This window comes from Tympanuchus pallidicinctus, unplaced genomic scaffold (genome assembly GCF_026119805.1).
Source record: "Tympanuchus pallidicinctus isolate F22 unplaced genomic scaffold, pur_lepc_1.0 scaffold8, whole genome shotgun sequence".
Classification (NCBI taxonomy): domain Eukaryota; kingdom Metazoa; phylum Chordata; class Aves; order Galliformes; family Phasianidae; genus Tympanuchus; species Tympanuchus pallidicinctus.
The window spans coordinates 2,130,729-2,419,086 of record NW_026294802.1 but is presented as its reverse complement, the minus strand read 5'-3'; the positions used below and the strand labels follow the sequence as shown (position 1 = coordinate 2,419,086).

Below are 288,358 nucleotides of genomic sequence, written 5' to 3'. Positions count from 1 at the left end.
CTGCAGCAAGAGCAATCCTTTCCTCCCATCTCCTGTGTGACTTGGAAGGCTATCAGCAAGTCCAGCTGTGCTTAGCTCTATAAAAAGCAGTCAGGAGCAGCATATTTAAAGAAAAACCAGCGTGTGCTACTATTGTCAAGAGCTGATTAAATTTTTTTGTTTCCCTTAGAGCATTTCAGAAGACCAAAGTATTTTTTTCATGGAGAAAAAAAATGAAATGAGAAACCACAAATTTCGGGTAAAAATATTTTCTTTATGAAAACTGGAAATGATTTTGGGAAGTGGTTTTGTAAAGATTCCTCTTTTAAATGGAAAATAGTTTCAAGAAAACAGGAGAAAACTCAATTTTAAGATCAAGCTTCTTTGTCCAAAAGGAAAGCATTTTGTGAGGGGAAAGAAAGGGAAAAAATGATTTTGTAATCTTCTATAAAGATGCTTGGCCTTTTTTCAGATTTTCTTTGTTTCTGCATCTTTTTCTGCATCTTAATTGTCGTAGTTCAGCCTTCCCAAGATGCATTGTTATTTATCAAGGAATTGTGTTAAATACGTCATTCTTTCACAGGAAGGTGGCAAAGAGGAATGTTGCTGTTGCAAAACAGCATTCCTGGGTGCAAGTCACTCTGCTAAAGCACCCTGCAAGGCAGATAAATATACTATAGAATATTTTCATCCCACAAAGAATGTCTGCGATGAGTTGTCTTTTCCTTTCTTAAAAGTACACCACATATGTCATTGGGCCAAAACATTGCTCTCAAATCAACTGCTTTCTGTATCAAGAAACTCTGTGTCTCTGTCAAATTTCTGATTTCCAAAGGCAACTGAAGGTTGGATGATGATGGGCTATGGGATGGAATAAGCTGCTATTGCTATACATGGATATGTTCTGGGCAGAAGTGACTTTTTCTCCTTACCAAAAAGAGTTAAACATGAAGCAGGTGTGTCCACATGCAGAGCAGACAGGGGGCTTCAGGGCCAGTACTCTGATGCTGTCTTTGAAGGTAGGGGAGGCATGATCTGGCTGTGGATGTTCCTGTTCACTGCAGGGGAGTTGGACTTGGTGGCCTGCAGAGGTCCTTTCCAACTCTAAAGATTCTATGATTCTGAGACAAGTGATTTTGTTCCTGGATGAGATTTGCGGCTGCTCTCCTGCAGCCACATGGATGTATCTTTGGAGGATACAGGGCAACTACTTCATTAGGTTCAGCGGTCCATGTCTTCACCGTAGATCTAATGCTGTAGGAAAACAGAGATAAGCCCCAGCAATGGCTTTAACTGTCCATGCTGACCTGGGCCTGCCAGAAAGCCTACAGGAATGTTCATTCCAGCATCAGCAGTTCCTGTTCTGAAAGGCACCGTGGTCCTCCAGATCTGTCCAGCTCTCCCTGAACTGTTGTGACTCCATGCTGAACCCTTGGGGCTGGTAATAGCCAGCAGGACTTTATTTAACAACTGAAAATACCATTCCTGCAAGGGAGAACCACCCATACCTAATCAGAGGTGCCTATCTTGTCTTCAGGCAAAATCCACGTGTACCACCAATGACTAAAAAAGGGAGAAAGCTCTGCACAGCAGGGCTGTTCTGAAGAAGAAAAGTGCTTTCACCACTGAAAATTACAGTTTCTTAGGAAATAAAGGTGGTGGGAACATGAGCTATAAAGGTTACATGAAGTTCCCCAGAACAGACTCTGTGACAGGAAGTTGTAGCAAGGTGGCATTCAGCCTCTTCTTCCAAGTAACAGTGATAGGATGAGAGATAATAGCCTTAAGTTGCAGCAGGAGAGGTTCAGGTTGGATATTAGGAAACATTTCTTTTCCAAAAGAGTGGTCGTGCAGTGTAACAGGCTGCCTAGGGATGTCACTGTCCCTGGAAGTGTTCAAGAACTGTGTGGATGTGGCACTGAGAGATATGGTCAGTGGTCATGGTGGGGATATGTTGAGGCTGGACTTGGTGATCTTAGAGTTCTTTTCCAACCTTAATGATTCTATGAATTCTATGATTCTAACTGTTCTTGAAAATGGAAACAGAAACATATGAGTGGCAAGAGTCCTACCTCAAGCAAAGATCTTTATTATACAAGTATTACCCAGGAATTTCCCCTAATTATTGAACATCACTCAGCTACTTGAGTGTGACAGTGGTGTTGCTGGAATAAGCCTCAAAAATAGGAACAAACATTACCCGTGGTTTTCTGAGACTTGCAGATGAAGTTTCATTGTCCCAGTGCTGAGATTCATCTTATAATGCTTTGGCATGCCTTCACTGTCTGGATACTTGTGCTCCATCTAGTGAATAAATTTACTGCTCATCCTGGATCAGCTCTGGCTGTGGAGAGGGCCTGGGGAAAAGCAATGCAATTTATGGATTTGACCTATGCAAAAATGGGAATTACCCACGAAGAGTCTAAGTTTGATTTTACCGGAAGGGTAAGAATGACAGCGATTGTAGTTTCCAGCTGCTCATTGACATGTCTTTAAATTCTTAAAAGACTTGAGGGTTTTTTCCTTAATGAAGTTTCCCATGAAAATCTATTTGTGTTTATATCGAGTGGGCGGATTTACTTCTTATGTGAAGCAAATGAAGGGGAAGAGGTAAAATGAGAAAAGCTGGTTCAAGTACATTAACTGTATCTGTTACAACCCATCCTTACTGTTCTTGTTCAGCAGCCAAAACACATTCCTCTTTTATAAAAGAAGGAACACAGGGGCACCAGCTCACAGATCTTTAATGCAATAAAGTTGTCTGGAGATGTATGTGAGGGCCCCATGGTGCTGGGCACTAATGAGAGAAGAAACGCACTGTGCCAGCATGGAGACACTCCAGACCTGTTCTGGTGCCTGCTAAAGACCCCAAGAGGCTCAGAGAGGTCTGGGTTTGCTCCTTCCTTCTTCCTTCCTGCTGTCCTTATGCCTCTCAGACTGCCTTGCCTAACTTGCTGGACATATCTTAGAATCACAAAACTGTTTGAATTGGAAGGGACCTTTAAAGGCCATCTGATTCAAAGCCCTGCAGTGAACAGGGACACCCACGGGTAGATCAGGTTGCTCAGAGCCTCATCCAGCCTGACCTTGAGTGTCTCCAGGGATGAGGCATCTCCTCTCTGGGCAACCTGCTCCAGTGCCTACCACTCTTACTGTAAAAACCTTTGACCTTATATCCAGTCTGAATCTTCCCTCTCTTAGTCTGGAACCTCTTTCCCTTGTCATATCACAGCAGACCTTGCTGAAGAATCTGTCACATTCCTTCTTAAAATCCGTTTAGATACTGAAAGGCCACTACCAGGTCTCCCCAGAACCTTCTCTTCACCAGGCTGAACAGCATGGTATCTCATGCTACATTCCACCTTTTCTTTTTCTCTGTTTCCACGTTGAAACTGCGAGTGGGAAGTAGAAACAAGGGGCCATGAAAAGAAAGACCATGGTATTTTTTGCTGAGAATTTGTTCTTGGAGTCCTGTTTGATACTTATGAAAGAAAGCTGCTCTTTCCAGTTTTCCAACTCTGGGCCAGACCCAGGGGCTAGCAGATCCCATAGTTGTACCCCACAGCCTGATCTGCACTGCACACCTTCTTCTTGCTGCTGCTTTTGCTTTAAAACCAGGCTCCCGTGTCACGGTCCTGCTGGGTGTTGAAGCCTTCTGTCTGTCCCCATGGCCCAGGCTGATGGCTATGGTTAGTGAGGTGGCTGTTGAATGCCCAAAAGTGTTTTGGGGATCACCACTTCTCTCCTTAGTCCCTGGCCATGCACGATGAGGCTGGAAGGAGCACAACTGAGAGGCGTTTGTTCTGAATGTGCATGTGTTTTATGGAGTGGTGACAACATGATGTGCACATTTCAACCAGATGTGATGGCTGCGTAGCATAGTAGCAGCAGGGACGCTCGACTGCACAGTAAGTGTCATTTTCTTTGGGTAGAAGTATCCTGATTTTATTTGAAAACCCCTGTTATTACTTCTGAGTTTGCTTAAACTCATGTAAGAGATATATATGCACCATATATTAAAAAACAAAACAAAACAAAACAAAAACACACACACAAAAAACTATTTTGCAAGTATACAGCTTGAATACATAGGGCTTCCGTGGTTGATGGGATTTCTGCTTTCAAGTGAAAAAGTAATAATTAAAAAACAGACTTTTATGTTGAAAAAAGATTTATTAAGGAAAATTCCCTTCTCCTAAAAAGAAGCACGGAAAGATATCAGTCTTGTTTTGTGTATCTTATGGCCAAAGTTATATAGGACTTGCAGAGGCTAGCTGACTGCTCTTGCAGGGCATCTGCAGCTCTGCTTATTGGTCTAGCAATAAAAGCCATAATAACGGTATCTGTGGTGCTCTGTGCTGTTAAATATCCCTACAGCAATTATTTTTCTCAGTACCACTTCCCCATTTTTTTAAACAATAAGAATTTGTGTTATGAATACTGGGGTGCAGGGGCTCCAAGCAGTGGTACAGGAAGTCTGGTCCCATACTTACCTTTCCCTGCAGCCGTGTCCTGGGGTAAGGAGGATGAAGCTGTGCCACTGATGGCCTGGGAGACTCCCAGGTCACACTGAGCTGAAGGAAATCAGTAAGTTCAGAGCACAGTTCTATGTCTTCTTTATTGACTCTAAATGGGTGCTAAAACCCTGCTTTCCACAGCAGAGATGAAAATACGATCTTGACAATAAATGCTGTGTGATGTTCACTGCCTTTTTGTGCCTACCCTTAGTCAAGCTTCAGGTCAGACTGTTGGTTTCTACTGCTCACAGCTTTAGGCTGACGCTGCTTCTTGGATTCTTCCATTTTAGACAGCTTTTGTTGTTAGTTGCTGTTAGGTTACTTTACAGCTCTGTCCATGAGGCGGCTTAGTTCATTTATCAGCAATTTTGTCCCTATGGACATTACAATGGAAAAAAAGTAGGTAATTACGTACTATTTCTAAGGATCACAGGTTTTTCACTTACATCTGTGGTTTGGTGGCTTGCACAACCTTCACAGCACACAGTAAAAACATTATGTTCTTATTGTATGTGTCCCCTATGTATGTGAGCCTGATTGAGGGGTTCCACAACCTTAACTACGGACTTTCGTGAACTCCATGGTCTTTAATGCTGACATTAAGAGCTCCATGCTTGCACTCCTGATCTAGTGAGCAGAATAGCATTTGCAGGTAGAAAGGTAAAAGTCAGAAACCTGCCTAAAGGAAATCAGAAAATCTGCTCAGGATCTACATCTCTGAGGTAAGGAATCAATAGGGAAAAATAGAAGGAAATACACATGGGGAAAATTTCAAGAGGAATCAGAAATTGTGGAAATCTGCCTATGAGATTTCTTTTTTACTATGATGCAATGTTAAATGCATTCAAACTGCAAAAGACAGGCAACTTAAAACGAAGTACAGGGGCTGACTGCTGATTTTTTTGACCCCGTGGAAGAGCAATGAACATGCTTTGGTGAAAAGCATCAAGGAGAAGCCCTCAAAGGAGAAGCCTTAAAATTATCTGACTGCCTGAGCCTTCTGTTGAAGCACAGGAGCTGGTGTGGAGCTCATAAAGATCTGTGTCACTCCTGATCACTATTGGCCCTGGCTGGTGCTTGAATAGTTGTAAAAGGGTTCAGACAAAGGTTAGAGATGCTCGGATTGGGAAGCTGTGTAAGGAGAGGATTAGCTGGGTGTTAGGAAAAGTTCATCAGAGTTCTGGAACAGGCTCCCCAGGACAGTGGTCATGAACCCAAGCTGCTGGGGATTCTTGTACAGCGCTCTCAGACATAAGTGTTGAATTTTGTGTGGTGCTGGGTGAATGATTCTTGTGGCTCCCTTCCAGCCTGGGACATCGTAGAATCATAGAATGGCTTGGGTTGGAAGGGACTCCAAGAATGATCAAATTCCAACCACCAACTTCCAAATCTGGTACTTGACCAGGCTCCATCCTGGTCTTGAACACCTCCAGCAACAAGGCATCCACAGCCTCTCTGGGCAGCCTCTTCCAGCACCTCATCACTCACTGTGAAGAACTTCCCCCTGACATCCAATCTAAGCCTTCCCTCCTTGAGCTTAAAACCATTCCCCCTCGTCCTATCACTGTCTAATATACCATATTATACATATACACTATGATTCTAGGTTTCTAGCAAAAAGGAACAATAGAACAGGACTGAGAACTACTTATAAGAGATAGAAAACTGTCCTAGAATCTTTTGGTATTTAATGTTTCAATTTACCTAATAGATAACCAGGCACTTACTGCCGTGAACACAACCAAAAGTTTTATCTGTGCCTGGGAAAACGTGGGTGAATTAAACAAGCTCAAGTAGTTCCTTGACAAAAGCAGTGAGGAAGATGGATTATAAGAGAAGGCTGGTGAATTTACAGAGCTCCTGGGGAGAAGAAAGCAAGATGTTATGGCTGGGGTGACAGCTACCGAGCAGACTTTCGAAGTGGCTAATGTAGCAGAGAGCAAGTCATTTATCAAAGGCAAAAGAGACTGTCTGTGGAGTTTTTTAAACATACCACTGCTTCCTGAAGAAAAATTAACCTGTCATCAGATGAGTTTTTTGAATCTCTGGTCCTTTGAAGATTTTATATTGGAGGACATTTGCTTCCCTTGGCATAGTCAGATGATCCTGGGATCAAATCTATCCTGTAGATTAGTCAAGAACATTTTCACTGGTATTTTCCTTGGGAATGGAAGTGCTGAGAGGCTGTTCATATGGTGTCTTCTGCTTGGGCTAGGCTGAAAATATCAGACATTTAGGACAAATAAAAATAATTCAGGAAAAGATAATAGGTCAGATGCTCTGAAATGCAAGTCCTGCTATGGGGAACTGAATCAGGACGCATTCCTCTTGCCACAGTATTTGAGGGAGTCTTTGCAGACCACAAGCTCCATCTTTTACTGTCATGTGAAAGACCCAGCCTCTGGCTACAAGAAGCAATCCAGTCTTCTTATCCAGACTGCCTGGGAATCACTGCCAGTAGCTCTGCCAGGGCTTGGTTTCCCCTGGGAGACCTCTCAGCTGGGCTCCATCCTGCTCTCTCTGGCCATGGTTGAGATGACAAACTCACAGCCCAAACTGTCTATGACAAAAGAGTTATTGGCAGAACTGTGTTTCATTTAGTGTGCTTAAAAAAATAAATAAAAGAAGAAAAAAAACCCATGTATTTTGATTTTGTCTGTTAGTATCCTAAACATTCCTTTTATGAAGACTAGATATCTAAAGACATTTCCTTATAAGTTCAAAGAAACTTTATGGAGTCCACATGTGATCTGCGTTGTGAAAAAAGTACTTTTTCTTAAAATGCTATCAGGAGGAAAAATGCCCAGCAAGCTGACTCTGGAAGTGACTGATGCCAAGTGCCTCCTCCTCCAGCCTTCATGGCCACTGCTGCAGACAAAACTGTCCATGCTGTGGTTCATATTCATACTTACTCATATTTTGGATATTCTGATCTGAGGCTTATATTTCAATTTCTTTTCAGGAGCGACATGACTGGAACCCAAAATGTCTGGGAATTCGAAGACTATAACAGCACTTCTGAATATACAGGCTGAGGAAGCAGAATTCCTTCATATTAGCTAAACCAGCTCAGTAACACCCTTTCTTCAAGTTACTTGCCCATCTCTCTTTTTCCTGTCTGGATCTTGGCCCAGTGTTGCAAGTGGCCTCATCTCCAGCCCCGTTTCAATCTCCTGGTTCTCCTGATGGGACCTCTTGGATGGACCTGAACTCTGTTAATCTCTTGCCCTGTCTGGGGCTGTTGATGGATCCCATTACCAGCCCCTCGCCCTGCCCACAGTTTCAGCTCCCTTGGGAAGGCACAGCCTGCATGGATCTGGCTCCAGGCTCATCCCTGCTTTGGAAGCAGTCCCAAGCTTATTGCCCCCTGAGATCAATTTAGTGCCAGGATGATCATTTAGAACATTAAGAGCTAATATTATTGATACTTGGTTTTTATGCTTGAGAACATACAGTGGATGGTTTTATTTGTCCACGCTGTTTCCAAAATATTAAACTTGATTATACATTTTTATTCAAATGTTCTACTCTTTCAAAGAACTGAACAGTGCAATTAGGCTCAGGATATTTGAAAGCAGTAGAAAAGTACAAATACTATTGGCAGCCGTTTGTTGTTATTTTTGCAATTTATTTAATTAGTAACTAAATTTAAATATAATTTTCCAAGTCTGTTTTTTAATCCAAATCTTTAATGTTCTCCAGATCCACTCCAGGTTCACTAGACTGGGTAGGAATTAAGGCATTTTTTTGATCCAGGGTAAAATGCCATGCTGATTTAGGGCATTCCTTATTTACTTACTTTTGCTCTTTTATTTTTAGCTATATTTTGCATTGCATTTCTGCATATCTGTGTGTGTATTTTAAAATTATTTTAGACTTCTAATTTTTATGTGGCACTGATTCTTGGCACTGAAGTTAAAGACTGGAGTTGATCAAGCTATGAAATTACTGTATCAGCACAACCACTTGAAAGTCTCTGCCGTGTACTCAGCTCTGCAATTATCAAAGCTCAGTTCAAACTTTCTACAGGATCCTACAAAATACATTCGTCAGCTGGGCAGGAGGGAGAAAAAAAGAGCAGTGAGAATACCACTCATTCATTTACCTACCTAGCTCTGGTCCAGAGTTTCCATACTGAAACGCAAAGAGTTCCAAACTGTTCCCTGTAAAGGAAACTTAAAAGTGGAGGCATGATAACTAAACATGAAAAGCAAAAAAAGTTCTTTTCAGTATGTTCTAGACCAAAGGAGCTCCTTGCAAGAAATCTGTTTTTACTAAGTTGAAGTGCAGAAGGAATGATTGCTGCTGCTTTGTTCAGGCACAGGCTTCCCTCCATGCTGCCCAACAAGGGCAAGTTTCTGTCTGGGAGGGAAATATGGAGGGAAAGTCTGCGTGCTCTGGAAAGAGAGATTGCATTTTCCAGTTGGACTCTCTGTGCTTTGGGAAGACATTCCAATCATCCTTAAAGCTGCAATGTTCTTGTTTCAAGAAGTTGTTGTAGGTCCCAGGCAGAGGTATCTCTTGGCTGAGTGCCTTTGCTGATGTTGATGCACCCTTCACAGGGTGCCATGATCACTAGTGGGTTTTCACAGCACAATGAAGGCCTCCTTGCAGCTTTAGTGGTCCCCGTGAGACTCAACTATGGCACAAGATGGAGACTTGAGCTGTCTCTGTTCTGTGAGATTGCAACAGAGGGTAGTCTTTGTGCACCAGGAGCCACAGGCTGCTGGCTGGACTTTACTGCTGTGGTCAGGCCATTGCTGACTCACTGTCCTGGGTGACTGCACAGGCAGAAGAGCCATAATTCTTGTGGATTCCACCAGAAAATGATCAAAGGCTGGAGCACCTCTCCTGTGAAGAAAGGTTGAGGGAGCTGGGCTTATTTAGCTTGGAGAAGAAAAGGCTCTGGGGAGACCTCATTGTGGCCTTCCAGTACTTGAAGGGAGCATTTGAACAGGAGGGGGAATGGCTGTTTACAAATGCGGATAGTGATAGGACAAGGGGAATGGTTTTAAACTGAGACAGAGGAGGCTTAGATTAGATATTAGGAGGAAGTTTTTCACACAGAGGGTGGTGACACACTGGAACAGGTTGCCCAAGGAGGCTGTGGATGCCCCATCCCTGGAGGCATTCAAGGCCAGGCTGGATGTGGCTCTGGGCAGCCTGGTCTGGTGGTTGGTGACCCTGCACATAGCAGGGGGATTGAAACTAGGTGATCTTTGAGGTCTTTTTCAATCCAAGCCATTCTATTCTATGGGAAAACTGGTGTGCGTGGGGAAAACAACTGTGCTTCCCAATTCCTTTCCATTACAAACCATGACACTCTTATTGACCTGGAGCAGAGTAAGGAGGATGAGAAGCCCTGCTGACACAGCAGGTAGCTGGCAACACATGTTCACAGAATGGGACTTCTTTCTTGATATTAAATTAATGCACAATGAAGTATTATAGATATTCCTTCTACATCTTAACCACACTTAGAGGGCTTGCATTATTAATGCCAAATATAATAAAAATGTTTTCTAATCTTGATTGAGTTTCTGGTTCTCATTTGCTTCCTGGCATCTTATGTTTCACTGCCTCTTTCCTTCCCCCATGTTTGTATTATGGTTCTTCCTTCTGTGTCTTTGACTACAGACATATGGGCCCTGTCCCTTTCAAGGACTTTCTTTAGTTTTTCTTCTCTTTTGATGATTAAAAAATGTATCTTGAATTTTTGCTCTTCCTTTCCTTTTTGAACATATTAGTTTATTTATTTATTTATGGGGGGACACTGGAGGAGTGTGTGGGGAGGATCTTTGGTTCTTCCTCTTGCTTTAATTTTCTGTCCATCATCTGCTATCACTTCCTCTTTTCTGTACTGTGGGAATCTGCACTGTGCTAAATACAGCACAACATAGCTGATGCCAGGTTGTATTAATCTGTGTCCTTTGTTTTTGGCTCACTGCAAAGCAGGAGAATAACATGAGCCCAGAGATTACTGGATCCACAAAACTCTCGAATGCAGCAAATAAAATCATGCAAAATCTTGCAATGCTGTGTCTACCAAGAACATTGAAGCAAGAAATCAGAGGCTTAGAGGACATCTGTAAAGTCTAATGTCACAGATGGGTCCAGGTCTTTGTTGGGGGCAGTGGGAGGTGGTTTTTCTAGTGTGTGATCTAAGGGATTGTTCAAATATTTCACTGTGGCAATAAAATCTGTAGGAAGATCACAGTCTGAAAACATTTTTACTGAACTTCTAAAGGGAAATCTCCCTGACAATTTTTTGCTGTTGCTGCTGGCTACAGAGGTTTTACCCATGTAGTAACACTGTGTGTCAGCGTAGGACCATGCCCTTACCTCACGAGAGATCCCTCGGTGCTTTTCAGGCCATATATAGGGATGGTTCCCTTACCTCTCAGGCAGAAGGCCATGCCAGCTGCACTTCATTGCAAACCTGGCGAGGAACGGGAGCACTCATTTTTCCTCTTGAATGACAATGGAAACTCTTATGCTGGTAGAAATGTGGTTACCTCAGCCATAATTCATGGGGCTCCCTCTTGGAAAAGCAATGTGCTGGTGGATGTTTAATAGCCAGAAATATTCAGGGTGTCTGTTGAATGCTTTGGCTACAGGGAAGGCAATGTTCCCTTCCCTGTCCCTGAGAGGCCACTGGGGGATTGATTTAAAGTAGCAATAAGCACACTGCAAGGCAGGAAAAGGATCAAAAGACAGTGAGCATAGCAGCTGTTTGCCAAAATATTTTATTCATCGGATGAGCATTTCTGACCCTTGGCTGATGTGCTGATGGTCACTTTAAATGCTGCCTTGTGGGTCAGAAGGACTGAGACGCTGGAGGTAACTCTGGTGTTAAGTCTTACTCTCTAACCATCTGCCTTTCATCATCAGTACCTTCCTGATGATCTTCTGTCTCTGCTTTATCTCTGCTTTATCTGCTTCTGCTTTATCTCATCCAAAAGTGATTGTTTGCAATGTTAAAGTGAGGTGTGTGAGGACAAAATAAAAAATGCCAAATAAAAAAGATAGGTTAATGATAGAATAATAGAACTGTAGAATCACCAAGGTTGGAAAAGACCTCCCAGATCACCTGGTACAACCTACCACCAATATTTCTCCACTAATCCATATCTCTTAGTACCACATCTAAATGTTTCTTGAACACTGCCAGAGATGGTGACTGAACAACCTGCCTGGGCAACCTGTTCCAGCACCTGACCACTCTTTGGAAGAATAGATTTTTCCTAATATCCAACTTGAACCTTCCCTGGCACAATGTGAGGCCGTTCCCTCTTGTCCTATCACTGTTACCTGGGAGAAGAGGCTGACCCCCAATCCCCACCTCACTGGAACCTCTTTGCAGGCAGTTGTAGAGAGTGATAAGGGTCAAAAATGCATCCTGAAAAAGAGGCCTAAAGCTAGCCCTGGTGGGGGAGAGGAGCACTGGGTCTGAAGGGAGGATGAGGTGGTGAGTCAGGAGCCTGGTTTTGTTCGCTTCTCACCCTTTCTACATAGGCAAGGGGGCTGCTGTCCTGTTTCATTTTTGGCTGTGATGCTACCTCGTACCACAGCTTGCTCCCTGCCCAGCAGGCAAAACATCTTCTATGTTTCTAGTGGGGAAATCTACCACAAGAACTGCTGTCCTGATAGGTGGTTTCCTGGGGAAGTGAGGAACACTGATGTGGAATTCCAAAGACGAAAAGAGACAGTTCCCAACTCAGAGTGGAAACACTATCTCTCACTATTTCTCTGCAGACAAACACTATCCCTGCTAACCCACAAACATGAGGAGGGGACAGTAGCCCAGGGACTGGAGGACAGACTGTATTCAAAGACCAGATCTCTATAGGATCAGGAAGGTAGAGTTGATGGAGCGTGAAGGGCAGAGCATGCTTAGAATGTGGATGAAATGCAGACCCCAGGGAAGAAGTGGTAGGAGAAATCTATGGCAGGAGGAGGAACACCTCTGTATCCAGCAGCAGCTCATGGTAGTGTGCTCCCATGGTGAAGTGACATTTTGTCAAAATCTGGCATGTAGTTGGGCACAGGCCAGAAGAGGTGGAGGAATGAGGTCTTCCTGTGACCATGGTCACAGATCATGTCCCCAGGAAAATAGGCTTGGGTAAAGCCCCAGCAGCCCAAGGGCTGCAAAGCATCTCCTCCAGTAGAAGTTGACAGTGAACATCTGTATTCAGTGATCTTGGTGGAAATAAGGCCTTCCAGTCCTTTCTGTTCCTTTACTGAATCTAATACTGGGCGGTGGGCAAACTTCTGAACAGAGAAGTATGACTGATGACATGTACCTTAGCTGATGGGTCTTGAGGGCCCATCAGCCCTGCTCCATCATCAAACCCAGCTGGGGTTCTGCAGAGAGATGTTTCCTAGGAAGGGCTCAGAGTGTTTTGGTGGTGTTTTTGGATCAGGAGAGTGTTAAGCGGTGAATTGAGGACAGGACAAAGAGAAGCAGTGTGAAGAAAGGTTTCTGTTGTCTGTTTTGGTCAGGAAAATACTTTTGTGTTTGGAAGATAATCCAAGCCCCGAGGAGAAGGACCTGATCCAGGCTCTGTGGGTGGTGTCAGCCTTCCCTGGTTGCAGAGATGGGCCAACAGTTCACAACTGAGTGCATTTTTGTGTGTGCTTGCTTGGTCTACTCCAAAGTGCTTTTTCTTTTAAACTTTGACTTGTGCTTTACCCTGTGGGAATAGTGTTGTTTGCGCTGTTTTGATCAGCTCAAAATAGAAAGCCAAACACGACTGAGCTTGTGTGTAAAACACAGTGATGTGCGTTGGCTGAACTGTGCTGGCCTCGCGTTGCAGATCAGGCAGACAGAAGAAGTGGATTTGGTCCTATTTATTGTTACAACTCTAGCTGAAGACAAAAGGAACATATCGTGTTGTGTGCAGTCATGGATTTGGGGTTCTATGCACCTGCAGATGCAAGCTGAGTAAAAATTTTCCCTCATTGGTGAACAGTGATACAGCTAAGGGGAGCCTGTAGGAGAGAGAAGCACTCACTGAATACTCACAAAGCAGCAGAGGCCCTTTTGACTGCATTTATCTGCCAGCAGCCTAATTCCACAGAAACAATGTGTGTTAGCATCAGGCTGTCCATGTGAGTGTTTGGTTAGCCCTCCCCAGTGGTGGGTCTGCAGAATTTTGGGGGTACCAGGATGCTTTTGAGATCACACCACCTTCTTGAGCACAACACCTGCTGGCAGCCCGAGGACAGCAGTCTGCTTGATTGAAAGGGGTCTTTAAATTGGGAATGCCAGCCCATGGTGTTTTGCATTTTCTCCCATAATGACTCAATTTTTCTGCTTATATTATGATGAATAGCAGTTTGTGAATTTGCCAGCCTTGGTGTAATACATCCTTGAATGAATGTGACAGGGGTTCCTGGTTTGTTTTTGTGTGTGTGTAATTTTTAACTGCAGTTGGCAGTGGTAACTGGTTACTTCAAGTCAGTGAACTCAATCAACAGTGTGCAGTATTTCTCCTTTCTTAAAGTGGTCTTGAACAGATATGTGAAACTGCACTTTTAGAATGCCTGCTGGCCTGTGCTTCTCTGTGACAGCAACTTCTACTAGAGATTTGGTAGAGTGAATACTGTAGCTATATAACTTAAATGAAAAGATGGTGAACAATTTCCTTCATCCTCCGTAATCAGGAGATGATGGTGATCAGCAGCTATACTAGAAAGATAAGTTGGACTCTGACTCTTTTTGCTGCAGATTGTAGACTTGCCAAGCCCATTCCTTTCTGTAAATCATTTATTGTTTTTGTTGGCAATTTGTTGGAACCTAGTTAGTTCTAGACATCTAGACATCTAGATTGTTAGTTCTAGACATCTGGCTGCTGTGTAATACCAATCTTTGCACCTACAATAGCTAGACACATACAGGTTGGAGAAGTGGCTGCTGTGCATCATGAAGATTACAGCAAGGACTCATTTGGCTGTGCATGAACAGGCTGGTCCTTCATGTTGGTATCTGTCCTCCTTGATGCTGACAGGTTTGCACTGTGCAGGCATAGTCAAAAGTTGGACTTGACAGTTCTTATGGGCCCCTTCCAACTCAGGATATTCTGTGATTCTAGATTCCAATATTTGTGCAGCAAGGATTTCTGCACTATGTGCATTGCTGAGGGTTGCAGCTGATGGAGCAGGAGTTTCGAGGTACATCAGTGTGGGTAATGCTGGATTATGCTCAATCTTTGCATGTAGGTGAATGGTGGCCCAGAGCTTGTTTATCCTCCATGTACACCAAAAGAAAATTGTGCAAATATTGTCCTTCATAGGAATGTCAGATTCATTTCCTGATGAGATCTCACAGGACAGTATAAACACAGTTATTTGTACCTGACAAAGTTAAAAAACAGGATCTTTTTAACGTCTATACTGCTCAGGTTCAAAAACAAAAGCTAGTCTGCAGACTGTGATGTGTTATCATTTTAAAGCTGTGAGTTAGTATTTCCATCCATTGTGTTGAAAACCTGTTGTTCTGTGGGGACAAAAACCCACAACTTTCTATGCTCAGAATGAAGAACAATAGTCAAACAAAGACACAGCTTTTTTTTTTTTTTTTTTTTTTGCTCTTTTTTTTTTTTTTTAACTTCAGTTAGCCAGACCCACCATGTAAAACATATTTAAGAAGTACAGCTGAATAGAGAGCATAATGGGTATTCATGTTGTGCTCTATCACTTTAAAATGCCAAATACCCTTGGCAGCCTTATTTTAGGTCATGTCACTGGGGAGAAGCTGACATCCAATCAGGGAGGACCCAGTTTGTTGTCTGACGTGTTGCAGTATGGATAAAGCAAACAGTCATGAGTCCCCCTCTAGGACTCCAGCTTTATGGAGCTGGCAAGAAATGATTTCTTTGCAAGTACCAGCTAAAGAGCTCAGTGTTGTTGTGGGAATTTCTCTCTTGTTTTATATTCGCCAAATCCACTTTTGGCACCTCCAGCAACTACAGCATTGAAGGAATAAATGCAGCTCATTAGGGGCCTAATCCAAAACCCATGGATGTCACTAGGACTTTGTGCCAGCACTGCGACTTGGTTGGGTTTAGCAATAAGCCATCATCTTCTCTCCACGTGTATGTGTATCTGTGATTTAACTCTTGGGTAGTACCACTACGTGCACCTTCTCCAAGGAGCACGGCAGGGTTCGAAGCAGTGGGTTTTACCTCCCCCTCTCGTAAGGACCCATCCTTTGTTTTCCTCTGTACTTATTAGCCAAAAATACATAATCTAAAGTGAAAACACATTCCGTTCTCTTAGTTTTATTCTTTGCAGTGTTATGACACATCCCTTGGATATCGGCTTTGTTAACTGTCATCAAATTAGTGTCCTCTCAGCCCCAGAATGTATACTCATGGGTCCTGCTGTTCTTGCTAGATACAAAGATCAGTGCCGTACCTCCAGCCAAAACTGCAGCCCAGGGAACGCTCCCCTTCCCGACCTTCTGCCTCATGATTCACCTTCTCAGCATCTGAACAGTGGGACAGAAAGTTAGCATCCCTGCAGTTGGGAGAGCTTCCTCTCCTCCACAGCAGAAGTGACTGGCACCAAATTTACTCACTTTTACTAGCAGAACATGGGGCCAAAAATACTGGGTCCAAGCTTGAAATGACTTGTTTATCTCTCCCATCCAAATTTGCTTTAGATGCTTTATCAAGTTAGGTAAAGGTCTTCAATGCTATGAACTGGACTGAAGTTACGGTATGACAAGAGTCTGAACATGTTTTGCCACATCCTTCTCTTTGAATCTTAGAATCACTAAGGTTGGAAAAGACCACTAAGATCATCCAGTCCAACCACTAACCCATCCCCACCATGCCCACCAGTCGTGTTCTTCATTGCCACATCCACATCTTTCTTGGTCACCTCCAGGGACGGTGACTCCACCACCTCCCTGGGCAGCATATTCCAATACCTTACTATCCTGTCTGAGAAGAAATTTTTCCTAATATCCAATTTTACTCACTCCTGGATACACAAGGTCCCTTTAGGAGACCTGATGCCACCACAGGCTGAGCAAAGATGCTGCAAAAGGTGACAGTTCTGTCTCATGACCAGCAAGAGCTGCGTCTATGCCATGGTCAGTAAACACTTGTGTGAGCAACTGGGTGTCCAAGGCCTGCTCTCAGGGTTTACATCAGTGTGAGAGATACCAGGGTACAGCTCCTTGTGATCTGGGGATTTATGGAACAGTTATTTTAATCACATGATTAGCATTTAGATAAACAGTCAGTGAGTAACCAAGGCATGTCCCCCAAATGGAGTGAGTCAGACACACCATTTAAGGGAAATGAGAGGGGAATAGCCTCATTCCAGCTCCAGGCTTATCCCAGAAGTGTTCCAGTGCTTGGCCTGAGGCACTGGCAGGGAGTGGAGTCTCACAAACTTTTCATGTATTTCTTCAGCAAGATAATTATGCAATTTCACTGTTATACCACCATCTACCAAGCATTACCTTTACAATACTCTAATGCAGTTTCTCCAATAATTCCTGTGTATGCCTACGGTCAGTCAACATTCATGTTAGCTATGCATGGAAGCTCTGTCTTCTGCTTTGAGCAGAAGAATGTAATCAGCTGAATTGGGCTTTGAAAGAAATCCATACTTTTTTCACTTAGATATCTGCATTTTAGAAACAGATGTTCCATATCTTTTTTTTTTTTTTTTTTTTTTTTTGTGATCTCCAAGCAATCAGACTAATTTTGACATTGCAACAGAGTGAGTGAAGGGGAACTTTGCATGCCTGTCAGTCAACTCTTCTTTCATGCCTGATTCTAACTCTATTTACAAACCTATTGACATTTCTTCTCTTTTCTATGCTTCAAGGTACAACAGGTAAATTCAGGGTGAATTTAGGCACGGAGAGAATGGATTTTTGGTACTGTAATACCAGTGTTGTCTTTTAATGCGTGGAAATTGCTGCCTGGTCTCCTGTGAAGTCAGTTTATGTGAAGGTCAAAGTCTTGCAAATATTCAATTAGGAGACCAGTCAAGTATGCGGGATTAAGTTGTTTATATAACTGTTTGCAGAACCACAGTATGAGTTCACAGGCAGGCATGGGAGCCTTGATTTCCCAGCTGATCCATAAAAAGGGTCAAACATAGTATACTGATAACCCCAGTACACTGACAAACTGACTACTCTCAGTCCAGTTGTGACTGGAGCTTCCAGTTCCAATTCCCTGTTGTTTCTCAAGCTTAAGTTGGAGGCTGATAAGTCTGTGGTATGTGTTACTTAAAAAAAATCAGTCACTTCACCAGGTCCCACTGCACAGCTCTGTGTATATGTAGGCAGTTGGGTATGTGCAAGTAGATTCTGCTTCAAGTGATCCATGAGCTCTGCCAGGGAGCAGTGTGGTGTGGGTTGTGAGAGCTGGTAAGAGTGGAAGAGGCACCACAGAATAAGATCTGAAAATAGGAGTAGCATCATGCTCAGCATTTCCTGATATCACTTTTCTTTGTTTCTACCTCTGGCACCAAACTTCTGGTGAAAGCTGGGGATAGCGCCTGGCTTTCAAACCAGAGGAAGCCAGAGCCTTACATGAAAGTAGGTCAAAATATGTCTTCTTGTTGAGAGAAGCAGCAGCTTTCTCACCCCCAATGAATGTTGGTGAACTATTGCAGGACTGATGGAAGACAAAAGGAAGTGAGGGAGTAAAAAGTGAAAAGAGGAGCATTTCATATACTGAAACTTCTACAGTTTAATTTTGGAGTGGCATCGTTTTTAAGGTGAATTTTTTTAAGACTCTCAGGAAAATTATTAAAAAAAAATAAGAGAGAGAGAGAGAAGACTCCAGTGTGCTAAAAGCTTCCTGTTCTGCTGTTCTGGTCGGACTGGGTAGAGATGAAGGCATCAGTGAGCCAATACGACTGTACCCAGCCCCAGTGTGCCAAAAGGAGGAGTGGCTGCACTGAACTTGATTGTTTCTCTATGGGTAGCTGGCACGGAAGGGTAGGGAAGTCCCTCATGCTCTTGTATTTCTTGGAAAAGCTGCTTTGGACAGCTTACGGTTGTGCTGTTGAGAGTATGTGACTGTTGTCTTTTGAGATGAGAGATGCTCTGACAGTGCAATGTATTACTTCTGTTGCTGTGCTTCAATTTGTTTTTAAGCAGTGGGATCTATACTGGAGATATTAATAGACTGAATTGTCAAAGCAGGGATTCTTCACTGCTCCTGCTGGAAAATGCTTACTGTATTCCTGTTGCTACAGCATGTACAGCTATGTTACAGCTAGTACAGTCTGTTTTTCACTAAGTGTATCAGTGAACAATGTTTAAATAGAGTTAAAAAAAAAAAAAGTACTGGCAACAAAGAGATGACTTATCATTTGCAACTTTAAGAAGGAGCCTGCAGCTATACGAATCTGGAAATAATATAAACTTAACCCACAGGACTGTTGCATTGGTTTTAGAAGAGCTTACTTTAAAGCTGTTATGTGGGCTTGCTAAGAGACTGAGTAGTTGGCAAGGATGCTAACGATTTATGGAATGTGTCTTTGGAAAGGATTAAAGCAGAAAACATGTTGCTTCTTACCATCTCTGAGCTAGGAATACAGCTCTAAAGGGCAAGCGTTAAATTTTAAGAATTCAGTATGTAAAACGTTTAAAGAATATATTTTTTTCTTCCCTTGTCTTAGTGCTTAAGATCAAATTCAGTCCAGACCGGATAGACTAAAAATCATTCCCATCTGACGTCCAGGAAAAGGTCAAGAGTTAAAGGAGTACTGGCAGTGGTGCAGCAGTTCCCAGCTTGCGTAAGTACTATTTGTGATCTGCCCAAGACAAGAGTCAGCATTTTAGCTCCAAATGTCCCAAGTCTCATATAACTGTGTCTCTTCATTTTCTCCCTCTCAGATACTTTTTAAATCTGCATTGTACCAAGTAAAAGCATAGTTAAAACTGAAGCTTGAGAAGTAGGTTGAAAATCTAAAAAGCCCTATGAATTGGTTGGGAAAGCTTTCATTTCCTATGTTCATTTGCCCTGTAGTGACTCTCTGTCTAGATACTCATGCTCCAGCTCCTCACTGTGTCATCCTCTTCCTGTGGCACACTCTGTCCTAGGCTCTGTTTGAAATGTCAGCGACACATCTCTCTAATTGGCACCATCTTTCTCTGAGAGATTCCCTGTTACTAATGAAGATAACTCCATATTTTTCCCTGTGCATGTGTGGATGTGTTTTTGCATGTGTGTGTGTTTGTGAAAAGCACCAAGAGAGGACTTGCTACCAAACCTCACTTTCTATCCAGGAGAAAGGAGAGGCACGGTGCTGTTCTCAGCCTTAATGTTAGCCCTCAAGTGCTGTCTCCTCCAAGGAAGATGGTTCCTCTGAGGCACACACAAGGAGTGCAGCACAGCTGATCCCATGAAAGGCTTTGGACATCAGATGTTTTAATTTAATTTAATTTAATTTAATTTAATTTAATTTAATGCTGCAATTTGTGTTCAATGCAAATTGCATAGATTTTCCCCAAGAACGTGTGCTGCAATGGGCTGTGTCATACCTAAGTGCAGGTGTAGATCCAGAAAGATGCAAAGCAGAATCCTCCTTTTTGTAGTGGAGCATAATCAAGCCAGCTGCCACTAGCAGTATGGGGGCCATGGTTGTGGGGCATCTCACAGTACCAGTAGTCCTAAATGTTTGCAAAACTACAGCCACTTGCTCACTGTGAGGGTGGATACTATTGGAAATGGAAGATACAAGATAATAACATTTCCAGAATGGACAGTGTCCCTTTTCTTGCAAGCATAGATGCCATGCCCAGTGATTTCCTCCTTCTCCACACACTCTCTTGGCTAACATAAAACGAGACCTGGTTCGCAGTGACACTGTGGTGTGATGTGAAGGTATGTTGTCTGCCACCTGTCAGGTTTCATGCAAATCTCGATGACTTCAGGGGTGAAATCACAGGAAGGGGGAATCCAAGCCCCAAATGCAGAACGAGGAGCTTCAAGTGTGGAGGTGTATTTTTTCACACAGAAGGATCTTAGAGGATTCGAGTCATTTTGGAGGACTTCCACTAACCATGGCATGGGAATCCTTCCCCTAAGAGACTCATGTCTCTTTTAGTCTAGGATCTTTCATTAATTTCAGGGTCCAGTCCTGTGGAAGCAGTGTGAATGCATTGGATTAGATTGGACTAGAGTGGACTTGGTTTAGGAGTGAAAACGTTAAAGCCTTCCACTAAAAGATGCACCAAATATCTTTTTTTGGGTCTAATCTTGACATCCTTGATGATTAACTAGCAAAACTGTGATAGGATTTGTGTATGACCTTGTTCTCAGAATTTGGCTCCAAATTCTATTCTACTAAAAACTTAGTTTTTTTCACCATATTACTTCTGATGATAGAAAAGATAATAACAGTCATCATGAGAGCCATGAAAGTATTCACAGGCTGTAATTTCCCTGACTCCCTTCATCTGGGGCCTCCATCCACACCCCTTTGCCCAGAAGCCTCACTTAAGCTTAACCCCAGGTTAGCAGCCCTTTCTGAATTTTACTGTGGAAATACCATTCTCTAGCTCAGTGTTTGTCTCCACCTCCTGGGTTCTCCTTTAGATCCATACTCTAAGGCTCTACAGCCTGTCTCCTTGCACCTTTGCAATCCTGAGCTAGATTCTATCTCCCGCTGCTCTGAGGAGATTCCCTGGACAGATTTTGGACTTGGTTCTCTGCTTGCTGTGCCAGGAGTTGCAGATAGCTGCTGTGCATTGCTGAGGTAAGATGAGCATGTGTAGCTAACAGAATTAAAAAGATGAATCTGATAATGATAGCACTGGTAAAGCTTGATTTTTTGATTTCTCCCTTCCCTATAGTTTCATTGTTTTAGTGTTCTACAGTTCCTTCCAATTATCTTTCCCACACAGGACACTTTGAGTGGTCTCTGGGCATAGACCAGTTATGGGCTGTGAAATAAAACAAAATGATGTCTCTGGTTTCAAGCTGTGGGTATGCTGCTTAGCTGACCAGAAGGTTGAACGGTACAGCTGAACCTATAAACTCCATTGCAGCCTTGTTCTCAGTACAAGTGCCAGCTTACACCTGTGTCCTTAGATCCAGTTTGTGATATTTTATTTTTTTTAACCTGAAAGCATTGAGTATCTTTTGAGCAATGCTTTCAAATTGATTTGAGACTTTATGAATAACAAAATTCCCTAGGTGAAGGGAGTAATGGATAGGCAGAAGACTGCAGCCTTTTTCCGTACATGATGTGGCTGGAAGGGAGTCTGTGACTTTGAGCAACGTTTTGGGTTGTGTAGTGAGCAATGGTTTGGGTTGAGTTTGTATTATTTTTATTATTTTTTTTTTTACCTGGGAAATAAGAAGTGTGATCTGCTGAGTCTGGGCCAATACAGCTAACAAATAAAGAGGTAGAATGAAGATGCGGGCCGGGGGATGTGGTGAGAGAAGCAAAGGGAAAAGACTTGCCTTGGCTTAAAGCAGGATGAAATAATCATTTCACTTACACAAGTAAATTACTGAGGAGGAGTTTTATTTCTTTTTTCTCTCTTACCAGCAGATTCCACTGTTCCATTGCTGCAATCTCTCTTCTGCTGACATCTCCATGCAGTATGATGCTTTTCCCAGGCACCTCCATCAGAGCATCTGTGCATGTTAAATGTCTGTGTGTTATTTTTACTGCAGCATGTTAATGAACAAATAAAAATTGCTCTTGATAGAAATATAATTTTGGATCTACTGAGGAGAGTTTGTTCTAGGGCTAGCATGATAGGCATATTGTCTACTGGAGATGGTGTTGTCAACTGGCAGAAATGATTGTGGCCCTTGGAATGGCTGCATGGGTGCTGGGTGGTAGGAAGAAAAGGGTTGGGTTTAAGTTTTTGAATCTTTTCAAGGAGTTTTGTCTTGGCAGAGTTTTAACCAGCTCTGATGAGTTCAATGAGAGGAGTGTTTTTAAGTGCCTGAAAAAGTACTGGATGCATGACTGTGGCAAGGGAAGGCTCTTTGAAAGGGCGAACACCTGGCCTGCACCAAAGGGCAGATGGAAGTGAAGATGATGCAATGCATTCATGATACCTTGAGTGTTAATATGCAGGTGCACCTTTCTGCCTTCTGCATGAGGGATCCTGGCCATGGGCTACTGTGGAAGCTGACTGCATGTCCAGGATGGCTTGTGGAATATGCTCTTCGTGGCCTTGTTTAGAACTTTATGGAAAGGGCAATGCTGGCAGGCTGAACTGCTTCATGAGAAGCTATGGGTTCAAGAACCGAACTGTCCTTACTTTCTTTACTGCTCCTATGACCTCTGGATCCTCTAGAAAAGCTAATAAAAAGGGTCATTTTTGGGCATTTCATGGGAAACAGGATTGCTTCACATTTACATAAACATAAACAGAGGTCTGCCAGCAGCAGTAGCTAACTGTACCTCACTTAAAAACATAAGAGACAAAGTCTGAAATACAACTCAGAAGAAGCTAATTTGTTTAAGAAGAGGTTTTACAGATCTGTGTGCCTAGATACAAAATATGTACCTTAACATGATGCTGAGTCACCGCTGAGTTGCAAAGGAAGTTTTTGAACTTCAGTTTCATTGCTTAATTTTCAACGCTGTGTAAGGACAAATAATCTTTAATACGCCATTACTCTGCCTCTCTTACTGCTGTACAACTAATAATGTGAAATTAAATTGATTAGATGATGTCATTACCTCAGAAAACGATTATTACCTTGCCTTTTCTGATATGATATGTAATTATGGGTATTCTGATTTGTTTTGGCTAATGTTTAGATTAGAGATAGTCATGTTTAATTTAAAAAAAAAATTGTGACTTTTGCTGCAAAATCTGCTACAAATAGTTAAGTTGCTTACCTGTAAAGGATTTCACTTATTCACTTGAGAAAGTTGATATGTGCATGGTGGACGTAATAATCATTGCTGGATTTCTGGGTTCACGATTCAAATCTAGATCTGAATGTTCAGGCAGTCTTGATGTTCAGGCTAAAAGATAAGAAAGGGTAAGTGTGTCAGTAAGCTTGTCCAATACTGACAACACTCTACATTCCAATATTATGAGTCAGGCTCCTCCTGTATTTTGTACTTGGCTTAAGCTAATGAGACAGAATAATATTAAGCTGTCCGTTGTTTCCCTATTCAGTTGTGAACATCTAGGACTATGTTTAGATTCTATTTTTTTTTTTCCTCCTACAATAGTAAGGTCATTTTTTTCCCAAGGAAATCTATAATTCTCCAGTGAGCTTTTTGTCTCCAGGTGCTCCCAAAATATTGCCAGTTATTGAGGAAACTAGAAGCAAAAGGTTACTAGGCCTTCTGATCTCTATGTTAGGACATAGACCTGTTAAAATATTTATAGTTCCTGTGGGGTAGTTGTTGTAGTCTAGTAGCCTGTGGGAATTGGGAATGAGGGTCTCATTCAGACTCTTTTATTTCACACATTCATTTTTGCTTTTTGAATAAGTAGTGATTGAATAAGTAGTGATTGCTGTGAAATGGGGAGAGTGGATTAGGTCTGATGCTTCTGGATGGAACTGTCTTAATTTGTTTTGTGGCAACATAAAACACATCATTTCTCCATTTAGTGTAGTATGCATGTGATGGCCTGGTGACTACTGTCTTGGTGCTTGGTCCAGCCTGTCTTCATGCACTTTGTGCCACTGTGTCCTCTTTAGTTCTCTTATTTCCTCTGTCCTGTGACAATTGAAAGCACTGTGAATTCCCCACAGTTCAGTGTCCTGAAGTGCTGTCTATGCTACAATTTTTAACTCCAAGTACACAGAAGTAATTGATTTTCTCAAGAATTATCTGAAGTTAAGTAAGGTCGAGTCAGATAGAATTGGTTCAGGTAGAACTATTTACTAACTTCTCTGAACCCACACTTCCAAAACAAAGTGAATCTGTTTTTTCTTCTCTAACTGAAAGAGAATATGTCCTTGCAGCAGACTACTGGCTTTTTGGTTTATCAATAGTGCTTTCAGAGTCTTTTTTTTTTTTCATGTATTTTATTGCAGAGTACTTTGCTAATTCTTCAGTAGTCTTTTTTCCAAGCTAGACAAACCAGATACCCTATCTCAGATCTAGGTTTCTGCTTACCTGCTGTTGCCCATAGCCTCTGTTTGCTCTTAAGCTTTTTAGTATTCTTTTGGCTGCTGCTCTCACTCCAGTACAAAATATCCTTGGAAATTCAATATCTTGTTTTTCTATTATTTAAATTATGGCTCACCTTGTAGTTCAATGAATTTAGTTAAAGCATTTCCTTATGCACATGGTGTCCATGTAGACAGGGAATAAAAACTTTTAACTTAAAACTAGGTATATGTAATAATTACAACAGAAGATTGTTCCTTATTACATTCTTCAGGTAAGATTAATGTTTATATTGCCTGGATGAAGACATAATCGTAAAAGATGGCTTTAAAGATTTAGGTAGCAAATAACGAACAACCATACTATGAGAAAGTTATGACCTAGTTTGAAAGTTTAGGAGTAAGAAAACATAGAGATAACCATATATTTTGACTATTGTATAGAAACACTCAAGCAGTGCCAAAATGTGGGATGTAGGCAACCTCTTCCAGAGCCAATGATAATGGGTGCTATTCTTCAGGTGAAGATTATCACCTCTATACCTGTTGGCTAGGATGACTGCTTCAGTGAAGTGAGTCAGGCTGGTTTAAATGTGACAATAGCTCTCCTTTGACAATGAGAGGCTCCTCTGAACTGTAGTAGGTTAGGGAGTGGTGTTAGCAAAGGTGGAGGGAATTCTCCTGTGTGGATAGAGTTGAAACTTAAGAGTTGATTCATAGTTTTTGACTACCTGCCCCTAGTCACTTTATTTTATACAATAAGACATGAACACATAGTTATAAAGAACCTTGCAAAGAAGCAGGATGCAGCGTGAATGGCAGCCAGCTGTGAAACCAGACTGGCCTGAGTTGCTTCCCTAGCAGTGCCTAGCAATGCCTGAGCTGTTGCTATGTCTTCTCTGAGTTGTGTTTGCTCTCCATAGAGGTCTCAAACAGTGTCTTCAGGACGGGGCTACTAACCTAGTTAGGAAACAACAACTTTCAAGGGATGTTTTTTGATCTAACCTGTTTTGTTTGATTACAGGGTTTTCTGCATTTCTCCCTTTTGCTATAACATCTTCATCTTGTTTAGGTGTCTCTAGCAATCTAGTTTTCACTGCCAGCACTTCTCCAACTACTAACACAGCAGTTGCAATGCTTTGGCTTTGTTTTTCTGCTCAAAATCCAGCTGAAATGGATAGAATCCTTTCAATCTCAGTTCTTTGGATCCAGTTGTTTAGAAACTGAAAACTTCTGCCTTGGGTGGGAGGCTTGGGGACAGTAGCAGTTGGGTACTCTTGTGGTCCTGATGTCATGTTGTCTGTAGGACGAGGGCAGGCCAAGACTACGGCCTACCGTTGAGGATCCAGAGTTCCCTCAGCAGGGATGGGTTGTTTTATAGGAACGGGGAAATATATCTGCAAATAAAGCAAGCGAGGGTTGATTTTATAGATCTAGGGCTGAAGAGGCTTAAAATATTTTGGTGACGCTGAGAGTGGAAGTTCTAAGGCTATAATCCACAAATAGCTGGCTTTCAGTAGTGCTCTTTCTTATGGGGAAGCTCATCTTGTATTCAAAGGAATACATGTAGTATCAGTGTGGATGAAACTAGTGGTCTGTCTAGTGTGCTAGCATCTCTTCAAATGGCCAGCACTGTATACATCAAGAGAAAACTGCAACCAAAAGTTGTGGAATAACTGCTTAGGATTAAGCAATGACTATTGTAAGTCAAGTCTCCTTTTCCATCCTTGAATACAGCTTTGTGTTGCTGCTGCCTGCCTCTGAGTTGCAGAAACTACACTTCCAGGAATGTGTCACTATTTGAGATTTCTGAATCTTCCTCCAGACATAAACTACTCCCATGACTCTATAGTATATTCTACCCTTCTGTCAAGGCTGGGGTGTTTAACTTTCTTCTTTTGCTCCCCATTCTCTGTGCTCTCCTAGAGAAATTACTAATCAAAGGCAAAACAAGCCATCACATATTTAAAGTAAGACAAGTAAACAGCTATAACAAATTCAGTAGGAAAGTTGCAAGATATTCAATATACAGTCAAGTGTTCAAAAGACAGAAAACTTGAAAATTAATGTGAAGCATGCTAATTCAATTGTTTATGCTCTCTGAGCCATGTAGTGGATCTTCCTTGCATTTTTAGGGCATCACAAAGCTATTTTCTCAAGTGATTGTATTTCACTATGATTGTGATACTATATGGAGTTGACATGGCTATTTAGCATTTTAGCCAGATGATTAATCCCAAATGTAAATAATCTCTTACAGTAAAATGTACTTCTGTAGATTCTTCCTTCTTTCATAGCTCCAAAGTGAACATGGAGATTATTTGATGCTTCACTTTGAGAAGTAAAAAAATGGTTTACCTAAGTTTGAGAGTAGTTGAGGAACTTTCCTTGGGCAGGTGTTGTTAGATGAAAGCAAATACGTTCATATGTGAAACTCTCTGTAATTATGTGCAATCTTGATGTAGTAATGTTATATTAGTTATCCTTTCCTGAATGCAGAATGGTAAGAGGAACATTCAGATTGAGTGTATTACTGGGAGGAGCATCCTTGAACAATAAAAGAGAAATGTGTTGGACAGAAAATACTATTTAAAAACTTTAAAGGCAAAGTAGTCTCATCCAAAGGGGTTGCCTCCACTCAATCTCTTCTGATACAACTACAACCGTTGTTACTAACTACTCCACTGAATGGAGACTACAGAACTTTATGTGCGAGAGTTACAATGGCTTAATTTTTTTTCCTGAAGTAGCCCAACAAGGAAGCTTCTTTAAGCTGCCTACAATCAATGTTAGTCAATAGCTTTTTTTTCTAAAATGTCAATTTTTTGTACCTTACAATGATTTAAAAGTATATCTTAAATAGTAACTACTTCCTCAGCTAGCAAAATACTTTAATCTCTGCTTGAAGTATATTGCCAGTCAGACCATTATTTTTTTCTTCTGCCTTTCTGTGGTACCACTGTGAACAAGCTGCATGGGGTACAAACAGATCCCAGTTGCGTCTGGCAAGAATTTCGAGGGAAGCAAAAATTGGAAGAAATTGTTCTATGTAACAGTATTAAACTTGTGAAAATTGGGTTTCTGAATGCTTTGGACATCAAAAAAATAAATCACTGGATGCATAAAGAGGAGCCTCTTCACATGTTGTCTGAAGTGATGAAAGCACGTACAGCATGCTCTATTTATAACTTAGAAAGCATGTGCAGTACTACTGTCTTTGGCCACATTACTTTTATCATATTTGCAGAGCAGTTACTAAGCTGTTCTGTTTTGGAAGCACAAAAAAGACTATATGGACTGTGCAACCTGCCTCCCAAGCTCCTGTATTTCAACAAGACTGAAAGGATGTGTTGCATGTGTCCATCGCACAGGCCGTTATTCAGAATCCGTGCTGTGGAAGTCTTTTTTTTTTTTTTTTTTACTTCAGTATGTGCTGGATGGGGGCCTTTGGCAGTTTCTCAGACAGTATCAGTACTAGAAGTGTGCAGCAGAAATGCAAGTTATGGCTTGAACCAGTGATTGAGCACCTGGCTGGAAAGTAGCGCCAACCAAAGGGAGCTCAGGTGCATGCAAGGCACCTGAATGACCAGAAGGGGTGGAGCCAGGATCCCCCCTCTTCCCAGACTTCATTTAAGTGTCAGCAGTAGAGGCAAGGATATCTCTCTGGAGATCCCTCCATTCCTGAGATCTTCTGAAGGTAAGCAGGTTCCCCCCCCGCCCCGTTTGGCTGCTGCATTTGAACAAGTTCTTGCTGCAGCCTAGGACTTAGCTACTCTGCTGTCATTGCTGCACATTTCATTGTATTACAGCTTGACACAGTATTTTCTATTTAGTCGATGTGCTAAAATAACTGAAGTGAAAATGCGTCTAAAATACTCTTACTCTAGCTACATGAATGTGTTGGTGGGCCGTTCCCTTTCTACAAGCTGTAAGAGAAGACTTCCTGAATAGTTTGTTATTGACCAATCATCCTGAATGTTCTCTGATCTGGAAATCTATGAGCAGGTGAATCCCAGGGTACCATTTTAACCTGTATTTTAAGAGTATAGCTGTCTATGCACAGGTACAGTCATAGCTCTGGATGGCTGTAGGACTGTAGCCTACAAGTTTGGAATAGAGACCGCACAGTTCTTTGAATGTTTCCTTGCTGATGCTGTCAAGAGCACAACTGTTTTCCTGCTGAGTTGTTAGGATTAATTATCTTGGTTCTTACCCGCTTTGAGTGAGTAAGCTTTGGCCTCTTTCAGGTGGGGGATCAGAAGTGCTCCTATAGTATATGCAACACTTGTAACTTACTTACCTATAGAGTAGAACAGTTCTGCTGGAAGGAATCTTCAAAGATCATTGATTTGAACTTCCTGATACTTCAAGGTCAACCCAAAGTTAAAGCATGTAATTGAGTGCACTGTCCCAAGTGCCTCTTGAAAATTACAGGCACAGGGCATTGCCCACCTCTCTAGGAAGCCTGTTCCTAATGTACAGCCTGATTTTTCTCTGGTGCAACTTTGTGATGCTTCCATGTTGTATATGAACTGCTGAGTTGTGGCCTGAACCTCTGATTGATCACCTGAGGTGAGCAATGAGTCAGGCAGAGGAGCACAGGTGAAGACAATTCACTTGTGCTGCTCCTAGACCTATTTAAGAGCTGGCTACCAGTAGGGAAGGATCCCTTCTGGAGATCTGCTCTGCTGGTGTTTTGTGAGTGAGCCCAGGGTAGGGGTAAGCCTTCTATTTATTCTCTTTTGTTATCATAGTCTGCTTTGCCTCACTCTCTTGTTTATTTTGTGATTATAACATCCTAATATTCTTTGGTTATACACATGTCCTGCTATTGGTTCCCAGAACCTCCTTGATTCCCTTCCTCAGGGAGCAGTGAGGTCACCTCTCAGCTTCCTCCTGGCTGAGCAACTGGCATCCTCATCTCTCCTCATAGGATGTACCTTCTAGAACAATTACCGGATTTACTGCCTCCTCTGGATACTTGCAATGACTATGTAGCAATGACCATGATTCATGTAGCTTTGTTGCACCAGCAGTTCAAGGCTTATTGGCAGAGGGCATCTTCTGCCAACACTACCTTCTGTGCTTGGACTCCTGATGCAATATGCCCTAGATGCAATCTGTTGGACTTGGAGTAAAGTGTGTATGTGAAAACTATCACTATTGTAGAGTTGACTCACTTTAATGGAAAACAGATCATGAGAAGAACAATCTTCCACTTCCCTAATAAGGAAGGAAAGGCTTGGGCCTGATGTCTCTAAAGTAATGCACAACCCTGGTTGAAAATTAAAAATTACTCCTTTGAGTTGCTTATTAGGATACAAAATGCCAAAACTATCATTTATTTCTTCAACTAGACAAGATTAGAGAATTGCATAATCAGTGCTTTTTCTAAGTTGTAGGCATATGGTGAGAAACTAAAGTGTGCTTGGAATCTTTTCATTTGAAGTAATTAAAAAACAAACAGAACCCCAACAAGGCACCTGTGAATCATACTTGTTTCTGTACAGTCTGTGACCCTCAGTGACAAATATGTACAATGAGAGGTTGGTGCTATGGGTTCTTTGCCCAAAGATAGAGTAGTGCCAGTGATTCCTGCAACACTGTAGAGCAGAATTGCTGCTGTGTAAGTGGTCATTATAAGTAAAAACTCTGTTGCTTCTATCTGAGGTTCTTTACACGGGGAAACGCTTGGGATCCATCTGAGGCTATGTCATACTTCATGTTCAGGCAACTGCTCTGCTTTGAGGAATGATTCTATGAAAATATTAAAATATTTAAATGTTAACTTTTTTTTTTTTTTACTATTGGCTTTAAGTGTAGAAATAAATGCTTTTTGAAAAGTATATGCTTCCCAGGGTAAATTTATTTGTCATGTGTTATATATATATATATGTGTGTGTGTTATTTATTTATTTATTGGTGCTGGAGCAGTTAAGATTCTCCAACACGTCTTTTTCTTAGCATACTTTTTATGATTCCCAAATATAATCTACCTCATGTTTTTTTCCTTCCTGTTGTCCCTGCTTGGTTACAGCAGGCAGTGTGGGCACTGCATAAAGTCATCTGTCCTGGAAATGAGCCTCCATAAACTTTTCATAAGTATGGGATTATTATTATTATTTTTTTTTTAAACTCTATCTATTGCCTTTGAATAACAACTGATGCTTCAAATAGTTTGTTTCTAGCTTTGCCCTGATTTTTCCCGTCCCCCCCATCTTTTTTTTTTTTTACAAAAAGTGATTTCAGCGCTGAAGAGAAGTAATACATACGGTAGTCAAGGTCTGGATAAATCCAGTTTTTTAGATTTAATTATATAGAATTAACTCTGCATTTTTCTTCATTTCAAAACTTATTCTAGTTTGAGAACTGTAAGCCATTATGTCTTTGTAACAGCTTTTACATTTCCACTGAGATTTCTAGTCTTCAGTGTTTGTTTGCCACTTTTAGAATCAAGAATAATATATTACAAAGAGTTTGCATTTATTAAAGGCTTATTTTTAAAATTAAGTTTATTGAAAGAAACTTTTGTCAGTGCCTGTGCTATGCATTTTTAATCTTTTTCATACTGAGCCTTTTCATTTTTTTCTTCTGTTGTTTGAAGACACTATCCTAGCATTAGAGGTTACTGTATTATTATGAAGAGATTAATAGAAAAACTGAGGATTTCACCTTGTTATAGGTTTGCTGCACTGTACTAGTGAAGAAAGATGTTAAATTTGACAAAGAAATACTTTACTTTTATAGTACATTAGCCATCCAAGTGGCTGCTACATGATTGGTAGTGTGTTTTGCAGATTTAGTTGAGTCTTGTTTGGGCATGTTCTCCATCAGACATCAGTGAGCTCTGGGCAGAAGTAATGATGATGGTGACTGGGTAATGAAGGTTGTTTGCCTTCAAAAAAGTACGGCTGAAGTCTGCAAAATGTACATATTTTCTTGGATTTGCCTAGTAAGGCTGTGAGCAGTGGTGTCTCTTAAGACATCTTTGGGCACAAGATCTCTCCATCCCCAAGTGTAGGATGTTAGGAAAGGAAAATAAGAGACTGGCATGGCTAAATAAGAGGCTGGTCAAACTGGAGAGCAAGAAGAGAATGCACAGGGAGTGGAATTTCTACACAGATGAAGGTCTTGCAAAAAAGACCTATGGCAACAGCCTTTCTCATTATCAAAAGTTGAAGAAAATTCTAGATAAAAAGGCAAAAGACTACAAGCAAAAGAAAGAAGCATAAATAGAGGGATGGATGTAAGGAGAACAGTGGCTGTGTTCTTTTTTTAAAAGCAGTACAAGTAGTAGATGGAAATACTGTATTCTTTTTTGCTTTAGTGAGATACAGTAGATGTTACAGTGTTGTAGCAAAAAGCATAAGCAGTTAAGTTAATGAAAAAAAAAAAAGGGAGGAATATAGAGATGCTGATAGGCTGTGCATGGATGAGGTCAGGAAGGCCAAGGCCCAACTGGAACTGGACTTGGCAATGGGTGCTAAGAGAAACAAGAAAGGTTTCTACTCCACACTGGTGAGACCTCACCTGGAATACTTTGTCCAGATGTGAAGCCCTCAGTACAGGGGAGATGTGAACCTGTTGGAGCACATACAGAGGAGGGCCACAGAAATGATGGAGCACCTCCCCAGTGGGCTCAGACTGAGAAAGCTGAGGCTGTTCAGTATGGGGAATTCCCCTGGGAGACCTGTGAGAGCAACCTTTCAATTTCTGAACGGCTATCTGTAGTGATGGGACAAGGGAAAATGGTTTTAAATTAAGAGGTGAGATTCAGATTGAATATAAAGAATAACGGTGGTGGATTCCTTGTCCCTGGAGACACTCAAGATGAGGCTGGATGGGTCTCCCCTAGTTCATTGCAGGGGATTGGGCTGGATGACCTTCAAGGGTCCCTTCCAACTCAAAGAATGTTATGATCTTTGAAGGTGACCCTATGGAGTTCACTTGGTATTTTGTGACTGCTGTGTCCTTAGGTGACCAAACATTCCAAGTACCAGAGAATTTCAAGTATATGAATCAAAAGGTTGTTTTTTTTTTTTTTATAATCCTAGAATTGATCTACTGCAGCATGTATCCCCATGTATCCCCAGTAACTAACCAAGCTGGTGATACCTGTAAATTTTCTGTATGTAATCCATGTCTCTGAAGGGGATATGATGGTGGGGATTCCCAGGGAGGCTGGTGTGGCTCAACTCTGGTTGTCTTGCTCTGGTGCTTTAAGGAATCATTTCACCTTTCTAGAAGGGAACTTCACTTCTGAAAATGACTTTTTTAATATGCTTTTATTTTGAAAGCTTTTGAGAATTTGCAGAGAGAGGATATTGTCATTGCTATGTAAGTTTTCCCAGCTTGAGTAACAACTAAAACTGGTTCAGCTGACTCAAACTGCATGAAAAGCAGAAGAATAATTGCCAGTATTTTTCCAAATCCAGTACTTGAAAGTTGTCTTATCCAGAGGTGTCAAATGAATCTTAATTCAAGATTTGTCAGTATTCAGACACTGATCTTACAGGCGCATACCACATTCTTGAAGGTTGTAATGATTCTTCTTTTATATATACATATATATATATATATATATACACACAAAATTCTTCCTGGGGTGACTGAATTATTGGAGAAGCATTTCCTGTAGGTGCTATAGATACATCAAGTGCCTTTATGTCACGTGTAGCTCTGTCTGGTTTCCAGTCACCTAGATGATCTAACTCGCATCACTGAAATGAATGTGATTTATTTGTGGATGGAGGTAAGCATGAGATATGGTATTGGAAATCTGGCTCTTTCAGTAGTGATGAAAAATAAAAAGAAATAAATGCTGCCCTTTCTCATTAATACAATTATCATGTGCCTTTAAACATGTGCTGATACACTTGAGAGGCTTATATTATTCATTAAGCATATGTATTCATTAGTGCAGTCATCATAAAAATAAACAGGGGAGTGTCCAGTATGAGGAAAACTTCAGGGAACAAGAGCTCACATTATATAAAGCTATGATAAATGTCTCCTGTGGCATAATTCTAACTATTACCATCTGTAATTCCTTGTTGCTATAGCAACTTAAAGTAAACATTAAAAATAGTCTGAAACAAGGAAAAGCACAGTGGGGAGTGTCTGTCCTGAAAGAAAATAAGCCCTCAATGTGACCAAGCAATAGCAACAAAAAGGACTGAAGAGAACTTCAGGAATTTTAGATCAGAATTTTTAATCTGCAGAGATGGGTGGGAGAAGAATCTCAAAATAGTGTTTATAAGCAGTTTTAGTTGTGCTACCAAAACATTACCATGTGCTCAGTGCTGTGCTTGTTGCCTCTTTTTCAATGGTAAACTTGAAGTAACCATACTTGAACTGGTAAGAGATTTGTGTGTATAAATATGAAGAAGTTCTTACATTTTTTTTGACAGATGTGGTTTTAGTTATTTTTGTTTTTGTAGAGCTAGGGAGGAATATGCCTTTGTGGTGCAGTTCTTAAGTCATAAGCATTGCAGTGGTGTTCAAATGCTACTGTTCAAATAGTATTACAGGTGAGTGTTTAGGCCAAAGAGAAAGTTTAAAAGGAGGCTGCACTTTTATGTCAAGTCAGCACAGGAGCTGCTTCCAGTGTCTTGCTGAAAATTGCAAGAACTGAGAGCAGTGCAGCAGGAAAAGTCACTGGAAAGAATGAAAGAGGATGATGTGATGGAAGGGGGCACAAAGGATTGCTGAAGTTATTTAGTGTTGGAAAGTGGCTGAATGCTTGAAAACCTTGACAACTTTGCTCTTTTATGCTTAAGCTGACTAGGGAAGCCCTACCTCTGAGTGAAGAGAAGCTTTGTATGGAAAGAGAAGCTCTGCTGAGGGAAACTGGTAACAGTTCTGGTTGTGTCTTTGCTTTTGTTTAATTGGAAAGAAGATTTGTTTCACTCCTTTGGTGAGCATTTCTATTTCTGTATGCTTATTAGCATTCCCTTTTGTTCAGTTGGTGGTCACTTCAAGAGTGATTTATGATAGGAGATGAGAAAACAACTTGAGATATGATACTGGGCAGTAACAGGGAGACCTAGAGATAGTTGTTGCTGTATAACATTCTGCAAAGTTCTATACACAGTACATGTACCACGGTGAATTCGATGCACATGATCAGTGTAGAGCTTGCTAACCAACACAGACTGGTATACAAAACAGCTTGGAAATCCAGGTGCCACTAGCACAAATGAGGGCTCTGTGGCTGTACTTGCAGTACATGAGACCAGAGGAACAGAAGTCAGAAGTCTTGGCTGTACTGTCACTGATAGGCAGGTTTTTATCTCCAGCCTTGTTTTTGGTCTCTAAGACAGCATAATGAATATGAATTGTAAGAGGCAGTGAGATGTAGATGCTTGGATTTTTAGGAAGGCTCAGACCCATCAAAACTTTAACTTTTTGAGATGTCCTGTGAGTTCCAGTTATGGCTACTCTATTGTTGAATTTTACTAGGCATGTTTCCCTTCTCTTGAATTTTTCTGCTTTCTGAAGCCCAGTGTAATCTGAGAGTTCTCTACATTTGGCTAAATTTTCTGATTGCTGCTGGCCTTGGCCTGCTGTATATCTGGAAGTTGTGGACACTTCTATGGCACAAAACCAGGCTGCACAGCTTCTGTGTGATGAGTCAGCAGCTCTGGAAGTACTACACATTATTGGCTATGCTCAAGGTAGCTGTTGTAACATACACAAGCCTGAGACATCTTAAACATCAGGCTCACTGCCCAAACCACCCATATGAGTCACTTGGTAAGTGCAAGCCTTATCACTTGGCTGTGTATCTTTTCTGCTCAGCTAATCATGAGAAATGTGGCATCATGTACAGTGCTGTGATCTGGGAAGTCTCTTCCAGTCTTCTGTGATTTGGAGGACTGTACCACTTTCTCCTCACTGATAAGTTTTTTCCAGGCTTGCAGTCTTATCCCAGAGTAAAGGGGGAAAACGCTCCTAGGATTCCTTTTCTGAGGCTTTTGTCTTGTTCCTGGTTGACTCCCATGCCAGTGTCACACATAGAGATCCCCAAATGCCATCTGACCCCACTTCAGCCAATAAAATAAAATATTCATAGCTTCATATGAATATAAAATATTCATAGCTTCAGCCACTTCACCTGGGTTGCAAATACACCTTGTGCCAAAGGGCATATTCATAGAAGTTAGAAGAATATTGTTCAGCCTTGTGAGCCGCACTCCTGTAGTCTTTATCTTCCCCCATTCATCCTGTTTAGTTTGTGGGGAATCCATTCTCACACTGAAGTGCTTTCTGGCACGTTGCAGGATGGAAGGGTTTTCCAGGAGTTCTGGGGATAAGCCAACTGCTTGGAAGTTCTGATGGAAATGCTTTTTGGAAGGTGAATAGAAAATAATAAAACTCTCATGTATCTGTCTTAAATGGGCCGTTATTCAATAGTATATCTAGTTGGATGTGTCGGAGATGCATATATAAGCCTGCTTGCTTTGACTGTGCTCACTGCATGTTTTAGCACAGACTGTGTTCTTGGCTGTCTCCTACTAGTGAAGATAAAATTTACAGCCTGGATGGATGCTTCAAGAAGACAGAAGATCCCATAGCAGCCTAGAGATGGAAGAGTTCACTTGGGGAAGTTTATCTCTTTTTCCTGATGGTGATGACATAATTTTTACTTTAAGGAATAGGTCTTATGCTGATGTATTTTAAGCTTTTATGCCAATATCTTTATGTATTACAGTAGACAGTCCCTGTTGTAAAGGTTTCAAATATCAACTATGTTAAGATATCTGATCTCTCTGCTTCCCAAAAATTCCAGTGTTGTCAAATGAATGCAGGAAGCTGATGGAAAGTTAAGCAATGTGCAAAAGACTTGACATAACTTCATCAGGATTTACTAACATTGGTATGTAGCTAGCTGACTTTTTTTGGCTGAAATAGCATCATAACTGAGATCAGTAGTCAGCAACATGTTCTCTATGCATCTAGAGAATTCAAATTATTGTTTTATGGGGGAAGTGATGGCCATGCAGTTAGGTGTTTCCATCTGTGCGATCCTCTGTGAGTATAGGGGTAAACACATAGCACTGAACATGTTTATTGCAGATGTGGGAGGTGAGTCAAAGTAAATCTTATTGTGTTTATGATTCTGTTGTAAAATTTTAGTTCTTTGGAAACTTTGCAGAATTTTACAGAAGTTCCAAATATCTGCTTCCTGGAGCTATGCCTTGTCTTTATTGTAGTTTAGTACTTATGTACTCCAGAAGTTGCCCAACTCCCTGTTTGCATAGGAGTCTAACACGAGCTCTGAGATGGTGCAGTCCCCTTGACTGGAAGTCCTTGCAATGTCTTGTCACAGGTGAGGGTTTTGCAACAGACATGTTTTTGAGCAAACTTGAGCCCTGTTTTGCATGAATTGAAGTTTATTCTGGAACCAATTTAAATCTTGCAGTCCAAATGCTAGATTACATAGAATATATGGTTTTGTGTGTACTTGAAAAACTCAAACAAAACTTAGTTTTTCTTACTGAGTTTGGTTTTGCAGTTAGAAGCTCTATTATACTGTCTTTCCTCTGTGCTATTATTATTAAATTGAAACTGAAAGATGTAAATAACTACTTCCAAGTTCCAAAAGGCATTTCCTTCCTTATTACATTCCCCCTAACTTTCCATCTTGTACAGACTGCAATAGTTTCCATGCTTGCTGTTCAAGATCCCATGAATCTGGAGAGCTCATGGTGACTATCATTTTATTCTGCTGAGTACTTTAAAAGTTGTAATGAGACTGCGGTAAAGTTAATAGGGCCTCCTGGTTATTCTCACAGTACTTGTAAAATTACTTGGTGTCATGACTTCATATCCAGATGATAGCATAAAATTAGGAATACTCTTAATGCCTGTTCTTGGAGATGAATATGTTTTAATCCATTGGTGCTGTGAAAATATAATCATTTTATCAGAGAGATAACCCAGAACTTTTTCAAATGCTGATGAATACCATGCCAAGTCTTTTCTGTGTCCAGTGATAAAGTTCAAGGCATGATGCACTGGACGCATGGGAAAAGATTTTCCTGCTTGTAGATGATTGATGTACCAACCTTCATTCTTTTTCCAGTATTCTTGAGGTGGAAAAAGCCTCAAACATTTCAAGATCTTAAAAATAAATAAATAAAAAAAATAATAAAAAAAAATCACTTGACCTATTTTGGATCTTAATGTTTTATCAATTAAAGTTCATTAAAATTACACAAATCTCTTGCAAGATATGCAGGGCCTTGTGGAATAAACTTGTGCTCAGAAAATGCTGGCTGGCTTAAATATTAATTTATGATCTATGATAATCAGTGTTACATATATAATGCAACAGAAAAGCTACTTATTTTTTATTTAATAGGGAAGGCAGGAAGTGAAATGCTAGCATGGCTTTAATAAGAAGTGTTGTTGTTTTTACAGATATTTACTCTTTGCAGAACTAGGTGATATTATACTGTCTTACCAGACAGATGACTTCAGATAACTTTTTATGGTCTAAAATTATAGGTGAGATGTACTCCAATTGTCCATGAACCACAGAACTGAAGGATGTGACCATAATCAATGTTCTTGTACTAGCTTCCAGTATTTCCTTCCTCTTGGCATAGGTGACCAACATTTTGATTTGCCTGAGCCACACTGAGTGAAGACAATTTGCATTGGGTCGCATATATATAAGCTGCTCTGAAAGTAATCCTATTTTTTCCTTGGAAACTACAACAGATACAGTGAGCGCAGTAACTGTTTGATAAAGCAAATTCTTGACTACAAAAAACTTATTTATTTTTACAACATGGTCTCCACCATCAGTTATGCATTTTACCAGAAATGAAAATGAACAAGCATGCTGTACTCATCAAAACCTGCTCCAACAGATGGGACCCATGGCAGCCACTGCTGAGATGCACCATCCACTACCTTGCTGTGCTGGTCTATGCAAATATTCCATTAGCACTGATGAATATCAATGGACATAACTTTTTTGGCAGGCAGGAATTCAACTATGCATGTTCTCTTTATACACACATCTGTGTCAGGTGCCACTTTATCAGATTATCTCTCTGCTGGCATCTGTTGCATGGCAACTAGATGTTACAGGATAATGGTGGGATGTTTCAATCTCTGCTGCTGTACCATCAACATACTCCTCTGATATCGTGGGCCAACATAATAAAATGTGAGGCTGTAGCAATTAGATCAATACAATCAGAAAGGCACTACAACAAGGGTGTGATGACAGAAGGACTGCCTCAATAGAGAGGTGCTATAAAGGAAGGGAAGAAGATTACTTACCCATACAAGAAGATTCTAGGCTTGCAGGGGGAAGCTTCTCCAAGGAGAAATCTCCTGAAAGAGATCCTTCCCCAGTGTCAGTAAGCCCTTAAATGAGGTCTAAGAGGTGGAGCCTGGCTACACTCCTGGTTGCACAGCTGAATTGCTTTTACCTGTGTTCCCAGGGCTGACTGGGTCCTTTCCTGAGGTGGTTCAGGCTGTGACTCAATAGCTTCCATACAAATCCATTACTTTCAGAGCAGATATTCTTTTAACTCATGCATGAATGATATGCAGTCACTTGTAATTAGAGACAAATGTAATGTGGTCTCTGTAAAATGCTGGTCTAGTTTATCTCCATTGTAAGAGGCTACTGAAGTTGAAGGGATCCTCTTTGTAGTTCTTGGATTCATCCCAGGATGAGTATTTGGTACTACATTGTTAAAAGCCTCGGGTAAATAAAGGCTTGCCTGGTACTGGCTGGAGATGAACATCTTGCAGATAGTGGCAATGGTACATTTTTAGAGGTAATGTCTATATGCCTATTCATCACGCAAGATGTGTGCCTGTCGACAACTGATCTGTACATGTGCAACGTGAATTCCTTGGACTGATAGATTCTTTCTAGATCCCCAGTGAGAATACGGTTGTTGGTGCTGTCAGACCCAGAATTAACAGGACTGAACTTACAGTAACAGACCTCCTGGAGATGAGCATTTTGACTCATGCCATGGTCACCCAACACATGCCCAATGGTGACACAAAGGATCACTATGCCAAGTCAGGACAATGTGTCATCTGTCCAAAGGCCTCTAATATTTGATGATGGAACTCTTTTTTTTTTTTTTTTTTTTTTTTTTTTTCCTTTTTTTTTTTTTTTTTTTTTTCTCTCCTGTAAGCAAGAGGAATCAGAATCACAGAATCACAGAATTACCCGGGTTGGAAGGGACCTCAAGGATCATGTAGTTCCAACCCCCCTGCCTAGCAGGAATGGAAGTTTTTGTACCTTTGTGTTCTTTCATATTTTGCAGGATTGCTATACTGGCCTGGAAGAAACCAGTACACTGTCCATCTCTGGGCAGCATTAGCTTCTTTGGGAAAGTGGAATGTGCTCAGGCTCTAATAGCAGCTGCAGAGGTGCTTGGCATCTGTGGCGGTTTAGTGAGGACCAGGATTTGTTTTCTATGAAAAATGACTGTAATGTAAATGGGTTAGGCTTAACATTTCCACAAATTAATTGAAAAGTGAACAACCTCTAAAGAAAAATAAGTTTTTTAGATGTTAGGAAGTTGAAATTATAACTAAGTACTATTGCAACAGGTTGTAACAGCTCTCTGATAAAAAGTATTGATCATATTTCACAACAATCTTTGGCTGATGTTGGTGGTACCTAAGAATTACTGTGTAAAAATAAATCCCTTAAAAATTCCTTAACAAGGTAAAGAATAAATGGTATCTGTGAGTGTCTGACTTTTCTTCTCTATCTGAAATCCTAGATAGTGTTCTTAATCATAATCTTCTATTCTGGAGTAGGAAAATGTGTAGCTTTTGGCCCTGAAATGCAGACTGTAGGAAAAATATTTCACAAGCTCCAGATTTATGCTAATTGTTAATTTGGCATGATTATCAATACCACGAGAAAAGTGACAAGGTGATCTCTTCCACCTGTGTATCTGTTTAAGCTCTTAAGATATCTGAAGCTGCTTCCTCGGAACTCCCTTTACTATTTTGCAATAAACTGTCAGGGGAATGTGAGAAGCTGCAGAGAATTTTACTAATGATATGTTGTGCCCTAAGTTGTACTTTATGCTGAATTATACAGCAGTACTTCTATGTAGCATGTAGAGTAATTAAATCTGGAGCTTACAGCTAACATATGGTCTTATGAGATTTAATTCAGTTGATTGTAGTGTTGGTAGGAGAACTAACTCTATAATTTAGATAGAGATCTGATGTCCCCTCCAGTATTTGAGTATTTAAAAACATGATTTTAGAAGTCCATTTTTAATATTCACAGTAATTTATCATTTTAACAGACGTACTCCAAGCCCAGTACAATCATAGGTTAAAGGAAAGCGAGACATTAAAAGATCTGATAGGCTGTATCCAAGTTTTGCATGCGTCTTTCTCTACAGGCTTTCATGGAATGTGGCCCACTGTAGAAATAATTCTCCAATTCTCTTCACTGGAAACACTGACAAAAATTAATATGCTTCTAAAGTGAAACAGACTCGGAAACCAAACAAATCTCAGCCTCTTATAATTGTCCAAGCCAAAGGAAGTGCAGAAGCTAAACAAATACTAGAAGAATGTAAGAGATTTTTTTTTTTTTAAATATCTCTAAGCATTAATAACAGAGATGAGGTAATAGTGGTGAGCAGATTTCTTCATAAGTGCAAGACCAGATCCGTTAGTACTCCTTTAAATATGTTTGCTAGCTGGTCTGGTAACTTGTCTTACTTTGTGCCACATTCTAGAGTGGAAGGACAAAGAAATCAGGAGGTTGAGTATCTCTTGTTGGTAGCAGTGCTAAACAAAACAGAAGTGTAAAAATGCACTGTGAAATAGTTTTTTTTTTGTTTTTTTGGTTTTTTTGAAAGCTGAGCATATTCCCCTTTCATCAAGATTCAAATTCATTTGGAATTGTTTCCGCTGGAAGTATGCAGTGATGTGAATTTGTAGTAACTTGGCTTTTCTTGTAGCGTCACGCGAATAGCAATTGTCAGAATACAAAAACAAGACCCTGGAAGTTGTCCTGGAAAACATCATGAAAATGCTGCCTTTCTGTATTCATTAACTGCAGTGATTCAATTGAGGTCAAATCTGAGCTTGCAGGCTGACTTTTGTCACCTTCTTTTAGCTTAATTTTTTTTTTTTTTGGTAGAATGTTGCTGTGAGGAATATCCACTGTTTAAGCTGTGTGTTCAGTAGTTTTGCTGCTGAGATAGTGGTGCCAGTGCCAGTCAATATAGGTTTAAACATAATGGGCTTAATCTTTCAGGACAGTACTATTTTATATGGGAAAAAAATAAAAACAAACCAAACAAACAACAAAAAATCCGACCCCAGAACAGTTTTCCTATGGAAAAACTACTGTTCTTGGTAGTCTGTGATAAATACCTAAAGATTATCTTTCTGTCCCAGGAGCAAAACAGCTTTGAGAAACCTGCTTTTCAGAACGCGACAATGGGAGTTTACATAGATTATTTCTTTTTAGAACTTGATTTCTGGGCTTTGTGAGTGAATCCAATTTCTTCCTAGTGAGGGAGGCCAGAAAACAGTTGTTCTGAACTCTTCTCCAGCTGCGATTTGTAGTGAAAGGCACAGAGTCCAGAACTCTTTGAACAGGTGGAGGCCCCACAGGCACACAAGTCCCTAGTAAGTAATGAGCACTGAGAGCTCTCAGTGTGGAGTACTGTTGAAGCACTGAAAATAGTTTCTGGACAAACACCAAAAATCCTGAGGGTTTAAGTCAAGGAAAATCCCCCTTACCTTGCAAGTAGCTCGCAGGAATAAAATGTAAAATCAGATCTGTGTTAAATCATTCTACTTATTGCAGTACACTGCGGGTAGGAAGAGGAACATATTATCCATTCCTTTGCTGTATACATTCCAGAAAAATGTTTGTTGAATTTATTTATAGGCACTTGAATGGTGCTTGCCATTGCAGTATCATTTTATTGCTTTTAGGGCATTCGTGCCTTTAATGGAAAAGGACAGATGTTTTGCTTCAGTTTTGCAAGTGAGGGCACATCACTGAAATTCCAATCAGACAAAAATGTTTTTCTAAAACAATTTATTTTTCTCTCAAGAATGCCTGCTGTTCTGCAGCAGTTCTTGACAGCTTTCTCAAATGAAATGAAGTAAATGATGGTAAATTTCTCCTATACATAGGTTTTTGTTTTTTTTTTTTTTCTCATTTGAAGCACTGTTTCTCTAGGTTTTTATTGATTCTGTGAGAGGCACATGGTGGGGAGTTAAGCTGGCTGGAAAATGTTAATTGCTGATGGCAGTGAAAATAATATTCAAGAAAATTCTTTTGATTTGTAAAATTTAGGCAGAGATTCTTAATAAAAGGTTGCTAGAAATAATGAAAATTAAAACACAAATTAATTGTAACCCTCTATCCCTGAATTCCTAGGATTTACTACAAGTTTTTTGTTAGCTGGGCTACTGGGTAGTACATCATAAGAAGCCCGTGTCTGCTCAAAAGCAGCCTCAAGAGTGAAATTGCCTCTGAAGACATCTAGGACAATTGTTTCAGTACCTTCATATTTTGGAAGGGGAGGGTTTTTCAAATGAAATACTTAATTTACTTTTTTTTTGCGATTGTTCTGGTGTGAGAAGTTAGCAGTTTTCAATGGAAAACATGATTTTAATGGAAAAGTATTGCCGAAAGCCCATTCTTTCTAAATCAAGTTTTCTAACTGGTTGTTGTGGTTTAACCGGGTAGGCAGCTAAGCACCACACAGCCATTTGCTCCTTATTCCCTCCCAGTGGGATGGGGGAGAAAATGGGAGGGATGGAGGGAGGTAACAGAACTTGTAAGTTGAGATAAAATTAATTTACCAACACGGAAAGGGAAGAGAGAGATAACAGTAGTGATAATAATAAAATACATATTTACAAAATAAGTGATGCACAGTGCAATTGCTCATATGTTTATAATTGCTGCTAAGCAGTGTTGTACAGAGCCAAGGCTATTCCCAGCAAAGGGCCCAAGGAGCTGGGAGGAGACAGAATTTAGACAGCTGACTGTAACTGGCCAAAGAGATATTCCGTGCAATATGACATCATGCAGAAGGAGTTTTGAAAGGGGTAGGAGTTCATCTCTCTCCTGCTGCTTATGGGGCTAGCAGGGCATGGGTCAGAGGGTGGTGAGCAGTTGTTTTTGCATCACTTGTTGTACACAGTTATATGTATAGGAATAGTCATATCTATTATCCTTTTCTCTAACTTTGTAAATAGTTTTATTTCAACCCATAAATTCTACTTTTTATCCCCCCAAATTCTCTACCTCATTCCACTGGGAAGGATGGGGGTGAGTGAACGTGTGATGCTGAGCCACCTGCCAGGTTAAACCGCAACAGTATTTTTAATTATATTCTCTATTTGTTAATTATTTGGGCCAAAATTATATCTGGAATATGATTAAAAAGGAGAACAGGAAAATCGGGAAAAAAAAAAACCTTAAAACATTAACTGTCAAGTCTTTCATCTACATTTATTAGTATGTCATGTGTGGTCTCTGATAGTATAAATGGCAAACTGAAAGTTTTGACTTTGATAAAGCATGCACAATGAGTGTGTCTTCTGGTGTATTTTCTTATAAGGTTTTTGCCAGTCTTGAAAATGTTGCATCTTGCTAAAGAGCCTGAAGCTAGAATGAAAAGTGCTAAGTAAATAATGCAATGGAAATTCAGAGGGACTCTCAGGAAGAGAAGAAATTTGATCTTGGAGAACTTTCTGGTAATCCAGTCTGAGAAAGAGAGGAATGACTACTCAAAGACGTATTTTTTACAAATCCTAAGGTGAAATTCCAATTACCAAGAGGAAGAAAAAAAAAAAAAAAAAAAAGGAAGGTAACTGATGGTGGAAGGAATGCTTTTTGGTCAGTTAGGGATAAAGCTTTCATCAGTACAGCTGTGCTGTTGTGGGGCACTGGTCAGGGAAGCTTCAGGCCTTTCGAGAGCAGAGGATAGGAGAACTGATTGCCCTTCTGAAAAGCAGATGAAATGATGGAACTGCAGAGCGGCTGGAATGGATGGAAACTGGAATGGCTTTTACAGATAAAGTGATAGATTTTTCTTTTATGTGCTTCTTTTGATGCTATACCAGGGACAAATGCCTTCTGAAGGTAGAAAGGTTTCTGTGTCTAAATATGATGAGGAGTCTATGCATCACTTGGTTATCAGTGAGTAGATTGTTTCTATAACATCTCATAAGCCAACTCTTGTTTAGCAGTGCTGTAAGACAGAAGGCAAGTATATTAGAATTAAAGTACAAGCTCTTTGTAAAGTTGGTGACATTGGTTATAAAATTCAGACTTAGGAGCTGAATATTACTGGTGCTGATTCACTCCAATTGGTTAGGTGAAGCTAAGAGCCTTAAATCTGATATATTGACCATTGAGTTCTAACTTCAATGGGACTAGAAATTTCATACTGCTATACGAGAAGCTTTCTGCCATCCTAAGAATTGATTAGTTTCTGCTGTACTAAGTATCTTGGTATGTTGCTGTACAGTGCAGCAGAAGCAGTCTGTTGGATGCACTGTAAAACTGAACTTCATCGGTTCATAAATGTTGGAAAAGACCTCTAGGATCATCTAGTCCAATCATCAATTCACCACTACCACGACTACTAACTCAAGTTCCTAAACAGAATCCTAGAATACACGTATGTTGGTGCATTAAGTTACAGTACATGCTTTCCTGTAAAGGCATCTAAATCAATATCAAAATAAAATAACAGAAGTGTGAAGAGAGCTCCTGAAGTACAGAAATACCTCTCAAGAGCTTCTAATGTTCTCTTCTGGCATAGCAGCATAATATCTGAAAGGGAGGAAATGCCAGCTTACTGACTTATCTGATTTACGGTCTACCTAGCTTAAATTATGCTTACATCTTGTGCTCTGTATACAGTTGTTTGATGCTGTCCTACTAGACAAGTAGCTTTCTCTCAGTGTTATGTCTGCTCCAGCGGTAACTGATGCTACTCTTGTATATACTCCTTGAAACTACCTACAAGAACTAATGTGTAATGCAAAATCTGTTTAGACTAGGGGGTTATGTATGTTCTTACTTCAGCAGGTAACATCATCCTCCTTGCTGCACATTCAGTGTTTTACTTTTCAGATAGATTGAGCAGTAACTTTTGTTCCGTGTCCTCCAAATACATTCTCTGTTAATAGGTAGCAGTGTGTCCCGTTAAGTATGCTGTATTTATATTTTGGGGATTATTTCCTTTTGGACTGCTTGCAGAGACCTCAACCAAGAAAGTCAGCTGTAACAGACATGCCTAGCAGTTTTACCAGCTCATTTCACATTGGTTATCCAGTGACTTTTGGAGTACCCACTGCTTTGGACTGGTTGAAAACCATTTGCTTAAGATGGAAGTATTTCATATCCTATTACTAATCCCCTGAGCCAGCTGGCTTTCTACCCCCACAGTCATTATTTTTTAAGCAAAATCATTTAAGTGCAGAAACTCGGCTTTGTTCTTTCACTTAGGTCCCCAGCATTCTGTGCTATGTCAGAGAGTCCTTAGGAAATCTGGGGAAAAAATGCAAAACTGGGAGGCCGCAAAGATGTGAAGGTTGTTCTCTTTCTAAACTGCAGAAAAAACAAACCCAAACAATGTATCTAGTCAACATATCTAATGTTGCATGCTAATTAGAACTTTCTCTATGTTTCTGAAGTTCTGTAGTTTGTATCTGGACTTGCTGTGCTTTTTGTCTCCAAGTTTTCCTGTTTTGCCTTTCACTTTTGTTAGTGCAAAAAGAATTGTGCTCTGCAGCTGAGTGTGTGAAAAACAACATATTAACTTCCTTTGAATTTCATGGAGAGCTCTGACAAATGCTTGCCAAAGGATATGGATGTCTAATCTTCACAAAATGTGGGTTTCAGTAAGACTGACAGAGTGTTACTGATGAAAACAAACTTGCTGGAGAACAATTTAATGGTTGCAGTAAGTTGTCTAGTGCTTGAAAAGTTCTTGCTGTATTCAGCAGTGTTCAGTGTTGCCCTACTGATTGAGCCTCGAGTGTTACCACGTACTTGCCTTTAGTGATTTCACTTCAGAAGGTATGTATTTGTGCCAGTTGCAATCTTTTCAGAGATGAGTGGATTTCTGACAAATGGCACGTACGTGTGTACGTTGAGTCTAACTGCTACTTCAGTCTTCTCAGTGAAGATCATGAAGCTGGAACTTAGTTACTTGAGTATTTTGGGTTGCTACATCCTTGAGGGAGCTAAGAGGAACCACATAAGTGTAGAACAATATTATGGGAACTTGACATACTGTCTGGAAAGTATGTCTGGAAAGCTGTGGGTTTCCTTTTTCCTCGTATGCCTCTGTGTGAATCTGCTTTATTGCAATGCCAATAAATAATTTGAGCCACTTATATTAGACGCTTGTGATCCTATTCATTAGGCTACTTTTTCTTTCTGTTGTACTGGCAGAAGTTTGATTATTTTTTTTTTAATCTGAGAATTCTATCATGGTTAGGGTTAGTCTTCATTAGATGGAAGCTTTGTGCCTTACCAGTGCTCTTATAACATCTGAGTAGAGCTCCTCTAAATTTCGTGGTCTGTATTGGAAGAGATTCTTATTGCCATGACACATAAGTTAAGGGAATGGTAGCTTGTTCCCTGTTCTATTAAAGACTTTAGGAGTCATCTTTAAGCTTTTTCCATACTCGAAGTTCTTTATTTGCAAAATAGTTATAAGATCTTTAACTTCTTGAGTGAATAGAAAACCTTTCTGGAGAGCGATTTCAAAACTGTTCCAAAACCCATTTGCTTTTAAGAATCTCTTCTGGAAATCAGTATGTCAGTGTAAAATAAAAATTACAGCAAACTATCATTTTATTTATTTATTTATTTATTTTTATTATTATTTTTTTTTTTTTTAAAGGATCTTCTGGTGTTTTGTGACTATTTTTGCACTTTTGGAAATCTCTTAAATTGTGATGACAATATCATCCACAGCATCAGGGTTTTTTTTTTTTTTGTAGCTTTTGTGAAAGTACAAAAACAATGGTTCTCTACTACCTTCTTTTTTTAGTAGTGAATAAATGGTGGGTTTGTTTTAAGTGCTTCATCACATAACATAAGCACAAACTTTTATATAAAAAGGGGTATCTAACTATCCAATAAACTGTTTAATTTGTTATGACAGGTCTTGTATTTCTATCCAAACTGCTATTTTACTATTTCCACCCCCACCCCTCTTCATATACTGAGATCAATGCATGCAGTTCTCATCTGTCTATATACGTGTGTCAGGTTTGCTTCTACTGCTGTATTTGTCATAGTTGTCATTTCTGGAAATGCTGGGACAATCTGTTCTGGGTCTGGAATGTGAGGAAAGGGGACCTTTATTTGCTCTTTTGATTGAGAGACAATGCATCAAAGTGGTGTTGTGACAATAAAAATGTGTTAAAATTCCTGATGTCTCTAGCTGTGTCTAAATATAGCTTAAAAGCCCAGCAAGATTTGTGGGGAGCTAATTAAAGACAGTATGGTGGAAAGTGCTAAAAAGCTGCCAATTCTAATTAAGAGGAAGTTATCTCAGCAATGTTCTTTAGTACTCCCATTTACCCCATAACTGTTAATTAGTGTAATTAGGGACTTATTTGTATTCCTAAAGACTTCCTCTAGGGCCTAACCTCTCTAAGCTTTGTGGGTGGATGGTACTACTTCTCAGTTTCCCTCAGGGCCACAGGCATACTGACCATCAAACAAGTCCTTTGAGGTTTTGTCTCTGCTTGGGCAAGTTCTGAAAGATCATTACTCTGCTATCTTGTTTTAAAAGTGATTTTGTATTCTTAGATAATCTTTTGTTCCTTGTACCTTCTGGATGTGTTGAAGTGAATGTCCTTTTCCCTCCGACTAAATATTGTCTGGAATAACTTTTTATTGTCTCTGTTAATTGTTTAGATCTCTTATTCATTTTTTCAGTTGAGCATGACAGTAGCTAAAATGTGATCACACTTGTGACTTCATAAACTATGTTGCATTGCATCTGGAATTGAAAGAGGGATGTGAAGGCAGTTGTGATCTTACAGGCTGTTCCAAATATTGTTGAACAGAAGGATTTTGAATCTTAAATCAGCTTCTGTCATTGGAGCAATGTACAGAAAATTACAGCTGCTTTTGAGAGCAAAACCTCTTCTGTAAAGAGGATTTTTCTAAGTTTCTTCTGAGTTTAATCTGAAATAACAAAGAATCAGAATACATAAGGGTACTGATTCTCTACTCAAGGCAATATGTGAATGAAAGAGAAAAATATGTAAATGAGGTGGGAAAGAAAAGTTGTGTTTTCATACAGTGTTGCTCTGATGATTACATCTGTTTTCCATGGTCTCTTCTCACCTTCAGACTTTTCTTGTATGTGATCATAGTAGAGCGAGCCACTTCCACTTAGCTTTGTGGGAAAAGCTTCAGCCTGACTTCTAGAAAGCATGTAATTCTGTCACTTGTCAGCAGCTTCCTTTCCTCTGATACCCTACCCCTCTCAGTCCTAGAAAGCCTTTTCTTGAATACACTCTAGTATCTGTTCTCTCTCAAGCAAATGTCAGAAGTCCTGAAAGGGAGATGATCCTGTCTGTTGCCCTGATGGTCTGTTGGGATAAATGCAGGGAGTTGCTCAGAAGTCACTGTGGCTTTGCTGATTTACATGCAAGTAATTTGTTGAAATATTTTCATAGAGTATTTCCATGTTGTGTCTGGGAAAGAGAATGATTAATGTCTCGTATTTCCTGCTGATATGTGCTGACTTGATCTCTACTGTTTGTTCTAGGTCTGTTAATCCACCCCCTGCAAAACTAAGCCATTGCAATAATTTCCCCTTCTAAATATTTTTCAGCTGTAATGATCACCCACAGTGTGGGCATCTTCATCAGGACTATGAAATACCTTATTCTCCAGTCTTTTTCTTCTAGAAGCTGCTATTTTTGTTACTTTTTTTTTTTTTCTTGTTTCCCCTTTTCCACTTTTGTTACACTTGCCAAATCCCACTTTGTGCTAATGTTGTGAAAACATGTCTGTCCTCAAAATCATCAGTGTCTGACTGAAATAAAGTCTTTCAGGACGCTAAAACAAATGGTGAATTTTTCTGGTTGGTGTTTCACTTCTCTGGGTTCCACAGCCATCACTACTTAGGCTGATATTCATCATGCTTAACTTGAGTTCCCAAATAAGTGTCTGGACTGACTTTTCTGTTCCTCTTTAGTCAGTAGATAGTACTTCCATTGGAAGTCTTTAGCTCAAAGTAGGCTGAATCATCCTCAGGAAGTGCTCATCTTTCTCTTAAACAAAAATATCTAGGACAGCTCTCATCCTTTAGGAGGGGGGAGAGAAGGGCACATGCCTGGGATTTCACAGGGTAGGTAATCCTGCAAGAGCTGTGACAACTAGAAATGAGTTAAAGGCCATAGAGTGGATCAGAATGCACAAAGCATTCTGCTTTCCAGTACTAAAGTATCAAGCTGAGGCACTTCATAATTTATGGAAGGAGTTTATAAAGGTTCTTTGAATACGGGAATTCATACTACTTTGCATGTATTCTTGTTTGCAGTAAATATAATTGCATGGGAAAGCCATTCTGTATACTCTGTAGATGTGGCATGCTCTGGGTGCAGAATAATTGTGTTTCCTTGGACTCTGTGAGGCAGAAGCATTGTTGGCTCTCATGGCCACAGGGTGTTACTGTATTAGAACAGAGCATGCAGTGTGAATAATTGTGGGAAATTAGGAACAAAGAACATTTGAACTTCTGATAAGCAGTTCAGCTATGCACCAAAATGTAAACATTTGGCAAAACTGTCTGGCACACATGTTTCATATTTCAAAAGTTGAGTTACAATTTCTAAAAAGCTTAATGGCTTTGATGTTCTCCAGTTCCTCCAGGATCTCAAATGAATCTGAGGAATGAACTTTCTCTTCTAAGAACTTAGGAAGTATTTTTGGATTTTTACTTTCATCTTTACTAAAGCAAAGAGCTGGAATGAATGAAATAGAAGAAACCGAAATACACAGAGACTACTCATTTTAAGGCTTACTAAAAGCTCCAGAATTCTTGTCTGAAGACTGTTTCCATGCAAACAAATTAAAATTAAAGTAAATATAAACTGTCCAGGATCATTGGTCCTTATTCAAGTAAAACCACATGTAAAACAATTTTGCTGACTAAGTTATGCGTGCATCAAGTCCTTGCTGTACTTCATCAGTAACATGTACTTGGTGCTCATGTAAAAAAGCACAACAAACAGGTTATGAAATATCAGTTCCTTTCTATGTGAGAAAGCACTAATCACTAAACAAAGTCTGACTCTACTGCTGAGCTATTAGGAAAGAGTATTTCCAGGAAAGAATTGGCAAGTAAATGCGAGCAGCTACCAGCACAGGAGATCTGCTGTCTTATACAGAGCTATCAGACTCAGTAACTTTGAGCCAGGTTCTTTTCTCAGTTCAGTTTGTCAAACCTAACCTCAAGGAAGAGACCTGAGAAGAAGGAAATTTTCAAAGCTGTTTGCTACTGTGAACTCTTTCCTTCACTGTATTTTTAAAAAAGAGATAGTTTTTGCGTCTGGAATACTGATACTTTTCCTGAGTTTAAAAAGTGCTTAAATCTATGAGGAATGATTGACATGCAGAAGGAGATATCCACAAATAAGTGCAGATATTTTAAATGCTTTTTTAAAGTAGTAGCTGTGTATCTTGTCACAAATTTTCAGCATTATGCGTGGAGGAAATCCTGAATAGTAGTATATAGATGCTCTTGTACGAGTTGTCATGTGAAATAATAATTTAAAAAGTCCTTCTCTAAATTGCTCTTTTGTTTGGGAAGTATCTGTAAGTGGAACCCCTAATATTTAGCCCGTTTCAACTCATCAACTTAGCAGCAGTGTCTTCTGGTCACAGCCCAGGCTTGCTTTGTGGGCTTGGCTACAGGAGCAAATTCCAGAAAATTAGTTCAGCATGTCAGTTCACCATGGACTTCCAGACTTCAGGGGGAGGAATGAATGGAGGCACAGTTCTTGTTCAGGCCATGTGGATTCAAAACTGCCCTCTGATTTACACATATGCTGCGCTCAGGGGAGTTGCACAGGTGTAAGTGAAGGCAGAAACAGGCACTTTTCTGTTTGTTTTAAAAGCAGTGCAGATCTGGACTGTGCAGCCAAATCTGAACTGCTCAGCCACATGCTTTATGTCCAACCAGTAGCTAACTTCATACCTGAGGCTAGATTACAGAATATGTTGTTAGTTCAAAGTGCCTTTGTACTGTTGCCAAACAAGGAACTGGCTGGTTGCTTATTCTCCAAATCAAAAATATATTGTAAAAAGAAACATAACATGGAATTAGGGTTGCATGGTTTAAACATTAAACAGTCAGCAGAAGAAAAAGGAAAGATCTTTGTAGTTGTGTTGGTTGTAAGCCACACTATTTCTGTTACTGTTTTTCCAGCTAGACGTGTAGCTTACTACTTGCTATTGATGAAGTCAGCAGTGACTTTTTTTGTGTGTTATAGCAGGGAAATGGAACCATAAAGTGGGCTAGTATGAGTCAGTTCCAGTTTGTGACTGCACACCCCACCAGTGCATCTGGTTTAGATTGAGGTTTCAACTGACCTGAAACAATCTCATGAAATGAAGGAATCTCTAGAGAGAGTGTTTATTCTAAATGGCTGGACACAGTGGCCACAGCTTTTTTTTCTTCAAGTGAAACATAAGAGGATGATGCTTGCAGTATCTTAATGACTATAAGTCTTAAGAATGCACGGGTCTGGAAGCTACAGAAACTATTATTATTATTATTTTTAAAGGGGAGAGGTAATTTGAAGGTATTGAAACGCAGTGTCTTCCTGTTAATGACAGTTGCATCTTGAGCCAATCCCTGCTTCTTCTGATCCAGATAGCTGGGCTGACTTGGGCAACTAGTTTGATTGGGGCCTAGCTAAAGCAAGGCTGGCTGCAACATTGTTGTTCACACCCAAGGAAGGTCGTAACTGAACTTCAGGACCTCCTGTGAGCTGAACTGCACTAATGTACATTAACACAATTTGAGGCACTGGCAATTCTTTTAAGTATGTTGGGCTCTTATCTGTGAATGTCTGTCTGTTCTTGCCATAAGTTGTTTAACATGCTTCTGAGATGCGTACTTTGTAAATTGGTTTGAGAACTTCAGCCCACAGATTGTCACTGTACCTCAAGCAGTTGTAAATGCATTTTGAAATACACGATGCTATAGGTTGGCAGCCCTGTAGCTGCAGCTAAAATGGTCTTGAAAACTGGTCAAAGAAGAGTGAGAACAAATAACTGTGTTTGGCAAACACTGTATTTGCAGATGTTATTCCAGACTGTGGATTTGACAAACTCATAATTTAAGATTCACGATTAACAGTCCAAGAAATAAAGCTTATGTTTTTATTCTCTTGCCATTCTGCTCCACACTGCTTTATTTTCATTTGGAACAGATTTTTGACTCCTGAGGAGGAAAAAAGTAAAACTTTGGAAGAGTGATGACTTAAACTTGCGCAGTTACTGTTGGGTAGGGGCTACGAGACTCCTGAGTGGGCAGCATAAAGGCCATCAGGAACCCAGCAGGCAAGTGTTGGGCTGTGGAGCTGCTCAGGAGTGGGTATTCTTATTGGAAGTAAAAATCCTCCTTTGAAACCTGGAGCTTTTCTGTGTAACAGCTCTACCACTGTTTTTATGAAACCTAAATCTTTTCCTCTCACCAGGTAGATGCTTCTCATCAGATAGCACAAGACAAATAGTAAGTGGAAACTTGTACTGAAACATTTAATGCTGAACAAAGTTAAGCTACTGGAAGAAGAGTGTCTTGTAATGGAAAATGTTTGCAGGTAGAGCTAGCTGTAGAACTGATGTTGGTATGTAGAAATTAAAAGCTATGGGCAGCTTGTTTTTCTCTGCTACCATGCAAAAATTATTTCCCACCAAGGTATTTTTGAATGAAATTTTAAACTACAAGTAAGATTGTGGCTAGCTGGATTAAAAAGAAATATATAGAGATATAAAGTGAGACCTTCCAGATTTGATGCTGGGGAATAAATACTTCATATGCAGAATCTGAAAAAGGATTTTCCTGAGCAGTGTGTAAATCACAGGATTGCAGGGGTTGGAAGGGACCTCAAGTGACTGAGTCCTTGCTAAAGCAGGTACCCTACAATAGGTTGCACAGGTAGGTGTCCAGATGGGTCTTGAATATCTCCAGAGAAGGAGAATCCACAGCCTCTCTGGGAAACCTGTTCCAATGCTGTCACCCTTACCATAAAGAAGTTACTCTGTATGTCAGTACAGAACTTTCTGTGTTCAAGTTTTAGGCTGTTATTCCTTGTCCTATTGCTATACATCACTGAGAAGAGCCTGGCCTCATCCATTTGCTTCCCACCTCCCATATATACAAACATTAATCAGATCCCCACTTGGTCTTCTTTTCCCCAAGCTGATAACACCTAGGTTACTCAGCCTTTCCTTATATGGGAGATGCTCCAAGCCATGATCATCTTTTTGGCCAGCTACTAGACTCCTTCTAGGAGATCCAGTCTTTTTTGAACTAGGGAGCCCAGAACCGGACAGAGTATTCCAAATGTGGCCTTACTAGAGCAGGATAGGTCAGACTCTGTGCCACTGATGACAACCCCCTGTGCTCTGCCAGTTCTCAGTCAGCCAGTTCTCAGTTCACATCACTCTTCACTCCACTGTTCACTCATCTATCCCATACTTTCTAAGTTTCATAACAAGGATGTTGTGGGAGATGGTGTCAGAGGCCTTACTGAAGTCACGGTACACAACATCCACTGCTCTAACTCCATCTACTCAGGCACAGATGACATCACAGAAAGTTATCAGGTTGGTCAAGTATGATTTTCCCTTTGGTTAATCCGTGTTGACTACTCCTGATAACCACCTTCTCTTCTGCTTGCTTGATGGTACCCAGAACAAGTTGTTCTATCACCTTTCTTGGGATGGAGTGAGGCTGACTGGCCTGTGGTTTCCCAGATCCTCCTTCTTGCCCATTTAGAAGACTGAAGTGACGTTGGCTATCCTCCAGTCTTCAGGCACCTCTTCTGTTTGTTGAAACTGTTCAGTGCTGATAGAGAGCAGTTTGGCTATCACCTCTACTAGTTCTCTTAGCACACATAGGTGTATCCCATCAGGACCCATGGATTTGCATGCATTGATTTTGTCTAGACTCTCTCTGACCAGATCCTCTTAGATCAACAAAAAGTCTTCCTTTACCCAGGCTCTCTCTTACCTCCAGGGTCTGGGATTTCTGAGGGTTAGCATTAAAGACTGAAGCAAAGAAATCACTCAGAATGTCTGCCTTCTCCATGTGCTCTGTTACCAAGGCACTCACCTCATTTAGTAAGGGACCCACATTTTCTTTCCCTAGTCTTGCTTTTACTGTAGACATACTTCAAAAAAGAAAAACAGAAACCCTGTTATCCTTTACCTCTTTTGCAAGAGATCCTTAACCTTCCTTATTGCATCCCTACAGGCCCTGACAACATTCCTATATTCTTTTCAGGTGGACAAGGTCCTTTTTCCACATTTCATGGACCTTCTTTTCTCCTTTTAGCTTATCCATGAGTTCCTTGCTCATCCATGGAGCCTATTGCCACCTTTTTCCAGTTTCTTACTCTTAGGGATGTACCACTGATCTTGAGCTTGGAAGTAGTGGTGTTTAAGTGCCAGTCAGCTCTCATGGGCCCCCTTACCTTCTAATGCTCTAGCTCATGGGATACTTAAATAGATTTTCGAAGAAGTCAAAGTTGACTCTTCTGAAGTCCAGGGTAGCAATTCAGTCCAGGGTAGCAATTCTACTTATTGCTTTTCTTCTTCCACACAGAATCTTGAACTTCACCATCTTGTGGTCACTGCATCTCAAGCTTCCCCCAACCACTGCATCCCTGACCAGCCCTTGCTAGTAAAAACAGGGTTGAGTAGCACATCCCTCCTTGTTTGCTCCTCTACCACCTGTGTCACAAAGTTATCATCAGTGCATTGCAGGAACTGCCTGGACCTTGTGTGCCTACTCATGTTGCTCATCCAACAAATATCAGGATGGTTGAATCCCCCCCATAAGAATTAGTGCCAGGGATCACGAGACTACTTCCAGCTGTTTGTAGAAGTCTTCATCATCTTCCTCCTGATCAGGTGGCCTGTAGTACATACCAACAACAGTGTCACCTGTGTTAGCCTACCCCTTAATTTTTACCCACAAGCTCTCCCCTTGTTCATCATTTTCCCCCCCCAAGTAAAGCTCAATACATTCTCATTGCTCTCTCACATAAAGAGCAACCCCACCACCTTGCCTCAGCAGCCTGTCTGTCCTAAAGAGGACATATCCATCCATGACAGCATTCCAGTTGTGCGCTGTCTCATGTCTCTGTGATAGCAATAACTTTGTGGTCTTTGACTGCATATGGATCTCTAGTTCTTCATGTTTATTTCCTATGCTGCATGTATTGCTGTACAGACGCTTTATGGAAGCAGAGAGTGTAGGTATCGTTAGAGGGATGCAAGGATGTAAGAAGGTTTAACCTGAGCTGTTGGCAATGTTATCTTCTCTGAGAAGTCCTCTCAAGATCCAACTTGACAATTGAGAGGCTTTTCTCCAGAGTTTACTAAAAAGACAGCATTACCATGTCCCTCCCTGTCACAAAGAACTCCATCCCCTTCCCCTATCAAATCTAGTTTGAAGTTCTGGTAATCAATCTAATCATCTTGCTCCCCAGAACACTTTTGCCCATATCTGTTCAGTTGCATTTCATCTGACAACCACAAACCCCGTTTCTCCAAGGCCTGTGCAAGAACACTGTACCCAAAACCCAAGTGTGACAGTGGCCATTTCTCCAGCATGGTTCCTCCTGGACATTTTTATACTTTTGTTTGAAAACTTGTAAGGGTTCCTTTACTTTTCTAATCAGGCAATAAAGAAAGTTGCTCTGGAAGGGTCAAAAGACTTAAGCTTTTTAAGCAATTATTTTCATGGTGCAGTACAACCCATAATTTTGAAAGGAAAATTGAAACCCAAGAAAGTAAGACCCCAATAACTGGTTTAATATGAAAAAGAAGGGCAAAAGCCTATAATATCTGATTTGTATTAATTCCTCTTGCCAGAATCGAAAATGTTCTAAACTTCTACAAGAATGAAATTAGTTAAGAATGAAAGAAAGAACTTAGATGTGCATGAAGGGTTAACAGTGAGTAGTAGAAGACTGGTCATAGAAACTAGGTGTGCAAAATCTCCTGTGTTTACAAATAGGGAAGGAAAGCAAAAAAAACAATGACTACTTTTCCCAAAATGCACAAACTGTATGAGTGAGGAGCACTGACTTTGCTTAATATCAGAGCTTTCCCATCTTATTTTGACCATTGCAATAAGCTAGTACAGATTTCTTCCTCTGCTAATTCTGAGCTCAGTCAGATCTTGGGTAGGAAAATGGTGATTCTTTCTTACTTCAAGGGCACAGGAGAATGTGGGAAGAGATTAAATAATAATAATAATAATAATAATAATTTTTTTAAAATTGCAGGATCCTGCTATGGAAATGTCTTCTTGATTTTGGTCATTTTTTCTTTATCTGTGAAACCTCTACTGTCAAAGATCTCTGATTTGAAAACTGATCAATTCATTTACCTAATATATGCCTTATTGAGGCACTAGCCTTCCCTCTTTGTTATGCCGTAAGGAAGAGTTTGGGGGTGAAAAAATAGTTCTCTGGCCACTTCACTCCAGTGCAAGGTGAATACTAAGATCTGTGTGTCCACTTAACAGAACACAGTGTAGCTAGGCAGAAACTGTTGTGCTCCAAAATCTGTTAATCTTTGAGCTTGGAAAATTTTGCATTCACCTCTCTTGAGCTGATCCCCTGAGTTCAGTAGAACTCAAAATCCTCTTGAGGGATTTAATATCCTTAATAATATACTCTCTCTTAGATGGCTGTTCTCAGTACTCTGTAGTCAAGATATTGAAATAAGATGCCCTAATATTTGATTCTTCGATGCAATGGATAGCTGTGAAAGAGCTAACAATGTTGGCACTGAGCAGAAGAAATAGCAGAAGAAATGTGATTTTATTAACTAAAAGTTCATAACAGTAATTAAAAGAGTTGGCCTTTGCAAACTTGGATTGAAGCTGCATTTGTTTTTTTTTATCTTTGCAGTCTCAAAGAATAGACACTATTTCCAGTTAGAGAGCCAAGCTCTGGACTGTGAGTCCTGAATGCTGCCCTAGAGAGGTTTAAATTCATAGTGGAGTCCTGCTAGCTCTGTGCTGTCTAATTCCGTCACCTCCGTGTGCAGTGGGGAGTCCTATTGGAGCCTGCACTAAATATAATGAGGCCTGAGTGTGACAGAGAAGGAACAAGGCAAGAGAAATGATGACAAATAGTGTCTCAAACACAATAAAATTGGAGGCCTTTAGAGAGCTGATCTTTGCCTTTACTGGGAAGAATGCATCTTTCTTCTCTTTAGAAGGCAAAAAAAAATTCAGTGTGGCTGATGTCTAGATGGGAGACCACCTGAGAAGTCCTATAAATCACAGACAGTCATCCAAATGAGCTTCAAAAATGAATCAGCTTGAAAATCTACATATGCTGTTGATTTAACAGGAAGGAGATATTGTATCTAGAGAATTAGTCTGTCTATTCTTAGTTGTCACATTTGCGTGCATGTTTTATAAGGAAAGAGTCAAAGCTGAAAATAATCTCAGGAAACTCCATGCATGGGGAGAAGAAAAACAAAAGTCCAGCTTTCCTTTGCTGAGGAGTATTCTACACCTTAAGAAGAGGGAATAGAAATATCTTAGAACAACAGGGAAAGAGTTCAGCCAGTTCCTCAGAGTTATAAAATCCTTCATCACTCACTACTGTCCCACTTGATTTACGCTAAGGCGAGCCAGCCTCACTCAAGTGCTATGATAGCCAAATATGTAACAATAAAAGGCTAAAAAAGTCATAAAAGTTGTACACAGAGGATGTAACCAGCATAAACAGCTCTCAACATCTGTCTAACTCACAGAAGAGGTGTTTGGAGCTGAGCGAGCAGCATCTGTGGAGCAAGAAAATAGCTATTGTTTTAAGAAAGTTAACTATAAACTACACTACACAATCTAAATATGTAATTACCTCAGTGGCTCCTTACCCCTGCTTTTGTACTGGTCCCTAGTAGCACATGACAATTTTGACTAAAACTTTGGAGTGTTTCTATTTTGGCAAAAGGTACTGTTTTGCAGAGACAAACTGGGTTGCTAAGGTACTAGGACATGGGAGAGACTGGCTCAAGTCTCTTTCCCTTGCTTCAGGACACAGCTTTTCTTCCCAGGCTTTTCCAGGCTAATTAGAACAGGGACTGGACTCAGTTCATCTGCACCTCTGCTCAGTGCCAGGAGATGTTTACTTCTGCTGCAATACAGAGGAAACAGACAGCATTAATTTGAAATGTAAATTTAAGCTTTGCTGACTGGAGTGATAATTCATCTGAGAATTGCTCTTTAGTGCATATTCTTGCTAAAATATATTGTTAGCAACCTTTCATCCCTTGGACACTGCTTGCTTGGTGAACTACTGTCGAGTATCCTGGGGGAACACAGAGACTTGTGGGAGAATTAACAGAGAATGCCAGAGAAGTGGATTTACTTGACTGAGCAAAGCCTGCTGGTTGGAGGATCTGCTGTTATTCTCTAAATTAAAAATATTGGTAGATATGGCTTGCTTAGGCATACAGTTTGAAGTACTTGACAAGTTGCTAAGGGCTGCAATGATCAAGGAAATGCATCTGAGGCATAGCTCTTTCTACATCTTTCTCTACAATGTTATTTGTACTGTTTGGGTAGAAAGACTCTCATGTGCTCAATTGTGTCCAGAGGAAGTGTGAAACAAGCAAGAAGCAGAGCTATGGATTTTTTTTAAAGTGTTTAGGTAGAGGCTCTGCACTCCTGTGGGAAGACACAGAATAGTTTAGTAGTGATAAAATCTGGAACAAAATATTTTTAATAAGCAGAATTCAAATGTTTTAAAAAGAAAAGAGTCTGGAGATTGTCTGATTTGATTGATTTATTCCTACTACTTCTGCGATCTGAAAGATATGCTTTTATTTGTAAACATGTTCTTGTACCCAACTGGAGACATAACAACACTACAGTATAGCTAGTTAGCTCTCAGCATTTGAGCTACAGTGTTAATGGAACTCTTCCATTAAGTAGTATGCATGTTTAGCTGCTGTTTTGAGTTTCAGCAGCCTGCTGACCTTTAATCTTCTTGATTCCTTGTGATATTGGCCCACAGTGTCAGAGATGGATGTTGGTGGCATAGCAGTAGTGGTTGAACCTTCCCAACAACATTCTGTTACATTTTGTTGCTGTGTGCCAGATGGCAGCAGAGGGGCAGTCTGACAGAATGCTGTCTGACGTGGAAGTGTGTATGAAGCAAACATGTGTCACTGAATTCCTCCATGTGGAAAAAATGACACTCACTGACGTTCATTGATTTTTGCTGAATGTTTATGCAGACCAAACAGTGAATGTAAGTACAGTGAAGTGATGGGTGGTGTGTTTCAGCAATGGTGACAGCAGATCATTTCCACTGGTGCAGATTGTTACAAGTGCAGGCTCTTGTTCACCATCAGTGAAAATGCATAGCTAATCGTTGTGACTGTTAAAAGAGACTGTTTTGTAGCTGAGAATTTGCTCAATTAAATAGTGCTACTGTGCTGGTTGTAGTTTCTATGGAAATAAATAGGAGGCATTAGTTTTGGAGCAACCTTTGTAGATATGGGCTGACAATTCCTATTCACGTATTGTAGCCCAGGAAAGCCCAGCTATTGTAGAAAGCCCAATATTGTAGCGGTTTCTCTTCCAAAAGCCTTTATAAGACACTTTTTTCTTCCATCTTGCCTACCTTGGGAATCAACCACACTAACTTGATATAATCTGTACCTCTTCTCTTTGCCATTACTGAATCAAGGACCAGAAGGTTCCTTGAGTCAGGTTGGAAGTGGCCTGAAAGACCACCCAGTTCCAACCACCCTGTGTGGGCAGGGCTGCCACCCATCACACAGGCTGCCCAGGGTCCCATCCAACCTGGCCTTGAATGCCCCAAAGGACGGGCCATCTACAGTCTCCCTAGGCAGCCTGTGACAGAGACTCACCACCCTCTTGAGTAAAAATTCTCCTCCTGATATCTAATGTAAATCTCCCCTCTTTTATTTCCAAACCATTCCCCCTTGTCCTATTACTATCTGCCTCTGTAAGTCGGCTTCCTTCCTGTTTGCAAGCTCTTTTTAAGAACTAGAAGGCCACAATAAAGTCTTCCTGGAGCCTTGTCTTCTCTACTTCCCTCAGTCTGTCTTCATAGGAGGGGTGTTCTAGTCCTCTGATCATTTTTGTGGCCCTTCTCTGGACTCACTTCTACAGCTTCACATCTTTTTTGTGCTAGGATCCCCAGATCATGGCACAGTACTCCAGATTTAGCCTCAGGAAGGCAGAGCAGAGAGAGACAAGCACCTCCATCTCTCTGCTGGTCACTTTTTTTGATGCAGCCTAGGATACAGTTGGCTTCCTGGACCACGAGATCATGCCGTTGGCTTGTGTCAAGCTTCTCATCCAGCAGAACTACCAAGTCCTTATTTACAGAGCTCCTCACAGTGAGTTTTTCCAGTCTATAAGCATATCTGGGATTGCCCTCACCCACGTGCAGCACCTTGCACTTGGTCTTTTAAACCTTATTAGGTTCACATGGGCCCACTTTTTGAACTTCATGTCCCTTTGGGACATCCCTTCCTCCTTTTATATCCCCTGCATTGCTCAGTTTAGCGTCATCAGCAAACTTGCTGAAGGTGCTCTCAATCTCCCTATGCCATTGCTAAAGATGTTACAGAGAACCAGTCCCAAGATAGACCCCTCTGGTTGCAGCTATCCAACCAATTCCTATCCACTGAATATTCTATCCTTCAAATCCATACATTTCCAGGTTAGGGATAAAGATGGGGTGTGGGACCACATCAAAGACCTCACAGAAATCCAGGTAGATGACATTAGTTGCTCTTCCTTTTTCTGCTAAAGCTATCACTCCATCGTGGAATGCCACCAGATCTGCCTTTGGTGAAGCTGTGCTGGATATAATGGATCACCTCCTCATCTTGAGTGTGCCTTAATTTCCAGGAAGATCTGTTCTGTGATCTTCCCAGACATAGATGTGAGGCTCACTAGCCTGTAGTTCCCCAGACCTTCCTTTCTGCCTTTCTTAAAAATCAGAACGATATTTCCCTTTTTCCAGTCACTGGGATTTTGCCTGACAGCCATGGCTTTTCAGCTATAATGGAAGGTGACTTGGCAACCACATCAGCAATGTCTTTCAAGACTCTGGGATGTATGTCATGTAGCACAATAGACTTGAACACATTCAATCTCATTGGGTGATCTTGAACTTGCTTTTCTTTTCTTCACAGCAAGGGTGACAGCACTGGAACAGGCTGCCCGGGGAGGTTGTGGATATTCTCTGGAGATATTCAAGACCCACCTGGATGCCTACCTGTGCAGCCTGCTTCAGGGGGCCTGCTTTGCAGAGAGGTTGGGCTCGATGATCTCTAGAGGTCCCTTCCAGCCCTTACAATTCTGTGTTTCTATTATAGTGGGGAGGGACCTTGATCCCCTAACCCTTGCCAAGAGGTAAGCCAAGGAAGGTACCAGAAAAAAAATGAATGAAAACTCAGTTTAGAGAGAATAGCTGTGGGTGTGCAGATGGTTACAACTGTGGTATATAGTTTGGGGAAGTTTTTTCCAGGAAAAAAAATACAAACAAAACTGTGATGATGTTCGTTGGAAAGAAGGGCTATGCATAAATTCTCACAATTGTTTAGAAATAATAAGGAATCTGTGCATCAGAACAGATTGTTATGGGTAAGGCATTGCTTTTGGCATGTAGTCATGTACCAAAGTCATTACTGAATCAAAATTCTGTCTCCTTCCTTTACCATATACCAGGCTTTCCAACAGTGTTTGGTAAGGTCTGCCCAGAGCTTGGATCTGAGCTTGCAGCAGTGAAGTAGGAAAGATGCTTGCAAAGATGCGTTGCTTTAAAACAGGAAGGATGTACTGAAGCTGAGTGAATGTCAAGTGACACTGGAAGTCATAATGGTTATTATTAGGGAATACCGTGTGAAAGGTAGACTGTTTTCAGTAATTTCTACAAACATTCATTATTTTTTCAGTCAGAGGGTATAAAATATAGCTCAAATCAACAATTCTATACTAACATAAAAATCTATGTACAAGACACAGAAAATTCAGAGATGACTGAACTGACTGTCTATGTACCCGGTTGAGCCCAAGGAACCGTGTTTTCTGCCCTTATACATTCCTGTATCTAATATTCATCAAACAGAAAACAGAGGCTGGGGAAAAATCTCATGAGTTTTTCTTTGAGATTTTCTGCAGATTTCACATAAATTCATTTGTAGAAAATTCAGAGGAAAACATGATTGTTGATAAAAATAGTATAAGTGGAAAGATTTTATCAAAGATGGACATTCTTAAAATATTCAATCTGAAATGTTTTCTGTGTGGGAAAGGGCCTCTCTCTGATGGTTTTGCCTTGTAACTGGGGGAAGCGTGGCCATCTGGGTTGTTTTTGTTTTGTTTGTCTGTTTTTACCAGTCTCTCATATGATGTATTCTGAGAACTGCCAAGCCCTCTCAAATCTTGGGTGGCCTGGGCCTGAAACAATAAGCGATCTCAGTTTCCCATACTGTTGCACTATGTAACTACAAATATATTTTTTTTCAGAGAGATTATAAAAATCTTCTCTCCCCTGGGGAAAAAAAAGAATCAAAATGTCTTTTTCTACTCCTTCTGAGCATATGAAGTTCATATCTATAAACCAGAACCTGTACCACATGATTTTTATAATCAGTAATAACTAAGCAAAGTGGAAATTGGTCACTGTACCAAAGACCTTAAGCTAAATACTTTTCTGGATATTAGTGATTGCTTCTTCGTATATCCTCTGCGATTTCAAAAAGAGGCTGTAGCAAACAGTAAATTATTAATGTTAGTTCAAAAACAAAATCTTCTTAAACATATTTCTTGAGTTTTGTGGGAATGTATTTCACAGGAATACATTTTGTCTTTTGTCTAAATATTATTCTAGAAATTTTGAAGGTAAGTATAGCACATTTTTCTGGTATTACTCTATTATCTAATTTTAACATAAAGGTTAGTAAGGAGCTAGAAAAGATGTCATTGTCATGCAATGGTGACTCCAAAATTTTATATAATTGGATTTCTTTGGTCTTGTTTCCAAATAAATAATTACATCAAGTATGCTCCTGAAATGTGGGAATCTCCCATGAAACAGACATCTGATACTTTGACCAGGGCAGAGAATTATTTGAATAGTACTTTACCCATTCATAACATTGAACAAATATCATTTTAGAGTACCATGTGCCTCATTGGTGCACGTATGGAATGGAACAGTTTGCATGTGGTGAGAGGGGAGAGTATGACTTCTTTACTTACATCACACTTGCTGTATTTCACAGCAGCTATTCATGTCTTCAGATGGATGCTGGGCCCGTGAATACCTCTGGGATTCTGCAGCTGAGTGCAGTGCAAACTGAGGAATAAGCACCGGTTATATGGACTGACAAGAATAAACAAATCTCACTGATTTTATGAGTTCCTGACCTATACTGGAGGCAGTATGTTGAAAAACAGAGCTCTAAATTCTGCTGTGTATAGCTATCCTGTATCTGGTACGCAACCAGAAACTTAATTGTTACATTATCTGCTTCACGGGCTGTCAGAGATGGTTCTGGTGTCTATCCAGCCTACCTAGATTTCAGCAAACGCTTTGATGTAGTCTCTCACAGGCCTCCTGGGGAAGCTGACATCTCGTGGCTTAGACACGTACACGCTTTACTGAATAAAGACTGGCTAAGGAGCTGGGCCCACGGGGAGTTGGTGGATAGGGTTAAATCCAGCTGGTCACCAGTCACCAGTGGTGTTCCCCAGGGGTCAGTACTGGGGCCTATCCTCTTTAATGTCTTTGTTGAAGACGTGGATAAGGAGTGTGTAATCAATGAATATACAGATGTTATAATTAAGAAATATACAGGAACGTTAGGTCAAACAGGTTATTACACTAAAGAAGAAAGAATGGGAAGCTTACCCTCATCCTGGGCTGAAAAGCCCAAGAGGAGTGATCTCCACAAGAGATCCCTCCCCAGTGGTAGTCAGCTCTTAAATGGGGTCTAGAAGAGGTGAAGCCAGGCTCCATCCTTTCCAGTAGCACAGGAGAATTGTCTTCGCCTGTGCTCCCAGGGCTGACTCATTGCTCGCTGCAGGTAGTCAATCAGAGGCTCAGGCCATGATTCAGCAGTTCCCATAAAAAGGGGATTGAGTGCACTCTCAGAAAGTTTGCAGATGCTACCAAGTTGGGGGGAATTGCTGATCTGCCTGAGGGTAGTAAGGCCCTAAGAGGGATCTGAGTAGACTGTATCACTGGGCTGAGGCCAGTGGGATGAAGTTTAACCAGGCCAAGTATCAAGTCATGCACTTTAGTCATAACAACTGCATGCATTGCTACAGAGTTGGGGTACAGTGGCTGGAAAGCTGTATGGAGGAAAAAGACCTGGGGCTGTTGGTCAGTGCTTATCTAAACACAAGCCAACAGTGTGCCCAGGTAGCCAACAAGGCCAATAGCATCATGGCTTGTATCAGAAATAGTGTAGCCAGCAGAAGCAGGGAAGTGATCATCCCCTTGTACTCAGTATCTTGAGTACTGTGTTCAGTTTTGGGCCCCTCACTACAAGCAGGACATTGAAGCCATGCACTGTGTCCAGAGAAGGGCAACAAAGCTCTGAAGTGTCTACAGCATAAGTCATATGCAGAGTGACTGTAGGAACTGGGATTGTTTAGTCTGGAGGAGTTCAGGGGAGACTTTATTGCCCTCTACAGTTCTCTGAAAGAAGGTTGTGATGAGGTGGGGGTCAGCCTCTTCTCCCTGGTTGCTAATGAGAGGACAAGAGAGAATAACCTCAAGTTGTGCCAGGAGAAATTCAGGTTGGATATTAAGAAAAAATTCTCTGAAAGAGTGGTCTGGTGCTGGAATGGGCTGCCCAGGGAGGTGTTCAAGAAACCTGTAGATGTGGCACCTATGAACATGATTTAGTAGGCAACATTGGTAGTAGGTGGACAGTTGAATTAGATGATCTTGGAGGTCTTTTCCAACCTTTATGATTCTATGAACCAATCAGTCACCAATCAGACTACTTGGGCAAGATCTTTTTCTTTGATATTTTCTTTTCAAGAATCTGGGTAAGGAACCACCTAGTGATTCTGAGGAAGTGTTCATTTGCATAACATAGAATCATAGAATAGTTCGGGTTGAAAGGGGCTTTAGAGATCATCTGTTAAAACTGCTCAGAAGCCAAATGAAATAAGCCAATAATCAGGTGTTTTTGTTTTTTTTTTCAGTCAAACACAGAGTATTTGAGACTTGCTTTGGACTGAAAGATCACAACCAAATGCATCAACTCATTTCTGTTCCATGTTCAGATGTGAAAACCTCTTTAAAAACAAAGGCCACTTAGGAAACTGATCAACTGGCTTTTTTTTACTTGTGGTGTTATAGCGTGTTAAGTCCTGGAAAATGTCAAAGGCATGTGATACTTAGAAGGATTGCAAACAATAGCTGTTAGTTAGGAATGCTTCCACGCATTCTGATGCTCAGAAGCAGCTCTGTTTCATGGCATGTGCATGTTTATCTCAAGGGTTAGAATATCATATGTGGTAGATGCTGGCAAGGAGGTCCCTTTTCTTTACCCTAAAGCATTTAACAGCAATGAAAAGACTTTTGTAATAGCAAGAATACTTCTTTCTGTATTTGTGGTAAAAAGTACATTGATTATTTTTATTTATGGAAGTTATCTTTGTGGCTGAAAATAATAAAGATATTAACCATAACCCATTGGTGACTGGTTTATGTCATCAGTGTCTAAGCTTGCAGCACTGGAAATCTCTCCTAATAGTGTGTGAAATTGAGCATTAGCAATGAGAAGAATGCGGTAATGGTGCTAACTTAGTAAAAAGCAGCATATATGTAATCCAGAGTTTCATGGAAGAATAAGTTACTTTGTTTACAGGAAAATTTACTGCTCTGCAAAATGTTCTTGAAGATGCATCTTCTTTGTTTTTAATAAGAGCACCAGGTTATTTTTTTAAGCTTTGTATGCTTTCTAAGAACCCCATTTTGTTTAGCTAAGATGCTTTGAGAGGGATGCTGTGAACACGTGAATCATGTGGGCATACCCATGCTAATCTTTTATTGTAAAATATATAAAACTGAGCATGTATGATGGCAAAGAACATGCTTTATACCTATAAAAATCCTGTGACTTAATTACACTGCAGTTGCTAAAGAAAATAAGCAGCTCTTCCTTACAGCAGTTATTCAGGCTATCTGGGAATAATCCTTGTGTCTACCATTATCACTGAAAACAGGCATAGGAGCATTTCAGTGTTCCTTGACATTATATGGCTTGTCTGAGGAAGTGGTATCTGATGAGATACCACTATCTAGCAAAAGAAGAATTCCAGAAACCTGCTAGGGACGTTACATTAGTGTTGCATTTCCATTGCGCCTGAAACAAAACTGGAGGAAGATAATTATGAGCTCTTGAAAAAGGGCTGGAAAAATAAATTCAAAGGGCTGAATGGGAATTCTCCTAGCATTTAAGGTATTTCTAATTAGTGTCTATGCACTCCATATAGCTGACAGTGCTCATTTGCTGAAAATTAGACTTGAAAGAACAAATAATGGAAAAATGGGCTTTTTATGATTTTGCCCTTAAAGAATAGGAAAAAAGTATAGGACATTTGCACTGGATGTGCATGGGTCAGTGTGTTGAGAATTGTACTAATCTCCAGGAGTTCACAGAGTGCCACAGAAGGTGAACCTGGGTCATTCTGGAAAGGGAAGGGCCAAAGGGAAATTGAAGCCACTCAGGAGGTCAAATATTTTAATAAGTATTTGAGGAATTCTGATTACAGGAGAGCCATAAGGTCACAATGTAATTTTTCAGGTAAGCATGACCCCTGCCTAGAGAATTAAACCTAGTACTTTCAATTCCATCCTCTGACCAAGGCACAGACCAAAGCAGATTTGACTCAGTGTCCTTAAAGCAGCAAGCCACATCCTACATCAACCCCAATTATAGGATAAACTATGTCTATACCACTTGCACAGCCAAGCGTAGAGTTTTAATTTCATGGGAGCAAAGTCATTTTTGAAGCATAGAGGAGCTAGAGACCAGAACTGTGAGAAACATATGAGCTGTTACTATTCTTTCCTGTATGCTCCTGTAATTACCTCATCATGTGTTCTGCCAGTGACTTAGCTTACACAGACAATTTGCATAGCTATCTGCAGTTCAAAGCCCCAGCTGCCCTCTGATAATTTCCTTTGAGAAATTCTGTCATGCTCATTTGTCAATATAGACAACTGAGACATATTGGGAAAACTAAGGAGATAGGAAGTGCATGATGAAATATAACTTTAAAATACAAAGCAGGGAAGCTCCTGAACCAGTCCCATTTTTTAATTATTTCATACTTAATTTTAATTTAAATGAAGATTCTATAGGAAATTGTCTGACAGAGGACATTACCCAGCACTCTAAAAAGGAAGTTGGGTGTTTCATTCAGGTTTGGAGAGGAGCAAATGTCATGCTGAATAATTAACACAAAACCACAATCCCTCTTTCCAGAAGACAAGGGAGCAGGGAAAGGCATTCTGTCAAACCACATTCTTCAGAGAAATTCATGCTAAGTTTCAAGCCTTCCTAGGGTTGCAGGAGTGGAGCCATGCCTGTGAAAGAACATTTGTGTAGCTGAGGACCCCACCTGTGCAGGCATCTCTCACATCCTTGTGCTGTGAGACGAACAGAAGGACCACTGCGTGGAAAGCTGACTCCCAGCTTACATTATCAGGCAATATTGTAATTGGAATGGTTATTATTGTAGTGATCTCTTTCACGGCTTTGTGACAAGATGGCTTGGCAGTCTGTCTTGCTGGATGAATGTTAGGGACTCAACTGCACTTCTATATCCAAATCTCAGATTTGGTTCCTAGTATTACATATAGGAATACTGCTAATGTTTCTTCACTTGCTTCCTCTTCTTTCCACTTCTTTAATTTCTCTTGAGGCAGATGTTGCAGTTTCTCTTCTTTCCACTGGATAAACCCAAGGGCAGATGGAGCTTTTGGCTAGGTGGAATGCCTGAGACTGCTGTTGATGCTCTCTCTGTGCTTGCTCCTCTTTCCTATAGATTCCTTGTCAGCAGTGATGACAGAAATTTGGCTTTTTCAAGGAAGTGGCAAAGGCTTGCTCTGTCCAGAGGGACTATGTGGCTGGAAGATTGAAAGAGGGCTGTATTCTGACTGACATGTGTAACTCCGTCTACAGAACCACTGTGTAGCTTTGGCACAGCTACAGTCAGCTCCAGTTGGCTTCCTATCATGGCTCTGCTGTTGCACTCCATAAGCTAAGAGGGTATGATGGAGGTCACTAGAGATTTCATTTTAAACAAGTTCATTGTTTTTTGTTCTCTTGTGCAGCACTTGCACAACATTTGTATGCTCAGAGTATGGCACAAAGCTGCAACTGGTTATTTCCAAGCTCGGATAGTGCAGCTCTGCCATACTGCACATAATAGCAATGGGAGTGTGAAAATTCAGTCTCAGTGTTCTTGCACCTTTCTGTCTTCACTCTTTCATTCTGCTTAGCACTCTGCCTGCTGATGCATCCGACAAGTCCTTTCTTCTTATGAATGGCATAAATGCTGAATATTTGAACGCTGTATGGGAACTGCTGAGTCACGGCCTGAATCTCTGACTGATCACCTGAGGCGAGCAATGAGTCAGCCAGAGGAGCACAGGTGAAGGCAATTCAGTGGGGAAGGATCCCTTCTGGAGATCTGCTCTGCTGGTGTTTTGTGAGTGAGCCTAGGATAGGGGTAAGCTTTCTATTTATTCTCTTTTGTTATCATAGTCTGCTTTGCCTCACTCTCTTGTTTATTTTGTGATTATAACATCCTACTATTCTTTGATTATACAAACACCTACATGGATCTAAGCTAGATTAATGGTGGATCTCCTCTGTATCTGGTTCCCATCTATAAAAAGGCAGCAATATTCCTTCCTTGCTACTGTCCTTGCTTCTACCTGCTTTCGACCACATCCCACTGTAGTGCAGAAGCAGAGATTGTTGTTGGTTAAGTGCTGCCTGATGTGCCTTGCTCCCTACTATGTCTTTCCATCCCTAAGGACAAGACCATAGAGAAACAGCTGGAAGTGAACTCTGTTATGGCAGCCATTGTTGCACAGAAGATGTAAGGGAAGATCAAAGACGTTTGCAAACATGGGCATGTGTAGAACTTAAATGGAGTTTGCCCACTGAAGTTATGTTTTTCATTTTACTCGAAGTTAATAACTGAGAACTAACATTTGCTCATTGCCTGAAACAAGCTGCTGAAGCTGAATAGTTTATTAACATCAGAGCAGAAAGGGCCTGTTTCTCACATTGTAACAATGGGTTATGTCAGATAATATTGATTTTATTAGGCTGACACTTGGTTTACCCTAGTCCAAGTGAGAGGAGAATCGAGGCCAAGGAATATGTCTCACCATCAAAATGCCTGTCCCAGCAACTGTGCAATTTGCAGCTTGGTTGCAAAAGTAAGCAATGGCACCATGTTTTCTGCATGGAAAACAATACTCAAACTAAAGCCAGTCTCGCAGAGAAGGAGTGTAGGCAGTGCCATTGTTTTTGAGCAGACGGATTTTTTTCTCAAACCAAAAAATGAAAACAGTTTGAGAATGTGCACAATTTTTCTGAACACTGTTAATTTCATTGCACGCAATTTTTCATGTCTGGCAATGGAAAACAAGGGTGTTTGGGGAAAAAGATACACATCTGTTGTTCATAGCTTATGTAAGAGAAGTGGGCATGCCCTTCAGGAAAAGAAGTGTCCCTGAGGGCAGAGTTCTCTTACCATATGTTAGCTTGCAGAAAAAGTGTATGAATGTCCTGCTTCCCAAAGCAGTCCAGAAGAGCTTTTTTCCCCCCCTTTCCATTCATGAGCAAAAGTGCTGTGAGGTCTCTGTTCTTTGGGGGGCACTGTGTGCTTGTAACTATGCTTATTTTCATGCTGGAAATGTGCAGGTATTCTGTTTTCTTTGGAACGTGAGTCTTCATGCTGCTTGTTTTGTTTCTAGAAAGGTAAAGTCACAGTATCCATGATTAATTTTTCTTGCTGTGGGTAAGAATGTTACTTTCCAAGAGGTTTGAGATGCCTGTTTTGTTTTGATTATTCCTTTCAGTACGTAAATATGCTATGCTTGGCTAAACCAGCAGAAACAGAATACCATACCAGGCAGAAATGGGCAGATACTCCACACCAACGTGAATGGGAATTACACACAATTATATGCATACTGTTTCATTTATTTAACCCAAGGTGAGGGCTGTTGGAAACTTTGGAATGGTCCCTATTCTCACGGTGCAACACCTTCCCCGTACCAGGAGTGTCTCCTCTTTCCCAGTGCATTTGTGCAAGCTGAAACTGGTACCACTTCTGCCCTGCATTCCTTGCATGGTTATCATGACACGATGCTTGATTCCTGCACCTTAAACAGGATCCATTGAGGTTTTCATGTACTGCTTTTGTTAGGACACAGAAAACTTATGACTTTCAATAAGGAAATAATAAATGCAATCTGTACTGCCTGTGAGGGATTTGTGTCATCTTGGACAGAGGGGCTTCATACCTTGAGTTTCCTATTTATCAGTGGATCTCCTGAATCTGCTTTGGAAAGATACGTCTCTTCCACTGAACACAAAAGAGCCTTAGTGAGACAGGCTGCCATTTGTGTTAAGGAAGATGCATATCCCTTTCTTATCTACACACAGTAGTTTTGTTACTATATCAAAACAGCATTAGCCTTTTATTTCTGACTAACTGTACATAGCCCTGCATTCAAAGAAACATTCACTCTTCTGCTTTCTTTTGCACTCACTTTCAGTGCACTCATGGCTTTGGAGTCCTATGGATTGTGCTGTTCCAGACCAAAATATATTGCCTGAAGCAACATGTGTAAAGTTTTCCTAAAAAGTTACCCCTCCTTCTCTAATATAGAAGAAGCCTGTCTGTGCTCAGGAGGTAACCATAAGGATGACCAAATCTGCTCGCGGTGTGTGGGCCTCTCCCTCACGCACTTTGAGGCAGTCCCCCAGACAGACCTGCCAGCTGGGTGGCTTGCTCACAAATCTCAGCTTACTCACCTTCATGTCAGACACGCGCAGCTGTGAGTGCTGCCATCTGGGCTATATCCTCTGTGTATAAGGTTCGGCTGACATCAGATGGGCTGTGGAAACAGCACAGCTGTAGCCATAGCATCATTTAGAATTCAGCTGTTGGGTCTGGGGCAACCCACACTGTGCTATGTTACTGGGGGGATATGAGAAGACGTGTGGTGAGACAATCCATGCTCTTCATTATAGCCTGCAGCAAGAGGAGAGGTGTGAGCTAGCTAGGAGGTACAGCATGTTGCCTTGATGACTGCTGTATTGTACCAAGGGAGGAAAAAAGCCAAATCTGATAGTGTTCCCCTGCCTCTTGTACTGCATTGACCAGGGTATGCAGACCACTGAGTGTATGTTGATGTCAAACTTGGCTGCTCCTAGTGCTGTGTCAAAGGTTTACTCTCTGAGCTTGCTTCTCATCTGACCCAATCCCTAGGGCAGCTGTGTCCTTCTGGGGGACCAGAGGAGCTTGCCCATGTCTGTTACTGTGCTTGGGGAACAGCCTCAGTTACTCCTAGCACAGACCTCAACACTGTTTCTCCTAAGCAGAGCCTTGGTCAGCCTAAACACACCTGTGTTAGTTACAGTATGTTACAGTACAGTTACAGTATGGAAGCTCATTCCTAAAGTCTTTGTGCTGTGAGCTCTAGGACAGTTAGATCCACTATTAGCTGTGGCAGCCACACAAACATCAGATTGTGGGGATATGAGGTAGTGACCAAATGGGCTTCTCCATGGCATATTTGGTGTTGCATATGTATCTTGCTGTATTATGGGAGTGTGCAGGGGTGGGGACATACATGGTTTTTGTTTTTGGATTCCAAAATGGCAGCTGCACATGCTGCAGTGACAGTGGCTGCCTGAGACTCCGTGCTATTCAACAATAGTAATGTATGCCAAGGAAAGGAAAAAAAAAAAGAAAGAAAAAAAAAAATTAAGAAATTCAAGAAGAAAAATGGACTTCATTTCAAAAAGTTGTCCTTTCCATATGCCCTAAACACTTCCCAGACAGAGAGCACAGCTCTTTCTGCACTGCTGCCTTGGGAATAGGGTGCTCTGAGGACTGGAAGAGCAGTAATCCAATGGCCCTGTGGGTATTGATGCTGGCAGAGCCTTGTGGGCTTTGTGGAGCAAAATGTAATCTCTTAAGAGTGGCAGCACGCAGCAACCAGACCTGCCTCCCAGGGGATGGTTTCTAGTATACTTTCTAGACCACAACGTTGCCTCAGCTTTTGCTTGTGAATTTCATAGGAAAAATTAATAAAACTTAGAGAGCCACAGTTTATATAGTTTTCCAGGTATTTCTAACATGATTCTTCAAGGGAATGACTGCAGACTTGGGCTCTGAGAACGCTTTGGTGGCTCAGCGTGTACAAATGCTTTGGTGCTTATCACCGGCAGTCCCACCATTGCCCTGAGTTATCATCTCAAGAGCTGAGCAATGAACACTGCAGGGCCCTTTCTTCTCATGATAAGAACAATTTTAATACCTATGCCTTGTTTTGGGGCCTGATTTCTACACTTGCTATTTTTTCAATGTTTTACATCTGCAATCATAAATCAGGAGCTGGATTCTTCAGACACAGAGATGTTTTCAGCCTTGTCCTATTTTCAGCACATTGTGCTGTGGCACAAAGAATTTGATTGTCAGGGTCAAAGCAGCGGGGATAGGGAATTGTGGCTAGAGTGGTAACCTTGGCAGTGAGGGCAAGGACTACAAGAGTAGTTCCCTAATTTCTTACTGTTGTGGATTTAGGCATATTATAGCTGTGTATTTTCAGCAGGCATCTGCAGGTTGCACCTGGTCATGGGATGCCACGGGACATCCAGTAGAAATTTAACTTAGCATTCTCAGTAGCTCAGATTCTCAAAAATATCTCCAGGAGATCTGTACTAGCTTGGTTTGGAAGTTTGAAGTCTTGAAATCCAAAAGTTTTTCCAGGTGAAATTCATCTCAGCTAGAAGGATGAGAACGTTACTTCTCGTTATGCCATTTCTAGAGGGCAAAATCAGACCTTTTGTAGGATTTTGATGGAAAAGTGACCTAGATCACTAAGTCTGGGCTGTTTTGACAGGGGAAGATCAAAACTCATGCCAAACCACTTTCAAAACACACAGCTGCTTTCAGCCTTAAGTAGTTTATACTGACTAGCTTCCTGCTATAGTGGACACTGAGTCTGCAGCACTTCAGTTGATGGTTAGACAGGAACGAGAACCATGAGGTACGTCTAACATGGAATTACAGAATCATCTGAGTTGGAAGGGACCTTTAAGGGCCATCTGGTTCAACTCTCCTGCAGTAAACAGGGACACCCGCAGGTAGATCACGTTTCTCAGAGCCCTGTCCAGCCTGACCTTGAGTGTCTCCAGGGATAAAGCATCCAGATTTCTGCTCTGCCCATCAGCATCCCTTATACCTATTTACTCTCTAGCCTGGATTTTTGAATTTTTACCCTCTAAAAATCTGGGAAGACACTAGGATCCAGTATCTAGGTAATGTTATTTCCTCTTTTCATTTGGTTATCAACACATAGGCTAATAATTTCTGTAATTAATGAAATGACAGAGAACAAATATATTGTTCTCCATAGTTTAGTAAATCCTGCAAACCAAGCTATATATGTACTGTATATATTATTTTTAATATTTAAAGCCATAATGGGAGATATGGTATTAGAGAGTTTCCAAAGGGTTACTGAAAAAAAAAGAGCCTTCTGAAAACCAGCAACTTTTTTTACTTCCTCTAATAAAGTTGTGAAATTTGAAATGGCACTGTAAAATTGGAATTGCTTGGTGTAAATCTGTAGAGCTTTGGCTCTTTAAATATATTTTTGTGTTGTAAAGATTAGTTTACTGTCTGTGGACTGAATCCTTCTTGCATTACACATGTGACTAAATCCATGGGGCCCAGTGACCAGAAATAAAGACCCAGAAAGGCATTAAGATATTTTAGCCTGCTCAGCTGCAAAGTCATCTTACACATATTTTCCCCAACTGGTTTTGTGTATGTTATTGTCAAATATGAATCTGCAGAATATCTCCTCGTCTGGAATCCTGTCCTCTGGAGCAGTCAGCACTTCTCTTGCAGCCTTGCTTAGCGGCTGGTACATGTGTTAGAGTCCGTGCACTGCAATAATTTTCACATTTCTTTTCACACTGTCTTAATTTATGTAGCTCATTTGTTTCCCGCATCAGCCTGCATCTGTTCTTTCATTTTAAGCTCTCTGTGTAATTTGGAAAGTTATCAATAATGATCACAAAAGAAAAAAAAAAAAAAAGAAAAAATAGGATAAAAAAAATGATTCTAAGCTTCCTTTATCCACGCTAATGAAAGATATTAAAAAGTACTGTGCAAAATATATAGATGTAAGGCTGTCCTTATAGTAAATGAATCTGTTTAAATGTATAGAGAAATAGTTGTACGCCTGAAAACGAAATCCTTTCATCCAACTACCAAGAATCATTGTCATATTCTGAATCCCTTTTCAAGTTGCTTTTCAGAGTGGGGATATTCTATTTGTAACTTCTGTTGCACTGTTTGAGATGGAAGCAGGCTGCGGATCCTGCCAACTCATCTTTCATGTGCTTTTCCCACTGGTGTGTCTTTGCAGAATCAAGCTTGCACAGCAGAGTTTCTATGTTCCCTCTTACATGTGGTGCTCATTAAAATAAATAAATAATTAAAAAAATCAATGGCAAAGTTCTGCTATACTGGAATTATTTATTTGATTTTTAAAAACCTGGTGCAGAAAGTAAATATGTTTACTGCGCTCCTTTCCATTCAGAGTACTTCCTTTTTTAAAGCTCTGTTTGTATTCAACAAGACAGCCTCTTTCTCCAAGATTAACATTTCTTATGATTGTTCCTGACAGAGGATTTACTTTCAGAGGCCCTGCTAAGGATAACCAAAAAAGGGCATGTAGCAAGACAGTTTTGGCAGCTTGCATGAATTTTCGGAGCTTTTTAGGTCTTGGTTTTCTGATGAGTGGCTTCCTGAGCATGCCTAGGGAATGACAGGCATCTCTGCAGGCAGGCTGAACCCACCTTGGCTTGTGCATAGCCATTGGCTGCCTATTAGAATAAATTGAGGACAATGCATACCGCTGCCTGCCAATTGTAAACATAAGGGATATGTATTCACTTAGCATTGACTTTTGGGAGGGGCCAAGGCAAGGCTGTAGTTTTATTGAATAGGGCTGTGTGTGAGGCTGCTGGTGTGCCTTTCTTGCTGTGCTCCTGCCCAAGCAGCCAGTTATTCATTTCCTTCCTACTAGTGAAAACTTTTCACCGCAGAGGTAAGGGCTTACCATATGTATTTGTTGGGGAGCGAGTCGGTCTGACTGCGTTTGCGTCGTGCCTAGAGATTAAGAAGCATGCAAAACTTGACGAGTCGTGGAAACGCTCCGAGACGCTCAGATACTCTTCTCCCTCTCCTCCTCTCCCTGTTGTCCATCTGTCCAGATGCTCACGGGGAGCCAAACTCGGAGGCTGCTCGCTCACCCACTGGTGGAATCTAATGCGGGGCAAAGTGCCGGGAGCAGGGCAAGGTCCCACTCTGCGTGGGATCCTGCAGCAGGACTGTCAGCGGGGGGGCGATAGCCTACCCTTTCTTTATTGTTTCTTTACATATAAGAAAGGAATTGCAGTAAGGTCTTTGGTGTGGTAACAGTGAATTGCTTTTATTTTGCAACTTAATACCTGGGCTTTCAGACTGCAAAGGCAGCCTCCCTCTGTAACTGATACGGATAGAGTAAAGCTCTGGTTAGTGTAACCGATCCGATGCCTGCTGCAGCAGATGTCTGTCATGGCAGCCTTTCACAGAAATACTGTTGACAATAGACAGCATCCGTTTTTGTTTTCAGCCTTCAGCATGCACAGGAGCACATTGCCAGAAATTTTCCTGTGAAACTGTCTGTCCTGTTAAAAGGGGGAGAAAAAAATGTGCTTGGGTGGGACCGGAGCTCTTAAAAGTACTGCTCTGTGCTGGTATCAGTCAGACCACGGATAACAGAGCTGGTGAGCACGCTGTTCTCCTTTCCAGATCCTTTGCCATGCTTGGGTAGTCTGCAGAAAGTTGTGCAAGGCTGGCTGCTGCTAGCATGGTGTTCTCTGCAGCAGGGAACTTATTAGGGAGAGGGCTGGGAAAATGAAGGGAAGAATGATGCTAGTTACAGACTGATACTTGGGAGAGACAGACATTGACCAAACTGCCAACCCCTGGCCAGTACTAGAATTGGTTCTTCTCCTATGTCATATGATGCATTATATGGAAAACTGAACAGGAGAACTCTTAAAATGACTTTTTGTGGAATATTAATTTTCAGAGCAGCTTTTATATAATTTTGCCTATTTGTGATCCCTGCTCTTGCAGTCGTATAGGAGAATAATTTGTGAAAATAACCCATTCTGTTCCTTGGCTGCAACTCAAAGAAAATATGCAGGCAGAGTGTTTTTTTTTTTTTTTTTTCTGTGAAAAAAATGTACTTACAATAAGTCGTCTATTTTAGATACCATGCTGTGAATGATTGTGCTTGAATGAATTGCCATCAAAGAACCCCGAGACCCTGCATCTTTCTCAGTCTCATTAAGTACAGCAGTGGGCTGCTGTGTGAGCATCTCCAGATGAATGTCATACCCTTTTCTCTTGCCATCAAGAGAGATAGGGAGGGATCCTAAAACTACATACATACAAACCAATCGAACAGATCGTTTTAACCTAAAGTACAAATGCAGTGACGCTTCAAGGAAGTAAGTAGTCCATTTGGCAAATTAAGTTGCCTTTAAAGTAAAGCAGGTCTGAGCTCTTACCAAGCGTCTTGAGAAAGTGCAGGTCTGCCTTTCTTTGGGAGACTTTTTGATAGGCAGGTATCTTTGATAACAAGCCTGCAACTGTTAGCACAATAGTTAAATCACTGTGCTGGGGGAGAAATACTTGGTGTTTCCCTGTGAACAGGATACGAAATTGAAATAATATATATTTTATGTAGAGTCCTCTGTTGCAGCACATGATGGCAAGCAGATCGATTGCACATCTTCCATTCACTAGATTAGTCTTGGTGAAATCAATACCTTCATTAATGGATGCAGATTCTGATGCTTGGAGGGTCCTGTGTTGTTCAAATACTCTTTGACAGTGAGCAACCTAAAGGTGCTGTAGGAGAGTAAGGGATTTTCTGCAATTGCCACTCTAGATGCTCACAATTTTCTGACACAGTGCAGCCTAAGAAAGGCGTAACTTTGCTTGTGCTTTTATTTCTTGCCTGGTGCTGACAGACAATGCAATCATGTCACTGAAAACTAAATGATTTGGAAGGAAGAAGTGCCTCTGAGTTCTGCTGGCTGACACTAGAGGGAAAATTGAGGTCCATTAAACGTGATCCCAGGGCCATACACAGCAGGGAGACATGCTGGTCAGCAACCATCTGAACTTGGACAGTGTTATTATCAATGCCATTGATTCCAAGTGGTGAGACCAGAAAGGCTCCCTTTGCTGGCTGCCTGCTAGGAGGTAGCATATGTTGCATAGGAGGAGAAAGGAGGAAGTGTCTATCGAGAGCCACACAAGGAACCCTTCCTGTTTTGCCCTTCCCTGTGTGCAGCAGTATGCTGCATGGGGCAATCACTGCAGAGTCAGACACTGCCGCACTGTACAAGGGTTGGAGAACCCTTTTTTTGTGTGTGTTTGAATGAAAACCAAAGCAAAAAAATCCCCAACAACAACAACAAACCACCCTAAATGATGTGCATTGGGGCACCTTTTTGATTGACGTGATTGTGATTTTCCAGGCTTTGGGTGGCATGTGCAGGTGGAAGAGGGCAGCACAACTCATATTCTTGTGGTAATGCTGACATTGGTTCAGCTTTTTTTTTTTTTCTTGTCAGGCAGGGTTGATGGTTTACATGTGCTGCTGTATGTGCTGCTGCTGTACACTGTAATCTATGTTGTCACATGTGAAAAACACTCCTTGCTCTTACGCATGCTTAAAATGCTGCTTGCCCTGGAGAGGTTTTGTTTCCCAAGGGGATCTGTGCTATTGCAGAGAGGTGAACCTTTGCTCTCTTCCTTCCTTCACACAGGACAAATAGGATTTGAATGCCTTGGGACTGCTTAAAATACTTTGATTTCTCAGTCGCTTCTTGCATGAAACCATTCCGTTGGGTACTCATGTTCTGATTTTTACCAGATACCAGTGGAGCTGTTAACCTGTATCTGCTAAAGGGGCAGCTTGATGCATTTAAGCACTACACATGAACAAAGAGGGACAGGAAACCATATATGCATAAGAAAGAGAGGGCCAGACAGCAGCATTAGCTGTCCATCTGCTAGGCTTGTCTGGACTCTCCTGGGTAGCAGAGAAAGCACCAAAAAAGGTAACTGTGCACAACGTGAAGCATAGTCTTGTGAGCCTCTCGTTGCCTTTGCAGGGAGCTTTATAGGGAGCTTGCAGGGTTGGGCTCCAGTTATACAAAGCCTGAGGCAGACAGGCCTGTGGCTGCGAAGAGTAGGAGTCCATCTTCAAAGAAAACTTCCATTCTTTACAAATTGTCTCCGCTTAGTAACTATCTCCTGGAAGCTCGGAACAGGAAAACTATTCCTCACTCGATTGCTCACCTGTAGGAGTGTTCATATTCAAGAGTTGGATTGCTGTTTTTGTTCCTAGCTCTTGTGTGGTTTGAAACGCTAGGAGTGCTGAGAATGGATTTTGGGCACAAATGTGCTGGAAAGAAGTCACCCACCTACACATCAGTGCCTCTCCTCAGATGTTGGTGCACTCTGGGAGGCTGTGGCTGTTGCATATCTTCAAATGGTTTGTCAAGGATTTTGCTGGAACTGAAATTTGACACAAAGGCATTTGAAGATCAGATTAGGTTTGACCTTTGGGGATGGAACTCTGAGGTCATAGGATGGTTGAACTATGTAACTATTTCTCTTTGCTTTTCCTAAAGCTCTGGTACATTTCAGCTAGCCCAGCGGGGAAGGACACACAGTACATTGTAATTTGGGATCCCTCCCACCCCCAGGAGAGCTTTTTCTTGAAATGGATTAGATTAACAAGGAAGATTAGGGCATGTAACACTGTCAGCTAGCTGCTAGTCCTGCTACATTAGCAGTACTGTTTACATCCAGAGTAGGAAACTACTTCATTTTTCTCCTTTGGAACTGTGCTTAGTGCTGATAAGTGGCGTGGGACTGGCAGCTGAGCTGCCAAGCAGATAGTAGCATTAGCAGTCCCTTTTCTCAAGCACTGCTAACTGGAACCTCCTTATCCTGCCTACAGAAGTGTTTAGGGGGTCTGTTCTGAAGTCAGGACAAAGTGCTCACTGGGTCTGTTCTGCTGACTTTCAGTAGCAAATAACTGGGGAAATGAAGGAAGGAGGGAGAGGAAAAAGAAGGCCAGATCTCAAACTGTTGCAGTCATTTGATTTTTTTTTCCCCCTGTGATCATAAATACCTGGTGAGTCACCTAATGGCTGTGTGTGTGTTTTTGAGTCTTCAAGCTCAAGATAATCCATGCGGTTTTCTATTTAGCTTGTGAGGCTACTGAGCATTTGTAAATAATTTTTAATCCTGTAATCCAAATTTGAGCACTGTCCTTATTTTTTATTGATTTCAATTTTGATTGATTGAAATACCTTATTTTGAATTTATTTCTCAGTGAGAAAGTGCACATTTTGGCTTGTTAGCACAATTACATGTTCCTCTAGAACTGATTTTTTCTGGACTGCAAGCATAAAAACTCAGAAGCACAGTGAAAACAGTGGAAATTGGGCCAAGCTCTGTGCCGCGACACTGAGCTGAAATGCCTGGATGGGATTTTTCCAGTATTTGCAGATACAAGTGCACTTGCTGCACCTGAGAGCATCCCATTTTCCTGTGAAGTTGTGCAGATAGCAGAGTTGCAGGATGAGAGATTTTGCTGACAGCCTTGTTAAAGTGTCATGACCTTGGAAGAGAAACTCCTGGCCATGCTGCTAAGCTTTACCTGCTCGCTCAGCTTCATGTTATCAGAAAACTCAGTGCTGTACCTCCTGGCAGTGGGAAAAATGTGAGGGGAAGCTTTCAGGCAATGGAAATCATTGCATGTTTCCACACCCTCTTGTGTACAGAACGCAAATAAAGAGCATTTCCCTTGAGACTCACTGTGGAGGGTGTGAGGAGAAGTGGAACCCACCCATTTGCACATTTTCTGGTTCATGTCCTTAAATGGGAAAAAAAATCTTTGGAATTTAGCTCATAGAACGGTTATAAATAGATTTGTGGAGATAAGGTTTTGTTGTAAATACTCTGTTTTGGGATCTATTGAGGAAAGTGACACTGTAAGCTGACAAACGATGGGAAAGGAGAGCTTTTGCAGCAAGACCATGTTTTTATGCACAGGCACATCCCTTGTCTGCACCGGTCAACATTCTTCCTCCATTTATGTGGGGATCCAAGGGGCACGGCTAACTGTGCACCCTTAGGATCTGAGTAAGTCAGTGAGGGAGAACTGCCGTTTGTGATCCCCTCATGTCTGTGGGTCTCAGGATTTGCTGGAAGATCGCTTTGCCTCCCACCCCAGAGCAGCAGTGGCTGTGGGGCCAGGCTGGGCCCTGAGGCTTGGCATAAGTCGCTGTCAGCCGGCTTCAAAGGGAGCTGTGGCCATGTGGAGGGGCTGAGATCCGTCCCTGTTTGTTTCTTATTTGGAGGGCTTTGATTTTCCCGTTCTCTTTCTGTGGCTGCCACAGGGCATGTTACTAGCCTCTTCCTGCTTCATTCTTTTCTTTGACAGCAAGCTCTCTAATGGTGAAATGGTCCTCCTCCCTTTCCCATTTTTTTCTTCAGCTGCAATGTTTGCATCAGTAACATCTCTCTCTGATCCAGAAGCAAAGGCAGGACTTTCCTAATCCTTTACCTTTCCAGAGCACATAGCAAGCTTGTTACATAGCCCAAATCATCACTGTTCAGTACAAAGCACTTGTATGGAGAACTGTTTCTGTCTGCGTCTTCCCTTACCTCTAAAATAATGACCTAGTAATAACCTGCTTTCTCTCAGCAGTTTCAAAGCCAGGGGGAGAATTTGGCTTCATTCCTGTCTAGTTAAAGCTCATAAGTTTGGGAAAGAAATTCCTTGGGCTTGGCCACAAATTGTGGGAACAGGAGGTAGCTGTGTTAGCTCTGAGCTCAGGGGAAATGTTTGGCCAGTTCTCATTTACCTGCAGAGCTCAGTCTCTCTGCTGCTGATGCTAAAGGATGTCATCCTGTATCAGGGCTGTGCTGTGGCTCTGGGTCTGGGGAGAAGAGGGGAGAGGAAAAGGTTTGTTCCTCTGGGAACAACAAAGCCCTATCAGCCCTAACAGCCTCATCCTGCTATGGAAATTAAGGATTTCAACCTAAATGAACCCACTTCAAATAAACTGGATTATAAAGACCAAAATGCAGCATTTTAACTGCTGTGAATATGAATAGGAGTCCTTAGGAAATCCTGATGATGGAGCTAAGCATTTCTGTGGCTATATTGCATTAACAAAAGAAGGCCAGCTGAGGAGTTCTATTCTGCTACTCCCAGTAACTTAACACATGGATTGTCTGAGTTCAGCTGTCACTGCACTGCTGAAAACAAGGAGATGTTTTAACCTGGGCATTGGCTGGTCTGATTCTGATCTTACTTCAGCAGCTGTGTGGTGATGTAAACCTTACTTCAGTTTTAAAAAATACATATTGGGTCTGATCTCAGTTATCATAATGTAAATCAGGGTTAGTTTCAGAATCCATCTTTTTTTTTGTTTTGATTTCGGTACATCCCCTGAAGGATGCTAGCAGAAGGGAATTGGTCAGAATTGTGGTAAGGAGCATTCATTGGGAAATGATATTTCATAAAAGAGAGGACACTGGTAAGCCAGTAAGCCAGTATAAATTCCACTGCTCATTTGCTCCCTGGTGATTAAAAGCCTGCCATAAATGGTAAAGGCTGGGCATTCATTTGTTGCAGCCACAATAGTAAATGTCTTATTCACTGGACACAGTATACAGTCAAGGAGCAAGGGCCTGGGACAATAAAAAGGAAAAACAGCAACTATTTTTTGCAGTTTGTTTGCTGTTTTCTCCACTGTGTGTTATTAAAAAGCTCTGTGATTATCTTCTTTTTTTTTGTTGTTGTTGCTTTATTTAGATCCATGCAAACGGCAGTAGGTTTGTTTTGCCATTTAATCTTCCCTCCATAAAACCAGACACATGAACCTATTTCCTCTCCTTCCCCCTACACAACCCAAACAAGAAAAAGACATTTCCTCTACCAGTATAAATAAATGTAGCACTTCTGTCTTCAGCATATCTCTTGTGGGTTTATATGACTGCAGGCTGGGATTAGCAGACAAAATCTTATTCTCACCCCAGGTATAAAACGCTAACATTAACAAAAGCAATGATTAAATGCCAGTGTTTCAGAAACAGCGGTAGGATCACAGGAGTGCAGCAAATAGGAAACGTGTGTGCGTGAACAGAGATGAATCTGGGGGGAGGGCAGGAGCAGCGTGCTTTGGATGGGAGTTGCAGAAGGGCTTCCAAGTGCTGCTTGCACCCTGAGGGATTTTCCTCCCAGCACATCAGTTCCTGCAGTGAAAACCCATGCAGATGACATTAAGATGCAAAGTCGTTAGAACACAGTTGTGTTTTCATTCTCACTTTTCAGTTTGTTTTCTTTGCAGTTTAGTACCTACTCTGACATCAAAATCAAAGGGAGAAAATAGTCAGCCTAGTTGCTTTTCACTTCCCAAGGAGGACAAATAAGTAATTACAATGAAACTATACAGTGTTCCCTCCTTGCTGAAGATTCCTGTGAGTTTTTTACTTGCCATGAGCCTTACAAATATTATGTTTGTGTCATATTGATATATTTAGAGGTTATTGATAAGATCCTTCAAGCTGCTGACATTTTGATGTAAGCCCATAAGGATTTTCATCATTGGCATCATCCAGTTACTCATATTTTGAGTATGTTTAAACTAATGTGATCAACTCTTCAGATTATATAGTTGGTCACAGGACAGTTGGCTAGATTTGAATTCATTTTTCTGCTCCTCAAAAATGTTATTGCTGGTCTCAAGAAGTACCATGGCCGTGCAACAGATCTGTGGTTCACCTTCTGTTTTCATACACATCTGGGCCTCTGCAGCTTCCAATAAGTATACTTGGTAAAATGACTTTTTGTCACTGTTTTTTCAGCTATGGTGCTATGTTTTTTGTTTGAGAAAAACAGCGTTGATAATACACTGATGTTTATGGTTGCTGCTAAGCAGTGCTGTACAGAGCCAAGACCGTTCTCAGTGAAGGGTGCAAGGAGCTGGGAGGGGAAAGAATTAGGACAGCTGACTGAAACTGGCCAAAACTGGTGGAAGGAGTTTTGAAGGGGGTGGGAGTTCATCTTGCTCTCTTCTGCTGTGCGGGGGGCTAGCTGGGCATCAGCTGGAGGATGGTGAATAACTGCTTGTACATCACTTGTTATATATATTCATATATATACATATATATGGTCATAACTATTATCCTTTTCGTTTTCTCTATCTTAGTAAATAGTTTCATCTTGACCCACAAGTTCTACCTATTGTTTCTTGATTCTCTCCCTCATCCCACTGGGAAGGAGGGGGAGTGAGGGTAAGACTGTGTGGTGCTCAGCCACCTGCCAGCTTAAACCACCGCAAGTGGTCCTTTGTGATAGTTTCTGTTACCTTCCTTCACTGCAAAGTTTTATTTTCTTTTTTCTTTTCAATGTATTGCTTTCTTAGAGATGAAATCAATGCCCTCAGCTTCATCGGAAGGATCACAATATTTTATGTAAAACAGCTGGAGGGTACAAATTAGGCCTATTTTGACTTTTCATCTCTGGATGGCAGTACTTTTGAGGAGACTGTTATCATGCATTGACTTATCATGGAGCTGTGGTTTATAAGACTGATGCCCACTGAGGAACCCTAATGTGGCTAAAATGAGAGGTTTTAACAGCCCAGTATTGTGATAGTAATACAGATTACTGCTTCTGTTTTCTGGCTATTGAAAGGAGCTGGAGAAAACCAATCTGGAGACCAGAATAACCAAATAACTGGTGTGTGTCGTATTTCTTCATTCAGGATTTGGACTGGATTTGCCTTCTTTGATACCAGCTTGTAAATAGCACCTGGAACCCTTGTGAAAAGCCCTTGGTTAATAAGCAAATGGAGAGCAATAAATATTCTTACATAGTTGAATAAATTTTTATTTCCTTTTTTAGCATCTTCAGCTTTCTTGAGCCCCAAAATAAGATGTGAGGCTTCTTTGTTTTTCTTTATTTCTCATTTAAGAGGCAGGTAAATTATGCATGCTTTGGAGTCATTTCCCTCTCTCTAAGAGATTTGTGACTGAGTTTCATGTTGGTGTAGTCTCATACTGGCTGCCGTGGAGAAGCTTTGCAGAAGTTAAACTCTGCTGCTCCACACTGTACATGGCTGGGAGTTCTCCTTTACTTGTAGATGTCTTTTAGTAAAGACTTTCAAAGATGTCATTTTACAAGAAAAGCTTTTTATTTATGTTTGTCCTGCATGTGCCAGGAAGGTTGGAGATTCATGATCTATGAGGTCCCTTCCATCCCTGGCCATTCTGTGAGTTGATTCTGTGATTCTGTGATTGTTTATTAGAATACTCTTCCCTGTGAATTGGCTTAAGATTTTTCAGTCTGTTGTCCAGCAAAGAATTCCCACTGTCAGTAATGATGTTTATTGCTTCACCTGTCAAACCAGAAAGCTACTGTCCTTCATAGACCATCTGCTCCAACAACCCAAAAGGTGTTACAAAATAAGCAATATTTATTTTTCTGTTTACTGCCTTCTGTAACAGATATGAATTCCTTTTGTGGAGTCTATATATTGAAAATTTAATTCTAATACAAGGGGAAATGTTTTCCTTCTGTATCAGTGTCTAATAAATATCACTTCATGTTATTAAGAAGTGAATTTACTATATGTGTGGGAAGTAGGTTTCGTTATGATGAACTGATTGAAGTGGTGACAGACTGTGAATCTGGCTTATATGACAAAACACACATTTGTGAAAGTCTAGAAACAGTATGGTGAACTGGAGAAAACATTATAATCTGAGTGTTATTTCTGTCTCTCCTGTGACACTTCATGGCAATGGAAAGGCACTGATGGAAAGTCTGTTGGCATTAGAAGGCACAGAAATGGTTTCATCGATCTTGGTTCAGTGCTTAAATATTGCTGAGCCTGAATTTAAATCTTTAAATTCCAGGTTTTCCCCCCATTTTTAAAATTAAATACCAGAGACTATAGGCATTAAAAAAATAAAAATAAAAAAAGGAAATCCCAAACTGAAAACCTGGGAAAGACATATTAGGTCATCTTGTCCCTTTCCCTGTACAGTGTGAGATGACTCCCTAAAGTATATTCACACGTGTTTTGTCCATAAACACCTCTGTTTATTAACAAAATACAATAAGCTGTAGGTTCTCAGTGAGGATTGGGATAGTTTGCTACGCTTTCTAGTTTTTAGCAAGCGGAAATAGCTATCATTCTGAAATGTGTTTCTTGGCCTATGGATATTGCCTATATGAATTCAAGCAAAAAATACCTAATGAATGGAAACTCATAGAAGAGTTAACGGCAGCTGGTTTTATTATGGACCTCTGACATGATCTCACGCTAGTTTAATACAAGTGTTACCTCACTGACTTCAGTGGAACTGGTTTTCATTTGCAAGGGAGTAAATGAGGCCAAAATCAGTCAAAGACCTAGGGAGATTCTCTGGGAAAGGGTTTTAGTTTGGAGAATGTACTTTACATCCATATAAAATAAATGAGCATATCTGCACATTGCAGTCAATGCTTCAGGCCACCTGGGAGATGCTTTGAATAGCACCTGTGCAAATCCAAAATGAAAGGAAGGGATAACTTGCCAGGAAGGGCCAGAGAAGTATCTCATTTTTCTGAGTGCTGGGCCGAGTTTCCTCCTTACTGGACTTCTAATGTTTCCTTAGTGAGATTGGTAGGAAATATGGAAGTGAGAGCCTGTTTTGCAGGTAGCTTCAGTAATTTTGCTTCTTCATTTCAACCATACCAAATTTAAAAAGGAATTGTGTTGATTATTGTCAATCCAGCTCAGACAAAAGCACCAGCTGTACAATTATTCTGCCTTGAAGCTATCAAAGCAAGCAGTGAAATAAGAATCATATGTTTCAGTCAAACCTTTCTCCAGAATTGCACAATATTATGTCCTCCTAGCTCAGCCTTCAACTTAGCTGAATCTTGCAAAACTCTCAAAGGCATCTGTGCTCTACTGTAAGGAAAGAAGAGCTTCAGAACTTCCCAAATCTAGCAGAGATTTTACTTTGTAGGCTGGATACAAGCACCACTTTACAACTGTGAGGTGAACACTGTGTTTGTGTAGAGTGTGAGGAAACATGGGTAAAGAAGTGATGGACATTGATTAAGAGTGGAAAATGGCCAGGGGAAAGGTTTTGTCTTCATACTTTCTTGCTGCTCATGTTTTGGTGGTCCTGTTCCCTGCTTTCCAGCACAGCAGCACCTGAAGGTCTAGTGCATCTAGTGCACAGGATTTAACACCCTGGATTGTAGCAGAATTTTCCAGCAGCAGTAAACACTGGTTACAGATGATTTCTGCTTTACTCAATCATTGAAATTGTGAAGTTTACAGGTGTGTGACAGATTCATTTTAATGTGTTTGTAGTTTGGCTTGGGGAACTCCTGCTGACAGAGCAACACTATTTTAAGACTGTGGAGTTATGTGGTGTTAACTGTGTTAATTTTCATTTTTATTTCACTGAAGAAGCAAGATAATCATAATTAAGCAATGTATTGGCCAAAACTGGTGGGAAAGGAGGCAGTACAGTATGTGACATGCTTTTAATGGCACTGTCCACTTCTTTAAATGGGAGCTCTTACAGAGACCAGTTGGAAGTCTTTTCTCAGTCTGTTACTGAGTTCTTGCTGTTCATTATCTGAGCTGAAGCTAGTGACATTGTCTACAAAAAGTGCAACAGCAGCTAGCACCCCTGTGATTCATGGCAGTGCTAATTACTGCTGGTGGTGATGCAGCAGTGTTCCCCACAGAGCTGATCTGAGAGCACTGACCTGCTTCACACAGCATACTGCTGCACCATGAGACAGAAATGACTTCAAGCTGCAGTGCTCTGCTACGGTGGTAAACTTGAAGGAAAGGCCCTTTACTTGGAGCATTTTAGTCTTCTCTGGATCTTCCTCCTGAGCAGATTAGGTGCTGATGAGGGAAATTTGTAGGAGAGCTCTTGTCTGAATAGAGTATGCGCAAGTTTTATCCTGCTTGCTTCCAGTGTGCTTCTGTCCTTGAAATAAACAAAGCAAACCCCCACATTCCCATTGCTGTTTCAGTACTGTCAGTACAGAAGCTGAATAGAGCTTGCCAAGTCTGCTCTGACCTGTGTATACTGAATGATACCGTGTACATTGTAAGTACTTTCTCTGGAATAAAATGGCCATTGTTGTGTGGAAAGTCAATGAAAGAGCTGGGGCTGCAGACTGGGACTTCTAATTACTACGTCATAATTCATAGGTGTAAACAGGGAAGTGGCGCAGACACCACCCCTGGAGGAATTTAAGGAAAGGACAGATGTTGTACTTAGTGACATAGTTTAGTGTGCAGTATTGGTGATAGGTGGATAGTTGGACCAGGTGATATCAGAGGTCTTTCCCAACCTTAAAGATTCTATGCTGTCATACTCACAAACCTATTTACTTAACCTTTTCTCGTAGCTCCTTGGACTGTTTGCTGGGGCTGCCATATTAACCATAAAGGAAGAGATAAGTAAACAGGAAAATTATTCTGTGAAGCATGGTTAGAATTTAAGAACATCTTAAACAAATTTATAGGCATTAAAATGAAAGAAGAAGAAAAAAAAGCTTAGGGTATTGAATACAGGTTTATCTGTTGAATATTCTCCTGTATGAAAGTTTTTATTGGCAAAAGACCTAGATAGATGTGGTCTAGTGACTTGGAAGTTATGAGGTGATGTCTTTTATTAGAAGCTGAATTCCCCCTTTGCTACTTAGCTAAATCCAAGGTTAGAATGCAGTATTAGGATATTCCATCCAAGCAGTCTGGCCACCCTTGATTGGTTTTATTTTTGATTAGTAAAAATACATGGCAAGAGGTGTTGAATCACTGGAAACTTGCTGCTGCCAGAGATACTAACATAGTCTACATCTGCAGAGAATTTTTCTTTGCTTAATATCCCGGAGATATACTTAGCAATTGCCCGATGGTCTGAGTGGGCAGTATATCTGGTTTCACTGGTTTCAGAATACAAATGTGTGCAAAGTCTGAAAAGTTGGACTTCAGCAAAGAAGTGAAAGCATGGATGAAGACATAGCAGAAGCTCTGACAGGAGCAGCAGATAACTTGCTTTTTTTTTTTTTTTTTTTTTTTTTTAAAGTATTGCTTTATGGGTGTCAGGATTGAGCAATTATGATTTCATGTTGAAACATGCCTGAAGCTGGGAAGAACAGTAAGATAGATGGAAATAGGTGTTCCTCATGCAGCATTGGTGCCACCTGCTCCACAGGGAACAAAAACATATCTCTGAAATATTAGAAAGAAAACTTTATGTACCACATGTGATTTTTGCATTTATACAGGTGCAACTGGCTTCAGCTGAAGGGCTGTTTTGATGAGAGATGGAATGTCTCATTTATATCATTGATATAAATTACTTTTTGACATTTACGTGAGTGGTAGAAAACAAACACGCTCCACTTGTGTTGGCGTTCTTGTTGTTTGCATAAAAGAAGACCTGTCCTTACCCATGTGCATTTTCTGTAAGGATATAATGCCCCTATTCAGTATTCATAAAGAAGGCAGTGGCTACCCAGCTTGACTGCTTGATGAAGAGGCAGTTGCAGAATTCCACCCAGTTGAAATCACTGATTTTTGCAAATGGAAATTGTTTATACATTTTTCTTCATTTAATAGAAATGTAATTAGTGGTTTGCAATGTTTATGTGGATAGCATCAGCTGAATCTTGTTCCAATCCACTGAATGCTTTTTTAACATGACCTACGATACACATCATGCAAAAATCTGTCTATGATGTCCAAAGTTAAGTGCAAATTCCCAATGTAAATATGAAGTTTTGCCAAGCTGAATTAAGCTCCTTAGGTGGTATCAGGAAGGGCTTTGTTGGATTGTTTACTTTTTGCAGGAGGTAGAGGATAGAAGAGACTATAAATAGAAATAAGATGCTATTCCACAACTGAGGGATTAAATCTTGAATTAGACTGTTGTATAAAATCTAAAGACTGAAATAAAATCACTGCCCAACACTCACTCATTTAGCGATCTCTGGAAACTCTCTTGGGGAACCAGCTGCACTCTCAGCAAATTATTAGGACAAGGCAAGAGTGTCCAGCCAAAACTTTGGGGCTGTACAGCAGTACTATCAGTGCATCAGGTCTCAAACATGGCATTTTGTACAGTAGCGGGTCTCAACGTTATCCCAGATTTCTTCTTCCATTACCTGATTATCTTATTTTGTGTGCGTTTTCACTTCAACTTTATCAGATATTAATTCTGTTTTAATAATTTCATAACTTTATAAAGCTTCTGGACAATTTATTTAAGCTGTTGTTGAACTATTGTACTGCAATGTTTTACTGTTTATTGCATTTTAAGCCCTCACAATCTCAGGAAATGTTTACCATGGTTGAAGCTTATTTCTAACCACTGGAAGTGAAAAAGAATGAGGAATTGTTCCCCCTATCTGTCAAGATGAAAACAAAGTTCTTGTGTTTAGTAGAGTACTAAAGCAAGAGTTTAAAATAGTGGAAAGAGTTTTTTTTAAAATGCCCAGCACATTGATCAGGGGCAGCGCATTCCGTTAAATGCCTTCTTGGAAGTATTGCATGTAAGAATCATTAAGGTTGGAAAAGACCCCAAAGACCATCTAGTCCAATCCCCACCATGCTCACTGATCATGTCTCTCAGTGCCACATCCACACATTTCTGGAACACCTCGAGGAATGGTGACTCCACCACCTCCCTGGGCAGCCTGTTGCAGTGCCTCACCACTCTTTCTGCAAAGAAATTTTTCTTAATACCCAACATGAACCTCTCCTGGTGCAACTTAAAACCATTCCCTCTTGTCTTATTACTGTTACCTTTGAGAAGAGGCTGACTCCCATCTTGCTACTACCTCTTCAGAGAGCTGTAGAGAGTGACTCCTAGGCCTCTCCTCCAGACTAAACAATCCCAATTTCCCTCAGCTACTCCTCATAAGACTGGTGCTCCAGATTCTTCATCAGCTTTGTTGCTCTCCTTTCAACACAAGAAGTGATAGTTACTTTCAAATTTATACTCTTAAGCATGTTTCCTACAGTCTTCAGAAGTAATTGCTCCTATATTGGACACATGCACAGTAAAATCAGAGATGCCTCAAAATGATGCTTTTAGGAATTTTCAAGTGTCAGAGTTTGGACTGTGAGTTCTTTGTTGACGTTTTTATCAGTGTCAGTTCAATTCTGTTTCAGTATTTCTACTAACAGCTGATACAGAGTGACCAAAGAAACACATGCCTGGCATTGATTTTTACCCATCTGCATGTAGCCAGTTGCTTATAGTGCCTGGTTCATTAGTTGAGCTCACCACTAGCAGCGGAAGGGAAGAGGACCTGGAACTTCACTTTGAATGCTTCTTTGCCATCAAGCGATTCAGCTTCTGCTGTATTGACAGAGGTACCAGATTTAAGAACCTCAGTGTTGGCTGAGAATATTGTTATTGCTTGCAACATAAATTATGTGGCTTGAAAAATTATGCAGCTCCTTCAATTAAAGGAGCCTGCACATTTGTATACTTAGGTAATTGCTATCTAATTGTCATGATATTGTTAATGTGATGAGGAAAAAGAGAAAACAAGACAAGATTCTTTGAGCTAGCAGGTAAGATTCTATAGTACAGCTACAATATTTCCTTTTTTTTTTTTTTTTTTTTTTTTTTAAAGTGTGTATGGTTAGCAGCTTTAAGCACTGTATGCTGTCTTTGATTATAGCAGTGCTGAACTTTATCTGAAAAGTTGAAACCTCTGATTCTTGAGTACATCAGTAAGTGAAACCTAAGCACATGTAATCTGTAAAAATAAATGTAATTACTTTAGCAAATGCATTACAGCTGGCCAGGTTTAATGTTAAGATACCTGTTTCTTATAGTTCACTACTGTCAAAAGACAGAGGTGATGGCTTGAGCTGTGCTATGCAGACATAATGGAGGAGAAAAAATATTGCTTGCATTCTTCTGAGTGCACATTAAAATGAATTAAAGTGAGCGGTGGTTCTGGCCTTTGACATTTCTTCCCACTATTTTCTTCTGTTTAAAGCATCTTGGTAAGAGTAGCTTTTTTTTTTTTTTTTTTTTTAATTTCAAAAGCTCTGGTAAAATTGTAACTATACGATGCTTCAAAATTGAACACTTGATAATATCTTCAAGAACGCCTAAGGCATCTGAAAGCCTTCACTGACCTCTTTTAAGGTGATCGTGTTGCTATAGCAAGAGCAAGAACTCTGCACTCCATTTCTGGTGCTGCCTTAGTTATGCTGTATGACTTTAACAGACTTTTTGGCCTTTTCTTGTTTACTTATCTTTAAAAAACACGTTTCAGATTTCCATAGTAGTACGGGGTGAAAGATTGATTGCTGCAAAGCACTTCAGTATAGTGACGTGGTGATAACGATAAGTTCATGAAAGGCTGTGGAAGATCTCCATCTGGTCAGACTACTGGCATGAAGTGTGACTTACATGGGCGCAGCTCTCCATTATTCTGTGGATTCTTCCAAGCAAACTTAAGTGTCGCTTCCTAGAATAGGTAGGACCTTACTCATCTGCTGCAACAATAGGCAAAAGTATACTTGTTCCTGGTCTTTGGAAATCTCAGCATGTGGAGATCCTGTTTCTCACAGGAGTGTGGTGACTTGAGCCTTAATTAGTGTCTGTGAAGTGGTTAGATGTCCTTTTACAGAAATGTGCCCTGGAAGTGATGATAAGTGCATTGTGATATTGCTGACTGAAGTAATGGACACAAGAAGCAGAGGAAAGATAATGCTATCATCAGCTGCTAAGCTTCGTAGTTCCTGCTCTTTGATCCTGTGGGTTTCTAATTTATTTATTTCCAGCATAGTTTTAAGTTCCTCTTTGCAAAGAATGTGCATTTCTGAAGTGATGCGGGCCAATTGAATTTGTGTGATTAGTCCAAACAATTGGAATAAATTATTAGGTTTGTAATTTAAATCCTAAATTACAGCACAAGCTTCTCCTAGAACTTCACCTAGGGAGTCTGAGCAACATTTTAGGAATTACTGCTTCAAGTAGCAAAGTAAGTTACAGGGACAAAACTAGTAATAAAATAACTAGTAATTTAGCCCATTGAGCAATTAAAAGGCTTCCCTCCACTTAGAAATACAATGCTAGATTTAGAACAGCCAAGGATTCTGGCACTAGAAGCCAGTCCAGCAGAAGTGTGACAGCTACAGGAAAAGTGGGCTCGGAAAGACTTCCTATCCATTTCAGGGCTCTGTAAGAAGCAACTGTAACCTTAGCATTTGTGCTCCTGCAGACAGATGTCATCATCTCTCAGCACTGCACCAGGCATCTCTCTTGGTGTGTGGTCTGTACTGTGATGAAACGGATGCAAGGAGTTGCAGCCAGTCCATCTCCTACCTCTGCAGTAATTCTGTTCCCTGAGAAGGCTGTGATGGCAGCAGCCTAAGCAATAACAGTAATGAGGGGTCCCCTGGCTTTTGCTGGGGCCACACTGAATCCTCTGGTTCAGCTTGCTGCCTCTGTTTGTTTCAGCCTTGGCTCTGAGACTGGGATGAACTTGACCTCTGCTGGGCTGGGGTTGAACGCATGTCTTGTCCCTTTTGGGCCAGCTCCGTGGGTAGTATAGGGAGAGCTACGTGGGGCCTTTCTTGAGAGGTGGTCTCATTCTTGTGCTCACATAACCTGGTCTCTCTAAGTGGCGTTTTCCTCCTGTGAAATACTGCTTTGAGTGTTTTATGGAGTTAGTAGCAACTCTGTGGCTGGCTTTTAATCTCTTGGCCTCTCAAACAGCATCTGGATAGAAAAGCTCCAGTAGAGGTCTAAAGTCGGTGGTGTTTTGTTTTATGCTGCTTTATTTATTTATTTACTTGAAGAAGATAAAATGTAGTTTTTGAGTAACTTATAGACAGGGAAACATCCCTGTTTTGAATGGTTCCCCGGGCTCTATGTATCTTATAAGGTCCCTAAGCCCAAACAGCTAGTAGCTGAGAATTTTTGTTTGCTTTCAAGAGAAAATTAACATATCATGATGGGCAATGCATGGCACAAAAGCCAAACTAAGTAAACAGCTGAGGATTTTTGTGTTCTTCTGTCTGTTCATAGATTATATTTAGAAAACAAAATCCTTTGAAAACCTTAAGGAATTTTGGCTGCCTTTCAGAAATGGTAGAGCTAAGTCAATAAAATGCTCAGAAGAGATTTTATGTCCCAAAGCATATTTTATCTTGACAGGTTATATGCTATTGAGAACTGTAGCCATGACTTGAAGCCAAGTTAGGAAAAGAACACTTCTGTTATAGAACTGTGTTTGATGGGAATCTGAGGAGGAAAAGGGAGAGAATAGTGTGTGCTCTGAGAATGCCAAGTGCAGAAAGCTTCTCTAAGTTGAATTCCTGCGCTGATATTAATCACTGCAACTTCACTGGCTTCAATAGGACTTTACTGATTTACACCCACTGGGCATCTGGTTGTTTTTGATTCTACACAATTGTTCTGAATCCATGAAACATGGGTTTTAATAGAGTTTATATAGATGAGTAGTACCTTGAAGTCTAAAATTTCTAATCTCTATCATTTGCCTTTAAAAAAAAATGGGCAAATGAGGTTATGCCTACTCTCTGAGACTTTGCCTTAGCTGCCTTACTCTGTTTCTTTGTATTGATGTGGTTTTTACTGATGTTTGTTCATCAAAGATCTTGCTTTTATGCTATGCTTTTATGACTGAGAACAATAGGCCTTTTCTAGGTAGGAGTTGTGTCCAGTATACTGACATTAGAAAGATGTTTTATTGCCTTTTGTTTCCTTCCATTTGAAAGGAACATGGAGAGGTAGTTCAAATTTGAGGGAAGAGAAAAATCTACCTCAGTGATACCTGTTGAATGAATCTATATGTATCCAGGCACAATATTAAATGATTATAACTCTTTGGATGGAATGGGTGGAAAAAAGCAGTATCTGTGTACCACTAAAATTACCTAATCTCTGTTTTTTTGAATCCAGCCTGCACTTCATTGATGTGAAGGCCACCTGCTCTTTCTGGATGAGATAGCATTTGAAGGGTATAATTTGCCAGTAGGCATTGTGCCTGTTAATGGAAGGTGTTTACTCCACTCTTTAGGAAGAAAAAATTCACTTTGCAGGTACTATAGGAAAACTACATAAAGGCAGCACAGAATGCATTTGGGCTACCACAGCTTTCTTGCAAGGGTAGGGAAGATAAATTTGAAGCAAATTTGGAGGCTACCCTTGGTCCCCATAGCAGAAAATGAAGTGGATTTGGGATTCAAGTGAATTTAATTTTTCTCCTCAGTCATTCTATATATGTAAGTACAGGAAACATTTTTAAGAGGGGGTATAAATAGACTGATTTTAAGAGACTGCACTTATAAAACACTTTGAAAATCTTTAGTATTTTAGGGTAAGAAAACTGGGTGGACCATTGGTAGCTACTGACTTCTAGTTTTGCCTTTCCCCTCAGAAGTTTCACTCCTACAAGACCCAAAGCACTTCTAATGCACAGAGGAGCTATTCTGCCAGTATTTATCAAGCAGCCTCATAAATAGGAGTACGACAGCGAGTCACAGAGCAGTTGGTACTCTCCCAAAGCCTCAAAGGATTATATGGAAAAGATTGGAATAAAAAAATGAATCAGTCTTTGCACGTGTGGGCTGAATTGGTGTTCCTTCATGTAAATACCTTGAAAAGATATAATTTTGTCTTTCTACTGTCAAGTAAAATAACTTTGACTGTTATACTTCCTACATCAAAACAATAAAAATTGGAGGTGTGTGGGAACTGCTGAGGCCTGAACCTCTGATTGATCACCTGAGGCGAGCCATGAGTCAGCCAGAGGAGCACAGGTGGAGGCAATTCACTGTGCTGCTGGAAGGGATGGAGCCTGGCTGCACCCCTCCTAGAGCTATTGAAGAGCTGGCTGCCAGTGGGGAAGGATCTCTTCTGGAGATCTGCTCTGCTGGTGTTTTGTGGGTGAGCCCAGGATAGGGGTAAGCTTTCTATTTATTCTCTTTTGTTATCATAGTCTGCTTTGCCTAACTCTCTTGTTTATTTTGTGATTATAACATCCTCATATTCTTTGATTATACAGGAGGGATGTTTATTTTTTCCTCCTCTGGAGTTTTGTCCTTGAGGCAATGAACAGTGACTTGAAGTTGATAAGGGATTCAGCTGAAAATGCAGCTGTTGACTGCGGTATGGATGCAGCTGTTCAGAATTAAAAATCTTTGATGGCTGGTACTGTAGCTGGCATAAGTTGTCATTAGAATTGTTGGCTTTGTAGTGTAAGTCCAATTCTCAGTGGAAATCCATGTATTTTCAATTATCTCCCATTTTCACTTGAATTTATCTTATGATTATATATCTGGAAGAATTTAGTTACTTTGGGAATCTTTTTGTTTGCTGGAAGTTTCCCATCAAGTGACAGGACAAAATTCTGTCTCACCTTCATCACCATGGCTAAGTTGGTGGAAGAAGGTTTCATCTTTCCTTAGATGTCTTCCTTTATCTGCTTATGTTCAGTCAGATAAATTATATTTGTTGAGAGGGTGCATGGGTTTGTGTGGAAAAGAAATTTGCACATAAATGGAAATTGGCCACTGTTAAGTCATTTTTTCCCTATCCAAGAGGAGAAAGCAAAATATGCCTTCTGAATGTGTCTGAATTCAAACAATACCTCCACAATCTTTATATTCTGTGGGCACTCAAAGCCTGTGCTGAGGTTAATTATAGGGAAATTTTGGCAGGACACAGAGGGATTTGCCTGCAAAATTTTTACTGAATCTTCATCTTACTTTGCTCTGATGTCTTGGGATCTTGACAAATATTTCATTTAGTTGGATAATAAAGAAATATCAAAATGTACCAGGTTCTTGTAATTACAGACTCCCACTAAGATGTGTTCTTGACCTCTAACTGGATGGCTCATTTTTAGAGATGTCTGCTGAATGAGCCTGCATGATCTGAAGTTCTGGGACTGCATGGCACAGAGTGTGATGCAGAATCATAAGGCCAGATCAAGCTGATATCAGAAAAAATACCAAAAGTTCTTCCTGTCTGACAGCTTTTCTGTGACTTAAGGCATACGCAGCAATATGTTCCAGCAATGTTCATGAAATATTTTTCAGTTGGTTTACTAGGACATATTCTTCCCTTACACCCATTTATAGTCATTCTAATCATTAGTAGATTATAGCTCAGGGTTTAGTTACATCTTTAGGGAAGTATTATGAAATCTGCATTGCTTGGCCTCTGCAAAATTTCTAACTAGAGGACTTCACCTTCAGGTCTGTCTGTCTAGCATCTTTCACCAGCATTGAATTCACTCAGTTTGTCATCCTTCAGTAACCTCTCAAGCATGCATGTTCAGTGAGGTTCTTTTCAGTGCTCTGCTGAAAGTGAAACCTGTGGTACTGTGAAAAAAATGACACAAAGTCAACAGGTTCCACAGGGAAGAAAGTTTTTATACTTATGCATGTACTCAAACGGATGTGGTTATGGTTGTATAGGACATGACTGGCTTCTTCTCTTTTGAAGCAACTTGCTGATTTTTGCGCCATTTGAAATATTCCTCTAAATGCAGAACCTTCTATTGTTGGACCAAATTTCGCCCTCTGCTAAAAGTGTCTAGGTAGTGTTAGAAGCTGTTATTCTTTTATTTAAATCTTTGAAATTGCACACAGAAATTACACACTACTGGCAGCTTAGAGAAAATCCAAAGCAAAAAGGATGCACAGAATGACCAAAATATGATCAGTACAGATTTTTACAGGTGAAAGCTGCCGCTACTAGCAGCAGAACGTGCTGCTCATATTTCTGTAAGTACCATTAAAATTATGAACAGATTTAAGTGGAATGACATTCTAGGTGTGGAATTAGGGTTCGTCAGGGACCACACCTCACCAGAAGCAGACATTCCTTTCTTGCTTTCAGAGATCCAGATGTATGTTTTAAAATACAGTTTACTCTGGTCTGTACTCAAAAAAGCAAAGACAGAATATTTATCCAGATGAGGATGCTTAAATCATCAGAACATATCTTCATTTCTACTTTTTGTTGTCTTTCCTCTGAAATCATTGTCACTCAAGAAAGTCTCTGAACGATAACATTTGGAGTATTCTCTTAAAACAATACCTGGAAAGTTATTTTAGACTGCTGATTCATTGCAGTCCTTCCTACTCTTTTTAACTTTTCAATTCTTTCTACAATGTTTCTTGATGTTGGCAAGCCCAAGGCAGTAATAAAACAAAGCAGTGAGAATTTTGCTCAATACTTGTTTGTCTTATATTCTCTGATTTTCTTTATGGCAGAATATGTCATTGGTAAGATACCCGGGTACTCAGCATTGTCACTCATATCACATTTCTTTTAAAATATAATTCCATGCAAGCCCGCTTATGAGGAATGTTGGATGAACTGCGTTGAAATGAAGTTCATTTTCTGTCTATAAGAAGATAGCCCAAACAAAGGCTTTTATCAGACCTTCCTCCCACTCTGAAAGACTTCAGCTGGTAGGAAGAAGAAAGGACTGCATGCAGATTTCACACTCATGCAACCACTGGACTTTTCTGGGGAGACTGCCAGCGGAGCTACTTATAACACATATAGTTTGTGGGTTTTTTTTTTTTTTTGTTAAGTAAAAAAGAGTCGTGTAGGGGAATTGTGCTCCATTGTCACAAGGCATTATCAGGCATCATGAGGTAGATCAGTAAAAACTAATCTGCAAATCTTTCCAGTCTGTTAGCCCCTGCCTGTTTCTGGAAAAATAAAAACAAACAATCAAAAAACCCCAAAAAACAAATCCAAAATGCACATACAGTTGGATTTTCCTTTCAAATCTGAAAAAAATAATGGGTCTACCTACAGCCTCTTTAATGGAAAATGATTCCCAAAGGGATAGAGAGTTTCTGGTTCTTTTCCAATAAATAAAAAGTTGACACTGGAACAAGAAGCGTATATAAATATCTACTCAGCAAATATGCTACACATTTATATAGCTAAGAGTGCCCAGTTGGCACTAGGAATGCTCCAGGTTTTACAGGTTAACAATTTCATTATTGTGATTGAAACCTTAGGGAAAAACATAAGTACTTATCAAATATTTGCATTTATCCACCCACTTGCAAATCATTTGCAAGAATGATACTTTAAAGATTTCCTTTGGCTTACTTAGTGGTTGTGGAATCTCTGTGGTCTGCCCTGTTCTGTAGCTACAATTTTTGGGGTTTGCTTTGTAATTACTTCATAAATTTCCAAAATAATGTGTTTGATAAAGAAAAGTTAACACACTGGAACTAATGTGGAGCAATATCCTTACTATGTCCCCTACTGAAAAAAGATCAGAAGGCTTTTACAGACTGGGGAAGAAGCAGGCTTTGGGAGATTTCTACACAGAATCAATGGTGGGATATGTTCCAAGGTCAACAAAATACACTGTGGATCTACTTTTGTAACCCATAACTCCCACAAACACTCCTTTCTGATATGGAAAGCACAACAGCTCCATTGGGATTAGTGAAGTGAAATGAGTTAGTAAAGGATGGTTGGCTCTTACTGACAGCAGTTCTGTTCAGGAACCTTAAAGCAGATGGTCCCTCTTGAATTCAGACGTGATTTTGGGAAGTGTATCACACGCTAGTCTCTCTCGAACAGTTGTGATAACACACCAGAATGGAAACCTCAGGAAAAGAAGCAAGAAGCAAAAGCTAAGGAGCTCTACTACTGGGAAATACTACAGCTGCTACTACTTATGATTTAGATAAAACACACAGATGATGCAAAGATCAGGATGGTGGGGGATAGTGAGCAGTGATGAAGATAAGGCAGCTGTACAGTGCAATCTGTATCACTCAATAAAGGGATTCCATTCAGATAAATTGTTGTAATGCAGCCAAACACAAAATCATATATCTAGGAACGGGAAAAACAGAATGAGGGATTGTATCTTCTGTGTATGAACCATGTAGAAGACTAATAAAAACTGAATTTTGGTATGTCCTCAGGGAGAAATATTGGTTACTAAAATACTGTGATTCTACCAGAGAAAATCCTATCTAGTAGCTGGAACCTGAAGCCAGACAAGTAAATTAGACACACATTTTTGTACTCAGGAGGTGAATGACTGCAAGAATAAAGTTTGGTTGATTCTTCATCTCTTGATGCTGTTAACAAAATGTGACTCTGCTTTTATGTTCCAGTATCCTGATGTTTTTCTTCTTTCTCTCAGCTCAATAGTCTCCTCAAGCGTGCTACATAAAAACTCACCTGGGGACTATGTGTACACTAGGCTCATGAGTCCTGCTAGACATGTTAGAATGATCACGATGGAAGCTTGAGTGTGTTGTAACAAAAGTATTGAGCTTGTATAATTAAAATCCCAATAGGAATACTTTCTTACAGTGATTCATAAACTGTGTGGTAGTCTCTGTCTGGAGTAGTTCTTACAAAAATGTGTCTAGAAATGTCTGGTAAGGTAAGAAACACAAAACAGAGTGCAAGGAAATAACAAATTTTTAAGGAAGAAACAAGAAGACTGGTGCTAGTGGCTGCAAAATGGTTGGGTGATCCTTGACATTAGGGTGCCAAGGACTGGGATGGATGAGCAATGTAGCCAATGGCTTTCTGAATGGATGCCTTCATGGAAATGCTTAGGCTGAAATTAAGGTTAGGCTTAACTGTCACATGAATGACTCACTAGCATGTATTGGAGAAAGATAACATCACACAAGAGATTTGCTGCTCTGCTGCATCTCCAGTAAAAGAGCAAGCCATTTTAATAACCACTAATGATATAATCTCTAATTACGAAATGTTTCAGTAGGCACTAAGTACCTCGCTGACGTTATAGAACAGGAAAACTTCGTGTAATACTCACTTTAATCCACAGATTATGCAGAACAGAAAAACAAACAAACGAACAAACAAAAAAAAAAACCAGCACCACTTTGAGCTGTCTGTGCATTTTATATTAATTTTGCATTTGGAATTTTAGACATAAATAATCATCATTGGGCGCTATGTGTTTATCTCTAGGCTCAATTAGCAACTGATGACTAACTGTTCTAAAACAAAGTGCAGCTGCAAGTTAAAACCCTTTAATAAATGTTCTAACTTTTCTGTAGGAATCAGTGCAGATGCATTTTAGTATATTTTTCTAATGACAACTTTAAACAGCATGTTACCTGTCTTAAGATGCCTCCTCAGTTACTTGCCTTGATGCTCTTTTTACAGAATCAGGTAAAGAAACGACTAGTTTAAGACCCCATAGATCACATCCTACAACCTAGATAGAGACAACATAGATAGAGCTAATAGTGCTTTTCATTTTTGTCTGCAGAATCTGGGACTAACTCAGAGGGGCACGTGTAAATAGTCAGTATTTAATTAGAGAAATTGCTGTGTTTCCTTGTTTTCCATTTTATGGAAATGGGTGAAGGAGCTTTGTGGCTGAGTATATTGTATGGTGACACATTGAGAAGATTGAAGTGAAGCATAGAGGACTGACAGATGAAAAAACACAACATAGTTTTAATTCTCTGTCAGCTGGAGGTGGAAAGTCTGAAAGGTTTAAATGAGTGTGTGTGATGTCAAAAAATGGGGAGGATAAAGAAACATTATTTTTGCTGTGGCATTTATAATCCCAAATAATGTGGAAGGTTGCAAAAAAAAAAAAAAAAAAGCATCTTCAGAGGTGAATAAACAAAGATTTCTTTTTAAGTTTATATTTATGCTTCTGTGGAGAGGACTGAAATAATAGAAAAGCGAGAAAAAAGTGGAATTTAGGAAAAGGGTGTTGAATTTGAGAGGAGAGGTGAGAAAAGATGAAGGTGGCATTGGATCCCCAAGTTTGTGGAGAGACAAGGAGGAGTTATCAGGAGTGTGACAGTGAGGAAAGGTGAGGAGGAAGATGGGTACTGGATACCAGATTGAACTAAAGCCACGGCAAACAATAGGAAGTAACAGATGATGAGCTGAAAACTGAGATGGTAGATAGAGAACTGAGATAAAAAATCTGGAGGTGATAAAATTCCTTCAGATTTCAAAGGCTGTTGTGCTTCTGCTTGGATGTGATAACACTAGCTTAGTAAAGTCATTTTTTTTTTTAATTACATTATTTCCACCTGATGAAAAAAATTTTTTATTTTTAGCATGAACTCTTCACGAATCTGTTGGTAGAAAGTGATTAACTGGAGAAAAAAAATTCCAGTGTACTGTAATGGAAAAAAAGCAAATAATAATGCTTTCTAATGGTTTAAAAAATACAGCAAATCACTTGCATGGCGTTTTTAATGTAAATTTTCTGCTCTGATCTCCAAAACAGGACAAAGTAACAGGAAGTAGACTTGCCATCACCTGTAACTTCATAAGTAAGCTTTTATTAATAATTATTAGTTAATTGAAAGGAGGTGGACTCATGTGTAATGTAGGAATTTGTCATCTTGTCTGTATCTTTGGAATTATTCTTCCATTCTTCAGCCAAGAATTGGATGAGGCTTGACTTCCTAATAAGACTCTGCAACATATTTTAAATTATTCTCATTTGACTTAAAGATGCATTTTAAAGCAAACACTTGCATAAGCTTCTCTACTGCATCTTTTATCACCTTTTCTTGATGTCTTTCTGTAAATATCAAGCACTTTATGACTCCATGCATCTCCATGCAAGGCTGGTAACCCCCAGACATTCCATGAGTTTCTGTGTATCTTGTCAATACCAGCTATGCTTTGGACTGTGCATTGTAGTATATATTGTAAATATACACCTTTCCCAACTTTGTATGGTGATAGGAGCAGTAACATCAAGCTCATTAGTTTTGGTGGTTTGCTGGATTGGATGTAATGAATGGGGACTGATCACATGAGGTGATGTTCTTCTCTCCATGTTATCTGCCAGATTTGTCAGTGTAGACTCAATTTTAAGTGGTGGACAAATATTTGCTGGAGTTGTAGTTGGTGCTTGACGTGTCAAGGCACAACACTTGACAGTGGAAGATACCTCCGTTTTTAATAAACATTTAGTTCTAAGGGATGAAATGGAGAAAACAATAAATAAGAGGTGATTTCTTTCTGCTGGAGTGTTTGTCAGATCACATAGGAACTGTATGTGATGCTTAATAGTGTCAAAGCTGGATTGCTGGATTAAACCTTGGATACCAACTGCACTCCATGCACATGGAAACAGAGAAGTGAATTCCTTCTTGATAGCTGATTTTTGTAAAAATGCCTTTTCGTTGAAGTACTACATGCATTTTACAAAGTTCATGTACCTCTGCAGTTTATTTTAAGAGATCTGAATTTATTTGGTGTAGATTTATTTCAATTATCTAATCAGAAGCAGACACACAACTTCTTAGGCTGTCAAAGGTATTCAAGAATGTATGACAAACTTCAAAAGAATGCATAAGATCTTGCTACACATCTTACCATACAGTTTTATAGAAAAGAGTTAATTAAATTTTCTTTCTGCCCAGAATTATTTTTAGATTAAATTAAGTACGTGGGGTTGTAAGGCTTTGGAGGATTCTCTTTTTCTACTTTAGCTTTGTGATTGATTAAACAGCCAAATGCTGTCTGGATCAAAGAAGTAGTAATCAAGAGGGCATCCTTAAGCCTGTTATCAGCTGAAAACAATCTTTACTGCTAAGTATCTGAGTTTTAAAGCACACACACAAGTGAGTGTTCCATACTTTTTATTTGCAGTGAAGAAACTTCCAGGAGAAAAAGAATGCTGTTTCCTCGTGTATGTTTCTCCAGCTCTGGGTTTGCTGGGGAACAAGGAGACCATGGCACTGTTGTGAGCTCTGCCTGGTATGGCATGTGGTCCCAGTCAAATGAGGAATGAATTTTCTTATTATGGTACATCCTAATTCCCTGCCTCCAAATTGGGACTGCAGCTTATTCCTGGGTTAGTTCCTGTGGAGACTTAATTTATGTTCACTTGCTGGGAGGGGAGGGAATAAAGAGTGCTAGTTATCTGAATACAGAGCATTCAAGTATGTTTTGCAGGGACAATATTTCAAGTTATTAGTCTCAGCAATTTAGATAAGAATGTGTAGTTTCCTATGGAAGACAAGGCATGGTATCTTAATATTAATACATGAAGCAGTAACCCTATGTGATAAAGTACCTAGATAGCTCAACAAAGGGTAAATTGGAAATACCTGGGAAGATATATGATGCCATTAGTAAAACATACAGATTTTTTTGTGACACTAACATCTCTGCAGCAGCAAAAGCAAAACTTCCAAACCTTTGTAAATGTTTTCCTTCCTTCCCCCTTTGAGAAAGAACAACAAAGCACTGTAAAATCTCAGTGTTACTCAATGGATAAAGTGCTGCTTACAGTTGGGCATAATCACCTTTCCCTTCAAGTTTTCTTCTGAATCCCATGGCATATGTTTAGAAAACCTATGCTTAGAAATTTGTTTAGAAATTTTAGAAAACCACTTCTGATGTCAATGATGATAATGGCAGTTTGGGTGCTGGATTACTCTTCCCTAATGTTTAGGTATCTCTAGGTAACCAAGAGTAATGCCTATATCCGACATGGGCAGAGTTAAGCAGAAAGGATAGCCTCAGAAGACCTGCCAACAGCAAATATTAAGCATAGAGGTCTTCTAAAGTCTATGTCTCCTTGACCACTTGTGTATAGAGGCGCTGCCACTGTCTTCGGGTTCAGAACCTGAGATCTTCTCTTTTGTAGGAGGCATCCATTCTTCTGCTGAAAAGACCATACAAAAGGTGAATGATTTTTTATCAGACAGCTTAGTGGTTTGCACATTTGGGAAAATGACTGATAGTGCTCACCGTGCAGAACAATTGTTCCTTTGGGTGTCTGCAGACTTGTAGAGTGGGACTTGCAATACCACAGGAGAAAGCAAATGTGCACAGAAGAAAGGAAGAATGTACAAAAGAAGGAAAGGCTCTGTTAGCTAGATTAGCTAACCAGGGATTGCAATTTTGGGGAAAAAGGCATGTGACTGATAGGGTCTGTGCTGGACACCTTAGCAGCAAATTTCCTCTCTAATGGCTTCAGTTTTAGAGGGGTGGGAGAGTGACTGTCCTCTCTGGCTGAGCTTTTGCTGTTCTACATTTACTACTGTTGCTGTGAATTATTCAAGTTTTTTTTTGTTTTTTTTTTGTCATGCCCAATCGGGCTCTGTTTTGCACACATATAAATTGAAGATTGGGTCAGCATTCAGCCGTGGGGCATTTCTGGACCTCCTGCCAAGGCACATGTTTTATTGTCTCATATTCATTATAATGTAGAGGTATGCAACTCCCATGGCCCTGGAGTTTGAAAATATTCTCCCTCCTGGTCATGATATACCAGTTTTTTGGATGTCTGGTACCCCAGGCTACTGGATGTCTGCAAACTCTGTTAACATGCTTTGTCCTTGCATGCTGAGTGTTTTCATTGCGTGTTCATTTTGCCTCATGCTTCAGATTCATTCCAACTGAACACAAAGTAAAGCAGTGCAGTAGAGAATAATTCTAATGCAGAAATATTTCAGACTTACTTATTTTGACTTGTCATTGCTGGCAGATTTGAGGACTCTGGAAAGAAATTGCGACGGTTTAATCAAGTCACCATTCTTCTAAAGTAAAAAGGACTAGTTACAAGAAAAAACCCAAAACAACAAACATACAAATCTTGACCCTGGCAGGCTGAGTGTGTGTGGATAATTTAAAGCTCCCAAAGAGTCTTGTTAAATTCACATTTTATACTGTCACAGTCATGCGATGTAGAACAATAGTCTGGCTCTTGTGATCGGTCAAAGTTCTGTTTACGCTTTCATATTTCTCCTTACTTAATTTGGCAAATGGACACTCTTTCTGTCAAAGAAAAGAGGCCAAAACAAAAGGCAGTTTATTTTCCAAGCTATTTTTGAAATGCCTTGGTTCTTGGATGTCCCATTAGGATATTTTTTAGACCTGACTGTCATTACCCTGAAAATCAAATGCCGTTACAGCAGCTTAACACAGCTAAAAACACTAAGAGCTTCTGAAAAACTTCATCTAAACCTACTTGTTTTTTGTTTGACTTCACAGAACAGCAAGGTCCTAATAAAAATCCTAAAGCTTATTCATATTTTTTTTTTTACTTACCTATTTTAAGTAAAAAGAAAAAAATATGACCTTTAGAAAGCTGAAGATGTGATCCACTTCGTTGTCCTTCTTGCACCTCCATACACCTTTTTCTGTGCTCAACTTACAATCTCTTTTATGTGCATATATACATAATGTCCAAATTCTGAAGAGCTGTGTGCTCTGCTTCTGTGATATTCACATCAGACAGGTGTTGAATTCTATGGGAGTTTGAGCTGCAGGATTTGGATCACTGTATCAGCATGGGTTGTGTACTTACCCCCCAAACTCAGTGATGAGAGAATTTCTTGGGGTAAAGGACTTTATTTTGTGAAAATCTAGGTGGCATTGTCAGGACTATAGTGCAAGAAAAAGCTGTGGGAATCTGTATGTCTGATACTTCCAAAATCACTGGAACATGGTGCAGGGGAAGATCCATGGATTGCATGCAAAGGATGAGGCCTTCAGCAGCTTATTCTTTTTTTTTGTTTTTTAAATTATTATTTTTATTCTTATTTTTTGTTGGTTCTCAAATATCAGCCTGGGATTACTCATGATTTATCACAGTTCTGACAATGTAGTTCCACCCTACATTTTAAAGCAACAGTTATTCTTTATTTCACTGCTCCACTGATATTTCTCCTCAGAATATGTTTTGCTTTATTTTTCTGCTCTTGACATAATCTTATGAAATTGAACAGTGGCTTTTGATCAGCAGTATTGGTGAAGGCCTGACAAAACAGTAATTTGAGATGATAAAGTCTTTTACCCAAGCTAAGAATGTTGTTACAGTGGATGTCTTTGGGGTTAGAATATTTCCTACCCAGTGAAGCCAGTCGATTGCGCTTTGAGTTCTGATAGGTCTTTCCCAGACTTGGGTTATCCACTTGTAAAGAATGGACAGTTAGTCACAGTTATTTTCAGCTATTGTGAGCCTACTTCGCTGTAAGATGTTAAATAACTTCCTTTTAAATTATTTTTCAAGAAATTTTTAAAAGAAACTTTCCTTCTGTCAGGTAAAATTACAATGTGATCTAGCTTTTACGCATTGCTTTTCATGTGTTGATCTCAAAGTTCTTTAAAATGGAGCTTAGTGTTGTTTTCCTTTTTGTCAGTCTGAAAAACTGAAGCACAAAAAAAGAAAAATAACTTCAGCAGCAGTACAAGGCTGAAACAGATGCCAGCCAACTGCTTTGTTTGCTTGGCCACACTGCACTTGGAAGGGCAGTCTGACACTCCAAGGAGTACCAGACAGGCTACTAAAGCCATTGAGAGTTTATTCATCAAAGAGTTGAATGGGATGTGAATAAGGCAGAATACTTTTTACAATAATAAATCATAAGCAGAGTAGTAGCAAACGAGTAATCTATCGAAAAATCCAGTAAGGGGCAAAATAAGATTAATTTTTAAAAAAGATTCAAGAAATAGCATAACTTGTATTCTTTCATATGGCATTTTAGCACACACAAGTGAACCAGACAACTATGTTATTTTAAGCTACATTCAACATTCCTATCAGTAAATCTGCACAAAGGGCCCCATATCCATATCTTGTGCCGTTCTATCATGAAATCTCTTTTTTTTGCTACTGCCTGGAATTTCATTATGAACCATTATTGATGTAATACTAAACCTATGGAATCTTAAACATGTCTTAAAATCTGTGGAATAAAGTAGACTCTTACCAGATAAAAAATGTAGTACCAACAGCAAATGCTGCATCTTTTTCACATGCTCATTTCACTTTTTTTTTTTCCCCAACATTAAAATATCTCAAAACAACTTTCTTCAGTAGATCCCTTTTCCAATAAATGTTGTTTTTTTCTTTTCTTCCCTCTTGTGCTTCCAAGACAGTATTTGCTTGCTCATTTAAATCCAGAATATCTGTTATATACTGCCCTCTTTTGCATGAACAGTGTCTGAGTTGTTGCTTCTGGTTTTTGCTGCTGTAGGTGTTTGCCTTAGTACTTTTCCTGGAACTGAGGGAGCCAGTGAGAGAGACTTTCTCATCGTAATGCTCTGATATTTGATGCATTTTCATTAATATGGTGTGAACTGTACCAGTCTGAAGAAAATAGTGAAATTTGTGTCTTTCAGAGGTGCCTGTTTGATAAAGGAGGGTATGATTTATTCTGTAGCCATGGGTGTGACTTAAATAGCCTTAAACTACAAAAAATAGGTGTTGAACTACATGGGATGTGACTCAGGGGTATTCTGGCTCTCCTGTGAAATGACTAGCTAATGCAAAATCATGCTTCTGTCAGAAAGGAGTAAGCACTAAAGGATGTTCTTGCAAAGAAGCAGATCTTCGGTAGCCAAACCAGGAAAGAGCTGCCTGCCTCTGGTCTGTAACCTAAAGAAAGGCATGAGCATGTGTTTTCTGGAACCTTCTGCTACAGAGGTTATTCTGTTGGAGTTGATGTTTAGCACAGAACTGGAGCTGGACAGAGGTACAAAAGCAGGTTGTGGGGGATTGGCACAGGGGTTGCCATGGTCCTGCTACCTCGTGGACCTTCCTTGCACTGGACAAGGATGTGAAAAAGAATGGATCCAGAAGACAAGAAAGCATGTCCTGAATGCTCACGTGTGCTTGATTACTAGGATCAGTCAGGAGCTGTGCTAAGGAAAAATGACTCACTGTTGGCTCCCTTGCTGCAATGTGTGTGAATGAACTGAGGCCAGAGCGATCTCAGCCACAGTGTGAACATCCATTAATGCTCACCAGTGTTCTCTCTGCCATGGCCACTTGTCTAGTGATTCTAAACCTTAAACAACAAGCTGCAAGGCTTTGCCACCAATTTGTTGCCTTCGGATGTGCTTTAATCTCTACATGCATATGACAGTGATATGCCTCCATGTTGCTGACACAAACCTCAGTCCCATCCAGTCTCAGCCTGAGCTGGGTGCCTACTGTCAACGCAGCGTTTGTTAAATTTGACTTTTTGATGCTCAGTGCATTCTCCACTTGCAGAACTGCAGTTGTCCTCCTGCTGCCTGTTAGATGACCTTTGCTTTCAAAACCTTGTATCTGTGCACAATTTTCAGTGGTGTGACAAGACTTGCCTAAGCAAAATGTCAGCACAGACTGAAGCTCCTGAGAATTAAGTTAAGCAAGCAAAAGCAAATAAAAAGTTTTACATGTTTTATAATATAGATTACCAGCAGTCAGCTTAAACGTGCAGAGGGCAGTGATTAGATGTAAAACTATGACCCAGGGTGGAATACCCATAGAGCCGGGAGTGAGAGTAGGGATGAGGAGTTATGCTTGGCATGACTGAGTGCTAGAGATCCCTCAGAGCAAATGATGCTTTAAATTCCACTCTTCCTTTATGAGTCCGATGACAAACTCGTCAAAAACAGCTTTGCAGATTTAAACAACAAAACCAAACAAAACCTCCCTCCCACAAACCCCTGTCTCTTCAGCATTTTCTTTCCTTTGAGCTATAAATTCTCTGCTGATATTGGCTTAGAAATTGGCTGGCTGCCTGATGCTATTGTCCCACAAAAATGTACAGAATCTCTATCTTTCTGTCTCCTACAAAGAAAAATATGAAACGAAGACGTCAGGGGAAAAATGTGTAAAATAGGACATGACATTCTGTGAAGTAAAAATATGAAAGAATTAAAGGATACTCAACAAAAAGAAAAAGCTATTCCTTTCTAAAATGCAAATGTTTGTTGATGACTGATTCCATAACTGATAGAGGCAGTTGAATAGATGGGTGCATGGTAGGAGTTTTAATCAGAAATATCTGATTAGAGATTATTAAACAGTGTTCTGTCCATGCATGCAGCATCTATGCATACGCTTTTTCTTTGTAAATTGACAAGGAAATAAAACACAACTTGCTGCTTTCCCATCATTCCGTACTTGCACATGGCATATTGTTTTCATCAAATAATTGCCCTGTAAACAGAAATCCAGCTTCATTTTTGAGTTGCAAAGGGGATTAAGAGCTCTGCTTGAACTAGGTTATGGCTAACTATACCTTTTCACATCAGTGGTGAAAAATAGGGGAGAAAAATGAATGCTACTGTTGTTCAGGTAATAAACAAATCTGCTTCAGGTCTCTTTGAATGCTGTTAGAGAAGAAATTAAAGGACTAATTTTAATAGGTAAGACAAAAGTGCTGAAAAAAGATACATAGCTGTGGTAGATAAGATTGCAGTTTTCTTGTTTTAAGTGTGTTTCTTCATAATATAAATCCTGTAAAAAATGATATCTTGATGGGAAATCTTCAATAGCACCTGAGAAATTCTATATGTTATAACCTATTTCACCTTTGTCACCATTCTACCTTCAGCCTGGCCAGATGTGAGAGTTGGGACTTTGCATATAACAATGAACTAACCTATTGAGAATTTCAAATGCACTTGTGTATATACGTGATTCTGCAGTGTGGGTTGCTTGCTATTAGGGCATCAAAGTGGGACCTCTGTCTGTGATGGATGCTGAATTTATTGTCCTCTCTTCAAGTGATCATAAGTGGAAGATGGTGTTGCTGGCTGCACTGGAAGATATTTTTGTTATCTGTCTCATTTTAAATGTCTGTAGCCCAAATCCTCTTGGTTTATGAAGTCTCTTGAGCTGTATAAAACCAGTACAACAAATTCTCAGGGCAGTCAAAATTGCTGGAAAAAGGAGTGATTCAGTATATACAGCACTTTCCTCTGAATTAATGTCATACCTGATGTGGTTCTGAGGAGCTGCTTGGCTGCTGTTCACTCTGCCTGTTTTAATAGCCCCTAACCAGGGCTCCAAGGAGGTTCAGAAATTCAAGTTTGCTTTCTGTCAGTATTGAAATGCTTGTGCCATAATGGGTGGAGTTGTCCTCAGCATTTTGGCCAAACAAAACTTCAAAGGGTACGGCATTTCATGGGTGTGGCAATGCAGGTTCTACAGCTTAGGTGGTGGAAAAGATCAGTTCATTCCTTGAATAAAGGACTTGAGCAGCTCTTGGTGTCATCTTACAATCTAAGCGTTCGAATGTTTAAAACCACAGAACAGGCCCAGTGGGATTTCTGTGCTGTGAGAGACTGCAGTGCCTCAGCCCACTTTCCAATCAGTGTGTAGCATCTTAACGCTATCACATACCAACTGGGAAGAGGCCAATCCGTAGGCCCCAATGTTTGTGAAATAGGATGCGTGCGAATCCCTGCAACTCATCTTCATAATAGCCTGGGCCTGATTCTGAAGATCCTGTAGTCACGCAAGTGGGGTGGTACTGATATGAGATAAGAAGCAGAATATCAGTGAATTGAGATGCTGTGTTCACTCATGTTGCCCAAATGGCCTAAATTATTAAAATGTTATACTCTAATATGATCTGGATAACCCATTTTTTCTTTTTTTTTTTAAAAAAACAAACGAATAACTTGGAAGACATTTTAGTATTTATTTATTTATTTATTTATTTATTTGGAGGAAGGAAGACAACATTTACCTGATTGTTCTGCTTTGTCTACAAAGTATCATGGTACATGGTCTAAAGCACTGTGAAAGTATATTGGCAAGTAGGTAAACTATTCCTCTGCCTCTTGTCCTGCTCTGTCATTAGTGTAAGCTGGTTTGCAATGTCTTTCAGATAGATTTTTCACTTTCATATCCTTTTAGGAGAGAATTCAAGTTTTGTTAGCTTTGACAGCACAAGTACAGACTTTAGTAATCATCATAATTAGGAAATAAATGATGTAAAATATATTAACTTTGTCGCTGAGTTTCACTGAGGAATTCCTGAAGATGTGACATAATGAATTTTTTTTTGTTTTATTTTTTTTGCTACTGTGCTTTGGACTAATGAACAAAAACAGCTCATGGAAGAAAAAGCATGTACTTGGATGAGTATTTGTATGCATATTTTGGCTCTGACTCAACAAATATGTGCCTAACTTTAAGTAGGTGAATAATCTTGTTTCCTTGGTTAGGAACATGCTTAAGTACCTTGTGAATTTGGGCACTTTAAGAACGAAGTATTGATGTTAATGTACCACACAAAGGAGCCGAAATGAAAGCCATGGAAGTAAGATGATCTTCTTGGACCAAGAAATATGCTTCTTTCTTTCTTTTTTTTCTTAAAACAATAAGGGCACAAGTTGTGTTCAGCCACAGTGGAGCACAGTACTGTACAACTTTTAATGTGGAGGCTTTGATTCCCTCATCCTTCTACCACTGATAAGCTTCCTTAATAAAACCTCAATTAGCAGGCCTTGTAGAGCTGTAGAAAAGGTCCTCAAAATTCCCTACCCCCTCGCCCTCCCAAAAAGCACCATTTAGAGATTAAGAAGAAATGATGCAAAAATGCAGTCACTGAAAAAGGCATAATATGTTTCCAAAGAGGTTTGGAAAACCACTCTCCTGCTCAAGCAAGTTAATCTTATACCTTTGAATATATATTCTGATTATGCTGATTAGGTGGAGAATAAGAAACGTAAACTTTCTATTTTTGTCTTTAATTAGGTTGCTTGTGAAGTCAGCTCACTTTTGAGAGATCTTGCTTCACCTAGTTTAACAGAAGAATGAAATTACTCTGGACCTTGAAATAACAGCCTTTTGAGTGTACAGACATTTGGAAGTTTTCTCTTTTTGCCACTAGTGAAGGGAGGCTGTGAGCACTTTCCCCAGCTGCCTTACCTCACTCTAGGTAGGATTTCTATGTCTCTTTCCCAAGCAACTCCCTCCAGTCCTCCTGCTGAGGCATCTCGCAGGGGCTATTTCCAGTCTTACCATGCATAGCTCGAGCTGTTATCATTATTCTGGCTGCTACTTGGAGGTGGCTGTTCTATTACTTCAACAGTCACAAAGTGGCTAAATACCTATAAACACAATCAACCTGCCACCAAAGACTGTAAATGCACTCCAGCAATGATGAAGAAATAGACAAACATTTTTGCATTTTTGACTGGAGACAGCCAGCAATCAAGGAACCTCACTGTTCTGCAGCCAAAGCAAATAGGGAATTCCCTCAGATATTTTTTGTAAAATTAATCATGGGGCCATAATCAGGCTTGACTCCACATTAATCATTGCAGTTGGCATATTAAAATTCTCAGCTTTGAGGCTGATGCTTCCCAAGTTGTTCTCAGGATTGCATTACATTGTGATTGGGTTACAGTCATGGCAGCAGGATCAGGTGAATGGAGTTGTTTTCCCTGCCACTCTTTTCCCTTAATTGGACTTAAGATTCATGGTGCAGAATTTGCCAGAACTGCCCTTCCCCATTTGGAACTTCATTCTTTCTCATGGAGAAGTTGCTGGGGAAATAAAGGAGCTGCAAGTCAGTTTAGTCAGTGGTACAACAGTAACTGCAGCAAGGCCAAGGTTTGTTTTCTGCTTTCTGAATCATCCTTACTTTAAAATTTTACTGCCTTTTTTTCCCCTCTTGATTCCCACCCATCAACATTTCAGTTATTCCAGTGTGTGTGTTAGCCTTTTGATTATTCAAAGAATCCTTTGTGAGCTGAAGAGGTAGCACCTTCCAGGTTCAGAGACATAATCTCTGATGAGATATGCTATTGATGCTTATACTATGTGTTTTTCTTTTCTGGAGATATTTACTCTCATGTGCAGCTCTTTAGTTTTAGCTTCATTTCCATCAAAATCAAGATCTGCTGTGGAAAGAGACCATTCTGAGCTGGTAATTATCTGGCTTAATTTACACATTGGGAAGATATTTTATGGTAGTTCTTAGCTGATTATCAGAAACTGATTGAGTGTATGAAACTTTGCCAGATTGATTCCTTCGGATAGAATTTATGCTCCTAGGATTCTAAGTACTGTTATCTTTCTGAAGCAAAAGAAAAATTCATCTTGTGGCTCTTGTGGTCCCTAGAAACCACCTTTAATTTGGGAATCATTTAATTTGGGATCATTTCTTCCCTTGAGAAGCCCTAATTCTCCTTTGTCTTTGTCATTATACCTAGATATAGTTATTTTGCTACACAAGCGTCAGTTGTACACACAGGTGAGTATTTCAGCTTAACAGCTATACTTGTCTTTATTCTAATGAAAGGTTATGAATATGTAAACTATTATATGTCATTAAGGTAATATTGCTGAATACTTTAGCAAAGGCAATGACTGTATTCCTTAAGTGTCCTGGTTTTAGTTTGACAGGGACATGTAAAATATTTCTCCTTGCTATGTGGGAGGAAATTTCCTTTCAGAAGATTGTTGCTTCAGCGTTTCATAGAAGTCTTGCTAATGACAAACATTCTCAGGCTATACTTATTTTATATTTGTTATTTAGTGCAAATTGCTCCAAATGGGGGAATTCTATTGTTCTAACAACATGTGTGAAAGTTATGATGCCATGTGTAGCAAATGTTATTACCATGCTGATCCAAAAGGAAAAGAGATTTATATAAAACAGTCATACAGTGCAGAGTTACAACAGTGACCACTAAGGAAAATAATTTAAAGATATTTAAAACTTAAGTGAAGAAGCCAGCCTTGATGATGAATGGACTTGCATTGAATGCTTTGTCTGTCTTACAATGGAATTTTAAGGCCAATTTAATTGGCAGGCCTCCATCAAGGACTGGCCTCGGCAGAGACCTGATCTCAATTTGGTATTTTCAGTTTTTCCCACGAGGGCAAGGCTTTGTGTATCCCAGTAAGTCGGATGATACACATGGTGGAACTGATGACTGTATCTAGGTTTTAGAGAGTGAAGAGCAGCCTTTCAATTACATTGCCTTTTGGTGCCATTCTTCTAGACAGCTCTTTGCGATAGAGTTCATAGCCTTCTCCCACCCTCACTCTGTCAAAATCCTTAAAGCAATGCTGAGCTGATGTGGTAAGCTGTAACTTGCTTGTTCTTCTGAGCTCTGCTATTACAGCTTGTGTCAGGATATGAGGGCAAGGGAGGATGGTGAGCAAGGCTAATACCAGGTGTAACAGAAACCTAAAAGCGATAGTTGGACAGTGCAGTGTCCCAAACACTTCTTATTTGCATGTAGTAATGCAAAGGCTTCAGTTTCAGTCCTCAGGAATAATTTAACCTTAAGAAATGGAAAACAGTGCAACATGCAGTTAGTGAGTTGTCCCAGTGAAGGTGGGTATGTGGAATTATGTTTGAGGCTGTTGACTATGCTGACTAACAGAGAGTTGGTTAATTTTGTAAGGATAATGTCTTGGGCAAATTCCCAGCCTTCAAATGCCTGCAGGCAGACTTGTCCATATTTGTGGTATATTTGAGGCCTGGTGTTTCTCTTTTGGGCCATATATTTTAAGAGGAAATGTTAATGAAAGGAAATGTTGCAGAGTAACAATCCTCTCTGAAAGGCCAAGTCTTGTTTTTTCAGGGCAAGAGATGAGAATCCTTCTAACATTTACTCAGTTATAAATAGCAATGGGCAAAGCTCTAAGGATGGATTCCTGAGAGATTGCATCAAGGGTTATTATTCCCAAAGCTGAACACAGGCAATGGTTTTCTTTAATTGTTGCATCTATTTTGGCATGGAGCTTTCCTTAAGCAGATAGCAAATAATTGTGATGTATTGTGAATTTTTCATTCCCCAGATGCCTCTTATTTCTCTTCCTTCCCAAGATAGAAGATGTGTTTTACTTCTAATTATAAATGGCAGTTTGACACTAGGGAAAAATTCATTCCAAATGTTTTGATTCTCCAGTCACAGCAGTGATGATGTAGGTTATATCCACATTTGACCTGTATGGACGGTAGGAGGAAGGGCAGCTTTGTGGAGGGAAGCATTTAAATGGGGTGTAGTAGACTCTGCTGTTGAAGAACTAACTGATCTTGGGCAAAAGATTGCATTTGTCCATGCTTCTCTTTCCCCTCTTTCAATATAAGGGGAAAATATTACTTTTTGTTGAAAGCAGCTGTTTGGGGAAAGAAAAATATTACATTACTCGCAGCTCATTACAAAATCTAATTATGTCAGTGCTGCTAAATAGAATTAATTTCAGCTAGTTTAATTAACAGATTAATCTGCCTCCTACCATGAAATTCAGCATCTTGCAGTTGTTGTCTTTAAAAATCTCAGCATGCAACTTATGTAGCACCAAAGAATTAACATGAAACAGAATGGATGCATAATCCTCTGTAAAGAGTCTGAAAGGCAGAGCCTTAGTAATGCCTTGTCTCTTCCAAATGGCATTAATGCTTTTGAGGTGTGTTTATAGACTCAAGGGTCAGCCTCATCATATGCATCAACAGAGAAATAGTAGCCAGATACGAAATTTAGAAAATAATAATAAAAAAAAAGCACAGCATTTATTCTTAGAGAAGTATATTCACTGATTTCCTTTCTTTCCGAATCAGAAAAGAATGGTAATTAAAATATGTTTAGTATTAAATCTGTTGGCTAAGATCTCAAATTGTACAAAGAGAAATCTTTTTCAAACATTGATGTAATTTTGTATAGGTACATGTTTTTTTACTGTTACTAATAAGCTAATAAATAAAAATAAGCCTCCAGTAGTTAGCAGGTATCGTTCCAAAGTCCTGTAGTGTGGCACTTTTTTTCGTCAGCTTCTGCAAGACAGGTAATTAACTGCTTATAAAGTTGAGGCTGAACTCTAGAGGACGCCTTAAAGCTTAGGGAACCAAATAAATATCCCACAGTAGTTACTGATGTACACTTTTTTTCCCCTGAATTTTATTTTTATTTCAAATAACTTACTAAATCTACATTTTTAACTGGATGCTGCCCACACCTAAAACCTGTAATTATTAGCCAGCATTAAAGAAAAAATAATTTAAAAAAAATCACAGGGATTGAATGACAGCTTTGCTGCTTTTTTGTTCATTGTTAGTGCTATCATGTGTGCTAAAGTCCTTCCAACCAAGGGCATGTGGCAGTACTGGAATCTGATGTACAGTCGCTTCTTGGGAAGAGCCCATGACTTGCTAATATAATCCATAAAAGGCTTCCAAACTTCCTGAAGCCTGCCCCCTCTGCTTCCAAGTCTGCATATGATCTCATAGGAAATGTGGGAGAGGCCGGCTAGCCCTTCTGCATAATCAAGGTAGCATTGTTCTTCTAATGCCTAAAGTGACTCATTTGGCTTATATAAACTCAATAATCCACTTTTTGTCTGTCAACAAATCCCTGTTATCAGACTTCACAATGATTTCGGTGGTGTTAGGCTCGAGAGTGAGCGGACTGAAGTGTGACTTAAAGACCGGCTTTGATCATGTTACTCATTTGTGTTGTCATCTGGTTTTGTCTCATCTATTTAAAAAATCCTGAATTTTGCTGCTCAGCTGAATTTGAAAGAGGGAAACGCAAACACGTAACACAAGTGGACAAGGTTTATTTTGCAGTGGGTTCAGATGGAGGCAGATAAGCAATCTGTGCCATGCCAAATCTCATAAATGGTGACAGTGGCAAAAAATATTCATATAGATCGGCTATTGCTGAAACTGTAGTGCGTACATAAGCTGTAGATATAGCAAAAATGTTTTCTTGTATTGGAGCAAGAGAATTGTGTAAACATCCTCTTTCCTCTATGTTTACCTAAACACCAGAGAACCTCATACAGTCTGTGTTCTTTTATATCCTTGGGAAACCCAGGATTTCCTTACTGTATCAAGCCCAAGAAGGGAAACACTCCAAGGCACTTCCATCTCTGAAAGCCTTGTACGGCAGCTAGCTTTAATCTTCATTGGCTGGAAAGAGAGAGCAAAAGTGTTCTGTGTTTTGTAGCTGTGTAGAAGTACAATTATGGTTTAGTTCATGTCAGGAGGTAGTAACTGCACCAGACTGAAATTACAGTGAGGCTAAACAGAGGGCTCTGTGGCACTCTGCTTACTGCAGAGTTGTTAAGTTTGGCAGTCAGCTCTGGGCTGCAGTCAAACGTTTTCTTAACCATATTAGGCTATATGGAAATTGGCCAACTAGCAACAGGCTTTTGATGTACTTATTGTTTGTGTGCACATATTTCATGGAGTAGACAGCCACTGCTTTTAAGAAATTGCAGGTTTAATAAAATATGACAAATGAAACCATTTAAATATTGTCATTAAATTTTGATGGTAAAAAGGGCATTTCCTAGGACAAGAGAACCAAAAGTTGACATTATTATAGCAGAAGTGCGTGACTCCCTTATGCTTTTCATCCAGTGATCTTCATCACTCTGTAAATCAGATCTCAATAAAAGCGTAACAGTTAAATTTTAGGCTGTTATTCAGGTGAAAAATGAGAGTGCAGTGAACCTGACTGACTGAGGCACAAGCAGATCTGTTCTCTTTGGCAGAATCATCAAGGCAGAGTAAAAAGTGGATTGGTAGCTCTTTAAAAGGCTGGAGCATTTGCTCAGGTTTGGAAAATTGAGCTTTTTCCATTTGGATAGGCTATTCTTAAGGTCCACTGCTGCACTGTTTTCTGGAGAAAATGAGGGGAAAAAGAAGAGTTTTTTAGCTTCCTTATCATTGCAAGTTATCCCAAATAAGTTCTGGCATGGGATCTAACGTATTTTCATAATTGTTCTTCAGGATAGGTAGAAGGGACAGGATTCACTCAAAGTGTCCCTGTGTGGGACATGTTCGTTAGTACACAACAGGTTGGTTTATTTGTCAGGATGATCCTAATCAAAACTGATACTCGGGAGCAGAACAAAAGCAGTGAACTGGATATGTCTGTAATGCCTCGGGGTTGTGGATGTCTGAAATCCCTCCAAGTGGGGAAAACATTTTTTCTCGGGAAATTTCAAAACTTATTTTCAACTGAAAACTTCAAAATTGATTTATTTTTTTTTTTTTCATCATTTAGCTGACAATTTTTTGGGGTTCTTAAGAGACTGGAATTCAAAAAATTGAAATATTGGTTAATACTATATCAAGTCTACACCCATTATATAGTACATTTTACTATTAAAATGATTTTTTGATCAAAAAAAGTTTTCATAATTTTTAATGTGATTCTACTGTGTGTGGTGCAATTGTTCACTTTTGCTTTACTAAGATGATTCTTTGTGCTAATGCTCTTCTAATGCATGCAGACAGTTGTCACATCCACTACACAGGATTAAGTCAGCCGATGCATCCTTGGTTCTTTTTAATCTCTCACTGTAGATTAGTCCCTCTCTGCCTGCATAGCATTTTTATGGCTCTCCTGTGATATTCCTCGGGATTGTTGTTATCATTCAGGAAATGAGTTCTCCAGAACTTACTACAATATTCCAGGTGTGAACACCACAGAGCATGGTCTCTCACCGCAGAGAGGAATACTACCTTTCTGTCCTGTGAGGTTGCCTTTATATTTAATATTAATATTAATATATTTAATATTGCTTGGACTCTTTCTGCTACCATTTCACGCACTGATTTGATATGTACTTTTACATGTCTAGCTTAAAACCTTTTGAGCATTTTGATGGCAAATGTTGACAACGTTGAAAGATGCAGAAATGGCTGGAATGTGTCCTGAATTTGTAACTAAAGTCAGGGCTAGGCTGTCAGGAGGCTGGATTCATCGTGTGAGTTCTGGTCCTGTTTTCAATCGATGGTGTGTGATCTTATACATGTCATTTAACTTCTTGCCCCTGTGTCCATATGTGCTAGAAGATAACATTATACTAGCTTTGTTTTGTAAGGTTGCTGTGAGGGTCAGCTTAAGTTTGTATGTGGTCTGGAAAATACAAAGAACTGGGAATGCAAAAATATTTAGGAAAAAGGCTGCTGCAAACCACATTACGTTACCTGTAAACTTATGTTGTTCAGATTTGAGGAATTAGAGGAGCACTATGATTAGAAATTCTGTTCATGCATAATCATTTATCACCTGGTTTGCTAAAATAATAAAAGAAATAAAACAAATGAAGATGATGAATGTATGGAGGCTCACTGAGAATATGGTTTAATGTATCCAAATTTGCTTTATTATTTTGCCCAGCTGTTGTTTTTTATTTTAAGAGGTCTGCCCAAGCACATACAATGACCAAGTGAAAATCTTGAGAAAGGAAGCAAGCCTGTTTTTTGTTTGCATGTGGTTATATCCATGTAATATTGTAAAAAAAAAAAAAATAAAAAAAATTAAAAAAAAATACAAGAGCAAGGAATAGAACATACAATAAAATGTTAATTTCACGTGTGCTCTGAAATCGTATGAATGACGATGTGTCACCAGTGCTGCTTCTAAACCTAGGCTGATAACCCATTCCCTGGCGCAGCGTGTGGTTTTACTGAATTAGAGAAAACTGTGATATAACTGCTCTGTGAAGTAGATGCAGCCAAAAGAAAGATGTATCCAGCTCTCCTCTGCCTACTGACTTTGTGAAATACAAAGTTGGTGAAGTTATTTTTTTCACTGCAAAAATATCCAGTTGATGTTAATTTATGAATATTTGTTGTTATTGGTGGTCTATACCCGCTGAGGGGTTCTTTGAGAACTGTAACATAACTGAGAGCCTGGCTGGTTTGTGGGAAATCAGGTGATGCAATGCTTATGAGAGTTGAGAAAGTTGCAGTGATGGTTGCTGAGGCTTCCAAATACATCAGTGATCTGTGACTTAACTAAGTTAAGATTGTATTTGGAAGTGAATGTTCTGAGATGGCTAAAGATATGTTTAATTGGAAAAAAAATTTCCGTAGAGATGCTTCGGGTGTATATAGCTGCTTATAGTCTGGAGACTCAAAGATCACAAAACTAGCTGAGTGAATGTTACTGCACAAGTAGAGGCTTTTGCCATAGACTGGAGTCCTAGGTGAGGACTGGAAGTTGTGTGAAAGAACTGAAAATTCAAGGATGGAAGTGCAGCCTAAGTGCTGAATTCACTTGTAGGAAATAGGGAGGGAATGGAGATTGAAACATTTCTGTTGGTCTCTGTTCTATATCTAGTAGAGAAAGGAGCTCCCCTGCTAAAGGATTCACCTGTATGAAATGAACACATCTGTGACAGCAAAGGTGAGGTAGCTGGCCCACAGAGAATTCGGGTCTGTTCTAAGCCTGCACACAAGTTTGGATGATCTGGCTAGGCGTAAACCTAATCTTTGGAGGCTTCAATGAATGAATTCTAAATAAAACAGCAGGAGATTTGAGGGTTTTATTTGTTTTTCTAGAGGTGAGCCAGCACTACAGAGCTAAGATCTGGGTATGTTTTGGAAACAACCTCCTGTTTTATACATATAAAATGTAGGTAGTTTGAAGTGAGTCTGGCCCACTTACGTTCTCCTTGGGACAGAATTATGGTGTTGCTTTGATTTTCTTTTTTTTTTTTTTTTTTTTTTCCTGAAAACTTTCTTTCATATGTCTTACTTTGTCCATGTAACATAAAGTGGACTGAAGAGTTACTAACATTTACTTTGTGTTTCAGGGACAAGTCTTCCTAATGATGTATTTTTTTTCCTCTATCTCTTCCAGAATTTTAGTTTATCAAATTCTTGGCAATGTTATTAGGGGCTTGAATATAAAAGATTTTGTTTTCTGACTTAAAATGTGTAGAGGTGCCTGTGAAGTTAAGGGTAAGCAGATCCCATACTCCAGAGTGTAAGCTGAATGCTGAGGGATTTGGAAAAGAATTTACCTGTTTTATTCTGCTTGTTATTGCACAGTTTGATAGGTGAATCATGAGCTTATCTTCTGATTGTTTCATAGCTACTGTTGGGGTCAGGACTGGTAAGTCCTCAAGTTGGTAAGGTAGATGCTACCGTTGGTATCTCTGATGTTATTCCTGTGATCCAACTAAAACAAAGAAACACAAAAACCTGAAAAGGAATACTATAGATTAAACATACAGAGAAATTCCAGTGAAATTGGTATCGATTAGGGGGAGATTTTCATAGGCACAAAATAGTCACTCAGTAAAATCAAGGCTAGTAACAGTCTATTGTATCTCTTTAATGCCCCTTGGAATTTTCATGTTCGGATATTTTTGGTTTATGGAAAAGAAATTGAGTTAATGAACTTTAAAACTCTTAGCAAAATAATAATGATAATAATAATAATAGCTATCTCAATCTGGCATTAGATTGGAGTTTTTGTATATTGATATTTGTATATTTGTATATTGATTGTATATTTGTATATTTGTATATTGATTTGTATATTTGTATATTGATTTGTTATCTGTGGTTAATACAGCATCCATAGTCAGAGTATCTTGGGTTTGGTTTTGGTTTATTTTTGATAGCTTTTGCTTGCAAGGATGTGCTGACTTGCCAGCAAAACCTTCAGGAATTTTTTTTCTGCAAGTGCTTCTGTGGAGAAGATAATGACTATGCATTTCCTCTTCCTTCTGATGGTATTTTGAGCTCCAACTTACTTCTGTTCTTGTTCAAGACACACACAAAATTTATATTGAAATCCTGGCAGGCTGTATTACAAAATGCAAATTCTAGACTGGAGAAAACATTGGCAAGTAATGTGGTCCATCTTTTAGCCCAAACCAGATGTTAATAATAACAATTTTTGACTGGTGCATTTGATTCTGAAAGTTTTACATCATTCTGAAGAGCTTTACATGATTCTCTCAGTTGACCTGTAATGGTGTTTAATTATCCTTCACATAGATTCCCCTGGTATTTGTATTGGTAAGGAAATTGCTAATGTCAAGGGGGACTGATTACCCATCTTAAATATGTTCTGTCTAGTCTTGCCCTTAGATATGAAGATGTTATCATTTGCTTCTTCCTTAACATATGTGAAGATGCTGACCTTGTCTTTTAGGCTGACCAAACTTTCCAAACTCTGCATGAAAACTTTCACCTAGATCTAAGATAACTTTTGCTGTCCTCTTCTGGACCATCTTCCAATTTGTCCACAGCTTCCCTGAAGTGCAGATGAACTTGAGACTCCAGCCAGAATCTGAACAGTACACAGTGGAAATGGAGTGCTGTTTGTCATTGGTGTGATTCCAGCCATGCAACACTTCTCCTGAAGTGGGATACACTACCAGCCCTGTGCATTGGGTTTTATTTATTATTGATCAAATAATTTAGCCTGCCTAATATGTTCAGCCACATCATGACCAAGTGGCTTCGTAAGAGATGTTAAGCTGAAAACAAAGTGGACTGAAGTAAGGAGGCAAGCCCTGGAGTAATGAAGGAAATACATGCAGGCAGTACTTATACGAGTTTTTGAAAATGATTAGGAAAGCAGCAATTAAAGAAATGCTTTGGGAGAGCAGGATGGATCTGGAGCCAAGTTTCTTTAGCATCTATTGGTGTGCTTCATATTCATTTTTAATATCTGGTTTTAGAAATCTTGAGAACAGGCAATACTATGACAGACAAGCAAACATGCTTTATTGAAAGTGGAGTGAGTCCTGTGGCAGATGTCATGTTATTAGAGTAAAAGCCATCCATGTAAAAAGCCATCCATGTAAGCAGAACAGCTTAAGACAAGGTGCTTGCTCCTCTAATATTCGTTTCCCCACAGCTGAAAGATTGTTGGTATCTTTGAAGTGAATTTACTATAGCAGTGAGAGAATCATCCAGGTTTCCTTACACTCAGCTTCCTTACACTCAGCCTCCTGGAAATTTCCTAGACACTCAGATGAATGCTAAAGAAGATGACAACTCTTATTAAATGTACCACCTAAAGTAGAAAGCTGACAACTGTGCCTGTAGCAAAAAAATTCTCAGTTCCTAAAATCCCTGTCTTGGTGTGAATATGCTGAATTTAGAATAGCAACCTTGTAGTGGAAGGTTCATGTGTGTTCTTTAACTATTCATACAAATGAAACCAAATTTTTCTACTTTGTATAAGAAAGAAGGAAAAAAAAATGTAAATATCATTATAACTCAGCAGTAAAGAAAAAAATCTCTGGAAATACAAGTCTAAGAAAACAAACTTGGACTTCTTTCTATAATGAAACATAATGGTGAGAGTTCACAGTATGTTTTTATAATCAAGCAAATTCTGTTTTGAAGAAGAAGAGGTTTTGGCATTATTTGCCCAGGTGTGGGTGTAACTGATGAGACCATTGCAATCTGTGGTGCTGCTATCATACTGGGCTCTGTGTGGTTCCAACTGATGTATTGAGAATAAGAGGCCTACCAAATGGATAAACTTTTTTGCACTGGTAGCTGCCTAGCTACAGTATTTATCTTTACAAATATCAAACTTTACCTCTAAGGGTGATAACTGATACCCTGTAGATTTTCACTGTGCTAGGAATAGGAAATAAATGATATTTTAAACTTTCCCATGCACTGATTAAGGACATCTGTTTTTATGCTCACTACCTTGTCTGTCTTTTTCTAAACGTGCGTAAAGTTTTCCATCTGAAATTAGGAATATCTTGTGCACAGTACTGTGTTATATGCCTAGACCATTTGAGCTTTTACGAACTGTTAATTGAAATCCATGGGAACCTGAAATAGGCTTTGAAATAGGTTTTGTGTCAAAATCTCTATTATAATAAGGACATTGGAAACCGTCAGCTTTATAAAGGTAAATTCTTTTTTTCCTCTTCACAGTCTAACAGGAGTGTAAACACATCAAATATTTGCTTAATAATGTAATATCTTATTTGGATAGACTTAAGAAAATAAATCAAATGCTTTCCTTTTCCCTTCCCACCCTTTCCTCCGGGGCATTGTTATTATGTGTGCATATTTGATCTGATCCAAACCCAGGGAACTGAAACTCTTTTTTCCCACTGATTGGACGGGTTTTGGTCATTTCCCCAAGTCTCAGGCCTGTAAGCCCTGCCACTTTTCTTTCCTCAGAACTGTCTTTTAATTCTTGTCTCTGTTAAGAAGTCATAGTGGATATTCAAGAAACATTTAGACAACACTGTAGAAGTTAAAGTCCCCCTTTTGGTAGGTCATGGTTCAGTGATGAAGTAAATTGTCCATTAGTGCTTCTAATAGTTGGTAAGAAATACCGTAGGTAGATGGTGTAATGCAGCTCTGGTATAATCTTTCTACTGGTTGAAACTGCTAGCAAGCAAACTGACAAGTTAATTTTATACTGTCAAGATTTTTGGTGGATTGAATATTGCCTACATTTGCAAAGCTTAGATCTTGTATAAAAGTGTAATGATCTGCAGACAAAAGGATGAAAATATGATCACAGATATCTGAATTTGCAGTTTTTGATACGTTTGTGCATAAACGTACTGATTTTGAAACCTAAGTCAGCCACAGTTATGAGCTCAAATTACTGTCTTCAGAATTGTAGGTGAATTAGTGTATTCTCAAGAAAAATGTGAATGAAATCAACTGTTCTCAGTTTTCATCTTGTATGAAGACTGGCTTCATCTTTACCCTTAAAGCATGTAAACACACATTAAAACCTTAGTGTATGTCATTGATAGAATATTTTTAATGCTCATTTAGTTATACAGCATCTGTCTACTCATGAAATCTGGTTAGGATGAGTAAAACACACATGGAAAAAGAAGAATCATTTTGGATGTTTTTTGACCAACAACAAGACCTCCAATACTGATATGCCTATTTTTCAGTTTGTAGTCTTGAAGTTTATAGTGCATTTGTTAGATTAGGACCTGTTAACAGAAGTCCTTACTCATCTGTTCTTGCAATAATAACAGTGATGCTGGGGAAAAAATGAATTTTCTAATGGGATTTAGATAAAGTTGACTTTAGAGTTGAATGCTATGGCTCCAGTAGATGTGTGTTGACCACAGGTTTTTCCTGATTCTCTAAATATAAATAAAGTGAAGTCTGCTAAAACTCACTGCCAGGTTAAAAATTTCTGTGATGTGGTACAACTTGGCAAGTAGAGAGCTGGGTTGTATCTTAGAAGACCGAGGTTATCTCGGACAAGTCACTTTCTCTTGGTTTTGGACCTTTTCACTTTCTCATGTGGGAGCTGAATAGCTTGGGTTAATTCCCTGAGATTTGCTCCTGTATTGTCTCACTGAGTCTGAGCACACAGCAGCAGAAAGAATGTTTCAGCACTTTGTTTCTGAGCTCTTCCTTGCTAGGTGGATTGCAGAGTGCTGGCACGATTCATTCTGAAGCTTATATGACAGTGAAGCAGCCTTTTGGCTGGTACATTGGATACTGCCTATTTCATGGTTGGTTTAGCTGGGTTCGTACAGCTTTCTGTAAAACATGCAGTTCTAGAAATTTATGGGTTTGAATGAGTAACCAGTTACATAGGGCAAATGGCACTGTCTCCGGTTACTATATGAAGAGAAGTTTGGGTTTACCACTAATTGCAGGTAAAAATTAATACTTGCAAAGGAGACACATATGATTTATTTGTGTTTTCTGTTTCCATAATGAAATTTCCTTCAGGTTTAAGTACAGTCATTTGGAGGAAAAAGCAGAGGTCTGTGGCTCATTAGTTTCTGGTGGTTGTCAGAAACCATTAATCAATTGCCCCTTTTACTAACATAGGCCCTAATTCAGTAAAGCATTTAGGCATATGCTTAACTGTAAGCATGTGTTTCAAAGCTCTTTGTTAAATCATGGTTTTAATGTGGTTCGATCTTGCCACATTTCCTTCCAAGTCTAAGGTTACCTTGAAATGACAGCTAAGGTGCCATGCACCTTTCTATCACCTGTTTTTCTAGAAAGTGACAAGCAAAAGGAAAAATGGGTAAAATTTCCCACTATCCCTTTTCCTCCATTCCCTTCAAATCATACTTCAAATGGAGGCTTCTATATACTTTATAGTATAGCATGTGAAATGGTATCAAACCAGGAGCATGGAGGGCAAAATAAGGGGTAAGCAGTTTTTACCTGATGGTTTTGAACTTTCTGTTTTTTCTAAAACCCACTGTATAGAGTAAAGGAAAAGGTAGCACAGTTCTGTTCTGCTTTGACCAAATGGTAGCTGGTATGCAGGCTTGCTGTTATAAGTCTAGATAATACATCTTAGTCTACAGAATAGATGCATTCGGAATGAAGGGGGCTTGAATTTAATTCTTCCAAGCACTTCTACACTTGTGATAAATTGCCATGGGATTTCCAATGGGAAAGAGAGATCAAGTTTGAGATTATGTCCTCAGTCCCCGTCTTGTCCACTTTGGTGCAAAAAGGATGCAATCTAACTGCAATTTCAGAATTTCCCTGACAGAGGCAGAATCTGAACTGATATAACACCAGTGTAACTTGTCTCTGTGTCCACCCTCTCTGTTGTTATTCCAGAAACAGTCTGGAAGGCCAAAGAAATCGAGGATTTTCCTCTTACACTGATTTTATGCAGTTCATAATTCAGTGGAAATGATTGAGATCTGCCAGAGATTACAGCTTTCACTAGACTGGTATGATTTTCATGTATCAATCAGCAGGAGGTTGGATGACTTGAAAGTAATTCCTTCAGGGTTTGTTTGGCAGGGCAGAGTGGGGTTTTTTATCCCCCTCTTGCATCACAAAGACACCAATTCCTTGCTGACTTTGCAGTAGGGATGCTGCCTGTTGAATCATCAGTGTCACAATTTGATGGGCATAGTTTCCCTTTGGATTTCCTTCTGAAAAAGGTTGGTTGATGCCACTCAAATTTGTTTTGCTTGTGAAAAACCTGACATCATCTCAGCCTAAGGTAATACGTGGGAAGGAAAATGACTTCACTGATTCATATTTCCATTTTCTTCCCTCTTTATTTGACAGCATCAAGAGCACATGATGGAAGCCTGCCATGTAAGGCCTTGCCTACATGACAGAGATGGAAACTACAACAGAGCATTACCTTTCACATAGTCTCCATTGCTTATAATAAACCCTTTTCAAGACTCTAACAAGCAGTCACTGGTTTGGCATAAAAAAATTTTGCTTACTTCCTTTGATTTATGTCAGTATTTTCTCTAAATTTATCCTGGAGAAAAGAAATTGAAATGCTACATTATCTGTACTGAGTTCATAGTTCAGTACCCCATGTATAAAGAACTGAAGAACTGTTAATAATGAAAAACATTCCTGGACTTCAGACTTAACATCAGACCAGATAAAAATCAAAGGGCAGTAGGGGAAAAGGACAATCCCCAACCCTGATCTCATTACAAACCCTTTCCCCAGATTGTATGGTGGAGCTGGGCAGAGAAGTCTTCTCTTGAGTCTCAGCATACAGCTTTCTTTTGTTGGTAATAAAAGAATATCTTTCAAAAGGATATCTTTCAGAAGCTCTTCTGTAGCTTGAGTAATAATGGTGGCAGTGACTGTCTCCTTAGCTTGCTGTTCCTCTGGACCCTAAATAAAATTGTCAATCTACCAGTGATGGAAGCTATTTGACAAAGGCCTCTTTTGCTCCTCTAGCATTTGTTACTGAGGCAGGTAAAAGCAGAAGATTTCTGTGGTGGTTTCTTTGGAATTTGGAATGTCTTCCTTTCATTTTAATTTTGGAATGTTCATAAGCAATGCTAATGAAATTCTAAGATGATTCTCAATTTTCCTTCCTTTAGAATTCCTAGGTTTTTTTAATTTTTTTAAAATTTTTTTATTTTTTAATTGTATGAGAGGAGACTTTATATATTATATCTTTGTTCTGTGGTTTGCTGAGCACCATGTGTTTGTGCTCCTGGAGGCTCTGTGTTAGACTGGTAAAGGAAAATCAGTCCTTTATATGGGTATGCTTATGTCATATGCTTATACAGTCATACACCTGACTGTATAAACAGTCATATGCTTGGAAGGAGGTTGGTAACAAGTGGTGTCCCCCAGGGGTCAGTACTGAGACCATTGCTTTTTAACATCTTCTAAGCATTAATCACACTGGCACTGAATGCACACTGAGCAAATCTGTTTGGATGACAACAAGCTATGTGGTGTGGTTGACATGCCCAAGAGATGGGATGCCTCCCAGAGAGACCTAAAGAGGCTCAAGTAGTGGGCCAAGAGAACCTCATGAAGTTCAATAAATCCATCCACAAGGTCTAGTGCCTGGGTTGCAGCAATGCTCATTCCCAATATAAGCTGGGGGATATAAGGATGGAGCACAGTCCTGCAGAAAAGGACTTGGGGTACTGGTTTCAAATTAAAAGAGGGAAGATTTAGGCCAGATATAAGGAAAAGATTTCTTATGATGAGGGTGATGAGGTTCTGGAACAAGTAGCCCAGTGAGAAGGGTACCCTGTCCCTGCAGACACTCAAGACAGGCTAGACGAAGCTCTGAGTAATCTGGTCAAGCTGTGCGTGTCCCTTTCATTGCAGGGGAGTTGGACCAAATGGCATTTAAGAGTACCTCCTAATTAACACAATTCTATGACTCTGTGATACTTTGCTACTTAAGAATCCTTGCTCTAGTGAAAGCAGCACCTCTGAGTAAGGGGATTGTTAATAGCAAATTGTATATTGATTTGTTGAAATAAACCATACAGACCTGTGAGGTGCTGATCAAATGCTAATGGCCCTGAAAACAGTGACTCCTTGGTTATCCACAGAGGCCTGTTGTTGTCTGTGGTGACAGTAGACAGTGATGAAGGGAATCTGTACTGTAATTTATTTTCCTCAACTTTAAAGTAGTTGAGCTCTAAAAATGACTAATGAACCACCTTTCAAGGTTCATATCTATAACCTAATTCATATGTTTAGAAATCTTGTCTTCCACTTAACTACACCAGAAATTTGAGGGTTGATCATCCAGAGAGCATTAGAGGCCAAAGCAGAGACTCTGGATGAGATCCAGCACAAAAAGCTGCATTCCAGTGAAAACAAAAATCAGATGTACGATGCACATGATAGTTTAATTGGCCAATACTATTTACCATATGTTAATTGCAAGTTGTATTGTAAATTATGAGGTTGATTATAGAAATAATTAGAACAGATTCATGTAAGATGCTGAGCAGTCAAAAAAAAAAGAGATAAAAGGTCTTCTGGTAGAAGCATTTCTGTCTCAGTGCCGTTGAAATTTATTCTTTACAACAAAACTTTGTTAATGTGCGTTGTTCATATCCTCAACTGCTGCGGACTGTAATATACGGGACTAGTTTCCAAAAGATAAATTGGTTATAACCTAAGGACCTGACCTGTTCTACTTTTATACTACAGAAGATGATACATTTTCTATGTTTGCACGCTATATTGATGTGCAGTGTATATTGCAAGATGTATCTTTGCATAGTTATCACAGAACAATCATAACCAGAATGGAACTGAGGAGATTTTGTAGTCCAGTGCCCTTGCTCAAAACAGGATCAGTTAGAGTAAGTTGTTCAGCCTTGTGTCCAGAGGGGTGTTGAATATCTCCAAAGACGAAGACTCCAGAACCTCTCCTGTTAAAATTCAGAAAATTTATTTTGGCCCATTTCTTCAGCTTGTCAAGGTTCCTTTGAATAGCAACACAGACATTTGGGGTATAAGCCAGTACTCCTAGTTTTATATTTCCTGCAAACCTGCTGAAGGTGGGCTCAGTTCTACCATCCAGGTTATTGAGGAAGATATGTTACACAGTATTGGTCTCAGTGTTGAGCTCAACCTCCAGTTGGTCTTATCACAATCTCTGGGCCCAGTGGACCTCCCAGTTTTCAATCCACCTCTGTTGAAGGGTTTTTATACAGTATAAGATAAGCATCAAAAGCCTTACTAATACCGAGATAAACAATATCTGCTACTCAGCCAATCCCATAAAAATTTGGCAAAAATAAAGTAATTTGTTCATGCTCTGAGTGGTATGTTGCCTTTAAATGAAAATGAGTGTAACAAAGTAAAAATTAATGTCTGTACCAAAGATGATTTTTTTCAGTTTGAAGGTGATCAACTTTTGCCAAAGAAATTTTCCGAAATACAGGATACATATATCTCATTAAATTCTATGAGGTTTGGACACGTAACTGTCATTTATGTCTTCAGAAATCTATATTTTTGTTTCTACCCAGTAAACTGTGTATTGACTGAGCCAAGTTCTTGCCTGTCAAACTCATTTTGGAGCATGAGAGCAAGGCATGGGTGGTCTGTGAAACTAAATAAACTCTTCCACAATTTCATGATCAAGGCTTTTCAGTTAAGGCCCCGTTAGTACCTTACTTCTAAATAAGGCTAATAACACGATTCTATGATTCTGTACTTTGCTACTTAAGAATCCTTGCTCTAGTGAAAGCAGCACCTCTGAATAAGGGGATTATTAATAGCAAATTGTATATAGATCTGTGAGATAAACCATACAGACCGGTGAGGTGCTGATCAAATGCTGATGGCCCTGAAAATAGTGATTCCTTGGTTATCCACAGAGGTCTAATAAGTTATCTCTGGAAGTAAGAGTCAAGTTGCTGATATGACTGATATATCTTATGAATACCAGTGGAAAATAACGTTCCTCATTACTAATAACTAGCAACCCACTAACATGCTGATTTCTATTTAAGAATATATTCTAGCCCATTATAAATTATTTATGACTAGAACCCTGATAACTCTTTGTAGCTTGTTTATTAATGTTTAATATTAGTGTAGTATCTGTTTTGTCTTTTTTTACCCTAAATCCAGAACAAAACTCTTCACATTGAAAATGGTACTGCTAGTATATTAATGGAGTCTGTTATCTTTAACAAGATATTGAAAATGTTACTTTTGGTGCATAATAGCGGGCACAAGAGCTCCTGTCATTTGTCACGACACTTCCCTTCTACCACAGTACTGAGGTTTACCTTTGTGTTTAAGTTGGAAAGAAGATGACATTCTGTACAAGTTTTACAGCCAGGCAGTCATCCAATGCCATGTGATTATAACAAGCCTTTAAAGGTACCAGCAGACATGAAGAAAAAAAAAACAAAAAACAAACAACCAACAAAAAACCGTCACTAAAAAAAAAAGTATTTCATACAATCTAGTGGGCAGTATAGGTTACTTTAAGAAACTGATTTATCTCCCTTCTCTTAAAGTGGAAGGAACATGAAGCAGGGGAAATTGCTGGGTTAAAGAAGAGGCAACTTTGATTTATGTCATCTTCAAAGTGTTTGGACTTTTGGTCACACTCTGAGCTCTCAAACTGAAATAACTATGTCTCCCCAGGGATTTGTAAGGGCTTAGCTGCATCTGTTCAGAATTGTACCTCTCATTGAAGTAGTTCAACAATCCCTTCCTAGAAGAGACTGTTTGCATACCAAGCAAAAGCTGCACGTGTAAGGGCAAGCTTGGTTGTGCTTTCCATGTTTTTTTTTTTTTTTTTTTTTTGTCTTTTTTGTCTTTCTGGTTTAGAAAGAAAGCTTGCTTAGATGGTGTGGATCACAGTTAGCTGGCTGTGGAAATGGTACCAGGGAGACGAGTCATGGGGAATCTGAAAAGAAAAAGCACCACCATGCCTGCTAAGAATAACCACCTTGTCTCTTAATTAGGGCAGATATTTGAAACTGGTGAAAAATCAATCTACAGGAAAATCTGCACCTATGGGAATAGGACTAAATCATTTTCATGATTGTTTGCCCTGAAGCTAGGAGAGTTGGTTTACAATTGATCTCTCTCCTCCTAAATCTTAGGCGGATCTCATAGAAAAAGTGCAAATAGTTCAAGAAGATTTGAGATTTCATGTCACAGTGTAAATATACATACCATATACCACGTCTGAAGATACTTGGGAAATATTTTCCTCTTCAAAAGAAAGAAGAAATTAAATAAATGTATACTTTTGAATGCTGTGATTTGATTTCAAGAGTTCCAGTGCAGCAACAGCCTTTAAGACCAGGACACATATGGAAATATTAAATTATAAATAATTTTTCAGCTTTCTAATTGATGTTTGTATATAATTTTATGAGATTCATCTTGAAGTGAGGATGTTGCATAGTTTGGGAGGCTATCACGGAGGTTAACAAATCATAGCCTCTACAGCAAGTAAACAGATTTTTAACCATGTATGATGTTCAAACATTCAGTGAAATTGCAAGTGATCCTTCCAGCAGTTCTAATATGGCACTAATGATAGTGTTAACTTGGGGCTTGTCTGAAGGTTCTGCTCTTTTTTCCTTTCTTCTCCTCCCATTATTTTAATTGTTGATATGCCACTTATGGCTGATAAACAGTCTATTCAATCTCTATAAAGAGTGTGCTTTCTTTCTGGTTCAAACAACGAAGTCGTCAGCAGCAGGATTATTATTTCTAGCATAGATAGCAGTTTATCAAATTCTATCACATTTGTCACTGCCCTCTCTCCCTTTTTAGAGAATACCCCTGAAAGAATGTGACATAAACCAATTTCGTGTTTCTAAGAAGTGAAGCATTTTTTCTTTGATAGAAAGCTGCAGTTTCTGTTTAAAAAAAAAAAAAAAAAAAAGGACAAAAAAAAGTTAGTTCACTATTTGACACACTAGGAGGCCTCCATGTAAGTTCTTCCTTCATTCATAGAACAAGTCTGAGACTATATATATTATATATTATTTATACTTCCTTTGTTACAATCAACCTATTGTAAAATAAAAATAGAAACTACTCCCTTCTTCATAGGGCTGTTGCAAAATTGAAAGCTGTGAATCACTCCGTGTTGCAATGAACATCATATGTATGCCATGGACAGAAATGTGCATTTTCCAGTGGTTGATGTTGACTGAAGTTGATGAGTGAGATATTTGTGCCTATGTTGCAAGAAACCATATAAACAGCCATAGGAAGAGATAATGTATCACTTGAAACCTTCTTTGTGTGGAATTTCAATTATGTTCCATTCAGGCTGAGGTGCAGAGAGCAATGCTAGAAGAAGTGGTTTGCTACAAGAAGGTCCGCTAAAGCTACTGCCCCACTCTGGCACTCTGGATGGAAAATGGAAGGAGTCAAGATCAGTTCAATCCGTTTCTAATTGGACTGGCATAGCTGCCATTGCCATTACCACTACTCTACCAGCTTTGTAGATCAGTGCAAGATTTTGTTCTATGAGGCTAATAACCTAATCTCAACATTAAATTCACTTGGGAAAACAGTTGCCCCACACCCCCTCGTCCAAAATGTATTCTAGAAATAGATAATCACTCAGATGGGAGCATATTATTAGTTTTCAGTCTTGCTGCCAAATGGCTCAATTTGACATGTCACATAGTAGGGTAATTTCTGCAGCACAGAGTCGGCATGCTTGGCATTTCACTGCAGTATCAAAGTCTATGGGAAAAAGTTGAGAAGCACTGTCTGGAGGAATTATGTTGACCATTCCAAATTCCAGCTAAGGTATCCCTAGATGATAATTATTCAGAAAGTTTCTGCTCTCTAGTGGGTAAAAGTCAAAATTAGAAAAATATCTGAGATGATGAATGGCTTGAAGAGAACAATCTAATTGTTTTGACGAAAGCTGTTTTGTCAATTACACTCAAAGCTACAACACCAGGCAAATAACTTCTCAAGCTCTCATTCTTCTTTCTCCTCTTTTGTTATCTTTCTTTAATCTCCCTTTTTTTTTTTTTTTTTTTTTTTTTTAAAGATAGGTAGAATGAGCTCTGCTGTATATTTATTATCATAAGTCTTTTTCTGCAAGACATCTATCTGGCAGTAAATCTACTTGAATTCCTTCCTCGTTAGCATGCGGGCCTCTTGTCTAGATGCAAAATCAAACTATGGAGATAATCTGACTTTGTTGTCTGTAGAGAAGACAAGCAACACTGAGGATACAAAAAATATAAGAATAATATAGTAATATCTTCAATATAATGCCATGCAGTTCAGGCAGCCCTAACCTTCAGCTGGAGGAGCTGTAAGAGCTGCTTTGAGTCTCCCGTATGATGGCTCAGCTCTAGTTTATTGTTAAACTCCTACCTGCTAGCTTGTTCTCGTATTGTTCTCATTCTCTCTGTGTCAACTGTTCTTCCTATTATTTTCATCTTTGATGCTTCTGCATCCCTGCCAATCTTCCTCTGCTTTTTTCACATCCTGTTTCCCAGTACCTTAGTTTTCCATGTACACTACATCGTGTGTTTTGAGTGCATTGTTTTCCAAGCATAGGATGGACTTCTCTCTGTAACTTCACCTCCTGACAGCTTTTTTCACTCAGCTAGGACTGAGAAAATTATTCCTAGTCTGCATAAAGTAGATGCAATTTGTAATAGGTAGGATGGTCTTCTAGGTAAAGCACTGTGATTACAGAGAAATTTCTTTTCTATAAATTGTACTGTATCGAAACAAATGAAACTCAGCTGGTGACAACTTCATGTCAGTGTCACAATGTGACATTCTGGCAATGTAGGTCTCTGCTGTTCAGCAAGAGGAAAGCAGCAGAGAAATCATAAATTAGCATTCTTTGGACGTGTGAAGCTAGGCATTGCTTTGTATATGAAATGCTTCAGATTTCCAATTGGACTGCAAAACAAAGATGGAACATATTCAGATGGGAATAATATTATTTGAAGTGTGGTTTTGTTATATTGTGTGGTAGGAGAAGTGAGTGGAGTGGGAGGGTATTGTTTGATTTGGTACATTTCTACAACGTAAAGATCAAGGAAGTACTGAAGCTGACAGGAGGGTTCTGTTTTAAAATAAGAAATACATAAAATTTAAGCATCAGTCTTCTTGAATTCCACTTAGTGAATGAACCATGATGTCTGTTTGATACTTGATTGTTTATTAGTCTAATGCAACCCTTATAGAAAGCTTTCTTTGCACGAATGGCATCAAAAAATAAGATTAATAAACTCTCGCTGAGTGTTGTTAACAATGAGAGCTGACAATAGACAACATCAACTAGTTTCCCATGAGAAAAAAAAAAGAAATATCAAAGGACTGTAAATAGCATTCCATTTTCTGTTTGCCAGATGAAGATGGGACATGTGGATGGTTTTAAATGTTTTATCCATTTTGGCACATGCTTGCATTCTCAGTGGCCTAACTTCTTGGCCAGAGACTTAAAAGAAATAGCATTGACAAGAGGAACCTCCCACTTATTTAAAACTCAGAAGAATCATTGTCTGATATGTCTGTTATATTACTGATATAACAAGCTCCTCTTAAAAAGGCCGATAGCATTTCTAAGTAACTTTATTACAAATCTTTCCTCCCAGACAGATCTCTTATCTTTCATTCATATTTTTGAGTTTCTCTTTCCTCTATTGCCTTCAGTAGTTGGGTGTTTGTATCACATGCCTTTACACAGATAATAAAATAAGCCTCTCAAAGCTTTTGGTTTTTGAGCTGTCGCAGATCTTAAAGAAAAGCAAAAATACTGTAGAAAGGAGAGTGGAATCCTCTTCAGTGGTCAGAATAAAGATGTTGCTATTTTGGTAGTCAAATAGTCACTGAAAGGAAGAGTTTAACTGAGAAGCTCTTCTCTTACATCTCTGCTTTCATACAGAGCTGCAAGTGACCACCTGAAAGACGAAACTCTCCCTACAATCATGTTTAATTCAACTGAATTCTACCCTCACATGGAAATCAGTGTAAAACTCGAGGGGCCTGAAACATGCTGTGTTTAGGTTCTGCCACTGTCAAACTGCTATTTTTTCCCCTTTTCTTATGTTCTGTTGCTGAATCCAATTTTGTGTTGCTGCAAAAGAGAACTAATTTTCACAACTCTACTTCAGTGTTTAATCATTCAGAAAAAAAAAATCAGTCTCTTTTGTATAATGCTGGTCATATAACTGTTGAATTATTTATATCTGATTGTAACAAGGAATAACATTTGAGTTCCAAAGCCTTTTATATGTTGTTATTTTTTTTAATAATATGGTTTATGTAACAACAACTTGAACTCACCCTAGTTGCAGCAACATTTCTTTGTGGGTCAGTGTCCTTGAGACAAAACAAATATATTGCTTATCCTAATTGGTTCGGTTTCTGCTTCCAAAACAACATCTAAAGCATAAAGGAAACTCTTTTGCAACCCAGTATCTTCTTTCTCCTGTGCCTACTGTTACATCGCAAATAATGCACATTATGCTATTTGGTTAACTAACCTCATGTTTTATGATGAACCCCAGTTTTTGTCCTACTCCAGAATAGTACTTAGTCTGGTGATTTGCTATGCATGATGGTGCTTATCTGAGGCACAGGAAGTAGATGCAAGTATTCTTTATTCACTTGAATTCTCTTATCTCACCAGCCAGCTGACTACCTATGAGTAGCCAGTATAAGGATGCTTCATTGATTCAACAATTACCTTGGTTCAGCTGAATCACAGAATGACTGAAGGTGGAAGGGATCATTGATCTGTCTGGTCTAACTCCTACTCAAGGAGAGACACCCAGAGCAGAAGTTCTCTAAGAAGGAGAGTCCGCAGCCTTTCTGGGCAAACTGCGCCAGTGCTGCAGTCTAAGCAAATGGCAAAAAAATGGGACAAACTCCAGCTCAGGCCTGAATAAGTGATGTGTTCTTATTTGATAAAAGTCAATCTGGACTTGGAAACGTTAATGTGGGTCTGCTGAAAGTTTTGTCAAAAGTGCTGTGCAAAGATGGCCTTTATGAGTCACACACGTGCAGTGTTAGTGCAGTCATGAGTGCTTGTATCGCTAGCAGTGTCAGTGCTGAAGATGAAACCATTAACCAAGAGTTAAAAATGATGTTCTCTGATTATCAAGAAAATGAGAATGCCTTAAAATTAGGTAGCTCTGTGTGGTGCTGCTTACTGACCTAAATTTCACTTTTTTTTTTTTCCCTGCAGAATCTATAAATACTTTGGAAGGGAAAAGGGAGAGGCAGGAGAGGGAGGGAGGGAAGGAGGGGAATGAGAATGAAATAAAATAACAAAATAAAATAACATTCCTTTTTTTTTTTTTTTTTTTTTTTTTCCCCCTTCTTTTTTAAATGGAATGCTAACCAATCCCTTGGCAACAAAGCCCATGTTTATTTTTAATTAAAAAATAACATAGCTGGCTTGACTTCAGTTTTCCCAGCTGCTATTCTTCCATCACAACAGCTCTCTGGCCTGTTTTCCCTTGCTGATTTCTTTCATCATTTGCACTTAGCTTGTATGTGTTACATGGATTTTATGTAATATTTCCTACCATTGAAAATAAAGCTAGCAGTCTAAACAAGTAGCTGGAGCTCAGTTATCTAGATTCTCATCTACAATACCTGAGCATGCCCTTCCTTTTGGAAAAGTAACAGGTGTGACCAGGATAACAACATTTTTTTTTTTTTTTTTAATGTGCACATTCCATGCTGTTTTATATGGCTGCCAAGTGAGGAAAGATTTAAACTGCATATCGAATTTATGAGTTGTAGTTCATTAAAATAAATGACTTGGGTTTGGCAAATTTCAGGTATCACTGAGCACACAGGTAGTTTTTGAAGACTGACAAGCAGCCTTGGTGGTTTTCGTTTGGGCAAGTGATTGCAAACTACCAGTTTTTGTGTTTAAGCATTAGTTGAGAAGGGAGAAAGTAGGCATGCTTAACAGGCCTCATCCAAAAACTTAATCTCTTCCTCTTGTCAGGCAGAACAGGAAGAAGTCAGGATGATCCATTTCTCAGCATGTCAGGACAGAGGTGATGGTTTGTATAGTGAAGGTACTTTCTCTCTGTAAAAATCAGTCCAGTTTTCTTGAGTGAACTGAAATCTAAGATTTATGTGGACAGTTAGAGGTTTCAGAGTATTTAGGAGTATCTGGTGTTTTCTTTGAGTTCAGATAATTAAAGCTGAGATGGTAATGCTGTAGCATTAAAGGTTCACGCTGGAGTGCCAGCAGCAAAAGGAGCTGACAGCATCAAAGCTAGTGTTATTCCCAAACAGAAATACAGTTGCTGGAAAAAAAGCCGTGGTTTGTTGGGTCACTGAACCAAATCATGGAAGAAGACATAACTACATGTATTGATTGCCAACAATGTTGCTATCAGGACTGTCTTTTCAATGCATTATTTGCATTCTTTCCATATATAATATAGCCATTTAAAAGAACGAGTTATTTGCACTGGTTGTTCCAAAATAAGTGGCAGGCTTCTGATGTACTGTATTTTTCTTCTGTGAGCTCTGCTTACCTTGCCTTTGTTAGAATCCAGAAAGGCAAGGACGAATGTGAATAATTCTAATCTGAAGAAATACTGCTACCCACGCATTTTTAAGATCCCAAGAGGAGTGAGATTGGAGATTTCTGGAAAAGGCTAATCTTTTGTTTTCTAAATTCCAATTTATGTTTTGGCATGTATTGCTTTTCCCTTCTAAAAGATGGTTTACTTTGGGTTAGTATTTAAAGATCTGATGGTAATTGAGTAAAATGCAATGCTTGTGGCCAGTTGAATGATTTGTCCCAAGTTCTCTATCATGGATCAGAGTAATAGTGAAATCATGTGTTTTGCACTGACTCTTACTAGGAGAATACTAGAAGACTGTCTTAAGATGAAGGTGGTGTGGATTGGAAAAACGAAAGTAAAAGGTATCCAATACAAACCCAAAATCAATCCTGAAGCATGGAAAGTGGAACCATATGTTCCCCTCCACAAAGTTTGGGAACATTCATTCTTGGAGTTTCATTTTGGCTCATTATAGAAATGTTCCCCAAGGACTAACCTAGAAAACTTGAATCAATTCTTTTGCACTCCAGGGAGACCATCCTCCAGGGACTTTGTTATCCCATCTCCAGTGAAAAACCCATGTGAAGGAAAGCCACATAAAGAGGTTCACATGAACTTTCCCTGCTGAGGGAATGCCTTCATTTGCACAAAGCTCTTTTCTAAACTGCTCTATTTTTATGGGAGCTATGAGCTCCAGGATCTCCAAATAGTAACTTTTAGTGCTGGCACTAATCCTGTCAATCAGAATTCTTCTAAAAAATGCCATTAGTTAGAATTCTCTGAAAAGTTCGCAACTTGCAGAATGTTCCCTGTAACTCTCTCTCTCCTACACCCATCCCAGCAGTATGTTCATTTTCGATAACTTCAAAAGACATGAAAGTGAAGAAAGTTGGAGCTTTCACAAGGCACAAGCTTTTTGTTATTACAGATATTTTTTAGCTGTACTTCTGCAGTTCTTTACTTTTTTTGAGCAAATTCCTTCATTTGTCATGTTGAATGATGCTAGCAGCTGTCAAAATATACTTTAAATCAGTCAGTTTCCATTTGCTGTGTGTTGCAATATTATTTTTTGAATTATTATGCAATGATTTTTATGAATTATTAATATTTGGATCAGAGCTCTAGGCTTGCTGTAAACCTTCTCTAAATGTGACGCTGAATATCACTCTTCTTGCAGTTCTTATGGCAGTTTATAGCAGACACTTCAAAAGCTTTGCAGCAGCCAGTTGAGTGCATATCTCGGGAGATGTAGATTTGCAGGGAATTTGAGAAGTCTTATCAGGAAATGTTTTCCTCTGACAGCATGTTATGTAGCAGACACGCCTGTGTGAACTGCCAGTGATGTAGTGGAGCTCATGTTCAATCTCCAAATGATCAGAAAGGAACATGGTAGGCTTTGATTTTTAAATTTAAAAATGCTCATCCTTCCAGATCAAACTGAAAGGGAAAGACCTTGCCTGAATCAGCTTTTCCTTCCTGCACATGTTCCTTCTTTGTTGGTGGGACAGGCTTACATGAGAACAAATGTTCTGGAACAGATTTGGTCTATTCCTGCTGCCATTGATATCTATGTGACAGTAGCCCCTGTGTGAAACAAGCAAAGAGCACAAACCTCTGTTTATTCCTGTGCTTAGTAAGCCCTGAACAAAGCAGGAAGAGATGAGGCCTCTGTTTTTTTGCTCACATGGATGCCCCTGCAGTTAGCAAATGGTTTTTGCTTAGTGCACACAGCCAAAGAAGGAAGCAAGTGCTATATTTGAGTAGCAGAGGATGATGTTCCAGCCCACATCTGCTCAGACGTACACATACTTTGCTTATTTTCAGGAATAACTATGCGAAGAACTTGAAGTTTACTTCCACTAGTTATGAGCTATATCTAGTCCTGCCTTTTGGTCATGTTTTACCTCAGTTCTTTTGTCTCACTCATGCCAGGCTATGTAAAACAAAAGTCTATATATTCGTATACATCAGTATATCTAAAAGTAGCTCACTTACACTAAGGATATAATACTGTGTGTGATTGTTCACCAGACACTTAGGATATTCTACTGCTGTGATCTATGTAAGGAAAACTGGAATTTTAAGATGGTTGACAAGAAATATGCTATTTCCTGAAACCTTGTAGGTCAGATGAGTTGCTGTTGAAAGGACGTTAGCAGCTGGGCTGAAGGGAAAAGATTAATCTTTTTCCTTCATAGACTCTCTCACCTAATGTATGTTGCTGTCTGGCATTGTTTTAAAAAAAACAATCATGATTATAAGCTCTGATTCAGACTGTAATAGAGAACATTCATTGGGCAGCTTTCACATGGGATGTGATATGCTCAGGTTCTCACAGAGCCCTCTTCTGGCAAACAATTTTGTGTACTGCTATGCTCATAACATTGGGAGTGTTCAGCATTGAAAGTGTTCAGGAAGTTGAACTTCAAAGAGCAAGTGAATGTTAGACAAGGAATTCTTTCCTCTCTGCTCTTCAGATATCTGATATATTTTCCAGTTGGGCTGGAAGAGGCACTGCTGACAGCATGATTTTCCTCTTCTCTGACCTCCAGACCCTGAACACAACTGGACAACCAGGACCATCAGCCCTGTATGTTGCACAGCCTGTGTTGTTCCTAATCTAGAAACCAGAACTTACATTTTCAACCAGAAAATATAAGAGTGGGAAACTTTTTCCTGCAGCTCATGCTCTCCATATGTATCTGCACTTATTTCATCACCAAAATCCTCTTTACATGAGGCTGCAGAAAGATAAAGTAATGGACTCAGGGCTTCATAACATTTAAAAACTGAGTGATACATACATGGAGCTACATATTTAGAAGATGAAAATATTTCACTCAAAATCTGTCTTAATTATATTTTTTCTTTTTTTAACTGAGGTTAAGATAGCACTTGAACTTTTAACTTCTTTAATAATGTATTAATATAATAGTATTATATTAAGTTCTCTGAGAATACTACTGGATCACAAATTTATAATGTGTAGTTTTGTCCTGCCTGTACTTGGATTATAAACTCTTTGGAGGTAAGAACTACGTTTTTGTCCTGTTCTCTTTATGGTACCCAGAAAGCTGGGGCTTGGCAATACTTCTGTGGTCATAGTTCCAAAAGTAACAGAGAAACTGAGAACTTGAGGATGGCTTCTGCCTTCTTGGAAGTAAAGATCAGAGAGGGCTAAATTGCATTCAGGACAACAAGCAAGTGTGTACTTTGCCTGAAGACAATGAGCCTTAAGCATGACTTTAAAACTAATCTCTCACTTAAGTGTCTTGCTGCAAGAGACTTACTAGGCGTTTTTATTTACTTTGCTGATGTTATGTAGTGATAAGTTTTCAGAAGTGGTTAGGTGAGCCGTTTACAGGAGATAACACACCTCCCCATTCTAGCTCTTCCTGGAAAACAAATTCCTGGGGCATCTGTTTGCATAGTAATGGATGTGTATCAGATTTATTTTGCCCCTCTTCTGTTGACAATACTTATTTGCTAAATACTCTAATGAAAATCCACCTTTGTGCACTAGCATATAGTTCTCTCTGTGATTGTCTTCATAAGTAAATAAAGTATCTGTCAATCCTGAAACAAAAACCAAAAGGGGAAAAGGAGATCTGGAAGGAATGGATAAGCAAAGAAATACCTCATCTATACTATTTATTTAAACATGGTTTGCACAAGAGCTGGTGCTGTAATCTACAGACAAAGATTATGGCTGTAACTGGAATGAGATTCACATTTAACAGCTGCTTTCTGTCTTTTTGAGGGAATGAGGGAGGATGATGGCAAAAAAGATGGAACTAGATTATTCTCTGTGGTGCCCAGTTACACACTGTGGTGAATAGGACACAAATTGAAAACCAGAAGACAGCAGTTTGACATAATTCATATATATAACTTTAAATGATAAAGACTGGAAGAATTTGCCCATAGAGGCTGTGGAGTCTCCATCTTTTGAGATTCAAAACCCAATTGAACATGAACCCAGGCAAGCTGCTCAGAAAAAGGAGTTGGACTAAGTGATCTCCAGAGGTGTCTTGCAAGCTAAACTGATGCAATACTATTTTTAAAGACCAAAGGAATCCTTTTATCTAATTGATTGCTAACGCATAACCCATTAGACTGGGTTACTTCCTTTGTCCAAAGAAATTTTGGAGTCCACTCTCTGTAACTATAATGAATAGTTATTTTTATGGTGCTTCAAGTCTCTCCTACTGATGTTATTTCACTTTCCTAAATGATTAAATATGTAATTGGGCCTGAAACCCAGATGTGCTATTTCCGTAACAGATTATTAACTATGTTGCTATTGGGTAATTTGGGGTTGCTCCATTATATGTGGTGCAATGAGGAAGGCTTCCTATTTGGGTACCACAGATAACCGTGCATTAGGTGAGTGAACCTTCAGCTGGGAAGTGGCATAGCTGAGCCTAAGTGTCACTCTGGAGGTTTAATTACATGTCCAAAGTGAACTATATCTTCACACAGCATGTAATTATGTTGTGGGACACTCTGCTATGGGATTTTGCTGAATGTTTGCAGCTACTGGAAATAATAATGGAAAAACGCTGCCATGGAGAACTGTAAATACACAAATTCCACCTTTGACACAAACATTCTGGAGGTTGCCAGTTGTAAGCTGGAGGAATATTTGTGGGAATCATCATTCTGTCTTTTCCCTGTTCTTATGCTATGCTGTAAAGATTTTATATGGGCCACTATCAGAGCTGATTGGGCCTTTACCGTGTTACAGCTTCTCCTATACTCTTAACACTCATGTTGACAGGAAAGGTCTGGAATGTATATCCAAGTGCTAAAGTGTTCTTTAGGAAGATGTAGGTTAAAATCCATCCTGGAAGAGATTTGATTCAAACCCTATTGTAACCCTAGCCATTGAGATATTGGAGAAAATGGAGCACCTGAAGAATATAGTTTTGGCTACTGAGATTTGTAACTTCATTTCTATTCAAGGCTACCCAGTGAAATGGACCTCATCAGTAAAGTAGGGAGGAATGAACATGAGGGTATAACAGTGTTTATTGTTGGGGGAATTCGGAGGACTGAAAAATTAGTATGGAGAAAAAAATCTGCCATTTTTACCACAGAAAATTACAGCCCCCATTTTGTCCAAACCCTAGTGATCTCTCTTGGATTGGAGAGCTTAGATTAACGAAGTCTGGTTTTTGAGTTCAACCTGAATTTCGTTCATGCTTAAAATCTATGGAAATGTCCTGTTTGTTTAAATGTTCTTAGGCCTTCATAGTAAGCTCACAGTAGAACTGTGGTGTAACAGATGTTCTTTCAGAAAACAAATAGTGAACAAATATATTTCAGCTATTTTATTGATAATAAATATTCTGCTGAGTTTAATGCAGACAAATGATGCTTTAGGATGGAGCAAGTTAAAGAAAAATAGCAGTAGAGGTCTTTGTGATTGTACATGAGCTGTCTCCATATTTTTTTTTATTTTGTTTATTTTTAATCTTGAAGAGTTTGGAAGAAAGCAAAGTCTGCAGCTGAAACAGCCTGTTGTAACCAGGACCCCATGTAACATATACCTTCACAACATTCAGACCACGTCTGATATCTTGCTGTGCATTAGGTGATGCATATTAAAAAAACAGAAATGAGTAAAAGTCAACTTTGCTAGTTGGTGAAAAAGTACAGGTGAATTCAGTGACTTGGAAGGGTTTTATGCTATACATAAGTTAGAACCCTGTAAACTGATATAACACACACATTCTCTTGCTTGTAATTGTTATTAACTAGTGAGCTGATGGTGATTTGGAGCTCCTGGTTGTTCTTCTCAGACCTTGAGGGTTAGACATGTGCTCTTACTGTGCTGTGTTCTGCTGTGAGACACATGCTTTGTAACAGTAAGCATCAAAAGAGGATTCTGATCTCTTGATTCTAATATGGAAAGTTTTAATGAAATTAATCAAAATCTTGCTTTTGATCAACCTCAACATTTTCAGTGATACAAATCACAGACAAGTGCCTATAAAACTTAAGAGATCAGACTGTAAAATCATTTTTAAAAATTAATGAATAGCTATTTATATCAAGAGTCCCACAGAGTCTGTGGGTTTCCTGTAATTAAGCAGAAATTAATATGGTCCCACACAATGAGCTTAAATTGCACTTCCTAACTTCACCACTTCTCGGGGCATCCGATCCAATGCCTAGGGAGGTCCACTGGAAACCTTTCTCTGTTGAGGCACCTCACTACTAGTGTGATGCTTTGCTTTGTATCTTATTTATCACAAAAGATAGTTTTGCTTAGCCTATATCAGCTTCACTTCTTTAAGAGGTTTTTGTGACATTGAGTGCTTTTGGGAGATCAGTCTGCTTTGTTAATTTGTAGCTTATAGAGCTGATACTGCGTTTCATCTGTTGTGCAGAATTTTTTCCATTTTATTCTATTTTATTCCACATTAAAAAAAAAAGGGTTTTGGGTTTTTACTGAGAAAGACCTTACCGAAGGTATACATTTTTCATATTTGCGATATGCTAAATGACATTCTTTACTTTCATTTCTTTACAGTGACCACCTCCAGTTCCTCGGCACTTTGATTTCGTCAGCATCTGGTTCATTACTGAGAGGTTCAGAATATTTCCACTGATTGCTTTCCTGTGAGTATGATTAAAGTATTTACCTCAGACTTCCTTGCCAGAGGAAATTCAATAGTGTTTCAGCACTTCTTTTTTATAATTATTTTAAAACTTTTGTCTCTCTATTTTTTTCCTTGAGTGCTTACCTGCTTTTTCAGGGGCTAATCCAAAGCTAGTAGGCAGATCTGCAATCAGGTCTTGAACATTTATTCATGTGGGGCTGCTGTTACCACAATCTGTTTTCAGAGTAGATGCTATAGGATTTTATTTTGAATATTATCTTGAAGTCCGAATCTTCGAATTTTATAATACTCACTTTGTAGGCATTTGGCTGTTCTTCTAGTAGCTATTTTTATTTCTTCATTGGATTTCAGCAGGTTTTCTGCTTGCTGTGAGATTCTTACATTGTATTCAAATCAAATTCACTTGTCTTTTTGGAGCAAGTGTGGGCTTTGAGGGGTCTTGAGATTCCAGGTAACCATGTTTTCTGACTATTCTCAATATGTGTATCTTAGCTCTATTTTTTTCTTCTTTATGTGTTTATGATGTGCATAAACTTCATCCCCTTGAATATATGGAAATTCTAGATTGAAGACATACAGATGACTGGCTCCAAGTTTAAGCAATGTCTGTGACAGCAACCAGGTGGGATCACAGATATTGCACCAGGTCAAGGCAACTCCCTTAGGCACCACCATCTTTGTTAATTCAGGGTACAGAAAGCTTTTAATTCTCTATGCTGGGTCCCATACCCTCTATTTGCCTATTCCACTCTACCTCTGCTCTGTTCCTCCTTTTCTTTTCTTTTTTTTTTTTTTTTTTTGCAAGAGTAGTGAGGAGAGAAGCATGGCTGAAGACTGAAGACGTGTTGTGTTTCCTTTCATCTCCAGCAGCCTCCCTCAATCAAGAATGCTGGGTCTGGGCCCCTTTAGTTGTTTTTGTTGTTCTCCTTGGGGAAGCAAATTTAAGTTTGCATATGCTTCTGAGAAAGTTTGTGCAAGTGTTGAATGGACTGATAATTGTTGCAGGCTGTTCTCTGCTCTGATTGCTGTTTTGGAATTCTACCTTACTTTTGAGACTTGGGGGGTATTCAAGGCTGAAGCCAGACATAAGGTGGGCTTTACAGTTTGTCAGAAGTTTTGATATTTGAGGTTGAGAAACTCTGATTCAGGACTGGACTAAATGTTCTGTAATTTCCCATGAAGCACTTCTTCCAGTGAGATTACTGAATGTATGTTGCCATGTCCCAAGGGATAGACTCTTTAGGAAGGTCTGTGGTGATAGAACAAGGGAAAATGGCTTCAAGCTTAAAGAGGGTAGATTTAGATTGGACATAAGGGAAAAGTCTTTTGCAAAGAGAGCAGTGAGGCACTGGAACAGGTTGCCTTGTGATGTGGTGGATGCTTTCAAGGTGAGGCTGAATCAAGCTCTGAACAACCTGATTTTATTGTGCATGTCCCTGTTCATTTCAGGGGAGTTGGACTAGATGACCTTTAAAAATCCCTTCCAATTCCAGGGATTCTTTGATTCTGTGATTCTATTCTATGTGCTTTCTTGGGTGGTGCATTCATAAGTTATCTAAATTCCTAAAATTTTGATCCAAGGACAGGGAAGCCATAGTTTCCACCCTCCAGAGTTTTTCTGCCAGTTCAGCAGCTGGAGCTGTGTCTGTAGATACACCTGAGCATGAAGACTGTGGTATTGAAATAAGCACTTCAGTTGTTCAAAACTGAGACTTACTCTTCATTGTATTTCTGACCTGGTGTCTTACTTTGGTGCCTAAGTTGCATCTCAAAGTATACTGTCCTTCAATGAGCAATTCATCTGCTCCAAGTGGAGGATGCAAGAGGAGCCTCTTCTGTCGATGCACTTGTTCTGAACTTGTCAAAGTGCTTGGAGAATTCTGTCAAGAATAAAAAGCAAAACCTGATAGAAACTTCCACACTTGACCTTCTCTTCCAAATTGCAAATCTGTCCACATGGAAGGATGAACTCTAGGGGACATGGAAAATACCACAAAAAATGCAAGTAGTTGCCTTTAGAAAAATCATAGAAGAAGATGGTGTGGACCATTACAATAATTAGGAAAGGCAAAAACAAGTATTACCTCACTGAAGTACTAGAAACAGAGCATATCTCCATATGTAGGTATGAAATACATCAGTATAGTTCAGTATACATGTGGTGGATCTGTAACTCTCTTAATTATCACATAAAGGCAAATCTGACTTTGGAAGACAAACAGACATGCTTCTTCAAATTACTTTCAGAAAGAAGTGATACCATATAAGGTTAAGGTTCAAACACACTGGCTAGTGAAGACTGGTTTTTATCTTTTTCATCTTCCTTGGAAATGTACATTTTGTTAAGACATTTGCCATTAGAAAAGATTGTGAAAGAAAGGTTTTTTCCAGCCTTTCTCTTGATTATTCAGGACTGAAAGCATTTCTGTATAATCTCAAAAGATTAATTTTTTCTGAGGCTTTGCTGTGGTGAGTTACACAAAGATGAGTGGGTGGTCTCCTTTCTTTTATCCATTCTCCCTGCTGATTGCAAATGGATACGAAGCACCAAAACTAGGTGCAAGAACTTCAGGCAATCTCTACACATAGCTGGGGCGTTTTTTTTGGTATGGTGAGAACCTGGTAGTTTTTGTGCAACGTTGCATTTCTGAAAAGGCTTTAATGCCAATGGTTTGGAGTTTTGCTTGGTTTAAAACCAGGGAATCAAGCCTAGGGAATAACAGTGTCCTTTCTGATGCAGTTCACAGACCCATGAAAATCTGATGGCTGCCATTCAGTGGCTGCTGAGCCAAATTTGTGGGTGTCATTTTCTACAAGTCTTACCACTTGGAAGAAATTTGTAGCTAAGAGGCAGCTGAAACAAAACCAGAGCATCATTTTTGACATAGAAAGTCATGCTGCATTTCAGGGTGACTCAAAACAAGTAAACCTGCTGTGACTTATCAAAAATTTTCAGCAAAGAACATTTTTTATTTTCCAGGAATTACACCACCTAAGAATTGTAAAACTGACACTGAGTAGCGAAAAAGAAATCTGCTTCTAATAAATTGTGCCTTGCAAGACAGAGGTTTAAGTACAGAGGAAAAAAACAAACTGAACAAGCTCAGGGATCGTATGTAGGGGCAGATTCACTGCTGTGCTTGGAGTGAAGGGAGTGGAGTTGATTATCTGCAACTTCCCAGCAGGTAGGAAGCAGATATAGCTCGCTGGAGAGGATGTGGCAAGAGCATGCTGTGCGTTGGCTCTGTTAGCTGGCAAAGAGTCCATCACAAACCTGTGCCAAGCACAGCTTAGGCACAGCAGAAGCTGTATCTTACTGTCTTCTGTGCAATATTAACCTTCTAAGGCAGGAAATGCATGCACTGAGGGAAAGATGGGAGCTGGGATTCCTCACTCTTCAACAACTGCCCTTTCTCAGTTCACTCACAATAAGATCTCCTGCCACTTTAGAAGTGCATTACAGATACTGCTGCTATGAAATTCCCAGGGATGTTGTTTGCTACAAGTACTTAGATGGGTCCCCTATGTAAACTTTATCTCAGGTACCTGGAGCCAATTGTTTGGAACCCAGATAATGGTACTACTGAACAGCATTGGGAAACAGAACTTCCAAAGCAGTATTCTTCTCTTCTGAGGATGTTGTGAGATTTTTCTTGTATACGTTTTGATGGTGTTTTTGCATCATGGGAAGAAAGAGGCTTGGTCCAGTAATTCTAGATCATTGGGAAGCAGAAAGAATCTGAAGCCTCAAGAGAGTATCTCATCTAAAGAAAATGTTGTAGTCTCAGGTGCTGTGGAGGGTAGCCTCGGGAGTGCCCCAGCGCTGTTAGATGTTTATCTGAACTGAGCTTGAACTCCTTGTGTCTGGAAGCTCCTCTATGTCTATTTTCCAAGAATAGTCTGATCTTTGCAGCTCTTTCTCACAAGAGCACTGCAGGTTTGGAGCTGTTAAGGGCCTGAATCTCCCTTTCACGTGAGTCCCTTTGCACAGCTCAGGCATTCGTCTTTGGGCATCTTAAAATGAGAGTGGATGACATTTAATACCATAAATGAGAAACAGCTCCCTTTAAAAGAAAAAAAAAGAAGAAGAAGAAAAAGGAAAAAAAGAACTAAAATTGGCCTTTCCTGAATTATTGAGTGTTGACCTTGAGAAAGCCCTTAAAGTCTCTGTAGGCAGACTGAAATATATTTAGGACAACAGATACCCCAAACGCAAGAGATTACCTGAGGCAAAGTTGTTGGTTTTTTTTTAGAGAGATGTTTTTCCCCACTTTTTTCCACTCCGCTTGGTACCCACATGTCTGTCTTAAGCTCTATTTATTTGTCACAGACCTGCAGAACCCCTGGTGTAATTTTCTCACTCTTCTTCAGGAATTTTGACTTACTGATTTAATGTTAAACTTTTTTTTGCATATGCTCATTTTGTAAAACATAAAAGATTCCATCTATATTTTGAGAATTGGGGGTTTTTATGAGGGGCACTGTTTGGATATGTTTTGAGAAAGGGGAAGGCGAGAAAAGCTGTCATCCATCAACTGGTATTAAGTCTAACTTTGAAAGTTTGATACAAACTGGATCTGACTGTTAGCACAGACATGATACAAATTAGCTGTGACTTTATGATACCAGCTGTTTCTCTGTCGGGGTGAAAGGGCACATAACTAGAACAGCATCTTTTGTTGAAAGCAGTGTTTCTCTTTGTTAAACGTGGGAGCCTCAGGCAAAACATTGTAGTCCTTAGTTATGTGACATGTACAGTCTGCAACATGTTCGTGGAGCTCGAGGGGCTCTTTGCTGATGTTTTTCAAAGGCTGGGTTATCATAAGTGTTCTATTTTTGCTAGCTTTATCACCAAGAGACAAATCTCTGTCAAGTTTTTTCCTTGTGTTAAAATGGAAGATAATCTAAGTGCTGTTTTCTTTCCAAGCACAAAGAAAACACTGAACAGGAAACCCCAAGAAAAGTCTGAAAAAAAGAAATCACAAATCTCAAAGTCATATTTAGTTTCATTAATTATTTTCTATTCTTTGATTCCCACATTTATTTTTAACTTACCAGTTAAATTTTTATTATTATTATTATTTTTTTTTTTTTTAAATTTCAAACTAAGCCTAATACAGAATTCTTTACAGAATTCTTTAACAAGCTAACAACCAACAGCTGGTTATTTGATAGCACAGACACCAGAGCCAGCTCTGTGCAAACACATCTTGGGTCTTAACTTATTTCTGGTGCTTAGTGGCTGCATGTAGCCTTCCTTGCACATCCAGAGCCAAAGCTGGGTGGGTGCTGGGAGCCCAGAGGATGGGAATGTGGTACGAGCAGCCCAGAGGATGGGAATGCGAAGCTGGGGAGCTCCGTGTGAAAGCAGCCTGGGCTTTCCTTGTTACCAGCACTCATAAAGCCCATTCATAAACCAAAACAGCTCTGAGCAAAGGCACTTGTGTGATTTCACATCACCGTACATCTGCGTCCCTGCTGTGTGTCTCTGTATGACCTTAACATATCCTCTGAATACTTCAGGCAACATAAAATTGGCTGCAGTGTAGTAACTAAACTGAAATTCTGTGATTTATTAAGCGGCTGAATTAATCTTACTTCTGCCACTTGACTAAGAGCCAGTAAATCATTGGTAGGAGTTCAAAATGTAGTATTACAGATAGCAGACATGCTCCATTTGAACAAATATGGGTAATATCAACAAGGGAGGCATGATATCAGTATGCTGGTGTCTAACTAGGAATACTAAGAGGGAACACATTTACACTCAAATTACTAGGAGAAACAAAAATTGGCAGAGCATCTTACAGACTTTTTTGGACTGATGGTTACTGATGCCGGTGTTAAACTGTAACTTTAGGCCTATGAGCAATGTGAAGGAAATTGCTCCTTCCAAATTTTAAATTATTCTCCTCAAAGAAAAGATACCACTGCTGAGGTGAAAATGGGAAAATTCTCCATAGAGCATACATACTTTCAGGTGCATGTTAGAATGATTTGATTGTATTTTGTCTGTGGCAAAAATTGTCACACAAGTTCTGCATGAGCAGAGAAGCCTCTATATAAATCCAGCATGAGATAGAACAGAGGACAAATGCAAATGCTACCAAAGTAGCAGTGAAAATACGATATGTGGATATAGAATTGTAGCAGATGTGAATGAAAAAGTAAAGTTAAGGATGTTGCAAAATAGTTTTACTCATAAACTTATTGGAATACACTTGAATACATTTCCAAAGGAAAGCTTAGTATGTAATGGCTGTTGTATTTTTGATGTATTACTGGTGATAAAGTGAAGCACAACACTGAAAATTCCAAGTGCTAATAAACAGGTCTTAGCCATCTCTGTTGCAAACATGTACTTTTACTATATAGCATATGTTTCTGAAATTATATGAAGTATTTATTTAAAATCTGTGTTACCAAGATAGTCAATGCTACTAGAGAACGTCTTGTTTTCATGAACGTGTAGAGTCAACAAAGGTCCATCCATGACATTCAAATAACAAAACCCAGCCACAAGAAGTTCAAGAATCTGAGTTGATTTTTTGATAAGCTGCGTGTGGGAGCAGAGTGCTGGTTATGGAAACAATCGAAATAAAAATGGGCAGAAGATGCTGAAGGACATGTTTATTGCTAATGTGCTGCAACAATTCATAGGAAAAAAATATTGCATGGAAAATTAAAACCAGTTGCATTGTAGCAAGCAAACGATGTGCTAATGTCTGATAGCTGAAGATGCTTTTATCACTGTTGAATTTTATACCTGTGATGTCAGAACCATCATAGCACCTTTTACAATGTCGTATCCAGAGCATCGTATACTAGCTGCAGTAAGATGCTAACCTTCATCTTACTATTTACTGTGTAAATAAATTATTTGTGATGAACTAGACTTTTCCTCTCATTTTATACTCTGAACTGTTGAGTTTTACTGTTCTGAACTTCAGTAAAGTTTCCATGTTTCACTACAAGATGGTCACAGTCAGTAGTGAATGATGTTGGCTCCTTTCAGTATCTGTGAAAGAGAAGATCGTGTATTGTCCTTGGCTATGCCATCTGCCTCATGTCCTCTGAGGGGAGAGAAATTTCAAGAACTCAAGGATGACTGGGACTACAAGAGACCACTTTTCATTTCAAACGGCAGATATAAGAGTATTCTTCATGCATGGTTTATGATAAGGAAAGTCCCAGTAAGTGCCCACTGTTTTGCAGAAGCTAATCATGCAAAATGACTCACAGCATGTTCCATGCTGTAATTCCTCTGGGTAGCTCACCACTACCCTCATTTGTGTCTTATCTAAATTAACTCAGATGGGTCAGAAACTGTTTATTTTTCATGGTCGTTTAGTACCACATTCTTTTTTTTTTTGTCTCTTTGTAAGACTCTGCAGGCAAAAAAAAGGTAAATTTGTTCCTTGAAAAGGTAAATTTAATCCTTGAAAATGAGTAAATGCTAAGGACTTGATTCTTCCACACACATTGGTGCATTAAACATTAGATTAATCCTTATATACCCATGATCATAATCAATGTCATTTCCCCCCTCACCCCTTTTCCTTTCCCTTTCCTTTCTCCATCAAAACCAAAGCAAAATCTTCCTATCCTTCTAATTTAAAAACAAAATTAAATAATAATAAAAAAAAAACAAACTAAGAAAATCTCCCAACTAATCAAACCAAGAAAAAACCTGAAAATCTCTCTCCCCCCCCTCCTTCCCCCCCCTAAAAAAATGAAGGATACGATGCATATCTCAAAACAATCGGACTCCCTGTTAAAACAGAGCTCACACTGGTGGAAGAAACTGCTTATAACCAGTGAACTTGGACAGATTATGGAAGCAGGCTCCAGAACCTACCATATCTAACCTTGTTTCTGCTTTAATAATTTGCTTGAGGAAACCAGCCTCTATTCAATGACTTCATTTTCAAGAAATATGAATCATACAACAACTGCAAAAGCTCTGGTTATAATATATTTTTCATACGCTTGTTCTTTATGCAGTGAGAAGCGAATACAGAACTGGAGGTCATTTGAGTTACAGCTACTTTGGGGGATTATTTTTTTTAACATTCCTTCTAACAAATGCGGTTTAAATGGGTTTGTTTATATGGCGTGGAATTGGAAAGGCCAAAACTAACCAGGCTTTACACAATGTGGCCTTCTTCCAAATTAATCTAAAATATTTTAATCCCTCTGGAGTTTCTTTATCCTCCGCATCTGTGCTGTAGTGGAGACACATTTTTAACATTTCTTTGAGGAAAATTACCTTTCTTTCCCTCCAACTGTATTCAGCAAGGTCAATGGAGCACTGTTATATGCTATTTAAACATCTGAGATTCATCATATCTCTGCACACCAGAAAGAATCATTATGAAAGGTCTAATGAATCCCGACTGCTAGCCAAGCAAGGGAGTCCCCTTAAGGATACTGGGCATTAGAAACAAAGCATATGTACAAAATGCAATTTTTACATTTCATACAATTTAGGATTAAGCTGCCCCCAAAGAAGCAAGGAATATTTCTGACTCCTGAAACATTTTCAGTAAATCAAACTGTTTGAGCCAAATTCAGAAGTCAGTATATAGACCAGGACCATTGCTGGATGTTGAGGGGACTGCTCCCCTGTGGGACCAGCAGGGTCTGAGCAGGCGTCAGAAGCTCCTCACTTGTGCAGGGAGAGATGTTTGGAGTCACCAGCAACTCCAAACCTGACCATTGCATTCTCTGGCTGTGTGCCTGTACTTGGTTTAAAGACCTTTTGTTTTCTAGTTCAGTAGCAAGTTTACGTGGCTGAACTCATTTCACTACCCAGGAATGGAAATTCTGAAGAAGTATATGTGGTGGTGGTTTTTTTGTTTTGTTTTGTTTTTGGTTGTTTTGTTTTTAAATTACAGTTTAATAAAAGGTATTTTCCAGGCATTTCAAAACCCAGTGCTCTTCTTACAGCTGCCAGTAGTCCCAATCATTCTGAAATGCCCATAGCAAACAGATACAACTCTGATCTTTTGAAGGTTTTCTCTGAAATGTTCTTGTAGGAGGTGTTTTTATCTGAAATATTATGTAACTTAAACTGTGCAGATTATACTAGGGCAGATTTAATGCCACAGTTTATTGTAGAATCATTCTTCCCATGAATACTGCTAGGTCATGAAGTTCAGATAGTTCCAACAAAGTTCAAATAAGCATTTGAACCTCTGAAGGAAAAATGATATGCGGAAGGCCTCCGTTCTGCGAATTCACAGGGTTTTACTGCAGATTTATTCTCAGCACTGAGGCCCTGCGAGGTCTGCAGAGAAACTGGATCTTCTCTGCCATCCTGTTGGAGGCTCATGTTGACTTTGTCCTTAACCTGGGTGTGCTCTGCTTTTCCCAGCTGTAACACATGGTAACAGTGCAGGGTTTGGATTGTAGGGAGACATACCTGGATAATGATGGTGCAAATAAAATCATACATTCAGACCAATCACCTCAGGCTGTCCCTGCTTTTGAACGATGAACCATACCTACCCTAAACACACTTTTCCCATCTTTTCATATAGTTAGAGGTATTTTGGGACCACTGCAAGCCATATAGTAATGGAATAAATTCCAAATGCAGCAGGAGACCACATTGGAGGAAAAACTCTCCAAGTGCCAAGGGCATTTCTTTTACTTTTCTTACTGGGGCTGGAAAATATTCCCTAAATAATACATCTGGATGTAGTGGAACAGAGAGGGAAAAGATGAAAAACAATCCTTTAAATTCAGTAGGAGTCTACTTTAATGGCTTCTTTAATCTGCCAGCTGGCACACCGTTGACTTCTTGCTACACATACTTTAAGGAGACCTATGTAGTTCTTGGAACCAAGTTCATATTAAGTTGTAGAAACTTAAATATTAATCAATTGGCAGGACTACTTTTTGGTACTTAATAGAAATCAAGAAACTGCTTAGCCATCTTCAGAGATATTTGTCTCCGTTTTTAAAATGTAAATGCTGTAATGAAGACATAAAGCAGGAGTATAGATAGCAAAAGTTCAGATCTGTCTCCTGTATGTCACCCCTCTGAAGTAAGCGAACATCCTCTGGACATTTTGGTCACGTGCATTTCCTATACAACACTTTTCTTTGGGCAGTTTTCCTAATGTCCTTTGTCATACCATTTGGTTTGAAAGAAATACATTACGAGGTTGTGCAAAGGAGCCTTGGCCAAGGAGAACTGGTGCCATCTTTGTGTGGATATTCATTTTCAGTATCTTGCAAGTGATAACATTTAACAGCCTTAAGGTATATTGTGCATGTATTTTATGGGCCTATAAATGTTCATGCATTTGTTTTTAACCTTGTTTTGTGTGAAGGTATGTGGTTGCAAATGTGAAGTACAGCTACATAGCTAGTATTTGTACTCTCTAAGTACTCCTAAAAAGCTGGGATATATCAAGAAGCATGTCTTGGGTTTTCAACTGCTTTCAGCATAGGAAAAGCAAGGGAGAAATGATTTAACTGCAGACCAACCTCTCTTTTATGTTTAGTGAATCCTTTAGTAACATCCAAAGTGACACATCTCAGTATTTACAAGTTGTGAAGGTTTGATTCAGCCCAGGTAAGCACTGAAAAATCTGGCTAATTTACTCATGTTATTAATGAACTCATAAATTTATACATTTTAGATATATTTTAATTTCTCTGTTCACCTTGAGGGTGCAAGTTATTTTTAGGATTTTTACGAGAAGTATGAATTGTAAAAATCCTCTGTTTTCAAACGTGATGATATGAAGTTTAGGTTGATCCTTTTCTATATTCCTTTTCCAGGAATATTCTTTTTGGTTGGTTGGTTGTTTTGTTTTGTTTTTTTAATTATTATTTTTTTCTCTTGTCCTTGCCTGTTGTTCCATTGACTTCCTAGTTCTTCTTCCATATCTTGAATAGGGTGTCCTTACTGAGATTGTCTCTAGTTGTCTTCCACCTCTGCCACGCCATCAAGTCTCATGAGTAGTGACGCATTCACTGAAGGGAGGCCTTCATACACATGTGCCTGTTGTTCTTCATGCCAAGCACAGTTGTGTTTCTACTTGCATCATTTTGAAGGTGGTGTAAAATTTGAAGGTGTAGGTCAACCAATGTTTTTCCTAGCAAGCCTGTAAATAAAGATGAAGTTACTGAGCTGTGAAAGATAATGTGCTTAGTAAACACAGGCTGCTTTCCTACTTATAGAACATTTATGGCTGATTGGAAGTTGTCTTCGCTTCACTTTAACCCTTGTTTGGCTTTGGTTAACACTTTCTATGCACACGGCACAAAGCTAAGACACGGCTTTGTCTCTTGGTGAAAAAGGTGCTGTGTGTGCCTTCAGTGCTCAGAACTGTGACTGTGACTGACCATGTGTTCTCTGTCTCTCATTCCTTGCTGGATGGGCCTAACACTGCAATGAGAGAGGCTGGAGGACCCCCATAGGGTTTTCAATTCCTATGGCAGAGGTCTTAAGGAAAAGTAGCAGATCATACAGAGATTTTTTTCTTTTTTTTTTTTAAGGAAAATCAAACATTTTCCTTTCTGGACCACACAGATATTGTCTGAAGTGCTGCTTCTAAAAAAAAAATGAAACAATTTGTTGGCTTGATATAGGACTCAGGCATAACTTTCCTTCATCACCTTCCTACAAAATAAGCGTATATCACAGAATCACAGAATGGCCAGGGTTGGAAGGGACTTCAAGGATCATGAATCTCCAACCCCCCTGCCACATGCAGGGCCAACCTCCACGTTTAATGCTAAACCAGGCTGCCCAGAGCCCCATCCAACCTGGCCTTGAACACCTCCAGGGATGGGGCATCCACAGCCTCTCTGGGCAGCCTGTTCCAGCACCTCACCACACTCTGGGTAAAGAATTTCCCCCTGATGTCCGACCTAAATCTCCCCTCCCTCAACTGTATATGTCTGTCTGCTCCCAGCATTAAGTGTATAGGGTACTGTCAGGCCTCACCTGTCTTGTTTAATTGACTCAGAGCCAGGTTCTAGTGAAAGTTTTGTCGATGCTATTTCCCTGAGAAGCAACACACAGTTGCATAAAACATTATTGAGATGTCAGTGTACTGCTGCCACTATACTTGCTGGCAACAAGCATCTATGCATGAATGTCTAGATAGCAGTCAGATTATTGTCAAGATTATTTAGCAGCTACTCTGTACAAGTCTTACAAGGAGAACTGGAAATATTGCAATTATGTTGTGTTGGATTTTATGCTGGTTTATGCACAGCATGTGGGTGTCGTCTTGCCCATCAGTTTTCTGTTGTACCGAAGTCTCACTGCTGTTGGCTCTCCTGGCTTGGTGGTGGTGTTATGTCATTGTTCCCTGGCTTTCAGCTAAAATCATAAAGATAGGCCTATATAATATAAATTCTGTATGTAGGAAATGGTTCAGTGTGCTTCTATTTTGCAGTACCTTGTTTGACTTGTCCTGTCAAAAGACTTTGCATTTTTTGCTGCCCTGCTTTACCTCTTTGAAGCTGGTGCTGACATCATGCCTCAGCTGTTAACTGAAATGACACAGAATTGCTGTTTATTAGAGATAAATTACTTGGCTGGAACAATCTGTGTTTCACTTTTTAAGATGACTTTGAAAGTGTGAGCTGGAAAAGCCCACTAGAAAGCTCTGCAGCTGGATTAATTCCTAGTGGAATTCCACAAATTTCCATGATGTTCTGCCACTGACTAGCTGCACTCTTGGCAGCAATGTATCTATCATTTGGGGGCAGGCGCTATGTCTTTGCAAAGTAAACTTATAGAAGTCAGGAGAGAAGATTAATTCATTAAAATAAAAGAGCAACAAGCAGAGGACATTCAGTATTTGTCTTTCATTTTTTCCAAGGAACTGTTTGGGTTCAAAATGCTTAGTATCACTGAAGGGGTAACAAGATCAGCAAAACAAAGAACTTAAGGTGTATTTCTTTTTTCTTTTTCATTTAAAATTGCAGAGAATGACAAGTAAACCTTGGTATTGCTGCTTATTGCTGGTTTAGTAAACCAAGAAGCAGAGTCCTCAACCCTCATTAGAGTTTATGATGCGCAGCACTAGGCAGAGCTGGATCCTAGGGCTGCATGTTTTAACAGGAAAAGTACTTGAAAAAAGCAAAAACGAAGCCACAGTAAGCTGGCTGTATTTATCTTCACATTATTTTCTATTACATTTTTATGACTGGCTGTGTAGCTTAATATATCATGATTTTGTATTTTAAAGCGTTCCAGAAAACATGCGGAGTTTGCAGTCTGGCTGAGTGAATGTTTCTGTTGGAGCTTTACCTTAGACCTAGCTGGATATTTTATTATTTTTAACAGCATTACTTTAGCTTTCTAATTCAGGACCTGAGAGATGCAGAGAAAGAGTATGAACAGACTGCTGAAGTGCTCATAAAACATACTTGGGCACAAGTAAGTTCACACAGTGTTCTGTTGAAATACTGCATGTGGAGATGAAGTTCAGCAGAGGTGGCATGAGGGTGGGACATGAGAAAAACACAAAATGAGAGAGACAGGAGCAGAGTGGTAGATGTCAGGGAGGCAGAGGTTGGTCATTCCCTATGTTACCAGTTGCTGGCCCAGATCGGCTCCTTGCTTGGGAAGGTATAACCTATCCTCCTAGCAGAAACATGCATGGAGAGCTGCACTGCTACTGCTGGCTTCCGTGCCAGGTCTGGTGCAGTAGAAATGCTCCGTCACTTGGACAGAGCAGCATCCTCCCTGGTGGATGCCTGATCAGATATTAGTCTAGGCCCTGTATGTATTGCCACTGCATTTTCCATCTTCTGTATAGCCTTGGCCACCTGCGCTGGGCCTAATCCATTTCTTGGTGATGTTTGTCAGTTGCTTCCTGTTATTAAAAGACAAAAAGGTTTTGGCTGGAAGGTATGGCTTTGGCCCTTTTTTTTGCTCTCAGAGATTTCAGTGGGAGATGGAGCTGGCTGACAGCCAGGGCATTGCCACAAGTTTCATCAGTCAGGCCACAGATTTGTGGAAGAGGATGCAGGAGAGGACAATACATGATGTAGGCATTTTTGTGATAACATTAAAATGATGAAGCTGAATGTCTTTGCTGATAAAAGTAGCTGAAAGATAAGGGTAGTGAGTGAACGATGCCCCCCAAACCCATCTCCCAGAGTTTAAATGCAGAGAAGCAGTGAGTGTAAGTCTGAGTTTTTCTTGGTTCTAAGCACTTTTACAAGCTGTTTTGTAGACGTAAAATGTCTCCCATTTTAGTGTTTTGGATTGGGTCTTCTGGATTGGGTCTCATTATCATTCCTAGGCTATCTTAATTATCATTAAACAGTAGGAAAGGTCAGTGCACTTTTAAGCTGCCCTTTGTATCTGTAGCAAAGGTGATTTCCTCAGTGATGACAATATGAATAAAAATATTCTTTTCTCACAAATAAGCATTGCAGGAATAAAAGAAAATCTGTCTTTGCATGCATACGCACAAGTGTACAAGAGGACAGCATAGCTATGTTGGCACAATCTGAGAGCACATCAGCCTCCAGCATGCATGGAAAGCTCACTGATCTTTTCTAACATGCATAACTGATAAACTTGGCCTGCTAGGATGGAATCCCGTTCTGACTGAGGTCTCTGGGAAATCTGCCAGGGACAGGACTGGGATTTCAACTCTAATCTGTATATGAATAATATTTCAGTGTCTTCAGACCTTTGGGGACAACATATTTGAAATATTTTGGAGGATATTTGATGGGGAGAGTCAAGGGTCAATTCTTCTAACGTGAGAACCAGTGGCTGTACCAGCAGCTTCCAGCTAAATGTTGTTTCTTCCTTTGTCTGCTAACGGGAAATGATAGACATGTCACTGAGGATTGGAGTGGAACCTGTATATGCAAATCTGGGAGTTAGGGCAAAGCTCTGCCTGGTCCTTATGTCGAAGTGTAGTAGGAAAAAGACAAGGAGTGGAAATGGCATATCCATACTCAATCTGCCTAAGAGAGTAAAGACAAATGGACACTTTGCATTACAACTGACTGATTCTGCCATTGCAAGTGTATTAGTGTGCTGCAGTGTTAGCAGCAGCAAGATAGATGTTTGCTGGCACATCCAAGACCACACAGCTCTGTAGTGTTCCTTTTGCAGTGCTGTGTGGATATGAGATACGGACCTAAAAATGCATCTATGTCTTCAAAGATTGTCTTAATGATTACCTGACCAGATGTGTTTAAAGATAGGAGTCTTTTATTTGCAATTCCAAATAGTGAACTCTGTGGTAGGGATAATGTCCTATAAAAAGCTCCATGACAGCATTTTCATATAGTTCACTCTGCAGCAGCAGGAATTGACATAGGGCCTGCCACCAGCAAAGAGGTCAAGGGCCTGGATTGTGATGTGGTCTTGTGGGCTACCAGTGGACTTCCATCTAGTGTTCTTCAGGACTAAAAAGCAAGGTCAGATGAAACAAAACACAGAATAGATTGGGATAAAATTGTATTCAATTAATTGAATTCTACCTTCTGACTTCAGTGAGGTTGTGCTTGGTGCTGAAAGATCTGAGCGGTGCTGGATGCTCCTAATACAAAATTAAAAGGGGAGTGGGGAAAATCATTTCCAAATGCTTTCTGACAGATATTCATAGAAAACAGATTTAGTTGTTTTGACTGGACATAGATTAAGGAACTTTAACTCTCTCAGATATGGCACTAGAATATTTGTCCTATCTGCATTTCATGGATGCCGAATTAAATAATTTGCACTGGGACAATGAGTGTTGCTCTTTGACTTGCTCTCAGCTACAAAAGGGGAATGAAATTCTATTTTCTTATTTGACAGGAAAAGCAGGAAAAAGATGGCACTGATTGTCATGGAGACAGTGGATGTCATGGCATGTATCCAGCTGAAGCAACGTACTCTTCATACTTGTCACTGGCAGGTTTTTTATTGACATTTGAAAGAGCCACACCTCCAAGCCATGGATTTGGGACATTTGAAGTGGAGATGGATGGGAAAATGGGATATTTGACTTAATGGGGTGCAACTCACAAAGTTGTTTGCAGTCTCAAGTTTATGTAGAGACTTTATGAGACACTTGATCCTTTTTGTAGGAATACCAAAAAGAAAGAGAGTGATGACAGTGTAACTGGGTCTTGTGTTACCATCTGATCCTGCAGTGAGAACAGGTTGGAAGACAGAATTTCAGCTGCATGCATGCAGAAAAACTGTGTAGTTGGGCTGGAATTCCTCCCTTTCTTAACCATCTGTAGGAAAAGCCCAGAAAATTCTCCTTTATCTGTAGGGTGTGGATTTTTTCAGTACTGATGTTACAGTTACACTTCTGTGACCAAAAGAAGGGCCTGGTTGTGCTTTAAGGAATTACAGAATCTTAGATGTTGGAAGGGACCTCTAGAGGTCATTGAGTCCAACCCCTTACTACAGCTGCTTCCCTACAGCAGGTTGCACAGGAAGGTGTCTGACTGGATCTTGAGTATTGCTAGAGAAGGAGACTCCACAACTTCTCTGGGCAGCTTGTTCCAGTGTTCTGTCACTTCAGCATTCTGAAAGTACACAACGAGAATTTGCAGACAGCAGAGTTGATAGGAGGACTAACAGGCACAAATACTACGGCTCAGTGTCCAAGGATGTAAAGTAAATCAGAGGTAGAACTGAGCAGAAGTATCCACAGTTGCTGGTACACCCTGAATGCTAGGCAGTGGGCTGCGACACCTCATTACCTGCCCTATTCTGTATTATTTCTGTTCTTCTGGAAATCCTGCCTCATTCCTGTTTCCAGCTGCTCAGGACACAAAAAAGAGAGGATAGAAACTGGTCATGGCTTTTTTTAGGAAGACTCTAGGAGTCATCCTTTTTACTAATCTAGCCCTTCTCTTTGTTTCCTTCTAAAAGCAATGGAGGATTGATCTGTTTTGGTTCCTCGCTCCAGCCACTAGCATGAGGGGCATGTTGGGCTGTGGAAGGGAGGGGACTGTACATGGTGTAGACAAGAAGGGAAATATAGCAGAAAATCTCTCCTGTTATAAAGGAACCTAAGGCCAAATCCCCTTGGTCCCATCCACCAATAAAGCTGTATTCTGCTCTCATGTTTTACTGAAGAATATGTCAACCTGCTGAGAGGGAAGTCCAGCGTGAGTACCAAACACAAGCACTCACATAGGTTGTAGTCACTTTGCCATCTGCCTAGCAGCTGTTTCTGCGTGAAGGTTGCTCTGGGCAGTTCCAGTGGCAGAGCAGTGAGAACGATCCTGCTGTGAGGAAAGAGGCATGACTTTCAGGCAGTTTGTCTAAAGGCCACCAAGAGGAAATCTACAAAGTTGTTTCTTTGTGCTGGGAGGGAAGCAAGATGGCATGTGCTTGCACAGTGCTGTCACCAGACGTGGCCGGCTTACAGCCCAGTGCAATGAGCAGCCGCACTATATTAGGGAATGTGCTCTGCCTTGATGTTTCTTGGCTCTACTAGGTTGAAGCCGTTGCACAGGCTTGGCATTAATATTATGGTTCAGCACTCATTCAGTGTAATGGAAAGGTGTGTGGCAGATCTTGAAAGAAAAGCCTCTCCATTGGTTAAAGACCTGACTAGCAGTCTGCATTTTCACTTCTTGTTATGAGCCTGGCTTATCCATTTTTGAGGCCTACTGAATGCTGGGTTATCTGCATCACTAGTGCTGGGGAGAGAGTGTGAGGACAGTATTAAACCTCAGCCAGAGCAAGAGGTTATTTAGCTCACTATACTGGCACTATATGGCTGTGTATGTATTTCCACTTAGCCAAATTACTGTTTGCCTTCGAAAAGTAGACTCCTGACAATTATCACTGAAGTATTTTGTCACGTAATTTACAATTCAATTTACAATTACTGCATATTCCTCTGATTTACCACCTTGCTGAAAGCTACAAGAAGGCAATATTTTAAAGTCAGTCATGAGATGAGCCGTAAAGGGGAGAGGGATTTGCATGTGCATGTTTTGTACCAAAAAGGATTGAGTGTGTCTGTCCTCAAAGGAAGCATGCTTTAGCAAGACAGTGAAAAACTCAACACATTTTAGGAATAAACACTAGTCAAATGAATATCAAAGGCAATAGGTGAAGCACACAGATGAAAAGGAGAGACGTATTGGTTTAGAAGAGTGTTTATGTATGGAGGTAGTATTATTTGCAGGGCACACACTTTGTTGTGAATCTGATTCAAATAATTTGGCAATAGTAAATGTTGTAGGTAAGCCACTTCATTTATCTGCCCCTTTTCAGTCTTCTCATCTCTTCAGGAAGACTGCAGAGTTCATAAAATGTCCTGTGTTCTAGGTTCCATTTCAGAATCAAAGATGGGGACTCTGAGGAGATCCTCTGATACGAAAGTATGGAAAATCTGAGGTCCTGAGCAAGAATTACATTCAATAGCTTCTGGGAGGTATTAAAAAAAAATAAATATATATGCGTGTATAAATATATATATGTGTATATATACACACATATATAAATATATATATGTGTATATATATATAATAATTAAATTTAAATTAAATTAATATAAATTTAAATATTAATATAAATATAATATAAATATAATAAATATAAATATAATATAAATTCAAATTAAATAATATAATTAAATTTAATTAAAAAAATTATATATATATATATATGTATGGGAAAAAAAAGATCAATGTTTGTAGTATTTTTCCATAAGTACTTTCTGAGTCTGGTGGTAGAGAAGTCATAAGAATTCACTACGGATTCTTTCAGTGGTATTTCAATTGTGTAAAGGTTGAAATGGTGCTAAGGGTTTTGTTTTGGTGCAAGAACAGCAAAATGACAATTTCTGTGGTGCACCCTTTCACTATATGTGTAGCCTGTATTCTGGCAGTTTGTGTATGTACATGGATATCAGGGATGATGAAACAGGTGAAAAAGTTTCAGATAGCTTTTTCTATTTGCTGTAAAAAGATATCATTAAAATTTTATGACTTCTTGTTGAATTTGGAAACAAATCAGAGGAAAAAAAAGGCAATATCAAAATATTTTCCATCGTACTCCTGAAAGCAAAATTTATACATTTACAATACAAACAAAGTACTATTTTCTTAGGGATAGTTTTCCTCTTGTGAGAAAATTAATTTTTTTGTTTGATATCAAATGATTAAAAATATGTAACAGAAGAAAAAATGGATATAAAGAATAATAATAAAAAATATCTTTGCATACCTTTATCAGGACATGTGAGGCCCATTATTGTTTCTGTTCCAATACACCCTCTATATTTGGGAAGGTTACACAGAGATGTTTTCGCATTTGTCTCTGTAGGCAGGCCCTAGAGCTGTGTGGAATGTTATGCTTTGACCCAGGATGTTTTCACTCATGACCAATTTTCATTAAGAAAAAAAAAAAAGAGCATAAAAATGTGTGCATTCCTCAAAATGATTTGTAGGAAATACTTCAAATAATTGGTACATCCATCTATAAGCAAAATGATTTTTGAGTTTTCTTAGAGGCTAGAACACTCTGAGAAACTATACTCCTTTTCAGCGGATACAGGAAACATTTTTAGAGAGATTAATTGAGATGAAGTTATTGTCTAGTAATTTACAAAGGCTGAAAGATAACAAATCATTTTGGGGAAGACAGTGAACAGCACTGAGTAGCTGACTTCTCCCAGGGGACCATCTGTCTATCTGATGACTCATCTTGCAGTGATGTAGCTTTGCTAACTAAAGGTTGGACTGATGACCTGACCTTAGTCTCCTGTGTATCTTCCTCATTTTTGAAAAAGTGATTTGGCTTGTGAGTCTGAATGCAATGAAGAGCCCTCAGTCCTTGGAGAGAAGGTAGCACACTTTAACAAACCTGAGACGTACTCCCAAGAGGTTAATTGATCTGAACTGTGTCAAAAAACAGGAAAGCACCCAGAAGATGGAGGAAGGTCATTGAACCAAAGATTATTACCCTGTGTAATCTCTCCTGCATCCCTGGGAATAGAAAAGAAGAGAATTAATTGAAACAGTTTGGTGGTGTTGTTCGTCCTCCTCAAGTTTCCTCATGAGGAAGACACCTGGAGCTTTTGGAGATGAGAGATGGTGCTGAGGCCATGTGGGAAGGGCCAGAAGTGTTCTGGGCTGGGACATACGAAGAGGGGATGTAAAGGGAACTGGGTACATAGTGCTGCATTTTTTTGGGAGAGAAGGAACATACCCTGGTCAGGAGAAGTGGAGAAAGGGAGGTACCTCACTGGGTTAGAAGGGATGAAGGTGCACATAAGTTAGATGCCAATGCATGTCTGCCTTGGCGACGGAGAGAGGAAGAAAAGTTTGGAACTCTCAGTTTCTAGCATGAGAGGTGTCAGCCTAGCAAGCAGCTCTGTTTTAAGGCCCCAGTGGTGACTGCCCTCCACAGAGCAAACACTGCTGTGTGATGCATGTCCACCTCCTGCAGGCTGCCCTCTGCACACAGAAACCAGGATCCTGATTGGAACTTGCTGTCTGCCATATTCCACCCCCCCTCTGATCCTTGCCTTCCAGCTGGGAGAACCACATTGCTCCTGCAACATGTGTCCCTCTAGTAAGGGCTCTGGGGCAGAATTTAGCTGCATGAGTAGGCTAAGATGAAATGAAAGAATGGCAGATTTGGTGCTCTTTGCTCTTCGAGGTGTCCACGGGGCTAAGTGTAAATAAACACAAGATTAAAAAAAAAAAAGTCTTGTTGCAACCTGCTTTTTACATATATCGTATAATTGTAAATTGAAAAAAAATAAGAAGAGCTGCAGACATTGTAAAACCAGTATCAGATTTGCGAAATTAAAATTCCCTTTGAACCTCTGCAGAATAACCCCAGCCAGCCAAACACATAGAAACTAACAACAACAACATTTTATATCCCCCAATCCAGGAACAAATGAGAAAGAAAAACACCCCCAGGAAAAGTAAACTAATAAAATAATCTTCGCAAAACCCCTGCCCTCAGCAGTGTTTTAATCTGAAAAAGGGGGCAGAGAAAGCCACAGATTCCCTTAAGTCATGGGAGGTTTTGCTAATGCCAGTGGTGGTTTTACGGGGAGTGCGCTTGGACGCTGCACCGCTGGGCATGGTTCGAAAGCCGCAAGACAGATCCGTATCTGCAAACAGAGTGCTTCAAATAGTTCCCAAACGCACCTTGGCTTTGTCTCCCTGTAAACTGCAAGCAGTTATTAAGACCCCTTTGAAGGTCGGCCCGCATCTGCAGGCTGGCTGTGCTGCGTTCCGGCCAGCCCCATACTGCCGGGCTGGAAAATGGTGGGGGGGGCGTGGGGGGTGAGTGCAGTGTGGAGGCTAGGATTGCAGAGGAAGCTGAGGCCTCCAGCCCTGCACAGGAAGCAATCTTAGAGCAGGCCTTAAATGCCAGATTCCAGGCAGAGTTTAACTAACCACTGACAGCTCTGTAAACAAAGCAGGGACAAAAAGAGAACAGCTTTCCCTTTTCTGGTAGTCATTTTTGGTTTGGGGGCTGCAGGGGAATTCTGTAATACTCGGCTTGATGGGATATAAACCAAGGCTGAAAAGGCTTTGTATATGAAGAACTGTAAAGGGGAAAATATTTCATGGACTAAATCATAAAGAAGAAGGTAGGGTATGGGGAAAATGCACGGATTAAACTACAAAAAGATATCGCTACTTTTGTTTTTTTGAGCAAGATTTATATATAGCTTGGCTCCTCCTGGGTGGTATCAAAAGCTCTGGCTTTCTTTCTTTTCTCTTTTATTTTCTTCTTTTCTTCTTTTGCTCTGTCCCCCCTTTCCCCTCCCCCCCCCCCCCCCATCCCCACCCCCCTATTTTCTCTGTTTTTCCTCTTTTATTTTTCTTCTTTTTTTCTCCTTTTTTTTTTTCTTTTTCATTTATCTTTTCTTTTTTTCTCTTCTATTTTCTTCCTTCTTACTTTTTCTCTTTTCTTTTTCTTCCCCTTTTCCCCTTTTTCTTATTCTCTTTTCTTTTTCTTCCCCTTTCCCCCTTTTTCTTATTCTTTTTTCTTTTTCTTCCCCTTTCCCCCTTTTTGTTATTCTTTTTTCTTTTTTTTTCTTTTTTCTTTTTCTTTTTCTTTTTCTTTTTCTTTTTCTTTTTCTTTTTCTTCTTCTTTTTCTTTTTCTTTTTCTTTTTCTTTTTCTTTTTCTTTTTCTTTTTCTTTTTCTTTTTCTTTTTCTTTTTCTTTTTCTTTTTCTTTTTCTTTTTCTTTTTCTCTCCTTCTCCTTCCTTTTTTCTTTTTTTTTTCTTTTTCCTTTCCTTTTTCTTTTTAGAAGGGGGGATAGGGACACAAGGATGGGGGCTAGCTTTTGCAAAACTTTTCATTATCTTTGCAATTAGAGACAACAAGCAATCTCTTGTACAGCATTTTTACTGATTCCAGTAAAAACTGGAAGCTACAAGTTAAAATCCTGCTGAATTGTTGCTTTTGTTTGTAGGAAAAGACCTGTGACGTTACAAATAGCTGGTCTGCGGCTAGCAGATGTATACAGTCTTTACTTAAAGCATATTGATTTAATTTTAACTAGGAAACTAAGCTCAGGCATGGGCTATGTTTATCCTACAAGGCATTTCATTTATCTTGTTTATCTCAAAAATACTGAGGAAGTTAAATTTTTTGATAGAAAAGGAAAATAGTTACAATGAAGTTCAGAAAGCAAAACAAAACTAAATGAACTCAGTTGTATAAATGCATTCATTGTGCTTTCTCTCTGATCTGAGTGGTCATCTCCCTTTTAGATTTGGATCATTCCAGAGCTCTGAACACTTGAGCACTCACCATGGATGACTTTGAACGCCGTAGAGAACTCAGGAGGCAAAAGCGTGAGGAAATGCGCCTTGAAGCAGAGAGGTGAGGTTGTATGGAAAATGGTGTCGGTGACTTGCCTTTTATTAGCAGTGCCTTTGAGGGTTTTTCTTTTAAATTCAAAAGCTTGCTGCAGCTAACTGAAGAGTCCTTGCTAAAAATATGTGCCATAAAATGCCTTTATTTAATACCATGGGAGAAGCTGGACATCAGTGGTATCTGTTGCCTATATCCCTTAGGGCATTATAAACTGGCTTCCAGTTATTTTGCTGAATGGATGAACGTGAACAGTGAAGGTGAACTATGGTAATGTGAAACTACTGATAGGAAAACTCATGCTAAGATGCTATGTGAGGCAGTGTTTGCTGAATGGAACAGATTTTGTGTTTTTAGATGTTGAGCTAAAATTATAGGTTTTCAATTGAAAGCTGAGATACCCTTGGTGGATGTGGTATAGCATATCTGTGACTTGTGTGCCACTGCTTTGCAACTGGTACTATGTTTGTTGTGCCTGTCATTATTTATTTACAGATATTTGTTGAACTTCCATTTCATATTTATACAGATCCATGTGCTTTAATAGGATTTCCTGTGTTTTACAATGGAGTAAGTGGAGAGAAAGTCAGGCTCTATTGTTGTAATATTTATTTTGATATAAAGATTTGATGTAGTTTATTAACAACATTGTGATTTAAAAAAAATGAAACTTAGGTTTAAGCATATTTTGTTCCCACTTCTGTGTTTAATTTTGCATATGGACTTTTTTTTTTTTTCTTGACTTTTCCATTCACTAGCAAAACTATGGTGTTTCAAGTTCTGTGTGCTTTAGACAAAATACTTTTTTTCCTAAGCATTTTAGGATGAAATGAAATCAGAAGTCAGCAGAATGCAATACCAAATATATTTTGTAAGTCTGCACTGAGCTTTTTAATAAAGCCTTGCTTACATAGCAGAGCTCTTTGATGGACTTTGATAGTATCTAGGGTGAACTCCCAGACAGATGAGATGGAATAGTGACCTTTCTTTTGAAAGGAAATGTTGCCTTGCAGAACTGAGCTTCTGAGCTCTCATCAGGCTATAAGCAGAATCCATGAGCTCTGGAAGACAGCAGTGCTGCCTGCAGGTAAATAAACTTACATGGGGCATGGTGACCAAAGGGAAATGAGATAGTCTTCCTTTGCAAACCAGCATCACCTGGTTCGTGGCTAATCCCAACAGAAGCAAATGTGCCGTGTCACAAAGTGGCCTTCTTATCCCAGAAGGTTCTTCTCCAGACCAGTAGTAATATATTTTGGTTGGACAGAGTGGGAGGAATTTCAGAGCCTGTGCCAGTGCAAGCCTGGCCTGCTGGGTGAGCAGAGCTTCTGCTTCCAGTGGTATCTGGCTTGTGCTTCCTATTGCAGCATTTATTTAGGCAGAAATGAGATGAAATGAAGGAAGGTGTGTGATGTTACTGTTGATGTGGGCATAAATGCTAGGCACATGCACCAACTGGAAAGAAGTCTGCTGTTTGTCCGAGAAGTCAAATAGCTCAGATATATTGCATGCTGGAAGTCCGGTCTGAGGCCCATTTCCACTGAATGTGCATTCACCACATGTACATTCATTTTAGCAGAGTTTTAACAGCATTGTATAATGAGAACATACAATATTCATATACTTCTACTACACTTCCACTCTACAAAAAACAACATGCTTTTAAAACAAACGCTCAGAGTCTGAGGTTTATTGCTAACACTCAGATGCTGTTGAGGATTCTGGGATATGTAGTTTAAAAGGTATTTTCTACCCTGGAAAAAGTCATATGAATTTCTCTGTACAATCATTCAAACTCTACAAAAGTATGCTGAGACTGCTGAGTGATTTGGGTGCCAGTGATGTTGTGTGTCCATTTTGTGGATGTGGTGACAGTTGCAGGGGATAACGGGGTTGGCTCTTGTTGCCATAGAAATAGAAATCCAGTATATCCAGTATGTCAATAAGTCACAGTGTAATACATAGGCTGAGCTGTCTCTGTTCATGCAGAGGGAAACTGGAGCTTTGAGGGGACAAAAGCTGCAATGAACAGCTCAGTGGTGGCCTTTGAAGGACCATACCTGGGAAGTCATGAGGGTTAATGTCTGTACCTCCCTTCCATGAACAGGAAGTCAAGCGGTTGGGGCAAGAGAGTGATGGCCTCTGGGGTGGGATACAGCCCCAATTTACCCACCCATGCATCCTTTTGGGAAGTATTTTTTGCAGTGCTTGGAGCCGCTGTGCTGTTTTTTGTTGTTGTGGTGGGGGGGGAGGAGGGGGGGTTTGTGTGTGTGTGGTAACCTTTGTGGAGGAGACAAAATTGATGCAAGACTGGCTGGATGAGTAGGGCTTGGGTCTGTTTCCCTGTTTTCTGCTCAGTCGCTGCAGAAGCACTCCGTGCCCTTTCCCACACATTTGAAGACTTTCAGCAATAAATTGCTGAAAGCTAAATCTTGCTGCACTCCCTGTGCTGCTGCCAACTTCAAGCATTCAAGTATTATGAGTCAGACCTCTTGAAAGTCACAAGACTGCTTTAAAAATCTTGAGATCTTAAAAATAATTTAGTCTGGCCTTTTTATTTTGGGTTTGCCATAACAATAACTGGGCCTGACTCTCAAGTTTGGATGTCTCTTGGAGCTGGGACTTCATGAAACCCACCCCAGTAGGGGTAAGGTCAGGGAGGAGCTGCACATTGGTCCTTTCTGCATAGCAAATGGAGCTGAGGGCCAGCAGGATTTAGGCATTTATTAGCAAATGAATATGAAACTCTGAGTTATGTGTAGTGAATTCACACTTCAGGGATTTGTGGATCATTCTCACCTTCAAAAATATGACTACAACATGTTTGCGTACCTGTCTGTTCTTCTGCCTTAAACCACAGCAATCTGCTAACCAGACCTCCCTTGATCTGAATACTTTTGGGTCTTTTGTCAAGTAAGAATAGTGTGTTCCTGAAGAGCAACTCGGGGGCTGAAAATGCAGTGTTTGCTCTGAGCATTGGTACCTGATGTGTAGGCTGTATTTCCTAGGCCTCCCAGAAACAGTTTAGGCTTCTTTATATCAAACAGTAAACACAGAAATGAAAACACCATATGCAACAGCACTATTTGTAATTCAGTCAGCTGCAGTGACACATTTTACCATTTCCTGGGTTAAAGGCACATGGAGGGTTTACCTTCTCATCCTGACAACCACACCCTCCAGAGATGGAGACGTGCAGATGGATTTAAGTCTGTAAGGCCTCATGGACAGCATGCATGAGAGGGGGTGCCCTGAATGCTGCCTCTTCTGCAGGGCCCAGAGGTTGCCTGAGGCCTGGTGAGGGTAAATGTACCATCAGCTTCCCAAGTGACCATCATGCTAGAGCCACTGTTGCCCAGCAACATATGCCTGATTTCTGGAGATGCTTATGGTGAGTGCAGTCCACGTGGGCTGATGTTTGGCTTTGTTGTTGTTGTTGTCATTCCCCTTCCTTGTTAGAAAGCTGATAGAAATGATGATGCTTTGTTGTGGTGGGTAGCTCTGCTGTTTTGGGTTGATATGCTCAGGAGTGATGATGAGGAAGCTACCTTTGTCTTTTAAAGACCAACAGAATGGTCCACTCTTGGCATGTGCTTTTAACGTTAGCTCATGCCATGGCAGCTCAGATATAAATTGCTACTGGTCCAGAAATCTTGTGTTTCATTAGCATTTTACACTCTTCTCATTTCAAGATATACTACGTCGCCTGGTTTTCCCATATACAGGCCTGTCATATCCACCCAGAATTAGCCTCAGCTGGATTTTTTTGGCTTTTTGTGTTTACCTGTTACTTCTGGAGGTTTATCATCTTTTCTGAAGTAGCATCACAGACCCATCTAGGGGCATGCGTCCTAAAATGGAGATGGGACCTGCCCCCAGTGTGTCAAATTTACTGCATGTGCTCAGAACTCTGCAAGATTTTCTAGACACAGGCTGGAACAAAGTACGGCACTGCTAACTGCTCCATTCTGGTAGCATTTTGTGTGTGGTTTCTACTACACAGCTGTGAGGGCAGGGAAAGTCAGACTCCACCAGCTATTTGGGTGACCTCTGGAACTATTATGTGGTGGTGCTGAGGATTCATCCTGATCCTTGGTGGCAGAGAGAGACCTGTGCATGGGCCCACACCGGCTGAAGTCACTTGGAAGCTTTCCATTTATTTCACTGGGCTCTGGGCTAGGCCCTACCTGAGTTATTCCAGCCAGATGATTTATGAGGCAATTTCAGCGGCAGCCTTGAAGGAGCTCGATGAACACTTTGCCTCCTAGTCACAGGGTACATACCGTGCTGCACAGGCAGGGCTGTCACAGAAATGGTTTGTGTTTACTGATGAAAAAAAATCCATCTGTAGCTGAAGCACAAGGGGCTGGCTTCTTTCAGCAAATGACACCTGCTTTTTTTTGCCTCTTCCTGGGCAATAAAAGATGTTCCATGGCCATCGGGTTTTGTCGTTTTGATGTTGTAGCTGACACTGGAAGAATTCAGCCTGGGGTTGGTTAGAGTGTGCATGAGTGAGGTATTGAAGTGAAACACGTCTTTAAATGGGAGAAGATCTACTTCCATGACTTCAGAAAAAACTGCGAGTGAAGACTTACCCTTTGAATTCTCTGAAGAATAGCTCTCAGATTAATCTATTTAGCACATAAGCCATGAATTTATAATTGGCTGACTTGCCAATTCCCCTGCAAAGTATTTTCACCTTTCCCTGGTATCAGGACTCTTTAAAACATTATACTAGCAAGCAGATTGAATTTGCTTCCTTGCCACACCATCACCACACAATTCCGAAAAGTCCAAGGGTCGGTGTCAGACTGGTCTCTGTTTAGCTGATGCTTAACTGAATTTGAACCACAGCTTTGCTTTGTGTAATGCTCTTCCCCAAAGGACAGCAGGTAATTTCACAGTGAAGGGTGATCCTGGTATACAAATATAATGTAGAGAATTGGCTATCTAGCAGCAAATCTCAGGCCAGTAAAAAGGCTCTCTTTAATCATGATATTGCTGGCTATGTAGGATCTCCTGACAGGAGTTGTAGCAGTCTTAACTAAAGAACTCATATCCTTGCAAATCAATAAGGTATTAATAAATATATGATAAGATTCAAGTGTCACCCGCATTTCTGCTGCAAATAATTACAAATGGAAGAACATTTCATGCCATTCAATGCACTTATTTTATCTTTTATTGCACTTGAATTAGTATTTACATCACAACAACTGTAGCAGGAAACTGTTGTTAGGGTATACACAGAAAGGTTACCATTAAGCTTAATCGTTCATTATGTCATTAATTACTAAATGTAGTATGTAAGGATTTTTTCTTAACTATTTTTTAAAACATGTAACAGTTTAATTGCAAACTCTCTCCAGCTTGTCATGTAAACAGTTTCATAAGGCAGTGTGGTTCCCATTTGTGAACATAGGTTAGGGAAATTTCACAGAAATAACCTGGCTTGTGAACTGTGGATAGAGGCAGCTTTCAGCTGGCTGGAAGTCTCCTGGAGTGTTCCTATTGAGGCTGATGTAGCCCAGGAGCTCAGGCAATCATAACAAGGGCTGAACCTACAAGTTAAGAAGGTAAAGGCAGCAGAATCAGACAGTGTGTGTCCTTATAAGAGTTAATGAGAAGTGTGTTGCTTATCTTCTCAACAAGTAAGACAGAAGATGTTTGTTGCCTAGGTGTCTTAGTACATTTGTAGTGCAAGGAAAGTTCATCGCTGTGAGGCACAAAATAGGCAATTTCTGTGCTTCTGACTAAGACAGCTTAAGTGAGGATAAGTAAGTATTAATATTAGATCAACACTGAATGACTACAAACAGCTTTTGAAACTGCTTCTTATTGTTGAAAGAGTTATCTCTGAGATAGGCTATAGAGTGAGGAAAAATGTTAAACATTGTTTGAAGTTTAAAAATGAGCATGAATTGATACTTCTAAATTATCTCCTGCATTTTGAAACGTTAGGGATTGTCTATGCCTGGTTGCATTTTCATTAATGGTCTTCAGAGATTGTGCTTTGATTCAGATTTTTGTAACTGAATGAAGAGAATAATCTCAACAGAGTTTTCAAGGATGTTTAAACATATGAGAGGCTGACTGCATATACTTCACAAAGAATTTCCCAGTGTCTATGATTTATTTCAGAACAGTACTTCCAAAAACGTCACCCTCTGGCTTCCAGAGGACTGTGCTTTGTTTAATTCAGCCTTCTTTTCCTACTAAAACACAAGCTACAGTAATTTTATCTCTTCATGTTCTCTTTATATATCATCAAGTTTCAAGTTCAAGGGTATCTGCTTGTCTTTCTATAAAATACCTTCTACAAGAGCTGAGACGTGACATATTCTGCCCAGAAGTTAAACTTTTTTTAAAAATGAATAAATAAGGTTAGAAGTGCATGAGGATTGAGCACAAATTGAGACAAAATAGTCCAGCTGTTAATCTGTCTTCCCAGCTACCTTACATTTCAGGACTGACAGAAAATATTTGGATTGTCAAGGTGAATTTGGCCCTGCACATTATACTGATCACTGTTCCTGGAATTCTTGGAGCTCATTCTTAACACAGACAAAAAAATGTAATTGATTCAGTGCCTCCTTAAAGCCTGCCCTAATGTTGTCACTCTGAAGTGAGAGTGGATATTAGACAAATCTTTGCTTTGCTAGCATTTCAGATACCCTGGGGATAATAACCAAACATACACAAACCTGAGTAGAGCCCTACCACTTAATTTTACAGTGACTGTGCATTTTGCAGGTTGTATTTTCTTTAAATGTCCTAATGGAGAAGTGTTTTATAAAAGAAGCCTTGTTCTTCCAAATAGTTAGACATGAAAACTATAGACTTTACTCAACTAACCCCCCTACAGTTCCTAAGCAGACAGCAAAATGGGCTCCTTAATATTTCAGATATGAATCCCACATGTATGTTAAGATTTCTATAATCTCTGTACTACATCTACCATAGCAGCTAAACTTTTAGGAGGAGAGCATCCAGGCAGCTGGCAAACTGCCATGTCTTTCACCTCTTTCAGCAAAGTGGCAAGTTTGCTTTAGAATCACCAAGAAGTGTTAGAAATTCTTGGGTGAAAAGCTCCCCTTCCCATCCTATAGCCAGCTAGCCCACCTATCCCCCAAAGAAGTCTATCATTCTGTTTTCTACTGGTTTTATTAGCTAAACTACTCTAAAGCCTTTGATGAACTGGATCTTATTTAAATGCCTACTAAATATGGGCATTGAGCCATGCCTTTTGGTGCTTGTTATTGACAATTGTAGTATGCATGTTTAAAAGGGTACCAGGAATCGTAGGACAGTATGGTATTTCTTCATGGTTTTAAGAATTACTGAGGCATAGGCACTGCACGAAGGAAAACATGAGGCTGAAGGAATGTAGCTGGCATTGTACATAGACGTCAATGGCTGCCCTGTCACATTTATGTGAAAAATAACATCTCTTTAGTATCTTACGTGCAAATCGGCAGAATGTAGTCAATTAAGCTAAGATAGTCTGTAATGTTCTTGCAGCTCTGTGAATCTGCCATTGTTTCTTCAGACACTGTAAATCATAACTAGCGTCAGAATTTTTTCATACAAATGACTTCAGAAATTCAAAATGCAAAAAGCTACATTAACTCAACATTAGCCTGAGGTTTGTGAAGGCTCAGAGACTTGGAACTTTCTGTAGCAGCCACAGATGAGCTATGTGACTCTCTCTGACTACAAATATCTCTTCCCCTTGTAGGCAGGCTGGCACCCTAGTGCCCCTGGCAGCATTTCCTGTCCTTTGGCAAGGAATCATAGAATCACATGAATGTATCAGAGTTCATCAGCCCTTCATGGAAATCACCTTCTACAAAAGCTCAGTTAACTCAGTATGGCTGGGACTGTGGCTACTGTCCTAAAAAAAAAAAAAAAAAAAAAAAAAAGCCAGAATAAAGGACACTTGATTATTGGTTATTGGTTCCTGGGTCTACTTTCTGTCCTACTTTCTCTGATAGATAGGGAAATCTCCCATCTTCGTTGATCTAGACAGTCAGTGTCAGTTGGCAAATGAAACTGCAGGAACCATTGCTAATATTTATTAGATCCCCAGGCTTGTGCCTGTTCATAAATAAAAACAACTGATCTGTATTTTTGTTCTAGACAGTAAGTATGTGATCAAGCTCTCATCTGTGGTTACTTCCCACATGCCCAACACCTGCAACTATTGAAGAGGAAGGGTCAATTTAGTTCACTGCCAGGCCATAGGATTGTTTATATCTTATGGCACAAATATATCTGCTTATAAGCAATTCGGCCAAAAATGCCCTGTGTGTGTGGTGACACAATATCGCATCTGAAAGAGGTGTTGAATATAGGCTACTGTGGATGGAGAGTGATGTTTAATTTGCTCTTTTGCTTTAAGCAGAAGAAAATAACTGAAAACGAGTCTCTAAAACTTCAAATTTCCAGACTGGTGTACAAATTATCTCTTAGCTGTTACATCACAATGCCTTCTTTTCAGTGAATAAGAACATTGTTAAACTTGTTGCTTTATTCTGTGGCTATTCCTCAGGGCACACTGGACACAGGAAAGGAAAAGTTGTAAGACACAAAAGAAAGTGTAGTCATTACTCAACTATGATACTCTTTCAAGAGTGACATGACATGACATGGGTTTAGCCAGTGGGTTTCTAGGAACATCTGCTTCTCAGTGTGAGTTAACGTTTTAATAACATCTTAATGAACTGATATCTGAAATTAAACTGGAAAATCAGATTTCCATTTAAAAAGCTGAAACCAATTTGCTTGCAGGGATAAGAGAAATCAAATGCATTACATGAATAAGCATTGTATATAAGCACTATCAAATTGCTGGTAGCCTGGGCAAAGTTACCTTTTTACTGTTCACTGCAAAGAACTACAGAGGGAAAAATATGATGTGTAAATTATACTCCAAACTGATTTCAGCTTGCAGAAGCATCACATTTGGTTAATTAGATCCTGCATTTTGGCTTTGTGCCTTTAAGCAAATATATCATTACTGAAGATAAATGCTTATAAGCAGGCTTATTTCTCTCATGATAACCTACTTATTAGCTTGCACTAAACAAAGAAAATCCTCCATGCCAGCAGATTGTCTTTGTGTGATCAAGCTCTTTCATGAGACATCAGGTGTATGAGTTTCTTGGGCAACTTAATTTATCAGCACACAGCTGCAGAAATATTCCTGCCAGAAATAAGATCAGTGGGCAACTACGCCATAGGAAAGAAGTCCGGTGACTGCAGTCTCTGTGGATGCTGGCACACAGAGTGAAGAGGGGCTGGTAACAGAAGTGGTACAGCTACACATGAGAAAGAGCAGTAGTTCTGTCAGCCTTGTGGTGGGGTCCTTATCTTCCTGGGAAGCTGTGAGGGTGATGAGAAGTGGAGAAGTAAGCAGGATGTTTCTCTATTAGTTTATTGGAAAGTATAAACTAATGGGTTGTGTATGTGGCAGTTAAAGGTCAGTCTCATTGAGAATGACATTAAGAAAATATAAATAGATGCTGTTTTTCTCTCTTTCATGTCAAAACCTGTTGGTGAGACCAAAACTTGCATATTAATAATCTTTTTTGGGTGGAATTTTGTTGGATAGGCCATTGAAAAATGGCCAGCAAAATTTGATATAAAAATCAAGGGAAGAATGTAACACAGCAGCTAGTTGTGACTTTTTGTTTTAAAATGAACAAAGAAACAAAAAAATAATATTTTTATTTTTTAACCCAACATTTGCTGAATACATGCTTCAGTTTCCTTTAAGATAGCTTGTGACCCATTTTTAATTGAGACAAAATCTAAAAGCCAGCATGGACTACTTTAGCGAGAGATTATGTTCTAGGTAGACAGTGTTCTTCTTGTGCTGAGGCTGTAAGAGTGTTGCTGAAAACTGGTACTGAAAAGCAGGGAGTCTTCAGTGATATTAAATTAATTCTCTATACTAGTGCTTTCCTCTTCCGCCAGTATGAGACAGCATTTTGTCTGCTGGTATTTGAACTGACTCAAACAAGTAATCCTTCTGTGAGCGCTCTTTGTATGATATAAACCTGATGCATATCATGCTAAATGTTTAAGTCAGTTAAGTGCACACAGTGGAGAGTAACCACATGAATGTGGCTCAAGTTGCTGCTTGTCATCCAACTCTCTTGCAAGGGAGGTATCTTACTGTGAAACTGTGTGGCAGAGTGAGCTCTTTTATGTTTAGACTGAGAGGTTTGCGCAGATTTAATTCACTTGAGGTAAACTTCGTGACTGCAGAGAGACATGTTGGTATTGGAGTCCTCAATAAGGAACTTGTGTTGATCTTCAGGGTTGGCATTTTCCATACAAATCATAGTCGCTTTTGTCTACTGGTAACATGAAGCTGCGGAGAAATGGGAGGTATGTGCCATGGATGTGGAGGCTCAGATAACTGACCTACTTCAGCCCCTTCCAGGAGAAGGCTGATATGAGATGGGTGAATGAGGTTTTATGCATATCCACCAATTGCTGCTGACCTCATGTCAAGAAAAGCATCTCCAAGACTTGCTGTAAGCCACAATGGAGTTGACAAATGCCTACAGCTATTCCTGGTCCTGCAGCAGGCTTCTTGCAGTAGCTTGGCCTGTCATTTCTAGCTGTTTCAGAGGGGCATCCTGCAAAGATAGAGAGAGATACTAGAGAGAAAAATCATGATTTTGCTTTTAAAGTGAGAAAAGCAGTGCAGGAGTATCTGAGAACATATGTATTCACTTGTTCAAAAAACATAGTGCTTCTTACCACAAAAGGATTTCCTTTGCATAATAGCTTAATTCTTAGAAATGTCATTTTTTAAATATATTTACTTCTTTTTAATGGAAGGAGGGATGCTTTTGTTAAGCAAAACCTTGACCTCAGTGAGCAGACAGTGCTTCACAGGAGCAAACTTTTCATTTATAACATTGCCCTCTAGCAATAAGAGCAAAATCACATGTCCTGTGTACCAATCCTGTGTATTTCTGAAAAGCATAATTATAACAGGGTAGTGAGAAAAGATACAGGGTTGGAAGTTATCCGTAGAGCAGAACTGCTTCCTGATATAGAAAAAATACCTTTTTCACTTGCATTTTCTGAACAAAGGTAAAGAAGGAGATGCTATAAACAACTTTCAGTGAAATGGAATTTTGATGAAATAAAAACAAACCTCACAAACTTATTTTTTTCAGCAGCCTTCATAGAAATTCAAAAAGTTTTCAGCAAAAAACAGCTGTCAGATTTTCACAAAAAAGCTTACAGCTGTGAGGTTGACTACCAACTAAGACTGTCTCCACTTCTCCTACTGCTTATCTTCTTGTGAGAGGTCCAGCATACAGTGAAGACTTAGGAGGACAGCCCTTCTGATCATCTATGTAGATGTTACTTGTAACTATACCACATCATGAGATGGTTATTCCATTGCATTCGTATGGCACATCATGCAATCCTTTGAGATGAAATTATCAACTCCCAGTCTAGTTTTCTCCCCTTCCCCCCTGAAGAAAACTTTTCTAAAAAAAAAATTGAAAGGAAGAAAGTTGTGTGTGCTTTCACAGATAAAATGGCTGAACAGATATTTTCACAAGAGCACAGAGTCCTCAAGAATAGCATTGCTACAGTTTGTTTGGAATAGGTTTCTTTTTACTAACCTGCACCTGCTAAACTGAACAGTTCTTGTTGCTTTACCAGTTTATTGTCAGCCCATACAAAATGACAAGCATTTTTAGGCACTACTGCTCAGAACATTCCCAAGATTCTCCAGCTGGCTATTAGTGCACTGTCTTAATAAGGCAGCGCAATAGTCACAAAAGACAAGGAGATGACTTTTCTAAACATTGGCTACACATGGATTCCTTTTATGGTCCAGATTGTGCAGTGGGGTATTCCGCTGAAGGTCAGCGACATGGATAACAAAGTGCTTCCTACTGCAGCTTGCCTTTTGAGTGGAGGCATCACGGTGCCACATGTACAGCTTGCTCTGAGAGGGAGAGAAAGAAATAGCTGGTAGGAAAATATAGAAAAAGGGCAAAAAAAGCCTGTGGAGTGCTGTATATTTTGTATGGATGCTATTGCTTTGTTCATCATGGCTGCAGGATGAAGCTGTAAATGCCATGTGCAAAAGAAACGTGCATGTATTGGGCTGGTATTTTATACAAAAAAAAAAAAAAAAGCCCCTGAAAAATTTCTCAGTAGGGTTTCAGAGTTCAGGTCATCCCTCAGGAACACCAAGGGCAAATTTTTATGTCATGCTCATGACTATGGCTTTTCATTCTTGCAACAGTATGGGATAGTGAGCTAATGACCTTTTCAAACCAGTGAGTTATGATGGCTGGAGGGGTTGTCTGTGCTGCAATGCCACAAGATGAATTAATTTAAGCAAAAGGTTTTTTTTTAATTTTTTGAATTTTCCCTCCCACCTCTTTCTCTCCATACAAGCTAGTGAGTCGTTTCCCTCATTAGCATTTAATTGTCTTACATTGGAAAGTTGAATGAGATCCTTGAGGACTATTGTCTTATTTCTTACAAAAATATTTCAGGGAATGAGTGACTCATTTCAATGTTTCTGAAGAGAAAGGATATATTGGCTATTAATTTAATATGAGAAATCCCCTATTAAGTAATGAAAATCTACCTCATCTTGTTTTGTCAGGCCTGAATGTATGTACAGGATATACATAAATTGAATAGAAGAAAATATATCTTCAAGGCAAAACAGAAATGTTTAGGCATATTCAATAGATCTGTAATCTAATTTTTCTTCTTCTGATTATTGTCAGATGGGCTAATACGATACCTAATAAACCATGTCAATGCAAGACTTTAATTGTGTCATCAGCTCTGAAAGTGAGAAAGAGAAGCACTTGAAGGTGTTTTGGTGACTCATCTCTTAGAAGTCAAACTTTCTTCATCTGTTTTGCTCTTCCTTCACTATCCCCATCCTGACTTCACCTATCACGCTCACAGTATATTTACAATGAAATCCTGATGCAGTGACTTCGATATCATCATAAGTCTTGCATTTTTGTGGTTATGCTGGGTTTGAAAGGAATGTGACTTCTCAGTTTGTTGGCTGTATGGTTTTACTGGATCTAATCTCACTTGGAGAACATAAGGTATAAATGTGCAAGACTGGAGCAAAGATCACAAGACATGCAATTTGGTTAATGAGAGCTCCTAAACTCTTGTCAATGTCTGCTGATAACAGAAGAGATCTGAAATAGAAATGATTATTGAACAATACTTTTTAAGGCAGAAAAGAGTCAGGTTGGCCCTTAGTTAAACTCAGAGGGTGAATTTAGTAGGCTGCGTCATTCCTTCATAGCTGTTCTATGTTATATTGCATTCACTATTTTAAAACTTGCACTCACATGTTTCAGTCTGAATCCTGTTTTCAGTGCTTGTGAGTGTTTAGCAATTACTCTGAATTTAAGGAATTGGTATAACGGAGAACAGAGATCATTTGTCCTGTCGTCATTATACTGCTGGAAGAGAAAATATTGGTAAGATGTCTTGGTGACTAAGAATGACTTTTCCGTCACCAACCTGTCTTCCTTTATTTATTGGTTGTTCTTTCCTCTAGGGAAGAACTTGGGCTGTACCCTGTCATCAGTTTTTAAGCCAAATTCTTTATGGAAGTCAATAGGGAGTCCTGCGCAAAGGGAAATGACATAATGTTGCCCTTTAGTCCTACCTACCGAGAAGCAGACTTGGGAAACATACACATTTTCCTAATTACTGAGTACTGAATTTACAGCATATGTTCATTTTCTATCGACATCCGGCAGCTACCCAACATATTGTAAATTGGGCCATTTGTATTCAAAACAATTGTTTTTAATAAAAATATTCTGAATGTTGTCTTTATTTGGATTACACATGGTAAGCATTGAGGTCTTCACTGTTCTGAGGTGAAGAATGAGCCATTTTTATGAGAGACATTGACTGTTCTTAGCTAAAATGTCTCCTTGTCCCATTGGAGTACATGATGAGTTAGTAGGCTGCCATGCTTTACTCAAGCAATAAATGCATTTTGCTGAAGATGCGTCTCTGTAGTTTGCAATGCACTTTTCATAGGAAAGTGTGAACATATGCTGATACTATCTGAATTGTCAACTTTTACAGGAGAAATTCTTCAGGTTCTGTGCCTAATGGCCTACTTTTACGGTGACGTTAAGTTGCTCCTATGCAGGGCAGGATGAATAGAGTTTCAGAACGGTTTTAAAATTGAGACTTTTAAAATAAGATAATCAGTTTGCTTATTAAAATTCAGACTCTTTAAGTGCTTAAGTAGATGAAGGAAGTCTGTAAACATAAGGGATATAGATGAAACACAGCCTCAAGGGAATGTTTCAAAGATACCTAAAGGAGACTCCTTATTTTGGGATTAAAACCATTTTAAATATTTTTACCCCTTTCCTTTAGCGCCGGATTGCGTTTGTTATGGCATAAGCTGTTTGTATATACTTCATAACCTTACAAATTGAGATCTAGACAATCTTTTTTTTTTCATCATCCAGGTAACATGGTAATGCAATTCACTTAGCTTTGCTGAAGCGAACTAAGAGCGATTCATTGTCACAGCCAAAAATCTAGCAGATGGGATGGATGAAACTTTTATTCTTGCCTGTTTATCTAATAGATTTTTCTCCAGCCTACAGCTGCAGAATTTTGAGAATGTGGAGAATCACCCAAACCAGAATTTTCAACATCAGTATTTTGGTATTGGTCATTTCTAGAAGGCATGAAATATCGTCTTCCACAGTAGGCTGCAATAATCCACCTCTGTAAGTTTTATGGTCTTTATGGTGGGATGGCCTGCATCTATTGATTACATTTAAGTAAAACTTCATGCACATTTTGTGGCATGGAAAATTGGATGCAGACCCTTTGTTTATCTCTGCCGCTCACAGCCTGTTGACTTCTGGATGTTGATATGGAGATATTACAGTGCATGTGGTGGTGACTTCTTAGGCTGACAGTCTGATAATGCTAGACTTGTTAAATGTTCTGTGCCAGGCACTGAGATGGCATGAGCTGTTTTGCACAGCCTGCAGTCTGTGTGTGGGACTGCCCTGCTCTTAATCTGTTAAGTACTTACAAAGACTGGAGATGAGCAACCTCCTTGCAGCCCTTTTCCTCTAGATTTTATGAGTTTCCACATGATATGGCTTTTGTTTAAGGCAGTCAGAAATGTCTTTCAAGTGTCTACAAGCTTTAGAGGCGCATCTTGAAAAGCCAGTTGATGGGGTACTTTAATGTATTACTGATTTGTCTGTGTGAGAGAACGATGTGGAAGACATCTGGAGACTTGTTCTGGCCAAGACTAACAAACACGATGCTGATTTTTTTGGGAAAGTAATCAGAAAATAGGGCAGAAATCATACCAGACCCTTTGACTGAAAGTACTTTTGTGCCATTTGTGAAGCGGATTCACCATCTGGGTTAGCAGCTATGGTCATATCAGATTATTATTTTTTCCCTGTTTTTGTTTTGCTTGTTTTATTTTCTTTTTTTTCTTTTCTTAAAGCACAATCATGTCTCGTTTCTTGTAAATGTGCCTTTGTCATCATGGGTTTAGGCTGTCAGAATACATTTTTCCTCGAGCTCCATCTTTAATCACTTAGTGGCAGACGTGGGAATAGAAGCTGTGAGCTTTCCTACAGAGCAGCCTGGTCTGCGCTTCACCTGCAAGCTGTGTTTCCAGCATCTCGTAAACTAGGACCAACAGGGCTTCACCTTGTAATATACGGAAGTGTGTCTCAGAAGACACAGAACTGCTTGCAACCTTCACACAGAGAAAGGGAATAGGGCAGTTGAGCTTATATGTCTAGTGAACATTGTGAACAAATAATAAATTAAGACTTAAAGGAAAAAAATAAGTCACTTATGTAACTCAATTCCCTTCACTAGACTTCCTCCTCCCTAGCCATGCTCCCCATTATTTATCAATTAAATATGCTAGGAGTATTGAGCTGCTGACCACAGAATTGGGAAGGAGGTGGAATAATGGTTATTATACTGTTCTAAAAGCCATAATACTGAATACCAGAAAGAATGAGAGTCAGATGTAGATGATGCTGTTGAGTTGCCATTGGTAGAACAGAATGTACTGTACTATCCAGCAATGGTTGCTGCTTTGTGTAAAACCATATACTATGACTGAAATGTCATGTCAGTCTGTAGCACTTGTGTGGTTTATAGGCTTCTCATTACGTCGCTAAACTGTGTGCAATAGATTAAACTGCCATTAAAATTCCATGTCTCAAAACAGTTTATTTTGCTGTGCTAACTTCCCTCTGCTTCCACAGAAAGTTATGTGTAAGACTCTTAGCATTCAGGCAAAGGTTTCTGTTTGCTATTCCTTCTATGGACAAAATTCTTATTGATTTCATCCTTTTTTTTTTTTTTTTTTTTGAAAAGGGATGGAAGTACTTTTTTTTTTTTTTCCAGCAAGCCATGTAATAGTAGGAAATTTTGGTGTCTGGGAGATAGAAAAGAGTACTGAAAACTTGAAAAGCTATCTCAAACCCTTTTTACGAATGAAAATGGGGGAGGAGGGAAAGTTCTCCATTTCCTGCAAGGTAACAATGAGCAATAACAATGAAGTGGTAAATTATTCCATTAAGAAATATAGGTAGAGGCCTTGCATAGTAATACTGACTAACAGCATGTCCTGAGAGAGGGCAAAATGCTCTGTTTCTGGAGGAGAGGAAGGGATGATGTTATCACTGTGAAATATGTGCTGCTGCAACATGAATCACATCGGTGCTTGGGTTCTCTCTGTGTTAATTAAATGTTCCTTAGCAACCCCTCTTTTTCTGCTATACTTAATTTTACATCAGTGGTGTTTCATTACTAGCTATCTGGAGTCACAAGTTAGAAACCAGTACCAGAGATTTGAACTGAATCTGAACTTAAAATTAGTTTAAGCTGTTATTCTTTTCTTGAAATGAAACTCAGTCCAAATCATTAATTTAAAATGTCTCTTTTTAATTCAAATCTTAACTTGAATTGAAGGGACCTGACCCAAGCCAAACCGAAGCTGAGCTTAAAAATATACATTACTTGAACTTCATCAAGTACTTATACCCCAAATTCCTTTATGCGTTACAGTGAAGAGAAGGCGTCTTGTCTGAAATTCTTGGAGAGTGAGTATGGCTGATGGAGAAGTGCTGAACATTCAGTAAGAGTGAGGCAATTACAAGTAACAACTCAACTAATTAGCTGTGGAGTCATTAGCATATGTGATCCAGGCACATTAAATACGGATTTCATAGGGAGATCTAAGAAGGGAGAAAACAGGATCTTTGATGCCTACCTTTGCACCCCAAGATACAACTGCTGGCCTAAGACTGGAGGTAGAAATAAAAGATGTAATTCCTGGGAGAGTATACAGGGAGCTGATGGTCACACTGTTAGACACATCTGATGGGACACACACACTTTACTATATATGTGTGGTGAGGGCCCTGGCCTTTTCCTCCATTCATATTACAGGTCTACGCTGCCCGAGAAAGAACTTGGCAGTACCTGCCCTCTGATAACATGAGGTATCTCTGCAAAATGTTCCGTGGATTTCAACAGTATATTTCCAAATTAATTACTTTTTAAAAAGTGTTTAGACTAATTCAAATTTGAAGGCAAACAATACAGTAGGGATATATATCGGTGCTACTGGAAGTGATGTTTCTTTCAAGTGTTGCATGCCAACCCTATCTGCTTTGCTTCTCTCTGCTCCCATTCTATTCTGAATGTCAAATGCCTCAAAACAGGTTGAAGCTCTCCATGTGTGCCAGCAGTTGCTTACTTGCTGCACATATGTCTTTCACTTTCTGAAGATGTATGGTTCTTTGTGTTCCATTTTCTTTTAAATTTAAACAGGTTCCCCACATTTCCCAGTCATTCCAAAAGGCCAGCAGTAGTAGAAAAAAAAATGTCAAAGAATGGGAAACTGAATAAAGTTTTAAAGATTCTCTTGTCTGATGGGTTCCCAGCAAAGCCTGCCCGTGTCACTCTGCTCTGGGTAGTTTCCCAGCAGCTTGGGATTATATTCATGGCATATGGCTTGACTGGGAGTCCCAGCATGGTCTTTTCCTGGTTTGTCCCAGGCACCCTCTGCACTATTTCAGCTCTTCTTTGCAGGAACTCTGACGTTGGCCCTTTATGACAGTGGGTCTTTGGCTTGTGATAAATACAACTTTTTTTCCTTTCCCTCTCTTTAGTATTTAATGGCCAGTTGTCAGCGTCCAGAAAAGCTGTGTTTAGATGGCATTGGAAACAGATACCAGTATGGCTAGCTGACGCAAGAGTGGTTTATTTTCCATTTTAATAGTTCTTTAAACAGGTCGTGCATTGGTGTACAGCTCCTTTGTTGGAATAAAAATCTTTGTCATAGGCTACAAGACAGCTAAAAATAGCTGTGGTGAGTATTTATGCTGAGGATAATCTCAAGAGAAGGTATTTTTAACTTTGCATGCTGTTTAGAATAGGAAATTCTTTTAATGCCCACATTTTCCATTCCCGGTGCCATTAGCTTTTCCCCACCCCCTTATGATGTGGGCCTTGCACTTTCTTTCTCCCTTTCATTTCTTTTAAGATTCAAGATTAGAGCCAATCTGCTCCAGAGGCAGACTTGAGTTTATTATTATTTTTTAAAGAAAATGCTAACTTTGGCCTTTTGCGACTGCATGGGAATTCAGTTCATTTCATGGGTCTATCAGAATGTAAACGAGATATCTCACTAAGCTGTCAAATTGGGTAATGAATGAACACTTTATTTCTCTAGCACATGGAACTAATGCGCTTGTTAGAATAACAGTGGGCAATCTATTTTATACTCCCATGGAAAGTATTCCACTTTTTTTTTGGCAAGTTTGTATGAGCTGCTACTTGTACCAATACTCAAGCTAATGCTGAAGGAGAGAGAGAGAAAAAAAAAAAATAGTGTCAGGCTGAACCGTGCTTATAATTTTAAAATATGGCTCCCAGCAAAGCTCAATCCTACATGACTCAATAAATAACTGTGGTCTACCCAATAGTCAAATGTTGGTTAAGAGAAAGTGCTGTGTAGACTTAGGACCTAATTCAGTGCAGGTATAGGTTGACACAACTTACTGTGTAGCCTTTGAGAGGAGCTCATAGCTGAGCTGTGAGCAGTTGTGCAGCCAAGTTAGACTATTTTTTTTCCCTAAAAAGAAAAAATATATACTGTTTTTAATCTTACAAGAGGCTAGAGCCACACAGTTAATGGAAGTTAGGTAGCTTTGCAACTGAAGCCAAAGGTGATCAGTATGAAGTTTCAGCTAATTACTCATTTCATGCTTGTAGTCATGTGAGATATGTCCTGTCCAGACAGGCAGATTTTTAAAGGTATTACAACAAACAGAAAAAGAGAGAAGTGCCTCATGATACTCTCTGAAACCTCTGTCAGTCTCTACAGGGGCTTTGCAGAAGCAGATCTGCATGTGTTCCTGACAGTGTCACCTGTGCTCTCTCCTACTGCTGTCAGCTGCAGAGCATCCTTTTGGCCTCTGGTTATTTTGAAGGTGAAAAATACATGTTTCAAGGCTCTCCTCCTCCTCTGTGGAGGTGATGAGGACAGGTAGGGTCTGTGGCCTATGAACTGCCTGCCCTGTTTGACAAACAGTGCAGTTGGCTTTGTGGAAATAGTGTTTGTGTTTTTGACAGATAAATGTTGCTGTCAGGTTGGATACTGTGTTTGCAGTTGTTGCATCAATATGTAGGTAGATGTGTGCACATGCCCTGCAGTTCTGGAACTCTGACATCCCTGACAAAAGGGATGGCAGCTGCACAGCCTGCCTGCAGTGCTGACAGTGTGAGAGAAGAAGCTTGGAGGATGGAAGAGCTTTTTAGCTCAGACTGCACCTTGCCTTGAGAGGCTTGCCAAGTGAGCAGTGTGACGTTCATAAAGATCACGGTTTAGTTTCCCATGTATAAAGCTGTTTCCCAGAAGATAAGAGGTTATTAAACATTACTGCTAAATAGAAAATACAACCTTCAAAACAGTTGTAAACGTTAGGGAAACATGCTGTCTACTTCCTGGCTCGAAAGAAGCCAGATAGGCCTTGCTGGAGAAAGTTTGGTAAACATCAAGTAGCCAGGCCAAAGGACCGAGGTCTTCTGCCCAGAGGTAGCTGATGATCTAACACAGGCAGGTTTCTGTAGTTCTGGGAGGTCTTTGCTGAAAACCATCGACAAAACACATGGGGAAGAGCCTAGGGAGTAGAGCTGATGAGCATGCTATAAGCTCAGCTAACCTGGGGCGCTCTTGCCCTGAGTGGGCAAAATCTGTGGGGAACAGCAACCAGTGGACTCAGCTTTGTTTCTTGCTCCAGGATCAGCACTGGCCATAATATTCTACCAGCGAGGCCAGAAACTGTCAGAATCAGCAAAGAGAAAGCTGGTGGACTGCAGCCATGCTGAATTCTCTCAAAAAAAGGCGCAGGGCGCATCATGAAATTTTTCAGCATGTGCCATAGTCCTCACAGAGAGGCAGCTTTGCTGAGTTAGCTCTCAGAGGTGCCAGGTGTAATGTGTCCACTAAAATCTGGCTGGAGACCACCAAGTTTCTCACATTCTCACTTTATGGGATTTAGTCAAATGATTTCTTTTGCAGTTACCTTGCCTTTCTTATCTGATGAAGCTATGGCTACATTAAATTTTAGGATTTTACTCCTTTCTCTGTTGTCTAGAATGTGACAAGATCAAATTTCCCCCTTCTGTCATGAGCATTAGTAGCTTAATTTTTTTTTTCAATGAAGTTTTTCAACAGTAAAAATCCCTCCTAGGCAGCTGTTATATAATATTCAAGGTCACAGTAATCATAACAGAATCCATCTCACTTAGTAGTATGGCACTTGTGGAAATGAAAATGCCCCAGCAGGACTATTTTTTTGCAGAATTTTGCTACTGCATACATAATTTGTAAGACTTGATCCATGAATGATGAGTCTATTTTTAGGCCCATTGTATTGAGCTGTTTGTATCTTCCATTTTTTTTTTTACTTGCAAGATGGAAGCAAAAGGAATGTTGTTTTAAAGCGAGAGATAATATTGTAATGGCAAAATTTCTTTAATATTACTGTTTTGCATACATTCTTAGGGACTTTTAAACCAGAGCAGCGTGGAATTAAAAAGTAGCATATCTACAAGTGTGTAGGGCATAGGGTCTTCTGAGATGTTCTGTGCCTTCATTTCATGTGCTCCCTCTATTTTCTCCCCACTATCTCAGCCGCCCAGTCCTACATTTATAGTTTTCAGCCTTTATACCAGTAGTTACATCAGAAGAAAAGCTTTAATGTGACTTGACTGGCAGGAGAAGAATAGTAATCTTGGGAAAGCCATCAAACTGACTACCTTGCTAGCTGTGAAACATGACATTTTGTTCATATTTTTCTATATCTGGTAGTCCTTCACCTCTATCCACAGAGCCTGGAAATGTGTTTTGTCTTTGAAAGGTTGTGACTATTTACAGAGAATGCCAAACAACAACAGGACAACAAATTTAGTACAGTGTCAGTGAAAGACAATCCTGTTGTTAAAGGGACCTCCTGTTCAGGTGAGGCATAGTTCTCTGGACAAGATGACACAACTCAGTCTTCAGTATTGAAAAATACATTTCAAACAAAGAGCCATATCCACTCATCATGGAGGGCTACCCTCCAGGAACTGAATGCAGGATGTGATTGAATGGAGACACTGCCATCAGTGAAACTGCAAAAAGATTAAATTTGGCTTGATCTTTCTCAGGGACATTGTTGTGTAGCTCTTCACTGAAGGAGATTTGTGCAGACATAGAAGACTGCAAAATACAGCCAGTGCATTATCAAAACTTCTGGTTAGAGTTCTTAGGAGCAATTAGGGCAAGTAATGGTCAATTTAACACATGGATAAGAATTTGTGTTACAGATATTCTCCTGTGCCTAGTCTGTAGGATGAAAGAGAAGTATTTTAATGGATAATTTTAATGTTAGTTGTCTCTAGGATGATCTGTAACAGGTTGAGGAGCTATCTCTACAGTCCTTTCCATTCCATGCACAACATGTTGTCCTTGATTCCTTTAGCACTGTCTAGAACTCTGCTAGAAGTCTTCCACTGCTGCTCCTGATCGAAACTGAACTTCCTACTCATGTAAAAATACCAGCATTTTAATAGCAGTAGATATTTGCATCTTTGTATTGCAGTGTGTTGTGAAATCACAATATCATTACCACACTTTCCTTGGTGAAGGATGACTTCAGAATTTCTGTGACAGTTTCCAGCTGACTTATGCAGGCTACAGCACTTGAATGGCTGTCCACAGGATTTAAGTGTGGTTTTGAAGAGCTTTACTACAACGGAGGCTGAGTAGGTTTGTAATGTCGCCTTGCATTTCTTCAGGAAATCTGCAAGAGAGTAGAGTTAAATCTTAGCCTGTTCAGCCTGTTTTGATCAAGCTTGTCACAGTTTTAATTCCACTAATGCAAGTATAGGGGTCACATACATCATATATCCTATGAAGAAAGGTTGGGGGAACTGAGCTTGTTTAGCTTGGAGAAGAGAAGGTTCCAGGGAGACCTCATTGTGGCCTTCCAATATTTCAGGAGGGAGTATAAACAGGAGGGGGAACAACTGTTTACAAGTGTGGATAGTGATAGGACAAGGGAGAATGGTTTTAAACTGAGACAGGGGAGGTTGAGGTTAGATATTAGGAGGAAGTTTTTCACACAGAGAGAGGTGATGCACTGAAACAAGTTGCCCAAGGAGGCTGTGGATGCCCCATCCCTGGAGGCATTCAAGGCCAGGCTGGATGTGGCTCTAGGCAGCCTGGTCTGGTGGTTAGTGACTCTGCCTGTGGCAGGGGGGTTGAAACTAGACAATTGTTGTTGTCCTTTTCAACCAAGGCCATTCTATGATTCTATATGATTTCTAGCACTGCATGGCATTGCCAGAAGGTGTGCGGAGAGTCTTCTCTATAGTACAGCAAAATGATTGCATGCTGTGAGATGTGTGGAAGCTGATAGATTAGAAACACTGAAAAAGAAAAAGAAACTTTACTGACTGGTCTGTATTGATGACAGCTGTGCCATCTGAATGCACAGGTGAGAGATTGCAAATTTCTCAAAATTCTGTGTTAAATTTTGAAAATATTATCTTGATGTCAACATTTTTTTTGTTGTTGTTGTTTTAAATGTTCAGTGTAATTTGATGGTAATTTAAAAATGATTTTAAAATGTTTTACATCAGAAAAAAATGCTTGTCTTTATTCTTCCTTTTAAACCTTTGCATAGCTCATGACTTTAAAATTCAGTGCAGAATCTTATAGATAGAGACAAAGGTAAAGGCACAGTAGAGTATCACAGTAGCAGACTAAAGGATATACTAATAATGGTTAATTTTGAAGGAAGCATTGATTTCCTTTTCCTGTTTTTCAAGATATTTTATGTGTAGGAGAAATGCTTCTGCTGCATAAACATTTTTAAAATAATGGCTTTAAAGGGCACGACTGAATCCAAATGTTTTGCTAAGTACTTTGTTTAACTATTGCTTCCTTTTTTTTTTTTTTTTTCTTTCTTTCTTTTTCTTTTTTCCTTTTTTTTCTTTTTTTTTCTCCTTTTTCTCCCAAGCTATAATATGACTGGAATCAAAATCAGTATAGGGCAGGTGTTGGAAAAAACATATAATATCTGCCTGTCCATCATAAACTGTTCTGTTTATCTGGCTAGTATTTTACCCAGAAAGAGAACCAAAATGACAAGGGGGAAGGCATAGTAGTCTCTGCTCTGCTTTTTGTATTGTCAACAGAGCTGTGGTTGTTACGGATGATTGTCTCCTTTCTGGTGCAGATACAAGAAAGAAAATGAACACAGCCATCAATTTGAAATGACAGGTTTGAGTGCACTTCTCAGAATATTTCTTCTGGGTACATTTATCATCCAGCTTCAGGAGTAACAATGTGTATGGGGGTGTGAGGGTGGGATAGGAGGGAACCCTAACATTTTATTGTTGTAAATTTCTTCAGCTAGTAAACAGTCCAAATAAAATATTGTGTGTTGTGAGATGATCAGTTGTTGCTGTTTTATCTGCACTAGGTATGTTCTTGAAGGAGGCTGTTGACAGTTACAGAAGTGCACATGTAGGAATAGGGCATGACATGTTACTGGCAACCTGCTGTCACTCTGTGGAAAAGTGGATTAGAAATACAATCATCCAACTTATAATTTTGGAGAAGAGGCACACCATAGAACAGGGGACAGATGGTAATATGCTTTGATTTACTCAGCAAACGTCTTTTTCCAACCTATATTTGTAAGTAAGCTGTTCACAAGTGAAGAAAGATAAAACAGAGAGTTTTAAATACAACTGAATGTTTAGCCTAATTTTAAATAATGAGGCTGAATTTACTGAAAATAATTTCTGAATTCATATGACATGTCTCAGTCTCTTATGAGAAAGCCAATGAAGTGGTTCTTAACATATGGTACCAAAGATATGTCTGATTATGCTTATTGATTAGATCTTGGTCCTGTTTGTTTTAATCCTGCTTCAGCTGCGTGATTACCACAGCTGAGGACCCACACAGGCAATGCTTAAGTCACCTCTTCAATGCAGGAAATTGCCTGTAGAGTTCTCTTCTTGACTGACTATATGCAGCCAAGATCTTTGTGTTTACATGGATTCAAAAAGATAGGACTGTATAATGGCTTTTCTCATACAGCGTTCCTAGTTATCTTACTTGGAGATTAAATACTGCTGATTTAAGGTAACTTCTGTGAAAGAACTGCCCGACAGGACACTGCCATAGAAAGGCAACATATAGAGAAAAGGTCTCTGGCAATGAATTTCCGTTATCGTGATTCTAGTCCATCACACTGCTTACATCTGGATTTACCAGGTCACAAAGAACTGTAATGCACAGGCTCAAGATTTAAAAATTAAGGATGCTTTGGGAATCTTATTTTGGCTTGTTGAAGCTGTACTCTTCTCATACATAACATGCTTTTCTCCTTGACTCTATGCTTGATATTTGTAGGCAGTTATGTAGAAAGGTATATTGCAGATTGACACAGAGTAATGTGTGTACACGAGATAGTATCACAAGCATGAATCATGTACACATGTGGGCAAAGAGTTTGTTATGTCTCTAGCCAGCCACACTATGGAATTTTAAAAACTATAAGGATCTGCCTTACCATTTTACATACAAATTGTGTAGTCTATTTTTACCTCTGTCTAAAAGCTGCCTTTATTCAGTATGAGGAAGCTCAAAATTGATAGTCTATTCTTTCTTTGGTTGTTTTGTAGGGCAGGGGCTGATTTTTTATTTATTTATTTATTTATTTTTTAAGAACTATCAATTTTATTTTTTTTTCCTGTAGAAAGTTTTGGACAGTCTTTTTATAAGCTCGAAGTCCTCCTAGAAGTCTTTCACTTCTAAGGGAGCTAAGAGCTTTTGGAAAATTTCACACAGGTAATTATCCTATTATATACTAGAGATAATAGGAGAGAAAGCTGGAAGTAACTTATTGGAAGTGGTGCAGGTAGAGCATGGTGTAGGTTAGAAGTAAACCACAGTCCTCTCTCCAGGCCCTTCAGCTGCTGTTTACTTTTTATAATAATGTTTGCTCTTCCTTTTATTGTGGAATTTTGGCACATCATAGGGGAGGGAGCCACAATAATCACTACTTAATTTAGCAGCTTTAGGTTGTAAACGGTAGCTTATAAGGTGATGGGACAGAAAATGTAGACTGTTGGTCCACTCTTCAATGGAACAGGGAACTCCTGAGAACAGAGCAACGGACCACTGCCTCTTTGATGTCAAGCATGTGGTTGGGATACTGCCTGGTCTTTACACAGAACATGCAAGATTAGGCAAGGCTCTGTCCACCCACTTCTTTAACTGCGCTTTTAAGGAAGGATCATGAAGCATCTGGCCCTCAGCTAGAAAGTCAGAACTCAGGAAATGCCTTTGCATGTAGCCTTTGCCAACTGCGGTTTCTGGTATGTTGGTGGGTGGGTTCTGAACATGGCCATCTTGATAAGAAAATGCCTAAAGCCAGTCCCTGTTCATGAAAGGATCGTTTTCATTATCTCTCATTTCAATTAAATGTAGAGTTTCTAAAAACAAAAACGCACCGTACTCTTCTGAGAATCACATTTACCCTCTTAAGCTTTGTCATGTGCATCATGAGTAGCCAGGTCACAGTCAAGGATCAAGCTTATCTTCCAAGATGAATCAATTTCCCTTGACTTTCTCTGAAGAATTTTTTATCCCTGAAATTTTGAATATTACATCTTAATAGAGATGATTTTTTTTTTTTTTCCCAGAAAGATTTTAGAGGAAAAAAAAACAACATCGACAGAAAAGATTATAATGTTTCAAATAGCATTCCTATTTTGATTTTGTAAATTATAACAATGTAAATATAAAAATATTCTTCAGCCTGGTAATTATTAAGGCTCATATTTTCCTTCCTAAGGAAGAATGGAGAAAGAAAATACTATATAATTTGTGTTATTTGAGAGATATATTGTCTAAATTTTGTTTTTTGAGAATTGCATTTTCAAAAAATGAACTTGGGATTCAAATGTAAAAATGTGGATGAAACTGGGTTTTAAGAAGGCATTATGTTTAAGAGGAACATGTTTAAATAATACCGATAAGGATAAAATACTGGTAAAGGATATGAAGTTTCTCTCTTTTTTTTTTTTTTTAATTTCTTGCATTCTCTCTGAGAATGTCTGCTGTTTACTATTATTTGGATTCAAATCTAGCTTGGGCCAGATGTTTATTTATAGGATCCCCAGTGTTGCTGTTGTTCATTTAAATCCTATTAAGTGACGCTGAAGGAGTCTTTGAGTCTTTGCTCATGATGGTATTTGAATGAAGTAGAACCTGCTGTTGGTCCCTTCCAACTTGATGGCTCCATCAGGGCAGGTTCAAGGCCCATGGAGCCATGGCACGGGAAATGAAGCCCACACAGTTGGAAAAGAAGCCCACACAGCTGCACATTTCCCATTTGCCTTGGCTGCATAAATGCTGTGCTTCCCTTATAAGGGCTCAACATGTTGTTTTCCTTTTCCTTGGTCTGCATATGCCACTGCCAGCTCCTCCTTGCACATACAGGAGGGTGGCTGGGATGCATGGTGGTTGAGGAGGAAAGGAGCAGGGTGTCCTTTGGGCAGCATTTCCTACTATGACCACCTAAGGCAGGCTGCCAGAGGCAGGGCAGAGCCACACAGAGTGAAGGAGGAGTTACTTTCCTGTTCTGAATCCTGTGCCAAGGCGGGAACCCATTAAGCACCCACCCAAGAACTGTTTGGCTTTGATTATGCAGTGTACTTTGCACAAGTATCGGTGTTCTTCGTGGTTTAATGAGCATATCAGTAGTATGTATCTTGGCTCCCCTTCCTTTATCTAAACACACTGGGAAAGCCCAAAGATCCTTGATTGGTTTCAGAGCACTTTGGAGGGTTTAGAAGCCCTTGCTGAGATAGCATCTATCTTATTAGAGTCTGAAACAGTCTTTTCAAGAGATTCAACATTAAAAAAGATCTAAGTTTTATCGCAGGACATCTTATCAATAGTTTGTTATCTTACTTATTGGCAGACTGTGACGAATTCAGTTTAATGCTTCCATTTGAATTTTAGGCATTCAGATTTTTTGGCATTTGAAGCTGATGGAATTTTCTGCTTTCTACTTGATCAAATCCTGAAGTCTTCCTTTGGTTTTAAGATCAGAGTTTCACAACATTTTCAGAGCAAATGAATTAATGTTGATAGAAAATCTGCAAACCTTTTTTTTTTTTTTTTTTTTTTGTGAAAAAAAGTGGTTCTCAAGTATTACAGATGTTTGAAACTCTGCCAAGTTTCTGAAAATACTTCCGATTTCTCTCTTTTATGTTCTCCTGAAATGTTTAATGGAAACATGATTTTAATAGTTCTCAAGAGCTTTAGAGAGTTAAAATTTCTATTGGCCATTTTAGAGAGATTTGGTAATTATCTCTCTATAAAAAACTTCAAGTGTCAATCAAGTTTCTTTCCAGATTTTTTTTTTTTTTAAAGCACAAGACTGTCAATTCTGCTATTTTTTTTTTCTCATTTTGATGAAGATGTTTTTTGTTTGAAACATTGGAACCAGCTAAGATGTATTTAAAACTGAAGTTTTGTCCCTTTGTAAATGCAAAGATGGTACTCTAAGAACTGGTTTGTCTCCAGTTGTCTGCACTTTGAAGTGACAGAAAACGTTCACTGTCAGAACGGATGCTATTTATACTGGAAGGGTATGTTCCTGTTATAATTACTCATTCCAGAAAGGAGGTTATAGTACTGCATGAGCATTAATCCCTACAGAACATCTAAACCCCAGAAGAGCCCATGGAAAAGGAGCTCCTGGAGTCCTTCCCATGTCATAAAGTTTATTCATAAAACGTGATGTTCTGAAGCCATCTCTCAGTGCACAAAACATCACTGTGAAGCTATAGCTACAGCTTTAGAAATATGATTGCAGTTTTTTCAGATCTGAAGGAAGGTTTGCCATTAGAAAATGATCATGAGTTTTCTTTGTAGCCTGTGACTGACATTTCTCTCTGCAAGCTCTACTCCTGAATTTGCTTTTAAGGACTCTTTGGATAGCTATGTTATTGAAATCTCCTTGAACACAGGTTTGTCAGCTGTTTTGGGGAAAATGTTAAGTTTCTGTTTTGTCACTTCTAGACAATTTTGCAGTCTTAATATCAGGAACAGAATGGGAAAGGGAGAATACTGGTTGGTGGCAGATTGCGTGGGTTGTAAGACTGTCCCATCCAGCAGGGACTGCCAACGGCTTCCCTGAGTATAGTAATAGCAAAGGAACAGTTGAGGTTGAAATCCCTTCTCCACTTTCTTGCAGCAAAAAACTTCTCTGGCTAGTGTAAGTTTGTGGACGGTGTCTTTTCATACACAATGACTGCTGTGCAACAAGTGCTAACAAACACAGAAGAACACATTTGCTTTCCCTGCTCTCAAATCTCTAAGCCTTTTCTCATTTTATTACTTAGCTTCCTGAAAAACTTGCTTGGATGCTTAACTAGGAATGTGGTAAGCTTGTGTGTAATACCCACTGAAGAGGTGGGAATGTTGTCACCCCATTGTGGTTCAAGTGTTTCCAAGGTTACCCTCATCATATGACCTCAATTTCAACAGATCTCTTGAGTGTTGAGTTAATGGTTAGACTTTGAAGGAGGGGATGTGACCCTGATGTGTCAAGGAAACATGCTCATATTGCAGTCCTGCAGATAAAGGACTTTGCCTGCTACCTGCACAGTGCTGCCTCAGATTTTAACTGTGGGCACTGGACTGGAGGAGAAGCTTGCCTAAGTCCATAAGCAATGATAAAGAATTGAGACAACCTCTGTTATAAGAGTACTGCCCAGATGTTTGTTTACAAATGCATTTCTTCATGGATGCCTTTACTTATAAAATTTTTACAAATGAAAACCAAAGCAGACATAGAAAATTAAGAAAACAAGCCCAGTAGAGTATGACGGATTACAGCTCCTCTTCTTCCTTCACGTGGGCCTGCCTATGGTGTGGCTCACGATTTTATGCTCTCCATGGAAGCCAAGGCTATGAACACATCCAGTGGACTGAGCAGATCAGAGCTGTGTGGCTTTCCTCATGCTCTGCTACCTGACTGGCAAACAGCTCAGATGCTAACGCATTTTGGTCTATTATCCAGGACTTCCCATCCATGATGCTGACCAGCAACGATGTGCTGGGTGGTGCTGAGGAAAATACGCTTGTTTTTTATTATACTGGACTTATTTAAGTCCCCAGATCATTATGTCCTGATGTGCAAGCTGTGATGCAAATACTGAACGTTATGATGATTTCATTTTAGCTGCTTAGTGCCCTTTTATGTGTATTACCCTGCAACAAATTAGTTTTTTTTTTATTTTATTTTCAAGATCTCTGGAGTGCATGTGGCAGAGCCCCAGCTGCCTGCCCGCAGGAGGCTCAGAGGAATTTTACTGCATAGAGAGAGCTTTGCTCAGTGGGCCAGGTGCAGTGTGATTTGCCTTTTTTTTTTTCCCCCCTACTGCTTTACTCTAAAACATTAGGCATGATCCATAGCTGGAGGCAAGAATCCAGCCCTGATGGAGTGCTGTCCTGACCTGATATGACAGGCCTTGTGGAAGAGTTCAGCCTTGACCCTTTGTTGCTTTCAAAAGGGAAATCCCATTAGATAACAATTGTACCGATGAAACTGGAAGCATTTGTATAGATTTCCTAAGACCTGAAGACAGTGAACAATTAAGTGGTTTTTTTTTAATCACCTCCTCCAAAAAAAAAAAGGAGAATTGTTGGAGAGATAGATGCTGGATGTACTTTGTTTCTTGAATAGCCCACAAAGTGTTATACTTCTAATATTGTTTCATTTCCTATTTGATTCCTTCCTGGAAGAAGATGGAAAGGCTTGCTGCACTGGGAGAATATGTTTCATGAGTTGCTAGGTCACCTTGGAAAGTGAAAATGGATTGGGACAGGATTGCTTATGAAGTTTATCAGACAGCAGGAGTCTTGTGTGAGTCAAGTTGGCCTCAAGGTTAGTGTGCTTGAGAAACCTCTTGTGAACCACAGCAGTGAATGGATAACGGAGATGGTTCAGATCCACTCCTTGCCAGTTTGCTGAAGCAGATTTGAATTGGAATTTAATGTATAACTAGTCCCTAATTTCCAAAGCATTTTTCTGTGGATTTAGCAATCTGATTCCTGTCAAACCCAATGACTGTCATATTGACGCAAATACCAGGCAATATTTAGAAAATTTGGGAAAGGTATTTTGCCAAGCAGGGAAAAAAAAAAAACCTCTCTTTTAACATTCCTATAGGAGTCAGAAATAAAGAAGAGGAAAAAACCATACTGACGTATTGGCCATTCTAACAAAAATCATACCGTACTGGTCTTTTTTGGGAATGCTTTTTGAAGTTTTCCACTGGCTGGAGGCTTTTGAATGAAAGAAAAGAAAAGACACATCTTCTGTCTTCAATTAACTTTGTTAATGATTAACAGAGCAGTGCAGTATGTGTGGTGCATTTTAATTAAATCAGAGGAGACATGATTTGGACAAGATTTTAGTTTCACTTTGAAAGTTATTAAATAAACTGACACTGTTTGCTCTCTGAGGGTTCCTGGGAGCATCCGGTTAGTCGGTAATCCCCGTGCAGCTAGTGAAATAAAGTCCATTCCAAAACACCTAAGGGCCATTACCAGATATTAAAAATGAACAAGCCATCCAGCCAGGAATTTAACTGATTGTTAATCTGTGTGAAGCACGGTCCTGGTCTGAAGCTCCATCTTAATACATTTAAACTAAGTTCAGGGATGAGAAAGGCCCAGGCTGAATATTTTGAGTCTAAGTTTTTCATTTTAAATGCCTCTGAGCTGTTCAAGTGGCATAAGATGTTGAACAGTCAGTGGCTACAGTGGATAGCTTTGCTAGCAGAGTTTATTGGGTTGTTTGTGAAGCTGAGGTCTGGACCAGGGCTTGGATGCTGTTCACCAGCAAAATTTAGAGAATAAGACAGCAGCTCTTGGTACAGGAATGTCTCCATAAATTGGCCCAGCAGGAAATGCTCTTCCTTTTCCAGAGCTGTGTGTGTGTCTGCCTGTGCACTCATTTATATAAACTATTCCAGCAAAGAAGGACCAAACCCAAAGCTTGGACTCAGACCATGGCTTCAGACTGAAGTGAGACAGCAGATAATCTCACTGTGGTGACATACAAGAGTGAACAGGTCCTATGCTTCACCTTTCCCAGTTTTCCTGCTGTTTACTGGGACATATGTTCAGGCATGTGCATCAACCCATCCCCACTAAGAAGAAGAGTCAGGGCTGTAAATTCCTTTGGCTAGACACACGAATACAGCATATTCTGTATGCTTGTATCTTGTCTACCACATTGTGGCTCTTTCTGGGTTTTGTGGCTAAGAAGAGATTAATACTGTTCAGAGCATGGCTGTTAGTGTATTAAAAATAAGGTGAATAATTTTAAATGCAACCTGTTCTTGAAAGTGTTATTGAAATTAAATATTGCCAGAAACAGTTGAGGTGAAGAAATCTCATATTGGCACTAGTGACAGTTTTTTCAGCTTTCTGTTTTGTGGACTCTGCAAGTATTATAATACATGGCTACAAGCAGAAGTCCTACAAGACCAATCACAACTTTCTGAGATTTGAATATTATTCTTCTTCCTGTGAAAGCTGAAATTTATTAATAGTAGTTACTGCTCCAAGCACACTACAGTTCAGGTATAAATAAGAGCCAGCAAATTTTAAAATTTGCCAGCCAAAATAATATATTGCTTTTTATCTCTGTGAGAATTGGCAGGCTTCCCTGAAACTTGGTAAAGTACAGTGATATGGAAACGGAAGCGAGTAGGGAAACAGGCCCTGTCCTGCACTGCTGCTGGAGGCTGGAGAGAAATGGGATGGCTCAGGGATGGGGGACAGAGCCTGTCACTCAGGAGTGGCAGTACGGGAGCACTGGGAAAAGTTAAAGACTCTGTGAATGCTTCCCTCACATGGATTCTAGATGGGTCTTCAGTACTTGGAAATATATTATTGCAAGTGTTTAACTTTTCAGGGGCTTCAGGCTCTCACATTTTGATGTTCAGGTTTATGTTTCCAATCCTGTAGAATTTGCCTATGCAAATAGTTCTATTGCCTGCTAAGTCATTAGCTACATGGTAATGTGTCTATGTGAGCATGCAAACTCTGTATGCATGTGCTTCCATGATTTGCACCTGCTTAGACCCAAAACCAAGACTACAAATTACAGTTTGAATATGAATTTGAATATATATATCTACTTTTGTGGCTAGGTTAAGTATTACTTGCAGTTTCCACTAAGTACATTCAAATTTCTGGCATTGCTGCAGTTTCCATAGGCATCCAGGTAGAAGTAATGACAATTTACCATTTGAAAAGAAAAAAAAAAAGGAAATAGATGTCATAGCTGTAGTATAGCTTCTCATTACTGAACTCTGTAAGACTGCAGAAGTCTTCCCACTGAGAAATGCAGATTCTCCATTAATTGAGATATTTAAAACTGGACTGGAACGAACAACTGTAAAGAGACAATTCAGCATTATTTGACGATGAAAAGCATACTCTTATTTTTATGAGTACTCAAGAGATTTCCTCCAAGACCTTACGTATGGGTTGCCAGACTCTACCTACTGCCGATGAGTTAATATGCCAACTGTTGTTCATCTGTTAAGTTAAATCTCTACTCATATGCCAGTGTCCTAAAGTGAAGTCTTAGAGGAGGATGAATACAGATTCTTTTTGCCCTGTGAGATGCATACGCTGAGTTCCCTGTAGGAAACTGCTGGGGCATTTCAGAACAGACCTTAAAAAAGCCAACAGTTTTTCTGCTCCATGAGAACATGAAAGACACTGTGGCATCTTTCATTTTCCCAGAGAGGGAACAGTTAAAAATATTCTTTAAATGAGGAGCAGATGTTGATGTCATTAGAATGGATTTTCATGAAAAACAGAGTTCTGTTTCTCTTGCAAAATGCCAGTAGCTTTGCAAAGATCTCTGCAAGTCTACCTACTTATTTCAGGCTTGTGGCACAAAAGGAGGGATGTGCATGGTGAGCTGCTTACTGTCACTGAAACAAATCAGGTGTATTTCTGCAAGTTGTTGGCCTTCCTGTTTTTTAAAACTGCCTTGACTTGGGAAAGAACTAACACAGAGCTATAGAAACCTAGGAGCATTTGAGATACAGAACGAGAATAGTGGGCAGAGCAGTGAAAGACAGAATCCACTGTTAACAAACAGAAGCAGAGAGGAATAGGGATATGGGAATATGGGAAGTCATGGTCTGAGCTATGGATGTGCCTTTGTCAGATTCTAAATACATTCTAATCTCAGAAGAAAAAGGGTTATTGAGATCAGCTCCCTGAAAACTCTGCCTCACATGCAAGAATGGTTAAAGTAAGAATAACAAACAAAATGTGAAGTGGCTCTCTGGATGACCTCTGGACATTCCTATTGTTAGTATGAGGAGATGTTGGAACTTCCCAGTAATAATTTCCTTTTGGAAAGCTCTCACATCTCCTTCCTCCTCCTCATTTCGCTAGGCTTAATGTTGACAAGCTATGAAAGGCCCTGTAGTTTGTTGTAACATATGAGCCCAGACTCTCACAGAGCTGTTTGACTTGAATTCACTGGTGTAAATGTCTCCTTTCAAGTGCCCTGGTTTTGTTTGTGTTTACCTTTTTTTTTCTTTCTGTTTCCTCGCTCAGGGATCTTGATGTTCTAGAGCAAGTAATCATCTCAGAAACATCAGAACATACAAAGAAAAAAGGTTGTGAGACATGCATGCCCTGTCACCATCATTTTTCATCCTTTAGATGCCCATGTGAATATTCAAAGTGTTCTAAGGGAAGATAATTTGCCTCTTGCTGCTCCATATGCAACGTGGGCAACGTCAAGGCCACAAGACAAATTATACATCCCTCTCAGTTAATTTACTGAGGAAAGTAAATAACAAATATTTGACTTTAATATAATGTAATGATTAAGTGCAAGGATCAACTCCTCCACCCCTTCTCTTAAAGGTGTTTGCAAGCACAGCAAAATCTTGGTTCAGTGTCAGTCTTTTTCAGGAGAACAAGTTCAGCATTGCTGTACATTTATAGAGCTGTTTAGTCTGCACCCAACTGCATGTGAATGGTTAGTATTACATGTGTTGTCCGTGGTGATTGCTCCTTTGTACTGCAAAATGAATTACAAAATGTCCATGTTAAAACAGTGATGTTCCTCAGCTAAAAGGGCCTTACGACTTAAAACAATGTGCACAACTCTGAGAATGGCTGAAGGTGAAGTCTCTTGGCCACTCACTGTTTTGTTATGCCACTAAGCACAGGTTAGCCCAGCCCCATTTGCCAGCATGCTCATGGCCTGTATGCAGTAGACTTAACAGGCCTGTGTCTAGAATTGCGTGCTGAGTCTTGAGACTTTGCACATGTGGTGAGTCTTGCTTACTGAATTTTCTGGGTGGAAAAAAATAATCGACACTAGTGCTGTTGAATTCAAAGCCAATACTTGGTATGCAAACCTGCAGAGTTTTTCAAGCACTTGCTGACAAGAGTACCTTTTACAAATGAATGCTATAACCAATTGGGCAGAGAGACTGCTACAGTTTGGGACTGGAGGTTTTCTCGCCTTATTACATTCAGTTTTTCTTCTGTAGGCAAAGGAGGCACATAAGTTGAGGATACACTTATGTGATCAGCATTGATTGATTAAGAATTCAGTAGACAAAAGCCATCAGTTCTCAGTAGTGCTGTAGAGATGGAAACTATAAGCAAGGAGACCCAATTCTGTGTTAGAAGTCTTGCTGCAAGTCAAAAATAGGCTACGTAAATCACTGTGGTTCATCTAGACAGGAAGTGCTCCTCCAGACTTTTCTAATTCAAAACATTATTTGGGATTTTAATTGGAATTCTTTTGTCTGTGCTAGACTGAGGAGGGTTTAAAGCCATTCCGGGGTTTACTACAAGTGCAAAAGGCTTCTCCTGCTCATAATGACCCAATAAATAGATTGGAATGCCACACATAGCCAGAATTTGCCTGGCAATAGTGACAGTGGGATGTTAAGACGAAGTATTTGGAACTGTTCATAGAATCACAGTGGTCAAGCTAGGGAGGGACTCCTGGAGGCCACCTGATCCAAACCATTCTGAAGCAGGGCCACCTAGAGAAGGTTACTCATGCTCATGTCCAGTCAGGGAATATTTTTTCTTTGAAGAAGTACTGTAAGATTTTAGCAGATAATCAGTTTCCACTTATTTGTATCCCTTGTGAAAGCTGTTCTGTTTATGAGCCAAGTGCAGTAACCCCAATAATCCAGAGTGGATTGAAAAGTATTTAGAACCCACTCAAAACAAAAATTTATCTGTTTCCATGACACATTAAATAGGTCCGTAAATACAGACCTCTATTTGAAATCTGTAGGGCTGCTTTGGAGCCCAGTCTGCAGTTTCATAAACATCATCTCTTGAATCTGGCATCTCATTAAAATGTATATTTTGGCAGAATAGTGATACAATCTCTATTTAACTAATGCACTTCTAGAGGGAAGAATTTTGCTTCTGTAATTCCCCACTCTTGAAATGCCTTTTCCAGGAGTCTTCTCAGGAGAATCCCTTTTCACCAGCATTTTACAAGAACTCCACACTTTCACATTGCCTTACATGTCCTCCTTCCCTTGAGGACAAGGTAAAAGAATTGGAGTGGGATTGCCTGCTGTAATCTCATCTCATTTGCAGATCTGTCTACCACCACAAAAACAAAATTCATATTTTTCTCCATTTTCATTCAGCAGTGTAGGCTTTTTCTTACTTCAGCCCAGAATTCCTCTGGATTTTATACACTGAAAGACAGATAAAGCAAGTTTTATTTTTAAACACTAGATCAAGAGTCTGAGTCTTCAGATCGTGCACATGAAATTACAGCCATTTCTTGGAGTATGGCAAACCTGTGCCTAAGTGTGTGAAAAAGCTGAGCCTTTGCATGAGAATCCTTTGCTTATTTGTAAAGCACAAAACTTCCTTTCTCCCAAAAGTAATCTCCGGGAAACTGTAGAGAAGTTTTTTGGGAAAAAAAAAGTACTAAAAATAAATTGGCTGCACTACTTGAGCATCAGTGCCCTGTGCCAAGTGCAGTTGTAGGTTTCTTGCACAGAAACCTTCCATCCTTCATGGACTCTGGAAGAGGACTGCCTCAGCTCACTCCAAGAGAAGAGTGCCACCTGCTGAGCACCCTCACTCTCCCACAGAAGGGCAAGCTTACAGGACAGATTTCTCTTTGGAGAATTAATCCATCCACACCCACCCCTGTAATTTATGAAATTTAACACGATTGCAGCCTGGGGTGGAATGGCTGCGGGACTGCACAGTAAGCTGTTTCAGTTTACTCGCAATATGAGGGCTCAAAGAGGTATGAGAGCCAAGCATGTGAAATCAGGGGAACTGATGGTGCCTCCATTTAAATTACTTTGTTTGCATTTCTGTTTTCTGCTTCATTCACTGAATTAGATGGAAGAACAATGAGGAGAGTCTGTTAGGACTGATTTGGCTGCAGACCTGTTTTTAATCCCATTGCTAAAGACGAGATGGTTTTATCCTAACTGCCGTTGAGCTTGCAGCTACTTCCCACTTCCCTGGATCTGTTCCTGCTTGGCAGTCACCCTCTAGTCTTTTGAGCTACCTTATCCAGCGTGACCTTTCTCAAGTCAGACTGGATGCAAGTGCCTGCAATATGTTCAAGCAATGATTTATGATGAAAAGGGAGGACTGTTTCCTGGACCATTGTTTTATATTCGGGTCCTCTCCCCTCATCATTTCTCTGCAGGCTGGAATGTGACTTCCCTACAAGCAAATACTTGTGAGGGCAGATCTGCGCAGCACTCAGGCTGCTCCATGCTTGGACTGACTTGCTGAAACAGAAGCACTTTTTTGTGAAAGTTGGATGGGGAGCATGCACTGGTCAATCAAGTTGAGCAGCTGAGAAATCTGCAGGAATTTCTGTTACTGGAGGTCCAGCTAAAGAGCATCTATTAGAGAGAATACAGCACAAAAGCTAATAATCATATGATCTCGGAGCAGAGGGGGGTGAGCAAGGGGAGGAGGATACGGGATAGATAATGAGCCTCACAATAGGCAAATAGAGAGTGTCATTACGGGAGCGGCAGGACCGGCCAAATGGTTAACCTGTGGGGTGGAAAGAGCATCCAATGAGTCTCGCATGCCTAAAAGGATAATGGCATTTTTATTATCTCATTCCACGCCCTGATCATCTGTCCATTTTCTCCCTGGAGCTGGCAGCAGTTTGCACTGATTCATTCGCTACAGACATGATCAGCAGATCATACTGCAGGCAGAACTTGTCAAGCCTTTCCAAGTGAGTTGTCAATTTATTTTGCTATCTGTATGGATTTAGCCTTTTAGCATTGCATAGGAAATGCTGGATGATGGTGATGGCAAAGGCGTGTAAAAAGCTGGAAGTTGGTCGAACTGGGGAGTAAGTAAGTGTTCGATGTAGGTTCTCTTACTACTCTTTTTGCTTTGTTGTCTGAAAGAAAAGACTTTGCATATATACATCATTTTTTATCTGAATTGCAGAATTTGAATTGCTTTGTTCAGTGGCAGAAGAATGAGTTGGAAAGACTGGTTGCTAATCGGAGTTGCATTAATTGGAAATTTACACAAGTTTCATAGCTTGTGTGAAAACTCGTAGCTTAGATTGCTTAATTCACTGAGTAAATAATGTCCTCCTAGCACATTCATCCCTGAATGTGGGAGGGAAGCAAGAGAAGAAAATCAATTAGCCTGTGCAATGTGTACAAATAAATTATCTAGTTTATTTGGGTCTTGTGCTGTTTTGTTTTTCTGCTTCATATGTTGATGAGAGGGAAACAGAGCACTATTATCTTTATAAAATACTGTGATTTGTATAGTGGTGTTGTTTAACACTGGGGAGAAGTTTTCAGAATTGACTGAGATTTTTGGGTGCTAGTTTTTGGAGTTTCCAGTATCAAATCCTGTGCTCTTGTAGAGAGCTCAGAGATTTCTGGAACTCAGCCCCCCCAAGAAGTCCCTTCCAGGAATCTAAAATCCTTTGTTATGATTTCAGATATGGAGTAATAAGTAGCAATTTAGCTAAGAGCATGTCAAATAAATTTGTTTTTTGTTGGTCCATAGTGGAACACGGCCACAGGCTGCAGCAGCCAGCCCTCCCATACTGTTAAATGGGAGCAGGGAGTTGCCCAGGCAGAGATCCATTTCCACCACCACCTATGTGAGGGTAAAGCAAAGGAGTGATTTTGGCATTATAAAGCTGGTATGGCGGGTGGAAATCAGAACTCTTGGTACCTGATGTGGAGAGCTGAGCCTCTGAGATAACCTTCAGGCCCTTTTCATGGACCTATTTTGCAATCAGATTAGCTAAATCAGTTAGGGTATGGCTGTTCTGCTTAAAAAATGAAACAAAAGAAACAAAACAAAAAACAAGAAAACAAAGTATTTGGATATCCTTGCTGAGGGAGATTCTTCTCCAGTCTTCCCATGGGTGAGAGAGGGAACCAGCAATGAGCTGGCTCTGTGCCTTGTGTGTCTCTGAAGCAAATGCTGGGAGGAATGTCTCAGTGTGCGCCTGCTTTATCACCCACAATTATGCTTGTGAAGTGAATTCACTGAAGTCAGTGAAATTATATCTGGATGAAGACAATTCAGTCTTTTTCTCATGAAACATTACTAGCTACTATACCTTGTGTCTTGGGAGACTTGTGTACCATAGCAGCTTCTAAACAAGAGCAGACACCTGACAACCAGGCATGGATTTTCTTTTGTCAAGTCTTCCAGTAGCATATCTGAAGAAGAATAGCAAAGTTCTCTTGGGGAGAGGTCTTTCAAGAAAAATGAAATGCCTGGCCAAAATTTGGAAACTGATTTATTCCCTTTTTACAAGCATGCCCATGACCTCAGGCCAAAAGTGGGGAAGACACCTTTAGCATTACCCAAAAAGGCTTCTTCAAAGCATTTCTCAGTGAAATATATGATGAAATACTGCCCTTCCCAGGTGGAGGCATAACGTAATCATTCCAAGTGCTCATGCCTTCTCAGGAGATTGCTATGGAAAAGAAATATAAAAATTCTTATATACTAACTCCCTGGAGACTCTCCAGGGAAAGACAGGAGTCTGTTATTAAGCTGCTTTGAATGAGGCATAGTAAGTTTTCTAACTTCTTGCAAATGTCCTCTAATTGTCCCTTTATGTGATCATTTCAGCTGCATCATTTAAAGGTACTTTCTACAGTTTTAGTGTGCTTGTAGAAAATCCTGTAATTGCTAAATAGTTGAATATAATCCTGTTAACATTTGATACACTGGAAATTAAAAGCAGAGGCTCTCATCATAGCCAAGAAATCATTCCGGTTGGCATGAAAATGTAAAGACTGCTAAGTGAATGTATAGGAATTGAATTGGCTATCTTTACTGGACACTAAAATGCTGTGCAAGTTTCTAAAGAAAGCAGAAGTATTCTTTGCCAACAGGTAGAATGTTTTCTTCCAGCCAATGTAGCTTTTGTCCAAACTTTACAGATTTTTTGCTGACAGTTGGGATGCTGGAAGTTGACCTTCACAGTATTTTCTGATTGGTTCCTCATATTCTACATTCTCAAATGTAATTCTCATTTTTTTTTCTGTTTCTGGGCTAGATGGACAAGACAGATAATTGACTTTTTTTTTTTTTTTTTTTTTTTTTTTTTTTTTTTGTAAGGAGAAGGATTGAGGAAGCTGGCTAGTTCTGCTCTAAAAACTGGTGCTGCTCATTTTCACTCAAAGCCATCTTCCTCCTTCTTTCTGGTCTTTTCTGTTTGCACATCTCATTTGGGAAATAACCAGAATCCTTAATTTTTAAAGCTCTTTTTTTTTAATGTTACTGAGGAAAAAGAACATGTGACTAAACACCAGATGTGCTAAAATGTTAGCCTGTAGCAAAGCCTGTTTGTCTCCATCTTAAAAACTGAGAACAGAAATCTGTCTCTGAACGTGGCTCATCCCCCTACACCATCCTGTCCATTTCTAAGCTGTACAGTTTATTTATATCCATGTTGCATAGCAGTGCCTGATGCTTAAGAATGAATGTAAAACACATAGAATAACAAATGAGTGCTTTCAGTGCAAATACATTTCTGTCTGCCTGCACCATATTTATGTTAAATGCTCTGGTAACAACACTCCTTGTACACTGAGCATTAATTGTCTCACTGACTAAGTGAGAGACTTAGGTGTGTGGTTTACACATCATCAGGGACATTGGCTACTGAAGACTAAATGTGCATTTTAAGATTTTGTTGCTGGATTTAGGATCTTCCCTCACAGAGTATCTACAACAGCTGAAACATTTCTGAACAAAATTATCCTTCACAGTGGAGGAAACATCATGACAGAGAAAGGGCAGTTAGGTAACAAAACTGTTGAGATTTTGGAGGTGCTTCCTCCAACACAAGAAAGACGCTGACCAGTGTGTTGGATTAATCTATGTGGAGTTCTAGGCACCTATCTGAGTTTGAAGTCATGATTTTTAAGAAGCAAATTTCAAAGATTTAAGCCAGGGCAGTGCTGAGGTGTATCAGACTTCACTTGATGCTGCTCTCTGGAAATCCAAGTGCCTGAGACCAGATATGATGATTGTTTTTCATGCACACTAAATGTAGCAAAACCAAGAAAAATACAGAGAGTACCAAGCAGAGCAGAACTGGTTCGGAGTTGATTCTCAGACTTGCTTTATCTTAAGGGAAGCAAGAGGAAATATATATTTTTTTAAAATTACATTTTTGACACTTTCTAAGCTACAAATTGCTGAGCTGCCTCTTTGCAATTTTCTTTGTAATAAGAGATTCTGATCTTTCAATTCCAATCTGAGCTAACCTAAATTTGAAAGAAAAAATAAGTTAAAAGAAGAAAAAATAAATGAAAGATTTTTTGCTTTCTTTCAGACTGGATTAAAATAATCCTGAACATTTTCCATGTTACTTTGCTCTGACAAGGGTGTTTTTTTGTTTTTTTTTCCTGCTTCACCAAAACTAGAGAATTCAGTGCTAGTGCAGATCTTAAATCCAGATAGTTCCTCTGCAGCCTTCCCGTTGAGACAGGTGTGCCAATGTGGGATGGGGGGCAGCAGACATTCATCTTGCTGCTTCCTATCCCTGCTTCCTTCCCTGCAGAACCTGCAGACCCATGCCTCCTTCTCCACCCTTTTCATGTTTGGAACACAACAAGAAGGTACAGAAAGGCCAGGGAGGAAGTCTCTGCTGGTTATTTCAGGGTCTTTCTGCTCTTCTGTCCAATGTGAGTAGTGCAATAAATGCACTACTAAACAGATACAGTAAACTAGATGATACAAAATTGTACAGTTAAATCCAATGAAGAAAATATCTCAAGTTGAATAATTGAAAAACTCAGATAAAATTTTGTAACTTTTCACTCCTTTTGATTTTACTTTGTTAAAGAAAACACAAAAACTGCCTTTCTTTTAATATTGTAATTTTTCTAACGGTTGAATTGCTTTGAGCTTTGTAAGCATTGAAGTTTATAAAGAGTTTTCTCCGACTTCAGTAAGGCTGCTTACATGTATAAGTAGCTACAGGGCCAAAATTATAATTACATGTCTGTATAATGTTAGCCTTCATGCATTTATTCCTTCCAATTTTAATTCTCTATTTTATAAAATCTATGATCAAATTTTGGAGCCCAAACTAAGCTGATGTCGTCCCTTTTAATTTAGGACTCAGCCCTTTTATTCTCCTCCTGCGTTTTATTTTTATTAGTTGCTTTCTTTTTGTGCTGATGTGCAGCACATATTGTTAAAGCCACTTATTAGAGCCAGAATTTTACGGCATGGAGAATGTCCTAATAAGGGAAAAAAACCTAGCTCTTTATTGGTGAGGTAAGAGAAATCAGGCAGCGGATAATTTTTTTGCTGATTGAGAAGGATAAGGTGCGGTTTGGCAGGTACTGCATTGGTTTGGCATTTGCTGACATGGTTCCTCTTTTCTGCAGTTCAAATCCTTTGCAGAGCGGACAGTCAGGGAGGGTTTCCCCCTTCCCTCTTCCTTCTCCTTTTCAACATTACAAGTGTTCAGTAGTGCTGTAAAATCTCACTGTGACACACAAACTGGAGGTGGTAGCGAGAAGATTTTGCAAGCTTAACAGCATAATTTACCGTAGTCACCTCTGAGCAAGCAGCAGGCATGGTGAAACGTAGGTTTCTATGGAGTTTGTTATACATCTGAAGCATCTAAATGGTTTATGGAGTTGTCAAAAGATCACACTTTGGTCTAAGGTATTAAAATGCAACTTCCCTCTTCTCAGACATCCATCATTGGAGGAAAGTACAAATTACAGGAGTTTGTTGACACTTTAAATTGCTCTGCTGTTTTTCTTTCAAACTGCTTTGAAGGCTCACATTAAATTCCAGGGATGAGCAATGCATCCCAGGCTTAAATAGAAGCTTCAGCACAGATCTGAACTCAATAGAATTCCTCAAGCTTTCAGTTGAGTTACGATGAGCAAAGTTGCAAGCAAGGGCAGAAGCTGGTATCGAAATTCTTTCCTTCTCCAGTCTCTTTGTGTCTCTTGGTAAACGAAATGCCAAGCCTAGTGCTGGCTATGCTAGAATTCACTCTATGCTGCATCGGGAGGCCAAAACTGATGCAAAGCGGCTGTCCCTTCCTATGTGGTGTCCCTTGTGTGGCTCCTGGACTGCAAGAGGAATGATGTTTTACCTAGTAACTAACTGTCCAGTTTTCTATCACTTATTTATTTTTATCAGTGTATTATGAGTTTGATTCTACTCTTCGTGAAACCTTTTTTCCCATTTTTTTTTCTCGACATAATTTGAGAGTACATTTCCTGTAATTGCTGAGGTTATTCACTGTAGGCAAAACATGTGAAAGATAATTTTCATGGTAATAATGCAGAAAAGATAAGTAAACAGTGTTTGTAGCAGGGATGGATAAACCAGATCATGTTAAACAAAATGTACAGATATGCTGCTAGAAGTAGGCTACACCCAAAAGGTTGTTGCACAACCATTTTATTTTTGGGTGTATATATATATATAATTTTGTCTGATATCTATTTGTCCTCAGATTCTTCTTCCTCAAAGTCAGAACCTCTTTAGAAGATCAGGGATTTGGTTGACTTTGTTGTCATGTTTTTTCTTTTTAATTACCATCCACCACATTTTTCTATATGTTGACTAAGCATTACTGAGAAATATTTGGATTCTCATGAAAAAAAAGTGACTCTAACAGAACTTAGCATGCTAATCTGTAAAGATTAATTCTGTGCAAGCAGTTTAGATTCTGAATTCAGAGTCTTTTCTGGATCACTTTTGCTCTGCTTTATATTTCTGTTTAGGAGGTTCAGTCCTGGTATGGAACCTGCATGTAATAGTTACTGTATTGCACAACAAACAACAAAAAAAGGATCCCTCTTCTTCCAGACAGCTTAAAACCTTATTAAGAAAACATCTCTTGACTTCTTTGCTGTGCATTTCAGAAAATTTGAGCAAGTCACTCCTGCAGAAGCAGTCCAAGTGCACTTGCTTTCCTACCCTGGGTACTCTAAGAAATGTGGATGTTTGTCCTAGAGATGTATTCCTAAGACCAGCACACTTGTCACTACAGGATGTGAGATCTTGGCTTCCATTTGTCTTGTCATAGCCAAATTGCCTGCACATTTTTTAATCATAAAAAATATATTACATGTTTTTGAACAAGAGATTATTGGCTTGCCAAATTCCATCTGTAGTACATTCAGTGCTGGAGTTGCTTCAGTGTAATTAAAGATGTACCTTCTAGCATCACATATACATATTGGTGCCCTGGCATCATCCTTTTTTTTTCTTTCTTTTTTTTTTTTTTTTTTTTTTTGAGGTGGGGAGGCAAAGAGTTTGTAACTGAGCAGTTGGACTGTGGGATGAATGAGCCTCACAAGGTACAGTTCTGTAGGTTTAAGTATCCCCAAATGGCGCAGACCATCATCACACACTGAAATGGCCATAACAGAACCTTGGTAAACTTTGTTCACTTTCAGGCAGTCTCTGGCTTGCCAGCTCACAGGATCTACAGTCACCTGTCCTTTGCCATGTGTTTCGTTTCCTCTTTCTAATGTACGACATGATATTTTACAAATAAAGCCTGAATTAAAGGTGTCCCATTTTTAAATTACTCTCAAGGAATAGCCTCACATGTTTTGTGCAACAGCATCTTTCTTCTGTGAAGCAGAAAATTTTTAGAATCATGCTTCCCAAGAATGGAAATCACTGGCATGGATTCTGGGTGTGTATGATAGAGTTGTGCATCTTGACTTTAGCCATCTGTCCCCTTCTGGAACAGAAGTGGTCAAACACAGCATGTCAGCAGTTTTCTTTCTTAGGATTTCAAAAAGTCTCAAAGCCTAATTAACAGAGGTAACATCTGTTTCCAAAGTCAGCTAAGCTTTTACTTTAGTAAGGAAGATGAGAAGTGTTTTTCTTTTAGTTTCTCCATGATTTACTATAAAGCCTACAGTAACATAGTTTGGAAGTTCTGTGCAAATGTAACTTTTACTCAAGAGTTGTTGACATGCTAAAAAGCTATTACAGTAATGCCATCTTGATTCTTCTGCCAGTCCTTATCTGTATGGCCACAAAATCTTCCCACTGACAGCATATTCATTAGCAATAATTTGCAGCCCATCCAGTTGAGGAGAAATATTCCTTTTTTGTGCATATCTGATAGCTTCACTTGATCCTTTGTCATTTGGAGATAGCCGCCGGGTTAATTCCTTGCTTGATTTCTTGGATTCTTCCCTTTTAGCCTCACCCAACACCCTAAGGAGTGATCAGGTGAGAGACAAAGTCTAGCTTTGTTACATACCATCTAGCTATATGCTTGTAGTCCCTAAATGAGAAGGATGAATGCTCTGAATGCATAAAACAGTTCTTGTTTCTGTTGCATTCTATGTATGCTTGTTGTTCCCTATGCAGTTCTGCTGTGGAAATACTACCAATCTGTTTTCTCATCCCAAAAAGGATATGATTGTGCTCTTTACTACACTACAGCCAGTAGAGATTATGCTGTTCACTGCCTAGCTTTTGGTTCTTTCCAGCAATTCTCAAGATGTATGACAAGTTCAATGTGATCTTGAGCCCTGAAAAGAATATAATAGAGTAGTTCATTTGGAATGGACCTTCAAGGATCATCTAGTCCAAATGCCTGACCTCTTCAAGTTAAAGCATGTTATTGAAGACATTGTCCAAATGCCTCTTGCGTATGACAAGCATGGAACATGAACCATCTCTCTAGGAAGCCTGTTTCAGACTTTGACCACCCACGCAATAAAGAAATACTTTCAAATGCCCAGCTTTCTTGGTGCAATTTTGTGTTCTTCCACTCATCTTACCAGTATCTGAAGCAGAGCTTGGCACCTCCTTTTGCTTCCCCTCTACAGTCCGCCTCTTGGCCTCCCCCTTCTCTGGGCTGGACAGTCCAAGCCTCCCAGACATATACATGCCTTCCAACCCTGTTACTAGGTTTTTTGCCTCCCTCTGGACACTTTCAAGGACCTTAACATCCTGTTCATATTGTGAATCCTAGAAATGCATGCAGTATTCCAGACAATGCCACATAATTGCTAGGAGAATAGCCTCTTGTGACTGACTGGCTTTGCTGTGTTTAATGTACCCCAAATGCAGTTTGCACTCTTGGCTGGCAAGCACACTGCTGGCTCTTGCTGAACTGCTGTTACCAGCACCCCCAGGTCAGTTTCTATAGAGCTGCTCCGCAGACACATTCACCAGTCTGTACCTGTGTCCAGCATTGCTCCATCTCAGGTGCAGAACCTGGCATTTTTCCATTTTTGGAATATCATCCAAAGCTGATAGTTTTGCAAGGCTATGAAGTTGGGATGTTCAGGCTTGGGAGAATTTAGGGCAGGGCCCACAGGTGTGGAGTAAGAAGATGGAGACACCCATTAAAGTGCCATTAGATGAGAAGTGACATGACCTGCTTGGAATGCAAGAAGAAACTGGAGAAGGAACTGGAAAAGCTTCTGGGGAGGTGAAACAGAGAAGAAAACCCTTTGGGAGTTTTCTTTCTGAAGTGCAAAAGTAGGTAGTGCGGTCTGCCCTGGAGTTTCCTAAATCTTTGGTAATTTTGTGGGAGTATTTTGATCAAACTGTTGGTGAGAGTGCAGAAAAATTATTGGTATACACTCATAGCTATGCACTAACAATGAAAATACTCCTATCTCACATTCATTTTAAGCTGGCAGAAGCACCCATAAATACATCCAAGATTGCCCCATTGGCAGATAAATGCTAGTGTTTGTGTCTAATTTTATGCCTATGTTTGTATTAGACTGATTAGTCTTATAATACCTTATTGATGTAGGTAATGCCCGTCATGCCAAACTTTGAATCTCCCAAAGGGATGATTTTTTCACAGAACCCTGCTGTAGTCGAATGGGAACTTATACACAAGTGGGTTTAAGCATCTCATTTATTCTTATTTATTCAGTAATCTCAATCAACTGAGTTATGGTAACAGGTTGGACCATGCTCTGAGAACAGGAATTCAATTTCTCTTATTCTTGTCCCAATTCTGGTGCCAAATATTCTCCAGTTTACATTGCTATATCCTCATTCATCAAATGTTGTATTTTCACAAAAGACTATTAAACACAGACTTGCTATCCAGTGCTTGTTTTCTTGGCTCCTTCCAGTGCCTGTCAGGACACATAACTGAAATTCAGTAAGGACTTTCGTAGAAGGATAAAGTGGATTGCATCTCTCTTGCACTTGGCTTGATATACATGTGTGAATAGTTAGTACAGACTGCTGGGAAGAAGACACTAGAATGAATCACAGCAGGTCTGAGCCAAGCCTAAGGCCTGTTCTCTGGTGGTGTTATTCTGAAGGGTCCTTATGTTGTGTGAATGCCTTTCCATTAGGAGCTCCAGTGGCTTCCTAAAATGCTCTTTCATCTTGCATTTCATCTTGCGACAGAAAATGTTGCCCTTTAATCAAGAGGTAGTTTGGTAAGGGCTGCTGTTTATGGTCCTGGCTCACATTCAGGTCAGTCCCATCTACTGTGTGGCACTGGAGATGGTGCAGTGAGAGCTGCTGTGCACAGAAGCCTTCTCAAGCAAAGTCTTCAAGAGTTTCTGCATAACTAACTCAGTGGTAGGCAGGCAATCTGCACCCATATTTTCCATATTTTCAGGCACTGAAGTGTATCTTAGTTCACAGCTTGGTGCTTGAAGGGGCTGCCAGGCTGTGTTGAGGCACACTAATCCATGCATGAAGCCTGAGGTTCTTTTGCAGTGACATGACTGCAAGTTTCCCCTGGGTAAAGAAGCTTTCTGGGTTTCCTTTCCCATTTTACACCAGGCAAATCTCTTTTTAAAATGTAAACTACTGATTTGGAAGTACCTGGAAACTGAAGGCACTGCATAGAGGAGGGGCAGGCTGCCACTTGCTCAGAGGGAACTCAGGGGAGGATATTTCTTTGTTCTGTATGCCAGCAAAAATTGTCCCAGGATAATCAGTTCTGCCTGTGGCTTTCACACACTTTTGGGTGCAGCAATGGAAGTTGGCAAGGTGCAGCTGTTGGGCCTGGGAGAAAGAGGTTTGGCCTACCTGTAGCAGTGGCCTTTGGAAGCTGCTAAAAAAGCTCCTGTTAACTTCCACAGTGTTTGGACTAGGACTGAGGTACTGCAGCCAATGCACAAATCTTATCTGCTGTGGGGTTGAGGCTGAAACAAGTACATTTGTCTATGTCCCTATTTTTCCATTCCATAAACCAGCTTTATAGTAGGAATAATAATCAGCATGCAGCAGTCAAAAGGGGTTGTGAGGATTAATTAAATTTGTAAAGTATGTTGAGACCTTTTGATAGAAAGTTAGTGAGTGCCAAGTGCTAATATGATGAGGAAAGGAAAATAGATATCAGTTTGTGCTCACTCCTGGAATGTAAGAGATTATCCTAAAAGCCTTGCTCAAAACATAATTTTTTGTGCATTTAACAACAATTTTTTCAATTATTCTTTCCTGAATAATGTCAACTCAGTCTCCAAAAAACCTGTGCTTCTTGGTGATGAAAACTTAATTTCTCTTGTTTCCTCATCTTTGGAATTAGGTTCTCTTTTGCCTTCACTTGCATCTGCTCACTTTCTTGCCACAGCAGCCCTTTGCCATTCTCTTCCTCTAGCTGACTAGCTTCTCTGTTTCCTTCTCTCACTGGTCAGTCATCTGCTCTGTGGTTAGTGCCATCCACTTTGCTCCTTCACCTTTCCTTCCCTGAACTCACCTGGAATTTCTTTTTAGCAAAATAATGAAAAGCAGCTAAAATAAAGAATATATTGCATGGCATCAAATTAATTGTTTTGGGGCTGGTACTTTGATCACTGAATGCTGTGGCAAAGGATATAATAACACAAAATAATTCCATGGAAGCAACCTGGAACCCATAGGTCCAGGCCTGGTTGGTGCTGCTTAGCCTGTCCTGCAAACAACTGCCGGTGGTGGAGGAGTGTGAAAGTTGGTGTCTGATGGACAAGCCTGAGTTGGGACAGGGCCATGAAGCTCAGGGCCAGGTTTTGTATCTGATGAACACAAAGCAAAGAAGGCTGACTAGGGCAAAGAACAGCTGTTTGGCAGTGGAAGAGCTGTTAAATAGCAAACAGGACCTGATCAATAATTTGCTGTGAATGTGTAACTGGCAGTACCACTCAGCTTCCCCATGTTCCTGCAGAGCCCATCTGTGTGGGGATATTTCAGCGTGAAGCATTTTGCAGTCACTATTACAGCCTAGCTCTGTATATGGAACTGCTGTTCCAGATTGAAAAACTAATGCTTACCATAATAGTTGCTGTTATTTGTGAGCATGTTATATACTGTGGAAAAAGACCCTTATACTGGCATGGTATCTATGCATGGTAATTTATGTGAGCTATTTGCACCCATGTGCCTTGAACAGCTGCATATATTCCATTGGAAGTCCATGGACCACAAGCACAGTCAGGACAAGCAAATTATTATTTTCTTGTTTCCTGTTTTTTATCTGGGTATTTCCTATGAATAACTCACAATATGTAAATAATTTGTTAGTGAATATTTGAAATGGAAAAGGTTTTTTGTTGGGCTATAGAATTCCATGAGAAGGTATTTTTGTTGTTGTTCTGTTTTTATTTTTTATTTGTTTGCTTGTTTGTTTGTTTGTTTGTTTGCCCTTTCTGAAGTTCCATGGCTTCTATGTTTGTACTTCCAGTGTGGCTGGTCATCTGTCATGACTTCAGAGTCAGCTTTGCTCTCTTTCTCTAACTTTTTACACTGAGTTTTATGCTAGTTTCTTAGGAGTAACTTTTCCTGGAATAAGGATCACAGAGAAGCAGTGCAAGGGGGAACAGGCGCATCTAAGGGAAAGTTAATTAAAAGAATAAAGCCAGGATATTTTATGGTGTTTATGCGTGTATAGTTGCAATGGATACATGTCAAATTTCCAGCTGTTTAAATTGCGCAACGCTGGTATACGATGTCTGCAAATCATTGTGACGTTAGCGTGCTGTTCAAAGTGCTGTACGTGACCTTACATATCTGTACAGGCCTGTTTTATGGAAGGGTTTTTTTGTTTTTTTTTTTTACCTTTCATGAAGGTGAAAGACAGATCAGGATTAACGTTCAGAGAGATGCATGGAATGTATCTAGCCCTAATCTTGTTAGCAAATGACAGGATCTGCACTCATAATTCCTCTTGTGTCTCACAGAAAATGTCTCCTAATCACCTTAGCTGTTGACAGTAGGTTTCTTAAGTATCTGAGAAAGAGATAGATGCTTGTCCACATTAAAAGTGAACAGTCATGAATTTCCCTTGAAACAAAATCTGCACCTGCACAGCATCCGTGGATTGTGAGTATAGGGAATCAGTACTAGAAGACTTTGAGACATCTGATTTTCATTATTTTTTTCCCTGTTTGCCATATGCTGTAGCAATGAACGTATTTGTAATGCTGTATCTCCCCTAAAGTGGTTTATTCCAGTTAGCATATGGCTTTGCAGTCTGTTCTGTTTCATTGCAAGTCCTCTTCTTGCATTTCAGCTGCCTTCCCATTAGCAAGTGTTTATTTCAATATTTAGTCTGCTGAGGTACATTAAGGCTGTGCCGTCCTCTTGCATATTTTGTATCAGGAAGAGTAGATGGAAAAAAGGTTATTCTGTGATTATCTGTATGATTATCTGGTAAAATTACTTTTCCACGTTCCCTGTGTGCAAATACATGCCTTGTACATTGTTCACACAGCACAGATTTTGCTGCGTATGTGAAAGCTACAGCACAGAACTTCAGGGACTTTTCTGGCCCTGAGCAGTAGTAAGTTAGTTACAATCTTGAATCCCCTGGGAAATATATAGGAGTTTTGATGCTTCACAGAGCCCAGACTAGTGCTAACCCCCATACTTCTCATGAATCGAGCAATACAAATAGCCATCTCTGACCATTTATAGTCATTTCAGATTATGCAAGGCTGAGGGAGTAAACAGATGATGTACAGGTAACTGAGTAACTGTGACTTGCTGTCCTGTCGTTTCAATTCTGTCAATCATGGTGGAATTTGGGTTTCCAGGTCCTTGTGCAGCAGACTTAGAAGCCATGGGAGAAGTTCAATACTTTGACATCAGAGCTGCTCACCCAGCTCTGGTTCTTTCACTGTCCCAGCTACCTCCTGGCAGATCTCTTTCCTCTTCGCTCCCTCTGCTTTCTCCATTAAGCTTTATCCACTTTCCTTCACCCAGGCTCCTCATCAAATCAATAAATTGGAAAAGACCTCAGAAATCATCTAGTCACCCGTTGCTACTAGCTGGCTCTCCCCAGCTCAGGGAGGCATATTGTTCCAGTCCCCTTCCTACAGACACATTCCCTATATCATCTCTGCTTCCACCTTCCCTGCCCCACTGGCTCTCTAGCTTTGTTCTAATCTACACTCAGTTTTAGTTATCAATCTTAAATCAGAGACTGATGCTACCGTTCTAGAGTCTCAGCTATAGCCTACCTACTGACCAACCCTAGACACAGCTGCATTTCCATGATGGATGAAATAATTCCTTCTGAGTTGGGTTCAGTGCTATTGGTAAGTGTTGTCCCTGATATTGATCAGCGTGGACTTTGTTTCCCGCAGGATTCACCTGTGTGTAAAGTCCTGACCCCTGGTTCTTTTTCATACCCTGAAAAACCTGGCAGGGAAAAAATGCTGAAAGGGATTCTTGTCATTGAGAAGATGTGTCATCTTAGAAAAAAGACATCTTTCTTCTCAAATTTCATGTCTTGTTTTGACAGGATGGGTGGTGAATGGAAGTATGCTGGAAATTGATCATGAGTAGGTTGGGCAATGCGATGGAATATTAGAGTATGAAGATATCCTCCTAGTGCCATTTTTCTTTTTTTTTTTAACCTTCATTTAAAGATCTTTGATCCTCTGCAAAGGATAACATGAATTTTGAAAGGGTTAAAATGATTCTTGGAGGGATTGCAGAACTTTGTAGTTTGAGCATGAGGAGGCATCAGTTTGCTTACAGGTGCCGTAAAAACATTCTTGATTTCATTCCTCAAAACTTTTACATATTTTCTAGAAAAACCATAATTGTCAGAATGTAAGGGTTCTTTTTAAAGTCACAACTCTTGATTTCTTTCTTCATTTTAATTCCTTCTGTCTTCCGTGAACTTCTCAATCACATTAGTTGGATCTTTGTTTGCAATTCAATACAAAAGAGGAGGAGTTTGTCCTTAACTTTGTATACAATTTAATATGCTAGCAATTTGAGGGTATGAAAGTGCCTTGAAATCCTTATTGAATACAGGGGTCCAAAACCACAAAAAAAAAATAATAATAATAATAAAAAAAAATTATGATCTGGCTTTGTAGCAATTGTGAATTGTATGTTCTGGGGTGAGTCCTGTAACTCCTTACTTATGCCTCAGCTAGGCAACATGCCCACTATTCTCAACAGGGAGATGCCTGAAATATTACTGGGTAAGGATGTGGCATAAGCGATACTGAATTTTATATGCAATAAAGCACTAGAAAGTGGAGGTGGTGGCAGCAAGCAGCAAGCAATTTGCTACAGAGGCAGCACATACCGCATCAACCACAGTGGTATGCACAGCAACTGGGCTTTGCTTCCACATTTTTAAGCTGGAAGAAGTAAACTTGTTTTGTATGCTTCTTTTTGTACAGAGAGACAGATTTCTGTGTGAATTCCAGTAAGTGTCAAGAAAAGCAGTAAAGAAGTAATAGCTATCTGCTAGAAGGAAATTAGCCAATTACTTTTCTACTCAATGATTATTTTTTTTTTTTTCCTTTCTGTGTGAAACTTCTAAATAAAAATGGGTTAAATGCACTGGATTGTTTCCTGACTGGTCAATGTCAAATCTATCGTGGTTGAAGGAAAACTGCTAAGTATTACAAACTTCACATATTGAGAAAATTACATGCTTTACCCTGGGACATTTCCAGCAAGCTCTTTTATCTAAATATAATATATGTTGGAAGCAAATGTAACATTGTTTCAGTAGCTGAAGGTTTTACCCTTCATGTTAGTGGTCCTGCATGCGATTTATGCTGAGGTATTCAGAGGCGATTTAGCAGAGTTATTTGGATGTGGTTGGAGAATCTGCTTGCATTTCACATTATGAAACAGATCATCAGTTTTCAGCCATGAGGGAAAAAAAATAGGCGCGTGCATGACTCATTCTGCCTTTGTGCAGAACCACGCGGTGATACTACAGACTGGCTCAAACTACAAGACCCAGGTTTCAGGGCCTGAATCTAAATTCAAAGCAGCAGTGTTATCACAAAGAGAAGGCTGCAAGAGATGAGACAGGACATTGGAAATCTTGGGCTGCAACTAAACTGAAACGTACATTTTCAACAGAAACCACTAATTCAGGAAGCCAGAATCTGTCCTGAAAGCTTCAATGGCATCTTCAGCAGTGAAATAAATTCCCTGGTTACTTTTGGCATGAACTACTTGGTAATTTTTTCATCAATTTGGAGTCATTTTCACTTGTGGTTATTGGCTTGCAAATCATTTTTTATGCTTTTTTTTTTTTTTTTTTTTTTTTTTCCCCCAGGGGAGTTGCTTTCTAATTAGTTTTTTTAGAATCATACTGTTAAACGGACAAGTGTACCTATTCTTTTCTTACCTGTGAACAAAACTAAATGTCAAAGACAACCAAATGAAAGAAACCACAAAGAAGAATATATAGAAGAATCCCATTTCTTTCCCATACTTAGTTCTTTCGTCATACAAACAAAGCAACAATCTCATGGTCAGATCCTTAACCAATGTAGATCATCTGAAGATTCTGCACAGAGGAACAATAGTTTAATTGTTAAAATACACATTGTTTTATGTTTTAGATATTTTTGATCAAGGGTTAAGGTAGAACAGAGGAGACTGCTAAGGTCATGGTAGGAAAATATGGATGCCAGGTCCATTGGAAATAAAATCTTTCTGCTAACCCACTGAATAGATGGCTACTCAGAGGGAAAAAAAAAATCCCTTAAACTTTTTTGGAGCTATTAAAAAAATAAAGGATACTAGAAGCTGACAATATGAAAATAATGTAAACGAGAAAGAACTACATTGAAAGGTGTGTCAGTCTCTGTTTTTCCAAGAGAACATGTGCATACATTCTGTGGGTAACATGCCAAGTCAGGAATATTGGCTGCGTAGCTCTGGAGAATGCGTGGGTGAAAAGAGTAAAAGTATTTGTGAGACAGAGATGAGTTGTGAAGTGAATGAGAAGACACGTACATTCTATAAGTAGAAGACAATTTTTAAGTCCAGCACAAGCCACAGCATAATCTAACCTGATTTTCTATACACAAGAGGTAATGGAAATCCACCAAGTTGTGTCTGTAATGAGCCCAAGAATTAGTACTTTACTGCAGTATCACTTCCAAAAAGGCATTCGTCTTAAGATGAATATTCCATCATTTCTTGTATATTTAATCAACCTCACTGTTAGAAACAAGTGCTTCATTTCCAGTTTAAATTTGTCTGGGTTTAATTTCCATCCATTGGTTAATTTTATCCATTTGTCTCTCCTGTGTTCAATGTGAAAAAAGTGGTGCATGTCTAATTGAGAAATATGTGAAAAATATGGGTGTTAATAAGAGCATTCGTGCACAACATTGCACTGAGAACTGCGGTGGCATGTATGCATGTCTCCAGCATAATCCCCTGTTTTCACTCACTATATCTTTCTGAAACATGAGCATTTTGGATTGAAATTCTGCTTGTTCCATCATAAAAAATGAATCTTCTTGATCAGGTCTGAGCAGAATGCTGGCAGCTCTCACTGAGCTATGGAGAATTATTGGAAGAAATAGTTTTCCCCACAACTGCTCCCCCACTATTCACCACATTTTTTGATGCAACTTGAACAAAATGCAGCTAACCTATGACATGCAAAGCTTGATGGAGATTTAATGCCCTGAAGGCATGTACATTTTCTGTCTTTTGGAGGTAAGGATTGATCAGTTATGTTCATGTTTTGAAGCGTGCCTATGATAACACAAATTAAAGTAACAATAAAACACAAAAACATATGGAATCATAAATAAAACTTGACCAAATATCAGCAGTGACATAAAGAGCACTCTCCAATGGGTGTTGTAACAGCCCACCCTCACCCCACCCATCCTTTCAGGAAGAGCCTGGGTAAATAGATAGGTTTTCTAAGAATGCAAAAGACCGATGAGTTCAGCTGCTGTATACCAAGTCTGGCAGTGAAATTTGTCATCAAGGATATTTTAATGATGTCTTCCCTCTGCCATCAATTAGGAGACCCACAAGTGCAAAGACATCGGTGCTGTGGTGTTAGGTAATGAAAGGTGAAGTTCGTAGAAAGAGGTTAAGTTGCATATGGAGGTGAGGTAGTTTGATTTGGGATGAATGATCCTCTTTCTGGTCACTGGTTCTATGAATGCAATCTAGTTTTTGCAGATGATTGCAAAGACTGATTGGCATTTGAGCGAGTCATGGGAGAAAGAGGAGACAGACCTGAGCTGTTTAAGTTAAAAGTCTATGCTCAAAGGCTTTTGTTTTGTTTGAAATTTCCCCCTCCCCCCATATTTCTGACACCCTTCCTCTGACTGTGGAATCAGTCTTCTTCTTCCCCATCTCTTCTAGTTTAACCCATCTTAAATTAGTATTGTTTTTCCACCATTGTAAGAAATAGAAAAGATTAATTAGGTTTAGCTTATGGCTCATTGAGGGTAGGTACTGTTTCAAATCATTATGTTTTTCTTCTATCAGTATCACACACTGTTTAGAACAGGGACCAGATTTTCCCCTACCTTTATAAATGCCTAGTATAACAGCCCTTCAAGCTTGATCAGAAAATTTCAGTGCTGTCACAACTCAGACAATAATAATAATGAAGTAGTGCTGGCAAGACATTCTAAAACCAAAGTGCCTCAGATAATGTTTGAGCTGATTGGTGGTTTCAAATGGAAACTAGTAGAAGCTGGATTGTATGAAACGGTTTCAGCCTCGCAATCATAGAATCATGGAGTGAGTTGGGCTGGAAAGGACCTCAAAGCCCACACGGTCTCAACCCCCCTGCTGTGGTCAGGGCTGCCGCTCGCCAAACCAGGCTGCCCAGGGCCCCATCCAACCTGGCCTTGAAACACTTCCCGGGATGGGGCATCCACAGCTGCTCTGGGTAACCTGTTCCTGTGCCTCACCACTCTCCCAGTAAAAGTTTCTTCCTAACATTTAAATTAAATCTTCCCTCTGTGAGTTTATCCCTTACATGCCTCACCCTTGTCCTATCACTATCAGACCACATAAAAAGTCAGTCTCTATCTTGTTTATAAGATCCCTTTTAAGACTAAAGGGCTGTAATGAGGTCTTCCTAGAGCCTTCTCTTCTCTAGACTGAACAACCATATTCACTATTACCAGCTTTCTTAGTGGGTTATAAGTTGATCTAAATTCAGTGCTTGACATAAAATTCAAAGGGTGCGATATCTGAGGCAAGTGGTGCCATTCATAATGCAGCAGAGTTATTTTCTGTAGGGTCATCACACTAACTTTGAGTGTAATGTTACTGAAATAACTAGAACATTTGTTGTTGACTTCAACATATTTGTAATTATCCTGCCTTCCCAGCGAGGCAGAATGTGTGTAATTATCCTTACCTAGCATGGTGGGATATACTGCTGCATTCAGATGTGGTGCTCAGTCTCCTCAACATGAGTTGTGCTGCACTTGATGTATGATAGACTTGGCACTAATGCATTACCAGAATGGCTTGTCAACAATGCTTGCAGGTTATACTGCCTTTTCTCAGGTCAGAAACACAGAGGGATAACAGGAGATGTAGTCAACACTGCTATTTTTTCCTTTTGATTGTCATTTAGATCAGGAGCATACACCTTTGGTAAGAAAGTATAGTCATCTTTTTGTTTGAATATTTAATAAGAAAATTAATATCAGAAGGCTTGGCATACTTCTTTGAGATCATGCTGTGCTCTCATTACCCGAGATAGTGGAACAGCTAACTGGAGAGAGAGACTTGAACAGTTGTGGAGAAGGGGAAAAATGGATGTAGTGTTAATTTAATTTGATTGTAAGGTGTGTACATGCTGGGCTGGAAGGCAGTTCTCCAAAGGTGAAGAAACAACACAGGCCAGTGTGGATCATTGGATTTCCATCAGTCTGATACAGACTGAAGTCCTGGCTTCACGCTTGGTTATTTGTTTACTCTTGGTCTACCCAATGTCAATAGATGTAAGCAAGTGGAAATAAAGACTTGTGATGTGAAGTTAGGGAGAGCTGTAGCAATAGGAAAGGGAGCCTCAGACTTCTTGTAATCTAAAATGTACAGAGGAGAGTACATTAATTTATATGCCCGCCTATGTTTTAATCTCTCTGTGAAATTAGCTTGTCACTCTAAGGAGAAGGGGAATTAGCTAATCAAGGAAGGTGAACGATGTGCCAGCCAACATAGGGTGAATGACCTCAGTGCATGAGGATTAAGAGATCAGTGGGAGGAGCACTGTCATCAGAAGCGCGTTTTTTATGCGAAGAAGTGGTAGCTGTTGAGTCTGTATCATGCTTTGTTGCTTTGACTGTGTTTTTCATGGAATGTCAGTTGCAGTTCAGGTGCCTGCTGAGTCTCTTCGTAATTGATCACATTACAAGTTTGCTCACAGCATGCTTATAAGCCTGCTAAGGCTGACCTTAGCCTGCAGTTTCAGCTTGTTCTACTGTCAATCTGTGATGGCTGCTCCCTATTTCCAGGTTATTGAGGATGTTTTGTGCATCCATGCTGATGAACAGAATTGGATGCTGTGATCCTTAAAAGTGGAGCCCTACTTCCACTCTCCTGCTGCAGGAGAACACTCTGATACACAGTGTGGCAGCATTTACACTTACAGGGATATTAAGAGAGATTGTCAGCTTTCTTAAGAGATGATCTATGCGATGTGTCCAAGGACAGGAAATACATATCTGCTTTCATTTGACTTATTTAATGAGTACCATTTGGTGGAAGTTTTTTGTTCAGAGTATGTTTCTTCTTTCCTTTCTTAGTTTTCTGTGCAACTGGTTGTTTCAAAAAGGCATTTTAAAGAACTTCTTAAAAATGTTTGCTCTCCTCACTATCTAGGAGTGTTCTTTGTGGTTGCAGAGGGTAGGATAAATACTTCATTCTCTTGGGGTCTCTCTGTAAAGATAGCTCCTCAGCCATTGGCACTGGGAACTGACTCAGTCATGGCTATTATCCAGCTGCCACAGGCTAGGAGCAAAGGTCCTGTGCCCTTATGTTTGCAGTTCAGAGCTAAACAGATCATAGGCCTCTTGCAGACAGAAAATCTTTCTAGTGAATTGGCTTTCTGTAGTCACTTTGCCAATATGGTTTTATTCTCTTTCCTCTGAAAATTAAAGACATCATTGGTTTATTATTATATTCCTATTGTTGTTCTTATTATATTGTTATTATTATTATATGCTTTCTGTCCAAGACCTCGATGAAGTACTGAACCCTTTTAAAATCACTTACAAACAACAGATAGTATTTTTCCTTGCTTTCTCTGCCTCATCTCTTTTTAATTCTTCTTCTCCCCTTCTTCCCTTCCCCACTACTGTAACCCTTCATGGCTGCACTCCTGGTTTTCACCTTCTTTGAGAGGAGCTACTGTGCACAAAGAGAGAGTTACAAGCTCTTGAAGTGGAGCATGAAAATAACAAATAAAATCCTTTAGTGCACTAAGGCCAAGGAAAGTTGCACTGGATGAAAATACTGTTCAAGGTCTGACAAATGACTCAGACATGTTGAGCTTTAGCTTCCTTTTTAAGGCAAAATTAGACTAATTGAATGTCTGCAGAATCTGTATTTCTTTGAGGGGAAAAAAACAAACAGTACTACAGCCAGGCAGTGGGAGAGGCTTGGACCTGAAGAGTCTGATTCATGACTAAATCAAAATATTTTTGTTTATTTTTAATATTAAAATATTCTTTGAATTGCAACTGTGGTTGTTTTGACTCTGCACAATTTTTTCTGTATGTGTATTGTGGAGCTATCTTAAATAAACAACTACATAATTAAGGGTGACTTCTCAACCATCATATCTCTCTGGTGGATGCAAAGTAAATGACTACTCTGATTGGGTTTGGTACACGTTAGCTTCCTATTTCACTTTCATTGCACTAAAAGATAACAGGAATGCAGGCCTTTCACTTTATCTTGTGCAGTGGTATGCACTTTGCCAAAGATTTGAATGGGTCATGGGATTATTAGGATTGTAATGTCTTGCTTTCTTTTTCAAGTAGGATGAAACTAATTGTAATCATCTATTGGGTTAGAAGAATACAATGGATTCTCAGCTGTAGCCTTTCATCACAGCAGAGATCTTGGATGATTTAGCCTGGCAGGGCTCTGCACTCACAAAAGTTTTGTAGGTGTCAGATGTTTGGCACTCAGAACCGAGCACTGAGAGTCGTCACGCTTGTGTCTCACAATTTTGTAGTTCTCAGTTCTAGAATACTGTCAGCATTTAAAACAATGTGTTATCATGGATTCTATGATTCTGTCATTCTAAATTTAGAGGGGTTTAATGAAAAGTTACTTAACTAAGTCCAATCTCAGTTATGGGACTCTGAGTGATAGTCTGCTCAAACTGTTGAGTGCATCCTGGCAGGATCATGATGAAGTCCAGCAGGATATCTGCTTAGCTATTGGGCTAGGGTTTTATGGTCCTGATATGTTCTACGAGCAAGCTGAAAGTGTGGTGAGGCTGCTGCCTTCACTATCACCACTTTGTCATTTTTGTTTCTGAAAAAGAACACAAAGCCAAGCCTTGAAACGAGGTGTCTCAACTCAACAGTTTATTTTCTAAACACTGTATAGAGCAGCCAAAGTAAGCCATCTGCTTTTTTTTGTGATTTTTCAGACATACAGTCCTATATGCTACAGTCCTCTTATTTCCCCCTCTTTCCTGCTTTGTTGCAGGCTGTCCTACCAGAGAAATGATGATGATGAGGAAGAAGCTGCCAGAGAACGTCGTCGACGAGCTCGACAGGAAAGGCTGCGGCAAAAGGAAGAAGGAGATGTATCAGGGGAAGTAACAGAGAAATCAGAAGTTAATGCCCAGAACAGGTAAATGGTTGATATTTACAGACAAGACAGCTACACTTTTTGTTCAGAGGAGAGAAATATTTTGAAAGAGCCTGTCTTGCTGCTTAATTTTCAAGTGCTAGATATGGCCATCCTTGCTGTGAGGAGAACCTAACCCCATGAGAAGTGCCACTGGCTTTGTCTGCACAACATGGTGGGAGCACTGCTGAGACTGACCTTGAGGCCTAGCCCTGTGACACATTCCCAGAGTGTCTGTAGGGCATCTATGGGATAACTCATCTGGTGCTCAGAGAGGGAAATGCCTCCAATACATTCTGCTCCCTCATTCCCTTAGCATTTGGTGTCTTGCCTCACAAAGCTCCTTGTATTCCAGCTTTTGTTTTGATAGACGGACAGCCAGAAAAGTGTAGTGATCCTGCTTACTGGGGCCATGGTGTCATTGGGAAAATGCACATGAGAAGACCCCAGGCCTTAAGCTATGGCTGAGATGTGCCGGTGAGGGGGATGTGAGCATTGGACGCTAGCCCTCACCTGTCACTGTCAGGGCCATATAGCTCTAAACAACAGAAAAGCTGATGGAGTTAGCTCTGCATGTCACAAGCTGAGAGGGCAGTGTTGGCCTTCTAGTCTGTCTGCTATTGGTTTAGTCTCATATAGTAACAAATAATACATCCAGATTTCTATTAGCCGTAACACAATTGACAGAAGAGACCGGAAATATATATTGTGATAGCAAACTAATAGATACTGAGCTCAAGCAGCATTTTGTTAAATAAAAGGAGGTAAGAAAATGGCAAACATCTGATTACAGGGTAATCTTTTTCAAGTATAAAATAAACAGAAACAGCTAGAAAGAAGGAACAAACATGCATATAGGAGAATTAAAGAGCTGAATTTTGAAGGAGTCAGAAAACCTCCAGGCGCTGAGAGTGAGATCCTGTCCTGTTAGCTGTAGGTGCTGAATGGCATAGCTTAAATTAAGATCTGTGTTCACTCCAATCTCTAAGAAATTCATGTCCCTGAACAGATGATCACAGCTGCACTGTACCCTAAATTGTGAGGTTATCACATTATAGACTGTGTTTGTGGATTTTGCTGCTGAATGGGATTAACCACTTTCTCATTCTTAGAGAATGTCACTGAAGTCAGAAAGTATCTTGATTGTGTAGCATCTTCCAAAATTGCATCTGTGAGTGGTAAGGAGTTCTCATGTATGCCTCTGGCCAAGCTGAAGGGGAAGGTTAAAGATAGCAGAGATCTATCATATATTCTGCAGTGGAGTGCAGAGTGGGAGGATGAATTTTTGAATGTTGTTTTTTATTTTGTCTGTTCCAAGCATCAGGACAGTAAGGTTAGTTAGACTCCTGGGGACTGTTGGTGCGGCTGTCAGAGCTTGCCTAGAAGGGAACATTTCCAGGCTCTGAGATTGTGAAAAGCCACATTCCTATACATGTAGAAATGCCAAAATTAATCCCAGAACCATTTTGCTAAAATTTGAATTATGCAACCTGTTGTGTTTTCAAACCATAGAATGATCTTACAGTGATTTTTTTTTTTTCTTTCTAGAAACAGCTAAGTGCATACATTGTTAGAAAACTTTCTAATGACAAATTGTCACTTTTGTGCAGTGTGGCAGAAGAAGAAACAAAACGTAGTACAGATGATGAAGCTGCATTGTTGGAGAGACTGGCAAGACGGGAAGAGAGACGCCAAAAACGTCTACAGGAAGCCCTGGAACGTCAAAAGGAATTTGACCCAACGATCACAGATGGGAGCTTGTCAGTGCCCAGCAGGAGAGAAGTAAACAATGTGGAAGAAAATGAGACCACAGGGAAAGAGGAAAAGGTTGAAACACGCCAAGGACGCTGTGAGATTGAGGAAACAGAAACAGTTACCAAATCGTACCAAAGGAACAATTGGAGGCAAGATGGAGAAGAAGAGGGAAAAAAAGAAGAAAAAGACATGGAAGAGGAGAAACCAAAGGAGGTACCCACAGAGGAAAATCAGGTAGATGTGGCAGTAGAAAAGTCCACAGATAAAGAAGAGGTGGTAGAAACAAAAACTCTAGCTGTAAATGCAGAGAATGATACAAATGCTACGCTGGAAGGGGAGCAGAGTATAACTGATGCTGCGGATAAAGAGAAGGAAGAGGCTGAGAAAGAAAGGGAGAGACTTGAGGCAGAAGAAAAGGAGAGGTTAAAAGCAGAAGAAGAAAAGAAAGCAGCTGAAGAAAAACAGAAAGCAGAGGAGGAAAAGAGGGCAGCTGAGGAAAGAGAGCGAGCTAAAGCAGAAGAGGAGAAGAGAGCAGCTGAGGAAAGGGAGAGGGCTAAGGCAGAAGAAGAGAAAAGGGCAGCTGAGGAAAGAGAGAGGGCTAAGGCAGAAGAGGAGAGGAAAGCAGCTGAGGAGAGGGCTAAGGCAGAAGAGGAAAGGAAAGCAGCTGAGGAGAGGGCTAAGGCAGAAGAGGAAAGGAAAGCAGCTGAGAAGAGGGCTAAGGCAGAAGAGGAAAGGAAAGCAGCTGAGGAGAGGGCTAGGGCAGAAGAGGCAAAGAGGGCAGCTGAAGAAAAGGCTAGGTTAGAAGCAGAAAAATTAAAGGAAAAGAAAAAGATGGAAGAGAAGAAAGCACAAGAGGAAAAAGCTCAAGCAGATTTGCTAAGAAAAAAGGTACAGTAAACATTTTGCACCAAATTAAGACACCTGTGGTTTGTGAGAAATGTAATGCAAGAAAAGAATAATTCCTGCATTTAAACAACTAATACTCTTTGTTTGTTTTAAAATAAAACTCCTTGCTTCAGCTTACCAGTAATGGGATGCGTAGCATGCCTGTCCTCACTCCATTGTTCAGAGCAAACCATGCATGTTCAGACCTTTGCATGTTCTTTGCTGCCTTTTTTCTCAGTTGCTATAAGCTGGCTTGATGAAGTAAGACATAAGGTTGAGGCAAACACAACTCAACACAAAATATTATCAGCACCTGGTAAACTGTGTGAGGAATGTGTGTGTTAAATGCAATCACAAGAAAGGGCTCTCTGCGGGAACACGTGAGCATGATGCCACGCAAGTGAGAAAAGCCCTGATGGGGGAATGGAAGCATTTAGAGAGGGAGGAGGGAGCACCGCTGTACATGCAGATGTGGGCACAACAGCACGTGAAGGACATGTGGCTGCACACAGGATTGGTACGTGAGCACAGTGTGGAGAAACAAAAGTGCTTGTAGAACAATATTTTCACACCGTATTTAAAACAAAAATTATTAAAAACTCCATAACAAAGGAGGAAGACAAAGAGGTTAAAGCGGAAGCTAAAAAGGAAAGTTTACCACAGAAGCTCCAACCTACCTCCAAAAAAGAACAGGTAATTTATTAACTGTTGATTTAGTTGTTGTAAGGAAACTTGAGTTAAAAAAATAAGGGACTTATAACTGAATTTTGCTTGTTCAGCAAAGTACTTAAATATGTGCTTCACTTCAAGAACATGAGTAATCCTGTTGAAATAAATAGATGAAGCTACTTGCGTGCTTAACATTAAGTATATGCTCAAGTATTTTGTTCTTTTGTGGCCTTAGAACCAAGTTCTGTTTGTCTTAGAACAAATACTTCAGTCAAACTCATTTCTGTCAATAGCGCAAGGATGGCTTGCACCGTAGGGATGAATTTTTCAGGACTGTATCAACTAATCATCCTTCCCTTGTTTCCTCTCACTTTACTGTGAACTTTTCTCCTGTGACTGAGACCTATTCTTAAAATAGTAATAATAATAATCTAGGCCCTTTGGCCGCTTGAATATCTTAACTAATCATTTTCCCCAAAGCTGCAATATCACATGATATAAACTGTGCATATCCAAGATTCTTCTTTTGTTTTAAAGAGAAAATCTACAAAAATTACTGCATTGCATTTCCACTGTAAACACAGGAGCTGGTGCCATGGTGTTTTACTGTATGGTAAGTAAGATTTGGGAACCATTTACTCTTCAGGTTACAGCTGACAAACAGGGAGCCATATTCAATGTGCTTTTGGGTCAGTGCAGAAGGTATCAAAATAGCCTCTGATCCTGACCAGACATTGAAACCAGTCAGGTTCTTACAGGATTGCGATGGTATGGGTTCAAACAGGTTCATGGGGCTCTCTTAAAGAGCTGCAACACAGAGATTTAGTGACAGGTAGTTTGTGCCTGTCCATCTGCCTGGGAGTGCTGAGGGCTTCAGAGGATCTTCGCTATTGTCCTTAGTTGTTGGAAAGCAACTCGATCGATGTAGAATGTGCTGTAGAAGCTGATCTCCCCCTCAGAGAGAGGTGAAGTCAAGTCATGCCACCAGGTTCTTGGTCCAGTTGCTTGAGTTATTGTCCATATTTTTAGTAGAATATTGGTGAGATTGAAAAGATAACGTTGTGAAGATGACTGGAAGAAAGGTTCCAAAGGGAGAGAGACTGGCAATGTGCTAAAATAATGGTCTAGAAAGGGAAAGAGTTCAATGAGAGCCACAGCAATACTTGAGACACAATATCCTGCCTATGTTTGCCTGGAGCTCACTCAGCTGTCAGTGGGACTGCCACGATCCTTTTAAGACATGCCCACAAGATTGGATTTTCCAGGAAATTGTCATGACTTTTGAAAGTGACTTGTGATTTTAGTGCTTCCATTTTTGGATGCTTAAGTTGAGACAGTGTAAGGAATCCCACTTCTGGTGCAATGCTGAATGTCCATGCGCTGAAAGGTGAAACTTGTGCATGTTTATCAAGCTGAACTTTTGAAATATCCTGCTCAGTTTTAAAAATCTCAGTTGTTGCTTCTTGGTTTGTAATGAAAAACTGACGTTCTTAGACTTCAAATAAAGTAATGATCAGGTTCCTATCGCTACTTCTTCCCCCCATGAAAAGAGCAAAATTCAGTGAGACTTATTGTAGACACATATATGCAATTAAGAGGATGGCGATATATTGTGAACAAGATCCCTGAAGGAATACCTTCTTCACATAACCAGATTTTGCTTTTGTAACTGTGCAACATGACTACATATCCATTCTTAATGTGACTAAAGTCTGGCCTTCAAATGACAGATTTTGATCAAACTAGCAAAAAAATAAAAGTAAAAAAAATAAAAAATCTGTCTCCTTCTCTGAACTGCCCCACGATTTTGGGTACTCACAACTGTCCTGGAAAGCTCGTAAGAACAAGCTTTCTCATGATGTGAGGCTCCTGGTATTTCCTGCTTCTAGTTTGGCTAGACATGCTGCAACAGTTGCTTTTCTCATGGTATTTGGGTGTAGCAGTTCACTCTAAATGGAAGGCCTAGACCCAGGTGCCCACAGCTTTTAAGACTGCAAGAAACTGTGTCCAAATAAGAGCTCAGCATGCCAAAAGGTTCCATCCTCAGTAATCAATCCAGTGTAGTGTGAAGTTGTTCAAGTTCTAGATTTAGAAATCTTGACTCTCAAATGTTAGCATAAGAGCTTAACAGGAAAGATGTAGTACGGAGAAAGATTAGAATATAAATTATGTATGTTGAAAATTAGCTAAACAAAGTATGGTTTTGTCCATATTCTCTTTTGACTCGAAGCTCGAGATTTGAAGAGAACATGTGAATTGTTTTCAGTTCAGGTAGAACTACCCACCCACTCCAACTGGAATCAGAGCAGTCCTTTTCACTAAGTTCAGCAAAAACTGAATTGGCCTGTAATTCAGGAAAGCACTGAGACAAGGGAAAATACTTTTTCTGTTGTCTTCCTCTGGAGTGGGACATAATGATTGTCTGTTCCTGTGCTATCAATCACAGTTTTGGCATTAAAATTAGTAGGAGAATTATTGGACCTGAAAGCTGTGAAATATTTCTTTAATATCTTGTTTTATCATCTTTCTGAATAAGGGAGCCAAGCTGCATTAATGGTTTTCTCAAATGTGTGCACATTACCATAAATCCTAGCTAGCTTCTGAAATGCTATTTCCTAACCTATTATTTTTTAAATTATGTTGTTTTAATATTAGTTTTCTCAGCAATTTCAATTAAGATGTAAGAGATATGACTCTCCCCACTGGACTTCAATACATCAGGCAACTGGAAGTATCGGCTTTTTAATGAGACTGAGAAAGGTCTTGATGAAAATCTCAGCAAAGGAAATACTATGCTCTCAAAGTCCCAACACAGACATCCTGGCATTTGAGATCTTACAACAATCAGTATTGCTGTTCTCAGTATCTCCCTGAGCTAACAAGCAGCAGAGCTTTTTTGCTGTGAACATGTCACAAGCTAGAATCTTGCCCACATTTGGGAGCTCCCAAAAGTCATAGCTGTCTGGCAGCGCACGTTAGACTCAATGAATAGCACTGGTTGTCTCAACACAGCTCCTAGAAAAAAAGAAAACCTTTCCTTGGGGCACCAAGTAATAATGGCCTTGCTTGCTAGCAGTCACAGCATCACAGCCAAAGAATGCATGGCCATAGAAACTGAGCTCCCCTCCTGTCTGTCAGGGTGGGGATCCAGGTTGCAACTACAGCCCATTGGCAGGAGCCTGTGGGGAATGTCTGTGCTGCTGCTGCTGCTGCCTGCTCTCAGGACAGAGCAGATGTCACTGTGGGTTGTGTCCTACATCCCTCATCAGTGGCAAGCTCACTGGAGCAATGTAGCTGCTCAGTACTGACGTGCAGTGTGTGCCGCCTCAGTGTGGTCTGCTGTAGGTTTTTATTTCCTCATGCCGCATGGAATGCCATAAAAGCAGTTGTGCTGCAGACAGGACTGTTATGGAAATTATTCCTGCTTTTTAATTAGCAAATGGGATGGCAAGAAATGAGAGTATTTTTTTCCTTTCCTTTCTTGCTGGCTTCCTCCAACACTGGAGAGCCAGGGAAAAGAGATATTTTTGGGATAATGTTTTCCTCTGCTGCTGCTGAAAGTTTATTTAGGCTGCTAGGTCGACTAATTTTCATCGTGGGAATAATTCTGCCTGAGGACAAAGGACTTAAGTAGGTCTATATACTCCACTTCTCAGCATCCAACCATGGGCATGCTGAGATCAGGCTGTTTCTGGTTTTGGTAAATACTTCAAGCCCATAACTATAGGGGGATACTAAAGAATGAAATTCACGCAGTCAGTATACTTGATTACTCTTAAAAATTATAGGGTAAAAAAACTGTAAGGATAGGGAGAATTTTTGCTTTAGTGTTTCCTGAGAGAACATTTGAGAGAACTTTTGCTTCTTCATAGGATTAAATATTTGAGCCTGATAACACTATTGGTGACCATCTTCTGACATGACTGTGCTTTTTGACAGAGTAACTCATACTCTGATACAAAGATCAGCTTTTTTCTTTTTCATTGTTCCTGTAGTACTGAGGCATCTACCTGCTGTGATGCTGAAAATACTAGCTCTGTTCTGTTGGTACTCCCTTGCTGTGCTGCAGAATGATCTGCCTACATCCAGATAGCATGAGCTTTGTTCAAGCAGACTGAAGGTTATAAATGATTTCTATTGCTCCAATGCTCTTAACCAAGAACATCTGAGCAAGCCTAGCCCCAAAGATTGTGCAGCCCAGGATCTTAATGGGCTGCACGACTGATGCTGCAGTGGAAGTAAGGAGGACTGAGGTGCCTAAGGAAGGTGCAGTTACAGAAAGAAGATGTAGTAGCCAAGCCCCATGCTACCGCATGTGTAGCTGCGATACACTTTCACAGAAGACTGGTTATTTTAGATGTTTTCATTGTGAATTTGGATCAGAAAGGCAGGGTGATGGATGATCCTATTTTTAAACTGTGAAGTTAAAAAGTCTACTTCTGGCTTAAGGCACATGATCATTTTGAAGACAGTTGCTGAGTTAATCGCTAATTCCGTTCAAGGAATTCTTGTTCCTTGACTGCTATTGATAATGTCTCATTGTGACATTTTTTTTCCCCTGTGATTTATGGTATCTTCTGAGCAGGTAAAAGACAACAAGGATAAAGAAAAAGCACCCAAGGAGGAAATGAAAAGTGTCTGGGATCGTAAAAAGGGAGTTCCGGAACAAAAGGCACAGAATGGAGAACGTGAACTCACTGCCCCCAAACTTAAATCTACTGAAAATGCTTTTGGGTAAGTTCCAGCTAAGCACACTGGTCTTTGTGTTAGAGTAGAGCAGGGGGCCTTCCTGGGGTCTCCAGTGAAAAGCCTTGTAGCAGCTGTGTGCAAGACTTAGGTTGGCACCGTCAGAGGAGGCTCTAGTGTTCACTGAGTGCTTAGGTCTGATTTAAGGCTGTTGGTTAGTTTTCTAGCAGGCTGCACCCATGTTTTTACAGTGATAAAACAAGGTACAGAAAACAGATGTAAATAGAACCTTGGTAGAAATTAGTGGCTTAATTTTCTTTGCTGGATTTTTTTTTCTTCCTTGAGAGACATTTCATTCCACTGTCTGCACAGAGGCCAGTGATGACTGCATTCCAGATTTTGTGTTCTCTAAATTTTTAAAATCAAATTCATCCTGAAATTGGATTTCAGTGATTTTTAGTTACACACAATTCCTTTTAGTAATAATGCATATCAGCATGAAGCACAATTCAGTTGGTAACTCTTGATAGCTAGAAATTCTCTTGATTTCAAGGCAAACCTTGTAGTTAATGTTTTTGCTATAAAAGTGATATTTTTCAGTTAGATGAGAAAATGTTCTTTTTTTTTTTTTGTTATTAGAAATATTTTTTTTTTTCCTATGCACCTCTCTTTCTCTTTTACACTGGCACAGGCAAAGAGAAGGTTAAGCTCTCCATGCACATTTAGAAATGTGTGGGGCAGATGGATTTTGCTGTTATATCTCAGCACTCCCCTTGTGATTCTTCCGGGAAAATCAAACTTTCTCAAAATAAAATGCAGTTCAAAAGACCCTGGGGACACCCTGACCTAAGGGCAAAAGACAGAGAGAGTCAGGCAGCACGGAGATGGAGTAGCAGGAAATGGTCCTTCCTTAGAACTACCCTGCATCATGACTGGGGTCACATCATCAATAACATGAGAAAAGATTTCTGAAAATATTTTTGTTGTGTTCTCATTTGTTTCACTTCCTGTGGGAGACAAGCCTTGGAGGCAACATGTAGATTTGAGTTTCCACTCTGTTTTTTCTTTTTCTGTTCTTCTTTCATGATTTCCAAATGTGTGAAGAAGGATGGCTAACGTAAGGCTTTGTTTGGAGCTTTCTTCTTGTTTTTGCATGAACACATCAGATACTCGTTAAGAAGCATTGTAACTTGGCTAAATCTCAGTGGCGATGACTGAGAACAAAATAGGGTAGTGCAGGCTAAAGGAAAATCTTATCTGCATCTCATTTGTTCATATCAGTCAGAAAATTGCAGGAAAAAAAGGCGTTTTAGATCTTTCGTTTCTCATCTCCCCTCCTACTTACCTTCCTCTCCATTCTCACACAGGAATGCAAAAGTACTAAATATGAAGCAGTGCTTTTTTTTCCACATTATTCTGACTTTTTTTGGCTCCCACAAACCACTTCTTTCCTTTTCCTCCTTGTCTGAAAGCTGGCAACTGTCTTCACTTCTTAGCACCAAGGAGATACTTATGAAATTCTTCCTCCACCCAGCATCTCAATACTAATTTTTCATTGTTGACAGTAAGGAATGGAGATTCCCAGAATCTGTTGAGAACAGAGGATTTTGTGGAGGTGGAGGAAAACAAGGAGAATGACTGCCAGTTTATTGTTTCCTGTTTCAGATTATGCAGAACCAGAAGTGAAAGGTTCTATGAGAATAAAATTAGCTAGAAACCTGAAGTGTTCTCCTTTGTAAGGAGGACACTTGAAGTCTTCAAACAAAAATCCTAAGACTAGATTATGCCTTTGTTTTTTTATGAGTTGAAAGTAGAGAGTAGCTGTCGATTTCTTTGAGGCTGTCTGCACTGAAGTCACCAAGGATTAACCTTTCTTGTGTAGTCATATAAAACAGAATGGTTATTTGTTAAGAGAAACAGGTCAAATATTCTCAATTCTTTTAATTTTGAATGTGAAGTATTTGCCCTGGCAAGTGATACCTTTGTCACAGAGTCATAGAATATCCTGGGTTGGGGGAGACCGGTAAGGATCACTGAGTTCAACAACAGGCTCCACACAGGACCACCAGAAAATTGAATCATTATGTCTGTTAGAAGTGACTTCTTGGATTTTTGGGGACCTGAAACTTGCAGGTCAGATTATCAGCTTCAGATAGCAAGAACAATTAATTAATTCAGTAATTAGGTTCCTGGGATGTTTGTTACAGAGGTTGCAACCATGCAGTGAAGTGGGAAAGCCTTAAAAACAGCTTTTTAATGGCTTGGGCAGGATAGATGGATCTTTAGAAATAACCTGTGTCCCCTTTAAGTTCATGGGTTTTTGTAATCTCTGCAAATGATATTAGAAATATTTCAGGCTAAACACCCAAAAGCGTGCCTTAAACCACAGGAGCTGGTCCTCGCTTTGTTCTTTGAGCAGCCTAAGTGAAAATTCAAATAGTTTACAATATTTTTTCTCAGTGTTTTAGTTTTATGTTTTTTTTTGTTTTTTTTTTTTTGTTCTTTTTTTTTTAAATTAAAAAAGGGTTGAGTTCCTTTCTCTAATTATACATCACTACCTGATGCAAACCCTTATTAGTAACTACTCACAACCACGTGACGCTTATGATGGAGGGTGATTTTATGGCTCTGTTTCAATGGGCTGAGTAACTCCATGGCAAAAACACATTCAGGATTAGGACCTAGAGCAGAAAAGGACTGTGATAAAGTAATATTAGAGAAATGTATACTATGCAGCTATAACTCTAGAAAATCAGGTGTGACAATGTCCTGGGGATACAGAAGTTCACATACCTCTGGACTTTTTTTCCTTTAGCTTTGCTTTGTGGTGTTATATATAGAAAAACCTTTCCAAATAAACACATTTCAAAATAAATGTCAGGTCTTACCACACTAGGGTTGAACTTTCACAGATGAAGTACAACAGCTGATAAGCACATCACAATGTCAGTTTGGCTATGCTGTTTTACCATATGTTTTTTTAGTATTACAATTTCTAAATGATACATTCTGCCCTGCTGCAGCTGAGTTTTTTCCCAGTCAGTAATGCCATGTGAGGGCAGAGTAATCTGTGTTAGCAGATCCTATTGTGATACTGAAACCACAGATAATTCAGCTCTGATCCTACAATCTGTTTTATATGGCTAACCCCATCTAGATGAGAGATCTATTTGGATGAAGAGTGCCTTTGCAGGATTGGGTGTGATTCAGCAGACTGCAGATTTATGTATTTGTTCTTCATGTTGTCATCTCTAATCTCATCATCTCTAACAGTTATTGTTATTGTTGGAACACTTGATTTGTTCCGTCTTGTGGCATTTAACTCCACAACACTGGCTCCATTAATGAAGTTATTAATATCCAGCTTTTCTAAATGTCAACAGAACAGAGCAGAAAGATCTTTAAAAAAATCAGTAAGTACATTCCTTTTCTGTCCCTTGTGAATAGCATACTGATACCTCTGTGGTACCTATCTCCTTGTCAGCAGTAACACTAAACATGCTCAGGGAGTAGACGTTTGACTAAACGCTGTTGTGGTAATTGTTTAACTAGGTGATACTATCTGACTCTGTTGAGAGCATGCACTTCACCTATACAAATACTCTCCCCCCACTCCTCACTCCTTTTATTCTTTCTGTCTGTCTCTCATATTAGAGTTGGCTGTAAAACTTAGGGTTTTCTCCTGTGGAAAGTTGTCATTAACAAATAATTTCCACTTCCTTAATTGAAGGTATATTTTCCCTGGAAAATGTCAGCAGAAGTTCTGATGAACCTTTCTATTCATACAAGCTTGCTGAGTCCAAGCGATAGGTACTTTAGATTACGTAGGAACATTTTTAGGCTTTTAAAAGCATTTTATGTTTTGAATCGGTAAGAGTCTCACCACTGTTTCCTTCTGTATCTGGTTTGGTCTCCAAAGATACTTGCAAGGAAAATGGCCATGCAGTCCACCTTTCATTGACCCAAACAGTTAGAAGTCACAAGGTACCAAATCTGAACTATACAGTAGGTGTAGTAGGACAGTCCAGCCAAGACTGGCAATGTGCTTATGTCTTCAAACTGGTATGGGCCTGGTGATATCATGCTGCAAGAGAAAGATTGTCTTCTTCTCTGGCCTGACCCTGGAAGTTTGAGCCCTCAGCTTTGTCAATGTTATGACACAGTGGTCAGAGTTGATTGTTTGTCTGGCTTCCAGGAAATCCAGAAGAATCGCCTCTTTCCTATCCCTAAAGACAGTACACATTGCTTTACCTGCTCAGAACTGGATCTTGAATGTTTTCTTTGACGGTGAATTCAGATATTGCCACTGCATGAACTGCTGCTTTGACTCTTACTTTTAGTGGTGATACCAAGTTTCATCACCAGTAATATTGTGATTCAGAAAACCATTGCCTTTAGTCTGCTGTTTGTTCAATAGGTCCTGACAAAGTTGCATATGGTGTTCCTTTTGTTCTTGTGTGAGAATTTTTGGGACCCACTATGTGCAAACTTTGTGATATTCCAACATTGCTTCCATTGTTTCCAAGGCATTGAAACATTTATTCAGCTCCATGAACAGTTCCCTGGTCTGATTTGTGTGGATCTGCTGATCAAGAAACATTTCACTTTGTGGGGTGACTACTGTGCATGGCTTCCTAAATGTGGCTTGTTTTTCGTGTCACTATCTCCATGGTTGAAATGCCCCATCCACCGCCTCACTGTGCTCTCATCCACAGTTTGGTCTCCAGAAATGTTCAGCAAGCATCAATGAGAGTCAGTGAGTGCCTTTTTTTCCTCATGGAGGACTTTGGTGACACCTTTGCTTCGTAGGCAACTCCATACCAGATGCCATTTTGTCAAACTGCCCTGTTGCTGCCACCTGTCACACGACTGCAGATGTAATGGAACACTGTCAGGAAGGTTCAACCTCTAATGCCATACCATCAAAACCTACCTCTGATGTCATGGACCAACATCTTAAACTAGGAGACATTACTTTCAGAGCAGGCCTTCAGTCTCCTCATGAAGATGCATCTTGCTGATGTTACCTGAGATGTTAAATATACAAAGCTTAGTTGTTGAGTTGTGATGAAAATGGAGGGGATCTGAGATGTCAGGCAGGATGGTCCAGCCCCTGTCCTGAGTACATAAGCCTGCTTCCTCACTGGCAGTGGATGGGAAACATGCTCCTCCAAGTGTCCAGACCTATCTGGCTCCTACCCCAAATGCTTTGCTTTGAGTTTGATGGAGTTTACAAGGAGTAAAAGATCTTATGAGGAGTTATCTTTGTGTTGCTGGTGAATGTGGGTTATCAGGTTGGCTCTGGCCAGGAAGAGAAAATTTGTGGTGCATTACCTCGTCTTTTCTTTCTTTCCCAGCCGCTCCAACTTGAAAGGAGCTGCAAATGCTGAGGCTGGCTCTGAGAAGCTGAAGGAGAAACAGCAGGAGGCAGCTGTGGAGCTGGATGAGCTGAAGAAAAGGCGGGAGGAGCGCAGGAAAATCCTGGAGGAAGAGGAGCAGAAGAAGAAGCAGGAGGAGGCTGAGAGAAAAATCAGAGAGGAGGTAAGTGTACAGGAGAAAGTATTGCTTTCTGATTTTAATTCCTCATTGTAACTCCTTTGCTTCCACTCACCTCAGATTAGATGGTAACTCTTTACAACAGTATCTGTACAGTACAAAGCAGTTAGTGAGGTTGGATATGGATGAATCTGCATTTAGCAAAAGGGCAGAATGATACCATGGGAGACTTGCACATAGGTGAGGAAAGAGTATATGACAATGAAAGCAAGACCAAACTCAAACAAACCTACAGACCAGTGTGTGCTTGTCCTTCGTGAACCTGATACTGCCTGAGGTCTGTGTGGGGATTTGCTGGTGGATTTTGATTCCGGTTTTGTCCTTTGTTTGAGCCCTCTATTTGGATCATGTACTCTATCAGAATGGCTGTTCCTTCCTGTGTCAGGAGATGATCTATCACAATGGATAGACCATATCACAAATATGCCATGGGCTTTAAAATTACCCCATTCCTCTAACCGACAGGTTTAACTGCAAGCATGCTGTATTTTGTATCAGTCAACCACATCACATAGACGTTCTAGTGAGAACCCAAGGTAAAACATTCAGGATACGAAGAAAAACTGCAGTTTTAGCCTCAAGGAAGACAAGGCTCTAATAATGTCTTAATTAGTCAGGATGCCATCTACAGCAGCTGCACATTTATACTCTTTTTGGGTAACATTTTGGAGACTCTTATAGCCACAGACTTCTTAATTTATTTTCAGTGTCTCTTTGATGTTGCACAACTTGAATTAGAAAGGATGTGGCAAAAATTCATCTGCTGCAGATGAACTGGAATGCTAATGTTATACACAGTTATGATGGGCAAGATCTCATTAGGAAGATATTTTTGCCTGTTTAAATATTGAGTACCCAAGCACATCTGTTTGCTTGTGCTTCCTTTGCCAAGAGACTTTATAAATAGAATTTTAAAATCTCTGGTGCATCATTAAGGAATCCTACTTGTTTGGAAAACAAGTGGTGGAAGAATAATAATAGTGCTAGTAGATAAATGCCAATTGCTTTAACATGCTAAGCTCTTTACTGTAGAATTAAATAGATGCTGAAATTGCACAGTGACTTACTGTGTGAAAAAAAGACTCTGCTAACCAGCACTCACAGTGGTTGTGCTTCAACTTGCAGTTCTGAAAGTAAAAACTCCTGTTGTCTCTCTGGAGGGGAAACTATAAGCATTTCAAGCACTTCACTTTTTGGGCTTCTATCAATTTTTTCCACATTAAATATTAACCTTGGCACAATTGCTAGAGAAGATGGAGAAAAAGAATACAAAGGTGAAACTTGAGAGTACAGAGAAACTGAATTTAGGAAGCAAAATGAGACTGTAGGATTTTTTGGTTCTTACACCATTTTAGACAAATGGTAGTCTGTACAAGCTGGTTGACTAGTTCACTTCAAAACCTGTTTGCTGTATCTTTCAGCTCATCTAAATGTTCCTCAGAAATATTTTTAAATACAGACACCTTTGCGAAAATTTAACATTAAGTTTCTGAAATTGAGTTCTTAATGAAGTAATGTTTTTATAAATGTGCTTTGTTCTCCGTAAGTGACACTATTTGGCAGTAAACCTGATGACAGGACTGTGAGGAGAGATTAAAGGAGCATGGAGTAATTGTCTTCTTCACTTAACACTATGATGTATTGTCACCAGCGTGTTACTGGCATTCAGACAGCATTCACTGAACTGTTTTGGCTAGCATAAAAAAAAATCTATTAGATAATCTGATAAATTTTTGCAGGACAGCAAAGCCTTGTAATGGTGATGCAGTTTCTGAAAGAATAAATTAATACTTTTTAGGAGGAAAAGAAGAGGATGAAAGAAGAAATTGAAAGGAGAAGGGCTGAAGCAGCTGAGAAACGTCAGAAAGTACCAGAAGATGGCGTGTCTGAAGAAAAGAAGCCATTTAAATGTTTCAGTCCTAAAGGATCATCTCTGAAGGTAGCCTCCCTGTTAACTTCTGTATAGTACTGAAAAACTAATGGGTGTTGTAGTCCAAACCAACTACCCAACACCAAAGCACTGTGGAAATACTTGATATCATACGTGGGCCAATGCTTTGAAATAGATCTTAGCCTAAAACCTGCAGCTGAAAGACTTCATTCATTGGCATGATTGAGGATTAGAGACCCTTTCTAAAAATTGTCTAGCCTGGGGGTTACCCAATAATGTCAGTAATGTCCAAAAAGGTTCATCACCTTCAAGAGGAAATGGGAGCTCAGAGTTGTGTTACTATAATAATTTCTTAATTTATTGTAGAACTGATTTGTGAGCTGGGACAGAAAAGATCACAAATGTTCTTTGTCTTCTTCCATATCCAGGATTACTTTCTTCATTGCCACATTACTTTGTCTTTTAATTATATTCAGCCTAAGTATCATTAGTTGAAACTGTCTCATATGGGAGGTCTATGTTATGCCTAATCCCCCCACTGAAACAATGTCTGGAAATAGTGTGCTCAATTTCATTTTCTTACATAATATTTAAAAACAAAACAGAACCTTCTCTTGCTGCAGGAATTTCTAAGTGGTCTTCTGTGGCCTGTATTATTTTGCATGTCAGATAAATCATTGAAATGATCTTTCAGCATGGAAGAGAAATCTTGGTGCCAATGAAATTATTGGGAATTTTGTTTTGGTATTTATTCTAGTCTCCTTCTCAGCTCAGGCCCAAACTACAGATCTCTTTATCATTTTGACCTATCTTTTTCTTTTTTTGCTTTTGAGGTATTAGTCAAATAAAAATCCAAAATGTCTGTCAGAAAGGACCATTTAGTAGGACCTAGGAGGAAAAAGAACCAGGCAGGAGGTTGTCAGGTAGAAGCTTGCATCAGATCATAAATTGGATCTGCATGGGATGAAAAAATGCCATTAATGAGTGGCAAGCTGCATTTTGTCAGAATGACATTTCTGCTTACCAAGTTCAGTCTTCTAACTGATGTGGAGCTTCAGTCCTATATGGTTTTGGGTCCTGTTCCAGCAAATACAGTAGCCAGATACTTTTGGCTGGACTTGACTTTAACTCCTCAGGCACATCTGAACCTGAAATTTGAGGACAGAACACATACAGCTGTAAATGAAGGTTGCCAAACTTCACAACTCTATCCTATTAGATAAACCTGGTCTTGCAATTTTGGTTGCAAAAGACTGTGTCAGGAATGGACACTATAATTGCACAGCTTCTTCCCAGTCTTCCTGAGAGGGCTTCTTTTTCTTCCTTCTGTTTCTTAAGATGCCTTTTATGACATTCATTTGGAGCTTTAGTTCACAGATGACTCATAAGAGAGAAAATTATACTTGAAAATGCATAATAGCAAGATACAGATCATAATTTGGGGGAGAGTGGGACAAAACAGTGGATTTGGCAGGAGGTTCATAGCTTTCAGAGAACTTTTGGATTGACGCTACTAAAAGTATTTTTAGAGGAAGGCTGGGATATTCCAAATGTTAAGTATTTGAGGTTCATTTTTTTTTATTATGATAATTGCTGCTGCTTTTATAGCTTCGTAGCTAGACTTTTTTTTTTTTTTTTTTTTTTGTTACAAAAACTGATATATGCAACTCTGCACATGCTTTTCTTTCTCTCAGTTTTTCTGGAAATTGGTGATACTGTACATATTTCAGACTGGTGTCTGTGGGTGGCCAGAATATGTATGCACTACTGTTGATCTTCATGCCCAAAACAGTTTCTTGGCCTTCTGTGGTCAATAGCTAAGGAGAAAATAATCTAGTTTTAATAACCTGACGCCAAACTCTGTTTTTTAGAAAAAAGTAACTGTCATCACCTTTTGTTTGGACAGACTTCTCCAGCTGGCCTAACCTGGTTAGTGTATAGCTTTTCATTTGGTTGTTACGCACTGACCAAGTTATCTTTTGACTGGTAAAGCATCTAGCATGTATTTTCTCCCTTGATAAATGTATCTTCTGGTTGGACGTGCTGTGAATCATGTGAGAGCTATAAATGCTCAATTGTGGGTGGGCCATTGGAATTAAGAAAGAAAAAGGTGAGGTTCAGTATCAGAAGACTGTATGATACATGTGCACATTCTGACTTCTCCTAGACCTTTTTCTCCTGTGTTCTTTCTGATGTGGTAAACTTCAGCGAAGAAGAAGAAGTTACGAGGAATGACTTAGGTGAAGAGAGCAGAATGTGTTCTTTACCAGGCGAACACTAGAACAAAGGAAAGAAGAGAGAGAGGCTGAAAATAGTATGGTATATTATCATCTTATGGACAGGGCATTAATCCATCAAGCAAGGCATGGAATAGCATGATGAGCGGACTCAGAATTTAGAGACCAAGATACATAATTCATCTCCATGGATTACACAGTTTACATCCGTAAAGATATAAACATGGACTTAATATAAATACATGTATTTAGAAAGTACTACTGTGGTTATCTAGCTTGGCCTATAACAGATCATAGTCTTTAAGGTGCTGAACAACTCCTTTTGTTTTAACTGTTAAGTAAATACTTCCCTAACAGCTTAGACGCTGTTTCAGCAGAACCACAGAGGGCACCACAGCTGGTTGCTGTCATGATCAAAACAGGAGTCTGAGATGTGGGATGGATTAGAGCTCTGCTGGCCCTAGAAGTTAGGTGACTGAATTTGAAGTGAATGGAATAGGAAAAGAGAGGTAGTGTTGACTGACATGGTACCTTCAGGGATTTTGCCAGTTAATTTTAGGGGAGTTGCAAGTGCTGAAGCATGGAGTCTTTCCAGAGAGGGCACAGGGTCTGGGTTTTTTGAGAGGTGACAGTAAGAAGGAAGCATGCAAAGTAAATGTAGGCTAGATTCATTCCTAGCTTAGAGATAGAGTAACTTGGATTTATTAAGGTTTTGGATTCCCCATAGGCTCTAGCTGCAGTACCAAACCTCTGTGCTGATTCTGCTCTCCCTCTCTTTCTCTCTTTTTGGTTTTTTTTTTGGTCTTCATAAGAGCAAAGGAAAGAGTCTCTGGGACAGCCTTTGCTGCTCGCTCATCCACTCTATCTTATGCTCTCTCTAGTTCTCACAAATGGTGCTGCAGTAGAAGAATGAGACTTCCTACTCATTGTTTTCCTTTCTGTTTTAGAGAGGTCAATTTCTCATGTTTTCTTTCAGAAAGAGCATTATTGACATCTCGATCTCTAGTTTAATCAGGAGAGAATAGGATATTTCAGTACTGATTCTCCTCTGGTGATGGTAGAGATCTCCACCAGTACAGAAATGCAGAGGCAATTAGGTACTGAGGGGAGGAAGCAGCAGCAGGAGGCCAGAAGCCTGGGGATATCTCCTGCTTTTGCTGCAGACATCTCCTGCCATGCATGGGCTGATGTGGCAGCCAGCTTTCCACAAGGCAGCACTGGCAACTAAGTGAGAAACAGGACTTCTCAGGCTTGAGATTTTTTTCATTTTTTTTTAAGATCTGTCTGCTCATATCTCATTGTTGCTCACTATCTGAGAACTGGCTGGAAAGAATTAGACTCTCTCAGTCAGTGCTTTCTAGGAAATGATCTTGTTCTTGCAGCAGAAAAAGAGAGGGGCAAGGGCAGGATTTGTGATGCTTGTTTTTCTTTTCTTTGCTGCTGATAGCAACACTATAATCTGCCAGGTAGACTGGAGTAAGTTGTCCCATTCTGCACAGATGCTAGTGGGGAAAAAAGCCCAACAGCTTAAAGAAGCAAAAGAGAATGAGAGGCAAGGCTTGGGAGAAGCTATTTACTCCCAGAGACTACGAGGTATCACACAGAGTGGATTTCCACCAGGTTCTTCTATCTCTGAGACAAGAGATGAAATTATAAGAAAGGGATTTCTGTTTTCATGCGTGTTTCTTCTTCCCTCTCTTTCTTGACACATTTTTTCTGAAAACAATTTTTCAGTATGTCAGTTTACAATAAATCTTGTTGCATAGTATCCAATACACAATTTTAAATTCCTAATAATCATTTAAAAACTATGCAAGAAACAAACATTGCTGGAAATATTTAGATGGTACGTGTTTCCCATGTCATTGGCTCAAACTGTGTATTAACTCATTCCTTTTTCATTCGGTTTCTGTTCTTGGAGGATGTACAGATGGAACAGAGCACACTTTGACTCCCACACTTAAATTGGATTTTTAATAAGCAACTTCTTGCACATCAGAGATCAAAATGCGTCTATAAAATATTTAATGTGCATAAATGCATACCTATATTGTTGTGTAACATCACGCTTAATTTATTTCTTGCCACCTGTGTGTGCTGTCCCTGTTGAGAAAGGCCCCAGTCAGCTGTAAACCTGTTTGTTTTGCATTTATGTCCATTGATGGCTGCTGCCGTGATTAGGGAACCTCGAAGCACTGAATAGGATGGAAACCATGGTGCAAGTTACTGCTTTGTAGGGATGCAGTTAAATGGCTGGGTACTTTTGTTGACACACAGTTATCATCAAGCTGTAGGCAGGAGCTAGTTCCTGGGCAGGAGAGGGTTTCATTTCATCTAAATTTACCAGCAGAAGAAAAGGTATCCATCTAAACATTTTGTTGTCCAGTCTGGGCTTATTTGGCAGTTGATAGACTAAGAAGTCAGCCTTCTTAGACAAGCAGGTCCAAACTTCCTTAGGGTGAGGTGAGATCTCCTGTCTCTCCACTGACTATAGAGGGTAAAATGAGTAGTTTGGACTAAATGCTAAACTTTCAAGCAACCAAGGTTAGGTGGGAGGGATGCAGCATGAGATCCCATGTTCTTTTTCTCTGTAGTTTAATTAGAGACTGGCAGGTGGACTTTTCAAAGTATGTGTGTTTTGTGCTAGAGGTCTGGAAAGCATTCCATGGTGACAAAACATAGTTCCAAAGTGTTTTACAAGATTCTTTTTTACTTCTTATCACATCTTGTGATAATCACCTTGCATTCCCTGTTTGTCTTACAGATCTATTTTGTAATATTGTTCACTGTATGTGTCAAACATTTAAAATTATTTGCATGGAGTTTGTGTGCTGTGCAGTAGTACATAAACTTTAGATATTGCTGTGCAGTCTAAATGTATTTGAGCTGTATGCTGAATGAATCTGTGTGCACAGGTGTGTTTGCAATATATTCTTCTGTGCATGGCATGCAGAACTTTGAGGCAAATGCTCTACAAAACAAGCCCTTATCTGAATGTGCAGAAAATGCTACCTGTCCACACAAGGCACATGCTTCCTTAGGAAGAGGATCATGTCCAGCTCTCACAGTGACTTCCTAACTACTCTCCCATTTAACTTAATTTCTGGTTTGCTTCCCTATCCTCCTGTTCTGAGCAGTTCACAGCCTATTTTTGATACCACAGCAAGTGCTCAGAGTGTTGTTTCCAGAGGGTAAGGAATAATTCCATGTCTTCTTACTATGACCTCAATAATTCATGTCCCTCTTCCCCATAGGCTGTTCTCTTAGCACCCATGCCAGCCAGGTTTTCCTGCTGTATGGAAATGTCTCTCCTTTATGAACAGAAGAAGTTTTTATAGACTCTGGTGTTTAGCTTATTTTAAACGCTTTTAAGATCTGTCCCTTTTGTAAGATTTCAAGTGGAATCTGAGTTGATCTGAACTAGAAGCTGCTGTGATTGATTTATAGTGTTGTTACCTGGAGCTCTGGTTCGTTGGGATATTCCTTATCGCTCTTCCTACAAGCCAGTGTTTCACTGATGCAGTTGTGGGATTTACCCCTGCATGCAGAGAACGGGAGAAACCAACAGCTCTCATTGACACAGCGCCTATTTTGGTTACTGCTGTTTATGGCCCAGAAATCAGTGCTTTGGGAAACTTTTCATACTATACTATAATCAAGGTGAGGTGGGGTGATGTGTTTTAGCATCATAAATCCATCTAGTCGCTTTAAATCAAATTTACTTGCTTTATTGCAACTAACTTGCTCACTGTGAGGATGGAATGGGAAGAGCTGCCTATCTGCATCCCTGTTTGTGTGCATGTGTGCTGCTGTGCTCTGCAGCTCCTCTTTGGTGTATTGCTGCCATCTTGTGAAAGTGAAGTGAAACAGCTGGTGCATGTTTAAGCAAAAGCCCATTTTTCTGCCTCGGACTGCATTGAGATCTTTTATTGGTAACTAAAACTCTTATAAATTACTCTGTAAATTGTATCTATTTGTTAAAACTTTAGAAGCTTTAGAAGCTTTTGAGATGGATGTGACACTATCTGGAGAGTTTTTCCAGTTGTTTTATTGGGCAAATTCTATACTGCTGTGAAACACCTGAGTTTTTGGTCATATGATCTAAAGAAGGAAAACGTGCATGCCCTTTGATGGGGTTGGTGTATGACTGATGAGTCTCATACAGCTTTAATGCTAAAGAGCACCAAGGAGAACCTTGTAAAGGAAGGGCTCTCATTGTCAATGTTAAAGTGATTTGAGAATGGGCAACAGATACTGAGAACAGGGAATCCCTAGGAGTATGACCAGGCTAATTAACAGTCATTTCTGTTCCCTGGAGTGACATGTTTTTGTACTCTTGCATGAAAGTATAGAGCCTAGACAAGAAATAGAACAACATGATGTGGAAGAGACTTGAGGAAGTTGATTTTTTAAAGTACTTCTGACCCGGAATGCAAATATATTTTTCTATCATGGAATGTTTTAAAACTTCATTTAGGGAGGTAGTCTTCATGTTTTCAAATTTTCAAGAGTTTTGGTATTAGTTTTATGATACCTTCATGATTCTTTTTCCCTGGAAATGCTACAATATTTTCCTATATGTGGAATAGAAAATGGTGAAATGTAAGATACCAGTTTGTACAGTAGTAGCTGGTAGGTATCAACTCCACAGTGACACTGCTGAACATGAGAAGTCTGATGGCTTTTTTTTTTTGAGCTCAGATTGTTGATGTCTTGAAAAAACATGCATGAGGAAGAGTACGTGGCTGAGCTCTAAACCTGGACAAGTCTGATATCTCTCAGACAAACTTTATTCAATTTGCTGTCTCCCTCAAGAGGCATACACCTGGCCATGTGGAGGAGATATGCGGAAATTTAGCAGTTTTTGTGATATCAACCCCTTTCATAAGGACAGAGCACAGCCCTGCAGAAAGGGACTTGGAGTCCTAGTAGATGGGATGCTGGATATGCGCCAGCAATGTGCTCTCACAGCCCAGAAGGCCAACTGTATCCTGGGCTGCATCACAAGAAGTGTGGCCAGCAGAGTGAGGGAGGTGATCCTTCCCCTCTGTTCTGAAGTGGTGAGGCCTCACCTGGAGTACTGCATCCAGGTGTGGAGTCAGTCATGTGGAGTACAGGACAGATGAGGACCTATTGGAGCATGACCAGAACAGGGCCACTGAAATGAAGGAATTTAAGGAAGAAGTTTTTTACTCTAAGGAGACTGAAGCACTGGAGCAGGTTGCCCAGAGAGGTGGTGGATGCCCCATCCCTGGAGATACTCAAGGTCAGGCTGGATGGGGCTCTGAGCAACCTGATCTACCTGTGGGTGTCCCTGTTCACTGCAGGGGGGTTGGACCAGGTGGCCTTTAAGGGTCCCTTCCAACTTAAACAATTCTATGATTCTATAAACTTCTTTCCTTTCTGCACTGCTGAATTTAAACTCTTGTTACAAATGAAACACTGCAGAATACACACAATACAAATTCATTAATGCAGAAAATTATATCCATTCTTAATGCATCTGTTGAGGCTCCCAATTACAAACCTCTGTGTGTGTCTGTGGTGATCTCTGTAGAAACTCATCTCTTTTAGATTGATCTTTTGTCATTTAAGATGGTGTTTTATTCTGGCCTTGTACCAGTTGCCTGTGTATTACCTTTAAATTTGTAACTCTTGTTTCTTTCTCTTATAGATAGAAGAACGAGCAGAATTTTTGAACAAATCTGCTCAGAAAAGGTAAAAAAAAAAATAATAAAAAAAATCCAACAGATTATAGATTCAGTCAAAATGTTTAATCAGAGTAAATAATAATTTCTTTCTCTTTTCTGCTCTCTACAGTGGTATGAAACCTGCCCACCCAACAGCAGTTGTCTCAAAGATTGACAGTAGACTTGAGCAATACACTAGTGCAGTTGTGGTAAGTTAATTCTGGGTCACAATCAATGACTTTATTTACTAATGGCTTTTAAGATTCAATAATCACCCTATATTTTACTTTAAAATATCAGTTTAAAAATATCAGGTTTTTTTTTTTTTTTTTCTTTTACCAGAAGCTCTTCTCAAAGAGACTCCAAAAGCAAAATGCTTGGGACATGCCAATATCTAACCTGTATATATACAATTAAACATAATCTTTGATTCTTGTCTTCCCTTTGAGGCTACAAAATATACTGTCTGCTTTGTAAGCTTGGAGAAGCCCTTGAAGGATTCAGTCAGCATCTCTTGAGTGATATGTGTACCTAGTCTATCAGCAGAGAGATGATGGTCATCCTGAGCTAATTTGTTTGGGGTCACTTAGCAGACCAAGGGACTGGTCCTGTATTTAGGGGACCAAGGAACTGGGCCTGTTTTGCTTACTGCTACTTCAGAGTGAAAATCTAGAGCAGAGAGAGACACTTCAGTGAATTAGGAAGATATGAAGTGACAAAGAAGAAACAGGTTAATGATAATGAAGTAGGATTCAACCCCCGGTATTTTTGATAAAGAACAGCTAATGATGTTCTTTTAAACCAGCATATGTATTTTGTTATTTTCACAGTTCAAGAAAAAGTAGTTTTTTATTTGCTTGTTTATGAACTCCTTTTGTAAGTCAGTGAGTACAAATAATGTGCAAGCCAGGTTAATGCATCAGAACTGAGGTGATAAGTATAATGAGAATAAAAAGATTATTAAAAGGGATATTATGCTGATAGCTCCATGTAAATTTCTCCTCTTATAAAAACTGTGTTATAAAAAATGTTCAAGAATTTTGAAGAGAAGCAACAGGCTATGTTTGACCTACTTACTTTGGTAACCATGCAAAAGACAAACTGCCAAAAAAACCTAAATCAACACCCACCCAGCCCACTCCTAAAAAGCTGACATAATTCCAAATATAATGTAATGACTTAAATTTGCCTCTGCAATCACAAGCTGTGAGTTTAAATTGTTTGGGGCAGCTAAAGCGTATCTAATGACAGATGATGAAGTCTCCTCTGCATAACGATTTCCCTATTGATGTCAGTGAAAGAGACTGACAGTATGTCAAGTATTACATACTGGTATGGGTACTGGTAAGGGTAGATAACAGCAAGACAAGGGGAAATGGCTTTAAGTTGAGGGAGAGAATATTTAGGTTGGATATCAGGAGGAAGTTCTTTACAGAGAGAGTGGTGAGGTGCTGGAACAGGCTGCCCAGAAAGGTTGTGGATGCCCCGTCCCTGGAAATGCTTGGGGCCAAGTTGGATGGGGCCCTGGGCAGCCTGGTCTGGTATTAAATGGGGAGGTTGGTGGCCCTGCATGTGGCACGGGGGTTGGAGATTCATGATCCTTGAGGTGCCTTCCAACCCTGGCCATTCTGTGATTCTGTGATATTTGAGTGGTATGACTCAAAAGAAGACAAATCAAAGCATTGGAGCAGTTACATTCAGATAAGTGCTTTTCTGCAGCCTTTAGAAGTGTAAGAAATGGAAAAGTCTGCATTATTGTAGTTTTCATAGACTCTTGTGTCAAGGATGCCTGACCAATGGCAAATTAAGAAGAGTCTCAGCGGCATCTTTCAGAAGGATCTCCTCTCTCCATCTTTGTGTGGTTACTGCTAGAACTTACAGCTACTGCATTCCACAGCACTTACTGCAAATTTGGCTCTTAATGCTAACTGCCTCAATTCTTTTGCAGGGCAACAAGGCTGCAAAACCAGCCAAACCAGCAGCCTCTGACCTTCCTGTTCCAGCTGAGGGTGTCCGCAATATCAAGAGCATGTGGGAGAAAGGGAATGTTTTTTCATCACCTGGGGGAACAGGAACACCAAATAAGGTATGTATTTAATTTCACGTGGTGATTATACAAAATTATGTCATGGGCCTTATCTTACAGTTCTTGTTGAGCAAGCCTGTCTGCTTCTGTTGGTATCACTAGTGAAGAATATCACAAAGGATCTTAAACTCGTCAGAAGTCCACAGAATGATGTTGCTGCAATATTGAGTGCAACTGAAGAATTTAGTGACACACTGTGCTAAGTTATGAGACATTCCAAAGTCATATCAGATATCTTAGACAAATTTATCTGGGTAGTTCAAGCTGGGTACAAAGAAATTCTTTGTGTTGGGAAAGATTCTTTTTAGTGGCACAGTAGGATTAAACAGACAAACTACTGATGTTTTATAGATCATGGATAGAAGCATTTGTGAGACATTTATCTACTCTACATAAATTCTTAAAGCCAGATTTCCTTTCTATAAATTTATGTGAGCTCATGAGAATTCATCTCAGCTGAAAAGCCAAGCCATAGACTAAAGGAGGATACTTACAGTGAGCGAAGAAATTTTGATAATTTGTTCTAATCTAAAGATTTCTTCAAATGATAGAACTTTTAGCCCAGTTAACTCCTCTATTATATGTTTCTTGAAAAAAAAAAAAAAGATTGACAAACCAAAAATGTAGACAAAGTAACTTGTTGGTGTCCTTTCTTCTTTAGGCTATTTTTTTTCTCCTTAGAGATTGAAGTTACGACCGAAATAGAATGTTTGTGTCTGAGGTTTATTTCTGGCTTTATTTTAGTTAGCACTTAAAATAAAAATGATTCTGTCAGACCACATTTATCTTCAATGAAAACTAGAGGGAAGCAGTACTGTGTAGTTCATAGTGGCAGTATCTTCAGAGTAGACAGGATGACGACTCTCAGCCGTAACCTCGGTGAGGATTTCTCTATTAAAGATGTTTGGCTTTGCTTTGAACCAAACCATTCAAAATATATCAAAAGCTATTCTGAAAGTCTTCGGATAAGATTTTATTATTTTGTAGGAAACTGCTGGACTGAAAGTTGGTGTCTCCAGTCGTATCAACGAATGGCTAACCAAGACCCCAGAGGGTAATAAATCACCTGCTCCAAAACCTTCTGTAAGTTAACCTGCAACAATCTCTTCAATAGCTGGGTTCTCTCCTGGGACAGAGGTGGTGACTCTAATTAGGTGCTTCCCTAATTGACTAATGGTCTTTAGAGGAACATTACTGTCCATCCTCTCTTAGAAGCTCACAGTGGCCCTCTCACTGTTAATTTTTGGACTGTCAGAAAAGAGGATAGGGAACAGGGTGATTCAGATCTTAAAACTGAGGGGTGCTTTAGAGACACAGCGCTTCCCTAGCAGAGGAGGACATTTCTGTCTGTGAAGGCCTTGTTAATTCAGGAATTACCAGACATAGACTTTGAATGAAACACTTGTGCTTTGGCCTTTGCCCCATAAAAATCTTCCGAGTAATTTTGTAGACATAGCTGAAATACTGTAATCCTTTTAGGGCATAAATGTCATTCCTAATGAAGGCCCTTTACCCTGCCTATTTCTTCAGCAAGTATGAGAGCAGAAAATGTGAACAAATGAGTAAAGAAAATGAGAAGCAGCAGTGTAGATAAGGAAAGGAGCAGAAACAAGTAATTGTTGGGTAGGTAAGGGCAGACATGAGGAACTGAGGCACTAGCTGTGCACTTCCCCAAGGGGAATGGAAAGACATCATTTCAGCTTTGGTCTTTTATTAAGTAACTGGTTTCTTCCCATATCTCTGTGTAGTTTATTTCTGCTAGTTCACTTGCCCGTTACAAAAGATGCAGCTTGACATACGCTTTCTTCATTCATGTGCTTATTTGTACCAAAGAAGAACTTGCAGTTTGTGGTGTTGTCCCTTAAATTTGTATTTACTGATTGCTGCATAGAGACTGTGTCTTCATGGAAAGTAATAAAAAAGAAGTCATTATGGTGGCTGTATTTAATTGCAAGTGTTGCAATGAAAAAAAAGCCAGTACAGAATCTGCCTCCGGATTTTCTAAGTTTCATCTTTTAGATAACATAAAATTAACCTCTAGTTTTCTCCTCAGACAACTGTTTCTATCCATGTCTTCATTTCCCTCTTTCTCAATAGATTGTTCTTTCTTCTTTCAATATCTCTGCTTGAAGAAACCTGCAGTCCTCCTCCTCTTCTTTGTGGGTCTCTTTTCTAAGTTGGTCAGGTAAATCTGTCTGTAACAGACCTTGAAGAATGGTGTATATCTGTGTGGTTTTTATTTTTTATAAGGCTAAAGTAAAGGGAAACTTACAATTCTATATTACTAAATAATTCCCTGCCACATTCCCTCACAATAAATGAATATTTTGAAGTATTTGAGAGCAGACATGCAAACAGTCCACTGCAGTTTTGCTGTCTTGTTCTCCCTCTGTTACTGCAGAACTCACTTTCTTCAGGTCTTAACCATATCTGGTTAATCTATGATTTCACTGCTGGGCTCAAACGCCCCATTTAGAGGTATTTGTGCATCACTCAGCGTGTTTCTATGCTGAGTTAGAAATCCTCATGTGCAAAAAACTCAATGGACATTGTACAATGGAAATTCAAACAGACATGAATGACTACTGTGTTAAATCTTGAAATGTTTATTTAAGAATGCAGAGAAGGATCTGCTGAATGAAAATATAACTCCATTTTAAAATTATTGTTTTAATGAAATATTTTGATTCTGATTTAACGTACTTGAGAGAAACTTGCTTAGAATTCCTCCATAACTGAAATATTATTTCAAAGAATTATATTTTCCTTAAAAAAGTAACTTTTCATTGTACTGCCTGGGATGAAAGCAATACATTACAGCCTGTCTGTGAAAAAACAAATAGATGCAGCAAGATTTGGTGTTTAAGCATGTATAAATGAGAAGAGATTTATACTTGATGAACAATATAATATTTACCATTTGTAGATGGTCCTCCACATTCTAACCTTTCCTTTATCAAATTAAGATAAACCTGGACTAAAGCTTTTTTGTTATGTTCTCTGACATTAATTTAAAAATCCAGGATTTAAGACCAGGAGATGTATCCGGCAAACGTAATCTCTGGGAGAAGCAGTCAGTTGAAAAGCCAGCTGCTTCTTCTTCAAAGGTAACACATTTGCACACGGTTAAAATGTTGATGTCTCTGTGTGAGGCTTTCTGTGGGGTGGGGGAGGCACTGTTAGCCATACTGTCAGTCAGTTGGAATTAGACCTCTACATGTCTTGTGTTATTAATGTACCTTCTTATCTATAAAAGTGCAGTTCAGTGCGGCACCGTAAGCCGTAGATAGCACATAGCTTTTATATTTCTATTTGGAAGAACTGAGTTGTGCTTGGAACTATGCCCTTAGAATTGGGATGATTTTACCCCCTGTTATAAGTAACTTTTTTCCACATTCAACTTTAATAAGGGGTTATTACTTTTTCAAACAGGTAACAGCTACGGGGAAAAAATCAGAGACTAATGGTAAGTAATTCTAATAATTCATCTGCCTATTAAAAAGAAAAAAATGTTGGCACATTTTTGTACAGACACAACAGTTCCGGGTTTTTAAAACACTACAACTGTTAACGTTGATGAAAAAAAAAAAAAACACCTTTCTTTTCCTTTGCCAAAAAAGGGGAAAAAAAGGCTTCATTGCAGTCTCTCCAAAATACGGCTACCATTTTGAGAAATAAGCCTGAAACATCTGAGAGGGCTGAGGACAAGAAACTCTCCAGCTATGTTTGCAAGTACTGTGCGAGTGACATCGCATCAAGGTTGCTATAGCTGCACAGCATCATTAAACTGAGATGTCTGATGAATGGGATGGTCATTTAACTAATTGCAGCAAATACCAGGCATCTGGGAAAGGCTCTTTTGAAGGCTGCAGAGGGAATGGATATACTTTTCACAAGTGTAAAGGGAGAACCCAAAAAGCAAAGCTATTGTGGCCGCATCATTTGAGTAAAAGTAATAGTATAGTAATAAGTAATATAGTAATAGCAATAGTAATAAGATCTCAGCACTGCTGAGAACAAGCCCTGTATCTGATTTTAAGTACTGCCACTGGGCAATAATGAAGCTTGCTGAAAACTCTGCAGTGTTAGTATTTGAAAATTCACCTTGCTGGTCACAAATCCCATCTGCACTGGCACATCCTGATGGGGATGGAGCTCAGATGCACTCAGCAGTGTCACTGCTTTTGCTGGAGCTGTGCATTGGTTTTTGCAAGACAAAAAGAGTCTTACTACTGTCATGCTGAAATTACTAGTCTAGGAAACAACTTAGTTGTAGGTCAGGAAGTCACTGAAATTCTCCTCCTAGCTTGTATGCACTCTTAATTTTTGTTTTAATCTAAGACACTCCAAAGAAAACCAATTAGAGGAAATGTATGTGCCTAAGGACCACTTGGGAAGAATGGAGATTTACTGGTCAACATTAAGATACCTTGCAATATCCCTTGATTTTTTTTTTTTTTTTCATTAGGAATGAAATGATCAAATGTAGAAAACTTTTGCTATGTTTCTTTTTTACACATTCTTCTTCACCTTCATCTGTAAAGCAAGAGCTATGCTATGCTTATGGATGATTTTTTGTCAGCTTAGAACTGCACAGAAATAGAATTGACTTCCACCTTCTCTTCTTTTTCAAATTGTAGTGTTCAGAGGGCTTTTTCCAGGCTTGCTCAGTGTTAGTGCAGCTCTGTTCCCATAGCTGTGCCATTGAAACCCCACAGGAGCAATCCAGCTGAGTAGAAACAGCGAGGCTGAGCCCTTCTCTAAGGCTGAGATGAGGGCTTCAGCAGAGGAACAGCAGCAGAAGGCTTTCAACTGTTGGATTTCTGTTTTGCTGTGGACTTGGACTGTGTGTGCCCAGCACTGTAGCTTTTTATGGTAGCAACCCATGCATGGCTTGGGAGAGGTAATGTGCTGGGTACAGAATGCACTATCTTTGTGGTGGGAAGCTCCTGGGCTGCTTCCCAGGACTGCTGGAGATGAGGGAGGCATCCCAGTGAAAACCTGCTTGCCTTCTTGGAAACCATCTCTGAAAGAGCCCAGCACCCAAGCACAGCAACATCCCAGTCATGTCCTGCCTCCTGCCATGCTATGCTGTGTGTAAATCTAGTCATGCCCTCTCTAGTTCAGAGGTACGTTCGGGTTATTTCAGGCCATCTTTAATCTTTCTTTCTCTCAGCAGGTTTGAGACAGTTTGAGAAAGAACCGTAGAAGGCTACTAAAGATGCTGGACCAATCAGTCGGGGGAAAAAAAAGAAAGAAAAAGTGCTAAATTGTTCTTTTTATATTTATGTTTATTTACCAAAATGTCTTTTTGCATTATCCCATTTAAAACCATGTATATTAGCACTATATTTAATAGTCAATCTAGACATTCATCATAATAGTACTGCCTTTGCACAAGAACCTCTATTCCTAAAGAAACCCATGCTGTGAAATATACAGACTCTCCTACTGACAGTCATAACTAACTATGGATCGGAACAGTGATTTCAGCTGGCATAAGAGGTCAACCCAAAATGCATTTAAAGTGAAGTTGCTCAAGAAAGGTGTGCAGTAAACCTATGAAAACAATGGTTACTTTTGGAATACAGAAGTCTTTCCTTCTGCACTTTAGACTGAGGCATGGAAGAAATATCTTTAGTTGACAATGTAATGTTTTCTGTAAGTTGCCCATGTCATGAGAAATACTGCATCAATAGCTTGTTTAATTTTTTGTTTTGTACTTTTTTTTTAAAGTATCAATTTTTCCATTCTAGTTTAAGTTAATGCATAAATTTGGATGATTATGTTAGCTGACAGCGGTACTGATATTTCTTTTTGTTGTTAGTGACTAGTAATTGATTGCAACTTAGAATATATACACACATAGCTTCACAAAGTTTAGCCTACAGGCACTACTAACAGTAGAATGCTTTAATAAATGCTAGAGTATTATATTTAGTAATAAACATACATAATTAGCCAATATCACAGCTTTAAAAAGATAAAGACAAAATCACACACTTTCCTATAGTAAGATTTCATAATTGCCATTAGAGGTATGGCAAGATAAGTTTTAAAAAATTTAAATGTCAATTGCCCAGGAATGGGTAATTAAAAAGAAAGTTATAGTTTTTAAAAGAGGAAAAGGTAAGGGTATAGAGGGTCAAAAATAGGTCACTTGTATAAAACATTGTAGTTTAATTTATATAAAACTACCATAATTAAAAAGTGAAATAAAGCACAGTTGGAGCTTGTTTCAAATGACTGTACACTAGATCTTGCCATTCATCAGTGCCGTACACCAGGTCCACCTAAATGAAGTAAACCTCTATCTTTGTAGTGCTTCTTTTTAACTCTCTCTCCCAAATATCTTCTTTACAGACGTTTTGATTTGTATATAGTAAACACGTGGCTATATGATGTCAGCTGGGTTTGAATGTACATGCCATACAGTTTAGCATCGACATCCTACAGTGTATGGATGGCATAAACTGAGCAGCTGAAGTAGCCCTCGAGTGTGTTGTTAACAGCTTTGTTGTGCATCGAAACTAGCGGGATCTCCCTTTCACCACTTCCATCTCTTACAGCATCTGTCTTCTTAGTAACAGAGAAGAACCCAAAGATGAGCTTCCCTGCTTGGCTGAAACATCTTGTTTACATAGAGATGCGTGTAGTTATCTGTAGGGGGTGAAACTATGCCTGACATTGTCTATGAGTTGTCATGTTTTTTGTTTGGGGGTTTTGTAAACACTCTTCTGAGTCTTTCAAATACATTTGATAGCTGCAATAAAAATGATTTGTTCAAACAATGTATTCTGAAACCGCATTCACAATAAATGGAATATTTCCATCAGCAGCCCCCTGTTTGTTAATGAGTAGGAATTGCAACAGTTGTCACTGAGATAGGAATCCCCTCTAAGGCCGTGTGAAACAAGGCGTCATTGCCATGAAGCTCGAGGGATGCATTTCCTGATATATACCTCGTACACATCCTACACCAGACAGCTATGTCCTGGAATCATCAGCTTTACTGTATGTATTCTTAAAGGGAGAAAAATAAAATAAGTATCTTAATTATCACATTTGCCAGTGTGAGACAACATCCAGAAGTCAACATGCCTAGAAAAGCAGGTACTTGACCTCAGGCATGGCATCTGCGTTGTGAAATGTTCTCTGTATGAGCTGTAGCGTGTGCAGTGTTTCTCCTGCTTCCCTGGGTGAGGCAGCTCAGGGGGGATGTGCTTCCAAACCTGGGCTGGAGTAATGCTTTTCCTCGTTGCTGGGAAATTTTTTGCTTTTAGGAACACATCGTCGTACAAGTGGTTCCTGGCTTGTCCCCTCAACCAGAACCACCTCCCCATGGCATCTGCTGCAGAGAAATCCCTGTGATGGGTCAGTGGCATTGCGTGTTGTGTTGGTATTTTGATGCTATGGTGAGGAGATGATTTTTGAGACACTACCCAATTGGCACCTTAACTCATGCCTTGCTCACCTGGCATCCCAGTCAGACTTTCTGTGGTCAGTGTGCTGAATGCCACAGAACAGACTTTTAAATTCAGCCTTTGCTTTGGTCTAGTATCATCTATCTGAAAACATTTAAAGCAATTTTGAGTCTACTTCAATACTTGCATTGGTGTTTTTAAATAAAATATATATTTTTTGTATTTATCTTAGATAAAGCTAGAGCCTGTTTGGATAGACTGTTACCAGCAGAACTGCAAAAATCTAATTTTGTTTGAGATTTCTGGGACCTGTGATCTGCTGGGTCTATTTTCTTGTGAGTTATCACTGCCCGTGTTTCTGTCTCACTTTTTCCACCTTTACATTGTACAAAAAGTTGATTTCTGGTTGTTCAGAGGAAGGTCCGTTTTAGGTACAGCTCTAACCTGTTTGATACCTAAGTCCCAAATTAGTCCCTGGGACAGGAACCATAGGAGCCTTTCCTTCCTGTATTAAAATTTGAAAACCAGACTTCAGGCGTGTTTTTATAATTGACTACATGAAAAAAATCTAAGTGTCAGACTGATGAAGTAATTCAGACTTCTCTTTTTTTGTTTGCTTTTACTCAATCTTTATTCACATAAAACTTTAAAGCATTAATTATTCATACTGTAAAAATCACAACTATATGAAAAGCAAAGTAAATAAGCACCACATTCCTCAACAGCCACTCATGAGCCAGTAAGGCTTACCGCACTGAAAACAACATAAAAACTCTGGTTACTTACAAGGGTTTTCTTCATTTGCTAAACATGTTTTCAGTTAAGCAGGAGAAGGAAAAACAGAAATGAGACGTTGAGTTAAAAAAAAGAAGTAAAACCAGATTTCTGCTAAACCTCTCAACAAAAGACCCATTCCCATTGATGCGTTCTTTCACCAGCTAGCGGTGTCCTCCTGGAAAAGAAGGACAAGTGACCACTCCCAATGGCTGTTGAGTACAAAAGAAGAAATCAGGACACAGCTATAGAAGTATTATATAGATATAGAAGCTATTAGAACTCCCTAATCCAGAGGGTTTGCGGTGGAGGATGTGGATGTTGCTGAAAGTGCAGGTGTTAATACTCTGCACTGAATGGGTAGTCCTTGTGATTCGCAGACCTAAGAAGAGAAAGAACTTGGTTATTTAAGTGTTGGACCAGGTGTCTTCAGCTGCATTTCCCTACTGTAGTCTCCATTCTTCACTGCCAACATACGCAAGCCTTGCAGCTGGTAGCTGTCATTAGTAGTAATAACGGCTTGAGAACAAGCATATGAAACAAGATACTGACTGGAAGGCCCTGAAAACTCTTCCTCCTGGTGTCCATTGCAGGAAATGTCTTGTTACCTGACCTCTAGAGTTTTACATGAGAGACCTCTCATGCTTTCAAGATACAGGGTATGAAAATACAGAGACAGACAGGCCTGATGGATAATAAAGATAATAAGGAACATACTGCAGCACTGGAATCGCTCTCCAGTTCCTGTTAAAGTTGAGGATGACATCCATCTCCTTTTTAGACAGCTCGAAGTCAAACACCTTGTGGAAAAAAAATAAACAAGAAAATGCTCTTTTTATTTAAGTTCATAAGTAGTTGGATACTGTGTGCTTCTTTAATTTGTTATAGCTTCAGTTGGGAATATACTGCACGCACACTAGAAGTAGTTGAAAAATCATCTTATTTCGCAGCCAAACAACAGTTTACTAATTAGTCCTTTTTCTCTGAAGTGCTGTTCGAAGCAACGTCTCATAGTTCTAGGTGATTGAATGCAAACACCACTTCCATTTGCACTGTAATACATCATCAGAGAATTTAGGTGCTAAGTGTAGATTACTCCATGCGTCAAATACTGGAGCAGTAAATATTTCTGCTATTACAAAGGACTCCTGGGTACCAACTGCAGATCATTATCTCACAGTAAATGTCATCTAAGGATTTTTGCTGATGGTTAACAGAAGAAATGAGTCCAAATTTTGCAGCATGAACTGAAAGTAACAGAGATACAATCTGAGATCCAGCTGATTCTCACCACCAACAGGAACCACAGCCTCAAAATGATTACTGTGTCTAATGTTTACAGTTCCTCCCTTTTGCCCCAGAAAAATGGGTTTAACAAGGATCTCTGAAAGTAAGACCCAAACTGGGATTCCACTTCCAGTACTGAAGATCTCCAGCCTTCCTGTTGTAACCCATTCCTCTTTTGACAGGAACAAGAAAAAGAATTCTGCCTGGTAAGGTTGTGCTAGGACCTGATCTCTACATTTCTGTGCTCCCCTTCCAATGCCTCTCCGACCAAGTGCTAGAAACACTCAGGAGCTATGGCTGTGGTTGTAGTAATCCCAACAGAAGCCTCACCTGCATGTTCTCCTTAATGCGCTGCTGTTTGTCAGACTTGGGAATGACAGCCAAGTTTCTTTGGATAATAAAACGGATCAGAACCTAGAAAAGAACAAGTATTATGAATACAGAGCTGCCAAGGAAGCTATTCTAATGCATTTTATGTATTTTTTCCCTATTCCCCCCCCCCCCCCCCTTCTTTCCCCCCTTTATTCACAGATTCTTCTTTCTACACCCACGTTTGCTTTTTGGAAGACTGCAAGTCTGTACAGGCCAATTATGATGATCCAGCATTTATTTATGGTCTAATGAGAAAATTATCAGTTGTTTCTGGCTTACGCTGTTTCTACATCTTTGCTCCTCAAGATTTTTTCTTTCTTTTAGGGTTGTGGAGGAGAGAAAAAACAATGTTGTTTCTGGCTTGTGTTACATGGGTGCTCAGGCCAGATAAGCACAATACTGCAGACTGTTTTGGCTCAGAAATAAGTACCTCACCTACACAAAGATTTTTCAAATCTTTAAATTATATACATATATATATATATTTAAAACTTTCCCCTCTCATTGGTAGCCTGTTGGATACATTTTTTTCCTGCTCTGCCTTTCTTAAAATATGACTATGGTTGATTGCCTGTGAACATAATGGATTTGTTTGAAGCGCAGTTCCTGTCCACCATTGGCAAGATCTCTTTAGTGGGACAAGCAAAGAAGAAAAAAAAAAAAATCACCTTGCATAAATGAGCAAGTTTCAAAGATTCTTTGTGAAGATGAGCAGTTTGCTCTGTCAACACCTCTTACCTGGGCAGGGGTTTTATGATATCTTGCTGCAATCTCTTTAATCTTAGGATCCTCCAGCAGCATAGGTTCCCCTGGTTTGGCCCTATTAAAAACACAAGACAGGATACTGAAGATGGAGATGTATTAGCATCTCTGCAGGAAGAAAGGATTTGCAACAAAGCAACAGCAGTTTTCTCATTGTAGCTGCATCATTTACATATTTTGCTGCAAAAATTCTAATTACAAGTGGCAGTCTTTTGTGTGGAGAGGCTGCCATGCTTTCTTACCATGGCCGATTAGGAGAGCCCAGGGGGCTGTATGCAGTCACGGCGATTCCTTTAGAGTGACAGTACTTGATCAGCTTCTCCTGGGTCAGGTATGGATGGCACTCAATCTGCAAACACAGCAACATGGTGGTTGGCACGGAGGCAGTCTGCACTGGCCTCCAGAGCATAACATTTTAACTCCTCTTGAGTCACAGATAATGTGAAAACACTCTCAGGTTTACTATTAAAGTGATCTTTTAAAAAAGTCATTCACATCACAGCAATGTGTAAAAAAATTAGGCAAATCAGTCTTCTTGAACTAATCAGGAGAACAGTGCTGCATCTCCAAAGGGGCAGCTCAGAACACCTGAAGTTTCTGCTCTGAGCCATCCACTCTCTCCTCAGGGAGCTGCCTGATTCCCAAAGAAGCCTGGGGTCATGAGCTTCCTTAGCGTAGCCTTTCTGGATATTTTCTAGATGATGTGCAGAATACACAAACAAGCACACACTGCTGCTTTGCTGTGGGTTCTCTGACTTTCAGAATGTTGCTGAAGTATGTTCCTTGGCTCCTGAAATTCCTACTCAAACACAAAGCCAGGATGTTCTTGCTTATCCCTTCTTACAGAAGCATTTTATAAAGTTTAATAATATTTTACAGGTGCATAAGCTTTCCTATTTTCCTCAGTGTGAAGCCAGTGCTTTAAATACAATGTATTTGCACAGTACTGCTTGAATATTTTTCCACATTAAAAAGGAGTTTGTTGGATCTGTGAACATGATATAAATGTTTGCTTCAAGCCTGCTTCTTATAATTAATTCTGATGTTTTCTTTTATTTTGAAAAATAAATAAATTCAGTGAATGCGCTAAGGCATTCCTGTACGTTGCCACACTTGTGCAGTAGCTTGCACTGGACATCTGGCTGGTTATCCCTGAGCTGGCAGAAGTGGACCTGTGACAACTTGCGCTGTGATGTGAGTGGTACCTGGGAGTGTGAAAGGGGACGTACAGCAGAAAATTGCAAGGACTTACACAAGGCCAGAGATATTTTCACTGTTTTTTGATGTTTAAGAGCGAAATAGTCTCATCTGTTTCCTATTACTATGGTATGAATAAGCCAAACTGTTCATGTTTTAGATGGTATTATTCTCAAATGTCCACAGCATTACACACATGCAAGTCTACCAAAAAACAAAAATCCTTTCTTTCAAGACTTCTGTGAGGTAAAAACCATTAGCACTGGTGTAAAATTCACTTGTAGTGAAGCTCTGTGTATTTCAGGCAGCACTGATCTGGAGGATCTTCTAGACAATGAAAGGTACCTTACTGCTTTGTGAGATCTTTCCATGGCACCAAACTATTAAAAAGTCATGGCAGAAAACAGGTTTAAGAGCTGAAATGTAGCTTGAATTTATTTAGGAATAAAAATCAAAGTCTTACCTGGTTAACTACAGGTTTGTATTTCAATCCTGGCTTGTTTAAGATTCTCTCAATCTGTTCATGGTTAAAGTTTGAGATTCCAATGGCTTTTACCTTGCCGCAGTCCACCAGCTCTTCCATGGCCTAAAGAGGAGGACAACAATTGTTTACTTGTGAGGTGGTATTAACTGTCAACCATAATACTGTATTTCACTAAAGCTATTGAGAAACCAGCAAGCAACTCATAATAGATTTAAAAATGGTACATTCAATTTAAAAATTGAAAGTCTTTGTGTCTTGTGTTATCTGAGTACTTTATATCATATTGCTGACGGGAGAGTAGCATAAGAATGAGTTGGTCAACCTTTTAACAGGGTACATATATTTTGCTTAGGCTCTGAGAGTCTACTCTGAGACTATGTTAGCTGTAAGTTGGTTACAACATACTTTCTTGAAATTGTACTCCACTGTTGCAGAGAAAAACTGAATTCCCAGAGCCACAGCATCACTGTTAGAGGTAGCAGGAGCAGATCCTGAATCCTCTCAGTCCACAAGGAAAGTAGAATTGAAGGATGCTGATGCCCTTTGCTGCAAAGTGCAAGAATTCTTATCTGTATGAAACTCACAGTAAATTAACAGCCACACCTGTATTAATCTACACCTCAGCTCCACCACTGTGCATATTTAAATATTATTTCAGTGATAGCATCCATAGTGCTGTTAGGTTTGTCCTCTTTATTTATAGGAAAGACATCTCCTTCTGGCTACTCAAAACAAGAAGAGGAAGTAGCTGTTCTGGTTATAAAATATAATACTGTGTTACTACCCTCTGTGCCCAAACCTATTCCTTACTTTCATTATGCATGCACATCTCTGCTGCATTTAATTTAGACACCCACACAAAAGACCAAACATTAACTTACCTCCCATGTGTCCAGAAAATCTGTGTCACTGGGAATAATCATACCCTTGTCATCTTCAGGCAAGAGTTCTTCACCAGCCTGTAATTTCAAGGCAGAAGTCACAGATACTAGAGTTGAATTTTCGACCATATGCTAGATTTGTGACTGGAAATTACAGATCAGAAGTTAGCAGTTTATTTAAACATATCACATAACTAAAAATGATTCACATTCTCTTGGTTGAGAGTCATGCTTCTACAAATTCATCATTACAAAGAGACAGGGATTAGCAGTAAACATCTTAACGGCTTAAGCAAGTCTGTTGTGAAGGGAACAGGCCCACCTCTACCTTTATTCTAGAGTTTCTATTTATTTTACACTGGTGCAGACTGGGTGAAAAAGAAGCACGTTCTTTCTGCGTTATGTGTGTTTTTTCACGGTTGGTTACCCCAATTCAAGCCAACACCTCTAGCTGAGATTTCACACGGATCTGGTCCAGTAGAAGTTCATGATCCTGAACTGCACCCTCATGCACTGGTTACAATTAACCTGAAGACTTAGAGAGGTTATTAGCAGGGCTTCCAACCACAATTATCTCACTCTAACAGAAATGGACAGCCAGACCCACACTTTCAAACATATCACTGCTTAGTTACTAACTGAAAGCATGCTTCTGTCAGACTTAGGGAGGAGCAAAATGAACTGTAGCACATCCTAGCTGTATAATGAAGTAAGGCACAGCATTATAGAGAGAATGAACTATTACCACCCAGGTCAGGAGAAAAGAGGAATGTAGAGCAAGACTACCTTGAATCCCATAGGGTAGTGCATTAGGTACAGGTCGATGTAGTCCAGTTGCAGTGCAGTAAGGCTCCTTTTGCACCCTTCCCTTACCAAGGACTTCTCATGAAATGTGTTCCACAACTGTGGGGAGAAATAAAGCTCAACTGTGACTCTACAACTTTCACCATCCAGATCAGAGGACAAGAACCTCTCCTTTGCTGGTCAGCGAAGACAACTGCCTTCCCACCACTGAGTGCTCACTGAAGACAAGGATGCTAATATTTTAATGGTAGGATACGACAAATACAACACAAGTAAAGAAGTTAGTAGTGAAAATAGACAATCAGATAGACAATCAAGAGATTCTCAGAACCAAATGAAAAAGTGTATCTGACACAGCAAAATTTCTACTGCTACAGATTATTTATATACACTTATTTTTTTACAAACCAAATTTCATGAGCATCGTATAGCTACCCTCTTTCTGTCCCTTTGATCTGGCCACTGTGAGGATTTTTCCTTAATTACTTTTGAAATGAAAATTCAAGTTGTTTAAGTAGAACTTACAAGTATTATTCAAATTAAAAATTATTCTTTAACAAAAATGAAGAGTGTGTGGAACAGCTTATCTATGCTCAATGTTTTACTGCTTTTTGCTAGAAAACCCAGAAGTCAGAAGTTTTTTAGTTGATGTGTTCTCATTTTGTGGTAGTAAACATTGCTGAGACAAGTGAATGAGATAAAGAATAACAGTACAAACACAAACTGCTTCAGGTTTAAGTTCCATAGTATAACTATATACTATATACTTCTGTTCACTCTCAGACCTACATTTTCTGCATGATATAATTCTCAGATGTCTTGCACACCAATAGGTAGTACAGTGTCTGTGAATTCAAACATCTGATTTGTCTTGTTTTCCTGATCTTTCTAGAGAGCATACATATGAACTCTCAGTAGATGCAATGAAATTGTTATGATGATGGCAACAGCCATCCTATTTTTCCAAAGTTTTCACCAGATCCTAATAAAGTTCAGTCAAAATTGAAATAAAGAATTGAATTCATAGCCCACAGGCATGAAATAAACACTGCAGAAGGGAACAAGCCCTTAGGTTGCTTTATAGATGAAAGAAAGGTTTATCTGCGAGAAAACTTAAATGCAGCAACATTCCTGCGTCGTTATACCTTAGTGACAATGAAGAGGTCTTCCCGCTTCACAGCCCCCTCCTTGATCTTGTGCTTGATTGCATTCCCTATTTCATGCTCATTCTGGTAGAAATAGGCACAGTCGATGTGGCGGTAGCCAGCATCAATAGCGTGTTTCACCACTTCTTCCACCTTCCCTGGAGGAGCCTGAAAACAAGCACAATCATACCATGAACCCTCCCTTTGCCACTGGCCAGCACCCACTGTGACAGCCCCCCGAAGTCTCCCTGTACAGCTGCTGCTCCCTGTCACCAGCATTTAAACTGAATTTTAACTTACCCTTTTTGTAGGGAAACGACTGCAGCACTGGGAGTGGAACAGAAAGAAGTTAATTTCTGCCAGACATTAGCAGATGGATTGAACATGATCTGCAGCCCCTATGAGTCTCTGGTTCTATGATTTTGACCCTGCCTTTTCTAGTAGGCTAACACAGTACCATTTCCCATTCTCATTTCCCTCCAGTGTGACTCAAGGAATTTTGTCACTTGCAGCCCCATACACAGCAGCCAGCACTGGGACAGGAAGCCTTTTGCAATCCACATTTTTTCCCCTCCCAGCTTCTGCCTTTTATTTGGACTTTCTTCTCTTATTCTCATTTTACTTTTTTTGCCATCTTTCTTCACTTTCCCCCCTCTTGCCCCATGCCTGCTGTCTGACAGTCCATCTGCCCAGTTACACCAGTGAGGCCGCCCTCCAAAACCTGTTTTTTTTATATTTTGTCACTTCAACCCTACTCTGCCCCCCTCCCCCAACTCCCCTACCTTCTCCTCCCTGCAGCATGCACAAGAACCACAGCACCACTACCTGCCAGGTGCCCAGCCCCAGGATGGGCATCTTCATCTTGTTGTTCAGCTCCATGCAAGGCACTGCCATCCTGTCCCCACTTGTCTCCCTTGGTCGCCTCCTGGTTCTGCATGCCCATTGCCACTCCCAGGCACTTAAAAAAACCTGGTCCAGCCAGCCCCTGCCTTTCTCTCCGCCTCCTCCAGTCTTTCGTAAGGCGTGGGGCCCATGATGTTGAGGTTTTGGTTGGCTGCCAAGGATTTTTCTATTCATTTATTTTTTTGTTGAAGTGGAAATGCCTTAATCAGTGGTGAACTCAGTGCTTCACATGCCTTCTCCTGAAGTGCTGTGAGCCTTCAGAATGTTGGGAGAACTGCTGCAGGAGGTGTCCTGTGCAGATATCCTTAGTTACAAGCAGAAACAAACAGCCTGAAACTTCCATCTTTTATTCCTAGAAAAGATCAGATTCACCACTGCTCAGAAGAATTCATTACAAGGGAGCATGAGCCTCTTTTTACCCAGCTTACGCATCCTCTCTCTTTGCGGAAGTATCTGTTCCTAAATCACTGCCTATGGGACCACTGGGGGTGTTCAAGGCCATTGGTTCCCTGCATTCAGCTGAACTGTTGGCTAGCATCAGCAGGATGCCAGGGGCTGGAAAAATGGGGCTGTAATCGCAGCTTGCCTGCAGGAGTGCTTCAGTCTGATCAACTCACCTGATGTGGGGTCAGCGCTTGGAGTTCTGACGTGTGAAGGCTGCAGGGAGCCTCATGCAGCCACTGTACCTCAGGGGTCTTGGAGGGCCAGGCTATGCAGCTGTCAGACAGATCCAGCAAAGGGCTACTTTACATAAGGGGCTGAGGTGAAACCCATAAAATTCAAAGGGAGTGTTGCCAAAGGAGAAATATCAAGGGTTCACCTCGGTTCTCACTTTCATGGCTCCAGCTTGTTTTGTTTCATGTACTGTGCTTGTCACTATGGTATCTGAATGCATTTCAACAGCTGCTATGTATGCTGACCACTTCCAAAAGTGATGTCATTTATTTGTGGATGTTAATATGGGTTAAGAGACTTCATGTTAATCATCAAAGCATGGCTCCAAGTTTGTAGTGGGTTTTATCTCCTTAGGCATATAGGAGGCCCCTGCCTCTTGTACTCTAGAGGCTTTCAGCACCTAATTGAACCATAACTTTATCTCATTTCTCAGAATTGATTTTCTAATCACCTATAAAATTGCATGCCTTTTTGCTGTGTCTTTTAAATGCTTCCCACCATAATTCTGTATTATGGATTGAATTCTTTCCCACATGTTCCTTTCACTTTCCCATATGTTTCTATTCAACATGTGTTGGCACAATCACAGAGTCCTACACAACAGGATAAGCTCTTTCAACTTTTTCTAAATAATCTGTGTTCAGGCAAGGACAAAAACAGACATAAATTCAGACATCAGACATGCATTTTGGTTGAAAAAGGAATCATCTCCTGGGGCAATTATAAAGGCAGCATCCATTTGCCTGGCCCCTTCCTTGCTCTGTGACCTCAGGCAGGTGTGAGTGGTGATCTTTCTCTGGACAGCAACACAAGAAGCTGCTGTAGAGAATTGGATAATTGTGGCAATAAGTTCACTTCCTCACCACAACCCCATCCTACTCTAGATGTGGCTATAGCCTCTCTCCTTACATTTTGTCAAATTAACCCACCTTGCTAGTTCAGTCTATGACACTTGGTCTCATCTGGCTAGCAATGATATCTCATCTGATATAATATGTTCAGAACTCAGCATACCCTGTGACACACTGTGTGGGTTATCAGTGATGGAACATAGACAGTGGTAGGACTGTTGATGTCAACATATTTTGGGACTGCTAACACTTTGTTGCCTCTGGAGAAAACAGCCTCTTACACCACTATGGAGATGGATCAAAAGGGAGTCAGAAGACTCCAGGCAATACTCAACAACAGGAGCTGTGTCTTGCTCACCCTGGTGTAAGTCATGAAATACGTGGAACAGGTAAGATCAGGACTGTGTAATCGTTTGTGGATCTATCTCCCAGATACTCTTTGCAAGGCTACAACGCTGCCAACAAGCACTGCCCAGAAGTCTACAGATTGTAAATGATATGTCCATTTGGAAGACATCAATGAAATAATGCTTATTACAGAAGGTAGAGTATCTAAATTGCAGAAAGATATAAGTAATAGCACTTTGCTATTTCAGATGCTGTCAAGCAGATTGCTTCTTATTCAGGATGCACCTACTCTGAGGTAAAGCATGATTAATGGGGATACGGTTCACCAATGTAACATCTTACAGGCAAAATAATAACTGGAATTATTAAACTGTGACATTGGAAGTGGCTACAGGAGACAAATTTTAACTTAAAATCTGTCAGTCATATTATGAATGAGCATTTTCTCTCTGTACTTTATAGAAAAATCAATGCCAAGAACCTGTATTTGGGATTATAGTTTATCTACACTGAACTAGAGCATCCTCAAGGACTGCTGATACTTATGGTTGAAGTTATTGTGTTATCAATATTGATAGAAATTTAGAAACCAAAATTTTAGCATGGTAACTGGTATGATATGCAAACAACAGACTGCTGGATTACTGGATGACTCCATACAGATCAATATATAATATGCAAACTTCAATATTTACTGGTCAGATCAACCCGTAATTGCAAAAGCCAAAAGGTTGAAATCTAGAGACTGAGAGATTGAGGTTAGAGAACTGAATTTGGTGTGAACAAGAATGTGATTTAACTAACATGCTTATCTTGCACTGGTCCTGAGCCAAGGTGACAGTTGAGTAATTTGCTTATCTTGCCAAAGCACTTGACAGATGTGGAGGTGTGCAGTTTAACGCTCAGATAAGGCCCGGCAGCTACAGTGACTGAGTGACACCTGGGATGAGGTGGAGGCCTCACAGCCTTATGTTGTTTCAGTAAAGATAAGTGGTTATACACATTATCCTTAGAAAAAAAAACCTCTGACCAAATATGGGACTAAGACTGGACCTAGCCCATCTAAGCTGCTCTCTGAGAAGTTTATAAAGCAAGAGGGTCCTTTCTGAGCTTTCCAACTCAGCAGGAGAGCTTCCCTAATTAGCCATGTATTAGACTCATATCCTTAATGTGACAACTATGTGTGCACTTTCTTCTTAAGATAAGTCTGGATACAGTAAGATATGAGTACAGGAGTAATTCTCACGCTACCTCCTGCTTGTTTAACATTTGGACTAGTTGTGTCCTGGCCAAGAGCAGCCTTGTTGGTACAAGGAGCCTGGGGAGGAGCAGTTACAGACATGGGTGTCAGACTTCCTTCTGCTGCTCCCCAGCTGTGCCCCCTGATGTAATAGCAGATGAACTGTTCTCTGTGCATATTGGGGACTTTCCTTGAGAAGGGAATGCCAACTGGGAAGTGTCTGGGTCACCCAGGGTCTACCTGGATGCAGGGCATGCAGGGTCATTGCCTCTGGAGAGAAGCAAGGTGTGGCCAGCAGTGGGTAGGCCTTCAAGAGGTTGAAGTGAAATTTCTGGGGGCAAGGGTGGAGCAGGGAGCAGGGAGAGGCAGGGAGAGCTCAGGAGCTCACAGCTTGGGTCTGACTGGGAAGATCTGCTGGAAGGATATGGTTACATGTCTAGGCTTTTCTGCTTAGGCTTTTCTGTTCTGTTTAACTTGACTGCTTTATTTGTACAGACAAAGATAACTGTCATCACCTGCAGCATTTTAAAGCCTACCTTTCTGAGAATTGAAAAGCCTTCAACTTTTTCTTTTTTTCTTTTTTTTTTTTTTTTTTGGCTGCACTCAGTATGGTTGAACAATGAGATCCAATTATTTCAATCCTTCAGCTGAGTCATGGTGTTTGTGCTTCCTGGAAAACCTGGCAGCTCTCCTGGAACAACCTGCCATGTCATTTTGTGATTTGTAGTGCGTGAATGCAGGTGAATCAGAAGTAACCTTGTGAAGTGGGGTCATAGCTTTCAAAGCATTGTTGTCTCCTCACTGGATATTCACTTGCATTTGATTTTGAGTTGCCCCTCCTGTAGAGTGACATTCAAGGTTGGTCTTTGACAAAATACTAAATGGAGCGGGCCAGCTTTCTTGATAGCAATGCATCTGTTGCAACAATAATGAAATGCCGAGTATGAAATAATAGCAAGAAGGTAATCATCACCATTGATATTTTAATCAGACTTGTTATTTTCTGGGAGTCTAAAAGCCTTCTGGGCACCTTTGCACAGAACTCAGCATGGGGGCACAGCCACAGAGTTGAGGTTGGAAGGGATTTTTGGAGGCCACCAGGTCCAAACCTTGCTTAAAAGTGGGGCACCCAGAGCAGAGTGCTGAGGCCCATGTCCATGTAACTTTTGAAGATCTCCAAGGAGGAAGACCCCAAACCCTTTCTGGGCAACCTGTGCTGGTGCTCCACCACCCTCAGAGCACAGAAGTGTGCTTCCTGATGTTCAGACACAGCCTCCTGTATTCCGGATTTTCCCCATGGCTTTTTGTCCTGATACACGGCACCAATGAAAGCAATCTACTGCTGCTTTCTTTACACCTCCTCTTCAGGTATTTACAGACACTGATGAAATTCCCCATGAGCTTCCTGTTCTCCAGGCTGATCAGTCCCTGCTCCCTTAGCCTCTACTCACTTAAGATGTCTTCTGGTTCCAAACACCCACCTGAAATCACTGTAGCTGAGCCACAGCCCTGTTAAGCCCTGGAAGGCCTCCTCGAGTGCCTGGACATGTTAATACTCAGACTGCAGCATGTGGGTGCAGAAGGGGACTTGCCTATAGTAAGTATGACTGTGGTTTTCAAAGTGTGGCTGGCACCTCACTGGGTGTTTACCTGGTTTTGAGTTTGTTCTAGTGCAGAACAGCTGCTGTGGTCACGTGTATCTGCAGCTTAGCTGTCAGTTTGGCAAGCTTGTGTTTTGTGCTTGTTGGAAGATGATGAATGCCTCTCTGACAACAAGTAGCTGTTGTAAATCTCCTCTCCTGGAGGGGAGGCAAGGAGAAGTGCCAACATTTTTCAGCTTAACTGGGCTGGAGAAAGGTGTGGTTTTGAGTGGGCATGGACCTGTCACCCTACATCAAGTCAGGCTCTGCTGTGCATGATTCTTTTCCAGGTTGATAACTTTGTGTTGAGACTTCTCAGGACACCACCTTTTCAGGAAGGAGCACTTACTGGAAGATCTGCCAGCTTTTCTGGCTTTGTAGCAGAAAGAGGCTTTTTGGTAATACTTTTTTCTGTTGGTTTGGTGAGTTTTGGAAGACCTAATTTTGGGTTTTGAGCCCACTGCATGGGCTCACAGGCCAAGTCAGTCTGGGTTGCCAGGCTGCCCAGCCCAGTGGGTTTCTCCACCCAAGCACTACTTCCACGTGTGTTGGCAGAAGAAAATAGCAGAAGTGTATCATGCCACTGTGGAGCTTGAAGCCTTTTTGTTGGTTCATGCTCCATTATGCTTTTTGATGACACCTGTTTTTCAACTATTTTGCCTTTTCAACTATCTTTTCTAACTAACCCTGCAACATGGGTGGCAGGAACTTCTTCCTGCCCTTTGGGATCTGCAGCAAAGTCTTTTCAAGTGCATGAAAAGGCAAGTGCTAATCAGGTTTAGAGATCTGTGGAAATAGTTAAGGTTGTAAGTGTTTTTTTACTTTTATTTGCCTATACAACCTCTTGACTATTTATTGGTGCCAATTTAATGCAAATGTATGTTAGGCCATGCTAAGAAAAAGTTCTACATAGAAGGAGTCTGCTGCAGATGGCCTTTTGTTTTGCCTCAGTTGAATGGATTAAATGGTGAGGCAGCTCCATGACAGTAAGAGATGAGGCATGGATAGTAGTGGTGATTACTTGGAATCATCGCACAAATGCCTTCCTGTTCTGAATGCCAGCACTCACAAAGAGGTGCCTGCAGCAAGCAGATGCCAAAATAGCCTAGGAAGAGGAAGAGGTTGGGCCATTGGTTTCACACCTACAAGGTGAACAAAGTGTAGGTATGCCTCTTGGGAGCATGTTCCTATATCAGGCCACAGGGTTTGCTTGAGAGAGAGTTGGCCTCTCTCTCCAGGTAGTGCATTAGGAACTACCTGGGTGCCAGGCTTTCAAAACAGAAATGATCCAGCACATGGATTTCTCTATGGTGAACTTGTTTTCATTGAGAAATGTGAGTGGGTGAACTTCTCATTGCTGTGAATCCCTTTTCATCCCCACCGGACACCCACAGAATATGGGACAAAGTTCATTTTGCTGCTGTCCTGAACTAATATATTTTGTCATACTTCTTTGTGTACTTTCTTATCTTAAGATAAGTCTATTACCACAGATATGTAATTCTCAATTTTCTGCTTGTTAAATATTTGGACAAGTGTGTCCTGCCTTAGAGTAGCCTTATAAAAACCCCAAGTTGTAAAGGACCCACAAAGATCAAGGATTCCAACTTCTAGCTGCGCAGTGCACTGCATAAAATCCAAGCCCTATGTCTGAGAGCAATGTTCAGACGCTTCTTGAACTCCAGCACTTAGGGTCGTGCCAACTGCCCTGGGTAGCTCCTACCATGCCCACTGCCCTCTGATGCAGAACCTGTTCCTAAGCCCCACTGATGCAGCTCCATGCCGTTCCCTCAGGCCCTGTTATCAGAGAGCAGAGCTCAGTGAATCCTCTCCTCGTGAGGGCCCTCCAGACCCTTCACCATCTTTGTAGCCCTCCTTTAGATGCTCTCTCATATCTGTATGTCCTTATGATATTGCAGCCCCAAACTACACCCAGTGCGTGAGGTGAGGCTGCGCAGAGCAGAGAAGAGCAGCACAATCCCCTCCCTCACTCAGTGGCAATGCTAATGAACTCCAGAGGTAGGTTTGAACCTTTTGGATGCCAGTGCACACTGCTGACTCGTGTTCAACTTGCTGTCAACGAGAATCCTTAGTATTTTTCCACAGAGCTGCTCTACAGTCTCCAGTTCCTACTCTTTACATACAGCCAGGGCTGTCCGATGCAAGTTGCAGAATACAGCACTTGCTCTTGTTAAGCCTCATGTGGATGGTCATTGCCCAGGCCTGAGCAAACAGGTACAGCAACTGATGTAGTGCAGGGCAACCATGCCTGTGGCAGGGGAGTTGGAACATGATGGCCCTTGAGGTCCATCCCAAACCAAGGCACGCTATGATAAGAGAAGGAAAATGCAGTACAATTCTATAAACAAAAAGCCATTGCAAGTGTAATGGAAAGAGCCAGATGGTGTACTTTATTAGAAGGAGAGCCAGGTGGTGTACTCTATTACAAGGAATGCCAGGTGGCGTACTCAATTGCCAAGAGAGCCAGGCTGTATGGTGTGTTCCAAAGAGAGCCAGTGGGTCTGGCATACTCCAAACAGAGCCAAGCGGCATAGTATACTCCAAGGAGAGCCAGCCTGCGTAGTATCCTCCGAGGAGAGCCAGCCTGCGTGCTGTATTCCAAGGAGAGCCAGCAAGTGTGGTATCCCCCAAGGAGAGCCAGCCTGCGTGGTATCCTCCAAGGAGAGCCAGCCTGCGTGCTGTATTCCAAGCAGAGCCAGCCTGCGCGGTATGTTGCAAAGAGAGCCAGGCGGTGTGGAATATTCCGCAAACAAAGCCGATAGTGCTGCATATTCAATAGCAGGGCCAGGCGGCGTAGCATATTCCACAGCAGGGCCAGGCGGCGTAGCATATTCCGCAGCACGGCCAGGTGGCGTAGTATATCCCATAGCAGGGCCAGGCGGCATAGTATCCTCCTTAGAAGGGGCAGGTGGAATAGTATATGCCACCAAAAGAGTGGGTCGCACAGCACATTCCAGGAGAAGGCAGGCGGCACGGTGTATTTCAAGAAGAGGAAGGCAGCGCTGTACAGTCCAAGAAGAGGCAGGCGGCACAGTAGAGGCCAAATAGAGGCAGATGGCATCATGTATTCCACGAAGGTGCAGGTGGTGTAGTATATTCCAAAAAGAGGCAGGTGGCGTAATGTATTCCAAAGAAGATGCAGGCGGTACAGCTTATTCCAAATACGAGGCAGGTAGCACAGTGTACTCCACAGAAGATGGAGGTGGCATAGTATATTCCACAGAACCTGCAGGAGGTGTAGTTTATTCCACAGAAGCTGCAGGCAGCTTAGTATATTCCAAAGAAGCTGCAGGCAGCATGCTATCTTCCAAAGAAGATGCAGGCAGCATAGTAGTTTCCAGGCAGAGGCGGGAGATGTGGCAGCTTCCCAGAAGAGGTGGATAACAGCATAGTATATTCCCAAAACAAGGCAGGCCACGCAGAATATTCCAAAAACCAAGCAGGCAGCATAGTAGATGCCTAAGAAGAGGCAGACAGCGCAGTGGATTCCAAAATAGAGGCAAGCAGTGTAGTAGATTCCAAGAGCCAGGCAGCGTAGTAGTTTCCAAGAAAAGCCAGGCGGTGTCGAAGATTGCAAGAAGAGGCAGGCAAGGTAGTAGATCACCAGAAGAGGCAGGCAGTGTAGTAGATGCCAGGAAGAGGCAGGCGGCATAGTAGACTGCCAGAAGAGCCAGGCGGCAGGCAGCAGCCCTGTCACAATAGCAAGCGTTACTTGAGCAATTACCATGTCACTGCTGTGTCTCTATCTTCACATGATAGGAAGTAGTACAGTAACAGAGCAGTGCCCAGGGCAGCTGCCCATCAGAGAAGCAAACTACATGGATGCCTCTTTCTAGTGTTTGTTTCCAAAACGACACGGAAATGAAGTGAGAAGCAAAGGCCAGGAGGGTGATTTTTAGGGCCAAATGCTGTCTCTATTACTTATCCACGGGTGAAAATGGTACTCTGGTACTCTCCCTCTTATAGCGGAGGGAGCTGGGGGGAAAGAAAGAGAGCTTGTGTTCACTTGGACTTAAAATTGAACAAAACTTTGGGCAAATTTTTGGGACTTCCTTCAAAATCGTCACCCCAGGGAAGGGATGATGGTAAGTTTTGGACTAGCTCTTCAACCGTGCCCTACACTTCTGCAATACACGATGGTGCCGTCCAATTTGAGGTCCTGCTGGAGGGGTTATTTTCTATTTTAAGAAACTACTCACCGGTCACTAACTGATGTGCACCCATAAATACTGCTGGTCGAGGCCCGGAGAAAGCACAGAGACCGACCAGCAGCGCCAACTGCAAACCAGCAGCTGCAACCGCTATCCAGCAGCTCCAGCTGCTATCCAGCAGGTCCAACTACTGTCCAGCAGATCCAGATGCTGTTCAGCAGATCCACCCGCAGACCAGCAGCTCCAGCTGCTATCCAGCAGGTCCAACTACTGTCCAGCAGATCCAAACGCTATTCAGCAGATCCAACTACTATTCAGCAGATCCAACTGCAGACCAGCAGCTCCAACTGCAGACCAGCAGCTCCAACTGCTAACTGGCAACTCCAGCTGCTGACCAACTGCCCACTGCTCTCAGCATTATGACATCACGTGACATCACAGGCTACAGAAGGGCCCCGGCCCAATGGCGGCCCTGTCCTGGCCCAGCCCCAGCCCCAGCCCAGCTCCCCACTGCCGTCCGTCGCAGCAGCGGCTCCAACCCACCCAGCTGTGATTTGTTTGCCCCTCTTCAGCTGAATCCAGGACTCTTCCTTTCCCCTCAGCCTGTCTCAGGGGCTTTGACCAGCACAGCTCACCTCAGCAGTGCCCCCGGGCTGCAGGTTGAAGGCAGGTTGGGGTGGCACTATTAAAAATATCCCGTTGGCACCCATCTGCTGCTGTTTGGTCTTCACCGCTGGTGCTGTGCCTCTGCTGGCTGATAGGTGGTAGTTCAGCCTGTTTGCGAGGCCAACAGGCGTGCCTGAGCGATGTGGAGGGCAAGGAATGCAGCGCCTCTCGGCCTGAGGAGCTCCATCCCTCACCTCTGGCCTGCAGAGCGTTTGCTCTGTGCCAGGGCTCAGCAGTGGGGCTGCTCTCAGCCTTTCTCCACATCTACAAGCGTTCTGATTGTTTTCTGACACACGAGGACACTCAGAGGAACTGGGGTTGGGTGCCAGTGGGCTCTACGGGGTGGTGCCACCCGGCAGCCACTCAGGCCCACACCGTCCTTTGATCACACTAGCAAAGAGGGAGGAGGGAGAGAACTGGAAATGAAATTGAACAGGCGGGAAGAAATAAAAAGTACCTGCAAAGACCGAGGGCAAAGAAGGAAACCGAAACGCAATGGTTACACTGCATAGAGCCTCGGTGCGCTTGCTCAACGTTCTCCAGCAGCACACAGCAATAAACAGTGCGCGTTTCTTCACAATCTAATCCAACCGTACCTGCCCTGATTTACCCCCCACCTGGAACAGTGATGAGTCGTAAACTTTTTTTAAATTAATTACTTATTAATTGTAAAAAGAAGCAAGTGCATCTTTGCAAGCCATGTCACAGTGGGACAGTGGCACAGCAGCCCTGTCACAGTGTCACAGCCCTAAATGGGCTGCACCTCAGTATACTGCACTATAGCATACCATTGATGGGAATACTGCAGCCAAATGAGCTTGAGAGGGAACAAAAAGGTCTGGCTTGCATCTAGCAAGGCCTTCAGTGTGGTGAAAAGTATTTCCTAGGGACGGAGGGGCAGTCTAATGTAGGTCAGAAAGCTACTGAGTTTGCTGGCAATAGTAGTTCATAAAGCCTTTATGCTTCTATTTCACCTAATGGTCTTATCTCTGAAGGAAAAGGAAGGGAAGGGAAGGGAAGGGAAGGGAAGGGAAGGGAAGGGAAGGGAAGGGAAGGGAAGGGAAGGGAAGGGAAGGGAAGGGAAGGGAAGGGAAGGGAAGGGAAGGGAAGGGAAGGGAAGGGAAGGGAAGGGAAGGGAAGGGAAGGGAAGGGAAGGGAAGGGAAGGGAAGGGAAAGGAAAGGAAAGGAAAAAGGAAAGGAAAGGAAAAAGGAAAGGAAAGGAAAAAGAAGAGAAGAGAAGAGAAGAGAAGAGAAGAGAAGAGAAGAGAAGAGAAGAGAAGAGAAGAGAAGAGAAGAGAAGAGAAGAGAAGAGAAGAGAAGAGAAGAGAAGAGAAGAGAAGAGAAGAGAGGAGAAAGATAAACACTGTTGTAAATACTCTACTGAAACCTCTTGTTTTTTTTTTTTTTTTATGGGTGTCTAAAAGTCTTGCAGGCTTTTTTTCACTGCTCATCATGAATGAATATCAAGGTACATTGCCCCAGTGCTATAGCTGAGTCACAGCGTGGCAGTCCTGCCAGGCACTTGGCTGCATGCATCCTTAAGCTGAAGTGTGTGGGTGCAGTAAGAAACCTCCCCACAGGAGCAGAATGCATGGCAATGACTTCCAAAGCATGACTGTCACCTCACTGCGTGCTCACCTGCCACTGGTTTGTAGGTGGGCTTCCTTAGGACAGTGGTGGAAGTCAGCAAACTTAGTTCTTAATTTATTTTGCTCTTCTAATATATGAACAACAGTTTCATATTATACGTGCTGACACTGCCAGTCTTGGGTGTGTTTTAGAATTGCTGTATTTTTTCAACATTTCTTTAGAAACGAACGTAAACAACTTCTAGGAGGAAATATCTGCTTGTATGAAGACAGAACTTCTATCAGACTTCTTTGAACCATGTTTGGCTATGGATCTAGCAATGTCAGTATGAAGCAGCTCGCCAGCAGCGATGAAAGTTGGGTATCTAAAAAGTTTTGACTAGTTCTTGCCTTCTTGAATAAAGTGGACAAAACACAGATTTAGCACTATGTCATGGATTTTTCTGGGCTTAACATCTTCTACTTCAAGAGGTTGCCTTTGGGGTACCTGAGAAACACCAATTTTGCCAACACCAAAATGGAAATTTTCACCGAAGCCTGAGGACCAGGCATAGAAAGTCTTTAGACGTAAACGACCAGGGCTCCAAAGAATCCACAGCCAAGAGTACATCACGTTTCTCCATAAATGTGTACTTTAACCATGGAAAAGAGGAGCCTTGCGTTAAATTCTATGAAGACTTCCTTCAGTTCAACAATTGTGCAGTTTGTTTGCTATTATGATTGTATTATGAGACTTCAAACGGTCGAGTTTGTAAATAACATGAACAACTGGGATCCAGAGCAGCACATACTACTGCAATCTTGTGTAGGTTGTGACCCAAGACAATTTTGCTATTCAGTAAGGAATCTTCAACTTCTGCACAAATGCTTTCTAATATTGGAGATTTGAAGAATTCCGCATGAACTTGACATTTGTTTTCCTCTGCAAACACACTTTTGAAGTATGAACAGAGATTTTTCTAATGCCATAATATAACAAAGTTTTCTGAAGACTTAAAGGGAGCAGTGTGTTCCAGTCAAGATCACAGGGGGGCATGTGTCAGGGACCCAAAAGCCCCAGACTGAAGAATGATGCTGGGAAGGAACAAAGTTGTGGGCATTACTCGGTGTGGGTGGTACTTGGGCTAAGGTGGGTGGTAGTTTCAGGGGTGGTTCTGGGTGGTGCTTAACGGGTCACGGGTTCACGGGGCGGTCGCGTGTCATGGTATATAGGCAGTTGTTGCGCAGCATTAAATTGGGCACTTGAGCTACACCCTATGGCGTGCGTCTCCTGTGTCCCTGTGCCGGGTGGTGGTGCAGACGATAAGGGCGCTGATGAGAGTCTTGTGGACTGGGCCGCACGTGGCCGCAGCCGCAAATATCTTGTTTTGAAGAGAGAAGATGTTGGTAGTTTATCTTGTTTTTGCAAGGATTTGTTTTGCAGGCAGGTGTTCCACTTGGGCTCTGTATCACACGTTGGCCTGTGGGTACAGTGTGCAAATGGAAAAAACCACGCAGAGCCCGTCACCCACTGAAAACTTTATAAGGAGGTCCCGGCCTAGCTAAATTTAAATCTCGGATGAGAGATCTTATCCTGCAGAAAGCCCCCTCTCATCAACATGGAGCTCTAGTAGCTATTTGGAACCGTCTGGTAGCTGGAGATGTAGTTGTAAAGTAAGTAGCAAAACTAGTAGCTGACCTAGGGGAAACAGAACACCTAAGATGCAGGTAAAATCTACACCCCACTAAAACTAGAGTGGCACAACCAAATGTGGTGATCAAGAGGATGCTGAAACATGAGGGAAATCAACATTTTAGAAAAGCAGAGGGTGCTAGGACAAGGGCAGTGCATGTAGATTAGATGTGAGGGGAAGTATTTCTGCTGAGAGAGTGGTGAGGTGTGCTGGAACACGTTGCCCAGAGAAGTTGTAAATTCCTCGTCCCTGGAGGCGCTCAAGTCGATGAGGCATGGGGCCCTGAGCGAACAGGTACAGCAACTGATGTAGTGCAGGGCAACCATGCCTGTGGCAGGGGAGTTGGAACATGATGGCCCTTGAGGTCCATCCCAAACCAAGGCACGCTATGATAAGAGAAGGAAAATGCAGTACAATTCTATAAACAAAAAGCCATTGCAAGTGTAATGGAAAGAGCCAGATGGTGTACTTTATTAGAAGGAGAGCCAGGTGGTGTACTCTATTACAAGGAATGCCAGGTGGCGTACTCAATTGCCAAGAGAGCCAGGCTGTATGGTGTGTTCCAAAGAGAGCCAGTGGGTCTGGCATACTCCAAACAGAGCCAAGCGGCATAGTATACTCCAAGGAGAGCCAGCCTGCGTAGTATCCTCCGAGGAGAGCCAGCCTGCGTGCTGTATTCCAAGGAGAGCCAGCAAGTGTGGTATCCCCCAAGGAGAGCCAGCCTGCGTGGTATCCTCCAAGGAGAGCCAGCCTGCGTGCTGTATTCCAAGCAGAGCCAGCCTGCGCGGTATGTTGCAAAGAGAGCCAGGCGGTGTGGAATATTCCGCAAACAAAGCCGATAGTGCTGCATATTCAATAGCAGGGCCAGGCGGCGTAGCATATTCCACAGCAGGGCCAGGCGGCGTAGCATATTCCGCAGCACGGCCAGGTGGCGTAGTATATCCCATAGCAGGGCCAGGCGGCATAGTATCCTCCTTAGAAGGGGCAGGTGGAATAGTATATGCCACCAAAAGAGTGGGTCGCACAGCACATTCCAGGAGAAGGCAGGCGGCACGGTGTATTTCAAGAAGAGGAAGGCAGCGCTGTACAGTCCAAGAAGAGGCAGGCGGCACAGTAGAGGCCAAATAGAGGCAGATGGCATCATGTATTCCACGAAGGTGCAGGTGGTGTAGTATATTCCAAAAAGAGGCAGGTGGCGTAATGTATTCCAAAGAAGATGCAGGCGGTACAGCTTATTCCAAATACGAGGCAGGTAGCACAGTGTACTCCACAGAAGATGGAGGTGGCATAGTATATTCCACAGAACCTGCAGGAGGTGTAGTTTATTCCACAGAAGCTGCAGGCAGCTTAGTATATTCCAAAGAAGCTGCAGGCAGCATGCTATCTTCCAAAGAAGATGCAGGCAGCATAGTAGTTTCCAGGCAGAGGCGGGAGATGTGGCAGCTTCCCAGAAGAGGTGGATAACAGCATAGTATATTCCCAAAACAAGGCAGGCCACGCAGAATATTCCAAAAACCAAGCAGGCAGCATAGTAGATGCCTAAGAAGAGGCAGACAGCGCAGTGGATTCCAAAATAGAGGCAAGCAGTGTAGTAGATTCCAAGAGCCAGGCAGCGTAGTAGTTTCCAAGAAAAGCCAGGCGGTGTCGAAGATTGCAAGAAGAGGCAGGCAAGGTAGTAGATCACCAGAAGAGGCAGGCAGTGTAGTAGATGCCAGGAAGAGGCAGGCGGCATAGTAGACTGCCAGAAGAGCCAGGCGGCAGGCAGCAGCCCTGTCACAATAGCAAGCGTTACTTGAGCAATTACCATGTCACTGCTGTGTCTCTATCTTCACATGATAGGAAGTAGTACAGTAACAGAGCAGTGCCCAGGGCAGCTGCCCATCAGAGAAGCAAACTACATGGATGCCTCTTTCTAGTGTTTGTTTCCAAAACGACACGGAAATGAAGTGAGAAGCAAAGGCCAGGAGGGTGATTTTTAGGGCCAAATGCTGTCTCTATTACTTATCCACGGGTGAAAATGGTACTCTGGTACTCTCCCTCTTATAGCGGAGGGAGCTGGGGGGAAAGAAAGAGAGCTTGTGTTCACTTGGACTTAAAATTGAACAAAACTTTGGGCAAATTTTTGGGACTTCCTTCAAAATCGTCACCCCAGGGAAGGGATGATGGTAAGTTTTGGACTAGCTCTTCAACCGTGCCCTACACTTCTGCAATACACGATGGTGCCGTCCAATTTGAGGTCCTGCTGGAGGGGTTATTTTCTATTTTAAGAAACTACTCACCGGTCACTAACTGATGTGCACCCATAAATACTGCTGGTCGAGGCCCGGAGAAAGCACAGAGACCGACCAGCAGCGCCAACTGCAAACCAGCAGCTGCAACCGCTATCCAGCAGCTCCAGCTGCTATCCAGCAGGTCCAACTACTGTCCAGCAGATCCAGATGCTGTTCAGCAGATCCACCCGCAGACCAGCAGCTCCAGCTGCTATCCAGCAGGTCCAACTACTGTCCAGCAGATCCAAACGCTATTCAGCAGATCCAACTACTATTCAGCAGATCCAACTGCAGACCAGCAGCTCCAACTGCAGACCAGCAGCTCCAACTGCTAACTGGCAACTCCAGCTGCTGACCAACTGCCCACTGCTCTCAGCATTATGACATCACGTGACATCACAGGCTACAGAAGGGCCCCGGCCCAATGGCGGCCCTGTCCTGGCCCAGCCCCAGCCCCAGCCCAGCTCCCCACTGCCGTCCGTCGCAGCAGCGGCTCCAACCCACCCAGCTGTGATTTGTTTGCCCCTCTTCAGCTGAATCCAGGACTCTTCCTTTCCCCTCAGCCTGTCTCAGGGGCTTTGACCAGCACAGCTCACCTCAGCAGTGCCCCCGGGCTGCAGGTTGAAGGCAGGTTGGGGTGGCACTATTAAAAATATCCCGTTGGCACCCATCTGCTGCTGTTTGGTCTTCACCGCTGGTGCTGTGCCTCTGCTGGCTGATAGGTGGTAGTTCAGCCTGTTTGCGAGGCCAACAGGCGTGCCTGAGCGATGTGGAGGGCAAGGAATGCAGCGCCTCTCGGCCTGAGGAGCTCCATCCCTCACCTCTGGCCTGCAGAGCGTTTGCTCTGTGCCAGGGCTCAGCAGTGGGGCTGCTCTCAGCCTTTCTCCACATCTACAAGCGTTCTGATTGTTTTCTGACACACGAGGACACTCAGAGGAACTGGGGTTGGGTGCCAGTGGGCTCTACGGGGTGGTGCCACCCGGCAGCCACTCAGGCCCACACCGTCCTTTGATCACACTAGCAAAGAGGGAGGAGGGAGAGAACTGGAAATGAAATTGAACAGGCGGGAAGAAATAAAAAGTACCTGCAAAGACCGAGGGCAAAGAAGGAAACCGAAACGCAATGGTTACACTGCATAGAGCCTCGGTGCGCTTGCTCAACGTTCTCCAGCAGCACACAGCAATAAACAGTGCGCGTTTCTTCACAATCTAATCCAACCGTACCTGCCCTGATTTACCCCCCACCTGGAACAGTGATGAGTCGTAAACTTTTTTTAAATTAATTACTTATTAATTGTAAAAAGAAGCAAGTGCATCTTTGCAAGCCATGTCACAGTGGGACAGTGGCACAGCAGCCCTGTCACAGTGTCACAGCCCTAAATGGGCTGCACCTCAGTATACTGCACTATAGCATACCATTGATGGGAATACTGCAGCCAAATGAGCTTGAGAGGGAACAAAAAGGTCTGGCTTGCATCTAGCAAGGCCTTCAGTGTGGTGAAAAGTATTTCCTAGGGACGGAGGGGCAGTCTAATGTAGGTCAGAAAGCTACTGAGTTTGCTGGCAATAGTAGTTCATAAAGCCTTTATGCTTCTATTTCACCTAATGGTCTTATCTCTGAAGGAAAAGGAAGGGAAGGGAAGGGAAGGGAAGGGAAGGGAAGGGAAGGGAAGGGAAGGGAAGGGAAGGGAAGGGAAGGAAGGGAAGGGAAGGAAGGGAAGGAAGGAAGGGAAGGAAGGAAGGAAGGAAGGAAGGAAAAAGGAAAAAGGAAAAAGGAAAGGAAAAAGAAAAAAGGAAAGGAAAAAGGAAAGGAAAAAGGAAAGGAAAAAGGAAAGGAAAGGAAAGGAAAGGAAAGGAAAGGAAAGGAAAGGAAAGGAAAGGAAAGGAAAGGAAAGGAAAGGAAAGGAAAGGAAAAGGAAAAGGAAAAGGAAAAGGAAAAGGAAAAGGAAAAGGAAAAGGAAAAGGAAAAGGAAAAGGAAAAGGAAAAGGAAAAGGAAAAGGAAAAGGAAAAGGAAAAGGAAAAGGAAAAGGAAAAGGAAAAGGAAAAGGAAAAGGAAAAGGAAAAGGAAAAGGAAAAGGAAAAGGAAAAGGAAAAGGAAAAGGAAAAGGAAGGAAAGGAAAGGAAAGGAAAAGGAAAAGGAAAAGGAAAAGGAAAGGAAAGGAAAGGAAAGCCATGTCACAGTGGGACAGTGGCGCAGCAGCCCTGTCACACTGGCAGGGGGTGCACCAGCGGCCACCGCCAGGTTGCTACCTTGTCATGGTGGGAGATGGTGCGGTGCAGAGATACACCAAAAGCTTTTGACGTTCATAGACAAAGAAGTTTATGGATCCTCGATTCTTCTAATTACCTTGAGTATAGTGCTGGACCATCTCAGAAGTCAGCTCTTGATTCTTCATGCCATGCTGGTGAATGTCAACAACTCAGCACGTAGTAACCATAGGTGAAATAGCCAATCAGAGGTGTGGGATGTGTGTCCTTCAGTGTATTTTCCTTCATATCATTGTGTTTCTACCAAAACGTTTTATTATGTGTTTCAATACATAGTTCTGAACAGATTTTAAATGAACACCTGATTTTAAATAAACGTTTGAAATATTCATTGCTTATTTCTGTTTGTTAAATCTTTACTCTCCTGCCCTGCAGGCTGTCATGAATAAATTAAAACTAATCTGTGGGTAAGAATGGAGTTCAACTCTTGAAACTCTTTCTACTTTATGCTAGTTGACGTATGCAGCAGAAGTGCCAGGTCACAGCCTGAACCAATGGTTGAGCCCAAGTTGAGAAGTCATGGCTAACCTAGGGAGCTCAGGTGCAAGGAATGGGGGCAGAGCCAGGATCCACCCCTCCTCATCCGCATTTGAGGGTTAGAAGTTGGGTGAGCTGCATCTTTCTTGATGGTGATTGTGC

At 40.2% G+C, this 288,358-nt stretch overlaps 2 protein-coding genes across 8 annotated transcripts; one reads left to right on the top strand and one right to left on the bottom strand.

The window, feature by feature from the left end:
* Nucleotides 1-76,058: 76,058 nt before the first annotated feature.
* Nucleotides 76,059-261,132, top strand: CALD1 (caldesmon 1). Of its 6 annotated transcripts, none has more exons than XM_052667693.1 (16): nucleotides 76,059-76,270; nucleotides 145,665-145,753; nucleotides 168,463-168,574; nucleotides 228,696-228,842; nucleotides 230,450-231,482; nucleotides 232,092-232,172; nucleotides 236,734-236,882; nucleotides 242,192-242,375; nucleotides 244,189-244,329; nucleotides 252,193-252,236; nucleotides 252,339-252,417; nucleotides 254,157-254,294; nucleotides 255,282-255,377; nucleotides 257,318-257,401; nucleotides 257,727-257,760; nucleotides 259,471-261,132. In XM_052667693.1, exons 3-16 carry the CDS (start codon nucleotides 168,504-168,506, stop codon nucleotides 259,500-259,502), a joined length of 2,313 nt encoding a protein of 770 aa, XP_052523653.1. In that variant the 5' UTR covers nucleotides 76,059-76,270; nucleotides 145,665-145,753; nucleotides 168,463-168,503; the 3' UTR covers nucleotides 259,503-261,132. The 6 variants fall into 6 exon arrangements, with proteins under 6 accessions (XP_052523653.1, XP_052523656.1, XP_052523658.1 ...); XM_052667696.1 differs by having other exon boundaries at nucleotides 76,061-76,270; nucleotides 259,474-261,132; XM_052667698.1 differs by lacking the exon at nucleotides 232,092-232,172 and having other exon boundaries at nucleotides 76,089-76,270; nucleotides 230,450-230,828.
* Nucleotides 261,133-262,285: 1,153 nt separating this feature from the next.
* On the bottom strand, nucleotides 262,286-270,365 carry LOC128073175 (aldo-keto reductase family 1 member B10-like). Of its 2 annotated transcripts, XM_052667701.1 has the most exons (10): nucleotides 270,250-270,365; nucleotides 269,425-269,592; nucleotides 268,262-268,378; nucleotides 267,476-267,553; nucleotides 266,574-266,696; nucleotides 265,156-265,262; nucleotides 264,890-264,971; nucleotides 264,110-264,193; nucleotides 263,210-263,292; nucleotides 262,286-262,874 (listed from the first exon to the last, which is right to left on the bottom strand). In XM_052667701.1, the coding sequence occupies exons 1-10, from the start codon at nucleotides 270,316-270,318 to the stop codon at nucleotides 262,832-262,834; spliced, it is 954 nt and encodes a 317-aa protein (XP_052523661.1). In that variant the 5' UTR covers nucleotides 270,319-270,365; the 3' UTR covers nucleotides 262,286-262,831. The 2 variants fall into 2 exon arrangements, with proteins under 2 accessions (XP_052523661.1, XP_052523660.1); XM_052667700.1 differs by lacking the exon at nucleotides 262,286-262,874 and having other exon boundaries at nucleotides 262,911-263,292.
* Nucleotides 270,366-288,358: the final 17,993 nt, after the last annotated feature.

Bases quoted from the DNA above. Each gene is read 5' to 3' on its own strand.
- LOC128073175 (XM_052667700.1), bottom strand. From the start codon at position 270,318: ATGGCAGTGCCTTGCATGGAGCTGAACAACAAGATGAAGATGCCCATC. The intron at 265,263-266,573 runs GTAAGACTTTGA...CTGTGTTTGCAG, and splicing joins ACAAACCTGTAGTTAACCAG to ATTGAGTGCCATCCATACCT. The intron at 263,293-264,109 runs GTGAGGCTTCTG...TTTTTCCACAAG, and splicing joins GCATTAAGGAGAACATGCAG to GTGTTTGACTTCGAGCTGTC.
- CALD1 (XM_052667693.1), top strand. From the start codon at position 168,504: ATGGATGACTTTGAACGCCGTAGAGAACTCAGGAGGCAAAAGCGTGAG. The intron at 232,173-236,733 runs GTAATTTATTAA...TCTTCTGAGCAG, and splicing joins CTACCTCCAAAAAAGAACAG to GTAAAAGACAACAAGGATAA. The intron at 242,376-244,188 runs GTAAGTGTACAG...AATACTTTTTAG, and splicing joins AGAGAAAAATCAGAGAGGAG to GAGGAAAAGAAGAGGATGAA.